Source organism: Neoarius graeffei, chromosome 16, assembly GCF_027579695.1.
Source record: "Neoarius graeffei isolate fNeoGra1 chromosome 16, fNeoGra1.pri, whole genome shotgun sequence".
In the NCBI taxonomy this organism is placed as follows: domain Eukaryota; kingdom Metazoa; phylum Chordata; class Actinopteri; order Siluriformes; family Ariidae; genus Neoarius; species Neoarius graeffei.
In genome coordinates this window covers 20,295,390-20,583,487 of record NC_083584.1, presented here as the reverse complement: position 1 = coordinate 20,583,487, position 288,098 = coordinate 20,295,390, and the positions used below count along the sequence as shown (strand labels likewise).

At 43.0% G+C, this 288,098-nt stretch overlaps 4 protein-coding genes across 6 annotated transcripts; 3 read left to right on the top strand and 1 right to left on the bottom strand.

Moving 5' to 3' along the window:
- The first annotated feature begins 10,970 nt into the window (after positions 1 to 10,970).
- si:ch73-345f18.3 (uncharacterized) lies at positions 10,971 to 39,567 on the top strand. The gene is made up of 5 exons (XM_060942006.1): positions 10,971 to 11,019; positions 14,993 to 15,052; positions 36,155 to 36,212; positions 36,377 to 36,586; positions 36,829 to 39,567. The coding sequence occupies exons 4-5, from the start codon at positions 36,460 to 36,462 to the stop codon at positions 37,197 to 37,199; spliced, it is 498 nt and encodes a 165-aa protein (XP_060797989.1). The 5' UTR covers positions 10,971 to 11,019; positions 14,993 to 15,052; positions 36,155 to 36,212; positions 36,377 to 36,459; the 3' UTR covers positions 37,200 to 39,567.
- Positions 39,568 to 45,353: 5,786 nt separating this feature from the next.
- On the top strand, positions 45,354 to 200,280 carry hycc1 (hyccin PI4KA lipid kinase complex subunit 1). 3 transcript variants are annotated; one of them, XR_009656788.1, is made up of 12 exons: positions 45,354 to 45,496; positions 122,895 to 122,976; positions 136,228 to 136,329; positions 153,830 to 154,009; positions 167,196 to 167,276; positions 171,134 to 171,249; positions 174,501 to 174,596; positions 184,971 to 185,087; positions 185,467 to 185,554; positions 187,326 to 187,485; positions 194,640 to 194,954; positions 198,604 to 198,693. XR_009656788.1 is itself a non-coding variant. In XM_060942611.1 (11 exons), the coding sequence occupies exons 2-11, from the start codon at positions 122,926 to 122,928 to the stop codon at positions 199,143 to 199,145; spliced, it is 1,533 nt and encodes a 510-aa protein (XP_060798594.1). In that variant the 5' UTR covers positions 45,354 to 45,496; positions 122,895 to 122,925; the 3' UTR covers positions 199,146 to 200,280. The 3 variants fall into 3 exon arrangements, 1 of the variants encoding a protein (XP_060798594.1); XR_009656789.1 differs by lacking the exon at positions 45,354 to 45,496 and adding an exon at positions 73,596 to 73,703; XM_060942611.1 differs by lacking the exon at positions 194,640 to 194,954 and having other exon boundaries at positions 198,604 to 200,280.
- Positions 200,281 to 206,270: 5,990 nt separating this feature from the next.
- Positions 206,271 to 247,593, top strand: tomm7 (translocase of outer mitochondrial membrane 7 homolog (yeast)). The gene is made up of 3 exons (XM_060942005.1): positions 206,271 to 206,455; positions 235,651 to 235,699; positions 247,278 to 247,593. Exons 1-3 carry the CDS (start codon positions 206,353 to 206,355, stop codon positions 247,291 to 247,293), a joined length of 168 nt encoding a protein of 55 aa, XP_060797988.1. The 5' UTR covers positions 206,271 to 206,352; the 3' UTR covers positions 247,294 to 247,593.
- Positions 247,594 to 247,628: 35 nt separating this feature from the next.
- il6 (interleukin 6 (interferon, beta 2)) lies at positions 247,629 to 255,947 on the bottom strand. Its single transcript, XM_060942004.1, has 6 exons — positions 255,886 to 255,947; positions 254,033 to 254,136; positions 253,773 to 253,954; positions 253,563 to 253,673; positions 251,611 to 251,760; positions 247,629 to 248,074 (listed from the first exon to the last, which is right to left on the bottom strand). Exons 2-6 carry the CDS (start codon positions 254,049 to 254,051, stop codon positions 247,877 to 247,879), a joined length of 660 nt encoding a protein of 219 aa, XP_060797987.1. The 5' UTR covers positions 254,052 to 254,136; positions 255,886 to 255,947; the 3' UTR covers positions 247,629 to 247,876.
- Positions 255,948 to 288,098: the final 32,151 nt, after the last annotated feature.

The window sequence follows — 288,098 nt, the reverse complement described above, 5'->3', positions numbered from 1 at the left end:
CCACCTCTCGCCCGTAGTCAGTTGGGATAGGCTCCAGCTTGCCCACGACCCTGTAGGACAGGATAAGTGGCTACAGATAATGGATGGATGGCATGTTAGTTCATATGAGAGAAGCATGTTAGTTCATATTTAAATAATATTAGCTGGCGTTGAGATATATATCAGAAGTCTTTTCTGTCAGTTAACCACAAATGTAAGCGCCTGAAGTTTGCAAAATGCTACTACAACTTTGACTGGAACTGTGTTCTACGGTCTGATGAAACAAAAATGGAACTTTTTGGCAAAATCTTCCATTCAGCAAGCATGATATTGAATGAGTTGAAGACGAGTCTAACTGAATGGAATATATCTGATATACCACAAAAAAAGCCAACCAATATTATTATTATTATTATTATTATTATTATTATTGTTGTTGTTGTTGTTGTTGTTGTTGTCTGTACACATTCCTTTTGGGTGTTCACTACATCTTTCTCTTTCAAAATTCTCTCAAAATCTTCCGTATTTAACAAAACAAACCTGGCGGCCATGTTCCTTTACAAATTGTCCCAGTTGCTTACTAGTGTGGAAGTTTTACGTCTCCAACCTGTGATGTCATGTTGTCTTGACAACCATACAATATCATAAACCATATTCAAGTTCATTCTCCATTGGGTAGAGTGACATAATACACACAGAATAAGCGATGTGCTAACAATATTGCATGCTATCAAACTAAATGAATGAAACCCGCTAGAAGGGAATAGAACACGTTTTTATTCCATCAAAAAAGTGTCCTGTAGGTATAATAATACAGTTCATGTTAGTTCATATGAGAGAAGCATGGCAGGTCATTTGTTCTCTGTAGTGTAGTTTGGGGCAGCACGGTGGTGTAGTGGTTAGCACTGTTGCCTCACAGCAAGAAGGTTCTGGGTTTGAGCCCAGTGGAGTTTGCATGTTCTCCCCATGTCTGTGTGAGTTTCTTCCAGGTGCTCTGGTTTCCCTCATAGTCCATAGGTGTGAATAGTTGTTTCCCAAGCCTGGAAAGGGGAGGGTTGTGGCAGGAAGGGTATTGGGTGTAAAGCCACGCTCCAATTAATATGACATGTGGATCAATAGGGTCCACATGGCAGCAACCCCACAATCTGGAAGAAGTGAGAGTTCTCTGTAGAGTAGTTTAAAAAAAAATCATGACATAAATAAGGCTTTGATCACTGTTCATGCAGCTAATGATCTCTATACGTGTTACTAAGCAAGTGAGATTAATTTGTGTACATGACATTTAAAAAGGTTTTAATTATTTTTCCCCTGGTCTGGCAGTATTATCATCCTGAAAGTTCTGGTGTGGTCATACATGAGTACTTAATTTCCCCTCTGATTCACTTCAGTACATTAGTCATACATCTTCATCTAATTTCTCACTTCCTGCTTTCCATTTTCTATCTATTTTTAACTTCTATATCTATTTATTCATTCATTCATTCATTTTCAGTCACTGTCATTGCCACTGCTGAACCCAATCTGGGCTTGAGGCGAACCATGTTTGGTCGACTTGGCCAGAATTGCAGCAGTAGGGTGGCCATTTCCTTTCTGTACACACACACACACACACACACACACACACACACACCCATTCATACCTATAGACAATTTAATGTAGCCAGTTAACCTAACTGCATGTCTTCGGACTGTGGGGGAAACCGGAGCACCCGGAGGAAACCCACGCAGACACGGGGAGAACATGCAAACTCTGCACAGACAGGCCGCCTTCGGCCATGAGGCTCAAACCCAGGACCTCCTTGCTGTGAGGCAACAGTGCTAACCGCTACACCATCATGCCGCCCACCTTTTTCAGTAGCCCTTTTTTTAATCTTGCATGGAATGCCACTCTATAATATATTTTGCTGAAATTATTTATTTCCCAACTACAAACAGTGGTGCTTGAAAGTTTGCGAACCCTTTAGAATTTTCTATATTTCTGCATAAATATGACCTAAAACATCATCAGATTTTTACACAAGTCCTAAAAGTAGATAAAAAGAACCCAGTTAAACAAATGAGACAAAAATATTATACTCTGTCATTTATTTATTGAGGAAAATGATCCAATATTACATATCTGTGAGTGGCTAAAGTATGTGAACCTCTAGGATTAGCAGTTAATTTGAAGGTGAAATTAGTCAGGTGTTTTCAATCAATGGGATGACAATCAGGTGTGAGTGGGCACCCTGTTTTATTTAAAGAACAGGGATCTATCAAAGTCTGATCTTCACAACACATGTTTGTGGAAGTGTATCATGGCACGAACTAAGGAGATTTCTGAGGACCTCAGAAAAAGTGTTGTTGATGCTCATCAGGCTGGAAAAGGTTACAAAACCACCTCTAAAGAGTTTGGACTTCACCAATCCACAGTCAGACAGATTGTGTACAAATCGAGGAAATTCAAGACCATTGTTACCCTCCCCAGGAGTGGTCGACCAACAAAGATCACTCCAAGAGCAAGGCATGTAATAGTCGGCGAGGTCACAAAGGACCCCAGGGTAACTTCTAAGCAACTGAAGGCCTCTCTCACATTGGCTAATGTTAATGTTCATGAGTCCACCATCAGGAGAACACTGAACAGCAATGGTGTGCATGGTAGGGTTGCAAGGAGAAAGCCACTGCTCTCCAAAAAGAACATTGCTGCTCTTCTGCAATTTGCTAAAGATCACGTGGACAACCCAGAAGGCTATTGGAAAAATGTTTTGTGGACAGATGAGACCAAAATAGAACTTTTTGGTTTAAATGAGAAGCGTTATGTTTGGAGAAAGGAAAACACTGCATTCCAGCATAAGAACCTTATCCCATCTGTGAAACATGGTGGTGGTAGTATCATGGTTTGGGCCTGTTTTGCTGCATCTGGGCCAGGATGGCTTGCCATCATTGATGGAACAATGAATTCTGAATTATACCAGCGAATTCTAAAGGAAAATGTCAGGACATCTGTCCATGAACTGAATCTCAAGAGAAGATGGGTCATGCAGCAAGACAACGACCCTAAGCACACAAGTCGTTCTACCAAAGAATGGTTAAAGAAGAATAAAGTGAATGTTTTGGAATGGCCAAGTCAAAGTCCTGACCTTAATCCAATCGAAATGTTGTGGAAGGACCTGAAGCAAGCAGTTCATGTCAGAGGCGATTCTAGAGTCTGTTGTGGCCCCAAGCAAAAATTTCCAGGGGGCCCTTCTGACCAGTGTTCATCACCAATATGTTATAAATAATCTGACACCAACGAAAAATGTATGAAACCAAAGTTTTTTAAATTCCAAATGTGAAAATACAATGGTAAAGAACAATAAAAACAATAAAAAACAAAATAAATAAGCCCTCCGGCCCTGACTCTCGGGGGACCCCTGGGCCAGGGGGCCCCAAGCAGTTGCCTGCCTTGCCTGTTCACAAGCTGCGCGTCTGGTTCATGTGAGGAAACCCACCAACATCCCAGAGTTGAAGCTGTTCTGTATGGAGGAACGGGCTAAAATTCCTCCAAGCCGGTGTGCAGGAAACGTTTAGCTGCAGTTATTGCTGCACAAGGGGGTCACACCAGATACTGAAAGCAAAGGTTCACATACTTTTGCCACTCACAGATATGTAATATTGGATCATTTTCCTCAATAAATAAATGGCCAAGTATAATATTTTTGTCTCATTTGTTTAACTTGGTTCTCTTTATCTACTTTTAGGACTTGTGTGAAAATCTGATGATGTTTTAGGTCATATTTATGCAGAAATATAGAAAATTCTAAAGGGTTCAGAAACTTTCAAGCACCACTGTATAGCAGGAAAGTTCATGATATCAGTGACCTCACTGTAGTATCATCTATTCCCTGCAAAATGTGTGTCCGGGCTTTAAACGGTACTGTTGCTTGCTGTTTTTTGTGTGTTGAACACGATGGCGAACAGGTTGAGACCGTCCTGTAAATCATCTTGCACATATGATGTATGTTTTGTGAATAAATGGTTTCTACTAATTAAGTGTTCACATAATTTTGACGAACCCTGTACTTCTGTGCACCTTTTGTGGGTAGGTACGTCACTGGAATTACATCCTGACCCTCTTTTGGTGGACTTTTTTTTTTGGTCATTGTAAAGCGACCTTGGGTGTGAGAAAGATGCTATTTAAGTTGAACTTATTATTATTATTATTATTATTATTATTATTATTATAAAGCTGACTGTTATCCCTTACTCTTGCTTGCATGTCCCCCAGTGATGTCAGTGCAACAGGTTATCATAGGTTCTCATGGAAATACATCATGAACCAAGAAATTATCACAAGAATCACTAAATTTTTCAATATAAATAAATATTTAATGCGTTTCATGATGGAAATTTCCTTAAAAGTTTTTTTTTCAACACCAAGATGGAATGGAATAGTGCAGTCCAAGCCTTCTTTGAATGATGCTAAAGAATAAAAAAACAAACAAGATAAAATAAAGTCTTAAAAGTTTTGGTGAAGTGATGCTCAAATGACAATAATCTGGTTCAGTGTTTTTAAGCTGATTATTACAGCTTCTTACATCAAGAGATAGCGAGTCCACACCTGTCTTCTTTCACTTGGCACATACGTGATCGTTTCAATTAAACGCACAGCTATCCTCTCAATTCTATTTTCCTTTCATTTTTTCTGCCCAATTGGCACTTTAATGGGCCGCTTTTTTTTGCTTGTTTGTTAGCACAACAAGCACCTGCATCCGGAGACAGAGCCGCTTGGCGATCTGTGTGCGCTTTTCCGTCCGTCAAACGTTTCTTTATTCCCCAGCGCTCCCATTAGCGTGCCTAGCTTAACGACTCCCTGGATGACAGCGAAATGATACGGTGCATGTGCAGAAAGGAGGAGAGGAAATCAGCCTGTGCGTCGCCGCCTGCACCGCGTGCACAGCAGGTAGCTGTGCTTCATCCATCCCGCGCAAATTACAAACAGCTGTTTCGCTATTGTTTAGCACGCTGGTTTCTGTGGTGCTACTTTTTTTGAGCATCCTCTCCGTGTGTGAGTGTGTGCTTGATGAAGCAGATCCTAGCAGAAGGGTGCTAAGCGGAACTAACCTCCAACATATGGAGACAAATCATATACCCAACCATTAATCACAGGCATTAAACGTACAGTCCATGATTTTGCAGGGCGTTAACTAACACCGTTTCTATTTAAAGTCAAAATCCAAACAGTTATGTGTGTGTGTGTGTTTTGTTTTGTTTTTTCCAAAAGGTGGACTTTCTGCAATCACAGCAGGCAATATTGGTTGGATGTTGATGGTCCACAACATCTGCTTTTTCTCAGGTTTACAGAAATCAATCAGGGAGCTACAGAGACCAGAGTTTTTTAAGCATCTATTTATTTTCATTTCATTAAGAATGCTAAGATTGTGAGGAAAATCTCATCTCATCTCATTATCTCTAGCCGCTTTATCCTGTTCTACAGGGTCGCAGGCAAGCTGGAGCCTATCCCAGCTGACTACGGGCGAAAGGCGGGGTACACCCTGGACAAGTCGCCAGGTCATCACAGGGCTGACACATAGACACAGACAACCATTCACACTCACATTCACACCTACGGTCAATTTAGAGTCACCAGTTAACCTAACCTGCATGTCTTTGGACTGTGGGGGAAACCGGAGCACCCGGAGGAAACCCACGCGGACACGGGGAGAACATGCATACTCCACACAGAAAGGCCCTCGCCGGCCACGGGACTCGAACCCGGACCTTCTTGCTGTGAGGCGACAGCGCTAACCACTACACCACCGTGCCGCCCTGTGAGGAAAATGACACCAAATATTAAAAAGTGTTTTGACTTGGAAATCATTGACTGCACCTTTAATCACCAGGACTGGACTTTTAAGTGTGGTAGCCCACAGTCACACAGTGGGTCTTATTTCTTCAGGTGAGGCATCATGGTAGTGGAGTGGAGTGGAGTGGTCTGTGTGGTCTGCGTGGTCTGGGTGGAGTTTTTGGGCATCTTCTCCTTGTGTCTGTGTGGGTTCTCTCCCGGTTCTCTGGTGTTCTCCAACCTTCATAAACATGTCATTAGGTGAATTGGTTATGCTAAATTACTCCTAGGTGTGTGTGCATGCGTATGTGTGTGTGATGCCCTGTGATGGATGGATGTTTCATTATTGGTGTATTCTCATCTCGCTCCCAGTGTTCCCTGAAATGGCTCTGGATCCGCTGTGACCCTGACCAGGATAAAGTGATTATTGAAGATGAGGGTTGAGGAATGGTAATATTTAACAGTTATTCCACAGAATCGACTCATACATGAGCTGATAGCCAACAAGGCATGTAGTGCTGAGTCGGCTATCAGCCATGTACGATGAGATTGAGTGGAATAATTGTTTTATTCTATCCACATTAACTGGATTTTGAGAAACAGAGCATTTTTATTTTTATTTTTTACAAATTTGATTAAAAAATTGTATTTTCTTCTTCTTCTTTAGGGTTTTCGGCGGTTGGTTCAGCACACGCGCCACCATTTTGTTACCTCGACTGCGACAGAGTAAGCGGGGTGAGGTATTGTAATCAATGCGGTTTGTTTGTTTGTTTGTTTGTTTGTGTGTGTGTCTGTTAACAATCTAGCGTCTAGACGGTTGCACTGATTGACTTCAAATTTTCAGGGTAGGTGGGCAATGGTCTGTAGATAACCTGATTAAATTTTGGGAGTAATCGGGTCAGGGTGAAGGTCAAGGTCACTGGAAAGGTCAACCTTTCGGTCAAAATAACATATTTTCCATTATAAATCAAAAACAGTTGCTGATGGACAGATGTTTACTATTATGAGCATATAGAAACTCCCATATGACCTTTCATTTGGCACCATGATCTTTGACCTTAAGTGACCTTGAAAGGTCAAACTCAAGGTCACAGATTTTCAGAGGGCTGTAACTTGAGAATGGTTGACAGTAGACACATATTTACCATTATCAACTTATAGGAAGTGACATATGGGCTTTCATTTGGCACCATGACCTTTGACCTTGAGCGACCTTGAAAGGTCAAACTGAAGATCATGGGTTTTCAAAGGGCTATAACTTGAAAACAGTTGATGGTAGACAGATATTTACCATTATCAACATGTAAGAAGTCTCATATGGGTTTTCATTTGGCACCATGACCTTTGACCTTGAATGACTTTGAAATGTCAAACTCAAGGTCATGGATTTTCATAGGATGTCACAGTCGGTCCAGTCCATCTGTGCCTTAGATTGTGGGACTTCCATGCCAGCTCCAGGACAGGAATTCAGTCCTGCCTTGCTGAAGGCCATTTCCTGAAGAAGCACTCCCACACCTGCTACCACTCCTCTCCCATCAGCCAGGGCTTTTTAAGAACTGTTTGGAGCTACTCCATTGGCCAGACTGTCTCTTGTAGACTTACCTCGCCTCGCTACAGTTCATTGGTATCGTGTCTTCTTGATTTCCCCCTGCCTGAATTTCTCTTTGGTTTTTGTCAAGTTTTTTTGTCCAGTTTTTTGCCCCTGTTTTTGCCTGCCTGTTCTTATGGATTGTCTCTTGCTATCCTTGCCCCTGTGTTCATCAGTTTTTGTGAAGATTTTTCTGTCCTGTTTTTTGTCCCTGATCATGTCTACCTGCTCCTGTGTTTTTGACCTCCTGGCCTGTTTTTTGACTACCAATTTTTGCCTGAGCCCTACTGTACCTTTTGCCTTTCTGCCATCTACTTCATTAAATAAGTTTTCTCTTTACACTGCCTGTTTTCTGAGTCTGCTCTTGGGTCCTCACTTCACCTCAGCTCGCCATTCATGACACAGAACTATAACCTGACAGCTGATGATTGAGAAATATTACCATTATCAACATAAAGATATAAAATAAATGCTGCCGGGTGAGGTTTGTTTGCCTGGCAACACTTGTTTTTCTCTATTCATGGTATATGAGCTGATATCCTAGTAGTAGAGTAGCCAATCAGGGCATGTGATTGCTCATATCCAGTGAATGTGGATAGAATATTAACATTTATTTCTCAGTTGTTCTTTCTCCATTTCTTTTTTTTAGCGTTCTAATAATTGTCAAATTTAGGCTAAATGGTGTATGAACGCTTTATTACCAACACATTTTTAACATCTTTGTGCATAAACATGTTGTTCATTTTACAGAAAAATGTTTGTGTAAATATCAGGGGCATAGCTGGGGGTGGTGGTGGTGGTAGTCCTGGGGGGCCTGTGACCCCCCCTTTGTCGGACCATACATTTTTTTTCAATAGCCGCATAAGAATATTAGAAAAGCACCCACTGTAATTTTTCTAACATTTTTTTTTTTAAACTAGATTGTCACCTCAGCCTCATTAGGGTTTCTATATCCTTGTATGGACTTCCTGTGGTTTGGGCGCGAAAACCCAGTTTGTCAGAGTGTGTGCGGGAGAGGCAGATGTAAGTGCAGATACGTTAAATAATACAGTGTGATATGAGCATAAAGTGTGTGAAATGCACACAACAGGTAAACAGTCTGAAACAGCAGGCAAAGTCATAATCGAGGAAACAGGCAGGAGGTCAATCGAGGCGCGGACAGAATATCAGAGGCAAAACTATACAAGATCAAGGGACGAGAAACAGGAGTCGAAAAACCAGGGACAGGAAACAAGGCTCTTTAAGGCACACTAGACGCGGTGTCATACTTCGCATCGTCCTTGCATGGGCGCAGTCCTTAAATAGCCCAAACATAGTTCATTGATTAAAGACAAGTGTTCTTTGTTAACGCCGCGTGTGCTGGAGCTTGTTAGGCACGCCTTCAGGTGCACGAGCCAAGGCGCGCAGGACAAACAGTTCTGCGCAAGCGCAACACAATCGCACTAGAAAGCATGGTCAATCTGCCAATGTACAGTAGCTGCAGTCTTTTTAGTTGCGAAATACGAGTATTTCCTCTTGTGTTCATAATTCGCCATGTCAAAACAAGTGAAACTTTCCTCCTTCTTTCGACGTGAAGTGAGGTCAGTAAATTATTATATATTTTTTTCCATCAAAGTTGCATTTTGTGGCTTTGAAGCTAAGATTTAGCGTGCTGTTTCTAGAACACATCAAGAAAATGTGGAAGAAACGGTAATAATGGAAGAGCCGGTTTCTAAGCTACCTAAAACTAGCAATGGTAATTATTTTTTGTTACATAATGTACTCAGGCTGCCAGTCAGTGTGTGACACCCCCCCCCCCCCCCCCCTTTGAAAAATCCTAGGTACTCCCCTGAATATTATAAAAATTCATCCCACACTTACAGCTCTGTTGTATAATAAAGGCTTTCACAGGGGGAACAAACATGAAAAATAAAGTAAAGTCTAAACTGTGAGCTGGTATTATCATCTGCATTATAATTCAAAAATCAATTTTTTTGTTCGTGTTCATTTAAATACATTTTTATTACACTAGGTAGACAATTACTGATTGTGATCCCTTGTATCATATCCATCAGCAATTATCCTCAGATCTCTCATCTCATCTCATTATCTCTAGCCGCTTTATCCTGTTCTACAGGGTCGCAGGCAAGCTGGAGCCTATCCCAGCTGACTACAGGCGAAAGGCGGGGTACACCCTGGACAAGTCGCCAGGTCATCACAGGGCTGACACATAGACACAGACAAACATTCACACTCACATTCACACCTACGGTCAATTTAGAGTCACCAGTTAACCTAACCTGCATGTCTTTGGACTGTGGGGGAAACCAGAGCACCCGGAGGAAACCCACGCGGACACGGGGAGAACATGCATACTCCACACAGTTTAGTGGTGTAGTGGTTAGCACTATTGCCTCACAGCAAGAAGGTCCGGGTTCGAGCCCCGTGGCCGACGAGGGCCTTTCTGTGTGGAGTTTGCATGTTCTCCCCGTGTCCGCGTGGGTTTCCTCCGGGTGCTCCGGTTTCCCCCACAGTCCAAAGACATGCAGGTTAGGTTAACTGGTGACTCTAAATTGACTGTAGGTGTGAATGTGAGTGTGAATGGTTGTTTGTCTCTATGTGTCAGCCCTGTGATGATCTGGCGACTTGTCCAGGGTGTACCCCGCCTTTCGCCCGTAGTCAGCTGGGATAGGCTCCAGCTTGCCTGCGACCCTGCACAGGATAAACAGCTACAGATAATGGATGGATGGATGGATGGATGGATGGATCATTCCTAACACAACAGTGACATGGCAGAGTGTGTTGCTGTGTTGAGTGTATCAGGTACAACAGGAGAGTTCTGAGGTTTTGAGGTGGTGGTGGTGGAGACCAAGAACCAAAACTTTCCATCCAATAGCAGCTCTGCAGTCAGAAACTGATATGTAGAGTTAGGATGATGCAACACACACACACATACACACACACACACTAATCAGTTTAAAATTAGTCTAAATGCAATTCAATGGCGCCCTCTAGTTTTTGGAATTTATCTATCATCCATCCGTCCATCCATCCATCCATCTATCTATCTATCTATCTATCTATCTATCTATCTATCTATACAAAAAAAGCAACAAAAAAATGTACATCTTGTTAATTAGGCTTTTTTTCGAAGATTAGACAACATTGTTTTTTTTACAGCACAGAGAATACATAATAATATAATATCAATAAGTGTGAATTATATTATTATTATTATTATTATTATTATTATTATCATCTATTATTTACTAATATAAATGAAATAAATAAGTGGGCGGTGCTTATAGCTTCAGTTCTAAATTGTGATTGGCTGAGCTGATTTCAAAGCTTCTGTCAATACAATACTTTAATCTTGGCCGAGTATGTTGCTTAGCAACCAGAGTTAATCGTTAACAGACTCCAGTGCGCGGCAGAAGAATGATTTATACTGAATTTCGTCACACTGAACTGTGATTTTATGATATTGCTCTTTCCAAAGACGGTGTAAAACCCGTTTGGCCGGTGGGTTGATGATCACCTGCTCCTCGTGACTCTGACGTCACTGAAAACTCTCCTCAACATTTTCTGTCTCAAAATTGATTTCTCTGTTGCAATGCTGTGTGTGAGGACTCTGTGCTGCTGCTGTCAGAGCCAGTTCTCTGACGAAGAGGTAAGACAGTCCAGGTTTATTTAATGATTTAAAGTCAAAGTAATTATAGCTACATGGAAAAGACCAACATGTTTCCCCTCTAATCTGTGTGTATAGTTTATATTAGTGAGTGTATAGTGTGTATAGTGTATATTAGTGTGTGTGTATATAGTGTGTATAGTGTATATTAGTGGGTGTATAGTGTGTATAGTGTATATTAGTGGGTGTATAGTGTATATTAGTGTGTGTGTATATAGTGTGTATAGTGTATATTAGTGTGTGTATAGTGTACATTAGTGTGTGTATAGTGTATATTAGTGTGTGTATAGTGTGTATAGTGTATATTAGTGTGTGTATATAGTGTGTATAGTGTATATTAGTGTGTATACAGTGTGTATAGTGTATATTAGTGTGTGTATAGTGTGTATAGTGTATATTAGTGTGTGTATATAGTGTGTATAGTGTATATTAGTGTGTGTATAGTGTGTATAGTGTATATTAGTGTGTGTGTATATAGTGTGTATAGTGTATATTAGTGGGTGTATAGTGTGTATAGTGTATATTAGTGGGTGTATAGTGTGTATAGTGTATATTAGTGTGTGTGTATAGTGTGTATAGTGTATATTAGTGGGTATATAGTGTGTATAGTGTATATTAGTGGGTGTATAGTGTATATTAGTGGGTATATAGTGTGTATAGTGTATATTAGTGGGTATATAGTGTGTATAGTGTATATTAATGGGTATAGTGTGTATAGTGTATATTAGTGGGTGTATAGTGTGTATAGTGTATATTAATGGGTATATAGTGTGTATAGTGTATATTAGTGGGTGTATAGTGTGTATAGTGTATATTAGTGGGTGTATAGTGTGTATAGTGTATATTAGTGGGTATATAGTGTGTATAGTGTATATTAGTGGGTGTATAGTGTGTATAGTGTATATTAGTGGGTGTATAGTGGGTATAGTGTATATTAGCGGGTATATAGTGTGTATAGTGTATATTAATGGGTATAGTGTGTATAGTGTATATTAGTGGGTGTATAGTGTATATTAGTGGGTATATAGTGTGTATAGTGTATATTAGTGGGTATATAGTGTGTATAGTGTATATTAATGGGTATAGTGTGTATAGTGTATATTAGTGGGTGTATAGTGTGTATAGTGTATATTAGTGTGTGTATAGTGTATATTAGTGGGTGTATAGTGTGTATAGTGTATATCAGTGTGTACAGTGGCGATCCTAGAGTGATTTACTCCCCGGGCGAAACCCCCTGCTGCCCCCCCCCCCCCCCCCCCCCCCCCCGCCCAACCTGACAACCACCTCCCACCCACCACCTAAGAAAACACTAACTTCGTCCAGAACACACACGACCCCATACACAAACTCACAACAGCTATTTTCAAGAACAAATTTCCAGTTTTAATGACTAGTGCAATAAAAAATACAAAGATAAACAATAAAAGATAAACAATAAACAAAAAGACTCAATGACTTCGCATTACAGCTATCCACAGCTATTTAAGAAAGCACAACTGCACTACAGCACCACCCGATGGTCAAAATATTGCACAAGTCAGTCAGTTTTACCAACAGAGTGCACAATGAATTATCATAGAGTACCATTCACCATTATTATTAACAAGAAGACTTAAACCTCCATTAAAGTCACACCATATAAATAACAAAAGAAGCTAAACAGTTAAACAATCACAATTACAGAATAACATGAAGTGACAAAAGATCTAAAAATACTATACATTAAAGTGGCAAAAATGGTAAAACGCAATCATGTATCATAAATAAATGAACTAACGACAGAGAAGAGGTAAATCCTATACATATTACTGTACACATAAGAAGAAATAACAAACACTATTGTGTACCATAAATAACAAGAAGTAACAAATGAAGAAGTTAACACTCTTTAAAGTGGCAAAAATGGCAAACCACTATAATTTGTCATAAATAACAAGACGTGCAAAAGAAGTAAGAGGAAAACAGTCTATATACATTTAAGTGGCAATTATATTCAGGATGCAAAAGTGAAAGCACAACCTAAAAGTTGGCTTTTCTGGCCTTCCTGGATGCAAATTCTTCCACAATGTCTTCATATGAGATTTGTTCCCCTAAGGCGTGGTTTATGCTGATCACAGCAAGGCCACTGAACCGTTCCTGTGACATTGTTGACCTTAGGTAGTCTGAGGCTACATCCACACGACAACGGCAACGAGATGTTATTTAAAAAAATATTGCGTCCAAATGGGCAATGATCAGTAAAATATCAGGTCCATATGGCAACGCAACGCTTGCTGAAAATGATGCAATACACATGCCACACCTCTAGGGGCGCTGTAAGACGGTCCCTTCGGAGACACCAGAACAATAGAAGAAGTAAGGACGCATGCGCATAAACTATTATGCGCGAGACTTCATATTAGCCACAAAGTCAGAAAAATCTGTTCGTAAAATTACATTATAATGACCAAATACAATGAAAAGTATTTTTCCAGTCTCACCTGTGAAAGGTAATCCCATGTGATCTCGTTTGGACGGTAAACCTGTTGGTACAGTTAAACGCAGCACATGAATGAGGCATCTTTATTCTCCGCTTTGACCTATCCAATATGGCGGCGAGGATGACGTATGATTCTACGCGGAAGGCGGCGTCTTTAATGGTCCGGAATAAATTGAATGCTACACGTTGATGGATTAATTTGTTCTTCTACGCCCTTTTTGAGGAATGTATTGTAGGACTTAAACCAACATCTGAAGAGGTGAGATCGCTCCTTTTTTTCCCTATTTTTGCTGGCAGTATCTGTTGCCAGATACTGCTGAAGTTTTCCAGCCCAAAATATGTTCAAAACCCACCAAAATGCACTTGAAACCACCCAACTGGGCGGGATTCCTCCCAATCTGGCAACACTGCCAGTATTCCGGAGGGGGTCTACTAGTAGCTATGCCAGATCCAAAGACAGTCCTCCTGTCAGAATATGTGTTGTGAAACAACATAAGATAAAGGTACGTAGAGCTATAGATTCTACATGATAATCATAAATGTAATCATAAAGTCGGCGTGATATCAGTCATGTATTTGCTTGTGAAAGCTTGCGGCTTTCATGTAACTGCCGCCTAGCAACGAGAGGCAAAGGGTAAAGAGGGTAGGCTATCATAGATTCTATTCGGAAGAGATCAACACAATTCTAGACTCCCAGAAGAGGAAGAGCTAGCACTAGAGAGTTCACCGGCATTTTCATGCGCCATTTCCATTGAGTAGAACCAGAGTAGAACAGCCAGTGAACCGCAGCGTGTTCTCCCGCTGACGTCACAACATGGCCGCGAGCCACGGACCCAGTTTTCTTGCGCTGTGCAATTAAAAGTTGGATATTCGCGTAACAACAGCTTCTTTTCACGTAATTATAACAGAAATCTAACATGTTTGCCATGTTGTATAGTTTATTTAAGAAATTGCATAGAGTCATGTTCGTGTCATCAGCCCTAGAACCCTCCCCCTTTTGCAAAATAGTACGGTCCAGTTCTGGTAGAAGCGTGATGCGTTAAATCTGTGTGCTGATCAGTGCAACGCTACTTGCTGCTGTGTCGCGGTGCAGCAGCCAGCCAGCCAGCAGTGGAGTGCGTACAGTCTATCATCGCTAAATATGAAGAGTGGCTGTCAAAAACGTAAAGAAAGGCAGCTGAAAGCTGAGAGGGACTGGAGAGGCAGGCAACTGGTCACTCAGTTTTTCCCAAAGAAAGGTAGCTATCGCTCACATGTGTGTTCAAAATATTAGCGAATGGTAAATGAACAGTATGAACGTGCTTGGATTAGCCTATCAAGAGAACACTTTTACAGTTTGTACAGTGACATTTTTTCCATTTTAATAACTGAACTGACTTGTGTGATAAACAAGATGAAATATTACGTTATGCTGGTGCTAATAACTAGTGCTAATAACCAGTTTCATAACTAATGGGGTGCCCTAAATATGCACAGATTCAGCCTCAGGGGGACCTCCGCCCTACCAAACCACTGAACCCCCCTTTGGAGAAGGAGGTAAGCAGCAATACAACCCATAAATGCTTTAGGATTGAAGTTTTTAATGAGCGAGCACCATATACAGTTTGCTAGATTAAAGTGTTGCTAATAATGGACACCAGTCAAGTGTTTGACATGGTTACGTGTGTGGAATGTTCACACGTTCTAAACCATTGGTTGGTTTACATTGTTCACATTGGTTCTAAACCATTTTGGCATGTGGCAAAATCTTGAATTTTCATTTGTGATTGTAAATGCACCAGAATTAATCACTGACCAGTTTTCATCTAGTCCCTGGTAGGTTAATACATAAAATGTAATAACAAAGTCACAAACTCAAGGTCCATGGGCTATCAAAATTCAAATAATGACAATAGTGCAATTGTGACGAGGGTGGGCAAAGTTGGGGGGCCCAAAATTTCTGGCGGCGCCCCTGGTGGGTATATAGTGTGTATAGTGTATATTAGTGGGTGTATAGTGTGTATAGTGTATATTAGTGGGTATATAGTGTGTATAGTGTATATTAATGGGTATAGTGTGTATAGTGTATATTAGTGGGTTTATAGTGTGTATAGTGTATATTAGTGTGTATATAGTGTGTATAGTGTATATTAGTGTGTGTAGTGTATATTAGTGGGTATATAGTGTGTATAGTGTATATTAGTTGGTGTATAGTGTGTATAGTGTATATTAGTGGGTATATAGTGTGTATAGTGTATATTAGTGCGCATATAGTGTGTAAAGTGTATATTAATGTGTATAGTGTATATTAGTGGGTATATAGTGTGTATAGTGTATATTAATGGGTATAGTGTGTATAGTGTATATTAGTGGGTGTATAGTGTGTATAGTGTGTATTAGTGGGTATACAGGGTGTATAGTGTATATTAGTGTGTATATAGTGTGTATAGTGTATATTAATGGGTATAGTGTGTGTAGTGTATATTAATGGGTATAGTGTGTATAATGTATATTAATGGGTATAGTGTGTATAGTGTATATTAGTGGGTATATAGTGTGTATAGTGTATATTAGTGTGTATATAGTGTGTATAGTGTATATTAGTGGGTGTATAGTGTGTATAGTGTATATTAGTGTGTATAGTGTATATTAAGCGTGTGTGCATATGTATAGTGTATATTTGCATGTGTGCGTGCGTGTGTATAGTGTATAATGTATATTAGCATGTATGTATAGTGTATATTAGCGTGTGTGCATATAGTGTATATTAGCAAGTGTGTGCGTGTAGTGTATATTTGTGTGTGTGTGTGTGTGTGTGTGGTGTATATTAGTGTGTGTGTGTCTGTGTGTGTGTATAGTCTGCATATTAGCATGTGTGTAGTGTATATTAGCATGTGTGTGTGTGCGTGCATAGTGTATATTAGTGGGCATATAGCGTGTATAGTGTATATTAGTGGGTATATAGTGTGTATAGTATATATAATGTGTATTTGTGTGTGTGTAGTGTGTCGTGTATATTATCGTGTGTGTGCGCATCCATAGTGTATATTAGTGGGGATATAGCGTGTATAGTGTATATATATATATGTGGCAGTTCCTATGTATGGGCGGAGCACAGAAGACGGCAGGACAGAGTTCAGGTTGGTAAAGCGGGTTTTTATTGTCACACTTTTCACAGACACACAGTCAACCGGCATCTGGTTCGGGGAAGAGCTCCCTCTGCTCTCGCTCTCCCTCCTTAAGTAGGGCGCGGTCACCGGAAAGACACACAAACAGGTTAATTGCTCTCAGGTGTAGTGATTCTGCCACTTACCTTCCCTGACTCTGCCCTCCTGTCACAGACCGGCACTTGACCCCGCTGCCACATACCCCCACCGCTCGACTCAGGCCGGGCGGCTGTCCGGCCTGCAGCCGACTCCCCCCGCTTGACGGGAGAGGAAGTCCGCTATGATCATCTGTGCCCCCGGCCTGTGGACCACCTTGAAATTAAAGGGTTGGAGTGCCAGATACCAACGGGTGATCCGTACGTTGGCATCCTTCATGCGGTGGAGCCACTGGAGGGGCGCGTGGTCCGAACAGAGGGTGAAAGGGCGCCCCAGCAGGTAGTACCGGAGGGTGAGGACCGCCCACTTGATGGCCAGACACTCTTTCTCTATGGTGCTGTAGCGCCCCTCACGCACCGACAGCTTCCTGCTGATGTACAGGACAGGGCGGTCCTCCCCCTGTTAGGGTTTTGCTGGGATTCGTACCTGGTTCACTGGTGTGATAATCCAGCAAACCCCCACTAGGCCACCAGGGGGATGACTCAAATGCAGAGGCGTGAGGCGAAAGTAGAAAAAGTATCAAAATTTATTTACAATATTTACACGCAAAAATCCAAAAAGTATAAACCAAAACGCTCAGAAGATATAAGGGAAAAAATTAAAAAATCCAAAAGTTCAAAGTAAATACAAAAGCCAATAACCAGAAAAGAAGGGGTAAAAATCCAAACGCTCAGAAGATCCAAAAGTCAAAAAACAAAATCCACGAAGTCCAAAAGAAAGCAAAAATACAGTACAAAGAACACAAGGACATAGGCAAGGAAATAGGAACAGAGGTAACTGGAGCTAAACATAACAGCACAAAGACTCCGTGACAAGAGGACTGAACTCAGGGGTATGAATACACAAACTAAAATAGGACACAGGTGACACTAATGAGGACTAGGCGGGGCACAGGACACATGGAAAACAACAAACATAAAACACAGAATCAGTGGCGGCCTCTAGAGGCCCAAACAAACATGACAAGAAAAGGAAATAACAGCGGCCTCTAGAGGCCAAAACAGTCCCAGTCCTAACAGGACCCCCCCCCCCCCCCCCCCCCCCCCCAGGAGCGTCTCCTGACGTTCCCAGGGCGATCCGGATGGGCCGAATGGAAGTCCCGACACAGTTCTTTATCTAAGATGTCCCGAGCGGGAACCCAGCAGCGCTCCTCAGGACCATAGCCCTCCCAGTCCACGAGATATTGAAGCCCGCCGCGGACCCGGCGGGAGGCAAGCAGGCGATGCACGGTGAACACAGTCTGACCCTGGAAGATGCGGGGGGGGGTGGAGGGTTCCTAGGGGCAGGGGCATACGTGGACGTCAGTACGGGCCGCAACAGGGAAACATGGAAAACAACAATCATAAAACACAGAAACAGTGGCGGCCTCTAGAGGCCAAAACAAACATGACAAGAAAAGGAAATAACAGCGGCCTCTAGAGGCCAAAACAGTCCCAGTCCTAACACCCCCTCCACCTCCTGGGACAAAACCGCCCCCAGCCCTCTGTCTGATGCATCGGTCTGCAACATAAAGGGGAGAGAAAAGTCAGGGGAGTGTAAAAGTGGCCCCCCACACAGTGCAGCCTTTACCTCAGAAAAAGCCTGCTGGCATTGCTCCGTCCACTGGACCGGATCTGGTGCCCCCTTTTTAGTGAGATCAGTCAGCGGGCTGGTGACGTCCGAATAATTAGGTATAAACCTACGATAATAGCCAGCCAGCTCCAGGAACTGTCTCACCCCCTTTTTGGTCTTGGGCCTCGGGCAGGCCGCAATTGCTGCGGTCTTGTTAATTTGGGGACGCACCTGCCCATTGCCCAAGTGGAAACCCAGATACCGTACTTCCACCCACCCAATTGCACACTTCTTCGGGTTGGCTGTGAGACCCGCTCGCCTCAGCGACCTAAGGACGGCCCTTAGGTGTTCAAGCTGCCTCGGCCAGTCATTACTATATATGATGATGTCGTCGAGGTAGGCGGCCGCATAGGTGGCGTGGGGGCGGAGGACCCTGTCCATCAGCCGCTGAAACGTAGTGGGCACCCCAAACAGCCCAAACGGAAGTGTGATGAATTGGTGTAAACCAAACGGTGTGGAAAAGGCCGTTTTTTCTCAGGATAGTGGAGTCAAGGGGATCTGCCAATATCCCTTCGTCAAATCCAGTGTCGAATAAAAGCGAGCCGTGCCGAGTCGATCGAGCAACTCATCAATACGAGGCATTGGGTACGTGTCGAATTTAGACACCGCGTTGACTTTTCTATAGTCCACACAGAACCGGACCAACCCGTTGGCCTTGGGTACCAAGACCACCGGGCTGCTCCAGTCACTGTGGGACTCCTCGACGATGCCCATTTCGAGCATGGTCTCAAGTTCTTCCTGAACCACCTTTTTTTTGTGTTCGGGTAGCCTGTAAGGGCGGCTACGCACTACCACCCCCGGGGGCATCTCTATGTGGTGTTCTATGAGGTTAGTGCGACCGGGCAGGGGCGAGAACACATCCGAAAACTCGGTCTGCAACTGGGCGACCTCCGTGAGTTGGGTCGGGGAGAGGTGGTCTCCACAGGGGACCGGAGAGGTACGTGCTGCCAATGCCCCTTTTTGAACCTCCGGCCCCAGCTCCGCCTTCTCCGGAACCACCGACACCAACGCCACGGGGACCTCCTCATTCCAGAGTTTAAGCAGATTGAGGTGGTAAATCTGTAGCGCCCCACCCCTGTCTGTTTGCCTCACCTCATAGTCGACATCCCCGACTCGCCGTGTGACCTCAAAGGGTCCTTGCCACTTGGCGATCAATTTGGAGCTCGACGTGGGCAACAGTACGAGCACCTTATCTCCCGCTGTGAACTCCCTAAGGCGCATACCCTTGTTGTACAGGTGGCAGGGGCGCCTCCAGAAATTTTGGACCCCATGAAAGATTAGAATTTTGGGCCCCCCAACTTTGCCCACCCTCGTCACAATTGCACTATTGTCATTATTTGACTTTTGATAGCCCATGGACCTTGAGTTTGTGACTTTGTTATTACATTTTATGTATTAACCTATCAGGGACTAGATGAAAACTGGTCAGTGATTAATTCTGGTGCATTTACAATCACAAATGAAAATTCAAGATTTTGCCACATGCCAAAATGGTTTAGAACCAATGTGAACAATGTAAACCAACCAATGGTTTAGAACGTGTGAACATTCCACACACGTAACCATGTCAAACACTTGACTGGTGTCCATTATTAGCAACACTTTAATCTAGCAAACTGTATATGGCGCTCGCTCATTAAAAACTTCAATCCTAAAGCATTTATGGGTTGTATTGCTGCTTACCTCCTTCTCCAAAGGGGGGGTTCAGTGGTTTGGTAGGGCGGAGGTCCCCCTGAGGCTGAATCTGTGCATATTTAGGGCACCCCATTAGTTATGAAACTGGTTATTAGCACTAGTTATTAGCACCAGCATAACGTAATATTTCATCTTGTTTATCACACAAGTCAGTTCAGTTATTAAAATGGAAAAAAATGTCACTGTACAAACTGTAAAAGTGTTCTCTTGATAGGCTAATCCAAGCACGTTCATACTGTTCATTTACCATTCGCTAATATTTTGAACACACATGTGAGCGATAGCTACCTTTCTTTGGGAAAAACTGAGTGACCAGTTGCCTGCCTCTCCAGTCCCTCTCAGCTTTCAGCTGCCTTTCTTTACGTTTTTGACAGCCACTCTTCATATTTAGCGATGATAGACTGTACGCACTCCACTGCTGGCTGGCTGGCTGGCTGCTGCACCGCGACACAGCAGCAAGTAGCGTTGCACTGATCAGCACATAGATTTAACGCATCACGCTTCTACCAGAACTGGACCGTACCATTTCGCAAAAGGGGGAGGGTTAAATGACAATATGTTGAAGAACTCAAGAAATAGACAACCTTGTTCAATTAGCTCATTTTACCAGATGGAATATTGCATTGTTGTTATTTCAAAAGTCTTATTAAAATCATTAAAAGCATATTATCAGCCCCTTAAAGGGCCCCATGGCAGTGCTGGGCCCCTAGAATTGTTCTAACCTTTCCCCCCCTGGCGGCACCCATGCAGGCGGGCTTGCCGTTCTTGGGCCTGCCGCAAATTCTCCTGAGTTAGGTGGGTGAGGGTGTGGAGTTTTGCGCGCAGGTCCATAACGTATTGAATTTCATTTTTGCTTTGTGAAGGTCCCTCCTCCCAATTTTCTTGCAGCACATCTAGAATGCCGCGCGGCTTACGCCCATATAATAATTCGAACGGGGAGAACCCCTTGGAGGCTTGGGGGACCTCTCGCACTGAAAACAGCAAGGGCTCGAGCCACTTATCCCAATTACGTGCATCCTCACTTACGAATTTTTTAATTATATTCTTAAGGGTGTGATTGAACCGTTCCACTAAACCGTCCGTTTGTGGGTGATACACGCTGGTGCAGATCGGCTTAATCCCCAATAACCCATACAGTTCGCGCAGTGTCCGTGACATAAACGTGGTGCCTTGATCAGTTAGAATCTCTTTCGGGATTCCAACTCGGGAGATAACGCGGAAGAGCGCCTCCGCAATACTGCGTGCTGAGATATTGCACAGAGGCACTGCTTCCGGGTATCACGTTGCATAGTCCACCAGAACTAATATAAAGCGGTACCCTCGTGCTGACCGATCTAATGGCCCGACGAGATCCATCCCAACTCTTTCAAACGGGGTCTCAATTAATGGAAGAGGGCGCAAAGGTGCTTTTGGAATGGCCACTGGATTTACTAACTGGCATTCGCGGCACGCCGTACACCACCTACGGACATCCCCGCGAATCCCCGGCCAATAGAATCGGGCCATTATTTGGGCTAGTGTCTTATCCTGCCCTAGGTGTCCAGCCATGGGATTAAAGTGAGCTGCCTGGAATACCAATTCCCGGCGGCTCTTTGGAATTAAAAGCTGCGTGACTCGCTCTTTAGTTTGAGTGTCCTGCGTCACTCGGTATAACCTATCCTTTATAATCGTGAAGTAGGGGAAGGACGGGTGGCGTTCGGCTGGAGCGTTTGACCATCAATTACTCTCACTTGGTCAAACGCATGCCGCAGAGTCTCGTCTCGTGACTGCTCTAATGGGAAATCTGCGAGGGATTCCCCAATAGAGAGAGGAGGGGCCGGCGGCTCCTCACTCTGACGCGGAGATGACGTAGACGGCTCTGTGACAGCTGCTCCCGCCAAAGCGACATTGGGACCTCCCCCTGTTAAATGGCAGGACCCACTCTCTACTAAGCGTGTCATTAAACCCCGAAATCCCGGCCAATCAGTCCCCAAAATTAAAGAGTGGGTAAGGCGAGGATTAACCGCCGCCTTCACTATAAATTTTTCCCCTCGGAAAAAAATGTGGACTGACACCAGTGGGTAGCTGTGAACGTCCCCGTGCACACACAACACCTTCACCCCCTGTGCACCCCCAAATGCCTCGTGTTGCACCAGGCTTTGGTGAATTGAGGTCTGATTACAACCAGAATCCACCAACGCCTGATATGTATCCCCTTGGATACTCACCGGTATGCGATACGCTCCGGCCCGATCGAGGGCGGCTTCTGGCGTGTCGGGGATCCGAACCACCATGCCCACCTCCCTTGCCGTGCACTGCTGTTGGAGGTGGCCCGGTTCCCCGCAGTGCCAGCAAACCGGCCCGGTCTTCCTCTCTGCACCGGTGTTCTGGGGCTCACTCACCTGAAGGGGGGAGAGACAGACACAGAAGGGCGAAACAGGAGGGCACCGCGGGTGCGGCGGGCCGGCTGGGGTGGTGCCGGCCCCCACCTCCGTGGTGGGGGAATGGGGCGAGGACGGGACACAGAAGGAGGGGGAGAGAGAGAAGAGAAGAGAAGAGACTGTCTGCTGTCCTGCCGCCGGAACAGCCGCCAAATGGTCCTCCGCCAGCTCGATGGCCTGATCCAGCGACGCCGGGCGGTGGCACTGGACCCACTCCGCGGTTCCTGTGGGCAAGCGCGCGATGAACTGCTCCAGCACCACCTGATCGATGATCTCCTCGGCGTCGCGGTTGTTGGCCCTCAGCCACCGCCAGCAGGCATCCCGGAGTTGCTGGCCAAACACGAACGGGCGGCCGACTTCCTCCAAGCACAGAGCGCGGAAGCGCTGGCGCTGCTGTTCGGCGGTGCACCCCACACGCTGGAGGATGGCCCGGCAAAGGTCTGCGTAGGCCAGCCGGCGGTCGGCGGGGAGCTGTAGCGCGGCCAGCTGCGCCTCCCCCGTTAGCAGGGGAAGGAGGCGTGCCGTGCGCTGATCCATCGGTCACTCCGAGGTCTCCGCGACTTGCTCAAAGAGCGTGATGAAAGCCTTGGGGTCAACCTGTGGGCCCATCTTTGTCAGGGTGAGGGGGGACGGGCCCGTGGTGGAAGCGTCGATTGTCCCCGCCGATGCGAGGAGGTGCCGGAACGCCTGTCGGTCCTCTTGCTGGGCCAACACCAGGGCCTCGAAGCGCTGCTCCTGCTCCTTACGGAGCATGACGAGCACCTGGTGCTGGCTTTGCTGGGCCGTGGCGAGGGCGTGGACCAGGTCGGCGAACGGGGAAGACTCCATGGGGCGGTTCAGCATTCTGTGCTCCAGATCCCTGGTTTCAGCACCACTGTGGCAGTTCCTATGTATTGGCGGAGCACAGAAGACGGCAGGACAGAGTTCAGGTTGGTAAAGCGGGTTTTTATTGTCACACTTTTCAGTGAACATACACACACAGACACACAGTCAACCGGCATCTGGTTCGGGGAAGAGCTCCCTCTGCTCTCGCTCTCCCTCCTTAAGTAGGGCGTGGTCACTGGGAAGACACACAAACAGGTTAATTGCTCTCAGGTGTAGTGATTCTGCCACTTACCTTCCCTGACTCCTCCCTCCTGTCACAGACCGGCGCTTGACCACGCCCCCGCTGCCACAATATAGTGTATATTAGATTGTGTATAGTGTATATTAGCGTGTGTGTGCGTATAGTGTATATTAGCGTGTGTGTATAGTGTATTTGTGTGTGTGTAGTATATACTGTATTAGCGTGTGTGTGTGTGCATAGTGTATATTTGTGTGTGTGTGTGTGTGTGTAGTGTGCATATTAGCGTGTGTGTGTGTGTGTGTGTAGTATATATTAGCATGTGTGTGTATTAGTGTGTATAGTGTATATTTGTGTGTGTGTGTAGTGTGTATATTAGCGTGTGTGTGTAGTGTATATTAGTGTGTGTGTGCGCATAGTGTGTGTGTGTGTGTGTGTGTGTGGTGTATATTAGCGTGTGTGTGTGTATAGTGTATATGTGTGTGTATTCATGTGTATATAGTGTATATTCGTGTGTGTGTGTGTGTGTGTGTGTGTATTAGTGTATGTATAGTGTATATTAGTGTGTGTGTGTGAGAAGGTCTTTTTATTTGTCACTTCAACTATATACAGTTGGTACAGTACACAGTTAAAACGAAACTAAGTTTCTCCAGGACCATGGTGCTACACCAAATATCACCAGAATGGACAAACAGAGTAGTCGTGTAAAAGAATGCGTCTACTCGCCCCAAGGTTCAAACAATCCCAATCTTATCTGCTTTCGGCTCCCTCAGACAGCACTGGCCTTGGCCAAGGCCGTTGCTGGAACACCAGCTCCCTCTGAAGATCACTGCAGTGAGACACTCTTGGATTCCTTTCCCCACTTCCCACGATTGCTGCTTTTTACCCCCAGTGTGACAAGCTGGGGGAGTGCCGTCATGGCTGCAGACCGGACTGCTTGTTTGCGCTGGGTTACCTATACCTCTGCCCCTCCCCCCTTACCCCCCTCCCATGATCGCCCCCACCCTCACCCCCTCACCCCCTCACCCCTCGAGTCCCGAGTTTTCATATTGTAAAGTGTACTGGGTTATTTTGAGCTTATGTGCTGAGGTGTTTTTTTTTTTTAATGTTCCCACACTGTACTCCCCACAAGACCATAGTGTGGGGGTTGCTTTTTTCTCCTCCCCTCCCCTCATGTTACTCTGTATTTTTCATCCTTGTCTTCCTGTCCTGTCTACTTCCCCTGTGTCAATTGTATGTATGTGTATATGTACGGACAGGTTGATGGCCAATTTCGCTGGTACTTGTGACTAGTGACAATAAAGGGTTCATTCATTCATTCATTCATTCACAGGCGTACAAGTCTATATATAACAACATAAAGTGCAAGAGTGCAATGAGTGCAACACTGCAGACAGTAAATGACACAATAGACAAACAATAAATGACACAAACAATATAAAGTGCAGGCACCATCAACATAAGGTACAGAGTTGAGTGTGCATATTGAGGTAGTATATGAAAGGAAATAAATAAATGTAAGCTGTGTGTGCACAAGAAACATTGTAAGGCAATAGTGCATTATTGTCCACTGTGCAAAGTTTGCAGTGTGAGTGGTGTGTTCAACAATCCGTGAGAATCAGTCCGAGTTGAGGAGACTGATGGCATGAGGAATTGAAGTAGTGTATGAAAATGGAATAAATAAATGTAAACCTTGTGTGTGTGTGAGAGACATTGTAACCACTGTAAGCAATAGTGTATTATTGTCCACTGTGTAAATACTGCAGTGTGAGTGGTGTGATCAACAGTCTGTGAGAATCAGTCCAGTCCCTCAGAGTTGAGCAGTCTGATGGCATGTCGGAAGAAACTGTTGTAGAGTCTGGCTGTGAAGGCCTGAATGCTTCGGTACCTTTTTCCAGATGGCAGGAAGGTGAAGAGATTGTATGAGGGGTGTGTGGGATCGGTAATGATGCTGGTGGCTTTCCAGATGTGGCATATGGTGTAAATGTCCGTGATGGAGGGAAGAGAGACTCCAATGATATTCTCAGCTGTCCTTACTATCCAGTGTAGGGTCTTGCGATCCAAGACGGTGCAATTCCCAAACCAGACCGTGATGCAGCTGCTCAGAATGCTCTCAATAGTCCGTCTGTAGAATATTGTGAGGATGGGTGATGGGAGATGGGTTTTCCTCAGCCTCCGTAGGAAGTAGAGGTGCTGCTGGGCTTTCTTGACTATGGAGCTGGTGTTGAGGGACCAAGTGAGGTTCACTGCCAGATCAACACCGAGGAATTTGGTGCTCTTGACGTTCTCCATGAGTGAGCTGTCGATGTACAGTGGAGAGTGGTCACTTCGTGTTCTTCTGAAGTCAACAACCATCTCTTTTGTTTTGTCCACTTTCAGAGACAGGTTGTTGACTCTACACCAGTCCGATAGCCATTGCATCTCCTCTCTGTATGCTGACTCGTTCTTACTGATGAGACCCACCACAGTCGTGTCATCAGCAAACTTGATGATGTGGTTCGAGCTGTGAGTTGCTGTACAGTCGTGAGTCAGCGGAGTGAACAGCAGTGGACTGAGCACACAGCCCTGGGGGGGCCCCAGTGCTCAGTATGGTGGTGCTAGAAGCTCTGCTCCCAGTCCAGACTGACTGAGGTCTCTCAGTCAGGAAATCCAGGATCCAGTTGCAGAGGGTGGTGTTCAAGCCCAGCAGATTCAGCTTTCCAATTAGTTGCTAAGGGATGATTGTGTTGAATGCTGAACTGAAGTCGATGAACAGCATTCAAACGTATATGTCTTTCTTGTCCAGATGGCTAAGGGCCAGATGAAGGGTGGTGGCTGTGGCGTCATCTGTGGACCGGTTACGGCGATACGCAAACTGCAGGGGGTCCAGTGAGGGAGGCAGCAGGGTCTTTATGTGCCTCATGACGAGCCTCTCGAAGCACTTCATAATGGTGGGTGTGAGTGCAATGGGACGATAGTCGTTGAGGCAGGACACTGAAGACTTTTTTGCCATGGGGATGATGGTAGTGGTCTTGAAGCATTTAGGAACGATGGCATTGCTCAGGGAGATGTTGGAGATGTCAGTGAGAACATCTGCCAGCTGGTCTGCACATCCTCTGAGCTCTTTACCAGGGATGTTGTCTGGTCCAGCAGCCTTCCATGGGTTGACTCTGCGTAGAGTTTTCCTCATGTCGGTTGTGGTCAGATACAGCACCTGGTCGTTGGGAGGAGGGATGATCTTCCTTGCTGTCACGTCGTTCTGTGCTTCAAACCGTGCATAGAAGCTGTTCAGCACATCTGGAAGGGAGATATCACTGTCACAGGCAGGTGGTGTTGTCCTATAGCTCATATTCTCTGGGCGTGTGCGCGCTTTGCTGCTCTGATGGCCCGAGACAGTTTGGCCCTAGCTGCTCTCAGGGCTGCTCTGTTGCCTGCTCTGAAGGCAGCAGCATCTTGGGTCCTCGGTAGTGCACCCACCTCTGCAGTAATCCACGGCTTCTTGTTGGGGCAAGTGGTGATGTTCTTAGAGACAGTGACATCGTCAATGCACTTGCTGATGTAGCTGGTCACTGATGTTATGTACTCTTTAAGTTAGTGCAGTCACCATTGGTTGCAGCCTCCCTAAACATGTCCCAGTCATTTCTCTCAAAACAGTCCTGGAGAGCAGAGAGGGATCCTTCTGGCCAGATTTTCACCTGCCTTAGAACTGGTTTGGAGTATCTTTCGAGCAGTCTGTATGCTGGAATTTGCATAACAGAAATGTGGTCTGAGTAGCTGGGCTGGGGGCGGGGCTCTGCCTGGTACACACTGAGAGTGTTTGTGTAAACAAGATCGTGTGTGTGTGTGTGTGTGTGTGTGTGTGTGTGTGTGTGTGTATACATTCGTGCATGTATGTGTATAGTGTGTGTGTGTGTGTGTGTGTGTGTTTAGTGTGTATGTATGTGTTTGTGTGTAGTGTATTTATGTGTATAGTGTATATTAGTGTTTGTGTGTGTGTGTGTGTGTGTGTGTGTACATTCGTGCATGTATGTGTATAGTGTGTGTGTGTGTGTGTGTGTGTGTGTGGTGTGTGTGTGTTTAGTGTGTATGTATGTTTGTGTGTAGTGTATTTATGTGTATAGTGTATATTAGTGTGTGTGTGTGTGTGTGTGTGTGTGTGTGTGTGTGTGTGGTGTATATTTGTGTGTGTGGTGTACAAAGTGTGAGGAGTGGAATTAGTATGTGTGTAGTGTATATTAGTGTGTGTGTAGTGTATTTGTGTGTATAGTGTATTTGTGTGTGTGTGTGTGTGTGTGTGTGTGGTGTATTTTTTTGTGTGTGTATGTGCTTAGTGTGTGTGTGTAGTGTATTTGTGTGTATAGTGTATATTAGTGTGTGTGTGTGTGTGTGTGTGTGTAGTGTATATTTGTGTGTCTGTGTATGTGTTTAGTGTGTGTAGTGTATTTGTGTATATAGTGTATATTAGTGTGTGTCTGTGTGTGTAGTGTATTTGTGTATATAGTGTATATTAGTGTGTGTGTGTGTGTGTGTGTAGTGTATATTTGTGTGTCTGTGTATGTGTTTAGTGTGTGTGTGTGTGTATGTGTGTGTCTGTGTGTGTGTAGTGTATTTGTGTATATAGCGTATATTAGTGTGTGTGTATGTGTGTGTGTGTGTGCGCGCGTGCGTGTAGTGTATTTGTGTGTATCGTGTATATTTGTGTGTATGTGTGTGTATAGTGTGTGTGTGTGTGTGTGTGGTGTATTTGTGTGTATAGTGTATATTAGAGTGTGTGTGTGTGTGTGTGTGTGTATAGTGTATATTAGTGTGTGAATGGATAGTGTACAAAAAGTGTGAGGAGTGGAATTAGTGTGTGTGTGTGTGTGTGTGTGTTTACATGTAGCATTTTATCCAGTTTGTTCAGAATGATGAGGTTATAACTGAGTCAGGTGAAGCTGTAAAATTCAGATCAGTTGCTTCTGAATGTGGTCTAAAATAGTTCATGACAGTAAGTGAAAAGTTAAAAGCTTCCCAAGTGCATAAATCTTGTTGCATGTTACTGGCATTACTAGCATTTAGCAGACGTTCTTATCCAGAGCAAAATACAACATGCCCAGAGCAGCCTGGGGAGCAGGTGGGGGTTACCTGGTTTATTCAAGGGCCCTTCAGCCATTTTTTCTGGTCCAGGAAATCGAACCAGCGACCTTATGGTCCCAAAGCTGCTTTTCTAACCTTTAGGCCATGGTTTCCCCCATGTTATATAATGTAGCCAATAATAAGGGCTACATCCTAAACAAGTGAATGTAATAGCTAAATATAAAAGATAAACTTTTATTTTTACTGAAAAATAAACAATTTATTGGGCTTTTATATGACATCTATTTTGTGTAGATTGATTTAAACTATTTAAATACTCAAACATTAGGTAAACATGTAATTTACTTACTTGCTCACTCATTTACTTACTTATTTGAGTTTTTATTCATGTATTTTCCAACTGCAGATTCCAAGTTATTTCAAAACCTATTTTCTTATCTCATCTCATTATCTCTAGCCGCTTTATCCTTCTACAGGGTCGCAGGCAAGCTGGAGCCTATCCCAGCTGACTACGGGCGAAAGGCGGGGTACACCCTGGACAAGTCGCCAGGTCATCACAGGGCTGACACATAGACACAGACAACCATTCACACTCACATTCACACCTACGGTCAATTTAGAGTCACCAGTTAACCTAACCTGCATGTCTTTGGACTGTGGGGGAAACCGGAGCACCCGGAGGAAACCCACGCGGACACGGGGAGAACATGCAAACTCCACACAGAAAGGCCCTCGTCGGCCACGGGGCTCGAACCCGGACCTTCTTGCTGTGAGGTGACAGCGCTAACCACTACACCACCGTGCTGCCCAAAACCTTTTTTTTTCCTAGTTAATTTACTTTAAAATATGCTTTTGGTAACAAAAAACAAACAAACAACCTAGTCTTGTTAAAATGCCATTATTACCTCCAGCAACCTTGTTGGACGAGGTTATGTTTTTGGCGCCTTTTGTTTGTTTGTCTGTCTGTTCCTAACATAACTCAAAAAGTAGTGAATGGATTTTCATGAAATTTTGAGGAAAGGTGAGCCATGAGCCAAGGAACAACAGATTAGGGTTTGATGCAAATCTGAATATGTGGCTTGGCGGAGGTACGCACTCCTCAACAAACTGATAACGATCAATTAAATAAGACCTAAGCCAGGAGATGGCCATTCCTCTGACTCCCACAACATTTTCTCGTCTATCAAGGAGAATGGTATGATCAGTGGTGTCAAAGGCTGCACGAAGGTCAAGCAATACAAGCAAGGAGGCACAGCCTTGATCAGAGGCCAGTGACAGGTCATTTACTACTTTAACCAGTGCTGTCTCTGTACTATGATGAGTCAAGTCAAGTCAAGTCAACTTTATTGTCAAATATGCTATACATGCTCGACATACAGCACAGATGAAATTTCAGTCCTCTCTGACCCACGGTGCAAACAGACAATGCAATAAATAAAAATAGAATAACTGAAATAACAATATAAACAATATAAACACTCAAGATAAGAAATAGACTAAACACTCACAGGTGTGTATATATATATATATATATATATATATAGAGGGCGGCACGGTGGTGTAGTGGTTAGTGCCGTCACCTCACAGCAAGAAGGTCCGGGTTCGAGCCCCGTGGCCAGCGAGGGCCTTTCTGTGCGGAGTTTGCATGTTCTCCCCGTGTCCGCGTGGGTTTCCTCTGGGTGCTCCGGTTTCCCCCACAGTCCAAAGACATGCAGGTTAGGTTAACTGGTGATTCTAAATTGACCGTAGGTGTGAGTGTGAATGGTTGTCTGTGTCTATGTGTCAGCTCTGTGATGACCTGGCGACTTGTCCAGGGTGTACCCCGCCTTTCACCCGTAGTCAGCTGGGATAGGCTCCAGCTTGCCTGCGACCCTGTAGAAGGATAAAGCGGCTAGAGATAATGAGATGAGATGAGATGAAAATGAGAAAAAAAATCCAGAAAATCACATTGTCTAATTTTTAAAGAATTTATTTGCAAATTATGGTGGAAAATATGTATTTGGTCAATAACAAAAGTTAATCTCAATAGTTTGTTATATACCCTTTGTTGGCAATGACAGAGGTCAAATGTTTTCTGTAAGTCTTCACAAGGTTTTCACACACTGTTGCTGGTATTTTGGCCCATTCCTCCATGCAGATCTCCTCTAGAGCAGTGATGTTTTGGGGCTGTCGCTGGGCAACACGGACTTTCAACTCCCTCCAAAGATTTTCTATGGGATTGAGATCTGGAGACTGGCTAGGCCACTCCAGGACCTTGAAATGCTTCTTACGAAGCCACTCCTTCGTTGCCCGGGCGGTGTGTTGGGGATCATTGTCATGCTGAAAGACCCAGCCATGTTTCATCTTCAATGCCCTTGCTGATGGAAGGAGGTTTTCACTCAAAATCTCACGATACATGGCCCCATTCATTCTTTCCTTTACACGGATCAGTTGTCCTGGTCCCTTTGCAGAAAAACAGCCCCAAAGCATGATGTTTCCAGCCCCATGCTTCACAGTAGGTATGGTGTTCTTTGGATGCAACTCAGCATTCTTTCTCCTCCAAACACAACAAGTTGAGTTTTTACCAAAAAGTTCTATTTTGGTTTCATCTGACCATATAACAGTCTCCCAGTCCTCTTCTGGATCATCCAAATGCTCTCTAGCAAACTTCAGATGGGCCTGGACATGTACTGGCTTAAGCAGGGGGACACGTCTGGCACTGCAGGATTTGAGTCCCTGGCGGCGTAGTGTGTTATTGATGGTAGCCTTTATTACTTTGGTCCCAGCTCTCTGCAGGTCATTCACTAGGTCCCCCCGTGTGGTTCTGGGATTTTTGCTCACCGTTCTTGTGATCATTTTGACCCCACGGGGTGAGATCTTGCATGGAGCCCCAGATCGAGGGAGATTATCAGTGGTCTTGTATGTCTTCCATTTTCTAATAATTGCTCCCACAGTTGATTTCTTCACACCAAGCTGCTTACCTATTGCAGATTCAGTCTTCCCAGCCTGGTGCAGGTCTACAATTTTGTTTCTGGTGTCCTTTGACAGCTCTTTGGTCTTGGCCATAGTGGAGTTTGGAGTGTGACTGTTTGAGGTTGTGGACAGGTGTCTTTTATACTGATAACAAGTTCAAACAGGTGCCATTAATACAGGTAACGAGTGGAGGACAGAGGAGCCTCTTAAAGAAGAAGTTCAGGTCTGTGAGAGCCAGAAATCTTGCTTGTTTGTAGGTAACCAAATACTTATTTTACCGAGGAATTTACCAATTAATTCATTAAAAATCCTACAATGTGATTTCCTGGATTCTTTCCCCCCATTCTGTCTCTCATAGTTGAAGTGTACCTATGATGAAAATTAAAGGCCTCTCTCATCTTTTTAAGTGGGAGAACTTGCACAATTGGTGGCTGACTAAATACTTTTTTGCCCCAGTATATATATATATACGACCCCGATTCCAAAAAAGTTGGGACAAAGTACAAATTGTAAATAAAAATGGAATGCAATGATGTAGAAGTTTCAAAATTCCATATTTTATTCAGAATAGAACATAGATGACATATCAAATGTTTAAACTGAGAAAATATATCATTTAAAGAGAAAAATTAGGTGATTTTAAATTTCATGACAACAGCACATCTCAAAAAAGTTGGGACAAGGCCATGTTTACCACTGTGAGACATCCCCTTTTCTCTTTACAACACTCTGTAAATGTCTGGGGACTGAGGAGACAAGTTGCTCAAGTTTAGGGATAGGAATGTTAACCCATTCTTGTCTAATGTAGGATTCTAGTTGCTGAACTGTCTTAGGTCTTTTTTGTTGTATCTTCCGTTTTATGATGTGCCAAATGTTTTCTATGGGTGAAAGATCTGGACTGCAGGCTGGCCAGTTCAGTACCCGGACCCTTCTTCTATGCAGCCATGATGCTGTAATTGATGCAGTATGTGGTTTGACATTGTCATGTTGGAAAATGCAAGGTCTTCCCTGAAAGAGACGTCGTCTGGATGGGAGCATATGTTGCTCTAGAACCTCAGCATTGATGGTGTCTTTCCAGATGTGTAAGCTGCCCATGCCACACACACTAATGCAACCCCATACCATCAGAGATGCAGGCTTCTGAACTGAGCGCTGATAACAACTTGGGTCGTCCTTCTCCTCTTTAGTCCGAATGACATGGCGTCCCTGATTTCCATAAAGAACTTCAAATTTTGATTCGTCTGACCACGGAACAGTTTTCCACTTTGCCACAGTCCATTTTAAATGAGCCTTGGCCCAGAGAAGACGTCTGCGCTTCTGGATCATGTTTAGATACAGCTTCTTCTTTGAACTATAGAGTTTTAGCTGGCAATGGCGGATGGCACGGTGAATTGTGTTCACAGATAATGTTCTCTGGAAATATTCCTGAGCCCATTTTGTGATTTCCAATACAGAAGCATGCCTGTATGTGATGCAGTGCCGTCTAAGGGCCCGAAGATCACGGGCACCCAGTATGATTTTGTTAGGACTGGGGACTGTCTTGGCCTCTAGAGGCCGCTGTTATTTCTTTATCTTGTCATGTTTGTTTTGGCCTCTAGAGGCCGCCACTGCTTCTGTGTTTTGTGTTTGTTTTGATAGCCTGTGTTTCCATGTGCCTGTTACCCCTACCTGTTCTTTATTTCCTGCCCCGCCTTGTTTCTTAATTACCCTGGCTATATATACTTCCTCAGTTTAGCCTCTTGTCACGGAGTCTTTGTGCTGCTTATGGCTAGTAACCTCTGTCCTGTGTACCTTGCTTGTGGTCTTTGGTATTTTGCTTTCTTTTTGGACTTTGTACTTGACATTTTGGATCTTCTGAGCGTTTTTGCCTTTTCTTTTCTGATTTTTGGACTTTGAACTTTTGGATATTTTATTTTTTCCTTATCTTCTGAGCGTTTGGATTTTACTTTTTGCTTTGGATTTTTGATCTGTGCTTTCTGACAAACTGTTTTTGTACTCTACCTTCGCCTCACTCCTCTGCACTTGAGTCATTCCCTTGGTGGCCTAGTGGGGGTTTGCTGGATTACTACACCAGTGACCTGGGTTCGATTCCCAGCAAAACCCTAACAGGTTTAATGGCCTTGACCCTTACGTGCAGAGATTCTTCCAGATTCTCTGAGTCTTTTGATATTATGCACTGTAGATGATGATGATGATATGTTCAAAGTCTTTGCAATTTTACACTGTCAAACTCCTTTCTGATATTGCTCCACTATTTGTCGGCGCAGAATTAGGGGGATTGGTGATCCTCTTCCCGTCTTTACTTCTGAGAGCCACTGCCACTCCAAGATGCTCTTTTTATACCCAGTCATGTTAATGACCTATTGCCAATTGACCTAATGAGTTGCAATTTGGTCCTCCAGCTGTTCCTTTTTTGTACCTTTAACTTTTCCAGCCTCTTATTGCCCCTGTCCCAACTTTTTTGAGATGTGTTGCTGTCATGAAATTTCAAACGAGCCAATATTTGGCATGAAATTTCAAAATGTCTCACTTTCGACATTTGATATGTTGTCTATGTTCTATTGTGAATACAATATCAGTTTTTGAGATTTGTAAATTATTGCATTCCGTTTTTATTTACAATTTGTACTTTGTCCCAACTTTTTTGGAATTGAGATATATATGGTCTAAATCCTAACTGATATTTCATGGATGTTATTCCTATGTAGATACACTACCGTTCAAAAGTTTGGGGTCACCCAGACAATTTTGTGTTTTCCATGAAAAGTCACACTTTTATTTACCACCATAAGTTGTAAAATGAATAGAAAATATAGTCAAGACATTTTTCTGGCCATTTTGAGCATTTAATCGACCCCACAAATGTGATGCTCCAGAAACTCAATCTGCTCAAAGGAAGGTCAGTTTTATAGCTTCTCTAAAGCGCTAAACTGTTTTCAGCTGTGCTAACATGATTGTACAAGGGTTTTCTAATCATCCATTAGCCTTCTGAGGCAATGAGCAAACACATTGTACCATTAGAACACTGGAGTGATAGTTGCTGGAAATGGGCCTTTATGGAGCACTTGCATGTGACGTCACAGCTGATCCAGATTGTGACAGACGCCACCTTGTCGGTCAAACGCCATATTTCCGCCTTTTACTTCTACTTCTGGTTCTACTTCTGCTTTTACTTCTACCTTTTCTTCTGGAAAACCCTACTATATACAATTCTACTACAACGGCTGCGGCTACAAGCTCTCCCTACCTGTGCACGTTTTTTGTGTGTATTTTTGCATGTTGTTCGTCTGTACCGGACTTCAATATCCACTACAACCATATGGACTTACTGGACATTGGTTTCCAGCAGAAAATGATGGTTTGTAGCGATTTCCATCGCATGCACAACATTCCAGACGAGATAGCGAGACCAGCGGGGTCTCCGTGGATTGTTATCGGAAGCAAAGCGAAGGAGGCGGCGCCGGGAGCGGAAGCAAAAGCGAGGCTACAGAGCCGGCCTGTTGACTAAGCTCAGAAAACAGCCACTCAAACCTCCACTGCTAAGCCTCTATCTCTCCAATGCCAGATCCATGGTAAACAACACGGACGATTTGGAATTACAGCTGGAATTACCTTATTCTATTCTATGATCGGCTGGTCAGTGCTATACTCAATACTTAAGTGACTTACCCGTCCAATGAGGATTCTTGTTTACAAGATGCCACATCTTAGTCACTGACATCCTGAATTTCTGTAAAGATAACTGTCCAGAGATTTATAAGCATGCAGTGCTTCACCACTGAACAGCGAGGGAAAGTTAATGAGGTAATTATACACGTCTGGGTATTCCGCTGGCAGTTCAAAATCCGGTCGTGAAAACTCCGTCCGGTAAGCCATAAGGGTCACTAATCTGTAGATCGTTTATTTTAGACATATATCTAGTTATCTGTTCATTAGAAAAATGAGCCGTGTAGTCCGTCGGTTGAAATTGATCCATTCTGTACACGAGTGCAGCAGTATTCAGCGGTGTTTTTTACCGACAAGATGGCGGCTGTGTACTTTCCGGTCACGTGACTGCAAGATCTCTATACACCTATGGAGATATTGCACCAAAAACCAGACATTTGCAGCTAGAATAGTCATTTACCACATTAGCAATGTATAGAGTGTATTTCTGATTAGTTTAAAGTGATCTTCATTGAAAAGAACAGTGCTTTTCTTTCAAAAATAAGGACATTTCAAATTGACCAAACTTTTGAACGGTAGTGTATTACATTACAGGCATTTAGCAGACGCTCTTATCCAGAGTGACATACAATGAGCACACATTCCCAGGGCCTGGGGAGCAGTTAGGGGTCCGGTGCCTTGCTCAAGGGCACTTCAGCCATGGATTTTCCTGCCAGTCCAGGGAATCGAACCAGCAACTCTTTGGGCTCAAGGCTTATTGTATAAAGCCCAGTAGTATGATGCTAAAGTTTTTTTTTTAAGATAAGGCAACAAAAGAGATACTTGGATATTAGTTTTACAACAAAGCACTAAAATGTAACCCATTGTTTTTCAGAGAGCGCCATTACTTGGAGCACCAAAGTCTGCAAGAATATCTCATTCACCTCCTAATGGTTAGTTCCATTTTTAAAAAATGATCTGTCTGTTTATTTTAGAAGAATATTTTAGTTTGCTTCTTTTAGAGGAATAGCTCATTCGTTTTATTTTGACCTGCAAACATGTTGTTGCTCCATTACTTGCTTAACATTAACATGATGCACACGATGTTCTTGCTCAGATTCCCAGTTGAGAAGTGGCAGGATTACTGTGAGGCATGTCGGGGTGCCAGATTTGGATCAGCGCTTCAACGACTTTGCAGAAATGTTCAACAAGCAGCAGGAACACTATGAGCGTATGCAGGACAAGCTGAAAACTCTAATGTGCCACTATCACTGTGCCCCTGACAGCAGCCTGTCCGAGTGCCTGCAGAAGATTAAGGATGAACATGGTGAGTCAGAGAACAGTAATGTTGTGCCTCCATCAGGTGGCGGTAGCAGATCAGGAATGGGAGATTGAGTCAAACGTACTGCTGTAGCATCAAGCATGGGGGTAAATACTTTTGCAATCTGCTGAGATACTTGGGTCTATATTTTCTTTGCTGTATGTGTGCGGTTTTTTTTTTTTTTACTTTTCCTACCCTTAAACACCATTTTATTTGAACTTTGTCTCTATCTTTACCTCACCCTTCAGATGACCACCAGATCAACCTGCAGATGAGAGGCTATGACTTCAACTTGGCCATGACACCAGACGATCTGGTGCCTGACAAGCTGAAGCAAACGCAGGAGAACATCAAGGAGCTGTGTCAAGCCGTCAAAGCCATCGAGGCAGCTAGCTCCAAACTCGAGGAGCTGATTAACTGGCTGCTAAAATCAGAAACGAGCCTGACTCAGAGAGTGAACGAGGAAGCTAAGACACACCAGGAGTCTCAGCGACTCGGCGGCAACTTGAGGGAGAATCTGCACGAGGCAGCAAGAGCTAAAGAGCTCAGTCCTCGCTACAGGGAAGACGCTCGAAAACTTTACAAAGAGGTAGCCCTGCTCTGTGGAATCCAGCTATGAAACAAATTTCTCAGACAATATATACTTTTTTTTTTTTTACCAGCGTCACTCCAAATATAAGTACATCAGAACCACTTATTTCCAAAGTACAATAGATTATAAAGAATAACTTTTAAGAATAGATAAAGGATTATAATGACCGAACCTGGAAAAACTAATTTGTAAGGATAAATCCGCTACAGGTAAAAGTGCATTAAGTAGCTTTTATACCGCATCACGCTTAAGTTCCTGAAGCTGATTGTTCAGAAGGTGTTGATTTATTTCCGATATACTGTCAGCAGCCCTTCTCTTCTGTTCTGTGACCATTCTATTCCCTATGTTCTATCTTAATGTACACTATCTTGTCATATTCTATTCTATTCTATTCTATTCTATTCTTTAAGTCCTGGGTATGACTTTAAACTGCAGCCGGTGGTGAGTTTCAGGTCCAGTAGGACTTGAGTATTGGGGAAAGTGGAGTTACCCCTTAATCACCATTGCTCCCAGGTCCGCTCTGACCCGGAGTGGTAGCACCTGCCTGGGTTCCAGCTATGGGTTAAATAGTATGTCCTCAATAAGGTGCTGGTAGCAGGGCACTTTTCGGTGTTATGTGGCAGATGAACCCAACAGGGTCAATGGCACACCACCAGATGGCGTATGGAAGAGCCACTCAGATGGCCAACGATTGGCATCACTCGGCAAGTCAGTCATCACTGCAGGGCAACTTCCATACCTGCCAGGTCTGTGGCACTTTTGTGCACCACTTGGCATCAGGTCTGGAGGTTCAGAGAGACAACACGATGGGGGCACGACATCGTTTGTCTTACCTCACTGTGCAAGGTGCTTTGTTAGGAGAGGAGAATAGTATGCGAGAGCTCACAAGGCCAGATATTCCGTGGCAGCTTGGCTGGGCTGTTCATGCCGCCAATGCAGGCGGCTCTGTCGCTCTGGTGTAGGCCTTGTGGCCCATCTGTGTTTCTGTGCATCCTTGTGAGATAATTGTCAGTGCCGACCAGCCAAAATTAGGACACACCTACTAACTCCTTCAATTTTTATTAATTAAAAGACTCTTTATGTCTTAAAGTAATGATGGATGTCATTTCTCTTTACTTAGTTGAGCGGTTCTTGACATAATACGGATTACTACAGCTGTGGAACAAGGCTATTTACTGTATTTATTATTATTTACTGTTTGTCATTAAATCGCATTAAGAAGGCAAGAAATTGCACTAATTACCTTTTGATGAGACACACCTATTAATTGAAAAGCATTCTAGGTGACTACCTCATGAAGCTGGGTAAGATAATGCCAATAGTGTGCAAAGCGTCATCAAGGTAAACACTGGATACTTTGAAGAATCTAAAATATAAAACGCATTTTTTTTGTTTAAAACACAATTCCATATATGATCCATATGTTATTTCATAGTTTTGATGTCTTCATGATTGTCCTACAATGTAGAAAATACAGAAAAACCTATGAATGAGTAGCTGTGTATTGTGTAAGGAAGGAGGATTTTGTGCTTTTATGGGTGCGGTGTGGTGGTTTTTTGTTTTTTGAGAAAAGTTGTATGTTTTGTCTTAAGTTCAAGAGAGAATAAAAGAGATGCTGGTGATTTATAAGTAATAAAAGGAACTAACTTGCTTTGTGGGCATTGCACAACATGCAACTGTAAATGAATAAAAAGCATGACGTGTTTATATTTGAATAAATTAAAAACTGTAGTCCTTGGCAAATTGCTGCGGTATAAGAGGAATAAAACATTTGACAGACTGTTATAGAACAATAATCAACTTTAAGGTGGTAATATCCTGATGCTAAGCAGGTTAGTTATTTTCTTCTAACAGCATATCCTGTTGTGATTTATTTTTCCTTACACTATATGTTGTATTCTAAACCCACCCTGCCAGATATTAGCATCTGAACAACCTGCTAAGTGGTTTGAATTTGTGTAATGAGTGTTATCTGATTTACATGTTGTTATTCTGACATTTGACACACAGCTGCCACCAAGAAAGAAGAAATTTGGCTACTTATTTAAGTATGTTTGTGTGACCAAATAAGGATATACTATAGGATTGTGTGTGCACCATGAGCTGGCCTAGTGGTTGGCGTCATAGACATCCTATTATTACGTAGACGGAGCATTGGCTGTTCTGATGCGAGAAATACGGTTGCCATCTTGGAGTGGTGAGATAAACGCGAGATCATAGACATCCTATTATTATTATACTGTCTGCAAGGGGGTGTATGGGGGATGCAAGTGACCGAAAGGCAATGGAGGAATGGGTGGCCTGCTGTAAGTGTGATAAGTGGTTTCACGAGTCATGTTTTAATGTTGTATGCTAATGTTATATATATTGTTATTAAATGTTTATTCATATACTACCTTTTTTATTCATTTACTAGTTTATTCATTTACTACATTGTTATATTTTTTATGTTTGACATAACATTTATTTATAACAAATTATTGATATGCTTTAAAACAAAAAAAAAATGTTTGTGGTAAATATATGGTCATCACACATTGTCCTACATACCGGTACCAAACAAAGTGCCCCACTCAACCTGAATACATCAGCTTTGCTGAAGGGGGGGTCAGATTGTGTTGAAGGATGTAAAAGGCTCTTATAAATTCACTGACTAGATTAATTTCCCCTTTGATATGTTCTTAACAATCTATTTAAAGAAAACATACACACATTTGAATCATTATAATGGATTTAGATTGTTAAAACCGCATTTTATTTAAAAAAGTGTCCCACTTTACCTGAATTTACCCTATCCATTGCAACAGATTGGTGGTTGTAGCCGATAGAAAAACGTTAAGCTGTTTATATCTAATGTATTTAGTATTCACACATTTTTTGTAGGATATTAATCACCGTTTCCTCAACTTCAACAATCTCCGACGTCTGTTCACTTAATATCAGGATATTCTATTAACGTGAAGCCAACTATGAATAATAACCCCGCCGCTATCCTTTATCATAGCTACATGTATGACATTTTTTTTTATTAAAGAAAAATCAATTGGCAGTACATTACACAGTAACAAAAAAGATCAATGTCAATGTCATTACTAGTAATTACAAATAAGCACATTTAATAAGATTGTAATTGCTATTGCTATCAGGGGGTTACAGATTTACAGGCAAGTTAAAAATATATACAGAGTTCAGCACAAGCATTGATAGTCCTATTAGCTTTCAAATTGGGGAACACAGTATAGAATACACATATTGGCTCATTTCATTCTGAAAGGCACAGAATGATGGCTTGCTGCTCAGGAATTTACCTCTGTGTATGTGATATTTAGCCATTAAAATGATAAGGTTAATGATGTGTGTGTGTGTGTGTGTGTGTGTGTGTGTGTGTGTGTGTGTGTGTGTGTGTGTGTGTGCTGCTGTGTATGACAAAAAAATGCGAGCCAGCGCTGCCAGCGCATTACACTGAGTGCAGCGTATCACCACTCCAAGATGGCGGCCCCGCGTCTCGTCAGCGCTTTTAGAATTTACATTGGATGCTCCGTCTACGTAATAGGATGTCTATGGTTGGCGTGTCTGCCTCTCAACCAGGAGGTTCTGAGTTCTACTCAAGGTTGGGTTGTACCAAAGACTGTTATGAAAATGCTACCTACTGCCATCCAGTGAGGCATGCTGCAATACAGATGTGAGTAGGGAGTCAAACTCTTGCGGTTACCAAAGGACTGGCCCCGACTTTCACCCCAGCTGTGTAATGGGTGAGAGGCCAAGGGCTACGGAGATGGGCGCCGTCCAATATGCCTTAAGGGCCTGGTTAGTACTGGGACAGGAGACTGCCTGGGATATAATTGCGTGTATGATTAGCAAGGATATTAACTATTTTAATATTTACACTACCGTTCAAAAGTTTGGGGTCACCCAGACAATTTTGTATTTTCCATGAAAAGTCACACTTTTATTTACCACCATAAGTTGTAAAATGAATAGAAAATATAGTCGGGACATTTTTCTGGCCATTTTGAGCATTTAATCGACCCCACAAATGTGATGCTCCAGAAACTCAATCTGCTCAAAGGAAGGTCAGTTTTATAGCTTCTCTAAAGAGCTCAACTGTTTTCAGCTGTGCTAACATGATTGTACAAGGGTTTTCTAATCATCCATTAGCCTTCTGAGGCAATGAGCAAACACATTGTACCATTAGAACACTGGAGTGAGAGTTGCTGGAAATGGGCCTCTATACACCTATGGAGATATTGCACCAAAAACCAGACATTTGCAGCTAGAATAGTCATTTAGCACATTAGCAATGTATAGAGTGGATTTCTGATTAGTTTAAAGTGATCTTCATTGAAAAGAACAGTGCTTTTCTTTCAAAAATAAGGACATTTCAAAGTGACCCCAAACTTTTGAACGGTAGTGTACTTCCAGCTGGTCAGTGTTGATAATATTGACTTGCTTCCTTTAAGTCTTAAGCATGCTTTTATAATATATTATACATTTTTGTATATATATTTTTTTCAGCAACAGCAGCTTGGTGAGCTTTTATATCATAGGCTGCCAAAACAAATCAGTTCATATCTATGAATGGTCTGTGCATGAACCATTACATACATGATTAGTTGTATATGTTATTGATGATTGTCTATTTACTATTGAATAATGCATTGATAAATATTTTATCCTTATATTTATAAGTTGCTCTATAAAGCAGATATGCCTTGTGTTTCTTGTTCCTTGTGTCTGTTGCAGCCTTTCTCATTTTTGGTTATAGTTATGCTATTTGAATTATATGGGTGACTGCAAAAGTTTGCATCCCTCATGGGTTGTGGATGAAAAGAGGAACATGTTATTTATTATCTTCTTTTTCTAAAAAAAAAGGAATTAAAAAGCTGCAGAGCTATTACATTCAACTATTACATTCAGAAGAGAATTTGCAAACACAGTGGTGTAGTGATTAACACAGTCGCCTCACAGCAAGGAGGTTCCGGGTTCGCTGCTGGCGAGGGCCTTTCTGTATGGAGTTTGCATGTTCTCCTCGTGTCTGCATGGGTTTCCTCCGGGTGCTCCAGTTTCCCCCACAGTCCAAAGACATGCAGTTGGGTTGATGTGGGACGGCCTTGGGCTGAGGTGCCCTTGAGCAAGGTACCTGACCCCTGACTGCTCCCCGGGAGCTCTGGTGTGGCTGCCCACTGCTCTGAGTGTGTGTGTGTGTGTGTGTGTGTGTTCACTGCTTCAGATGGGTTAAATGCAGAGGATGAATTTCACTGTGCTTGAAGTGTGCATGTGACAAATAAAGGTTTCTTCTTCTTTTCTTCTTCTTTTTTTATAATTATTCCACTATTAACATGCATAATTTGACCAAATTTGTTGCTTGTAATTATGATGGAACAGCTGTCCATACCTATCACACTGTTGGTATAAATACAGTTTGCCTTTTGTGTTTTCTTTAATTTGGACTATGGGTGTGCAAACCTTTGCATGCAACTCTTAATCTGTGGGAGAAAAAACACCCTGCAATATCCATCCATCCATTGCCTGTAGCTGCTTATCCTGTTCTGCAGGGTTGCAGGCAAGCTGGAGCCTATCCCAGCTGAATATGGGCGAGAGGCGGGGTACACCCTGGACAAGTCGCCAGGTGATCACAGGGCTGACACATAGACGCAGACAACAATTCACACTCACATTCACACCTACGCTTAATTTAGAGTCACCAGTTAGCCTAACCTGCATGTCTTTGGACTGTGGGGGAAACCGGAGGAAACCCACACGGACACAGGGAGAACATGTAAACTCCACACAGAAAGGCCCTCGTTGGCTGCTGGTCTCGAACCCAGAACCTTCTTGCTGTGAGGCGACAGCGCTAAACACTACACCACCGTGCCACCACCCTGCAATATATTCTATAATCTCATCTCATCTCATCTCATTATCTGTAGCCGCTTTATCCTGTTCTACAGGGTCGCAGGCAAGCTGGAGCCTATCCCAGCTGACTACGGGCGAAAGGCGGGGTACACCCTGGACAAGTCGCCAGGTCATCACAGGGCTGACACATAGACACAGACAACCATTCACACTCACATTCACACCTACGGTCAATTTAGACTCACCAGTTAACCTAACCTGCATGTCTTTGGACTGTGGGGGAAACCAGAGCACCCGGAGGAAACCCACGCGGACACGGGGAGAACATACAAACTCCGCACAGAAAGGCCCTCGTTGGCTGCTGGGCTCGAACCCAGAACCTTCTTGCTGTGAGGCAACAGTGCTAACCACTACACCACCGTGCCACCACCCTGCAATATATTCTATAATAATAGTAATAAGGCGGCACGGTGGTGGAGTGGTTAGCGCTGTCGCCTCACAGCAAGAAGGTCCGGGTTCGAACCCCGTGGCCGGCGAGTGCCTTTCTGTGCGGAGTTTGTATGTTGTCCGCGTGGGTTTCCTCCGGGTGCTCCGGTTTCCCCCACAGTCCAAAGACATGCAGGTTAGGTTAACTGGTGACTCTAAATTGACCGTGAGTGTGAATGGTTGTTTGTGTCTATCCCAGCTGACTACGGGCAAAAGGCGGGGTACACCCTGGACAAGTCGCCAGGTCATCACAGGGCTGACACATAGACACAGACAACCCAGATAGCAAAAATCAGTTGAATCAACATTGAAATAGCGTTTGGCAGAAAACATTGAAATAATGTTGAAATGATATTGAAAGTGTCCCCTTGAATTTGGGTTGAATCAACGTTGAATTTTCAACCCTATCAGCATTGAATCAATAGTGATTCAACCATCATCTAAATAGAAATTTCTATTTCTATTTGAATCTGGAGCCTATGCCAGGAACACTGGGCGTGAGGTGGGATGGGGTTCTTGTCCATCAGAGTACCATGTGTACAAGCACATGTTCACTTAACCACTATTTTTAACCACACTACCACAAAGAGGAGAACTGGCCAGTGTTGTTGAAGCAAATTTCTTCAGTCGCAAGCACGGACAGTCTATGCTCGCAAGTCTCGTCGTCAACGGAGCTCGAGCTCTTCTGAAAGTTCTTCCGAGAGACGGTTATTTGGACCATTCCAAATAGCGGCCGGTACGGTAGAATTTTCTGTTCGTTTTTTCCTTACATGTTGCACACACAAGATTTGCACATAACCATAAATAATAATCTATTCTTCATAGTTCCTTGTGCTCTATTAAAATTCTAAATTAAATAAATGAAATTCAATGAAATATAGGAAACCCCCCTCCCACAAAATGGTCTCACCCAGAGTGCACCCCAGGCTCCCGTCCAGTGGTGCAGTGTATGATGACAACAAAATCAACATATATTCAACATTGATCAAATGTTTCCTTCAACCATTACATTGATTCAAACACATTTTTTCAACTTTTTATTTTATCAGTGGTTGATTAATGGTTGATCCACCATCAGTGTTCAACTATAACTGTAAATCAACCATCTTGACCAAATATCAACATTGAAATAACATCATTTGCTATCTGGGAACCATTCACACCTACGGTCAATTTAGAGTCACCAGTTAACCTAACCTGCATGTCTTTGGACTGTGGGGGAAACCGGAGCACCCGGAGGAAACCCACGCGGATACCATGGCAAACTCCGCACAGAAAGGCCCTCGCCGGCCACGGGGCTCGAACCCGGACCTTCTTGCTGTGAGGCGACAGCGCTAACCACTACACCATCGTGCCGCCCAAATATAGAATAGAATAAAATAAAAAAAATTTAAATAATTTAAAAATAATTAAATAAAAACAAGATTAAAATAGAAAGCCCAAAACACTTTCAATTAAATGCTAAATTATGTTTTGACAAAAAAATTATTATTATTATTATTATTATTATTATTATTAATTGTCCAGAGTTTATAAGGAGCTTGAGTCAGTCTGATTAAAGTTGGAATAAAAATCAGGATTGTTTATTTGATATAATTAAAGTCAGTATTGTCTGAAAACTATATTCATAATATGATTTACAACATTTGCACGCTTGCTTGCATAACTGACTTGTTAAAAACCGGAGACAACCTAACCCACTGATGGAAATTAAGAAGTCCCGCCCTTAGTCGAATCGGATTGGCTGCTATTTGTAGAAACCAGCGTGCGCTTTATATAGTCCGCGCCCATTGGTTAGTTCTGTTGTCTGTTACAAACATTCCCCTTAATCTAAGGTAGTTTGAATTGTGAAAGTACCGTTGATGTTGTTGAATTATTTAGGCGGCGCGTTTATGAAGTAACAGATATCCAGCTGTCGGTGGAAAACAAAACAAACAAACAAATAAACAAGACCAGAAGGGAAACACGAAGATAGTATGAAAGTGAGTATTTGTTTAACCACTGAATATGACCTTAGCTCGATGCTAACTTGTTAGAAAGACGAACCACATGGACCAGCTGAGTGACTCGCCACCGCCTTAACTACTGCCAGTATATTAAACAACAACAACAACAAAAGCGGGTTAGTTTAGAAAATAAATGCGTATTTTAAAGCAAATAAAAATACTAAAGCTGTCTTGGAGTTAGAGAGTCAACTTAGAAGACTGTTAAACCAGGCAGAGAAGTAAACTCGAGCTGTCAGAGAGGATTTGCATACAACCTGTGTTTATTGTTTATACTCAGTAAAATAACTCTTTCTCGAAATATTAGCCATTTTTATCTGTTTAGGCTTGGTGTCAGTATTTTTTTTAAGGTTGTCTAGGTTTATAAACTTTAACTATTGGCTCCTTGTAATATAATCAGTGTTGGCTTCTTTCAGTTGCAAATTTGCATGCATTTGCATATTCATGCTTACGGCGAGCTCATTTGCATATCACCACCTGTTACATGAAGGTTTTCCAAAGACAGTCAGGATGGAATACAATAGAGAACTTTTTATAAAGTAATTGATTTATTCAAACATTTATAACCTCTGAGAAATACCCTGTCCACGCTAGGGATTTTGTACCGATACGAAACTACTTTCGTACCGCGACACCTGTCCACACTAGCAACTATAGACCCTTTTCACTCACGTGACCTTCGTAAACGCGACCGCCATTTTGGACATGAAGAAATAACGGTTTATGGCACAGACCCTTTCGGTTCTCGCTCATCTCGCTGCTACAGTGACTGCTTAGACTGCAACAATAATACCTAACACACATTTAAGTATCCGTCGTAAAGACGTGAAACTCGTCAAGTGACGAGTGTGTTCATTGATAAGCTAACACAATCTAAAAGTAGACATACCATCACACTGCCCTGGCGCTGTGTACAGTTTACCTTCTATGGTTTGTGCACTCGCTATTTGCCATTACTTTCTCCAACCCAGTGTTCGAACTATGCCGATATTTTCGGGGGGTCCCTTTTTTTCCCTTGGGGGGGGGCTTGCGCTTGCGCTTGTCTCAGAGCGCGGATCTCCAAACACATGAGAAGCCTATCTTACGCACATATCACGCGGACTCCACACACGCATCGCGTCTGAAGTCATAACTCATCAGGGGAAATCGTGTCCGCATTGGCATGTTCAAAAAACAACCTCGCGTCAACAATGATACCACACGCAAGAAAAAAAAAAAAACAGTCAGGCTACTCAACACATCTGATCCACAGCAGCACCAAAGCATCACTGGAAATCATGTCAACAACCAATCTTCCATTTCAACACGCGTCAACAAACAAATGGCACCACAAACATGAACGAATCGGTCAGGCTACCGATTCCAAACCCACAGCAGACGAATAATTAAATGCATCTTACCTTAAAGCAGAATCGACCACAAAGGAAGTGTGTTGGCACTGTTGGCACACTTCCTTTCTACTAGTTTGTGTCCCCAACCTGGCAGCAGCAGTCGTTGTCGTATCGGTTTATTTTATCTTTGATGTAAACACAACACTTCGGATATGCAAATGCTTCCCGTTACACACGATTGCTATGTCAATAGACATCATTTTGCCAATATTTTAGAGACCATCCATCTTCTCCGTCGGTCAGCATCTGTCGGGATCCGGTAAAATGATAAGTCTTGCCTTGTGTGTTGATGGTTACTACATTCAGGGGCATGATGGAAGTCTTGCTGAAAGTAAAAACTTTCTTTGATGGCTATATTCCTTTCGATGCTTCGCCGTCGTTCCTCGTTGTTGGCTGTGGTAGACTACTGGTAGTTCATGTCCAAAATGGCGGCCGCGTTTGTCGTGACGTCACGTGGGAAGGGTCTATACCGGTACTGTAGCGGTATAACTGTATCGGTACGAAACCCACAAATGTATGGGTTTCGTACCGGTACAGTATCGGTACTGTAGCGCTTCGCTGTAGTGTGGACAGATGAAGCGGCTCTGTATCGATACAAATATAATGCGCATGCGCAAAGTCACACACCTCAATCGATGTCTTCACTGAATAAAATAGTGAAGAACGGAGATTCGTTTGTTTCTTTCTCAACTGCCTTGCGCGTTTTATACGATTCGACTGAATAAATGACCGCCAGAAATACAGACTGTACACTGACAACAAAAAGCACACACACGTTGTTTCATCCGCCATATATTCTCGGAAGGAAGTTACTCGGTAACCACGGAAACATTTCGCGCACGCGGATTTCAACTACTGTGAAAGAAAACCGCAAACATTTCTCGCTAGTGTGGACAGATGCACTAAACTGTACCGGTATACTTTGTATCGATACAGTTATACCACTTTCGTACTGGTATAAGTGTGAACACAGCATTAAGCAGCTTGAGTGATCAAGAAACATTAGTTAGTTAAGGAGGAAATGACTTGCTTTTGTTATTTAAATATCACCAAGGGTTTAATATGAAGAACAAAGGGTCGTCGTCTTCTTTTGGCTGCTCCTGATTAGGGGTCGCCACAGCGGATCTTTCGTCTCCATTGCTCCCTGTCTTCAGCATCCTTCTCTACCACACCTGCCACTTTTTCATGTCCTCTCTCACCACATCCATGTATCTCCTCTTTGGCCTTCCTCGTTTTCGTGTGCCTGGCAGCTCCATCCTCAACATGCTCTGCATCTCTTCTCAGGATGGGCCCATACCATCTCAGTCTCATCTCTCTTAGCTTCAGTCCCAAGCTCTCCACATGTGCTGTCCCTCTGATGTGCTCGTTCCTTATCCTGTCCAACCTCCCATCGCAAACCTTAACATCCTCAACTCCGCCACCTCCAACTTTGCCTCCTGTCTCTTCGTTAAGGGTATGGTCTCCAATCCATACATCACAGCTGGTCTCACGACATGCATCTTACCTTTCACTTTTGCTGGGACTTTCCTATCATAAATGACTCCCGAAATCCTTCTCCAAATGCTCCACCCTGCCTGCACTCTCTTTCTCACCTCACTATCGCAGCCCCCATTTTCCTGCACAGTTGACCCCGGGTACTTGAATTCACCAACTTTCTTTATGTCTACTCCTTGCATCTTCACTACACTCTCAGAACAAATCATCAGTGACTGGTTCCTGGGAGCGATGCTGATCGGTGGTTGTAGGCGGCACGGTGGTGTAGTGGTTAGCACGGTCGCCTCACAGCAAGAAGATTCCGGGTTCGAACCCAGCAGCCAGCGAGGGCCTTTTTGTGTGGAGTTTGCATGTTCTCCCCGTGTCTGCGTGGGTTTCCTCCGGGTGCTCCAGTTTCCCCTACAGTCCAAAGACATGCAGTTAGGTTGATGTGGGGCGGCCTTGGGCTGAGGTGCTCTTGAGCAAGGTACCTGACCCCTGACTGCTCCCCGGGCGCTCTGGTGTGGCTGCCCACTGCTCTGGGTGTGTTTTCACTGCTTCAGATGGGTTAAATGCAGAGGATGAATTTCACTGTGCTTGAAGTGTGCATGTGACAAAGGTTTCTTCTTGTCTTGTTACTGCATGAACCACCTCCATAAACGGGGCGTAGCTGGGAGGGGGGTCCTGGGGCACCTGTGACCCCCCCCCCCGTGTCGGACCAGACATTTTTTTTTTCAATAGCTGCATAAGAATATTATGAAAGCGCCCACTGCAATTTTTTAGATTGTCACCTCGGCCTCATTAGGGGTTCTATAACCTTGTATGTTCTTCCTGTGGTTTGGGTGTGAAAACCCAGTTCTGTGCAAGCACAGCACGATCGCACTAGAAAGCATCGTCAAGCTGCCAGTGTAGCTGCAGTCTTTTTGGTTGCAAATTACGAGTATTTCCTCTTGTTAATAATTCGAAACTTTCCTCCTTTTTTTTCCAATCAAAGTTGCATTTTGTGGCTTCGAAGCCAAGTTTTAGTGTGCCGTTTTTAGAATAAAACATCAAGAAAACGTGGAAGAAACAGCAATAATGGAAGAGCCAGCTTCTAAGCTACCTAAAACTAGCAATAGTGGTTATTTTTTGTTACTTAATGTGCTCAGGCTGCCAGTCAGTCCTAGGTACGCTCCTGATAAGTGGCTATACACGTGCAGACCCTCATGCGTCCATGCATGGCTATAGCACTTGTATTTTAACGCTGGCAAGCAGGTCCTTAACTGTCGGTACGACTCTGGGAGTTCTTCCATTGTAGAATAGTTCTTGTATGTAATGAGAAGCGGTAACAGGATTGGTTCCTGGGAACCAAGCTTGTAGTATGTATGGGTGCTGTGTGAGATGGCTGCCTCTCCAGTAGCTCTGTAGTTTTTAGCTCTTTAAACCTCTTTTTTTTTTCCCACATTTTTTTACTTTTTTTGCTCTTCTTATGAAGACATAGTATGTTTTATTTATCACATGGATATTTTTAACTTTAACACGCAACCAGGAGCCAGTTTTCTCACTTATTCGAGAGAGGAGCTGCTGGCCCTGAAAACAATGGGATGAGCCAGGATACGACACCCCATCCTGGCTGAGTTGAGGAGGAAACCCAGGGGCTGCTAAGCTAAAGGCTAGGCTAGCGAACAACCGGCGGTGCTACAAACCATCCATTCCCTCCATTATCATGGGGAATGTGAACTCGCTGCCAAATAAAGTCCACGAGCTATCCGCACTGAACAACCAGCGGATTTATCGGGAGAGCAGCTTATTTATCTTTATGGAGACATGGCTAACACACCTTGTACCGGATGTTAACGTGGACCTGCGGGGATTCACTGCTGTGAGAGCTGACAGAGACGCTAACACATGCGGGAAAAGCAAAGGTGGGGGACTCCTCATTTATGTTAACAACTGCTGGTGTAACCCGGGACATATCTCCGTAAAGACCGTTTTATGTTGCCCGGACTTGGAGCTGCGAGCTGTTAGCCTGCGGCCATATTATCTACCGAGAGAGTTCAGTCACATGATCACCATCTGTGTTTGCACCCCTCCGAGGGCAGACGCAGCTGCTGCATGTGAGAGGATTCACTCTGACACAGCAAGGCTGCAGACACAGCAAGGCTGCAGACACAGCAAGGCTGCAGACACAGCAAGGCTGCAGACACAGCACCCTGAGGCATTTATCATTTCTGGGGACTTTAATCACGCTACTTTGGACTCCACTTTGGCTGCTTTTTACCAGGCTGTGGATTGTCCAACAAGGAACAACAGGACAATTGACTTGCTGTATGCTAATGTGAGGGATGCATAGTCACACGCCTCCCCCCCACTAGGGAAGTCTGACCACAGCCTGGTTCTTCTACAGCCGAAGTACACCCCCCCCTCCCGGTTCAAAGGCAGCCTGCAACAACTAGCTCCATCAGGAGGTGGTCCCCTGAAATGGAAGATGCCCTCAGAGACTGCTATGACATCACGGACTGGGATGTGCTGCTTAGCCCACACTGTGAGGACATAGAGGGGCTGACACACTGTCTGACAGATTACCTCAACTTCTGTGCAGATGTGGTCTCCCCTGCTAAGACCATGGGTAACACAGGAAGTCAAAGCTGTCCTCAACAGGAAGAAGGCTGCCTTCAGGAGCAGGGATGGAGAGGCGATGAAAGCAGCACAGCAGGAGGTGAAACGCTGTGTGAGGGAAGCTAAGGACAGCTACAGGAGAAAGGTGGAGCAGAAGCCGAAGGAGAACAGCATGAGGGAGGTCTGGGAAGGTGTGAAAACCATCACAGGCCACAGTACAAAGACCAGAATCATTGAGGGGACAGTGGAGAGGGCGAACGAGTTGAATGACTTCTTCAACCGGTTCAACCAGCCCATGTCCCTCCCCCTCACTGCAGCCATCTCTCCTTCTTCCCTCAACACACCTCCCCTCAGTCATCACAGCAGCCCCCTCCTCCCGCACCTCAACACAGGCTCCTCCATGCATTACTGCAGACCAGGTCAGAGGTCAACTGAGGAAGCTTCACTCCAGGAAAGCAGCAGGCCTGGACAAGGTGTGTCCCTGACTACTGAAGACCTGCGCTGCTGAACTGGGTGAACCACTCCAACGCATCTTCAGTCTGCAGCTGGGGAGAGTGCCCACCCTCTGGAAGACATGTATCGTTCCAGTTCCCAAAAAGAATTGGCCCAGCGAGCTGAACGACTTCCGACCGGTGGCACTCACTTCACATCTGACGAAGACGTTGGAGCGGCTCTTCCCCAGGTACAACATGCCCAGGACTGTCTGCAGTTTGCATACCAGGCAGGTGTTGGTGTGGAAGACGCCATCCTCTACCTGCTACACCGAGCCCACTCGCATCTGGATAAGGGAAATGGCACAGTGAGGATCCTCTTCTTGGACTTCTCAAGTGCCTTCAACACCATCCAGCCCCTTTTGCTTCAGGACAAACTGAACAGGATGCGAGTGGGCCCCTGACTGGTCACCTGGATCTCCAGCTACCTCACTGACAGGCCGCAGTATGTCAGGCTGAAGGACATCACGTCTGACACTGTGATTAGCAGCACCGGAGCACCCCAGGGAACTGTGCTGGCCCCTCTTCTCTTCACCCTGTACATCGTGGACTTCTGCTACAACTCGGAGCTGTGTCACATTCAGAAGTTTGCCGATGACACAGCCATCGTTGGGTGTATCAGTGACTACAGAGAGGAGTATAGGAGCCTGGTGAGGGACTTTGCTGTGTGGTGCAACAGGAACCATCTGCAGCTCAACACTTCGAAGACCAAGGAGCTGGTCATTGACTTTGGGAGGTCCAGACCAAGGTCATGACCAGTTCTGATCGAGGGAGTTGAGGTGGAGGCTATGGATTCCTACAAGTACCTTGGCCTGTGGCTAGACAGCAAGCTGGACTGGACTTGCAACACCAAACACTTTTATACAGGAAGGGACAGAGCAGGCTATACTTCCTTAGGAGGCTGCGGTCCTTGAACATCTGCAGGAAACTCCTGTGGATGTTCGGTCAGTTTGTGGTCGCCAGCATCCTGTTTTACACCGTGGTGTGCTGGGGGGGGGCAGCACATCCAAGGAGGACACATCCAGGCTGGACAAACTGATCAGGCGGGCCGCCTCTGTGGTTGGCATGAAGCTGGACTCTCTGGTGACGGTGGCAGAGAAGAGGTCTATGGCCAAACTATTGAACATCATGGACGATGCCAGTCACCCTCTGCACACTGTCATCAGCAACCAGAGGAGCCTGTTCAGTGACAGAATGCTCCTTCCCAAGTACAGGATGAACAGACTCAAACTCCTTTGTCCCTCATGCCATCAGACTGTACAACCCCCCCCCCCCCCCCCCCCCCCCCCCCAAGAGAGGGGTAACAGGAGGACAGAGGATGGGAAGGAGCAGTAGCCTAGCCTAACAATAAGCAATACCGGACAATGTGCAACATCTCTCCTTCTCTCCCCCCCCTCCTCTCTCCCCCATAACTTTATTCTTTTTGTATATGTAAAAACTCAATTTATTTTCATTTGTCTAGAATTTTCTCTTTTTTTTTTTTTTTTTTCCTGTTTATCTGTAATGATGCTGCTGGAATCTTTAATCTCCCTGAGGGAACCCTCCCAAAGGGATCAATAAAGTTTTATCTAATCTATTCGAGTCTGACTCATGCCCGAATTTTAAGGACTCATGACTTGACTTGGGCTTGAGCAGTGATGACTTGGACTCAGACTTTAACTGCATTCAGAGTTGTAAATTAGAGACAAGGACTCAGACTTTTCTTAATTTTTTTGTAACATGCCATAATTGGCATAAGGTATTTTATATCTACATAAATTTTGGTACTAATTTTGTGCAAGAGTGTCACACCTGTGCGCCTTGGCACGTGCATCAGAGAGAGACTCGGGCGTGCTTCGGCCCGGATGCGTGCCAAGCAGACTCTCATGCATGCCGTAAACGGCTCACACCTGCACAGGATTAAGGTGCAATCAGCGCGCCTATATTTAAAAACTGTGAAAAAACACTTACTTTGCGAAGTATTGAGTTGTGTTGCTGATACATTACCAAGCCTTATTTCCTGTTTCTCATCTTTGATTCTTCCGAGTCTACGATAGCCTGTTTGTGCCTCGCTCGACCTATTGCCTGTTTCACCATTTTTATGACTTTTGTCTGCCTTTCTGGATTGTTTACATGTCTTCACTTGTATTACACCTTCTGCATTTGCATCCGTCTCCCAACCATCTCTGACAGAATACTTCACACTCCCTGATGAAGAGAATACGCATTCACCTGTTCATATGTCATGTTCAGGAACAAACTAATGTTAATGGTGCGGGGACAGCCACCGTCAAATGGTGCGGTTGGAGTTTTGTTCTCTGTCTGGACTCGGCTCAATAGTGGGCTCGACTCAAATTTTTTTTTAATGGCTTTGACTTGACTCAGGCTTTAAACTGGACTCGGACTCGAGGTTTAGTGACTCAGCTACAACGATGCTGATGATGATGATGGAAGTGAGCATAGTTTTTAAAAGTCCTTCCCATGTCACAAGGCACACTGGGCAGCGCTAATCTCCGTTTCTATAGCCCTTGACTTCTCACCTATTACGTAGCTAGGGTTACAGTGGGGGGTTGGTTCTCTGGTGAGTTTGACTCCCTACTCACATCTGTATTACAGCGTGCCTCACTGTACCTACCTACTTGGTAGTCTTTGGTGTGTCCCAACCTTGAGTAGAACTCCTGATTTCCCGGTCAAGAAGTGGAGATGCTAACCATCAGGCCAACTTGCGGTTGATCATAGTTTTCCTGCAGGGTTTTTCAGGCTTGGTGGTTGAATGATGGTGTTTGTCTTGGAGACAGACAGATACTATTTCTGGCTTTGTACAGTATCATCTGGAAATTGAATTAGAGTAGTGCTGGGCTTGATTACACTTACTAAAATTATCACACCCTGGTTTGTTCTCTCTGACATCCATTTACAGCCATTTTTGGAGGATGACACTTTTATCTGGGGGGGAGACTCCTTGGTGCTTTTTAACAAAATCCAGTCTTTATCAGGATATTACACTTTCTTTTGTTCTGCCTTTTCCTCATTGATGTCTCAGCAAAGCGAAGGTCATTTCCTGAGTTCGCTGTAATCTTAATTGTATGGATGTAACTTTTACTTACTGTTCTATCCTTTTATCTACATGATGTCCTGTTGTGTTCAATTGATTTGGGGCAGGGTGGGGTGTGTGTTTTTAAATAAAGGTCAGTGATCAGTTTTGCAGGTTCGATGTGTACCAGTGAGCACCACTGCTCTCTGTAAAATCCAGATATTATTTCTCAGACTGTAAGACTTGCAATTTGAACTGGCAGTGGATTGAATCTTGACGATTCCAGGCCTGTGGGTTTTTACTGAGGACTCTATCGTGAATTGCTCAGACTTTGAGAAAACAAATGCTGTGGAGTGTTTTTGAATTTCTTTCTTTGTACTTCTTTTTTAAAGGTGATCTACCCCTTTTCCACCAGTTGACACAGGTGGTGTTTACATTAGACCGTATCCGTATCGTTTTCGTTGCAGATGCACTCTCCATGCACATTAAAACGCCAGAAAACGACTCCACAGGCGGAACAGTTTGAATCCGCCAGGGCCCACGTATTCAACCCAGTATGTATCTGATCCGGTGCTGTGTAAACATTGAGGAACGAGGATACGCAGTGCTGAGCTCTAGCTGACGTCGTCATTGGACAACGTCACTGTGACATCCACCTTCCTGATTCGCTGGCGTTGGTCATGCCACGTTGGTCATGTGAATGAGCAATACAGGAAGTGTGTTGAGGAAGTCATTAAGTGAATGAGCAATACAGGAAGTGTGTTGGTTGCCGTAGCACTAAATAGTCTTGTTGTAATCGCAAAAAACGGCCGTTCTGCGAGGTGAAGAGTGTACCGAACACTGTTAGATCCTTCTAGCATAAACACGAAGGCCATACACGGTGTAAAAAAGGCGTCATTGTAGTACCAGTACCGCCGATAACAGACTGGCATACTTCATTTTTTTTTACAACGACATCCTTTCACTTGCAAGTGGTGAGTGACTTGCGCATGCCCGATATGCACTGGGATCATGTGCCGTCGAATTAGTCATGTGATTAGCGTATCCGTGTATTGGCGTTGCTGTGTGCACGGGGAACGGTTTTGTTGCGGGCACAGAAATTGTGTGTGTACGCGAATCGTTTTAAAAACGTTAATCTGATGATCTGCTGATTCGAAATGATGTAAACAGGGCCACAGTTATCTGAGGTCTTGAAGCACTTCATATTAGTTAAAATATGACGAGGAGAAAACACAACAGCCCTTTTTTTTTTTTTTTAAAGTTTTTTTTTATCTGAAGTATGGTCCAAGTGGTGATATAATTCTGATAACTTTTTTACACATTTAAAAAAAAAAAAAAACCCTACTAAAGCACAGGTTCCTGCCAGCCAAGAACACGAATCTGAGGCTATAGTGGGCACGCACTCGTTGAAGGTGAGAAAAAAACATGGCCTGTTCAGTTTGGGTGAACCCATGCCCAGCGTAGCCTCATATTCCTGTTCTTGGCTGCCGGAGTGTAACCTGATGTGTGGTCTTCTCCTATTGTAGCCCATCCACCTCAAAGTTCAAGGTCTTGTGCCTTCTGAGATGCTTTTCTGTTCACCACAGTTGTAACGAGTTATGTACCGTAGACTTCTTGTTAGCCGAAACCATTTTGAAAGCCGCCTCCTTCGATCTCGATCATCAACAAGGCCTTTCCGCCTGCAGAACTGCTTCTCACTGGATGTCTTTTAGGCAAGAGAGACATTTTTCATTCCTTCTTCTTGAACATGCATGCCCTGACCGGTCAAAAACGTTGCATTTCTTATGCTTCACATACGATGTGTGCGGATTCGGCCAAACCCGCTGACATTTTCAGTGTCCATTAAGCTTGGCATTTGTTCTGTCTGAAGTAGCTTTCAGCCTTACATAACGTGTAGGTTTTACTCCTGCTCTGTCTAGGGGCTTAAAGTGGCACTGATGTGTCGGGGACGGACAGAAGGACGAGTGAATGTCGTGTGGAAGAGTCGGGTTTATATCCTTTCTAGGAGAACCGAAAAGGAAACAGTGTTGTGTAATGTACCAGAAATAAAAATGTAGAGGCACTGAAATTCGAAACTGCTGCAGTATACGAACACTTTGCGACATTCTATTGCATTATTGCAAGAACGTGAACACTGAAGAAAATCGTTGAGTAAGCATGCAAGTGTGGCTGAAAGCCAAGGTGAACTTGATCTGTGTTTTGGCATGTTTTGCAGTGTTGGCTGTATGAGAAGGACAGATGGAAATGGTTGATAATGTAGATATAACGCCTGCCGTCCTACACCTGTTGATAAGCAGTGAAGTGAGATGTTTACTTGTAAGTGATGGCTAAATGAAAGTATATGATGAACTTTTGAGGGCCTAAGCATTTACCTTATTTATCGCTTCCAGGAGGGTGTTAAAACGAATTGTAAATTCAAGAAAAGTCACAATTTAAGGCTTGTGGTTTTTAATAGTTAATGAATAAGATGATCTATCCATCTATTATCTGTAGCCGCTTTATCCTGCTCTACAGGGTCGCAGGCAAGCTGGAGCCTATCCCAGCTGACTACGGGCGAAAGGCGGGGTACACCCTGGACAAGTCGCCAGGTCATCACAGGGCTGACACATAGACACAGACAACCATTCACACTCACATTCACACCTACGGTCAATTTAGAGTCACCAGTTAACCTAACCTGCATGTCTTTGGACTGTGGGGGAAACCGGAGCACCCGGAGGAAACCCACGGGGAGAACATGCAAACTCCACACAGAAAGGCCCTCGTAGGCCACTGGGCTCGAACCCAGAACCTTCTGAATAAGAGGATATTTAAGTTATTCCGCAAAATCGGGTTGTACATGAGCTGATAGCTGGTGAGGTACATAGCACTGAGTTGGCTATAAGCCATGTACGATAATGTTGAGTGGAATAACTGTTTTGAAACGGAGCATTTTAAATTTTTTTTTTTTTGGCAAATTCGATAAATAAAAGCTTTGTATAAAGTCATTTCCGCTTAGAATGTCAACAAACTGGTGACATGACAGGAGCAATTTGTGAAAAATGTGGTGGTGATTATTGAAAAAAAAAACATTATCAAATACTTTTATTCTATATTTTGTTGCTTTTTGGGGGGGCGGGGTTGTTTGAGTAGAGTTTATTTCGTCTACGCACTGCCATTTTGTTTTTCTCTATTCATGCTATATGAGCTGATATCCTAGTAGTAGAGTAGCTAATCAGTGTGCGATTGATCATGTTGACTGAATGTGGATAGAATAATGCCCTTTATTTACCAGAGTTGCACAGAAACAAATGCAGTTTAGAGCAAGTACCTGGAGTGAATGCTGCAGGTGAAAAATGTCCCGTATGGCTGGGTGATATATAAAATGTTATTTACCAGCTGGGAGGTCCGTATCGTGAAATACCGTGACCGAGGTTTTGAAAGTACTGACCGAGGCCCCTGGGCCGAGGTCAGTATTCAAGGCCGAGTCGGAGAGTGAAGACTGTCATTATCACTATCCATGATGTAAAATTAACGCTATTCTCCTGAGAAATGCTGTCAAATTTCTAAGGTTTTTGATAAAAATCTTATAAATAAATCTTTTAAAAAAAAAGAAATGTTGACACAAATTGCAACTATGTTTGTTGTGAACGATCGAGTCGCCAGAGGTCCGTAACCAGGGTCCGTACCGATACGGACCCGTTCGCTAGCCAATCAGAGCGCAGGATTTGATGGAAAGCGGACTGTGAAAAAAAAACTATTTAATAGATAGAGATTTAAAATTTAATATACTTAAAATTTATTTATAAGATTATCAAAAATATAAATTTTTGCCAGCATTTCTCAGGAGAATAGCATTACTTTTACAGCATGGATAGTGATAACGACAGTGTTCACAGTGAAAGCGAGTTTTACTACCCTGAGGAAGAAGAAATAAAAGAAAACATTTCAGGAGAAAGCTAAAACCTGTAACTGTTGCTAACGCCGAGCAAAAACATGGCTGAATCCTGAATGACTCAGTTTTGTATAAATGGGGGACTACATAGGCGGCAAAATGTGCACTTCCATGGCAGGAAAGAAACTACTTGTATACCGAGGAGGAAGCCATTTGCATTACAGCCGTGAATGAGGATTCAAAACGGCGGCTCGGCTCGGTTTTCCCTTTCGGGCGCTCTCGCTTTCTGTTAGAATTTGGTCAAGAAAAAAATTTTATATATTATTTACCAGCTTAAAGGAACAGTCCACCGTATTTCCATAATGAAATATGCTCTTATCTGAATTGAGACGAGCTGCTCCGTACCTCTCCGAGCTTTGCGCGACCTCCCAGTCAGTCAGACGCGCTGTCACTCCTGTTAGCAATGTAGCTAGGCTCAGTATGGCCAATGGTATTTTTTGGGGGCTGTAGTTAGATGCGACCAAACTCTTCCGCGTTTTTCCTGTTTACATAGGTTTATATGACCAGTGACATGAAACAAAGTTCAGTTACACAAATTGAAACGTAGCGATTTTCTATGCTATGGAAAGTCCGCACTATAATGACAGGCGTACTAACACCTTCTGCGCGCTTCGGCAGCGCATTGATATCTGAGCTCCGTATCAATGCGCTGCCAAAGCGCGCAGAAGGTGTTAGTACGCCTGTCATTATAGTGCGGACTTTCCATAGCATAGAAAATCGCCACGTTTCAATTTGTGTAACTGAACTTGTTTCATATCACTGGTCATATAAACCTATGTAAACAGGAAAAACGCGGAAGAGTTTGGTCGCATCTAACTACAGCCCCAAAAAATACCATTGGCCATACTGAGCCTAGCTACATTGCTAACAGGAGTGACAGCGCGTCTGACTGCGTCTGACTGACTGGGAGGTCGCGCAAAGCTCGGATAGGTACGGAGCAGCTCGTCTCAATTCAGATAAGAGCATATTTCATGATGGAAATATGGTGGACTGTTCCTTTAAGGTCGGTCCATATGGTGAAATACCGTGACCTCGGCCCAGAGGGCCTCAGTCAGTCCTTTCAAGACCTCGGTCACGGTATTTCATGATACGGACCTCCCAGCTGGTAAATAAAATTTTTTTTTTTTAAGTATATTATATAAAACTTATTTATTTTTTTCCCCCAGCTATCACAGTAAAATGTTTCATTTCAGTTGATATTGATTTAAAAAAAAAAAATTACCAGGAGGTAAAAGGTTGAATGTAACCACTTTGTTTTTGACTTTAAAGCTTTACTTTTATCCATAAGTTCCTCATCGTCTGGAGTGTTTTACGTGGAATAGGAATAATAGCCTCCCGAAGTATGTTTAGTGATCCATTTTACCAGATAAGAATGAAGAACGAATGTTGTGTGTGTGATGGATAATGAGCATTTTTGGTTTATTGTCAAATCGCAGATACAATCTTAAAAACAAATTTACTTTTTTCACTTAAAGGGAAAAAAAAAAGGTCTGTTTTTCTGAAGGCTGCTGCTGTCACTGATGGATAACGTGCAATTTGGTGAGCAGCACGAGCGGCGCAGACTCCAGTGCAACCAGAGATCACGTGAGGTCGACCATTTTTGTGGCGGCTACCCTGAGAAGTATACTTAAGCCCTAAAACGCTGCTCGTTTCCTCACTCGGCGCTGTTTCTCTTATGCCGCTTTTCCACTACAAACGCGGCTGAGCCGTGCCGTGCCGAGTCGAGCTGAGTCGAGCTGAGCGGGGCTGTTGGAGTTGCATTTCGACTACAACCGCGCTGAACCGTGCTGGCTGGAAGTGGGTGGACACATTGGGTGGAGTTAGCGAAAGTGGGTGGACGTCACGTGATGTCGTTAAGCAGCGCAAACAGTGACATCAGTGACAGTGGCGGAACAAGTCAGAGCCGGGCCGGGGGCGGGGCAAATGACCGGGCCCTTTATTAAAGCTTATCATAACATCATTTTAGGCTACAAAATGTCCGCAACTGCGGTGTTCAACACTACCGGGTGCAACTATGTTATTTAGTACATCAAGTCCTTCAAACGAACATGTAACTCAGAAACAAAAAACATTAGGATACTGTACATGGCTCATAATAAAACATCAATAGCCTATACTGCGCACATTATTTGAAGGGCATACGAATGAGCGCTCAGAGGTTGCAACGGTGACAGGAAGAGTCAGAAATAAAAGGAGGGCGGTGCAAACCTCACTGAATGCACTGTGTTTACCAATTTCAACACTACGGGGTGCAACTATGTTATTTTGTACATTAAGTCCTTCAAACGAACATGTAACTCAGAAACAAAAAAACATTAGGTGACATACTGTACATGGCTCATAATAAAACATCAATAGCCTACTGCGCGCATTATTTGAAGGGCATACGACGAGCCTTGCGCTCCGCGAACTCGTGCACGATGCTCTGTATGTCACTGATTCAGTGAGCTTTTAAGCGGTAGTCTCACGACCCGGATAGTAAACAATAAACATGGAGGACATGGAGTCGTTAGTGTTGCTGGTCTTGGTGCTGTGGCTTGTTGTCACCGACTACGCGGACAGATACTGGCAAGAGCGTATAGATGAGGCGAGGCGCATAAGGCTTCAGAAATTCTCGTAATTCGTAATTATTCTTCTTCCGGGTTTGCGGTGTTTACAGATCCCAGCGTGCTCGCGGGGCGTGTGTGGGCATGTGAGGACACTCCTCCTCACCAATCAGTGCACAGGGGAGTGTCTGCTCACGCCCCCAACCTCACTCGGCACGGCTTGGCTCGCTTCAGCCCCACTCCAAAACGGTGCGAGTTTTAGGGGCTAAGCAGGGCTGAAACGAGCTGAGTCGTGCTGGTTTTTGGTAGTCGAAACGCGAGCCGTGTCGGGCTGAAGTGAGCTGAAGCGAGCTGAAGTGAGCTGAAAAAGGGTAGTGGAAAAGGGCCATTAGTGTCACATGTCAATAGTGCAACTGAAAAATATACCTGTTAGATGATTGGCTGTCTGTTTGAGTGTTGCTCATAGCACGTTCATGACCTGGGGGGGCGGGACGGGACGGGAGCATGCTTTGGGTTTGTTCATGCAACGGAGCGTTGCGTATTTGTTATGCGCTTTTCTGGTGGTTTGTGTTTTAATGCATTTAAGTGAAATTGTCGAATAATTTTCTTAATGCTGTTGAAACTGTACACGTCGCTATTGTTTTATCACATAGACCTAGTGTCTCACATGAGAATTCACGGTTTCGCTCCACCGGACATTATTGGAAAGATTAACAGTGATGTGTGTGTTATTTTTAAAGGCGTCGTGCGGTAATTTCAGCAATCAGGCTATATCGTGTCAAAATGTCGGGTTTGGTGGGTTATTCAAGCCCCTCGGTTTCCCGCGATCTCAGTGTCGCGATGCGCCCGCTACAAGCATTTAAAGTTGACGCGCACAGCCAAATTTAGGCAGCCAGCCGTTAACTAGGTCAACTTATGTGTGACGTCATACCAGTAACCTCCCTTGGGTGATGCTGGCCTGTCGCCATGTTTTCTCTATAGCGTGCGTTTACCAGAGTTGTTTACATTGCGGATTTTGTGGATTTATTCAGTTTGTGGATAGTTTTGAACACTCAAAACACTATGAAATGATGTATTAATATTCTGTGATACAAAATGCCTAATCGGTGTATTGTGTTTGGCTGTAACAACGAGCCCCAGCCAGGAATTGCCTTACTTCCCAAGTCACCTTTACTAGCTTTTTAAAAACATTTTCACAAAACTCCAATTAAACCTCCATGATCTTGCAATATTATGTACAACACCCCATGTCGCTTTTAATAGGTCTAAGATCATCATGGGAGAGCAAAATAGATCTATAGGATAGAAACCAAAAGGCCAAATTTGGACTTGTCCAAATTTTACAGTGATTTATGCCACAGAGCTGCCTTTAACTAATAATTATCACTTATTACTGACGATTGTACGTTTACTATACAATACAAAGCTCAATACTCCCAGCCTATAACATACTGAATATCAAGTTAAAATCAACCGCAATAAAAGGAAAATGATGAAAACTGGAATATCAAGGGGTCTACTGTATCAGAAGGCCCACTGCATTTCGCGAGCTCGCAAGCTGTCAAGTTGCTAGAATTCAATCTTTCTAGCTATACTTTCACCCCCTACAGCTATCAGTATTACACATAATCATAGATTAATCACACAGCATTCTAATTCAAGTGAAAATGGTCTTTAAAAATACACACAAGTAGTGATTTAGTCAGAGAAACCAACCAAAACAAGTCTTCAAGTCGCCGGTCTTCATTCTCGTCTTCGTTTCTGTCGTCGTCAGAACTGTCCTCATTTTCTTCTGAAGATGAGTGCTCAGGTTCAAATCTGTAAGGCTGGATACCACCAGGACATTCAGCTGTCAAAATCTCTACTTGTGGGCCATTTTCTTCTTCTGTATCGGTAAAATCAAAGCTAATTTCCTCAGCATCGCTCCTATTTTCTGGTGTGTCCGCCATTGCAGCTGCACCGAGTGGTTACTGGTATGACGTCACGCAGCTGTTCCATTGACCGAGAGGGGGCGCTGCGAACGCGGGAAATTTCAAGTGATGGGCATGACCAAATAAGGACCGATTACAACCGTGGGAAGCTTTTGAAAAATCGACGGTCAATTTATTTCCAATCTCGAAAGCATTCTGGTGCAGAATAATGCGACTTTTATTGCCACTGCGTGACGCCTTTAAATTTACTGTTTAGTAGGTGTCCCAGGAGGAAGGTTGTTCTTTTTGCCTGTGCAAATCCATTAAAGTTCAGACTAGGGTTCTGGATTAAAACATGGTAGGAAGGCTGCAGTAACTCAACTACTCTTTACAGCTGTAGTGAAGAGAAGAGCATCCCAGAATGCATAAACTCTGGGGTGGCTGGTCTACAAGAGTAGAACAGGACTTTGGAGTGGAACCCGATCAACCAAAAAAAAAACACAAACAGGATTTGAAGCTACAGTGGGCACCTGATCACGGAGACCGGACAGTTGAAGATTGGAAAAATGTCTAATCTTTTAGCTTTATCTTGTAGACTCGATTTTTAAAAATTCTTCTCTGAATGGATTGAAGCACGATGTGGTCTTGTGCTGTTGTAGCTCATCTGCTTCGAAAGTTGATGTTCTGAGATGCTTTTCTGCGCACCACAGTTGTCAAGAGTAATTATTTGGGTTACTGCAGCCGTCCTGTCTGCTGAATGAATAAATGTAAATCTAGGTATTTTGGGTAATGTTTTTTTAAAATATCCTCCTCACCACCACAGTAAATTCCACAGGCTTGTCAAGTTAATGAAAGCAGCCCGATCAGTAATGAAGGCTGTAAATATTTATATAGTCCTGTTGGATATTTAAACATCCTCTTATCCCTGCCAGGTGCGTTTCCTTCCTTTTCTCTCGTCTCTCCGTTTTTGTTTGTCCCTTGATATGAAGGTTCCTGATGCTTTCTTCCTGCAGGCTGCCTCAGGATTGGGTCTCGCACAGTGCACATGTGGACTAGGGATGTTAACCGATGACCGTTTGTCCGATGGTTGACCGAATCAACGTCAACCGGTTAATTATTATTATTTTTTTTGGTTGTCGGTTAAAAAAAAAAAAATCAATAGTTTTGGAGCGGAGAACCTGGAATTCTGTGTTGTAAACGCTTGGGGCATGCCATGTGGTGTAAGGACAACAGCTGATAAATCAGAAACACCCATTCAGTCATGTCCCGCCCCAGTTAAAGGCAGCTGCCACTCGGCGAAAGAAAAGTGTAGACACAGGCTTTTTAGCTTACAAATTACTATTCTGTTTTTTTAAAAGTTATTATTAGAAGGCACATGGAGTTTAGTCCTGCCTTGGCCAGTGCATTCTGAAAGTATGTTTCGGTCTGTAGCCAACAATGCATGTTACTGCAGATCACATCTCTCCACACAAACTAAAGGCGCAGATGCCGCCTTTTGGAGGGAAGGGGAGAGAATGAAGTGACAGCGGTGTCTGGAGGGGGAGTGACAAACGCAGCTTTTATCTCTGTGAGCCAAGTCGGTGACGGCTTCAGAGCAACTTCAATACCATGCAGTAATGGCGTGTTGATATTGGTAACGGCGTTATAACGATTGTAGCTAATTAATTAGATTACCCGGCATTATAACAGCCTTTATTTTAACGCCGTTATTCCCATCACTGAATGTTATGTACTACTTCTAGCACTTGACTTTATTTTCAACGCCATCATGGCCAACTGAAACTGTCTAAGCTGGAGCCATTTGTCCTCCGCTCCAATACAAACCCCTCGACATCAGTGCCGCGTTTCGTGCTGTAGAAAAGGGAATGTGAGTGGAGGGCAGCGACTGGGACTGAATGTGCGGATGCTCGCGGTTAGATTTAGAATAGATTCTATTTAGGGATGTTAACCGATGACCGGTTGACCGAATCAACGTCAACCGGTTAATTTTTTTTGGTTGTTGGTTAAAAAAAAAAAAAATCAATTGTTTTGAAGCTGCCAATTTTGGAGCGGACAGCTGACAAATCAGAAACACCCATTCAGTCATGTCCCGCCCAGCTGCCACTCGGCGAAAGAAAAGTGTAGACACCGGCTTTTTAGCTTACAAATAACTATTGTGTTTTTTTTTTTTTTTTTTAATTATTAGAAGGCACATGGAGTTTAGTCCTGCCTTGGCCAGTGCATTCTGAAAGTATGTTTCGGTCTGTAGCCAACGATGCATGTTATTGCAGATCATATCTCTCCACACAAACTAAAGGCACAGATGCCGACTTTTTTTTTTTTTTTAATCGCGCAGATCCGTTTGTTTTTTTTTGGGGGGGGGGGGCGTTGGAGTGTCCGATTGTAATTTCAACGTGGATTCTGTATTAAAATTACTAAATAGGCGGGTGCCGTTGCAATCCATGAGGCTTGGGGTGTGTGAAAGGAGGGCAGTGGATCGGGGGGCTGCGCGCGTTTGCGCGGAAGCTGCGCAATCAGTAGATCAGAATGCGCACATTAAATTTTGCGCGGGCACGCGGCTTTCTGATTTGCTGTTTTCTTCTCGTGCTTGTACTTCCTGTGTTTCGTGGACTGTGGCGGCATTTGCTTATATGCAGAATTTGCTTTGATGAAGTTGTGGTCGGACGCTCCGACGCCCCCCCCTTGGGAAAGGAAGGTCGGATCTGCGCGATTCAGCCATGGAGAGGGCGGCATCCGCCAAAAGGCGCGCCGTTTGCATCCCTGTAATAATTCCAATTCTAGAATTTTAAACTCGTAGGTTAACCGACTTTAACCGGCTAATGAGGCTCGGTGGTCGGTCAAGATTTTTTTTAGTTTTCACCATCCCTAATTCTAATAATTCCAATTCTAGAATTTTAAACAGGGATGCAAATGGCGCGCCTTTTGGCGGATGCCGCCTTTTTCACGGCTGAATCGTGCAGATCCGATTTTTTTTTTTTTTAATTTATTTTTATTTATTTTCTTTTTTGGGGGGGGTGTTGGAGTGTCTGAATAATTTCATCAGAGTAAATTCTGTATTAAAATTACTAAATAAGCAAATGCCGTTACAGTCCGTGAAACCTAGGAAGTATGAGAAGAAAACAGTAAATCAGAAAGCTGCGCACATCTGCTGGCGCTTCCACAGGTAACGTCACGAATCTGGCTCCAGACTCCTTTGGGATTTTTCCAGACGCGTTTTTTTTTTTTCTGCTGTAGACAGATGGCCTTGTGCAAAATTACCCTTCTGGATGAGCATGTAAAGGGACTAGGGATGGCGAAAACTAAAAAAAAAATCTTGACCAACCACCGAGCCTCATTAGCTGGTTAAAGTCGGTTAACCTGTGAGTTTAAAATTCTAGAATTGGAATTATTAGAATCTATTCTAAATCTAACCGCGAGCATCTGCACGTTCAGTCCCAGTCGCTGCCCTCCACTCACATTACCTTTTCTACAGCGCGAAACATTTAGTCAAACGCGGCACTGATGTCGAGGGGTTTGTATTGGAGCGGAGGACGAACGGCTCCAGCTTAGAGACATCGTGAGAAGCGTGAAATCCCCCCTCGACCCCTCTGTGTCTGCGGCCGTGTCAACAAGGGGCACGCACTTTTAAGTTGCAACTTGGCATTAAAAATATCAGTGTGAACATGTTCTCAATAAATTGCCGTCATTTTCTAAGCGGCAAGCTTTAGCTCAGTCACTACAGGTGCTTGCGTTGAATATTGAAAACAATCCTATCATACACTTGTCCCATCTTAACTTTTCATTGAAGATAGGACGTTTTAGCGATACGGCCCCTGGTGTTCACAGTTAACTGCAGTAGGCTGTGTGTTGATATTGCATACTGCTACGGACTAGGCACTTTTCTTCGAAGTGAGCCACAGAAACCTCCTACTGCAATTGTTTTCCTGCTATTGATATTACGGTTACATGGCTGCTAATTGTGCACAGCCATTGGGAATGGGATAGCTGGAGCTGAGCTGATTAGCCGCCAAGCTAATATAGCAACTGTCTGATGCCAAGTAACATCAGTGAGTAACCAGGTTTTAGTTCAGATCTTGTGTATTATTATTATTATTATTATTATTATTACGTTGACATTAATATTCACCAGACTAATCAACCATCGACTTCATTCATGTGCCGTGTTCTTGTTTCTTTGATAGTCAAGAATTTCCTTGATGTTACATACCTGGTTAACATCGCAGTAAAATGTAATCCAACACTGAGACTTTTCTTTCACCGAGTGGCAGCTGTCTTCAACTGGGGCGGGACTAGGGATGGCGAAAACTAAAAAAAAATCTTGACCAACCACCGAGCCTCATTAGCCGGTTAAAGTCAGTTAACCTATGAGTTTAAACAGGGATGCAAATGGCGCGCCTTTTTCACGGCTCATGCAGATCCTATTTTTTTTTTTTTTTTAGGGGGGGGGTGTTGGAGTGTCTGAATAATTTAATCAGAGTAAATTCTGTATTAAAATTACTACATAAGCAAATTCTGTTACAGTCCATGAAAAAGCCGTGAAAAAGTCGGCATCTGCGCCTTTAGTTTGTGTGGAGAGATATGATCTGCAATAACATGCATTATTGGCTACAGACCGAAACATACTTTCAGAATGCACTGGCCAAGGCAGGACTAAACTCCATGTGCCTTCTAATAATAATTAAAAAAAAAAAAAACAGAATAGTAATTTGTAAGCTAAAAAGCCTGTGTCTACACTTTTCTTTCACAGCGGGAGGGCGGGACATGACTGAATGGGTGTTTCTGATTTGTCAGCTGTCTTTAACTGGGGCGGGAGGGCGGGACATGACTAATTGGGTGTTTCTGATTTGTCAGCTGTCGTCCTTACACCGCATAGCATGCCCGAAGCGTTTACAAACACAGAATTCCAGGTTCTCCGCTCCAAAATCGGCAGCTTCAAAATGATTTTATTTTATTTTATTTTTTTAACCGACAACCAAAAAAAAAAAAATTAACTGGTTGACGTTGATTCGGTCAACCACTGGTCAAACGGTCATCGGTTAACATCCCTAGGCAGGACATGACTGAATGGATGTTTCTGATTTGTCAGCTGTCGTGCTTACACCGCATGGCATGCCCCAAGCGTTGACAACACAGAATTCCAGGTTCTCCGCTCCAAAATCGGCAGCTTCAAAAAGATTTTTTTTTTTTTAACCGACAACCAAAAAAAATTAACTGGTTGACGTTGATTCAGTCAACTATCGGTCAAACGGTCATCGGTTAACATCCCTAAAAGGGACATACTTTCATATATATAAAAAAAAAACGAAATTGGTCCAGGCGGCACGGTGGTGTAGTGGTTAGCGCTGTCGCCTCACAGCAAGAAGGTCCGGGTTCGAGCCCCGTGGCCGGCGAGGGCCTTTCTGTGTGGAGTTTGCATGTTCTCCCCGTGTCCGCGTGGGTTTCCTCCGGGTGCTCCGGTTTCCCCCACAGTCCAAAGACATGCAGGTTAGGTTAACTGGTGACTCTAAATTGACCGTAGGTGTGAATGTGAGTGTGAATGGTTGTCTGTGTCTATGTGTCAGCCCTGTGATGACCTGGCGACTTGTCCAGGGTGTACCCCGCCTTTCGCCCGTAGTCAGCTGGGATAGGCTCCAGCTTGCCTGCGACCCTGTAGGACAGGATAAAGCGGCTACAGATGATATGAGAAATTGGTCCAGAATATGCACTTTAAAGTTCAACATGCAAGTTAAACTGCTTTGTTACAGATTACTGAGGTATATGATAGATTGAAAATCTACGGGGATCCCTTATTTATCTATGATCGAGTAGTGTTGTAACAAAAATGTGCATGAAAATATGACCAGTGGTTTGCTCCATCTTATGCAACCCAGTGAAGAGAATCGATTATCATGACCTATTGATCACAAAGGGATCTGAACCTAAGACCTGCCACCTTAAAATAAGTTGCTGTATTACTATAACTGTAGTGATTTAGAATGTTTCTGATGCAATTACCGTAATATATGTATAACTAAGATACACTGAAAAGAAAAAGCAAGGCAACTGCATATTATAAAGTTTAAATTTGGCACTTTATTAAATGGACTAGATTAAGATTAAAATATATTTAAAGGAAAAGAACTTAATTCATGCATTTAAGTTTGCAGAAAGATTATGTACTTATAAACACGTTCATGAAGAGAATTTAAGTGTCAAATGTAGCATAATTTCGAATAATAATGAGAAGCGTATTTGGCAGCGTGATGTCACTGTGAGCCTTTAACGAAAGAATAATCCGGAGCCGCCTTTTGTTAAACGGATCCCAGTTACATCACACTGCCAAAAATGCTTATGATTATTATTTGAAATGATGCTATATTTGACACATTTGGACAACTTCACTTCGTGAGAGTGTTTAAGTACATAATCTTTCTGCAAACCCAAACTAATGAATTAAGTTTTCTACTCCTTTAAAGCAGATTAATTCTCCTCGGCTTTTGCTTGGCCCGATGTTGGGCAGCCCTCTCATAGTCCGTCTCGCTGTCATCCATGCTGATGTGGATCAAATTGTCCAAGTCTTCTCCTAGCTTATTAAAATCAGTCGGCTTTGTCCGTCTGGTGGGGGACAACATCGGCAGCCAATGAGATCGCTTATAATGAATCGGAAAATTCCGGGATGTCTGACGTTTTCTTTCGATGTTTTTATTGACGGTTTGAACATGTGATCTTGACATGGCCAACAGATTAGTTTGTTTACATCATACCACACGGACATATTACTTTGACAGAATCAACACCCACATTGGAAAAAAAGAGCGCTTGTTTAACACAGTCAGTATGTAAATGGATCTGTTATTTGCTCTCCTATGTATCTAGTTACTTGTGGGTAGGAAATTTAACGTATTGGTATAAATCTAAGCGTATCGGATTTTAACTAAAGCGACTAAGCGTATCGGCAGGCAGAGCAAGCGTATTGGGCCTGATGCGCTAAAACGCTTCGGGGAAAACCATGATATATACAGTGGTGCTTGAAAGTTTGTGAACCCTTTAGAATTTTCTATATTTCTGCATAAATGACCTAAAACATCAGATTTTCACACAAGTCCTAAAAGTAGATAAAGAGAACCCAGTTAAACAAATTAGACAAAAATATTATACTTGGTCATTTATTTATTGAGGAAAATGATCCAATATTACGTGTGTGTGGCAAAAGTATGTGACCCTTTGCTTTCAGTATCTGGTGTGACCCCCTTGTGCAGCAATAACTGTAACTAAACTAAATGTTTCCTGTAACTGTTGATCAGTCCTGCACACCGGCTTGGAGGAATTTTAGCCCATTCCTCCATACAGAACAGCTTCAACTCTGGGATGTTGGTGGGTTTCTTCACATGAACTGCTCGCTTCAGGTCCTTCCACAATATTTCGATTGGATTAAGGTCAGGACTTTGACTTGGCCATTCCAAAACATTCACTTTATTCTTCTTTAACCATTCTTTGGTAGAACGACTTGTGTGCTTAGGGTCGTTGCCTTACTGCATGACCCACCTTCTCTTGAGATTCAGTTCATGGACAGATGTTCTGACATTTTTCCTTTAGAATTTGCTGGTATAATTCAGAATTCATTGTTCCATCAATGATGGCAAGCCGTCCTGGCCCAGATGCAGCAAAACAGGCCCAAACCATGATACTACCACCACCATGTTTCACAGCTGGGATAAGGTTCTTATGCTGGAATGCAGTGTTTTTCCTTTCTCCAAAACATAACGCTTCTCATTTAAACCAGAAAGTTCTATTTTGGTCTCATCCGTCCACAAAACATTTTTTTCAATAGCCTTCTGGCTTGTGCACGTGATCTTTAGCAAACTGCAGATGAGCAGCAATGTTCTTTTTGGAGAGCAGTGGCTTTCTCCTTGCAAGCCAGCCATGCACACCATTGTTGTTCAGTGTTCTCCTGATGGTGGACTCATGAACATTAGCCAATGTGAGAGAGGCCTTCAGTTGCTTAGAAGTTACTCTGGGGTCCTCTGTGATCTTGCTGACTATTACACGCCTTGCTCTTGGAGTGATCTTTGTTGGTCGACCACTCCTGGGGAGGGTAACAATGGTCTTGAATTTCCTCCATTTGTACACAATCTGCCTGACTGTGGATTGGTGGAGTCCAAACTCTTTAGAGATGGTTTTGTAACCTTTTCCAGCCTGATGAGCATCAACAACGCTTTTTCTGAGGGCCCGTTTACACGAGGACGCTGTCGGGTAAAAACGACTAAATATTTTATCAGAAGTGTCTTTCGTTTACACGAGGACGGCGTTTCCGAGGCTAAAAAACGGATAAAATTGAAAACGCCTTCCAGAGTGGATAAGTTAAAAACGGCCCCCGTTGCATATCCGTCTAAACTACCCAATACGCGAAACTCTGCTCGGATCTGCTCACGTCGGGTACGCGTTTACGTCATACATATGTCATATACTGTACATGCCAGCCCGGGAAGTAAGAAAGTAAGTAAAAAAAGTAAGAGCATGTCTGATTACATCGATCCAACGGACCTTCAAGCTGCTCTGTGTTTTAATGCAGTAGATGTGTTTTCCTGCTCACCCGCCCGGCTGGAGCTCCTCAGTTTGGTGTCGCCAAGTTACGCACGCACGCGTGCGCCGCCTATTCAAGCCGCTCGTGAAACCATAAACCCGAGACTGAAAACAAAACTAGCAGCCGAACGGGTTTATTTTGCTGAGATGGACACTGCCTTTTCTCTTCTTCACCGAAACAAGAGTGAGTGTTACTTAATAAAGGCAGATTAAAAGAGTTTCGGTTTGCTCCTGCTCCTCCCTCGAGCACTACAGTACCTCAGCCGGACCGGTGTTCTGTAAAGTTATCCTAGCAAGTTCTCATACAGACCGGTTTATTATTCAAAACAAGTCATTACAAATTATTTGACTCGGCCAAAGACTCGACCAATACGCACAAAACATAAAAATCGGCAAATGCGTGAAATTCTCACCGATTTTCTATCAGCCCAGCTGATCGGTGGGACAAAACTACTGTTGAATTTTCCTACCCTCCTGGATTTCGCGCATGTGTAGTAGGCTTGGTAGGATAACTTGACAGAACAGCGGCGCAGATGTGCAGATCAGACAAGACAGAAGACGTTGCGCATGCGTGCAGACATAGCGGAGACATTTATGCGTCACCGTATAGACGCAGATTTCCTCCTTGAAAACGGTCGTGTAGACGCGGAAAAAAGTGAGAACGAAAATGGACTTTTGCGTTTTTGTTTTATACCGTCCCCGTGTAAAGTGGGCCTGAGGTCCTCAGAAATCTCCTTTGTTCGTGCCATGATACACTTCCTTAAACACGTGTTGTGAAGATCAGACTTTGATAGATCCCTGTTCTTTAAATAAAACAGGGTGCCCACTCACACCTGATTGTCATCCCATTGATTGACTCTAATTTCACCTTCAAATTAACTGCTAATCCTAGAGGTTCACATACTTTTGCCTCTCACAGATATGTAATATTGGATCATTTTCCTCAATAAATAAATGACCAAGTATAATATTTTTGTCTCATTTGTTTAACTGGGTTCTCTTTATCTACTTTTAGGACTTGTGTGAAAATCTGATGTTTTAGGCCATATTTATGCAGAAATATAGAAAATTCTAAAGGGTTCACAAACTTTCAAGCATGTGTGTGTGTGTGTGTGTGAGAGAGAGAGAGAGAGAGAGAGAGAGAGATGATTTATATTTTTTTAAAGACATTGGGCCATTCTGTGGCTGGGAAGTTATTTAATTTGATGGGATTCCCGAGCAAATAATGTGCATGAAATCGCTCGCTTTGCGCAGAGGAAGTCCGTATGCGCATGCGCAGGTTTACCTTTGACCGTGCAGTGACCGTTCCATCATTCTGTCACTAAACCAACAGCTGATCACACCGAGGTGCTCACTGACCACTTGTATTTAATAGTTTGGTCCTGCGTTTCCTTTCCTTCGTATAGAACATAATGTCTTTTCTTCTCACTTTGTTACTGTAGTCGGTCTTTCACATTACATTCGCATCCTCCGTTTTTCTCTCCTGTTTCAAATTTGTATCCCACAATGCCTTGCACGAGCAGGGAAAGCCCACCACATGATGCATGATGTAGTATCTTGAATTGGGTCATGGTGAAGCAGGAAAAAATAGCAGAGAATTTAGGGCCACGGGGCCCTAAATTCATTCATTGTTCTATTTAAAGAAAACAAATAAAATTGGAAGTCTGTGATTTTTGAATTCGGTAGCTTTTGGTCGACTAAACAAAAATAATTGGGCATCAGGGAAGATTCTTTTCTTTTTGTGACCTAAACTTGAAAAATCTGAAAGGCAGTACAGCTTTAAGTGGTGTGGGATCCCTCCCTTTTTTCAATACATCTGCTTATTTTTCAGACTTGTAGCCTGTGGAGGTCATTGAGGAGGGGGTGGTTGTTGTTGGTGTGTTTTTTGTTTTTTGTCATTTTGGGACACGTCATGCTGCATGTTTTCCTGCAGGAACTTTTTTTTTTTTAAATCCATATTTTTCATCCTGTTGAGAGCGGGATCTTTTGGAGAGGCGAGTGTCATGTTAATGGTATGCATCTAGCAGCACAGGAAAAAGCAGCCAGGCCGGATTATTCTCTCTCACGCCCTGCCGTTGCTCAAATCTTTTCCTCCGTGTGCGCTGATTGGTGCCTAGACGTCGTAACTAGTTAGTAACTTCGTAACTGAAGTCAGGTGGGTGGGGCACAGTGTGTGTAACAGGATACGAGTCGAGCAGGGTTAGTCTGTGGGTGTGCTGTGCCGTGTCTCGTCTCGCGTGTCTCTCTCTCCCTCTTCAGCTGGACACGGTGAGTATATTTTAAATCTCCTCGCATCTCTGGAGGAATCCTCCTGTGTGAAGCTGTCAGGCTCTGTGGAGTACGGCGTGGGCGAGGTGCGAATATTTCCATCCGGCTTCTGCTCAGTGGAACGAGCCACGTTTTTATCCAGGTCCTTTGCTGGTAAATACCGTATGAAGCGTCTGGAGAAGAGTGCTTATTTCAGAGAAGGAGCTGCCTGTAAAGCTCAAGCTGTGGAGTTTCTTCTGGTTCTGATCGAACCGCTGCCTCATTGTTGTTTCGAGTGGCTGAAATACTCTGCGAACAGCATTGATTTGCCACTCTGAAGCTTATAGCGTGGGCTCAAGTGGGAGGGAAAAGCTAAAATAGAAATGCAGCTTTCTATTCGTGAAAAGATTAGTGTATATGGTGAAATGACAGAGCTGATTCTGCATGAAGTCATCGAGGTGGAGTGAGCGAACAAGTGTGAGAGACAGGCTTAAGGATCTGGTGAAGAGGCCTTCTCGTTCTTATATCCTCACTCTTCTACGACAAGCGGGTCAATAAAACTCCATTCGTGGTTGTTTGTACAAAAATGTATTTGTGCTGGCTCTGTCCCCCCGCCTTTTTTTTTTTTTTAACTTTTTTTGTGATTTAGTAGTGTTCTGAGAGTGATTTCGACCTGTAACGTTTTATTTTTCATTCACAGTATGTCCTGAAGTGGATTATTTGTTGTACACCACAGGAACCTCATCTCATCATAAATGGAGATGCGTGCGTGCGTGCGCGTGCGTGCGCGCGTGTGTGTGTGTGTGTGTGTGTGTGTGTGTAAAAAAAAAAAAAAAAAACCCGTCCATTTATAGCTAGATTTAATGTTGTGAAAAATCCTGAAACTAGTTAGTTCCTGTTATTACTTGTTATAGCAGTCATTAGTAGTCGTTCCTTCGCCTGGCTTTGTTTCTTGCTTTTATAAATTACTCAATTCTGATTGGTCAATCAAGGAGGGCTTTTTTTTTTCCCTTAACACGGGGCCGTATTTCTGAAATGCTATTGGCTAGTTCGTTGCTTGGTTACGATTACAAAAATTAGCAAATTTTGTCAACAAAATGGCTGACTCAATGCCGCGTTTCGCTATATTTGATGAAGAAATGTAGCCTAGTAAACTAGACCCACCCGCCTAGCGGCCAAAAATATTTTTGCCTGCGAGTGGGTCTAGCCTCGCACCATATCAACAAAGCACCCCGGGCATCAAATCGTGCCCGCCAATCACAACGCAAGGTTTTTGTTTGGATTCTTTGGGCGGGCTTTTGCAGGAGTGACGACAAAGCTGCGCAACGCTGGAGAAAGCACAGCAGGAAAGATGGCTACGGCTAGTGAACAGCGCGCGTTTGACTCCGCTTTGGAATCAGTTTTAGAAGAATTAGGCTACGTTTACATTACGTCGAATCAGCGGATCATCAGATTAACGTTCTTAAAACGATTCGCGTTTACACTAAAACCGTTAGCCGTGCACACAGCAACACCAATACACGGATACGCTCGGCTCCGCAGGCATCCTGCGCTCCAAATCACTCCGCCCTGAACTGCGAGTGCCCTCTGGAGGGTGCGCACTCCGGCCCTGCGCAGCTCACACAGCGCGCGAGTGAAGTGCATAAGCCACGATTCGGGACTGAGCCGCTGTGTGTGTGATCCCAGCGCATATCACTTACCACTTGCAAGTGGAAGGATGGCAAGCCTAAAGACAATCATAACTACACAATGGGCAGTATTTGCATCAGTATTTGCAGTATTTTCATTCTTTTATACTCTTTAATGAAAGGTGATACAAGGCGGAAGTCTGCGCCGTTTTTCAGCAGTCGCGTCACATGACCAACGCCAGCGAATCAGGAAGGTGGATGTCACAGTGACGTTGTCCAATGACGACGCCAGCTAGAGCTCAGCACAGCGTATTCGCGTATCTCAATGTTTACACAGCACCGGACCAGATACGATCTAGATTGAATTCGTGGACGCTGGCGGATTCCCGTTTCCCTGCTTTTCCAGGTGGTTTAATGTAAACGGACAGTGCATCCGCGAAGAAAACGAGACAGATACGGTCTAATGTAAACGTAGCCTTAGACTTGGAATTTTCGTTGAAACATGAGCAGGAAGAGGCTCTCCGCTCATTCCTTTTCAAGAAGGACGTTTTCGCTGTTTTGCCGACCGGCTATGGCAAAAGTCTGATCTACCAGCTGGCTCCGCTCGTAGCCAAAAGGATGGGGCTAGTTTGTGCAGTACGAAGAATTAATAAACAGCTTTGAAACATTACTTTTTGATTGTTTCTTATTTTCCCGTTATTTTAAATTTAAGGGAAATTATTTCACCAAACACCACTAAATAAAAAACTCTCAAAAACAGTTTAAGCAAACCCTTGAAAAACACTTGAAAAAAAAAAACGAGTGTATGTTAAGTATGTGGTACAGACCCCAAACTTGTGGTCATTATCTCCAAGCTTCTTAATATCTAGAACCTGTTTATTAATTAATACGCATTTTGAAAAATTATTTATTTCAAGGCCTCCCCCACTGCTTTCTGTCGCTCTGACTACGTCACAGTCACTGTTGCGCTGATTGGTCAGAGCGTTGGCCTATACGCACAGAGACAGTTTGAAAGACAGCGGGTTGTCCCTACCCACACCCGTCAGAAATGTCTACGAGTGAGGCCAGACTAAATATACACATTTAGTCTGGCTTGCCAGGCTAGAAGAAATGAGAAACCTGCAAGCGAAAATGAAAATACCAAAAAAGTATGAATTTTTGGCTTTCTGTGTTTTAAAGTGCATATCCTGGACCAAATTCGGGTTGTTTTTTATATGAAAGTATGTCCCTTTACACACTCATCCAGAAGGGTAATTTTGCACAAGGCCATCTGTCTACAGCAGAAAAAAATAAAATAAAACGCGTCTGGAAAAATCCCAAGGGAGTCTGGAGCCAGATTCGTGACGTCACCTGCGGAAGCGCCAGCAGGCTGCGCGAGCTTTGCACGGTTTCAGTGCACAGCCTGTGTAGACCAAGTTTAGCAGCGAGCGATTTTGCGTTGAAATATAGAATTGTCACCTGAGCGCAATTGTCACCTGAGCGCAATGTGGGAAACAATGAGTACTAATCCCATCAAGATTGGTGTTGCTACACCCTCCTACGATACATCTGTTAACCATTTTAATAATTACGCGATAACGTTGAAGAAATTTGCAGAAAACCACCAGGTCGTTTTCTCATAAACAAACCAGCGCTGACGTAGGATTCAGAGGGAGGCGTCCTGCACGCAATGTCACGAAAATCAATGTTTGCCGGGAAATCCAAATGCCAAGTTTTTTCAGAGGCGGACCAATTCACCTCAAATGGTGAACAAAAGCATGTTATTGATATTTTTACTTGACTTTATAAATGGTTTTAGTATGGTTCTTGAAATGCCTCGGTATTTTCAGTCTTCATTTAATTCATCTAGCTAAACTGTTCTTAATGTCGTCTGTGTTGGTTTATAAGTAAGAAATTCTTTCAAGTCGTTATTTTTTTTTCAATATTATGAAATACTGATGGATAGTTTTAATGTCGAAGCTATGATCATTAAAACATGCACATTTTCAGAGCAATTTTCTCTTTCAGGAGATGCTAAGAACGATCTATTTTATGCAAGATTTACTTGGTTTTTGGGGCCATGTGGACTCTATACCCTCAGCTTCTGGGTGTCTGTGTCCCGCCCACCCCCGACCCCCAGCATTGTTATTTACTAGCTGGGAGGACTGTATTGTCAAATACCGTGACCGAGGTCAGTATTCAAGGCCGAGGTCACAGTATTTCACCATACGGACCGACCGTAAGCTGGTAAATAATATATTTTATTTTTTTCTTTACCAAATTCTAACAGAAAACGAGAGCGCCCAAAAGGGAAGGGAGAGCCAAGCCGCCATTTTGAATCCTCATTCACGGCTGTAATGCAAATGGCTTCCTCCTCGGTATACAAGTGCACTTCCATGGCAGGAAAAAAAACTACATTTTGCTGCCTATGTAGTCCCCTATTTATACAAAAGTGAGTCATTCAGGGTTCAGCCATGTTTTTTGCTCGGTGTTAGCAACATTTACAGGTTTTTAGCTTTCTCCTGAAATGTTTTCTTTTATTTCTTCTTCCTCAGGGTAGTAAAACTCGCTTTCGCTGTGAACACTGTCGTTATCGCTATCCATGATGCAAAATTAATGCTATTCTCCTGAGAAATAACGAAAATAAATGTTGACAAAAATTGCTACGATTTTTGTTGTTGTGAACGAGCGAGTTGCCAGAGGTCCATAACCGGGGTCTGTATCGTAGGATACGGACCCGCTCGCCAGCCAATCAGAGCACAGAATTTGATGGAAACCGGACCGCGAAAAAAAAATAATTTTTTTATATCCCAACCCCCCCCAACTCTGATTTTTACTTTTTCCATTTCACAGCCTTGCGACACAGTTTGTCCAGTCAGAATCGAGAACTTGATAGTGTTTGTTGTGCAGCGCAAATGACAGTAGTTTGGTTAGATTTTTGTCTCGGTGCCAGATTCTACAGCACACATTCGCTGGTCTTGTGGAGTCCGTGCCTCGATGGGGCAGTGCATGCTTACATGCCATTTATACACACGTGGAAATTATGTGCATCAAGGATATATTATGTATTCAGTTTTGTGTTTATCCATGATGGTGATATTAAAGTCTGATTAGGCTTGCTGCTACTGCTATCCAGTTTTGCATTATGGTTCCACCTCTGGGCGGGTTAGACGTTTCACAGCAGCCTTCCATTTTCCACGATTCTGCACATCAGCTACCGAAAGACCGTACTGCTCGAGATCACTATCGACACCCTCTAACTAGGGATGTTAACCGATGACCGTTTGACCGATGGTTGACTGAATCAACGTCAACCGGTTAATTTTTTTTTGGTTGTCGGTTAAAAAAAAAAATCAATAATATCGTTTTGAAGCTGCCGATTTTGGAGCGGAGAACCTGGAATTCTGTGTTTGTAAACGCTTGGGGCATGCCATGCGGTGTAAGGACGACAGCTGACAAATCAGAAACACCCATTCAGTCATGTCCCGCCCTCCCGCCCCAGTTGAAGACAGCTGCCACTCGGCGAAAGAAAAGTCTCAGTGTTGGATTACATTTTACTACGATGTTAACCAGGTACGTAACCTCAAGGAAATTCTTGACTATCAAAGAAACAAGAACACGGCGCATGAATGAAGTCGATGGTTGATTAGTCTGGTGAATATTAATGTCAACGTAATAATAATACACAAGATCTGAACTAAAACCTGGTTCCTCACTGATGTTACTTAGCATCAGACAGTTGCTATATTAGCTTAGCGGCTAATCAGCTCAGCTCCAGCTATCCCATTCCCAATGGCTGTGCACAATTAGCACGCAAACTAAAGGCGTAGATGCCGCCTTTTGGAGGGAAGGGGAGAGAATGAAATGACAGCGGTGTCTGGAGGGGGAGTGACAAACACAGCTTTTATGTCTGTGAGCCAAGTCGGTGACGGCTTCAGAGCAACTTCAATACCATGCAGTAATGGCGTGTTGATATTGGTAACGGCGTTATAACGATTGTAGCTAATTAATTAGATTACCCGGCGTTATAACAGCCTTTATTTTAACGCCGTTATTCCCATCACTGAATGTTATGTACTTCTTCTAGCACTTGACTTTATTTTCAACGCCATCATGGCCGACTGAAACGGTCTCTAAGCTGGAGCCATTTGTCCTCCGCTCCAATACAAACCCCTCGACATCAGTGCCGCGTTTGACTAAATGTTTCGCGCTGTAGAAAAGGTAATGTGAGTGGAGGGAAGCGACTGGGACTGAATGTGCGGGTGCTCGCGGTTAGATTTAGAATAGATTCTAATAATTCCAATTCTAGAATTTTAAACTCGTAGGTTAACCGACTTTAACCGGCTAATGAGGCTCGGTGGTTGGTCAAGATTTTTTTGTTTTCGCCATCCCTACCTCTAACCAGGTTTTTCGGGGACGGCCCGTAGGTTTTCGCCCACACGCGTCAAGATCAACAACCCTGGAAATCGAAGCAGCACTGCGGCGAACACGCCCATACCACCTCAAGCGTCTTACAGCAGCGGCTGTGCTGGTATCAGTGAGGTGGAGCTTTCCTAGCAGGGAGGAAGTTGTAATCTTGGCGTCTCCCCACAGACCCATCTAAGCATGGAGCACTCATTCCTTTCTATACGATACAGGTCGGCCTTCTTCACAGGCCAGCACTCGCTGGCATGGAGCACTGTGCTTCGTATACAAGAGTTGTAAACGGAGCCCCGGGTCTTTTGGGAAAGGCTTTTGCTTGTCGATGGCGAGTAGCTCATGGAATTTCCCCCCAAGCAGTTCGGACTCGAGTGATGGTGGCATCTTCACAACCACCTCCTGCTGATATCGAGTCTCTCTGGTAACAAAAGGAGTCAACCACCTTCATGAAGTAGTGTCCAGGCAGTTATAAAGCCACTTCTAGTCCACATACTGACGCCCGTATGAGATTGATGTACCGGTCGAGTTTTACAGCAGCAGAGCAAGGAAGATATTGTTTGGTCTGTTCACGTGTTCTCCAAAAGTAAAGTGAAAAAGCAAACACTCCTCTCTGTTTGCTCTGCACTCAGCATGCTGCGTTTTATGTGCCTCATTAGTCATCTTTACATATGGATGAATTGCTTTCCTTTTCCAGCACTAGTGTCTGCAGTGCTGCAGTCGTCTTCTCTGTGGTCTGTGTTCGTTCATTTTCTTTTCTCAGCGCGATAAGGAAGCATGTTCTTGCAGCGGCTTAGCAGTTTGTGGTTTCCGTGTTTCTTCCACAGAAGTAGTATTCCAGCGAAATGGAGACATTCTTAAATGAAATTAAAAAAAAAAAAGGAAATGGTGATGGACCGAAATGATGGTGCGAGCAGACACGCTTCTTTTTATAAACGGAAATTTTCATTCCAGAAGGGATGTGGAGTGAAGTGGTTATGGAATCAATTTTGTGCCAAAATGTTCATACAATACTTTTGAAATATCAAACAAAAACGACAAATCAAAATACAAAAAAAGTCAATTTTTTAGACTGGCAAACAAATTATGCGTGTAATCGTGCAAAATATCAGTCTATTACTCTTCAGAAACCTTTTATTTTTGTTCCACGTCTTTCTCAGTTTTGTTTGACGTAATTTATTTTGGTTGCGATTCCAGCTTTCTCGTTTGCGCTCCCTGACTTTTTTGCTTGCAGTTTTGGCACAAACTTCACGTGTGGGTGGGCTGTCCAGGAATGCATTCCCATTGGCTAACTTGTGTTTGACTGACTGCTACGCTCAGCCATTCCCCCGGAGGCTGTTGCGGCCATTCCCTACTCGGATTGTGGCGGGCTGTTTGACGAGTGACCGATCCATTGATGGTAAACAAGGATCGAGTGGACTTCAGTGGCGACTATGATATTGAATTAATTCAACAAAGTGTAAATTCAATATCATAGTCGCCACTGAAGTCCACTCGATCCTTGTTTACCGTCAATGGATCACTCGTCAAACAGTCTGCCAGAATCCGAGTAGGGAATGGCTGAGCGGAGCTGTCAGTCAAACACAAGTTAGCTAATGGGAATGCGTTCCTGGACAGCCCGCCCACACGTGAAGTTTGTGCCAAAACTGCAAGCAAAAAGTCAGGGAGCGCAAACGAGCAAGCTGGAATCACAACCAAAATAAATTACGTCAAACAAAACTGAGAAAGACGCGGAACAAAAAAGGTTTCTGAAGAGTAATAGACTGATATTTTGCACGATTACACGAATAATTTGTTTGCCAGTCTAAAAAATTGACTTTTTTTTGTATTTTGATTTGTCGTTTTTTTGATATTTCAAAAGTATTGTATGAACATTTTGGCACAAAATTGATTCGATAAGCGGTTACCTTTTTAATGGTTTAAAATGTTAGGAATAGTACTGAGATTCAAACTCTCAACAGTCCTGTTTTTGATACAATCCTGATGTGTCTCAGAGCTTTGGCTGATCTAATATGGACGTCCTCTCAGTAACTGCTTTGCAAGCGTGATTGTGGATGACTCACGTATTAAAGTGCCATTCCACCATTGGATGTATTTTTTTGGCATAAAATACAATATATTTTATGACAACATGACTAGACAGAGAAATCTTTTAGCTTCAAAATGATATATCAAACATAATTTTTTGACAACGACAAGTATATTAATTTTGCGACCAAAGTCACCTACCCTTTTAATTTCTGTGCGGTTGTGAAACGTGATGTCATCGGCAGGTTCCCCTTCTTGTGTACCACGTCACGTGTGACGTGGCACAGATTATCAGCAATGGCGGATAGAACGCGATTGTCAGCTTCGGAAAAGAAGCGAAGGAAAATAGCAAGTGATGCCCAAAGGAGACGGTCGATGGTGAACATCGGCACAGCAATCGACAAGTGGAAATCGCGTTCTATCCGCCATTGCTGATAATCTGTGCCACGTCACACGTGACGTGGTACACAAGAAGGGGAACCTGCCGATGACCTCACGTTTCACTACCGCGCGGAAATTAAAAGGGTAGGCGACTTTGGTCGCAAAATTAATATACTTGTCGTTGTCAAAAAATTGTTTATAACATTTTGAAGCTAAAAGATTTCTCTGTCTAGTCATGTTGTCATAAAATATATTGTATTTTATGCCAAAGAATGCATCCAATGTTGGAATGGCACTTTAACACCGAGTGAGGCATTTAATAAATTGACCAGTGTTGTGAAAACCGTCTGGAGTTTGGTTGATGAGTAAATACTTGTGTTTGTTCAGATAAGTTGTACATGGAATGAAGTTACTTGTGAAGAGTAAATAGTTCTTTGTGTAAACAGATCCTGATGTACTACACTTGGTTGACCATTTTGTTTGTTAGACGCACCTACTTTGTGCCTCCACTTCCTGTTCCTTTTATCTGGTAAACTGACCCTATCTGTGACAGCGCTGTGGTTTGCAATGTTCATGTTGCAATAACCTACAGTGTCCAGCTATTAAAGGAGAACTGAAGTCATTTTTAAACTTGCTTTATTTCTTAATTAACGTGTTATTCAATTACATTTTCAGTTTTAGTAAGGCCATTATTAAAAAATGTTCTGTTTCCGGTCCACCGGCCGGGTGAGTGCCGTTTGTGCGGTTGAAATTTTTTTTTTTTTAACGCCGGTTTTTCGACATTTTTTCGGGTTTGTAAATCTAAAATCGAACTTGACATTTACGCATTCCGCACAGAATATAGAATCGAATCAGCTCTGTGCATGCGCCGTGCGGCACAAAAAAATGGCAGCCACCATGAAGGAAGGAGATCTGGAGTTTTCATCATTTGCTGAAGTGTGAAATCGCAAAATGGTATTCTAGCGAACAACAAAATAGTAAAGATTCAGAAAAACAAATCATTCAGTGATCATTTTAATAGTGTAATTTCATCCGAACTAGGCCTAACGGCCGATTTAGAACTACAAAAAGTCCGTGTGTCGGACCATCACAAACCGTTACTGGAAAATTCGTTTGATCTTGATCCATCCGAGATGTTACACACAGCTTTTGAGTTTTGTTATGCGAAATTCATTACCTACTTTGTTAATGACCCTGACAGATCTGTAGGAGAACCTAATAGATCTATTCAAAATGAGAACGGAACTGAACAAAAAAAAAACGCGTTTACGGAACTAATGCAGGTTGGCTGGACAGAATTAAAAACTGTGTCTGTAGCAAATAAAGTTTTTGTACAAGTTTCAGTTGATTAAACTGTCATATTTTATTGAATGTGTCTGCTTTTGTAATAAAAAGTACTGAAAGAAAAAGCAAACACAGCATTGCGATTTCTTATCCATCCATTTTTTTTTTTTTTTTTTTTTGCTCACCCGGTGGACAGGAAACGGATTTTTTTTTTTTAAGGATGGCCTAACCTTATATCGTGACTCGTATTGGCAATGAATTGCAATTTAAATATGATGTTTAGCCATGTGTTAGTGCTGCCATTTTGAAAACTGTTTTCCAAACGAAGTATTGCACAAAAACAAGTTTAAATGACGATTACTGCCTGCTTTTTTTTTTTTTTTTCAAAACTTTCCTGATTGCTATCAAAACAAACAACTTCCGGCTTGATTACGTCAGCATTCGAAAGAGAGCCTTTATTTAACTGATATAAAAGTACAAAGAAAAGATTTCTGATAGTTTTACTAAACCTCTTTAGTTGTATTTTGTAAAGATAAGTGAAGTTACAATTTGATGCCTGCAAAACAAGACTGAAAACCTTTTTTTAAGCATATTCAAGTAACACCATTTTGGAAAATTCCACAATTAGCAGGATAATTGGTAACATGTGAGGGTATCATGATTGGGTATAAAAGGAACATGCACCTAAAGCTCAGTCTTTGCAAGCAAGGATGGGTCATGCCTCACCCCTTTGTGCCAAAATTTGTCAGAATTGTTAGTCAGTTCAAAAAGAACATTTCTTAACGCAAGATTAGAGACTTTAGGTTTCTCAAAATCTACGGTACATAATATTGTGAAAAGATTCAGGGAATTCTGAGACATCTCGGTGCATAAAGGGCGAGGTCTGAAACCGCTGCATGTGCGTGACCTTCAAGCCCTCAGGCAGCACTGTCTGAGAAGCAGTCATGTTAATGTGACAAATATAATCACATGGGCTCGGGAGTACTTCGGAAAACTGTAGTCGCTTAACACAGTCCGCTGCTGCTACATCCAGAAATGCAACCTGAAACTGTTATGCAAGGAGGAAGCTATTCATCAATTCTGTGCAGAAACGCTGCCAATCTCTCCGGGCCTGAACTTATAGCAGCTGGACGTCAAGTTCTCGGTGCCAAAGGTGGACACGACCATCCAGTTTATCAGAGAAGGGTGCAAAAGCCAGAATCTGTGATGGTATGGGGGGCATCAGTGCCCACGGTGTGGGTGAGTTGTATGTGTACGAAGGTATCATTGATGCGGAGGTATATAGTGGGGTTTTAGAGCGGCATCAAGGCAATGTCTCTTCCTGGGATGTCCATGCTTATTTTGGCAGGACAATACCAGGCCTCATTCTGCACAGGCTACAACAGTGTAGCTTCATAGACAGGGTGCGTGCGCTTGACTGGCCTGCTACCAGTCCAGATCTGTCTCCTATTAAAGCTAGACGGCCTTTCGATTTCATAAAATTGGTGAAATTTAGTTCCATCTGAAATTTGGTCATGTTTATTTCTGTAATATCAAAAAAAAAAATCCAGGCATTCTGTGGCTGGGAAGTTATTTAATTTGAAGGGATTCCTGAGTAAATAATATGCATGGAAATTGTTCGCTTTGCGCAGTCAAGCAGACAGGAAGTCTGTGTGTGCATGTGCATGCTTACTTGCTTCCCCATGTAAGGATGTATCCACAGTGTTGCATTACTGCCATCTGCAGGTTTACCTTTAACCGTGCACAGACAGTTGCATCATTCTGTCGCTAAACGAACAGCTGATCACACCGAGGTGCTCGCTGACTGCCGATATTTATTCGTTTGGTCCTGCGTTTCCTTTCCTTCGCAACATAACGTCTTTTCTCACTTTCTGTGACTAGTCGGTCTTTCACGTTTCATTCGCATACTTGTCCTCCGTTTTTCTCTCCTGTTTCAAATTTGTATCCCACAATGACTTGCGTGCACGGGGAAAGCCCACCACGTGATGCGTGACATAGTATCTTGAACTGGGTCATGGTGAAGCAGGAAAAAATAGCGGAGAATTTAGGGCCATGTGGCCCTGAGTTTATTAATTTATTCTCCTTTAAAAAAAAAAAAACTAATAAAATTCAGAGTCACAGACTTTGAGTTCAATAGTTTTCAGTCCACTAAACAAAAGTAATTGGGTGTTGGGGGAATTCTTTTTATGACCTAAACATGAAAAATCTGAAAGGCAGTCTATCTTTAAGAATGTCTGTCTTATGAAGAGGAGACTCGGACGACGGCGACCACGGACTGTTGAGCAGCTAAACTCTTCTGTCAAGCAAGAATGGACAAATTCCATTTGCAAAACTGCAACAATTAGAATCCTCCGATCCCATACGATTTAAAGTGTTATTAAATGGAAAGGTGATTTAATACAACAGTAACGATGCAGCTGTCCCAACTTTTTTTTTTTGGCGCGTTTCAGGCATCAAATTCTGTCTTTCGTTTATATTCACAAAATCCAATTAAGTTGGTCAGTAAAACTATTGAAAATCTTTTTTGTACTTTTCTCAGTTGAATAAAGGTTCACATGAATTAACAAATTAGATTTTTGTTTGATTGCCTTTTGGAAAATATTCCAACTTTTCTGGAAATGGGGTTTACGGAAGATATCTTTGAGTTTCTATAAAATCTCTTACATTGGGCCTCATTCATTAGTCTTCAAGTTGTGTTGTAGATGTTTGCATAAGCCAAATTGAAATGGGTTCAATTATAATAGGTTCAATTTATGTAATGCCTTTCTCAAAACCCAAGGTTGCTTTACAGTTATAGGTAAGGCTGGGCAAAAAATCGATACGATTTAAAAATTGAGTGGGCACGTCAAATCGATTTGATTTTTTAAGAAACTCGAGTTTTTAAGATTTCTTTTTAAAATCCCCTGTCCCTATACAGTTTATATTTTCAAGCGCACAGCGCACGCATTTCATTTTTACATTCGCCAAGACCCCTCGAGACTTTCCGTAATGCACTTCCTGCAGTGCGTTTCTCTCGTCCCCCAGTAACATCACATGCACAAACAAACATGGCGACAGAAACGGACAGCGAGAAAGAGGGGTTCCTGCCCAAAAAATGTCCCACAACGTCCGTAATTTGCATTGGTATGGTTTTGCAGCATCTGATGAATGCCAAACAACACCTCGTTGTAAATTGTGTCTGAAAGCGGTTGTCGTGAGTGGTAGCAGCACGACCAATTTGTTTCAGCATTTGAAGCGAAAACATCCGCCAGAGTGGGAGAAATGCTGCCTTCTTCGACAAGAAAACTTTCCTAACAATATAGCTGCAAGCAGCAATGCAGGGCCAAGCAGCCACATGCTAAGAGATTGATGTTATGTTGGAGAGATGGTCATAACTTGTGCTGACCTTGAAATTTTTAAATGACCTTCAATGGGGCATCCAACAGTGTGATCAGGCATTGGAATTTTGTTTCTAACCAAAACACATGAGATATGAGCCAAAACACATTTTTACAAATTATAGCGCCCCCTATTGGTCAATTTGCACCAAATTTGGTGTGGACCCTTCTGGAGGGGTGTGGCTTTATGTCGTTAAGTTTGGTTGAGATATGTCAAAGGGCTGATGAGATATGAGCTCACCTCCTGTTTGGCGTCTTCGCCACTAAGTGTGATTGGCTGCTGTGCAGTGACAGTTTTATCAATCGCTCCAAAAAATAGACCCTATATACACACCATAGTCTTAAGATGGTCCATGTCAATTTTCATGAAAAATGGTCAAAAAATGTAGAAGTAGAATTTTATTCAAGTTTAACAAAATCCAAAATGGCGGAAAATCTACCCAGGCGGAAAATGACGTCATAGGATGCATTGGAATCGGCTCAGCCCAAGGATTCCAGGGATACCAAGTTTTTGAGAATCGGATGTACGGTTCAAAAGTTATGAGCAAAAATGTATGTCAAACTTTGACCAGTTGGTGGCGCTAGCGAGTTTGAGGTGGCAACATGAAATTTACTAAGAAGAATCATGAAACTGTCCAGAATCAGTGTGCTAAATTTCATAACTTTTTACCATACGGTTCTATAGGCTGCCATAGACATCCTAGAGACCCTTTTCAGTCACGTGACCTTCGTAAACGCGACCACCATTTTGGACATGTAGCGGACTTAGGCTCGAATTGGTTTGAATGCGAGGAAGGCGACAAACAGAGAACATACAAGAAAAAGGAGCGAGATGCAGAAAACACCTTCGCTATCCAGCGACGTAGGGCATTTACAGGGCGAGCAGAGGGAGAGGTATTTTCAAAAATTGAGGTTAGCAGGCTTAGAGAGCGACGTTTATCTGCTTCCGCCTGGATTGTTTACAGACGTACGGAAGTACACGAAGCCACGAAGACTGCAACAATAATACCTAACACACATTTAAGTATCCGTCGTAAAGACGTGAAACTCGTCGAGTGACGAGTGTGTTCATTGATAAGCTAACACAATCTAAAAGTAGACATACCATCACACTGCCCTGGCGCTGTGTACAGTTTACCTTCTATGGTTTGTGCACTCACTATTTGCCATTACTTTCTCCAACCGTTGTTACAGATTACAGGGAACGGCCTGGATTTAAGAGACAAATACATGCTCCTCTTGTTTTGAACACTTATTTGTAGGCAGTGCTTAATTTGTAAAGTGGGAGGTCCCGGAGCGCAGAGGATGAGCGGCTCCGGTGCGGGAAAAAAAGAGGGGGAGAGGGGGGCGCGGCGCTGCGCTTCTGTACATGTTTTGTAATAACACTGCAAATTAAGTTCATCTGCAGACATTTTGTGGATGTCGTTTCATGAGAGAAATCACCAACAAGGCAGATATCAAAATCAGACATTAACACCTAAATAAACTTGCATTTTTTTATTTAATTATTTTTATTTTTATTTTTTTGTTACATAGTCAAAAGAGGTGTCGGATCACCGGATCCAGTGTAAATAGCTGCCGGAGCCAACGCCCGAGGTTCCGGAGCGCGCTCTGGCTTGCTCCCCCTCAAATTAAGCGCTGTTTGTAGGACACTGCCTCTGATCTGTCCTACAGTCTACCAACAGCAAAGGAACACAACGCTAGCTAATGTCGTTAGCTAATAGCTACTACAGAAGAACAAAGAGGTTACAATGGGTTATTTTAGCCTATTTGTTTACACACTCGCCCCCACAGAATGTTAACAGCAATGTAATGCCTTTTCTGGCTAATTTTATTCGTCTTACCTCCAACAAAGTGGTCACTACACAAGCGCTGGTATGCTGAGGGCTGCTAATCTTTCCTGTTTATGGCCGCTATCCATCTTCTCCGTTGGTCAGCATCTCCCAGGATCCGATAAAATGATAACCCCTGCCTTGTTTGTTGATGGTTACTACATCCAGGTGCACAACAATATAGTGGCATGATGGAAGTCTTGCTGAAAATAAACACTTTCTTTGCTGCCGTTCCTCAATGCTGGCTGTGGTAAACTACTGGTAGTACATGTCCAAAATGGCGGCCGCGTTTGTCGTGACGTCACGTGAAAAGGGTCTATACGGAAGAAAGATGCTTGAAAAAAAAATAATAATAAAAAGAAGAAACCATAGAAACACTAGAGGTGCCTGCAGCTCCGCTGCTTGGCCCCTAACTAGCTCTAATGCTAACACCGTAAAGCAAACTACTCTCCCTCAAAGCTTTTCAAGCTGTGTACCATATGAAAAGAGCGGAGCAAGGTGGAAAGCAATCACGGATGCGATTACCTACTTTGTAGCTACGGATATGCTTCCAATTTATTCGGTGGAGAAGAGAGGTTTTCAACATATGGTGAAAGTTTTGGATGCTCGCTACAACGTCCCCAGCCGCAAGTACTTTTCAGATGTTGCGCTTCCTCAAAATTGAAGCAGAGCTCATCTCCTACTTACTGGGTCCTGAGGTGGACCCTGACACCGACCCACTCGATTGGTGGAAGCGACATGAGCCCAACTTCACAAGACTTGGTTGTCTTGCAAGAAAATACCTTGCCATTCCAGCGACTAGCGCCCTGTCTGAGCGGGTTTTTAGTGTGGGTGGGGGTATTGTTACCTGCAACCGAGCTTACTTGAGGTCTGCTGTTGTTGATAGGCTCATTTTCCTTGCAAAGAATGTTTAAAAAGAACGTCTGCACTTACTTTTGACATTTTTACAACAAGAGTCTTTTTTTTTGTTTTCTATTAAGATGTTTATGAAATGTTTGAAGCCTGCTGTTGTTGCTGGGCTCCTTTTCCTTAGAATGTTTGAAAAGAACTAATGCACTTCTTACAACAACAGTTGAGTTTTTCTTTTCTATTGAGATTTTTGTTTTTTTACAACAAGAGTTACCTCAGGCATTTTGTTGCTTTAGTAGTTAATTGGAGCACAAGTCTATGAAACTACAGTGCACAAGCACTTTTTTTTAGCTGAATACTGTGATTGTAGACTGAAGCACTTATTTTTCTCAAAATAAAGTTATATTTTGGAAATAAATTTACAGTGAATAGTTATTTCATTTTAAAATGGGGGGGCGCATCGAAATGAATCAAGTTTTTTATGAAAAAAACGAAGATTTTTTTGGGGGGTGAATCGCCCAGCCCTAGTTATAGGCAGGGAGAAAAAAAAAATCCACCAAATAGAGGGTCAGGATGTCATTCCAGTGGTGTAGCAGCCACAGTCCCACCAAAAGGCGCACAAAAACAAGTCTCGCACAGCCGCCGTGACGCCGCCAGTAACATCACTCAGAACACCACGCCATGGATCCACACAGCGAGCAGAGAAGCACCGCCACGCAGAGCGCCGGTATGTCCCAAACCGCCGCGACGCCACCGAGCAACATCGCTCGGAGCATCACGCCAAGCACTAAAGCACAGAGCGCTGGACAGCCACGATGTTAAAATGAGCCATGAGCTCGCCGCAGTCCATAGCTACGAGCGCAGGCATCACCCACAGAGAACCAAGGCCTGGAGGGAGCCAACGCCCAAAACTGGGTCCGGAGCTACATTTTTTTTTTTAAATTTATTTATATTGATCCACATCAGCTTCCCCTTCACAGAAGGGTGCTGTTCTCCCTGTGGTCAAACTTGCAATTCCTTAAAATTTTTTTTTTTAATATAGACATGCATTTTTACAGACTGTACAAACAAAACATAAAATAAAAACAAAAGAGGAAATAAATTTGTTTCAAATATGTTGGTCCCATCAATTAGTCATCGTACCACATCCTATTTATAGAGGAATAGAAAATAATCATATATTTTGAGTAAACAAATACAGTTTTAATTTAATTTTAAAAGCTTTCTCATTTACTTCATTAATCAAAAAACAGGGTAAAGAATTCCATGCTACCAACCATGCTACTCAACCATCAAACTACACAAACTCGCAGTGAAAAGAAAAATAAAGGAGAGAAAATAAAATAAAGCTCCGGGGACTGAAGGGGGGGGGGACTTGTGCTGGATTTACAAAAGTTGCTTAAGGGTTGATTACCATGTGTGTGTGGGTTGATTAAATGGCAATCGCCTGTAAATTAGCAGGTGCAGACACACCACTACTGATTTTGCACTGTTTGCTGGAAGCAAATGCGTCACCATCAGCCACCTCCTGACTCATCCTTTTGTGTGTTTTTGTCCTGAGGGTCAGACTTATTTTTGTATTTTTAATGAAGCTGAAAGAGCAAACGGCATTTCGATGTCCTCTTGTAAATCGTAATTCCTAGACTGGAACGTATTCCGGATTCAGCGGGTTGGCCAGGCTTTTCTGGAGTGCAGATGGCATGACCATAGTGGAAGAAGGAACTTGACTGGGTGGGGGGAATGGACAGGGGGATGATGAAACCTTGAAAAACAACATCCTACATAGTGGTTAATAGGGGTGGGCGATATGGGCAAAAAATAATATCTCGATATTTTTTAGGATTTTAACGATAACGATATTTTGACGATATTTAAAAACAAAAAAAACCACTTGCTTAAAGATTACAATAATTACAATGACTAAAAGAATCATTGCAGTGACAAGTATTTAAGGAAAAGCCATATTTATTTTCTTAAACAACTTTAAATTAATAAAAATGAATAATTCAATTGACAGTTCGTAACAGCAGCAAACATTCTAATCAACCGTCTCTGACGGCAGTACGGGTCTGCAAACATCCCGCCTGTTCCGCTGCCAACAACCAATCATATGTCGATCTGAACCAACAGCTTTCCAATCATCTTGCAGCTTCGTGCTCCGCTGTCCCTCTCCTGCCGTTATAGAAGTACTGCGCCTGCGCAGTGTCAAAATAATCTACGAGAAAAGTGGATTTTAAAGCTTTTTCTGAGTCATGAGAACCAACCTAACACTCAAGTATAATCAACTTTTCATGGCGATTTCAATCATATGCTCTTCGCGACCGTTAGTTTTCACAGAGTCCAGTATTGATATCTCCCCATTCATGTTCAGAGGGTCTGGTCTCACTAATCCGAAAAAGATGCCTGAAAGTGGCCGGCGAGTGACCGCACTTGGCCTGATAGGAGCCCGTCACAGCTGCTGCTTCTTTGTTTTTTTTTTTTGTTTTTTTTTCCCCTCAAAAAAAAACGTAAACTACAAGTCAAAGTTTTTCAGTATAACAATAATAAAGAAAAATGTGCTCAATTTAAAATGTATTGAAACTATTCGAAATCGGCTGATCGGTTCATTCATTATTATCCGTGAGTACAGAAACACTATAATAATTTCTGGATCATTGCTATAAACGTGGACTAATATTTCTTGGGAACCAATGGGTTAATGTCATGGAATGAACCAACCGACCAATCGCATTTTTTCTTCAGATGGTATCTGGGTAAATCAGCAGCTGTCTCAGCCAATCACATTTTATTGCTGGACGGGATCATATCATGACATCTTCCGGTAGATACCCGAAATCAGCTTTGTGCGTTGTGAGGCCAGCGGAGCAAAAAAAAAAAAAACCTTTTAATATGCTGAGCAATGTTTGATACAGTTTGGAAAGTTGTTTTGGTTGCTTTATAGGTTTCTTAGAATATTTAACTCGTCACGTCTGTGCTGCTCTCCTGGGTTGCTAGGAACAGTTGTGTTGCCCTGGCTTGGCGTATAAAATGTGTGCCCCCCCCAAAGCAATTCAAGGCCCGTCCGTCAGTCCGTGTCTGGCGCCGGGTCTGCTCCGCTCTGTATTGATTTTTGGCGGCTTGATTAAAAAAACTCGATAATGCAAAATTACACATCGTCAAAACAACATTCACGATGACATCGCAGACGATACATTTCGCCCACCCCTAGTGGTTAAGTTCAAAATCTGATTCCCACTGTCTTCAATCCAGTGCTGTTCTTTTCACTGTGCAGCTTCTGTACAACTGAAAGTGTTGATGACCTGAAATTGGTCATCATTCTACATGAGCAATCGCAGCAACTCCATATGCACTCACTGGTCCTTGGGTGACAAAGCAGCAATGACCAAGCACTGAAAAGGTCAAACGCCAGGCCTTAATAAGGTCTCTGCTTGTCTTTTCTGTTCATTACCGTCTCATCCGTTCTCATTAGCCAGCCTGCCAGTTTCCGAGCCTGTGGAGAGACGCAGTCGGAGCTGCAGATTGGCCCAGGCAGGGGAGGTGACTGTAGCCCTTTAATCCAGATGCTCTTCCTCTTCTTTTAGCGTCGAATCTCAGATACTTCAGCATTGTGTCATGCAGTTCGTTTCCATTGCAGCTCAGAAATGTTTTCCAAACTCTTTGCAGTTCTTTCCACAAAGCCCAAATGAGTCACTGTGAAGTGAATGTTTTGGTGTGTTTAGTTTCTAAGTCGCCATCTGTCATGAGTTATCCAGTGACCACTGGCGTACTGAATGCAGTAGGGTCACTGTGGCTGTTTGCACACGTCAGTCACACATTTCGTTTAATTCTCTCAATCGGAGCTTCTCAAAATGGGGTCCGGGGAGCTGCAAGGCTTTGTGAAGCATAGCCAGGAGGTCCACGATACAGTGGTGGAAGTCACAACCAACATTTTAAGCACCAAAGTCCAGGGTTCTCCAGAAAATCTGAAGTAGCCAACTTAAAAAAAAAAAAAAAAAAAAAAAAAAAAAAGTCATCTATATCTCCCACCCTATATACCAAGATATTATTTAAGTTCTGCTGCAGGAAACCAACCCTACCTCTTTTTACACTGACCACAGCAGCCCATGGCATAAACCCACCAGACCTTTGGTCCAGGTGAGCTAAAACTTAAAATTTCTCACTTTTCTTGGTATGAAAAGGCACATGTACAAACTTTCAAGACCGTTCCACTCAGTTTTCAAGTTCTGCTCCGGAAACAAAACCTGCCCCTAAGACTAACCTGAGAGACCAAGTCTGAAATTGTTTCCATGGAAACATGGAACAATTTAAATTTCTCGGATTTCTTAGTATGAAAAGGCACATCTACATCACCTTGTTAACATGTATACCAAGTTTCAAATCCGTATCATGAATAGTTTTGGATATATGCTCCGGAAATGAACATTGCTCTTAGAAACTAAGTCATAATCTATTTTTGTTTAAAAAAAAAAAAAATTTTTTTCTTTCCCCCAAAAATCAAAAATAGCAAAAGGCATGAGTTCATATGTTGCTTGATGTGTATACAAAGTTTCATGAAGATATCTTCAGTAGTTTTAAAGATATGGCCCAGAAACAAAAACATAACCGGACGGAAACCATTTCTATATCCGGGGATTTAAAAAAACAAACAAAAAAAACGTAGGCAGCTCTGGAATTTGTGGTAGCTTTTTGCCGCGGCGCACCAAAAGTGCGCTGGGGGGGGGCATCCCCTCCCCCCCAGAAAATTTTGAAATTTACATGCCTTCTGGTAGCCTAGTAAACTAGACCCACCTGCTTAGCGGCCAAAAATATTTTTGCCTACGAGTGGGTCTAGCCTCGCACCATATAAACAAAACACCCCGGGCATCAAATCGTGCCCGCCAATCACAACGCAAGGTTTTTGTTTGGATTCTTTGGGCGGGCTTTTGCAGGAGTGACAAGGCTACGCGACGCTGGAGAAAGCACAACAGGAAAGATGGCTACGGCTAGTGAACAGCGCGCGTTTGACTCCACTTTGGAATCAGTTTTAGAAGAATTAGACTTGGAGTTTTCGTTGAAACATGAGCAGGAAGAGGCTCTCCGCTCATTCCTTTTCAAGAAGGACGTTTTCGCTGTTTTGCCGACCGGCTATGGCAAAAGTCTGATCTACCAGCTGGCTCCGCTCGTAGCCAAAAGGATGGGGCTAGTTTGTGCAGTACGAAGAATTAATAAACAGCTTTGAAACATTACTTTTTGATTGTTTCTTATTTTCCCGTTATTTTAAATTTAAGGGAAATTATTTCACCAAACACCACTAAATAAAAACTCTCAAAAACAGTTTAAGCAAACCCTTGAAAAACACTTGAAAAAAAAAGTGTATGTTAAGTATGTGGTACAGACTCCAAACTTGTGGTCATTATCTCCAAACTTCTTAATATCTAGAACCTGTTTATTAATTAATACGCATTTTGAAAAATGTATTTATTTCAAGGTCTCCCCCACTGCTTTCTGTCGCTCTGACTACGTCACAGTCACTGTTGCGCTGATTGGTCAGAGCGTTGGCCTATACGCACAGAGACAGTTTGAAAGACAATGGGTTGTTCCTACCCACACCTTCGGAAATGTCTACGACCGAGACCAGACTAAATATTCACATTTAGTCTGGCTTGCCAGGCTAGCCTTCTGGTGCATTCTCGGCAAATAAATTTACGAACCATTTCCTTGTAAAATACTTGCAAAATATGTCTGACATTTCTGATGTGTGCTTGACTTTCTCATTGACCCTCTGTAGTATGCTGCCTGGCTTTGTAACATAACCACATGCGCTACAGCGTGGTCTGGCTCAGCCAATCAGAGCGTGAGAATCGATCAACAAATATGGCATCGCTTCTGGTCATGCCGGAATCCAAATCTAAGACCGTTTCATGGTGGAATAATTGGATTTGCAGCAGATTGCGGGCAGCGGAAACAATTTAAATTGCTTGAACCTTGAATGGCAAGTTTTTATTTATTTATTTATTTATTTATTTCCCCCCGGGATCGCGTAGCCGACGCAGATCGTCTGTGTAGGTGGAGAAAACCGCCGGTGCTTGTAGACATCTCTGAAAGTCTACTTGGACATAATGTGTTCTATCAGTGGAAAGTTTTTTGGAATAGAAAGCTCTGGCTCCAAAAAAATGATTTGAGATGTACTTGTAAATATTTTAATGAAGTAAGTCTGCATGCTTTGCTTCCTCAAATGAGCATGCTGTTTCAGTTAGCAGACAATGTTGCCTCCTGGAAATGGAGCTGTATCATGCTCTTATCCTCTTGCAGATCAAACATTAAACCATCTTCCTTTTGAGAGATGCAGGCATTTTCTTGGGAGGTTATTACTGACGTTCTCCGTATCAGATATTTTGAAGGGCCGAGCACCCAGAGAGCTCGAGATCAGTCGGGTCATTAGCTCCACTCTGCTCTAATTGGTCGATTTGCCAACGTACCCAGAGAGACTTGGTGTAATTAGGCCTTTGTAAGTGTGTGTGTGCTCTGTCATCAGAGTCAGAAGAAACACAGTAATGACTGTCTTCTGGAGAACAACGCACACACAGCGGGATATGAATGCTGGCAACGTGATGGCTTCTGAGGCCTTTTATGTGCAGAAGGATGTGGGGCCCGTTCTGTGGGAATCGCTGAATTTATTCTGTGAAATGGCATTGGAATAAAAAGTCTGTCTTTCACTGTCGTGAGGTGGATGTACATGCTCTAGTTTCTTGTGTATAGTATGACGCGGCGCGCTATTTCAGGAGCGATGTGGTTATATAAAATGAGACGGGGCTGCTGCACTGCTTCACACGTTAGTCCTCCGAACGTATGGATGCTACAAGGTCTTGGGAACTCTTGGGTTGAGCTTTTGACCTCTTGAAACTTTGAAACGGAGTCTGTGCATTTTATTTTAGTTGCTGATGTAAGTATTGGTGACTCAGGGGAAACACTGAAGAATAAGAAGCGTTTTATTATTAACTGGTATTACTTGCATTGTTGGCTTTTAACATGCGTATGCTAATTTTTACATTTTAAGCAAAGTGAAATGAAATCCTTAGCATAATTCGACCATTCATTCTGGTGTGTGTGTGTTGACTGACCAATTTTCATGCAAAGTCAAGTATTTAGGATTCAAAAGCCCGTCGTTTCTAATGGTAAACAGAGCATCGTTACAACAGCTTTTCATACAGCTTTAGTAACTAAAATTTGAAGATCAGGTGTCGGATATCATGGACTTATTTTTTATATAAAACGTAGCTCCTGATTTAAGTGTGTGAGCAAAATATTTGCAAGGGAACAAAATCAACCTGAATAGAAGCACGTGAGCTATTGAGTAGCGTAGTTTTTATTCTATCCACATTTACTGGATGTGAGCAATTGTGTGCTCTGATTGGCTACTCTACTACTAGGATATCAGCTCTTGTACCGTGAGTAGAGAGAAACAAAATGGTGGCACATGTTGCTGAACCAACCGAGGACGATATTAAAAACTACTCAAACAAAGCCCTAAAAAAAAAAATACAAAAAAGGTGACAAAGTATGGAATGAAAGTATTTGATGCTAAGAGCGTTTTTTTTTTTAAGAATTATAGCATTTTTCACGAATTGCTACGATCATTTTTACTAGTTTGTTTATATTCATCTTTAAGCATTAAAGGGCTGATGACACGAACATGACTCTATGCAATTTCTTAAATAAACTATACAACATGGCAAACATGTTAGATTTCTGTTATAATTATGTGAAAAGAAGCTGTTGTTACGTGAATATCCAACTTTTAATTGCACAGCGCAAGAAAACTGGGTCCGTGGCTCGCGGCCATGTTGTGACGTCAGTGGAAGAACACGCTGCGTTTCGCTGGCTGTTCTACTCGATGGAAATGGCGCATGAAAACGCTGGTGAATTCTCTAGTGCTAGCTCTTCCGCTTCTGGAAGTCTAGAATTGTTGATCTCTTCCGAATAGAATCTATGATAGCCTACCCTCTCATTGCTAGGCGGCAGTTACATGAAAGCCGCAAGCTGTCACAAGCAAATACATGACTGATATCACGCCGACTTTATGATTACATTTATGATTATCATGTAGAATCTATAGCTCTACGTACCTTTATCTTACGTACCTTGTCGTTTCACAACACATGTTCTAACAGGAGGACTGTCTTTGGATCCGGCATAGCTACGAGTAGACCCCCTCCGGAATACTGGCAGTGTTGCCAGATTGGGAGGTTTCCCGCCCAGTTGAGCGGTTTCAAGTGCATTTTGGTGGGTTTTGAACATATTTTGGGCTGGAAAACGTCAGCACTATCTGTTGTCAGATACTGCTGAAGTTTTCCAGCCCAAAATATGTTCAAAACCCACCAAAATGCACTTGAAACCGCCCAACTGGGCGGGAAACCTCCCAATCTGGCAACACTGTGTAGGCACTGCTGATGGTAGTAACACACGTTTGTGCTGAACTGAACACCCAAGAGATTCTTTTAAGCTGGGAAGGGTGTCAAAACAATCCAAATCGAAGTGTTCAAAGCACAGGACGGATGTTGGTGAGGGCTCCCACTTGTCACGAGTGCGCCTGACTTGCTTCACCCACTTCGCATGCAGCTCGGGATCTCTGGGAAACTTGAATAAACTTACCCCATCCTTGTAGGTTTTGGAGCAAAAGCCGGCAACACAACGCGAAGGCATAATCTCTCTCTCTCTCTCTCTCTCTCTCTCTCTCTCTCTCTCTCTCTCTCTATATATATATATATATATATATATATATATATATATATATATATATATATATATATAAAATAATGTATAATAACGTCTAATAAAAATACTAATAATGATAAACTGAACACCTGCCGCATCAACAACAAACTGGTAAGTTAGGAGGAAGGTCCTTTCGCTGATGTCATATAGCTCCTCCTCCTCTTTCGTCTCCTGGGTGCTGCAGCCCTGTCAAATTTGCCCAGATAGCCGCGTTTTTTATCATAACTTGTAAAATAGGCGCCTTCGTGAATTAATATATGGATCATCGGGAATTACTTTTTATGTTATAAAACATCGCCAAAGATGTCAAAAACGTGTCATCAGCACTTTAAAGCTCATAGGTAACGGTTTTAATATGACACACATTTGAAACTTTATATGTTAAACCCTCTAATTTTCTTCTGGTCCCAAGAAGTATTGTTAATAAGTAATAATTAAAATAAATTAGCACGGATCGTGGCGAATTTCTGTTCAGCTATTTTCGTGACCACTTGGCGCGTAACGTCATTCAAGACAAACAAACTGCTTAAGTTGAGTCCACTTCTGTTTACTTGCATTGCCGTTCGGCTTGAGTGCAGACGTGCGTTCAGGAATTTCCAAAGAAAAACCCCATGCCTTATTGTTGTGCAGTGAACTGTAACAACGGGACCGGTTCAGGAAGAAGTTTTTACCTTTTACAGAGTGTGGATTGGCTTTTTCTGGAAAAGGTGGAGCGAGAGGATTGGCTTTTTTCCGAAATAGAAGCGACGAAGCGAGAGGGTTGGCTTTTTCTGAAAGAGGAGAAGAGGCGGAGTGAGAGGGTTGTGCGCGTGAAGCCAGAGGTTTTTTTTTTTCCGAAAGAGGAGATGAGGCGGAGAGAGTGGATTGTGCGCGTGAAACAAAATCAAGCAGTCAAAGAAGAAACGGAGCAGCAACGCTCAAGCAAAAAGGAGAAGATTGGAGGTAAACATTTTTACTTTTGCTTGCAATTGACAAGTCAAGAATCCTGAGGGATCCTGTACAATCATTGTGGAAATGAGACAAAGGGATATTTCTTCACTTAGAGTCGGCTATAAATAGTATAATGCCGCGGATGGCAGGCTAATGTGGCCTACCGGCGCACTGTCCAGTAATCGTTCCCTATATCCACTAGGGAGGGCGGCTTAATTATTCTTTAAAAGGGCTCTTGTTTAGTATTACGGCAAAAGTAAGAATTTATCATAACTACCAGGATAAATCGTTTGGGCGCGAGTCTTGTTGAGGTCCGGGGTCACTGCGATCAGAGTTGGCCGAGTCGCTGTCCGGTTCTGAGGCCGCACGGTCAAACCAGTGAGCCACATTCACCGATTGCTTCGCAACGGCCACAGGTTCATACATATATGGCTTCACCTCTCGATATTCAATTTGGAGAGTTCCTACTTCAAAATCACTATCAGACATTTTACACAACCTCTCACGACCAAAGTCCGTACACGTGTGCTCGGTTCGCAAGTAAACACAGAACTGCTCCCGGTCTGTTTGGCTTGAATGATGTCACGACGACGGTACCCTGGCGGTGAAAGTGCGCATAAGTGAGATGGAAACAAACCTTTGGAAATTGGACAAAACAGTATATTTTAACTGTTTTATTCTATTTTAGGGTGCAAATTAGACACCAGGAAGATTGAATTCGCTTTTTGGGTCGTTCTTCTAGACAATAAAGTTGATATTCTATGTTTCACCCATGACCTTTTTAAAGTTTTATTAAATAGACCGGTTCAAAAGCTCAAAGCAGTTTCAAAATTTTACATCACAATGTCCAAGGAAGAATTAAATAAATGTCTAAAGCTATTTTATACCTCGGCAAGACGGCACTTTCTACCAAAAAAAAAAAAATCCACACTACAGTCCATTTGTGCAGCCATCGATAGGTTTTTAAGAAGTCCGCCTAAACGGAAATGATTTTTTCAGATGTTTTGTATAAAGTCTTTATTAAACTTGCAAAAAATAAAAATGCCCCGTTTCTCAAAATCCGGTATGTAGTTAAATTAAAGCAATTATTCTGCTCAGTCTCGTCGTACAAAGCTTATAGCCAGCTCCATCAGCTCATGTACGGCTTGATTTTGTGGAACAGTTAAGTATTTTGCATCAATAAATTGCTGCATTTTCTATATCTTGCATTACGTTTACAGGCATTTAACAGATGCGCTTATCTGGAGTGATGTATAACATGCCCAGAGCAGCCTGGAGAGCAGTTGGAGGTTGGATGCCTTGCTCACTGGCACTTCAGCCATTCCTGCTGATCCAGGGAATTGAACTGGTGAACTTTTGGTCCCAGAGCTGCTTCTCTAACCCTTAGGCCATGGAAAATGAATAGTTTGCTGCTTTTCTACAAGGAAACTTAACCGTTATTCACCAACGAGACGCGTTTTAAGTTGAGTTTCTTTAAAACTGTCTTTGAAACGGCATTCGTTCGTTCCCTTTAACCAGGATGAAGGAGCAGTCGACTCGGGCTACAGGTGACCAGGTTTCATGAGTGAGTGAATATTCGCGGTTATGGGGTCTGTGTGCTGAACTCTTGAATAAAATCTTTTATTTCAATATGATCTTGTGAATTAACACTCATTTAAATAGAAAAAAAATGGTTTGACTATAGTTTAGAGTAACGATTGCTGAAAGGAAACCATTTTGATCAGATGACGTCTTGTATGAAGACAGCGTACTGTTTGGCTTGCAGATGATCTTCGCAGTATCGCTGCATGACTGCGGTTTCTCGAGTCGTGACGAGTTATCAAAACCTTGTTCTGTGGCGGTAATGCATTACACTACGAGTGACTGACTACATCCTGTTTTAAAAGCTTGTTATTGAATCTTTCCTGTGGGTTGATAACAGGAGAGGTTTTGGATTGTTCAAGTCCTGGTGTGTGTTTGCTTCATGCTCGGGTGATTTTCTGTGATTTGCACTTGGCAAGCATTTGTTTCTGTTTTTTCATCACCTATGAAAAGGATTTTACGAACGGTTTCATGTTTACACGCCCTTCAGAACAAAAAGTATCAGTTTCACTCTGCGTTAGACGCGGCAAACTGACTAAGAGATGTACAGTAAAAGCACCCTTAGTAATAAAAATGCTCTGGACTACTCTGAAGGTTTAGTATCTGCTTTTTGAATTTTCTTACACTGAAAAACAAGATTTTAAGATGAGGATAAACTTGGCAATTATAGCATGCTTTTGCTGTAGTGACACAAAATAGCTGTCGAGATGCAGATAACCCACATCGGGCAGGGTTGCGCTGCCAGCCCCCTCCATGCTGAGATGACTCGGTTTGTGGTTTTTCACTCTAAGCTTTCATCAGTGGGTTTGTTTCTGGTTGTTTCATTTTTCATACAATCTGACAGACTGCCTGTGTAAAGCAGCTCTGCTCTCTATCCTGCTTTTCTTGTACCCAAGGCCGATACACATGCAACACGCCCATCCTGGCCTAAATGAATCCTACTCTTTCTACTGAGGTGGCGAGGGATTAATGGTGAGTCTTATAGAAATGGAAAGGAGTTAAACACAAATCTCTTCTCTCTCCAGGCTAGAGGGGCTTAAAGTGCCTCACTTTATTAGAATGCTGATCTACGATTATTCCTCCTTGGTCACCAGAACACATCCTAGGACTCGTCATGTGCTCTGCATTGCTTTAGGAATGTGTATCGAGGGTGAGGCTGTTGCATGCGGAATGAGTCCTGATGGTTCCAAACTGCAAATCTTTGATGGAGGAAAGGATGGGATCTGTGCAGGTCTACTTGGATACAGAATTTGTCTATATGGGGAGGGAGGACAGGTGAGATGGGAGGTGGAGTTAAACCAGAAATCAAAACTTGCCCAGGTTACTGTTAACTCGTGTCACTAGGTTGGATTTTCTGCGAGTCATCGGTGTTGATTACGAAAGGTCAGAAATTGTCTAAAGTGCAGAGACTTTTGTTAACCTCAAAGCAACCCCTGATTCTGAATGTGCACTTAAAGTGGTGGACCTGTCACGTTTGAATCTAGAGGAGACTTGGAGGTGCAGGTCTAACGTTCTACTTGCAGGTCTGGATGAAAGTCATCCTTCATGATGATGACCATCTTCTGTTAGGATCAGTGCAGAGGTGCTGATCCTTGCACAAAGGGCTCTGCTGGGGTTGAAGTGTCTGGAGTGATCCGGGTGATCCCCTTTCTGGCCTTTCATCATCTCCCTTGCCCATTACTATTGCCAGGTTGGGGTCCATGTGGATCCTATTGAGCCAGATACCCTTACTGTTGCAACCCTCCTATTTCTGGGTTTGGGAAACAACCATTCACACCTTTGGACAACTTTGAGTAGCCAGTTAACCTAACTGCATGTCTTTGGACTGTGTGTGTGTGGGGGGACCGGAGCACCTGGAGGAAACCCACACAGATACAGGGAGAACATGCAGACTCTACACAGAGAGGCCCCCCAGGCTCAAACCCAGAACCTTCTTACTGTGAGGTGACAGTGCTAACCACTACACCGCCATGCTGCCCCAACACCCTCTCTCTAGCCTTTATTGCCGAACAGTTCGTCTACCATGTTGAATTCACGCCTGCTCATAGGCTGCTGCACCTTTTGGTGGTATTCCAGGCTGGCCTGTCTTCTGCAAGTGACCCCCATGATGCATGGTTGATGTTGAAGTCCTTAACTGAGGCCTTCAGCATCCCTGGTGCAAATCCTGGCCAGGATCCTAGCAGGATCTTACCAGGATCTTGTACAGGATCTGAAATATAATCCTAAAGGATCTTGTCCAAGATCCTACAGGATCCTGTACAAGATCCTGTAGGATCCTAACCAGGATCTTGTACAGGATCCTATAGGATCCTGGTAAGATCCTACAGGATTTTGTGAAGGATCCTACAATATCCTATAGGATCCTGGTAAGATCCTACAGGATTTTGTGAAGGATCCTACAATATCCTATAGGATCCTGGTAAGATCCTACAGGATTTTGTGAAGGATCCTACAACATCCTACAGGATCTTGAACAGGATCATACAATATCCTACAGGATCCTACAGGATCTTGTACAAGATACTTTAGGATTATATTTCAGATCCTGTACAAGATCCTGGTTAGGATCCTGGCCAGGATTTGCACCAGGGCTTTTAGATGAACCACATTTATTATGAAGGTTATTTTTCAACCAAACATGCTGTTGATTGTACTAGGTTTCATAGTTGAATAAATATGGAACACTGCTCTTTATAACTTTATTCAAGCAAACTCATGAAAACTGTAACTCTGAAATATCATGGAATAGTTAAAATTGTCTTCCATATTCACATTATTATGGTTTGTTGAAATAAAGGTCATCATATTTAGCTATATTTAAACCCTAAATCACACATAGTATGTGTGAGCCCTCTTCTGCTCTTGTACAGAAGGATATTTATTTAAGTTTAAAAAAACCTCGCAAAAAACTTAAATGCACTATCTATTCAAGAATTTAGGGCTAGCAAGCCTTGTTTCCATGCTACCCTGAATTTGCTGAATCAGAGTATTGGGAATTCGTTCAGCAAGAACCTACTCAGGATCCTGTTGGTATCCAGTTAGGATCTTATTCAGGATCCTACTTAGGATCTTGTTAAGATCCTACAAGAACATACCCAGGATCCTGTTGGTATCCAGTTAGGATCCTGTTCAAGATCTTGTTTAAGATCCTACAAGATCCTACACAGGATCCTGCTGCAATTGAGTTAGGATCTTATTCAGGATCCTGTTTAAGATCCTACAAGATCCTACTCAGGATCCTGAAGCATTTGAGTTAGGATCTTATTCAGGATCCCACTCAAGATCTTGTTTAAGATCCTACTTAGGATCCTGAAGCATTCGAGTTAGGATCTCATTTGGGATCCTACTCAAGATCTTGTTTAAGATCCTACAAGATCATACTCAGGATCCTGAAGCATTTGAGTTAGGATCTTATTCAGGAGCCCACTCAAAATCTTGTTTAAGATCCTACAAGATCCTACTTAGGATCCTGAAGCATATGAGCTAGGATCTTATTCAGGATCCTACTTAGGATCTTTTACAGGATCCTGATACTTTTTCAAGATCTTATACAGGATCATGTTCAAAATCCTATCACTTCCAAGATTTTGGCTCCTTCTAGGATCCTATTTAGGATTCTGCACAGGATCTTGTATAGGATCCTATTTCTACTTAGGATCTTAAATAGGAATGTAATCCTGTGCAGGATCCTATTTCTACATAGGATCCTATTCAGGATCTTAAATAGGATCCTGTTCCTATGTAGGATCCTATTCAGGATCCCATTCCTAAATAAGATCCTACAGGATCCTACAGGATCCTACAGGATCCTGTGTAGGATTTGCACCAGGGATGGCCTTGAAGCGCTTCCTGTGGCCACCATGGGAGCATGCACCAGAGGGTTTGTCACAAGGAATACGTCTGGGGTGTCTGCCGTTGGTTATTCTTGCAATGTATCCAGCCCAGTGCAGCTGGGACTCCTGCAGCAGTACAGAGGTGTTTGGCATGCTAGCTTGGCTAAGAACCTTACCATCATAGTGTTTCTTGCTGCCAAGTGTTGAAGCTTGTGAAGGCAACAGAGATGGAAGCTGTTGAGCTTTCTTGCATGACACTGGGACACAGTCCATGTCTTTCATACAGTAGCATGGACAGGGCAGTTGCATGATATATCTTCAGCTTGGTTGACGTCCTTACTCTGCACTCCTGCACAGATGTATCTGCAGTCTTCTGAAGGACATGCACCAGGAATGTAACTGCCTTTTGTTTTATTGTCTATGTGGACACATCTGGGCAGAGTTCTACGCAGGCATTTGTCCACGCATGCTAGTGTCTGTCTGTCTGACTGACTGACGAGTTGCTCTTGATGGGGCTTTCCAGGAGTTGGCTGATGCATCACTCACTTGTAGTGTCTTCCCCTCCCCACACACACAACACCTGAGACTAAAGTGTTCAAAGGTGGTGGCAAGTATGTACATATGCTGCATGTCTGGCCTGGAACTGGTATTTAGTGCACGTTTGTTGGCAAAGAAGCAGTCCTGCAGTCTGTTGACGTGGACCTTTTGGCTTTTGCCTGAAGTCCGTGTAGGTTATAGTTGGTCATCCCTTTTGATATCGGAGGTCATATGTATCATTTGAGCATAAAGACGATGCAGGTCTTGCACTATGCCCGGGGGTCTCGCTCTGTTTGGACATGTACCGCTTGCAGATGTCTTGTAAGTTACGATTGTGAGTACCGGTGGTGTTGCAGGAGCTGACCAGCCTTCCATGATGGACCAGCCATCTAGATCGAACTCCATGGTGCTTTCACAAGTTAATAAAATCCTGATGGACAAAACTAAAGTCATCATGCTTGACGCTCCTCTTAAGCATGCAACAGTTTCTGGAAGGAGGGGGAAGCGGTGTTTCTGGGTTGGCATCTGGCTCACTCCCAAAACAATTCCCTTGTTCCCTACAGTGCTTTCATGCATGATATTTAATCAAGCCTGTGTGCGTTTACCCTGTTGGTCCTGTTTGTTTGTGCATGTGTGAACTCTGCAATCACACTCGAGTGCATGCCAAAACCGCAGTCCTGAAACCAGCCGAGTAAACTAATGGAGATGCACCAAACATGGTGGTTTTTATTTTTTTATTTTTTGATCTGCAAACTGTAAGTCTGACATGATTTGAGGAGATGTGAGTGATGAAAGAGTGAGCTGTAGTGCTGCGGAAGTGTGATTTGATTTTCTGCGTGTATGGACTGAAGAAAACAAAAAAGAAATGTGAAGGGACGCTTCACAAAAGCACTGTTTTTTTTTTATGTTATGAATTAATCTTGCTCTTCCTGACTTGTTCTTGGTTCATCTTCCTGTTTTTCTACCTCTTAATTTTTTTTCCTTCATCTTGTTCTTAGTCACATTTGTTGTTCTACTTCCTTATTGTTGTCGATTCATCTTCCTTTTTTCCTGTGATTTATTCTTGATATTTCTTCTTCATCCTGATTTTGTTCCTCATCTTGTTTTTTGGTTCTTTAAGAACAACCTTGGCTTTTTGCTAATCGGAGTTATTTGTGTACTTGCAGAAGGTTTGTTTTATTTTAGATCTCCTCGTCCAATATTGGTCACTGACCTTTCACAAGTATTTGTCCAGTTGCATCTACTCACTCCACGGCAAAGGTTTTTTTTTTTTGTTCTCTGGCCTGCTTAATGTTTGGCCAAAGTGAAAAAGGTTTCAGTTTTTTTTTTTTCTTTTCTCTTAGTTCAACGTAATGGTTGAAGAGGGTTTTGCTGGCTACAGATCAGCTGATCGAAGATTTTAATTAACCCCGTTTTATACAGATTATCTCTCATCCTGATATTACTGCATTTAAGAAGCTTGAAAATCGCCTGCAGGAATCTGAAGCCGTTAATCCTTTACTAGGAACAGAACTACAGACTGGAAAACTAATCTTGTTTTGAAATATGTACATGTACTGAAACGAGGTGCCATTATTTTTAAAGCTATATTTCTCTGTACTTGTGCACTTGGAGCATGTGGCATGAATGTAGCTTCAGTATTGTGTGGAGAGTTTAGTTGCGAGTTTTAATATGGGCAGGTTTTTACTTGGTGCTCAATTGCGTCATGAACTAATCCTCTGATCCTCTGATGCAAGAGCTTTTTGGTATTTTGTCGATTGCATTAATAAAAACAATAACAGAAACTAATGATGGCGTTTTAGTTCGGATACTAATTTGCTAACTTTTAGAATGGTCATCGTTTTGTGGGGAAACGGCAGAGTCCAACAAAGTTATTGGATTAACACTTTCTCTTGGGCTCAGTGGTTAACATGAGCTGAAATCCGTTGTAAAATTCCAAGTCAGGAATTTGGGCGACGTCAATCTTGCCAGAGTTCTTTGAAACAGCAACGAAGCACGTCAAAACAAAACGTTCAGCAGTAAACCGGTTTCCATTCATGTCATTTTCTGCTTGGTAAAACTGGATTTTACTTGGAGCTCGTTTCTTGCCAGAAGGTGTTGAAGCAGATTTGTAAGTTTCGATTTGTAGCATAATTCCTTCAACTTCCATCTGATTTTATTGATGTGATTTAAACCATCGTGACGTATATTTTCAAAGCAAACGTGAACAAGAGAGCTCAACTAACTGTGTAGAAATAATTCATATAGATCTTTGATCAGATTTATAGACTAGCCATACAAATATAACCGTGTAACCTTTTGGTTGTACCTGAATTCTGCAATTCATGAAAATCGACTGGGAAATTTCCATGTCGATTAACATGGATTAGAGCACAAGGTGCCCCCCCCCCCCCCCCCTTTTTTTTTTAAATATACTAGTGCATCTCGAAAAATTAGAATACCATGAAAAAATTCCTTTTTTTTCATAATTTAATTCAAAAAGGTAAATTTTCATATATTCATTACATCTCATCATCTCTAGCCGCTTTATCCTGTTCTACAGGGTCGCAGGCAAGCTGGAGCCTATCCCAGCTGACTACGGGTGAAAGGCGGGGTACACCCTGGACAAGTCGCCAGGTCATCACAGGGCTGACACATAGACACAGACAACCATTCACACTCACATTCACACCTACGGTCAATTTAGAGTCACCAGTTAACCTAACCTGCATGTCTTTGGACTGTGGGGGAAACCGGAGCACCCGGAGGAAACCCACGCGGACACGGGGAGAACATGCAAACTCCACACAGAAAGGCCCTCGCTGGACCCGGGGTTCGAACCCAGGACCTTCTTGCTGTGAGGCGACAGCGCTAACCACTACACCACCGTGCCGCCCACTATTCATTACATGTAAAGTGAAATATTTAAAGCCTTTTTTGTTTTAATTTTGATGGTTATGGCTTATAGCTCATGAAAATCAGAAATCCAGTATCTCAAATTATTAGAATATTCCCTAAGATCAATCACAAAAAGGATTTACAATACAGAAATGTCCAACTTCTGAAAAGTATATTTGTTTATACACTCAATACTTGGTTGGGGCTCCTTTACCATGAATTACTGTATCAATGCGGTGTGGCATGGAGGTGATCAGTCTGTGGCACTGCTGAGGTGTTATTGAAGCCCAGGTTGCTTTGATAGTGGCCTTCAGCGTATCTGTATTTTTGGGTCGGGTGTTTCTCATTTTCCTCTTGACAATACCCCATAGATTCTCTGTGGGGTTCAGGTCAGCCAAGTTGGCTGGCCAGTCAAACACAGTAATATCATGGTCAGCAAACCATTTGGTAGTAGTTTTGGCACTGTGGGTAGGTGCTAAGTCCTGCTGGAAAAGGAAATCAGCATCTCCAAAAAGCTTGTCAGCAGATGGAAACATGAAGTGCTCTAAAATCTCCTGGTAGATGGCTGTGTTGACTTTGGACTTGATAAAATAGTGGACCAACACCAGCAGATGACATGGCACTCTAAATCATCACTGACTGTGGAAACTTCACACTGGGCTTCAAACACCTTGGATTCTGTGCCTCTCCACTCTTCCTCCAGACTCTAGAACCGTGATTTCCAAATTAAATGCAAAATGTACTTTCATCTGAAAAGAGGACTTTGGACCACTGAGCAACAGTCCATTTTCTTTCTCTCCTTACCCCAGATAAGACACTTCTGACATTGTCTCTGGCTCAGGAGTAGCTTGATATTAGGAATGCGAAAGTTGTATCCCCTTTCTTGAAGATGTCTGTTCGTGATGGGTCTTGATACACTGACACCAGCCTCAGTCCACTCCTTGTGAAGCTCTCCCAAGTTCTTGAATCAACTTTTCTTGACAATCCTCTCAAGACTGCGGCCATCCCTGTTGCTTGTGCACCTTTTCCAGCCACCCTTTTCAGCAATGACCTTTTGTGGCTTACCCTCCTTGTGGAGGGCATCAGTGATCATCTTCTGGACAACAGTCAAGTCAGCAGTCCTCCCCATGATTGTGGTTGTGTGTACTGAACTAGACAGAGATACACTGTGTTCATACTGTTTTACTCAAACTCAATGAAATATTCTAATATTTTGAGATGTTTTTTTTTTTTTGTACTGTATGCCATACTGATTAAAATAGAAAAATGCTTAACATTTGTTTGTGTAATGAGTCTATAATATATAACATATTAGTGTTTTCGTGCTTACAGTTGTCGGTATGAGCTGAAAACGTTTTTGAATTTGTCACTTATTTGATGGGTTGAAAGTGTGTGACTCGCCCAAAATAAAGCTCCGTCATTGTTCCCCCACTGTCAAACTGTAGTGAGCAGCATCTGCTGAGAATAGGAACAAGTATGTAGAGTCAGAATCATGGGAAATGTTTCACAGCAGGGGAAAGGAAGTGTATCGTATCACAGTTTTTCACTCCCATTTATAGTCAACAAATTATTTAACTTCTCATGCACATTAACTTCATGACATCACTTCCTGTGTCCACTAATGGCTGCTTTCAGTCCTGTCACTGAATCACCAGCAGCTTTGTGTGTGTGGGTTCTTTTTTTTTTGGGTTGTGTGTGTTATATACACACGCACACGTTGGGACAAAGTACAAATTGTAAATAAAAACGGAATGCAATGATGTGGAAGTTTCAAAATTCCATATTTTATTCAGAATAGAACATAGATGACATATCAAATGTTTAAACTGAGAAAATGTATCATTTAAAGAGAAAAATTAGGTGATTTTAAATTTCATGACAACACATCTCAAAAAAGTTGGGACAAGGCCATGTTTACCACTGTGAGACATCCCCTTTTCTCTTTATAACAGTCTGTAAACGTCTGGGGACTGAGGAGACAAGTTGCTCAAGTTTAGGGATAGGAATGTTAACCCATTCTTGTCTAATGTAGGATTCTAGTTGCTCAACTGTCTTAGGTCTTTTTTGTCGTATCTTCCGTTTTATGATGCGCCAAATGTTTTCTATGGGTGAAAGATCTGGACTGCAGGCTGGCCAGTTCAGTACCCGGACCCTTCTTCTATGCAGCCATGATGCTGTAATTGATGCAGTATGTGGTTTGGCATTGTCATGTTGGAAAATGCAAGGTCTTCCCTGAAAGAGACGTCGCCTGGATGGGAGCATATGTTGCTCTAGAACCTGGATATACCTTTCAGCATTGATGGTGTCTTTCCAGATGTGTAAGCTGCCCATGCCACACGCACTAATGCAACCCCATACCATCAGAGATGCAGGCTTCTGAACTGAGTGCTGATGACAACTTGGGTCGTCCTTCTCCTCTTTAGTCTGAATGACATGGCGTCCCTGATTTCCATAAAGAACTTCAAATTTTGATTCGTCTGACCACAGAACAGTTTTCCACTTTGCCACAGTCCATTTTAAATGAGCCTTGGCCCAGAGAAGACATCTGTGCTTCCGGATCATGTTTAGATACGGCTTCTTCTTTGAACTATAGAGTTTTAGCTGGCAACGGCGGATGGCACGGTGAATTGTGTTCACAGATAATGTTCTCTGGAAATATTCCTGAGCCCATTTTGGGATTTCCAATACAGAAGCATGCCTGTATGTGATGCAGTGCCGTCTAAGGGCCCGAAGATCACGGGCACCCAGTATGGTTTTCCGGCCTTGACCCTTATGCACAGAGATTCTTCCAGATTCTCTGAATCTTTTGATATTATGCACTGTAGATGATATGTTCACACTCTTTGCAATTTTACACTGTCGAACTCCTTTCTGATATTGCTCCACTATTTGTCAGTGCAGAATTAGGGGGATTGGTGATCCTCTTCCCATCTTTACTTCTGAGAGCCGCTGCCACTCCAAGATGCTCTTTTTATACCCAGTCATGTTAATGACCTATTGCCAGTTGACCTAATGAGTTGCAATTTGGTCCTCCAGCTGTTCCTTTTTTGTACCTTTAACTTTTCCAGCCTCTTATTGCCCCCGTCCCAACTTTTTTGAGATGTGTTGCTGTCATGAAATTTCAAAATGTTTCACTTTCGACATTTGATATGTTGTCTATGTTCTATTGTGAATACAATATCAGTTTTTGAGATTTGTAAATGACTGCATTCCGTTTTTATTTACAATTTGTACTTTGTCCCAACTTTTTTGGAATCGGGGTTGTAGGATTCTAGTTGCTCAACTGTCTTAGGTCTTTTTTGTCGTATCTTCCGTTTTATGATGCGCCAAATGTTTTCTATGGGTGAAAGATCTGGACTGCAGGCTGGGCAGTTCAGTACCCGGACCCTTCTTCTACGCAGCCATGATGCTGTAATTGATGCAGTATGTGGTTTGGCATTGTCATGTTGGAAAATGCAAGGTCTTCCCTGAAAGAGATGTCGTCTGGATGGGAGCATATGTTGCTCTAGAACCTGAAAATACCTTTCAGCATTGATGGTGTCTTTCCAGATGTGTAAGCTGCCCATGCCACACGCACTAATGCAACCCCATACCATCAGAGATGCAGCCTTCTGAACTGAGCGCTGATAACAACTTGGGTCGTCCTTCTCCTCTTTAGTCCGAATGACACGGCGTCCCTGCTTTCCATAAAGAACTTCAAATTTTGATTCGTCTGACCACAGAACAGTTTTCCACTTTGCCTCAGTGGTGCCCTGAAGCGAGGAGTTTTGTTTGCTTGTGTAGCTTCTTTAGCACAAATAACTTGCAAATGGTGGTTGTGAATACTTTTGATGGTTCTGAAGAACCTGTGAGACCTACACCAGGTGGTAGAAGACATTGTTTAAACAAAGATAACCATGAACGAGAGCAAACTAAGAAACTCGCTGTTCTGGTGGTGGGCTGATTCCCGCCGTTGGATGTAAACACACTGCTGCCAAAAACTTTGGCCATGCAGATAAATTAACACCCGATGACCTAGTCATTATGTGTTGTTTTGAAGTCATGTGTTTTATGTCACGGGCAATGGTGCTGTTTGGCCATTATTAAAAAATGTTCTGTTTCCGGTCCACCGGCTGGGTGAGTGCCGTTTGTGCGGTTGAATTTATTTATTTATTTATTTATTTATTTAATCGCCAGTTTTTCTACTTTTTTTTTTTTTCGGGTTCGTAAATCTAAAATCGAACTTGACATTTACGCATTCCCAGGGCTTTCCACTAAGGCTCATACTAGCCAGCCATGACAAATAAGTAGCACAAAATAAATTCCTGTGCACGCAGTTCCCAGGATTAAATGTATTTTCCACAGACCATTTATTTATTCACTTTACTCAAATACAAAATAAAATGGCAGTAAATCTTCTTTCTTTTCTTGCGTATTGCATCATGAGGCGTTCCTGGCTTGTAAATCTCTTATTTTCGGTGCATGACACATTCACGCAGCTGAGCATGCTATGAATTAACAACGACAACGGTCTGCAGTGGGGCTACACAATTACACACTCAGCGAACATTTCTCCATTTGTGTATGAAAATACACTCCAACCACTCAGTTTGGTTTCATTTACAACCAACGGTGTCTTTTGATGCCAGCACGTAATCGAACGAGAGAAGACTGGTTTACCGGAGACAAAATAAGCGTCATCTCTGCTTCTGTTCCCTCCGACGGCCCCGACACACTACTGCCTCCGCCGAGTGCGCGCGCACTCTGAACTGAATCAGCTCTGCGCATGCGCCGTGCGGCACAAAAAAATGGCAGCCACCATGAAGGAAGAAAATCCGGAGTTTGCTTAAGTGTGAAATCGCAAAATGGTATTCTAGCGAACAACAAAATAGTAAAGATTCAGAAAAACAAATCATTCAGTGATCATTTTAATAGTGTAATTTCATCCGAACTAGGCCTAACGGGCGATTTAGAACTACAAAAAGTCCGTGTGTCAGACATTTTAAGTACCTTTGTAAAAGTTTTGCAAATGTTGCAGTCAGCATTTAAAATGCTAACTTATAGGTTTTGTACAAGTTTCAGTTGATTTAAACCGTCATATTTTATTAAATGTGTGCTTTTGTAATAAAGTACTGAAAGAAAAAGCAAACAGCATTGAGATTTCTTATCCATATATATATATATATATATATATAAAAAAATAAAAATAAAAATCCCTCCCGACTGAATTTTTTTGCTCACCCGGTGGACAGGAAACGGATTTTTTTTTTTTTAAGGATGGCCTTTTTACAGGTTCAACACTTGACTGAATAACTTGACTATTGAATGTATTTTTATCAGTGTTGATTATTGTTATTTAATTAGCGGTTTTGTCATGCGATTTAAGGTGGCACTTTGAATGGATTGCATTTAAAAAAATTTAACTGACTGGCCATTTGTTATTTAGTGAGTAGTTTTCTGTGGTGGACAGTCTTAAAATGCAAGATTAAACATATAAATGAATGTTATTTAAGTGTTTATTTGTTTTTATTATAAATTGTATGATGAAAGTTCCTGATATTATATATCTACAGCATGTCTCTTGTTTTAAAAACAGACAGAAATGAATGGATTTATAGCATTTTGAAAAAAGATATAATAAACTTTTAGATTTATAATCAATAACGTTGTTAGATTTGCCAATTCATCTCATCTCATTATCTCTAGCCGCTTTATCCTGTTCTACAGGGTTGCAGGCAAGCTGGAGCCTATCCCAGCTGACTACGGGCGAAAGGCGGGGTACACCCTGGACAAGTCGCCAGGTCATCACAGGGCTGACACATAGACACAGACAACCATTCACACTCACATTCACACCTACGCTCAATTTAGAGTCACCAGTTAACCTAACCTGCATGTCTTTGGACTGTGGGGGAAACCGGAGCACCCGGAGGAAACCCACGCGGACACGGGGAGAACATGCAAACTCCACACAGAAAGGCCCTCGCCGGCCACGGGGCTCGAACCCAGAACCTTCTTGCTGTGAGGCGACAGCGCTAACCACTACACCACCGTGCCACCCCCGATTTGCCAATTATTGTTGAAAATGTTCAGACTGAACCAACTATCTATTATAACAGGATAAATATTTGCAAAATTTTTGGGTCTGGGTAAATAAATTGTGTGTGTATGTATATATGTATGTATATATACGTGTGTGTGTGTATATATCTCATCTCATTATCTCTAGCCGCTTTATCCTTCTACAGGGTCGCAGGCAAGCTGGAGCCTATCCCATCTATCTATCTATGTATCTATGTATCTATCTATCTATCTATCTATCTATCTATCTATCTATCTATTAGTGCTGTCAAGCGATTAAAATATTTAATCGCGATTAATGTCGCGACTGTCATAGTTAACTTGCGATTAATCGCACATTTTTGTCACATGAAAAACCATTGTATTTCTCTTATCAGCATAAAGTGAATGGGCTTGCTTTGTACCAATGTTTTTTTTTTTTTATTGCAGAGCATAACACGTCTTGTCACAGCCACTGACATCCATAACTTCCATATTAGATGAGAAAACCAAGGGATGAAAAATAAAGTGCATATCACTGTGAAAATAAAAAAATGTTTAATTTTGCTCATTAGTTTCTTTTGAAGAGAAGTATTTGCCATAAAAGAAGAAAAAAAAACAGAACAAAAATAACATTCATCATACGTTCAAAAACGTTCATCATAGTGTGGCACTGTATTATCTAATTCTCACTGCTTATAACTCTACACCTACCCGGTGGAGCTGAGCTGGGAGACTGAAGACTGAAGGAACAGTATTAAGTACACTAAGTAACTTTAAAAACGCACATTGATAAAACTTGCTGAATTCGTGCTGAGTTTATCTCAAGAAGAAAAGAAATATATCACAATGGAAAAATAACTTCGTTCCGCCCGAATAAGTTCCAAATCTGTGCTCAAATCAGAATTTAAGGGCGTTGTACTCAATAACGTACAATATGACTCGGGTAGTCAATGACATGGACAGGCTTTAATTTTCAAACAAATTTTGCATACACTGTACACACAATCTTGCCTATAAATCCCCGGGGGAAATGATGGGAAAATTGTCATTATTGAAGATGCCACGCCTAAGCCAAAATCAACGTGAACAGGCCATCGGGATGTTGCGTGCCGGAAGTACACAGACAGAGGTCGCCCGGCACTTCGGTGTTCATCATTCGACCATTTCCCGTTTGAGTCAGCGTTACAGACAGACGGGGAGCACCAGGGATCGTCCACGCCCTGGTCAGCCTCGAGTCACGACGCCAGTTCAGGATCAGCACATCAGGCTAGCTCACCTCCGTGACAGATTCCTGACACCCTCAGTCACTGCTGCCACGAAGAGTGAACGCCTTGTTGCAAGCAAACAGAGGTCATACACGATACTGAACCTGTAATTTCGTGAACATGGACCAATTTTTTTTATTGTGAATTAATTCTTGAGTTTGACAATAAATGTCCTTTATCGATGTTTCAAGATGTGTGTGCATTACATACAATATCATAAATTTCAAATATATGCATGGATCTAAAGTGATATCGTGTTGAATTCCATTGTGCGTTTTTAAAGTTACTTAGTGTATTTTTCCAGTCTCACCTGTGAAAGGTAATCCCATGTGATCTCGTTTGGACGGTAAACCTGTTGGTACAGTTAAACGCAGCACATGAATGAGGCATCTTTATTCTCGGCTACTGTCTAGACGCCATACCAGAGACGGCTGAAGAATCTCCACTTTGCCACATCCAATATGGCGGCGAGGATGTTTATATGTCTATGCCTTTCTCCATCACTCACATGTACTCTTATTGAAGCAGCGCGCGACAAGCCTCAACAGGAACTACGGGTGACTCTCAGGGCCAAATTAGAATTTGCGTTAACGGCACTATTTTTTTTTTAATCGCGTTAAATTGAGATCGCGTTAACTTTGACAGCACTAATTATATATATATATATATATATATATATATATATATATATATATATATATATATATATATATATATAAAAATAAATAAATAAAAAATGTGTATGTGTGTATATAAAATATGGAATATTTACTGTTTATGGCAAAGGTGCTTTAAGCTCTGGTACTTTGTCTTTAGAAAAAAAAAATGTTCAGATCAGTTCACTTTAACTTGTTACTTAATGCAGAAATCCAGGAAGAGGTGTGGAGCAAAACCAATGAGTGATCGATCGATCTCTGTGTGTCTCTGTCTCTCTCTCCTTCTGTCTGTCCTTTTGTTTTTTTGTCTTTTTGTTCCTCTTGTGAGCTTCGTCGTTTCTGTCTCTCTTCTCTTCTGTCTGTATTTTTTTCTCTCTGCTTCTCTTATCTTTTTCTCTGTCTTCCTTCTCTCTCTCTCCTCTTTCTCTCTCTACCCCCCTTTCCTGTTAGTTTTTCCCCCCCCCTCTCTTTGTCTGTAATTACACTGTGGTGGTGTGTACACTTGTGTAACACCAGTGACCTGGAGAAGTGTCACTGTGAGGTGTGCGCGCGCCCGTGTGTCTTTCTTTTCAGGGTGGAAGGGGAAAGGACGTGAGAGCAGTGGTTCTGTGAGGCAGGGAAAGGGTTAAAACGTGGAAGTATGATGTGCGAACCGAGTGAGTGAAGCTGCAGGTATTACTGTGAGATTGAAAGAGTCAGAGATGTTGATTTGCATCATTAAGGCATAAGACGGAGTTGTTGTTATTCATAATAATCTTATTAATGCACAGACAGACAGAAGGACACAGCTGTTTTCCAGCGATGCACCCGTGAGTCTCTGTACATCCTCACTCTCCACGAACAACACAGCGTCGCGTCTTTACAATCAGCACTTGTTTTTCAGCGTGCTTTATCTCTCCCCATGGTTCTCTCCGGTATGTGGTGATTTGTTGAGCAGTGTGTTGCGCGTGTGATGCAGGAATCGTGTGTCGGCTGAGTGATGTTCAGACGCTGCAGGTAAACCGCGCTCATTATCGCTCCATTTCATTTCACTGCTCCCTGGAGAGGAAGTGGAGTCTGTGGAGCGAGTGCCGCTAATACTGTTAGTCTTGATTTGATGTGTGTGTGTGTGTGTGTGTTTTAAATGGACTTGGAACGGTAATGCAGTGCTGAAATGCTGCTCGAGCCTGGAGCTCTGACAAGAGACTGAGGGTCTGAACATCAGAACGGATTTCACGATCAGATTTATCTTGGTCGTCTGTTTTATAGAAATGTTCATCATTTCATCAAGCATCACATTTCCTATGATCTTTAGATGCTTGATGTAAAATTGAATAATTAATGAGCAGTGAAAAATGTTTCTTCTAGTTTATACTATATTGTTGGGTAGTGGTGTATGGGTATTTATTTATTTATTTAAAACCTGGACCAGGCTAAAAATCTGAAGAATTCTTGGAGAAACCTTTCTTGAAATATTTTCCGAGGGCAAAAATATCTTGTGTGTATTATTTTGGCATTTTCCAGCAAGTATTACTGGTGCATGAAAGTGGCAATAAAATGGCATCGAATATAGTGAACTGAGCGTTCTCCCTGGGTTCTGAAAAATATTCTCCACTTTTTTTCCTTGGAAAAATAAAGTCAAAGTAGTATTCTTCACTTTTTCTTAGTCTGTGTATATATATATATATATATATATATATATATATATATATATATATATATATATATATATATATATTTTTTTTTTTTTCCTTAGTTACTGACTTTATACCAACCAGACTGGCCCAATTCAAATTAGGGCTGTGCGATATATTGAATATACTCGATATATCTCTGAAAATTCTGTGAGAGATACATAAAATTATTATATCGTAACTATCGAGTATTTTATGGTCATCTTCCGACTTGCGTTCGTTTCGTGTTTGTTTAAAACCTTTCCCAGTGGTTTTCTCCCTGTCCCTTAGGCAGTAACGTGAGAGGCTGCCTAAGGGTAAGGAAAACAAGAACATCACACACTCGCCAACCAATCCCGGGCGACATCTCGGTGCTGAAAGGAACTTCCGGGAAGATTTTCTAGTTTCGGTTGTGTTGCCAGATTGGGTGGTTTTAAGTGCGTTTTAGCAGGTTTTGAACATATTTTGTGCTGGAAACCGTCAGCAGTATCTGGCAACACTGCCGGCGGGAAGATTTCCTAGTTTCGGTTTCCAGCGCTGACTCAGTTCGTGCAATCGCTGGTGTTGCATAGGCTACCGTGTAAGCTCTGTCAATTTCAGCGACAAATTAAAAATGGAAGCGGACAAATTGGTTCCTAAAAGAACTAGTAAGGGGTCCGTCATCTGGCATTTTTTTGGATATCGCGAGGAGGACGTGGAACAGCAAATGCCAGTTTGTAAAGTGTGCAAAAAAAAAAAACTGTCATCACGAAAGGCAGCAGCACTACAAATATGTTCCATCACCTGAAAACTCACCCGGTACAGTATGAAGAGTCTCTTAAACTCCGAACTACTTGCCCACGAGCTAAACAAATGGCCATAGCGGCCTCGTTCTCCAAAGCCACCCCATATGAGAAACCGAGTCAGAGATGGAGAGCTATAACGGATGCAATCACTAAGTTCATTGCCAAAGACATGATCCCAGTTAGTATAGTGGCTTCCAAAAATTACTAAACACACTCGATCCCAAATATGAGTTGCCTGGTCGCAGACATTTTACAGAGAAGGCAATACCGGAATTCTACACATCTGAGAGGCAGAGCCAGAAAACATTCAGTTCAAAAGTGTGCAAAGAGAAAAATGATGTTTTGCAGATCTCTCTCTTCTCTCCCTCAATCTCTCTCTCTATTGTGAATGTTCCAGTGGTTCTCAGTAGTCAGGTTAATAGCTTGGAGATCTATTTTTTTTAAATAATTTAATGAACGAGCACTCTTCTTATTTAGGCTAAATGTCTCTCTGTGTTGAGCTGCACTTTATTGGTTTGAGCTCTGAGCAGCTCTGTATTGTTTTGCCCTTTTGTTGCAATTTTCAAGATTGTTTTTGCAGTTTGTGCCACATCTTTGTTGAATAAAAATAGTCTTATTTCAATTCAATTGTGATTAAATCACCAACATGAAAATGTAAAATGTGTTGTTGAAAACCACCTGTAAAGTTAACCAAGAATGTTATTTAATCTGCAGGGATTGTAGTGAAAACAGCAAAGAATAAAAGTTAGATTTCATGGGGTCCTTTAGAGGAGATTTCAATATATCGAGATGTATATCGTGAAATGGAGAAAATGTATCGGAATATTCTTTTTTTTCCCATATCGCACAGCCCTAATTCAAATATTTGTACAGATAACAGATATAGCGAGGCTTCTCAATTACATATAAAATTTGGGCTCCACTCCAGCATTTAATAAGAGAGACTTGATTTTGGGCGCCCTGTGCACCATCAAGCGAAAATAAACCTCCTTTAGTTTGATCTTATTTCAGGTTAATTTAGCAGAGAATTATTCAAAAGGGATATCGGGACTCCCTTTAGCCTTTACGTCAACACACACCTTGATTTTGCAATTGAACGGAGTCAAGACGAGTCTGGGAACGAACACTGAAGGAATCTGATTTTCTTGTCGATTTACAAACCGAATACAGAATGACACCGCGGTTTCCATCGTGCGCTAGTTCACCACAGGGCAGTTTCTTTTCTAGCTCTTGAACAGATTGGGGGCTCAGTCCAGTTTTCCTGAGGCTTGTATTTTTTTAAAGAGAGATTAGTATCTCTTGGTTGGCGAGGTTATATCTAACTTTACAAGGTAATATTAATCACCCACACACATTCGAAGATTATGACCGCTTTATTACTGATTTTTGCACTGCTCTTTTTAAATTTGCCATTCACTTCAGTTTCTGTCTTAATAATAATAATATTATTATTATTATTATTATTATTATTAAGACCCAGAATGTGTCAGGAAACTGAGGTACGTGTCAGTTGACTTAACGTCACTAGTAAAATTAATCAGTTAAATAAGAATGTGTATGTTCTCGCTCGCATCTCTCTCCTTTAGGACCGCAAAGATGCCAGTTATAATATACATTATTATATTACAACATTCAAAATCCCAGATGACATTCAAGTCAGTTTCCTGTTAATCCCTTAATACTTTTTTTTTTTTTTTTTTTGAGGGCGAAAAGACCCGGGGGTTATAGCCCTGAAAGTTCAGTTGCTTGCTGGCTGACAGCACTTAAGGCCTCTGCATGCTCTTGCGACAAGGCTTTCGCAGATAGCTTTTCGCAGACAGTTGTAATTTATCGTTGAGCGGGGAGTAATAGGCGTGCGCGATGTTATTCACTGGCACAATGCAAGAGGGCGCGAAGTCGCTAGGAGTAGTTGGTGGGTGTGGTTAGTGGAGTGTTTATCCTCCGGTTACTTATAATGACTAGAATTTTTTTTTTTTATAATGACTAGAACTGGAGTCGAATAGATGTCCGTACTTCCTCAATCAACCGCTCTTCGTGCTGCTCCATCTTCGCTCGTGTTTTTAAAAATGCCGGTCGTGAAAACAAACCAGACCGGGAAAGTAGGGAAGCGGAAGTGCGTGTACAGTGGATGTAGAGTGGACCAATCAGAGCCCTCTTGTCTGCAACGCTGTCTGCGAGGCTTCTGCGGTGGTCAAAATTTTTGGGAGGTGCGCGCAGAGCGTCTGCGAAGGTGGGGGGGCTACGCAGACACTGTCTGCGATGCTATCTGCGAGGACTGGGTTGTCAGCATAAATTGGCCTTCAGGCCACCCTTAAAAAAAAAAAAATCCGTTTCCTGTCCACCGGGTGAGCAAAAAAATTTTCACTGCCTCTTTGACTCTGTCCTGGCGGACGTCTAAATACCACAAGCAGTTTGTAATGTTCATTACTACATTTGTTCCTTCAGTTTGGCCAGTATGTCTAGATAGACAAGGTCTTTCTCTCTGGATGTCTTTTATAATTTCGTTGTGTAATTCGTTCTTTTTATTTGCTACAGACAGAGTTTTTAATTCTGTCCAGCCAACCTGCATTAGTTCCGTAAACGCGTTTTTTTTTTTTTTGTTCAGTTCCGTTCTCATTTTGAATAGATCTATTAGGTTCTCCTGCAGATCTGTCAGGGTCATTAACAAAGTAGGTAATGAATTTCGCATAACAAAACTCAAAAGCTGTGTGTAACGTCTCGGATGGATCAAGATCAAACGAATTTTCCAGTAACGGTTTGTGATGGTCCGACACATGGACTTTTTGTAGTTCTAAATCGAGCGTTAGGCCTAGTTCAGATGAAATTACACTATTAAAATGATCACTAAATGATTTGTTTTTCTGAATCTTTACTATTTTGTTGTTCGCTAGAATACCATTTTGCGATTTCACACTTAAGCGAACTCCGGATTTTCTTCCTTCATGGTGGCTGCCATTTTTTTGTGCCGCACGGCGCATGCGCAGAGCTGATTCGATTCTATATTCTGCGCGGAATGCGCAAATGTCAAATTCGATTTTAGATTTACGAACCCGAAAAAAATGTCGAAAAACCGGCGTTAAAAAAAAAATTTCAACCGCACAAACGGCACTCACCCGGCCGGTGGACTGGAAACGGAACATTTTTTTAATAATGGCCTTAGCCCAATAAATAAATAAAATTTCAATAAACGGACCCCTGTATTACGGACACTGTCCGATGTGTTCGGAGACAGTATGGGCTCTGAGCGTGCCTCCCCTGTGGCTGTTTCAGCCCTGAAGTAATCATCTTCAATGCTTGAAGATTAGATGAAACTTTATTGATCCCTTTGGGCGGGTTCCCTCAGGGAAATTAAGATTCCAGCAGCATCATTACAGATAAACAGAGAAAAGAAATAGAGAGAACTTCTAGATAAATTAAAATAAATTATTTACATATACAAATATATAAAAAGAATAAGATATGGGGCCATGTTATATAAGTAAAACGCACTTCGTAAGAAGAGCAGAAAAGTAAAAAAAAAAAAAAAGGTGGAAAAAAAGAGGTTTAAAGAGCTAAAAACTACAGAGCTACTGGAGAGGCAGCCGTCTCACACAGCGCCCATACGGAGTTAAGAAGCTCGCTCAAAAAATAAATGAATAAATCGGCAGCTTGGACTGCGCCATTGTTCTGTTCACACAGAGATGATTACACCGCCGCACCAGGCTGGTTAGGACGCGCTGTGATTGGTCAAAAGCTTGCCACTCGTTTGTTCATTACGTGTAGTTGATTTTTTTTTTTTTTGGTCACAAGCACGTGCTCATGGTTTGCACTCTGGCTTCCCATCACCTCTAAACTGGGGTTGGATTTCAGCAAACGGAGGGATTTCTATAAAAGATGACACATGCATTCGTCACTGTGATGACTGCTAGTAATTTTTCTCTTCGTCAGGGACGAGTGCCAGCGGGAACCCTGTGAACTATGTAGGTAGTACAGCATCATAGTTAAACCCTATCTAGTGAGTATATGTAGTTAAAGCCTCGGTCACAACCGGCTGTACGTGCTCCTACGGCCGGTCTACGTGCAAAAAACGCAAGAAACGCACAGAGGGTGCGTGTGTGACATGCTGATTTTCGAGCCGTAGACTGGCCGCAGAGGTTCTTTGTCATGTCAAACAAACTCTACGGGCGCTTACGTTTTTTTCAGGTTGCAAGACAAACTTACGGCCAACACGTGTCTTTCTCCATGAACAAAAAAAACCCAGCGATTTGGGGAAACGCCAAAAATCGCACGGCCAAAAAATCGTACGTCCGGTTGTGACCTAGGCTTAACAGGAAGCTTTTTGGGATGGAACCAAAGTGTGTTGGGTGGTTAAGTTTGTACATCATTCTCTAAGAAGTGTAGATAATAAAAGGCCTTTACACACCGGGTACAACACAAAATTGTGATCAGAAACACTCGTTAAAAGGATTTATCATGCGTTTGTGTAAATGTGAAGGTCAGACTAAACATCTGGAAGGTGTAATGTGTGTTTTGAATGTGTTTTGCAGATTGAAGGTTCTTCGTACCAGATGAGGAACAATGCTGGCCATGGACCAAGGTGTGGTGGAGGAATGGCTGTCTGAGTTCAAGGTGAGCAGATATTACTTTCTCACTGTAGTCCTCGCTCGCTGTGTGCGCGCGCCTTCACTTTTTGTTGAGGCTGATTTTTATCCACAACTTTCCCGAACTCTGACCTTTCCCATGATTCATTGCTGCGTCATAACGGAAACTGGTCTCCTTTCTTCTGCTCCACTGTGGTGTTTATTTGTAGCTAGCGCTAACTGCTAGGTAGTTACAGTGGGGCAAAAAAGTATTTAGTTAGCCACCAATTGTGCAAGTTCTCCCACTTAAAAAGATGAGAGAGGCCTGTAATTTTCATCATAGGTACACTTCAACTATGAGAGACAGAATGGGGGGAAAGAATCCAGGAAATCACATTGTAGGATTTTTAATGAATTAATTGGTAAATTCCTCGGTAAAATAAGTATTTGGTCACCTACAAACAAGCAAGATTTCTGGCTCTCACAGACCTGTAACAACTTCTTTAAGAGGCTCCTCTGTCCTCCACTCGTTACCTGTATTAATGGCACCTGTTTGAACTCGTTATCAGTATAAAAGACACCTGTCCACAACCTCAAACAGTCACACTCCAAACTCCACTATGGCCAAGACCAAAGAGCTGTCAAAGGACACCAGAAACAAAATTGTAGACCTGCACCAGGCTGGGAAGACTGAATCTGCAATAGGTAAGCAGCTTGGTGTGAAGAAATCAACTGTGGGAGCAATTATTAGAAAATGGAAGACATACAAGACCGCTGATAATCTCCCTCGATCTGGGGCTCCACGCAAGATCTCACCCCGTGGGGTCAAAATGATCACAAGAACGATGAGCAAAAATCCCAGAACCACACGGGGGGACCTAGTGAATGACCTGCAGAGAGCTGGGACCAAAGTAACAAAGGCTACCATCAGTAACACACTACGCCGCCAGGGACTCAAATCCTGCAGTGCCAGACGTGTCCCCCTGCTTAAGCCAGTACATGTCCAGGCCCGTCTGAAGTTTGCTAGAGAGCATTTGGATGATCCAGAAGAGGATTGGGAGAATGTCATATGGTCAGATGAAACCAAAATAGAACTTTTTGGTAAAAACTCAACTTGTCGTGTTTGGAGGAGAAAGAATGCTGAGTTGCATCCAAAGAACACCATACCGACTGTGAAGCATGGGGGTGGAAACATCATGCTTTGGGGCTGTTTTTCTGCAAAGGGACCAGGACGACCGATCCGTGTAAAGGAAAGAATGAATGGGGCCATGTATCGTGAGATTGAGTGAAAACCTGCTTCCATCAACAAGGGCATTGAAGATGAAACGTGGCTGGATCTTTCAGCATGACAATGATCCCAAACACACCGCCCGGGCAACGAAGGAGTGGCTTCGTAAGAAGCATTTCAAGGTCCTGGAGTGGCCTAGCCAGTCTCCAGATCTCAACCCCATAGAAAATCTTTGGAGGGAGTTGAAAGTCCGTGTTGCCCAGCGACAGCCCCAAAACATCACTGCTCTAGAGGAGATCTGCATGGAGGAATGGGCCAAAATACCAGCAACAGTGTGTGAAAACCTTGTGAAGACTTACAGAAAACGTTTGACCTCTGTCATTGCCAACAAAGGGTATATAACAAAGTATTGAGATTAACTTTTGTTATTGACCAAATACTTATTTTCCACCATAATTTGCAAATAAATTCTTTAAAAATCAGACAATGTGATTTTCTGGATATTTTTTTTTCTCATTCTGTCTCTCATAGTTGAAGTGTACCTATGATGAAAATTACAGGCCTTTCTCATCTTTTTAAGTGGGAGAACTTGCACAATTGGTGACTGACTTGAATACTTTTTTGCCCCACTGTAAGCTCACAGATGGCTAAAAGATGGTTACATGGGTCTGATTTTCTGACGTGCTCTGGGGATATGATCAAAATGCCCCATCCGTCTACCCTCACGGAACAGATAGACGACATGAAGTTGTGGCCCGACGTCAGCTACGTTGACGTCGTCAGTTATTTTATTCTTAGTGAGGATGTTGATTGTGAGGAGCTACAAAAGCACGGAGGCGTGTAATCTACACAGTAATAAAATGGGCAAATTTATGTGTAAGAGAGGACGAGTTAGTTTTCTTAAAGGCTGAGGTTGAGCCTAGCCAGAGCAAAAGAAGGGAAATCCTGCAGTCATGCAGCAGCTGTCTTTTGGAAGGTACGCCATGTCCGAGTAGAGCGATTTGGATTATTGTATTGGTTTACTAATAGTGTAGTAGTTTTTTTTTTTTTAATATATATTGTAAATTGCTTTGGACAAAAGTGTCTGCCAAATACCATATAGGCTCCAGAAGCCAAAGCTAGGAGAGAAGCATAGACTAGAAAAGTCTTGTATTGTCATTGCACAGTGGGGTGCAATGAAATTGTGGGAGCTCTACTCAAAACAGTGCACAGAAACAAATAGAATAAAAACATCTCAAAGGTGGCATTTTCATTGTGCAATACAAGTTAAAACTTGACTGAAAAAGTTCTTAAAATAATGCTGTGGTCCTTGAAGCAGGTGAAGGTGTGTGTTTTTGTTCGTGTGCATGCATGCGTGAGTGAATTAAATTGGTGGGGGGTATCAGGGATTGTTTATGGTGCGTATGGCCCAGGGGAAGAAACTAAGTCTAGTGGTGTGTGATTTTGATTGACCAGAGGGCAACGGGTTATACAGGTGAGGGGTCTGAGGTTACGGAGTCGACCCTTCTGAGGCAGTGGAACCTTGAGCTATCGTCCACGGAGGGCGGAGAGCAGTCGGGGGGAGTTATTTATTTTTATAAATACCCCCGCTCGGTGGGGGTGGGGGGGAATACTGGTTTACCTCTGTCCGTCCGTATCTCCGTCTGTCCGAAACACCCCTTTTCTCAGCAACTAGTCAAGTTTATTTGTATAGCACTTTTAACAATAAACATTGACACAAAGCAGCTTTACAGAATTTGAACGACTTAAAATATGAGCTAATTTTATCCCTAATCTATCCCCAATGAGCAAGCCTGTGGCGGCGGTGGCAAGGAAAAACTCCCTCAGACGACATGAGGAAGAAACCTTGAGAGGAACCAGACTCAAAAGGGAACCCATCCTCATCCGGGCAACAGCAGACAACATGACTATAACATTAACAGTTTTAACATGAAGTCAGCTTCGTTGATGCTATAAACCCCCCACCGATGGAAACCCGAGTGCAAAACCGTTCACAACAACCGCAGTCCCAGAGTCAGCAAGTCAACTGCAGTCCTCAGCCACAAAAGCACCACTGCAAGAGTCCAGAGCATCCTACAGGCGCGACCCCCAACTGTCCACATGGGGCCGTCCTCTACAGGAGCGATGCGATGAGACTCCAACCAGACACAGGGCACCAGGATGGATCAGGCAGGTCCGAGGAGTAGAAGAGGTCAGCATCTCGATCCCAGGACCGACATGTAACTCAGAGGGACAGATTTGGGGGGGGGAGAAATCATAGCCACTTGGTACCAAACTTCAGCTTGGGGTTGTATACCGTTTTCAGGTCTGTCCCACATCGACTTCCGGTTTACCAACTGGATGCATTTACAAAACTTTTATAGCGTGGCTTTACAAAATCTTCATAACATTTTTCTCAGCAGCTACAAATCGCACCTGCTTGATATTTGGTACCGAGCTTCAGCTTGGGGTTCTATACCGTCTAGGTCTGTCGCACATCAACTTCCTGTTTACCGACTGAATGTATTTACGAAATATATAGCGTGGATTTTGACACTATTTCAAGAAGCAAAATGCGATTTCAGAATGAGTTTACCAGGATGCTATTTGAAATCCTTGGGGAGAGACGCTGCTCTTTACTTGCTTGTTTCAGGGTTCATTATTTGTTGAAGTCAACATTCATAAGAAGTCTCCTATTCCTTCAATTACTTGCATTCTGATGCAAGCGAGAGCGGGAGGGATACGTAAGTGAGCAGTTGATCTTGTGGGTGGGTTTTTATTTATTTAGATTAGATTCACTTTATTCATCCCACATCAGGGGAAACTCACGTGTTGCAGTAGCAAGAAAATGTCAAACAGATGATAAATAAAACTGAAATAAAAATTAGACAAATGAAGTATTAAATACAGAGGGCTATTTGCATTATCTACCGTGAAAAAGTATAGAAAAATTGCCTTGAGAGGCTCAGAAAAATTGCACATTACAGGTAGACTCTGTGTGTGTATGTGTGTGTGTGTGTGTGTATATATATATATATATATATATATATATATATATATATATATATATATATATAAAAAATATACACACACACACACACACTGGGTGCGATTTGCTGGGGGGGGGATGGTGGGGATCATCCCCCCCCCCCCCCCCCCCCCCCTGGTTTTTTATCTCTGCTGAAAAAAAAAATCCTCGGGGACAACCCCGTCAATAAAACAAACAAACCAAAAAAAAAGTTGACATGACAGGCATGTTGTGACACAGTTTTCTATGGTCTACATTGCACTCACTTTCAAAATGACCGGAAGTGGCAGCTTTGATGTTCACGAACGTCCCCAGCAAATAGATATACATTGTAGATAATAACAATATCTTGGCGTTCTATGCAGGGATGCAAACAGCGCGCCTTTTGGCGGATGCCGCCTTTTTCACGGCCGTTTTTTTTTTTTTTTTTTTAGGGGGGGCGTTGGAGTGTCTGATTATAATTTCAAAGTAAATTCTGTATTAAAATTACTAAATAAGCAAATCCGTTACAGTCCATGAAACAGGAAGTATAAGGATGCGAAAAAAAAACAGTTTAAATCGGAAAGCTGCGCACAATGTGAACTGCGCCATCAGAGCAAACTGTTCATTTAGTATTCATGTATTTTAGTGATTTTTGAGTCACTGTCCATTTAATCCGGAGGGAGAGAAACATCACAGCAACGCGACAAGCAATGCGAACTTTGTTGTGTGTTAGTGTTCGTGTATTTAGTCAGAGAGATAGGAAGATGAATTTACTATCTCTGGTTTAGTGTTCGTTTTCATTTAGTGTTATTCATTTTAAATCATTGGATGTTATTGAGCTGTTAGCCTATTGTTACCTTAATTTTGTGACGTTTCATGATTAAAAAAAAAAAAACATCCCCCCCTTCTGTTTTTTTGACAAATCGCACCCTATATATATATAATATATGCGCGACATGGTGGTGTAGTGGTTAGCGCTGTCGCCTCACAGCAAGAAGGTCCGGGTTCGAGCCACGTGGCCGGCGAGGGCCTTTCTGTGTGGAGTTTGCATGTTCTCCCCGTGTCCGCATGGGTTTCCTCCGGGTGCTCCGGTTTCCCCCACAGTCCAAAGACATGCAGGTTAGGTTAACTGGTGACTCTAAATTGACCGTAGGTGTGAATGTGAGTGTGAATGGTTGTCTGTGTCTATGTGTCAGCCCTGTGATGACCTGGCGACTTGTCCAGGGTGTACCCCGCCTTTCACCCGTAGTCAGCTGGGATAGGCTCCAGCTTGCCTGCGACCCTGTAGAACAGGATAAAGCGGCTAGAGATATGATTTTTATATCCATCCATCCCCATCCCATCCCATCATCTGTAGCCGCTTTATAGTATAATAATGCACATAATAATTGCATCGATGAGAGATGGCAGAGGTAGTAGTGGTGAAGTAGTGCAAATTAAACGACAAACAGGTTATTGGTGCTACATTACAAGTTGTGGGTGTTATACAGTCTGACAGCAGTAGGTATGAATGACCTGTGGTATCTCTCCTTCTTACATCATGGGCGTAGTAGTCTACTACTAAACGAGCTGCTTAAAGCCCCCACAGCCTCATGTAGGGGGTGAGAGGGGTTATCCATGATTGATGTCAGCTTGGTTAACATCCTCCTCTCACCCACCACCTCAATGGAGTCCAGAGGACAGTCCAAGACTGAGCCAGCCCTTCTGACCAGTTTATTAAGTTTCTTCCTGTCCCTCTCTGAACTTCCACAGCCCCAGCAGACCACAGCGTAGAAAATAGCTGATGCTACCACAGAGTCATAAAAAGTCCTAAGCAGTGTCCTGAACACACCAAAAGACCTAGGGTGCCGTATCTGTCACTCTCCGTAGGGCTTTGCTGTAGAGCCTGCGTACCACACACCGAGATGGGCTAACCATTTTGATGCATATGCTGTCAAACTTTGGAAACAATAAACACAGACTTAAATAATTCCTCGTCTGTGTATTTGTCCAAGCTTCTTCAACTTCTTCACTAGCCTGATCATTCCAGATATTGGGTGGTAGGCTACTTGTTTACACCAGTACTTCAGCACTGGTCACTCTTGGATTCTTTCGCTACCGAGGCTACATGCATTTATTGTTGGTTGCTTTGAATAAAAACATCAGCTAAATGACTAATGGTATTTGGCAAGTTGCTTGTGTGCCCGATGGCACACATTGACCCAGGAAGAGACATAATTGAAAAAGACGTTATCCTCTGACTAAAACATGGTTGTCGTAGCTAGCTCCGCTCAGCCACGTTCGGCTCCCTCAGCCTTGGCTGCTCGGATAAACCGGAAATCAATGACCAGCATCCGGGAGAGGCGGGTGTCATGGCGACCCCCATTGTCTCTCTCACAGGAAAGTCGTGGATACTTCTGTGTCGAGTCTAGGCTGTAGGTGCGACGTAGACGCTTGTGCAGGGTGAAGCGTGTTATCCTTGCACGCAAGGTATGCATCTCCTCTAGGAGGCGCCATCACGTGGAACTCCAGACTTTACTACTTTTACATAAAGAAGAGTGGAAGGCAAGCTCCATGTTTTACTGTAGGAATAATAAACAGAAAATGACGTTTTGAAACAAATTTACTGGGGGGGGGAAGACGCTTCATTTGATAAATTACAAACCAAGCGAGTTCTCACTGAGGGCATTTCTGAAGTGTTTTTAACGCTTGTGTATTCAGCAGTGCGAGCAGCTTGAAGCCCAGGTCCTGCCGCGTGCTCAGAAATCGGGCACAAAAATAACGCCGTAGTGTTTAAATCCATAGGATTAAACTGGCTATAATAATGTAATGATCTGCAGCAGCTATAGAGCCTCAGACTTTATAGATTTTATGTTAACACAATAGATAGATGATGGATTTGATTTTTATGCCTCCACCACCTTAAGGTGCAGGAGGCATTATGTTTTCAGGTTGTCCGTCTGTCCTTGCGTGCATTCGTACCGAAACCTTGTGAACATGATGCCTCAAAGGCTAATGAAAGGAATTTCACCAAACTTTCACCATTTGTGCGCTTTGGGATAAACATGAACTGATTTAGATTTTGAGATCAAAAGGTCTAAGGCGGGGCTTTTCAAAGTGTGGGGCACGCCTCCCCTAGGGGGTGCCAGAGTTCTTTGGGGGGGCGCAACGTGAGGAAAAATAAACCAGAATAAATTACTATTGCGGACATTTAGTGAACTTCAGCTAGCCTTTTGCCAGAGACAAAATGGATCGATTTTTATTACCTAAAGCTACAGTGAGTGAGGAGACGGAGTCTGGGCCAAGCAAAAAAAGAAGGAAGTATGACCACGATTATTTAAAGTTTGGATTTTCATGGACTGGATCTGAAGATGCTCCACTGCCACAGTGTGTTGTCTGCCAAGAGGTGCTAGCTAATGATGCTATGAGATGTTTAAAATGTGTAAAACAAGATGTTTAAAAAAAAAAGCACAGATGTTTAAAATGTGTAAAAAAGAGGTTTGAAAAGGTACAGATGTTTAAAATGTGTAAAAAAGAGGTTTGAAAAGGTACAGATGTTTAAAATGTGTAAAAAAGAGGTTTTAAAAAGCACAGATGTTTTTAAAATGTGTAAAAAAAGGTGTTTTAAAAAAGCACAGATGTTTAAAATGTGTAAAAAAAAGGTTTTAAAGCACAGATGTTTAAAATGTGTAAAAAAGAGGTTTTAAAAAAGCAGATGTTTAAAATGTGTAAAAAAAGCACAGATGTTTAAAATGTGTAAAAAAGAGGTTTTAAAAAAGCAGATATTTAAAATGTGTAAAAAAAGCACAGATGTTTAAAATGTGTAAAAAAGAGGTTTTAAAAAAGCAGATATTTAAAATGTGTAAAAAAAAAGGTTTTAAAAAAGCAGATGTTTAAAATGTGTAAAAAAGAGGTTTTAAAAAGCACAGATGTTTTTAAAATGTGTAAAAAAAGAGGTTTTAAAAAAGCACATTTAAAATGTGTAAAAAAGAGGTTTAAAAAAAGCACGTTTAAAATGTGTAAAAAAAAAAAAGGTTTTAAAAAAGCACAGATGTTTAAAATGTGTAAAAAAGGTTTTAAAAAAGCACATGTTTAAAATGTGTAAAAAAGAGGTTTTAAAAAGCACAGATGTTTAAAATGTGTAAAAAAAAAAAGTTTTAATAAAGCTCATGTTTTAAATGTGTAAAAAAAAGATTTTTCAAAAAGCACAGATGTTTAAAATGTCTCATCTCATTATCTGTAGCCGCTTTATCCTGTTCTACAGGGTCGCAGGCAAGCTGGAGTCTATCCCAGCTGACTACGGGCGAAAGGTGGGGTACACCCTGGACAAGTCGCCAGGTCATCACAGGGCTGACACATAGACACAGACAACCATCCACACTCACATTCACACCTACGGTCAATTTAGAGTCACCAGTTAACCTAACCTGCATGTCTTTGGACTGTGGGGGAAACCGGAGCACCCGGAGGAAACCCACGGGGAGAACATGCAAACTCCACACAGAAAGGCCCTCGCCGGCCACGGGGCTCAAACCCGGACCTTCTTGCTGTGAGGCGACAGCGCTAACCACTACACCACCGTGCCGCCCCATGTTTAAAATGTGTAAAAGAAAAAAATGTGTACAACCATTTTTTTAAAAATATGAATGGAACATTAAGTATAGCAACAACAAAAATTGTAAGGGGGGGGGCGCTGTTGTTTATTTGCTCTCTGATGGGGGGCTGACTCTCCCACACTTCGAAAACCCTTGGTCTAAGGTCAAGGTCACTGTGAGGTCAAATGTCTGTCCGAAAACCTTGTGAACACTATCTCCAAGGCGAATACAAGTAATTTCACCAGGTCAAGATTACTGTGAGGTCAAATGTCCATCCCCAAATCACAACTTAAGGCGTGTAGTCTACCGGCCGGAGGCATCCCCATCGACGCCGTTGGCGTCGAGTTCTATCTAGTTGTGGATAAGAGAGCAGCTAGAAATGCGATGCTAGCAAGCGGAGCGACCAATCGCAGTTGTTGCAGTCTGTGTCGCTGTGACCATGTAGTTAGATTTCTGGAGAGGTGGACATTAGGCCATGGCGTACCCTGCAGCGTAGATTTGAGGCAGAAGAATAAATTGGCCTTTAGTGGAGTGGGCACAGGTGGGTGTAGAGAAGGCTTGATGCCTGGAGTGCATCAATCACTCTCCTCTCACAGCTGCAGTGATGATTAAACATGCACTTATTCTCGTTATCTCGGTCTCTCGCTGTGCCTCAGACGTTTCCTTCCTTTCTTTTCTGGTCTGTTTTTAAAATCTTTTCTCGCGCACACGCGCACACTCACTCACTTGCACCCTCAAGTGCTAATGGCTAGTCGAGTGTTCAGCAGAAGGGCATGGAGGCGGAAGCCTGGCTTCATGGTGGATGCGTTTCTGAAAAAGAAAAGCAGGGGAGGTTTGGAGAACAGAGAGGCATATTGAAATGAGGTCCTTTTGGAAATCCCCTGGTCCCTCACAGCTGGGCTGTCCGCTTGTATGCCTGAAGTGTCGTGTCGTACCAGGATTGTACACATTGATCAGCTATAACATTAAAACCACCTGTCTGACCCATCGAGCCATGGACTCCACAAGACCCCTTAAGCTGTGCTGTGGTATCTGGCACCAAGACTTTAGCAGCTGAGCCTTTAAAGTGCATATCACGGGTAAATTCAGGAGCAAGATCAACGTAATTCTCCTATTTTATATTAAACTTTGGTCAAATATCTCTAACATTCTGCATTCTCTGCAATTTTTTTTTACCTTGCGCAATACCAGAAAAATTCAGTTGAAATCTGAGGCGAATTGGTCCGCCTCTGAAAAAACTTGGCATTTGGATTTCCTGGGAAACGTAGATTTTCATGATGTCGCGTGCGGGACGCCTCCTTCTGAATCCTACGTCAGCGCTGGTTTGTTTGAGAAAACGACCTGGTGGTTTTCTGCAAATGTCTTCAACGTTATCACGTAATTATTAAAATGGTTAACAGATGTATCGTCGGAGGGTGTAGCAACACCAATCTTGATGGGATTAGTACTCATCGTTTCCCAAAAGACCGGACAATGAGAGAGAAACGGGAGCGCTTGGTCTACACAGGCTGTGCACTGAAACCGTGCAAAGCTCTCGCAGCCTGCTGGCGCTTCCGCAGATAACGTCACGAATCCGGCTCCCGACTCCCTTGGGATTTTTCCAGACGCGTTTTGTTATTTTATTTTTTTCTGCTGTAGACAGATGGCCTTGTGCAAAATTACCCTTCTGGATGAGTGTGTAAAGGGACATACTTTCATATTAAAAAAAAGAAATTGGTCCAGAATATACACTTTAAAGGAGAACTGAAGTCATTTTTAAACTTGCTTTATTTCTTAATTTAACGTGTTGTTCAATTATGGTTTCGGTTTTATTAACCTTGTATCGTGACTCGTATTGGCGTATTATATTACACTTATCGGCCTTTTCGGTTTTTAGCCGTGTTGAATGCAGTTCGTTCGGTCCACGGCAGGCGTCATTGAGCCGCGCGATCTTCACAAGACTCGTGCGAGACTTCAGATGTGAAGTGGCTACAGATAATGGATGGAGAGATGTTATGAATATTCATACCCTGTGTCTGAAACCACTCACTTGTTCACTACTCCCTATATAGGGGAATTGCTATATAGAGGACTATATACTGAGCTCATTGGTAAAATGAAAAGAAAAAAAAACGCTTTCGGACACTACTCCGTCAGGCTGGTATTTACGTTATCACTGTCGCACAATTAAAATGTGCCGGGTCCGTCGGCTGGTGGGTTTTCAAAATAATAAATGCATGCATGTACAGTATTTTTACGATGAAGCCATATTATGCTGAGTGTATTTCCTACGTTAATCAATCCAAAGTACCTGCATCTTTCAGTTCTTTAAAATCAAGGCTGAATACTTTCTTCTTTGCCGCTGCCTTTTATTAAATCACATTTGAGGCTTTTGATTTCTTTCAGCGTGACCGCAATGCATGATGGGATATATTGCTTTGGTTAGTGACCATCGGTTGTACACTACTTTGTGCGATACTTTGCACTATATAGGGTGTAATAGTTCTCACTATACATTCGGACTAGGGATGGCGAAAACTAAGAAATCTTGACTGACCACCGAGCCTCATTAGCTGGTTAAAGTCGGTTAACCTATGAGTTTAAACAGGGATCCAAACGGCGCGCCTTTTGGCGGATGCCGCCTTTTTCACGGCTGAATCGTGCAGATCCGATTTTTTTTTTTTTTAGGGGGGGCGTTGGAGTGTCTGAATAATTTCATCAGAGTAAATTCTGTATTAAAATTACTAAATAAGCAAATGCTGTTTCAGTCCATGAAACATAGGAAGTATGAGAAGAAAACAGTAAATCAGAAAGCTGCGCACGTTTTCGCGGAAGCTGCGCAAACGTGCGCAGCTTTCTGATTTACTGTTCTTCTCAAACTTCCTGTTTCATGGACTGTAACAGCATTTGCTTATTTAGTAATTTTAATACAGAATTTACTCTGATGAAATTATTCAGACACTCCAACGCCCCCCCCCCCCCCCCCCCCCCCCCCCAAAAAAAATCGGATCTGCACGATTCAGCCGTGAAAAAGGCGGCATCCGCCAAAAGGCGCGCCGTTTGCATCCCTGTTTAAAATTCTAGAACTGGAATTATTAGAATCTATTCTAAATCTAACCGCGAGCATCCGCACATTCAGTCCCAGTCGCTGCCCTCCACTCACATTACCTTTTCTACAGCGCGAAACATTTAGTCAAACGCGGCACTGATGTCGAGGGGTTTGTATTGGAGCGGAGGACAAATGGCTCCAGCTTAGAGACGGTTTCAGTCGGCCATGATGGCGTTGAAAATAAAGTCAAGTGCTAGAAGAAGTACATAACATTCAGTGATGGGAATAACAGCGTTAAAATAAAGGCTGTTATAATGCCGGGTAATCTAATTAATTAGCTACAATCATTATAACACTGTTACCAATACCAACACGCCATTACTGCATGGTATTGAAGTTGCTCTGAAGCCGTCACCGACTTGGCTCACAGACATCAAAGCTGCGTTTGTCGCTCCCCCTCCAGACACCGCTGTCATTTCATTCTCTCCCCTTCCCTCCAAAAGGCGGCATCTGCGCCTTTAGTTTGTGTGGAGAGATATGATCTGCAGTAACATGCATTGTTGGCTACAGACCGAAACATACTTTCAGAATGCACTGGCCAAGGCAGGACTAAACTCCATGTGCCTTCTAATAATAATTAAAAAAAAACCAAACAGAATATTAATTTGTAAGCTAAAAAGCCTGTGTCTACACTTTTCTTTCGCCGAGTGGCAGCTGTCTTCAACTGGGGTGGGAGGGCGGGACATGACTGAATGGGTGTTTCTGATTTGTCATCTGTCGTGCTTACACCGCATGGCATGCCCCAAGCGTTTACAACACAGAATTCCAGGTTCTCCGCTCCAAAATCGGCAGCTTCAAAACGATTTTTTATTTTTTTTTTAACCGACAGCCAAATAAAAATTAACCGGTTGACGTTGATTCGGTCAAACGGTCATCGGTTAACATCCCTAATTCGGACAGCACTCGCTATATAGTGAGTAGGGAGTGATTTCGGACACAGGGACAGCGAGATAAGAAGTTGGAATATGAAACCTCAAGGTAGCTAGCCAGAGAGAATGACTGACTGACTGACTGACTTTTTTTTTTTTTGGTTATTTCAAATGAGCGGTCATCCATTACTGTCCTTCACTCAACACACAAATCAGAGTAGTGATAGGCAGTAAGAAGAAATAAGCTGTTAGAATTATAAACGCTATTTTAAGCTCGAAGTACTTGTTAAAATTTGTCAAAGAAATGTTCTGTTGTAAAAATTGACCTAATTATTGTTCTAAAATAAGTGTGAAGACTTAAATATGACTCCTTTAACTGTTTGTTCAGGTCCGAATGCTCTGTAATAGGAGCCGTGGGGAGGGGTCCTGCAGAGGACCATCCTCATCCAACAAAACCAGGGGAAACACTGGTCTATTAAGTGTTATTTCTTCTCCTCCCTGCATGATTGTGTAAATCTTATGCTCTCTGTGACCCGTGTGTGTGTGTTGCAGACGTTTCCTGAGACGGCCATCTCCAGCTATGCTGCGTCTCTGAAGGAAAAGGCTTCGCTGGTCCCTGCGCTCTATAAAGTTATCCGAGAGAACTACAGCGATGTAAGACTCGAGCTCTTTTGTATTTCATTTCTTTAAGATGTCCGTGTTACTCTCCTGTTTGTGTTGTAAAATGAAAGAAACCCACAGGGGATGGATGGATCTTTTTAAATGTGCGTTGGGTTTGTGTGTGGGCTGGAGTGCTCTTTCTCCAGACTGGCATCAGCTGCATCGCTAGGGGCAAGTTTCCATTTTAGTCCACGCTTGATCTACAAGTCTATTCCAGTGAAAGAGCCCTAATCATGATGTTTCACCAGCTTCCATCAGTACACCATCTGTAGGGTCACACAATCCTTCTGCTCAAGCTGTTACACAAGCAAACATGGCTGTGTCGGCTTCTCTGCCTCGTTCTAACGTGAAAGATGGTTTAGTATTAAATCAGTGTTTTTGGGAAGGGAACTGGAGCACTGCTGAATGTCGCATGAATCGGTTCGAGTTTCTAAAACACAGTTTTCTTGAAAGGCAGCAAACGCCTTACACACGCGTGTACAGTAAATCTGTGTTGAGCAAGAGCTCCGACATTTGATACCCACACACTGTCGACACCTGTGATGTGACGAGAGACTTGCAAATCAGCTCGAGCCTGTCATGCACCAAATGTATGGTACTGTATGTATCGGCTGCCTGTGAAAACTCGTCACATGGTTAAGTTTTGCTCTATAGAGATCTTGCAGTCACGTGACCGGAAAGTACACAGCCGCCATCTTGTCGGTAAAAAACACAGCTGAATACTGCTGCACTCGTGTACAGAATGGATCAATTTCAACCGACGAACTACATGGCTCATTTTTCTAATGAACAGATAACTAGATATATGTCTAAAATAAACGATCTACAGATTAGTGACCCTTATGGCTTACCGGACGGAGTTTTCACGACCGTGTCAGTGGATATTGAACTGCCAGCGGAATACCCAGGCGTGTATAATTACTTCATGAACTTTCCCTCGCTGTTCAGTGGCGAAGCACTGCGTGCTTATAAATCTCTGGACAGTTATCTTTACAGAAATTCAGGATTTGTCAGTGACTCAGATGTGGCATCTTGTAAACAAGAAAATAACAATCCTCATTGGATGGGTAAGTCACTTAAGTATTGAGTATAGCACTGACCAGCCGATTATAGAATAGAATAAGGTAATTCCAGCTGTAATTCCAAATCGTCCGTCTTGTTTACATGGATCTGGCGTTGGAGAGATAGAGGCTTAGCAGTGGAGATTTGAGTGGCTGTTTTCTGAGCTTAGTCAACAGGCCGGCTCTGCCTGCAGCCTCGCTTTTGCTTCCTCTCCCGACGCCTCCTTCGCTTTGCTTCCGATAACAATCCACGGAGACCCCGCTGGTCTCACTATCTCGTCCGGAATGTTGTGCATGCGATGGAAATCGCTACAAACAGTCACTTTCTGCTGGAAACCAATGTCCAGTAAGTCCATACGGTTGTAGTGGATATTGAAGTCCGGTACAGACGAACAACACGCAAAAATACACACAAAAAACATAAACGTGCACAGGTAGGGAGATCTTGTAGCCGCAACCGTTGTAGTAGAATTGTATATAGTAGGGTTTTCCAGAAGAAAAGGTAGAAGTAGAAGGCGGAAATATGGCGTTTGACCGACAAGATGGCGTCTGTCACAATCTGGATCGGCTGTGACGTCACATGCAAGTGCTCCATAGATGGTTCTGAAAACCACAAGTTTTGCCAAACTGGACACGACACGTCTCGACCGCAAGTAAAATTCTAGCGTTTTAAAGTTGGATCGCGCACACAAGCAAAAAGGGAGAAAATAGCTTGGAAAGGGTTCGATCCAACTGTGGTGCCGGAGCGTCACGGATATTTTGACGAAGGGTTGACTTTTTATCCCCCGCTGGCTGAAAGGTCCGCAGGGGGATTATTTCGTCGCAACGTCTGTCCGTCCATCCGTCCCGGGAAGGGTACTCTCCTTCTCAAATCAACTCTCAATTTTTGGACGAATTTCATGAAACTTGGCAGGATCTTTTATTATATATCGGTAATATGCGTATTTGTAATTTCGTTCAATTCAGTCGCGTTTTACCAGAGTTATGGCAGAGTTGCCAGCGGGGGATATTGTGCTCTCGGAGCACTCTTGTTTTTCTTCCTGGGCCGATACTGATATTGATTTACTATTAATCAAGGACAATGTTTGCAGATATTTGGCGATGATATTAATTTACCATAAATTTGATTTTTCTAGCTTGAAAATGTACAATAATTCAACTCTTATGGCCTTTACACACCACGGGAGGGATTTTTGTGTTTTTTTGTTCTCTTACGGAAGCTGCGAGAGGCCCTTCATATAATCTTTTTTTATTCACCTTGTTATACCGAGATAACGACATAATTAATTCAGGATCTCGAGAAAAACAACACAACTAATTCAAGATCTCGAGAAAACAAAACAATTATTTCATGATCTCAGCTGGATCACTGTGTCTCCGTCGGTAGAGACGAAGCCGGGCCAGTCTTTTGCGGAGGTGCCATGGACTAATTTTGAAATTATCCCTTATTAAAAGACTTAATGCAATCTCTCCCTGTGTCAACCCCTGATCAAAATATTGCCTTATTAGGTGATCGACTATTCCAGACATTCTAATGACCAAAGTTGCGTCTGTACAGAATGAGAAATAGCCCCAAAGTCAGCATATCACAAGTCTCTTGGCGCACCTGAATGAACCATTTCTCAGCTGTTTACTTGAGATCACGGAATAATCGTTTTGTTTTCTCAAGATCTCGGAATAACGGTTTTGTTTTCTCGAGATCTCGAATTAGTTGTGTTGTTTTCTCGAGATCCTGAATTAATTATGTCGTTATCTCGGGATAACAAGGTGAATATATATTAAAAAAAAAAAAAGGATTATATGAAGGGCCTCTCTCGGCTTCCGTATTCCCCCCCCCCCCCCCCTATTCATTTGCATGTTCATGTATGTTTTTGATATCTTTTTGTCATGCATACTTTCAAAAAAGAATGCAAATGTTATGCAGCGAAAAGGCGACTTTTTTCACAACCAGGTCGTTTTTGTCTTTTGTCATGTCGTCCTCCCCCCCCGAGCTTTAGCACCATGAATAAACACATCAACCAATGACATCACATCACATGGTGAGCATTTTCTGATGACCGCCAGAAAAATGGTCGCGTCTCACACATCTGGGAGCTGAGTGGTTATATGTCGCCTGTGAATACAACAGCGTGAGTGTTCCTTGCTCGCTTGCTTTCTTGCTGCTCAAGATCCCGTCTCTCAACTTCCACTTTTGAACGAGAATATGAAACACTCTCCCTGTTGTCTTCTCCGTTCCAACAATGGGTGTACCAAAAATTCTATTTATTTATTTGCTTGCTTGAGACCATGTCTATCTGTCTTTTCATGACTACTAGACAACTCAGTCGTTCACTCGGGATGCTACGGACAAAAAACGTGAAAAAAAAAAGATGCAGTGGATTGAGTATGCACATTGTGTGTGTGTGTGTGTGTGTGTGAGAATTTTCTGCGTTTTTCGCTTGTTTTGTCGTATGCAGTGTATGAAGGCCTTTACTCCCAACTTGCATGAACGGAACATAATGGTTAAAATTGGAACCTTTTTAAAAAAAAAATAGTTGGAACAACTGTGTACACACACACACTATACTGATGACAGTCATTATCTTAAAGGGGTGCGTGTGAGGGAGAGAGTGAGGAGTGAAATTATCAGTGCATTGAATTAAAATTTTTTTTTTTTAATTTTTTTTTGTCTCCTGCATCATTCAACCTCTGCATGTTCTTGCGTTTCCTCTCACTGTGGAAGCGAACGCTGCTGCTGCTTCATTCCAGCGTTTCTCACAAACACCAATAAACGTGTTTGACTGGATTTACTCGACACGTGATCCACCAGTCCAGTAGCGCTATGGGCGGTGCTTAGAGACAGACTACTGAAGTGTTGGTTTCTTATCGTGGTTGTGTCAGATACGCACATGCATTTAAACAAAAAAAAAAAAACCACACAAGCTTTTATTGGCAAGGAAACAAATTCAAGTGCTGATTCCGATCATCAGAAAAATGCTGAATGCTAGTCCCTAATTTTGAGAGCTGGGATCTGATTTTAAACTGAACTGACTAGGAGTGTTTTCCACCAGCACGTACCTATCCAGTAACTCTACAGTATTAAAGGAGATCTGAAGGCAAGTTTTTTTTTTTTTAAATTATCAATTCTATTTCTCTCATTTTATTAAATATAGGAATGCATTTTTGATCGCTATTTTGTCGCTGCTATAGCAAGTTATGAGTGTTTTGAAATATGCTCTGTAATATCAGTCCATATGTTAAAGCAATGGCCGTAAACGAGATTCATTGAGACCTGTGCGAGACATCGTAGGACAGAAGTAAAACGTACAGCGGAAATCAAAGTGACCGACATCTGCCAATGTTGTCAAAAGACACGCGCTCTTTTTCGAATGCTGACATAATCAAGCCGGAAGTTTTGTTTGTTTTGATAGCAATCGGGAAAGTTTGAAAAAAGTAGGTAGTAATCGTCATTTAAACTCATTTTTGTGCAATACTTCGTTTGAAAAACAGTTTTCAAAATGGCGGCACTGACACCCGGCTGACACTTCACATTTCAAAGTCTCGCACAAGTCTCGTGAAGATCGCGCGGATAAGCGACGCCTGCCGTGGACCAAACGAACTAAATTCAACATGGCTAAAAACCGAACAGGCCGATAAGTATAATAATTTAATTGCAATTAGTTGCCAATACGAGTCACAATATAAGGTTACTAAAACCGAAAACGTAATTGAATAACACGTTAATTAAGAAATAAAACAAGTTTAAAAATGACTTCAGTTCTCCTTTAAAGCCTGATGTTGACTGTGTAAAGAAATCGTACTCCGCTTAGCATGTTCATGATGGCAAGATGGCGAAGGCAAGGTGTCAATGTATGTTATCGAAAGAAAAAACAATTTCCCCTTTTTTTTTTTAAATATCAAGTTTATTTGTATAGCGCTTTTAACAATAAACATTGTCGCAAAGCAGCTTTACAGAATTTGAACAACTTAAAAGATGAGCTAATTTTATCCCTAATCTATCTCCAATGAGCAAGCCTGTGGCAAGGAAAAACTCCCTCAGATGACATGAGGAAGAAACCTCGAGAGGAACCAGACTCAAAAGGGAACCCATCCTCATTTGGGCAACAACAGACAGCATGACTATAACATTAACAGTTTTAACATGAAGTCAGTTTCGTTGATGTGATAACTCTTCATTGATGGAAACTTGAGTACAAAACTGTTCATGACAACTGCAGTGCTAAAGTTAGCAAGACAACTGTAGTCCTCAGCCATAAAAGCATTACTGTAAGAGTCCAGAGCGTCCTCCAGGTGTGACTTTCAACTGTCCACATGGGGCCGTCCTCCACAGGAGCGATGTGATGAGACTCCAACCAGACACAGGGCATCAGGATGGATCAGGCAGGTCCGAGGGGCAGAAGAGGTTAGCATCTTGATCCCAGGACCGACATGTAACTCAGAGGGACAGATTTGGGGGAAACGCAGGTTGTTAGGTATGCCCTAAAAATGACACAAGTATTAAGTCTGTGTGGTAGGCTCGCAGAGACGAGAGTCTTGACATCAGGCATAATACACAACAATGGCATGTTAATATGGTTAAAAAATATCATGACCTGCTCTGGCTGGATGCTTGACTGGGTGATGGGAGCACACTCCTCAGCAATGATGGGATGCAGATGGGACCCTTAGGGCTGGCCAAGACAATTCAGTTACATTTCACCGGGTCTGGGACATGCGACAGAATGTCTGATGGCCGATTCCCTGCAGACTATGATAGCCAGTCGAGGTCTCCACCCTCTCCACCAAAAGATTTCCTGTTGACTCCATGTAACTCAGAGGGACAGATTTGGGGTGGGGGGGAGGGAAAGAAAACACAGGTTGTTAGGTATGCTCAATGTCACCTGAATAAGTAGGAACAGTATACATATTGCACTGAGTACAAGCAGGGACTCCGGCAACTAACTATTGCCTCTTTTCCACCAAATCAGTTCCAGGGCTGGTTCGGGGCCGGTGCTGGTTCAACTTGCGAGCCAGTTGAGAACCAGCTTGCTTTTCCATAGCTCGCGGTGCTAAGGGAAGCCATGTCAGTTACGTCACTGTATATGTCAGTTACGTTGCTGTATACGTCATTACATCGCTGTATACGTCAGTAACGTCGCTACGTTTGCATAAACCTTGGCGCGAATATCGAAGCAAAAACAACACGGAAGAAGCAGCAACAACAATAATAATAATAATAATAATAATGGATGACTTCGCATTTGTACAGCTGCTGCTTCTTGTCGCTTAAAAATGGCGATCTTTCGTGGTCTTGTTATTGTTGTTGGTCTTAACAACTCCGCCCCCCCGCTGACGTAAACGGTTCTTTCCTCTGGCCCAGCAGAGAGTTGGTGCTAGCCTGGAACCGGTTTTTCTGGCCCCAGAGCCAGTTCTTTGTCAGTGGAAACAGAAAACCCGGTTCCAAACTAAGCACTGGCCCCGAACCAGCCTTGGAACTGATTTGGTGGAAAAGGGGCATATGACAGCATAACTAAAAGGGGAGAGCCAGAAGGTAACACGGGCATGAGGGAGCCCCGGGACATAAAGCAGCAGCCACTACACCGTCAACAAACTCGAGTGAGCAAGCGAGTGGGGGACTGACAGCATCCAAACATCCCAGTTTACCAAAACACTGTCTCAGGACCCTCCAGATCTACACCTTTACCTCATAAACACCATTAACAAAAGGCTTGACTAAACAGACGTGTTTTCAGCCTAGACTTAAACGCTGAGACTGTGTCTGATTCCCGAACATCATATGCAGTGTCATAGTGTTCTTCTGTAACTAGTAATGTTATGCTCTCGAGAGCTTGTGTGTGGTCAGGAGGATACACCATATCTGTATTATTCAGTAGTACCAGTAGTGAATATATTTTTCATTGTTGTGTATCGTTTAGTACTGCTTTCAGTTAACTGGTACATAGTCTGCTACCTTTTTTTTTTTTTTTTTTAAATCCTATCCTGTGAAACTGTACTCCTAATAGACTTTGAGACGAATGGGAAATAAAGTGTGAACACGCATCTCATTACTAATAACTGTCTGTGCTAATGAGTCTCTAAATGTGTTCCGATACTAAAATGTAGCACGTTGTAAGCTGTGCGAAAACAATCACGACATGCTGAGATGATATTAGGGAATTGCAGAATGGTGTAAAGAGACTTTAGTGTGACCTTTATTGTGGCTACCAGTCATCTAAATGAGGAATCATGTTATGTTGCTAGTCTCAAGGCTCTGTGGGAGGGAAAGATTATTGGCATTTGCAGCCTGGTATGTGTGCATGGGTTTGCAAAGCAACATCCATGCTTGCATTTTGTATTTCTGATAGCTGAGAGAAGTGTTGGTTTGCTGTTTGCCATGTGGAAAGACTGAATACACGAGAAACCATTTGTTACAGTATGACCATCACACGAGCCACGATTTTTTAGATTTTATACAGTGCCATTTCGTATTGTGTGAGAGAGTGGAGTGAATGAGAAGTATATTCGAGTGGTGCAAGACATGTATGAGAACAGTGAAACAGCTGTGAGGTGTGCAGTTGGAACGACTGAATGGTTCAAGGTGAAGGTGGGATTAGGGATGGCGAAAACTAAGAAATCTTGACCGACCACCGAGCCTCATTAGCCGGTTAAAGTCGGTTAACCTGTGAGTTTAAACAGGGATGCAAACGGCGCGCCTTTTGGCGGATGCCGCCTTTTTCACGGCTGAATCGTGCAGATCCGATTTTTTTTTTTTTAGGGGGGGGCACTGGCGCCTTTTTGACCCCCCAAAGATAAAGTTGAGGGGGCAAAAACACCCCAATAATGAAACGTGAAAAAGTAGTAAACCGTACAGATGAATTCATGTTAACTGATGATTGAAACCAACTAAACAAATAATAGCCTAGCTTTGAATGCAAAATAAGTAATCTATAGAAACGTCACCTAAAATGTTATGATCGGACATGACCCGCCCCCTTTTCCGCTTGCAATATTCCAATGGTTGGCAGTGAGTGACTGACAGGTTGCACTCTGCAAAATTTACACGTCCTTTAGTGCTTTGCGCAGACATGAGACCTACCTGCGGAGCACCATGACTGCTCCGAGACTGAATCACTTGGCTGTTCTTTACACACACAAGGAACATACAGACCACATTGATTTGAAAAAAATTACCAATGAGTTTATCAGCACTTGTGACAGAAGGAGTGATGTTTTTGCGAAGTTTTAGGGCTGATGGGCTATTAGGGTGAATATGATTTTTTTCATGTCCTTATATTGCTTATTTCGTTTTACTGCCTACTTGTTAATTTCCGTGGCCATGAAAGAGATGTGTTGTTAAAGTTTGTAAGTAAGATTAAAATTAACTTTGTCATATCCATTAACTCTTAACAGAAACTACATTCATGTACTTAGCCGTTTCTACCCAAGAATGGTTGGCCACGAGGTAGCCTTAGTCTACATGCAGATATGAGTTTAACGCGCTCAAGCCTTTTTATGGAGTATGGTGCACTTTTTTTTTTTTTTTTGCATTATTCTTGTCAGTTGTCTGCCGAATTCATCTCAAAGAAAATTGCATTAAACTAAATTTGCTTGTTGAATAAATTGTTTTTCATACAATGTTTAAAGTCGTGAGATTTTTTTAATGCATCATAAGTTATCGTTAAAATGGGCGCTTCCCACTTGCAACGGTGAATAGTAATGAATGAAAATGACTTACAGCTGAGAGCTGAGTCTTTGATATTCAACTACATACACTGCCGACGTCATGACGTCATGGTGCAAGAACATAATTCTGACCCCCCAATGTTGACATGAAGTTGGCGCCTATGGGGGGGGGGCGTTGGAGTGTCTGAATAATTTCATCAGAGTAAATTCTGTATTAAAATGACTAAATAAGCAAATTCCGTTACAGTCCATGAAACATAGGAAGTATGAGAAGAAAACAGTAAATCAGAAAGCTGCGCACGTTTTCGCGGAAGCTGCGCAAATCTGCACAGCTTTCTGATTTACTGTTTTCTTCTCATACTTCCTATGTTTCATGGACTGTAACAGCATTTGCTTATTTAGTAATTTTAATACAGAATTTACTCTGATGAAATTATTCAGACACTCCAACGGCCCCCCCCCAAAAAAAAAAAATCGGATCTGCACGATTCAGCCGTGAAAAAGGCAGCATCCGCCAAAAGGCGTGCCGTTTGCATCCCTGTTTAAAATTCTAGAATTGGAATTATTAGAATCTATTCTAAATCTAACCGCGAGCATCCACACATTCAGTCCCAGTCGCTGCCCTCCACTCACATTACCTTTTCTATAGCGCGAAACATTTAGTCAAACGCGGCACTGATGTCGAGGGGTTTGTATTGGAGCGGAGGACAAATGGCTCCAGCTTAGACAGTTTCAGTCGGCCATGATGGCGTTGAAAATAAAGTCAAGTGCTAGAAGTAGTACATAACATTCAGTGATGGGAATAACGGCGTTAAAATAAAGGCTGTTATAACGCCGGGTAATCTAATTAATTAGCTACAATCGTTATAACGCCGTTACCAATATCAACACGCCATTACTGCATGGTATTGAAGTTGCTCTGAAGCCGTCACCGACTTGACTCACAGACATAAAAGCTGCGTTTGTCACTCCCCCTCCAGACACCGCTGTCACTTCATTCTCTCCCCTTCCCTCCAAAAGGCGGCATCTGCGCCTTTAGTTTGTGTGGAGAGATATGATCTGCAGTAACATGCATTGTTGGCTACAGACCGAAACATACTTTCAGAATGCACTGGCCAAGGCAGGACTAAACTCCATGTGCCTTCTAATAATAATAAAAAAAAAAAACAGAATAGTAATTTGTAAGCTAAAAAGCCTGTCTACACTTTTCTTTCGCCGAGTGGCAGCTGTCTTCAACTGGGGCGGGAGGGCGGGACATGACTGAATGGGTGTTTCTGATTTGTCAGCTGTCGTCCTTACACCGCATGGCATGCCCCAAGCGTTTACAACACAGAATTCCAGGTTCTCCGCTCCAAAATCGGCAGCTTCAAAACGATTTTTTTTTTAACCAAAAAAAAATTAACCGGTTGACGTTGATTCGGTCAACCATCGGTCAAACGGTCATTGGTTAACATCCCTAGGTGGGACTCCATCAAGGATCTGCTTTGAGTCCTTTTTTGTTTGCCATAGCGCTGGATAGCTTGACGGACGAAGTGAGGCAAGAGTCACCATAGAACATGATGTTTGCAGATGATATTGTGATATGTGGTGAAAGTAGAAAGGAGGTTGAGCTGGGTTTGGAGAGATGGAGGGATGCATTGGAACGAAGAGGAATGAAGGTGAGCTGTAGCAAAACAGAATACATGTGCATCAGTGAGAATGGGGATGAGAGTGTAGTGAAGATGCAAGGAGTAGACGTAAAGAAAGTTGGTGAATTCAAGTACCTGGGGTCAACTGTGCAGGAAAATGGGGGCTGCGATAGTGAGGTGAGAGAGAGAGTGCAGGCAGGGTGGAGCAGTTGGAGAAGGATTTCAGGAGTCATTTGTGATAGGAAAGTCCCAGCAAAAGTGAAAGGTAAGCTGTATAAGACAGTAGTGAGACCAGCTGTGGTGTATGGATTGGAGACCGTACTCTTAACAAAGAGACAGGAGGCAAAGTTGGAGGTGGCGGAGTTGAGGATGTTAAGGTTTGCGATGGGAGGTTGGACAGGATAAGGAACGAGCACATCAGAGGGACAGCACATGTGGAGAGCTTGGGACTGAAGCTAAGAGAGATGAGACTGAGATGGTATGGGCACATCCTGAGAAGAGATACAGAGCATGTTGGAAGGAGAATGTTGAGGATGGAGCTGCCAGGCAAATGAAAACAAGGAAGGCCAAAGAGGAGATACATGGATGTGGTGAGAGAGGACATGAAAGTGGCAGGTGTGGTAGAGAAGGATGCTGAAGACGGGGAGCAATGGAGACGAAAGATCCGCTGTGGCGATCCCTAATTGGGAGCAGCCAAAAGATGATGATGATGATACAGTGCCATTTCTACTTAAAAACTAGGCGGAGCTTCCGTGTGATTCAACAGAATAACCTCAGCCTATTTTCAGAATATCAGGACGTTGAATCCTGTCTAAGGTAGGAGGGGATGGTGTTACTTTCTCTCCCCGTCAATCAGAGCGACACTAAGCGATCATGGAGTTCATGTATGTGGAAGATGGTAGATAGCGCTGTCCATGGAGTGTGTTTACTTATGACGCAACAGTTTGAAAAGATGCACATGTCTCAGAGGAAGCACGTGTTGGCCATGTTCCTGATGGGTGACTAGTGTGAGAGGAGAGCGTGAGCTAATGAATAATAGGGGAAAAATAGGTACCCTATGGGTACATGTGGCTATTGCTTATAAATAAAATGTTCTGATACAGTACCATGTCCATAGAGTAAATATAGCGCATATACACTACCATCCAAAAGTTTGGGGTCACTTTGAAATGTCCTTATATTTGAAAGAAAAGCACTGTTCTTTTCAATGAAGATCACTTTAAACTAATCAGAAATCCACTCTATACATTGCTAATGTGGTAAATGACTATTCTAGCTGCAAATGTCTGGTTTTTGGTGCAATATCTCTATAGGTATCAAGTCAAAGTTAAAGTCCTTCCCACGCCTTACAGTACCTGGTATCCCTAGGCAGTCTCCCACTCAAGTACTAACCAGGCCCAACCTGTATGTGGCGCATCGGGCGGCGCCGATCTCCGTTTCCATAGCCCTCGGCCTCTCGCCTATTACATAGCTAGGGTTACAGTGGGGGGCTAGTCCTCTGGTAACCATGAGAGTTTAACTCCCCATGCACATCTGTATTGCAGCGTGCCTTGCCAGATGGCGGTAGGTACCATTTTTTATGATGGTCTTTGGTATGACCCGACCGTGAATAGAACTCACGATCTCCTGATCGAGAGGCGGACACGCTACCACTAGGCCACTAGTCGGTTCTCCATAGGTGTATAGAGGCCCATTTCCAGCAACTCTCACTCCAGTGTTCTAATGGTACAATGTGTTTGCTCATTGCCTCAGAAGGCTAATGGATGATTAGAAAACCCTTGTACAATCATGTTAGCACAGCTGAAAACAGTTGAGCTCTTTAGAGAAGCTATAAAACTGACCTTCCTTTGAGCAGATTGAGTTTCTGGAGCATCACATTTGTGGGGTCGATTAAATGCTCAAAATGGCCAGAAAAATGTCTCAACTATATTTTCTATTCATTTTACAACTTATGGTGGTAAATAAAAGTGTGACTTTTCATGGAAAACACAAAATTGTCTGGGTGACCCCAAACTTTTGAACGGTAGCGTATTATATTATTATCCCCGGCCCAAACGAAGTTTGTTGAGGGATACAGAAACGTCCGGTCATGTTTTCGTTTCCGGCCCATGTCTTTTTAAAAATACTGAAGATATCTTCATGAAACTTTGTATACCTATCAAGCAACATGTGAACTGGTGCCTTTTTGCTATTTTGGATTTTTGAAAAAAAGTCTCGTCTCGTCGTCTTCCGCTTTATCCGGGACCGGGTCGCGGAGGCAGCAGTCTAAGCATGGAAGCCCAAACTTCCCTTTCCCCAGACACCTCGGTCAGCTCCTCGGGAAGAACACCGAGGCGTTCCCAGGCCAGCCGAGAGACATAGTCCCTCCAGCGTGTCCTGGGTCTTCCCCGGGGCCTCCTCCCGGGGGGACATGCCTGGAACACCTCCCCAGGGAGGCGTCCAGGAGGCATCTGAAAAAGATGCCCGAGTTACCTCAGCTGGTTCCTCTCGATGTGGAGGAGCAGCGGCTCTACTCCGAGCTCCTCCCGAGTGACTCTGCTTCTCACCCTATCTCTAAGGGAGCGCCCAGCCACCCTGCGAAGGAAACTCATTTCGGCCGCTTGTATCCGTGATCTTGTTCTTTCGGTCATTACCCAAAGCTCATGACCATAGGTCATGAAAAAAAGTATTTTTCAAATTTTTACATAAATAGATTTTGACTTGGTTTCTAAGAGCAATGTTCATTTCCGGAGCATATATCCAAAACTATTCATGATATGGATTTGAAACTTGGCACACATGTTAACAAGGTGATGTAGCTGTGCCTTTTCATACTAAGAAATTTGAGAATTTCATGTTTCCATAGAAACAATTTCAGACTTGGTGTCTCAGGTTAGTCTTAGGGGTAGGTTTTGTTCCCAGAGCAGAACTTGAAAACTGAGTGGTGTGGTGTTGAAAGTTGGGATATGTATTGATTTAAGTAATGTATATGTGCCTTTTGATACTAAGAAATGTGAGATTTTAATTTTTAGCTCACCTGGACCAAAGGTCTGGTGGGTTTATGCCATGGGCTGCTGAGGTCCGTGTAAAGAGGTAGGGTTGGTTTCCTGCAGCAGAACTTGAAAAACGTGACAACATAATTATTGTGGTCACATCGACCAAAAGGAATGGTTGAGCTTACTAACCGTACTAATGTTTTGGGCTAATTCTATCAAACCAAACAGCGACCATAGCATAAGCAAACCAAGCTCACTCGCTGGCAACTGCTGCTTGGGCCGGTGTTTCTTGGTCTGCCGAAGGCAATGATGCATCTTGTTTTGAGTCTGTATTATCCTTAAAAAAATTGACTTGGTACTAGAATAGAGCTATGAAAAATGCGTAACAAAAAAATAATTACCATTGCTAGTTTTAAGTAGCTTAGAAAACCGGCTCTTCCATTATTGCTGTTTCTTCCACATTTTCTTGTTGTGTTCTCGAAACAGCACGCTAAAACTTAGCTTCAAAGCCACAAAATGCAACTTTGATGGAAAAAAAACTATATAATAAATTGCTTACCTCTCTTTACATCGAAAGAAGGAGGAAAATTTTGCTTGTTTTGACATGAATTATTAACACGAGGAAATACTCGTAATTCGCAACTAAAAAGACTGCAGTTACACCAACAGCTTGACCATGCTTTCTAGTGCGATCATGATGATGTGTTTGCGCAGAACTGGGTTTTTGCGCCCAAATCACAGGAAGTCCATGTAAGGTTATAGAAACCCTAATGAGGCTGAGGTGACAATCTAGTTTAAAAAAAAAAAGTTAGAAAAATTACAGTGGGCGCTTTTCTAATATTCTTATGTGGCTATTGAAAAAATGTATGGTCCGACAAAGGGGTGTCACGGACACCCCAGGACACCCCAGCTATGCCCCTGTAATATCTTGAAACTTGGTATACAGTTAGGTCTATATCAGTAGCGGCTGGCTTTTGTAAAAGTGAGGGAGGAAGGAATGCTTGGTTGAAGGTCACGGGCCCCAGTGCGACCGCACCTGCTGGACCGGCTATAGTTACACGCACGGGTTGAGTTGATAATAGTTGAAAAACCTATCATTTTAACGGGGTGTGTACACTTTTTATAGCTGCTGTACACATTACTTTCAGGTGTTCAACACATCTTTCTCTTTCAAAATTCTCTCAAAATCTTCCGTATTTAACGAAGCAAACCTGGCGGCCATGTTTGTAGCTCAGCCCATGGAAGGGTTTTGCAAGCAAAACATTCACCACGTCCTCTGTTTCCATTACTTTATTCGTAGAATATCTATAACATAGTCAATCCACTTCCACCTCGCCGTTCTCACTCTGACTGCCGAAGTGCCCGAGTCACCGGATCTAGAAGTTAAGTTTGATAAGATAACCCCTCCCCCCAGGCAGCTAAGGCCTCTACTTATTGGTTCATTGCGCAACTAGGGCTGCAGCCTATTGGTTGATATTTTGTAGCACTTGTCAGATCTCTTAGCTAGTCCCACCCTCTTAGAGGAGGATTTTCCTCCTCTCTCTCATTGAAGTCTATGTTAACCACGAGCCGCCAGTGCCGGAGACTGTTTGAATCGGAGTGAATGGGAGCCGAAGGGAGGAAGATCCTCCGTGCAGTAATTTCTAATAGCGAGCGATAGGGGGTGCTAATGTAATTTCACCCAGAGAAACGAATATAATGTACATGTCGTATTTGGCAGTAAAATAGTAATATTCAAGGACAGCAATTCATTAAATTGGTCAAGACAATTTCAACTTTTTATTCTTAGAATTTTTAAGGAGGATCTTCCTCCCTCTCCTCACTGGAGAAGCCACCTGTGGTCTATATATATTTGGACACTGACACAAACTTTGTTTTTTATCTGTTTACTGAAACATATTCAAGTTATAGTTATATAATGGACATAAAGTCCAGACTTTCAGCTTTCATTTGAGGGAATCCACATTAAAATTGGATGAAGGGTTTAGGAGTTTCAGCTCCTTAACATGTGCCACACTGTTTTTAAAGGGACCAAAAGTAATTGGACAATTGACTCAAAGGCTATTTCATGGGCAGGTGTGGGCAATTCCTTCGTTATGTCATTCTCAATTAAGCAGATAAAAGGCCTGGAGTTGATTTGAGGTGTGGTGCTTGCATTTGGAAGATTTTGCTGTGAAGAAAACATGCGGTCAAAGGAGCTCTCCATGCAGGTGAAACAAGCCATCCTTAAGCTGCGAAAACAGAAAAAGCCCATCCGAGAAATTGCTACAATATTAGGAGTGGCAAAATCTACAGTTTGGTACATCTTGAGAAAGAAAGAAAGCACTGGTGAACTCATCAATGCAAAAAGACCTGGACACCCACAGAAGACAACAGTGGTGGATGATCGCAGAATAATTTCCATGGTGAAGAGAAACCCCTTCACAACAGCCAACCAAGTGAACAACACTCTCCAGGAGGTAGGCGTGTCAATATCCAAATCTACCATAAAGAGAAAACTGCATGAAAGTAAATACAGAGGGTTCACTGCACAGTGCAAGCCACTCATAAGCCTCAAGAATAAAAAGGCTAGATTGGACTTTGCTAAAAAACATCTAAAAAAGCCAGCACAGTTCTGGAAGAACATTCTTTGGACAGATGAAACCAAGATCAACCTCTACCAGAATGATGGAAAGAAAAAAGTGTGGCAAAGGCATGGTACAGCTCATGATCCAAAGCATACCACATCATCTGTAAAACATGGTGGAGGCAGTGTGATGGCTTGGGCATGCATGGCTGCCAGTGGCACTGGGTCACTAGTGTTTATTGATGATGTGACACAGGCCAGAAGCAGCCGGATGAATTCTGAGGTATTCAGAGACATACTGTGTGCTCAAATCCAGCCAAACTGATTGGTCGGCATTTCATAATACAGATGGACAATGACCCAAAACATAAAGCCAAAGCAACCCAGGAGTTTATTAAAGCAAAGAAGTGGAATATTCTTGAATGGCCAAGTCAGTCACCTGATCTCAACCCAATTGAGCATGCATTTCACTTGTTAAAGACTAAACTTCTGACAGAAAGGCCCACAAACAAACAGCAACTGAAAACCGCTGCAGTAAAGGCCTGGCAGAGCATTAAAAAGGAGGAAACACAGCGTCTGGTGATGTCCATGAGTTCAAGACTTCAGGCAGTCATTGCCAACAAAGGGTTTTCAACCAAGTATTAGAAATGAACATTTTATTTACAATTATTTAATTTGTCCAATTACTTTTGAGCCCCTGAAATGGATTGTGTTTAAAAAATGCTTTAGTTCCTCACATTTTTATGCAATCATTTTGTTCAACCCACTGAATTAAAGCTGAAAGTCTGAACTTCAACTGCATCTGAATTGTTTTGTTCACAATTCATTGTGGTAATGTACAGAACCAAAATTAGAAAAATGTTGCCTTTGTCCAAATATTTAGGGACCTAACTGTATAGGGCGGGGCATATAGCTGACTGTCGTCTTGTTTACTTTGAGGCAGTAGCCACGAAAATGAAGTGTAATCCAAAAATGAACAATTTAAAAATCACAGAAGTAAAATATACCAAGCGTCTGTACTTTTATATTATTCTACTCTTACAGTTTTCGAAACTGAAACCTCCGAACTGAGGCTGACGTACACACGCTGTCACCATGACCCAAACTCTTATTTCCCGGAAAAGGCCTGGCGCTAGAGCTCAGTGGTCTCAATAGTCCTTTTCAGCAACTTCCCATAACAACTCGGAAGCACGTCACATCGACATCAGGCGAGGAAAGGGGGACAACCTGGAGTATATTTTAAAATAGGAACGCACTTTCCCTTGGGAATGAGCATAAACGTGTCTGAAAGCGATTTCTTTAGTCTAGTCCATTTATTTTTGAATGGTGAACCGAATTGTATACACCACCAGCCATTTTAATAGGAACACATGCGTGTGCTGCACTCATTCTTGTAGCATGTTGCCTCTATATGAGACAGTAGCCACAAAAATGCAGTAAAAAAGCCGTATGCGTTTTATTTTAATAGCTCTATAGTTGTAAACTAAATACAGAACTGGAAGCAACATTGCAGTATGATGTATAATTAAAATTTTTATTTGGCTTTTCCTTGTTCATATCAGGTGGTGTGTGACTGACAGAATTTCCTTCTCTCTCTCTCAGCTCTTGGAGCCAGTATGTCACCAGCTGTTTGAGTTCTACCGGAGCGGAGAGGCTCGTCTTCAGCGCTTCACCCTGCAGTTCCTGCCCGAGCTGGTGTGGAGTTACTTGTCGGTGAGCGCCAGCCGGAACCCTCACCACAGCGGCTGCATCGAGGCTCTTCTGCTGGGTATCTACAACCTGGTCAGTAAAGATGGCGCACATTGTGGAGTTAGAACAGCTCCGTTGTATTTGGTCTGATGAACTTGGCTAGGAATGATGTTTCTACTTTTTTTTTTTTTTAATTGATTTTTTTAAAGCAAATTCCTTTATTTAATCCTTCATATTTACGGTTATGGTTAACCAGATATCTCCAGCTAGTTAAGCCATTCAAACTTGTCCTTACTATTTATTTGAAAGCAAATAATTAAGGAACACCAGTGAAACTATCGCTGAATTTGCAGTCTTTCATGCACGTGGTATATGGACGAGGTGAGCAGCGGCGATCAGCTACAGTTACTGCTTGCTTTAAACAGGCCTAGGAGGATTTCCTAGTGAGCGTTTTTTATACTAATACTCCAAAACCCAGCACTCAAGATGAGTAATACTTCCAATAAAGATGCAGAGTTCCTTTGAATGCATAAAGTAAAAATGTGTCCTCTAAGTATTCGTTGTCAGAAATGTTTCAGGGTGCTATACAGTGGTGCTTGAAAGTTTGTGAACCCTTTAGAATTTTCTATATTTCTGCATAAATATGACCTAAAACAACATCAGATTTTCACACAAGTTATAAAAGTAGATAAAGAGAACCCAGTTAAACAAATGAGACAAAAATATTATACTTGGTCATTATTTATTTATTTAGAAATTATCCAATATTACATATCTGTGAGGTGGGAAAAGTATGTGAACCTTTGCTTTCAGTATCTGGTGTGACCCCCTTGTGCAGCAATAACTGCAACTCAACGTTTCTGGTAACTGTTGATCAGTCCTGCACACCGGCTTGGAGGAATTTTAGCCCATTCCTCCATACAGAACAGCTTCAACTCTGGGATGTTGGCAGGTTTCCTCACATGAACTGCTCGCTTCAGGTCCTTCCACAACATTTCGATTGGATTAAGGTCAGGACTTTGACTTGGCCATTCCAAAACATTAGCTTTATTCTTCTTTAACCATTCTTTGGTAGAATGACTTGTGTGCTTAGGGTCATTGTCTTATTGCATGACTCACCTTCTCTTGAGATTCAGTTCATGGACAGATGTCCTGACATTTTCCTTTAGAATTCACTGGTATAATTCAGAATTCATTGTTCCATCAATGATGGCAAGCTGTCCTGGCCCAGATGCAGCAAAACAGGCCCAAACCATGATACTACCACCACCATGTTTCACAGATGGTACAAGCTTCTTATGCTGGAATGCAGTGTTTTCCTTTCTCCAAACATAACGCTGCTCATTTAAACCAAAAAGTTCTATTTTGGTCTCATCCGTCCACAAAACATTTTTCCAATAGCCTTCTGGCTTGTCCACGTGATCTTTAGCAAACTGCAGACGACCAGCAATGTTCTTTTTGGAGAGCAGTGGCTTTCTCCTTGCAAACCAGCCATGCACACCATTGTTGTTCAGTGTTCTCCTGATGGTGGACTCATGAACATTAACATTAGCCAATGTGAGAGAGGCCTTCAGTTGCTTAGAAGTTACCCTGGGGTCGGGGGCGTCGTGGCTCAGGTGGATAAGGCGCCACACCATAAATCCGGGGACCCGGGTTCGATTCCGACCCGAGGTCATTTCCCGATCCCTCCCCGTCTCTCTTTCCCCTGCTCATTTCCTGTCTCTACACTGTCCTATCCAATAAAGGTGAAAAAAGCCCAAAAAATATCTTAAAAAAAAAGTTACCCTGGGGTCCTTTGTGACCTTGCTGACTATTACACGCCTTGCTCTTGGAGTGATCTTTGTTGGTCGACCACTCCTGGGGAGGGTAACAATGGTCTTGAATTTCCTCCATTTGTACACAATCTGTCTGACTGTGGATTGGTGGAGTCCAAACTCTTTAGAGATGGTTTTGTAACCTTTTCCAGCCTGATGAGCATCAACAACGCTTTTTCTGAGGTCCTCAGAAATCTCCTTTGTTCGTGCCATGATACACTTCCACAAACATGTGTTGTGAAGATCAGACTTTGATAGATCCCTGTTCTTTAAATAAAACAGGGTGCCCACTCACACCTGATTGTCATTCCATTGATTGAAAACACCTGACTCTAATTTCACCTTCAAATTAACTGCTAATCCTACAGGTTCACATACTTTTGCCACTCACAGATATGTAATACTGGATCATTTTCCACAATCAGTAAATGGCCAAGTATAATATTTTTGTCTCTTTTTTTGTTTAACTGGGTTCTCTTTATCTACTTTTAGGATTTGTGTGAAAATCTGATGATGTTTTAGGTCATATTTACTGTATGCAGAAATATAAATTCTAAAGGGTTCACAAACTTTCAAGCACCACTGTATATTCATGCTGATCTGGGAAAAAGATGAGAATCACGTATATGATGTGAAATGCACTCTTGTTTTGTGCAAACCTGGAACTGAATACAGATGTGCACAGTTTCAATATTAAATCCTCACCTCGCCACCGGTGTGTAACTCGACTCTGTATGCCGTAATATGATTTTGTTTTATTAAGATCGCCTTGGTTTCAGCCGAACAGACATTAAAGTAAGACGCAAGTGAAGCTGATTAGATTTAAGCATTAAGTTTTTTTTTTTATAGATCAGCCCACGTTATTTGGAAGGGGGAAACCCAGGAGGGGGATCGCTGCGTCTCTGTCTGGAGCCTTTTATTCTCGCGCCCCTGCCTTCTCATCTCCCTGGCGCTCTGAATAACAGAGTAGGTCATCTGCCAGCCGGCCGTCATCCACAGTGTCATGAGGTGTTTAATCATCCTGACGTTATTGACTCTGAGGTCGCCCACGTGCCCTGAAGTAACCCCGTGCCCTGAAGTAACTAACCATTCTCCCAGAGACGGATCTTGCACGTGCACACGTCTTCATTTTGTGGACGATTAGATACTATCTCTTAAACACACACGGACACATGAATGCTGTTATTTTCTGTCCGTGGAAATGTTGGCCTCGGAGGCCTTTATGCTGCGTGACCATAATGGCTTATTCTGTTCCTGAGAGGAAAATTTCCTCTGCTGGATTCGGCTCATTCACATACAAAGATGCATTGTCTTGGGATTGTAAAACATTAGCAATTTCATCAGCACTCTCGAAAACCTCCATGAAGCTGGAATCTCATTGAAAGCGAAACGGAATAAAGCTTGTGTCCTTTGTTTACTGATATTGGTTTGTAGTGTTTTGATTTCTGAGATGATGGCTATAATTTGCAAGTGACTAAGAAAAACATCACCATGAATTAAAACCAAACCTGAATTCTAGTCAAATTACTGTGGGTTGGATGATGATGATGATGGAATAATACATTTTTATTTATTTATTTTTGTGCAGATTCTTAAATCTGATTTGGTCATTATTAGCTTATCTGGCAGACAGGCGCTGAGCTTATGTTGACACTTCTCCGTTGTCCACGTTTCACAAAAATCTCTACCTCTCTCTCTCAATTCTTCACCAATTTTTATTCTTTTTGGCAGGAAGGTAGGTCTGCCTAGGGTGCATATAGCTTCTACACAAATTTGCATAATTTCAATTAATAATGAAGATATGGAGTAATGAAGCCCCAACGAGCAGTTTCCACACACATCACTTCTCAATTCTTCACTGATTTTTGATTCTTTCTGGCATGAAGGTAGGGGGACCTAGGGTGCATAGAACTTCTACCCAGATTTGCTTAATTAATGAAGCCATGGGGGGCGGCACGGTGGTGTAGTGGTTAGCGCTGTCGCCTCACAGCAAGAAGGTCCGGGTTCGAGCCCCGTGGCCGGCGAGGGCCTTTCTGTGCGGAGTTTGCATGTTCTCCCCGTGTCCGCGTGGGTTTCCTCCGGGTGCTCCGGTTTCCCCGACAGTCCAAAGACATGCAGGTTAGGTTAACTGGTGAGTCTAAATTGACCGTAGGTGTGAATGTGAGTGTGAATGGTTGTCTGTGTCTATGTGTCAGCCCTGTGATGACCTGGTGACTTGTCCAGGGTGTACCCCGCCTTTCGCCCGTAGTCAGCTGGGATAGGCTCCAGCTTGCCTGCGACCCTGTATAAGGATAAAGCGGCTAGAGATAATGAGATGAGATGAAGCCATGGGCTAATTAAGCCTTAATGGGCAATTCAACAAAAATCGCTACTTCTCAGTCAATTCCTCGCCGTTTTGGATTCTTTCTGGCAAATAGGTCGGTATTCTTAGGGTGTATATGGCGTCTGTATATAGTGCAGTGGTTCCCAAAGTAGGGAGCGCGCCCCCTGGGGGGGGGCGCAGAGCCATTGCAGGGGGGGCGTGGATGGAATGAATGAATAAATCAATAAATTACACTGCTAGCATAACATGGAGAAGTTTTTGGCGGGGGGCGCGGGGCTCCCACGTAAATGCAAATCAGAGGATGAAGCGTTGCCTAAATGTGCTTCCAAAACAAGTTCATTCCAAGGCAAAGACAAGAAAATATGACGACACATCTGGTCTTTGGCTTCACCTGTACAACAGTGGGTAATGAGGAGAGACCGCAGTGTGTTGTCTGTCTTAAAGTGCTAGCTTGTGACAGCTTGAAGCCGAACAAGCTAAGACGCCACTTGGAGACAAAACATCCAGAGCACAAAGACAAGCCAGTTGAGTTTTTCAGACAAAAACTCGTAAACTGCCGTGCTCAACAGTCCCTATTTACTAAAGCTGCATCCGTGCCGGCAAATGCTCAACTCGCCTCATATAAAGTTGCCTACCGAGTGGCACAGTGTAAAAAGCCGCACACAATAGCGGAGGAATTGGTACTTCCCTGTGCTATGGACATGGTATCAACTATGCTTGACACTGCAGCCAGCAAACTAAGGGCTATTCCTCTGTCCAACACCACCATCGGCAGGCACATTTATGACATGTCAAAGGACATAGAGGAGCAGCTTAATGACAGTGCGTGACAGCGGCTTTTCTCTTCAGATGGATGAAGCCACTGACAGTAACAAAGACTGTTTATTAATTACTTACGTCAGATTCATAGATGGAGATGACATGAGGGAGGAATTGCTTTTCTGCAAAAAAGTTACTGGCAGAGCCACAGCAGAAGAACTGTTTAAAATCATTGACTCTTACTTGAAAGAGGCCAACCTGAAATGGGAGGACTGTGTGGGGATCTGCACTGACGGGGCGCAGGCTATGGCTGGGAAACGGGCAGGGCTGCAAGCGCTCATCAAGCGCGTCTCCCCCAATGTGCAGTGGACGCACTGCATGATACACCGCGAAGCACTGGCATCTAAACAGCGGAGTCCCGAGCTGAATGATGTAATGACCGACGTTATTGCCACTGTCAACTACATCAAAACACGACCTGTCAAAGCCCGGATTTTTTCGGCACTGTGCGAGGAAATGGGCTCCGACCACACAGCTGTTCTGTTTCACAGCGAGTCCCGATGGCTGTCACGTGGGAAGGTGCTGTCCAGGGTCTTTGAACTGCGAGATGAAATCCGCATCTTTTTGAAGGAAGAGGGCAATGATCTTGCCCACAAATTTTACTGTAACAAGTTCCTCATGAAACTTGCATACCTCAGTGACATGTTTCTGAGCCCATGTTTACATTAGACCGTATCAGCGGATCATCAGATTAACGTTTTTAAAACGATTAGTGTGCACACAGCAACACCAATACACGATTTGCGTGCACACAGCAACACCAATACACGGATACGCTCGGCTCCGCAGGCATCCTGCGCTCCAAATCACTCCGCCCTGAACAGCGAGTGCCCTCTGGAGGGTGCGCACTCGGCCCTGCGCAGCTCACAGAGCACGCGAGTGAAGTGCACGAGCAGTGATTCGGGACTGAACCGCTGTGTGTGTGTGATCCCAGCGCATATCACTTACCACTTGCAAGTGGAAGGATGGCAAGCCTAAAGACAATCATAACTACACAATGGGCAGTATTTGCATCAGTATTTGCAGTATTTTCATACTTTTATACTCTTTAATGAAAGGCGATACAAGGCGGAAGTCCGCGCCGTTTTTCAGCAGTCGCGTCACATGACCAACGCCAGCGAATCAGGAAGGTGGATGTCACAGTGACGTTGTCCAATGACGACGCCAGCTAGAGCTCAGCACAGCGTATCCGCGTATTCTCAATGTTTACACAGCACCGGAGCTGACACGATCTGGATTGAATACGTGGACCCTGACGGATTCCCGTTTCCCGGCGTTTCCAGGCGGTTTAATGTAAACGGACAGTGCATCCGCGAAGAAAACGAGACAGATACGGTCTAATGTAAACTTGGCCTGAAACTCAATGAAGTGAATTTGCAGTTGCAGGGCACAAATACACACCTCCCACATCTGGCAGATAAAATCACATCATTCACCAGAAAACTTGAGATGTGGCTGCAGCGAGTGAAGGTTGGAAATGTGGACTCATTTGAGAACCTGAAATCATTCATTGAAGACAACAAACTGCAGAACACAGCGATCCCATGCATGAAAGCACACATCTCTGCCCTTCAGAACCAGTTCCAGAAATATTTCCTGATGCAGGATCCCAAAGAATATGACTGGATCCGTGACCCCTTCAGTGCAACACCACCTGCCGCCTCCAGCACATCAGAGGAGGAACAGTTCATTGACGTCACCTCTGATTCAACAATGAGGCTGCAGTTTCAGTCAAAGACACTGGCTCATTTGACCTCTCTCATTTCCTATAACAATAGCTCAGACAAGTTCCAGGTGTAAGATGAATTGTGTAGATTGATGCACTTGTTTGAATGTGTCATCGTTTCTATAGTAACAACCTCCGCAGGGACTTGTATAGCTGTGTATAAGCACATTAATACATGCACATGGTTTTAGAATGTGGTGAAGATTCCTGTGGGGGGGCATAGGTGCCTTCTGACCAATCAGTTCTAGGGACTTATTGAGAGGAATGACCCCCTGGGGAGCTCCCTTGAGAACCTTCAAGGCCCCTCCTCCCGTTTGAATTTGCACCACCAGTAGGAACGCTGAAGTGACGTAAGCCGGCTTGCTAGCATGACATTAGCAGGAAGTGCAATACTTCGCCTAGATGCATCAAAATCGCTCTGCATTTCCTGTGTCATGTAAATGGGTGCGTCTCAGAAACTGGTCTCTCATTTGGGACATTATGGTTAAAAAATAAATTTTCTGATTTTACTATTTTTTTGCATTTACCGAACACTCAATGTTTCTTTTGTCATGTTTAATAAGAATAAAGATAGTATCTTGCTTTATCTGGCCTCCACTGGGGAAAATCTTTTTGATTGCAATTCAAATGCTTTTGTAAAATTGATTTACGTATAAAATAACTCCATCATGAAGAATTAAAGCCCCTCCTTCACAGATGAGTGAAAATATTGAATAAATTTCCTCTTTTTGATTGCTTGGGTTAAAAATGCCAAGTTATGATGACTGAATTGATTATTCACTTAAATATGAATAATATGATACATTTTGGGTATTTGATATGGCGAAATAGGACACAACGGAAAAATCAAGAACGCACTGGAAAGATGAGAATAACGGCGGTGGTAAAAGAACAGCGACTGTACCGGCTGAAGGTCGCGCGGGTCTCTGCTGCGGCACGCGAGCAACGGGACATCACTACTGCACCGGACAGAGCACGAGGCGGGGGCGGGGCAAAATTACTGGCCGTAGATTCTATCAATAGTTCGATCTAAATTGACCATGGTTGCAAAATATTGGCCAAAAATATGCAAACACTACGAAATATGAAAGCAAGATGAAAAAGAAACATTCTATTGCCTTATACTGCAAGACTAAAACAAAATAAAACTGTCAAAACTCACCTTTTCAGTGATGACGTCCGAACAGATCACCCGCAAATGGAAGCACGATCAACTTCTAACTGTTGGAGTGGAAAATTCCATTCTACACATGCAAATTGTTAATGTGTGTCCTTCCCCGCACACAAATAACACGCTACGGTAAAAAATACACCACAACTCATTCACCACAACTCATTTTATAGCTCAGAAATTCATACAAGACCAGCTACCATCGTAACATATTCTGTAAGAAACATATTCTATACCTAACTTTCAGCTTTCGTTTTAAAAACCAAAATCGCAGATTTATAACTAAATGTTGATATGGCGTAGTGATTTTAAGTTACTACTTTTGGTGAGGTAGTGACCTTGACCCTGAGACTTTCCGTTTAGATCAAAACACACGATCGTATTGGTTTGGGGTAGGGCTGTGTGATATATCGAATATACTTGATATATCGCCGAAAATTCTGTGTGTGATTACATAAAATTATTATATCGTAACTATTGAGTATTTTATGGTCATCTTCCGACTTGCGTTTGTTTCGTGTTTGTTTAAAACCTTTTCTGGTGGTTTTCTCCCTGTCCCTCAGGCAGTAATGTGAGAGGCTGCCTAAGGGTAAAGAAAACAATGTCACGCACTCGCCAACCAATCCCGGGCGACATCTCTGTGCTGAAAGGAACGGCGGGAAGATTTCCTAGTTCCGGTTTACAGCGCTGACTCAGTTCGTGCAATCGCTGGTGTTGCGTAGGCTACCGTGTAAGCTCTGTCAATTTCAGCGACAAATTAAAAATGGAAGCGGACGAATTGGTTCCTAAAAGAACTAGTAAGGGGTCAGTCATCTGGCATTTTTTTGGATATCGCGAGGAGGACGTGGAACAGCAAATGCCAGTTTGTAAAGTGTGCAAAAAAAACCTGTCATCACGAAAGGCAGCAGCACGACAAATATGTTCCATCACCTGAAAACTCACCCGGTACAGTATGAAGAGTCTCTTAAACTCTGAACTACTTGCCCACAAGCTAAACAAACGACCATAGCGGCCTCGTTCTCCAAAGCCACCCCATATGAGAAAACGAGTCAGAGATGGAGAGCTATAACGGATGCAATCACTAACGTCATTGCCGAAGACATGATCCCAATCAGTATAGTGGAAAAAACCAGGCTTCCAAAAATTACTAAACACACTCGATCCCAAATATGAGTTTCCTGGTCGCAGACATTTTACAGAGAAGGCAATACCGGAATTATACACATCTGAGAGGCAGAGCCAGAAAACACTCAGTTCAAAAGTGTGCAAAGAGAAAAATGATGTTTTGCAGATCTCTCTCTTCTCTCCCTCAATCTCTCTCTCTATTGTGAATGTTCCAGTGGTTCTCAGTAGTCAGGTTAATAGCTTGGAGATCTATTTTTTTTAATAATTTAATGAATGAGCACTTTTCTTATTTAGGCTAAATGTCTTTCTCAGTGTTGAGCTGCACTTTATTGGTTTGAGCTCTGAGCAGCTCTGTATTGTTTTGCCCCTTTGTTGCAATTTTCAAGATTGTTTGTGCCACATCTTTGTTGAATAAAAATAGTCTTATTTCAACTCAATTGTGATTAAATCACTAACATGAAAATTTAAAATGTGTTGTTGAAAACCACCTGTAAAGTTAACCAAGAATGTTATTTAATCTGCAGGGATTGTAGTGAAAACAGTAAAGAGTAAAAGTTAGATTTCATGGGGTCCTTTAGAGGAGATTTCAATATATCGAGATATATATCGTATATCGTGAAATGGAGAAAATGTATCGGGTTATTCATTTTTTCCCATATCGCACAGCCCTAGTTTTGGGTATGCGGAAAACGGAGTTACAGCGGTGATCAAATATTTTGCATGATGTTTTATTACGGTTATGGTTATTCTGTGAGCGCACCAATCCTTAGGTGTATAAAGTTATAACTTTAAAATACAGTTATTGATAACTGTAGACTTTTCAGTGGACTGCAACCTTTTTAAGGGAAAGCGATGTAGTCAGCCATTTATCATGTCCCAGATCAAGCCGCCATTTTTCCACAAATTTGCAGAATTTTTGCCAAATTCTGAATAGAGTATTCACATCAAAGATTGTTTTATCTGTATTATTTCTTTCATCATTTTATTTCAAATTAAAACCAACATCATTCAAAACCGTATAGTTTATTGGCTGAGAGTATATTTAGTGGGGGACCCCGACAGTACCCAGTTTCTGAGACAGACCCATATACACTCAGTAAAGCCTGGACTTCACAGTTGGTTCATTTGACCATGTTTTAATACTGTCATTAAACTGTTTGTTAACATGACTAATGTTTTTATGTAGATTTTTAAAAATGGCAGTTGCCAGCATTGAATTATTGTCTCATGTACAAATAATCACCGTACGCTTATGCCACTTATGGTGCCTTGGGAGAGTATCTGCCCTGAAGTAGGAGATAAAGACTCGCAAAACTGTGGTCTTGGAACTACGATTGTTCAGTTCCTATAGTGTGGACACACAAAAGGGGGAACTTCCTCCGACAGTTCTAAGAACTATGAAAAAGTTTCTCCAGTCTGAAAGCAGCTTTTTATTTAGTTTAAACGGAATAGGTCAGAGGTGAAGGTGATCTTTTACGTTTTATGCCACAGGAAAGTTTTTAGGACAAGTAATCTGACAAGCTGCATAGGTTTCTGTTGTGGGATGTTTTTTTTTTTTCTTTTCTCTCCCGTCCTCTGTCTGCTTTTTAACTTCAAAAGCAAGAAAAATCAGAGGTTGGAGACTTTTTTTTTTTTTAAATATAACTATAGCTGATATACAGTGTAAGTCATAGTAGAGCAATTCTTCAGCAGAGAGGCCAAAATTATGAAATTATTCAGATTGCCTTGTCAGCTCAGTGATCTTACTCTAAAGTATGGAATCCAAGGCAAAATGTACTAAAACCCATCACCCCAATTATAGCAATGTCACTTCAGAGAAATCTTTGTTTGAATTTTAAAAAAATGAAAAGTTCATTTTGGGTGGCACGGTGGTGTAGTGGTTAGCGCTGTCGCCTCACAGCAAGAAGGTCCGGGTTCGAGCCCCGTGGCCGGCGAGGGCCTTTCTGTGCGGAGTTTGCATGTTCTCCCCGTGTCCGCGTGGGTTTCCTCCGGGTGCTCCGGTTTCCCCCACAGTCCAAAGACATGCAGGTTAGGTTAACTGGTGACTCTAAATTGAGCGTAGGTGTGAATGTGAGTGTGAATGGTTGTCTATGTGTCAGCCCTGTGATGACCTGGCGACTTGTCCAGGGTGTACCCCGCCTTTCGCCCGTAGTCAGCTGGGATAGGCTCCAGCTTGCCTGCGACCCTGTAGAAGGATAAAGCGGCTAGAGATAATGAGATGAGATGAAAAGTTCTTTTTTTTCTGATGTAATTGTTACTGACTTGTCTTTCCTCATAAAAGATTTTGCGTTCAGGGTTAAACATCGGCAATTTTTCTATGGTGTGGTTTTTTTTTTTTCCCCTCTTCTCTCTCAGCAACCACAAATTCTAGCCATTTGGTACCAAACTTTTAGCTTGGGGTTCTATACTGTGTATACCGTTTTCAGGTCTGTCGCACATCAATTTCCTGTTTACCGACTGAATGTATTTACAAAACGTAAAGTGTGGATTTACAAAATTTTCGTAACACTTTTCCCAGCAACTACAAATCACAACTGCTTGATATTTGGTACCGAGCTTCAGCTTGGGCTTCTACACCGTGTATACCGTTTTCAGGTCTGTCACACATCGACTTCCTGTTTACTGACTGAATGTGTTTACGAAATATATAGTGTGGATTTTGACACTATTTCAAGAAGCAAAATGCGATTTCCGAATGAGTTTACCAGGATGCTATTTGAAATCCCTGGGGAGAGACATTACTCTTGTTTCAGGGTTCATTATTTGTTGAAGTCAACATTCATAATACAGTAAGTCTCCTATTCCTTCGATTGCTTGCGTTGTGATATAAGCGAGAGCGGGGGGGGATACGCAAGTGAGCAGTAGCTCACAGTTGATCTTGTGTGGGTTTTTTTTTTCTTTTCTTTTTTTTTGGGGGGGAGGGTTCAAAGAGGCCTCGTCCAGTGTGAAATTTTTATTTCATACCATTTATCTTGAGTCCTGCAGCTAAAAGTAACCACATTTTGCTGTGAATGTAATTCCATTACCAAAGAACTACCCAGTAGTTGTTTCTTGGGACTTGCACAGCATTTAAAGGTAACTGTAAATGGATAAAAAGTATTACATACAGTTCTTTTAATACATAAATGATCGTGTTGACAAATTGCTGGGGTATCCGAGGAATAAAACAGAGAACATCTTGATCCTCATCCGATTTGTCAGTTCACAGGCAGAGTGCGCAAGACTGAGAAACCTGTAGCATCATCGTGGCTGCGGAAAGAACAAATACGACCTGTCTGTATTTTGATTGTATTTTTGTAATTTGAGCCAAGATTGTCTGTCTGTATCTTTACTCTACCACGGCCTTTGAAATGTCCTCGCAGACAGTCCAGGTTTTTTTGGTTGTATATGCTGAATTAGATTGGGGAGGGGATTGGTTGATTGGTGACCAAACACAGGTTCCCATGGCAATAACGTATCCCTGGCCCCCAAATCTCCAAATTGAACTTGACTCGCGTTGAATGGAGATCCTGCGAGCCAGCGAAAAGCTAATGGCACTGTTTTTAAATGCTATACTGAATTAACAGGAAAATCAGGCACGTGTTTTAGATGTGGGTCAAATAACTAGATATTGAATGTTTGTATACATTTATTTGAAAGTGGCCTCCATCAGATGTGAAAAATATCCGATCCGATCCGAGCTGTTTGCATGAATGAAGCAATATCCGATCTGAAAAATCTGAATTGGTTAGCACAGCCGAAGAGGATTTAATTTAATTTTTTTTTATTGAGCAGTTCAATTCTTGATTTATTTGACTTCATGTAAACATGATTGGCTACTGAATCCTGAAAGCTGCGTTCTCGTTTTCATCCAGTATACATAATCTGTTCCACACTACCCGATCAGGATGTAGTTCTTTTGATTTTTTTTTTTCTCATCCTATTTGAACTACTACTTCATTTTATTATTTTATTTTTACTCTTATTTTCTTTTAATTCTTTTAATTAATTGTTTTAGAATAAAAATAAAATTATTTTATGTAATTTTATTTCTCTATTGTTTACTGTTTTTGTTTTTACTTCTGTAAAGCACATTGAACTGCCATTGTGTATGAAATGTGCTATATAAATAAACTTGCCTTGCCTTGTCCCAGTGACGTTTTTAATGTACTGCCATAATTCATCAGTAAAGAATGATTAGAATGCTTTTTATGTTAAATACCAAACCAATAACCAAAACTGCAGAACAGTTAACATTTTATTAAATCGTGTGTCATCAAAATGTACAGAAATGTTTTTTTTTTTCCTTTTCCCTGTTTCAGGAAATAGTTGATAAAGATGGTCAAAGCAAAGTGTTATCCTTCACCGTCCCCTCCTTATCCAAACCATCAGTGTACCATGAGGTATGTTCAGAGAGCTTTACATATTTATTTCCCTCTTGTAAAATTTGTTTTTCAACTAATTCCTATCACCGTTAGTGTGCATCAGTTGTCCTCACTTTCATAAAATCTGATGCATTTTTGTTTGTGTGTTCCTTTTCACCAATAAAGACATCCTGTAAAATTTTTTGGCCATATTCAAAAGTCTAATGGTGGCACCATGAGGTTCATTTTTTTTTGCCAAAAAACGCTTATTTTATGTTTTCGCGTAAGGTTTGAATCACAATGTTGGACTCCATTTATTGATTTCTTGTGAGCCAGAGATCATGTTAAGAACCTTTGCAAGGGATTGAGAAGCATTAATGTGATTCATAATACATTTGTATTGTTTAAAAGTAGTTGAACAATGATTCAATGAACAGCTAAAACTCAAACTGTGCTTGATATATTTAGAATATGGACTAAAAATGTGGATCTAATATATCTGGTATACTCTATAACGGGTCGGCAACCTTTTTGCCATGTAGTGCCAATTAGAAATTTTCTTGTTAGTTAGTGTGCCATTCAAATGGGTGTTGTTAACTGTGTAATTAGACACCACACATTTCAGATGGATATGGATATTTAATGCATTGAGCAAATGTAAAACACCATTGCACTTGTTTTATGCCATTAACCTCACACACAAGGTTTAAGAACACCACACACACACACACACACACACACACACACACACACACTGGATAATAACATTGCAAGCAGCTTATACAAATTCACAAAATAACATCCAAAATCTTTCAGTAGGTAACAGGCCCAAGTTATTCACAATAAAGACGTAGCAGCCTAATGGAAATGGAACTGATGAATAATAAAACTGCAGAAAAAAATTAAATAATGAGTGTCAGAGAACATTGACAAGTAGCCTACATAAAGTGGCTTAAAGGGCTGATGACATGAACATGACTCTATGCAATTTCTTAAATAAACTATACAACATGGGAAACATGTTAGATTTCTGTTATTACGTGAAAAGAAGCTGTTACGCAAATATCCAACTTTTAATTGCACAGCGCAAGAAAACTGGGTCTGTGGCTCGCGGTCATGTTGTGACGTCAGCGGGAGAACACGCTGCGGTTCACTGGCTGTTCTACTCAATGGAAATGGCGCATGAAAACGCCGGTGGACTCTCTAGTGCTAGCTCTTCCTCTTCTGGGAGTCTAGAATTGTGTTGATCTCTTCCGAATAGAATCTATGATAGCCTGCCCTCTTTACCCTTTGCCTCTCGTTGCTAGGCGGCAGTTACATGAAAGCCGCAAGCTGTCACAAGCAAATACATGACTGATATCATGCCGACTTTATGATTACGTTTATGATTATCATGTAGAATCTATAGCTCTACGTACCTTTATCTTATGTCATTTCACAACACATATTCTGACAGGAAGACTGTCTTTGGATCCGGCATAGCTACTAGTAGACCCCCTCCGGAATACTTGCAGTGTTGCCAGATTGGGAGGTTTCCCGCCCAGTTGGGCGGTTTCAATTGCATTTTGGTGGGTTTTGAACATATTTTGGGCTGGAAAATGTCAGCAGTATCTGTTGCCAGATACTGCTGAAGTTTTCCAGCCCAAAATATGTTCAAAACCCACCAAAATGCACTTGAAACCGCCCAACTGGGCGGGAAACCTCCCAATCTGGCAACACTGTGTAGGCACTGCTGATGGTAGTAACACACGTTTGTGCTGAACTGAACACCCAAGAGATTCTTTTAAGCTGGGAAGGGTGTCAAAACAATCCAAATCGAAGTGTTCAGAGCACAGGACGGATGTTGGTGAGGGCTCCCACTTGTCACGAGTGCGCCTGACTTGCTTCACCCACTTCACTTCGCATGCAGCTCGGGATCTCTGGGGAAACTTGAATAAACTGACCCCATCCTTGTGGGTTTTGGAGCAAAAGCCGGCAACACAACGCGAAGGCATTATAACTATATATATATATATATATATATATATATATATATATATATATATATATATAATAATGTCTAATAAAAATACTAATAATGATAAACTGAACACCTGTCGCATCAACAACAAACTGGTAAGTGAGGAGGAAGGTTCTTTCGCTGACGTCATATAGCTCCTCCTCCTCTTTCGTCTCCTGGGTGCTGCAGCCCTGTCAAATTTGCCCAAATAGCCACGTTTTTTATCATAACTTGTAAAACGCCTTCGTGAATTAATATATGGATCATCGGGAATTACTTTTTGTTATAAAACATCGCCAAAGATGTCAAAAACGTGTCATCAGCACTTTAACAATAAACTGCAAATTTGAAGTAGCCTTGTTACAAAATAAATGTTTTGCCTATCAGTCAGTGTGGTCCCTGGCCCTGCTTCCCCTTACTTAGCTCCGAGATGTGGGGATGGTAATTGGGCACTTTGAGTTGGACGCATGCTTCCGAATAGCCCGTTGTCAGACGACTTCGGGAGGGGCAAAGTACGTTCTTCATGTGCGAAAATATCTGTTCACACGGATATGTTGATCCGAATACTGACAATAGAGCCAGTGCGATATTGCGAAGACAGTTGAACTTTTCGGGTAAAGATGCCCAGCAGGATTCATTGGCTTTAAACAGCAGAGCTCCTCTCTGTCACATCACAATATCTTGCCATCACTGCCAAACGTGCCACATCATTCACATCTACACTTTCGTCAAGCTCAATGCTAAATACCGCTGCATCTTTTATGCCAGTTGTTTGCTGCACGCTTACGTTTTCTGCCATTTCACCAATTCGTCGCTCAACAGTTCTGGCTGATACGGGCATGTCTTTTATTCTTGATTTTATTGTCTCTTTATTTGGCAGCCCCTCAGAAAGACTCTCCGAGCCGGAGAGAAAGGCCTCCTTAATGTATTCACCGTCTGTGAATGGCTTTCCATGTTTAGCTATGCAGTGATAAATTACTGTATATAGCTAGCTTCAGTGGCATTGTTTTTAGCTGAGGTAAAGACTGTTAAAGTGTGGGCTTGCTTCCCATATCTGCACACTGCGCGCGAGATTGATTGATTGATTGATTGATTGATTCGTCCCGATCTGCCTGATCTTTGAAAGTCTTTTCGTGCTTTGCCTCGAAATGACGTTTAACACTGGATGTTCGACTCAAAACACTTTCAAAACACAACGTGCACACAGCACGGTCCCTCTGAGAAACAAACCCATATTCTTTGGTCCACGAGGAGAGGAAAGCCCGAACTGTCGGCTTCTTTGCCATTTTGGCGCAACTGCTGCATCAAGTGGACCCGTCTCATGAGAAATATGGGGAGGGGGAAGTGTTGCCAGATTGGGCGGTTTTAAGTGCATTTTGGCGGGTTTTGAACATGTTTTGGGCTGGAAAACGTCAGCAGTATCTGGCAACACTGGGCGCTATATTGTTGTGTAGTCGTGCTAAAAGAGCAGGCTCGCCGTGCAACAGCCAATGACAGTCCAAGATGACGTTTGAACATTTTTAATGTGTTGAATAATTAGGTTTGTGCATCATTGTCAGTGTGCCACTGGAAATTCCTCAGCGTGCCTAGGGTTGCCGACCCCTGCTCTATAAGGTGCCATAATGTTTCATGAAAAGTGATCGAAATTTTGTCATAAAAGTCATAAAATAGCAGCTTTTTCCATAACTTTGAGCTGCTGGTGCCACCATTAAACTTTTGAATTTTGTCAAAATATTTCACCCAGTGTGTTTTCTTACCAAAAAAACAAAAATGCATCATGATCGGAGGAACTTTTCATTTTTAGGGGGCAACTGATGCACCCTAATCACTGTGGGGTTTTTTTTTCTTCCCCCTTTTCCCCCCCTCACTCTCTCTGTCTCTCTCTCTCCTCCTGTAGCCTTCTGCCATCGGCTCCATGGCCCTAACTGAAGGAGCTCTCGCCAATCACGGGCTTAGTCGAGTTGTTTACAGTGGACCACACCTCCAGAGAGAGACGTTCACAGCACAGAACAGGTGGAGCTGCTTATTAAACATTCAGTGCATTTGTTTGTTCCATCTATTATTCAGACATCAGTGAGGATTGTTAATACAGTCTTCTGTGCGCGTGCATGCATACGAGTAGGACGGTCAGAACGGATTTCAGTATTCTAACACTGTTCCGCTTTTAGTATTTGCATATTACATTGTACATGCATCAAAACATCATTTCCCCAAATGCCTTTTTGAAAAAAAGTAAATTTTCTATTTAAAATAAAAATTAAAATCTGAGTATGTATCCTAACAGTGCTATTACATGTAATAACCTAATTTGCTCTTTGGCTCTGTATTTTTGCGTTACACCCTATGTAGTGAGCACATACAGTAGACTCACTGGCCACTTTATTAGGAACTCCCATCCACCTGCTGCTGTTTTTATGCAGTTCTCTAATCCGCCAATCCCTCGGTGCATAAAATCCTGCCGATGCAAATCAAGAGCTTCAGTTAATGTTCACTTCAGACATCAGAATGAGGGAAAAATTGTGACCTCAAAGTCTGACTTTCACTGTGGCATGGGTGTTGGTTTGAGCCAGATGGACTGGTTTGATTTGAGTATTTCAGAAACTGCTGATCTCCTGGGGTTTTCACACCACAACAGTCTGTAGAGTTTACACAGAATGGTGCGAAAACCAAAAAACATCGAGTGAGGGAGGGACGGTTCTGCGGGTGGAAACGAACACCTTGTTAAGAGAGGTCCGAGGAAAATGGACAGGTTGGTTCAAGCTGCTAGGAAGGATATACACTACCGTTCAAAAGTTTGGGGTCACTTTGAAATGTCCTTATTTTTGAAAGAAAAGCACTGTTCTTTTCAATGAAGATCACTTTAAACTAATCAGAAATCCACTCTATACATTGCTAATGTGGTAAATGACTATTCTAGCTGCAAATGTCTGGTTTTTGGTGCAATATCTCCATAGGTGTATAGAGGCCCATTTCCAGCAACTCTCACTCCAGTGTTCTAATGGTACAATGTGTTTGCTCATTGCCTCAGAAGGCTAATGGATGATTAGAAAACCCTTGTACAATCATGTTAGCACAGCTGAAAACAGTTTAGCTCTTTAGAGAAGCTATAAAACTGACCTTCCTTTGAGCAGATTGAGTTTCTGGAGCATCACATTTGTGGGGTCGATTAAATGCTCAAAATGGCCAGAAAAATGGCTTGACTATATTTTCTATTCGTTTTACAACTTATGGTGGTAAATAAAAGTGTGACTTTTCATGGAAAACACAAAATTGTCTGGGTGACCCCAAACTTTTGAACGGTAGTGTAGCAACTCTTTACAACCGTAGTGAGCAGGAAAGCATCTCAGCATGCAACAGCAGAAGAGCACATTGGGTTCCGCTCCTGCAACCAAGAACGGGAATCTTAGGATCAAGAAGTTCCTATTAAAGTGGCCATATATATAGTATAGTGAATAGGAAGCCGTTTGACATTCATGCCCACAGTGTGTGTGTTGGAGCTTAAATAAAAAAATAAAAATAATAAACATTCACAATGAATATAGGTTAAAGAAAGTAGATTTTCATGTAGACTACAGGTTGCATAAGAAATATTAAATCAATGAGTGACGAGAACCAATTAATGTGGTGGTAATAAATTTGAAATATTATGGGTTAATATTATGTATATAAAAATAATTGGACCACATTGGAACCCAGTGTGGTGATCTGCTGTTGCATGCCGAGATGCTTTTCTGCTCACCACGGTTGTTAAGTGTGATTTATGAGTTACTATATTTATGAGCTCTATTTATATTATTTATTTTTTTAAATTCAAGCACATGGTGTTTCAGTTGTTTTTCTCAGGTACCTTTTTTCAGTTACGTTAAAATCAAGGCTTTGAACCAGAATTTTTTTCCTATTGGTTCGTTCCGAACAGAAACGGAATTTTAACGTTTCCGGTTTTGGGTTCCACCATTAAATAGACGTTCCCGAACCGGTTAGAACAAAAAAATTTCGTTCCCGGAACGGTTAATTACGTTCCCTGTCAGCTGTTTAACAAATGGCTATAAAGTTATGTCTCTGTCTCATCCAGCTTAAGCCAAATGTAGGCTAATTCTATTACAACCTTCATTAAATAAGACAAGAAATAATTCAAAACAATTATTATTTCAAATGTTGGCGATTTGGATTCTCAGTATGTCTTCCCATCTACACAAACAGAAAAAGTGCCAAAAATGAAAGACAATTCGTTTAGTGTGTGTTACTAAGGCTAGTCAGGCCCTATAGAGGGCTACCGCATGACGTCACCGCGCCGCAAGATTTTGTTAGGCGCCATATTGGAAGACCAAGTACACATCTATGCAAGTACATACATACATAAAACAAACTACACCTGAAATGTAGCCAGGGCCGGTTCTGCCCTAATCTGGACCCGGGTGCAACATCTAATTAATTTTTTTTTTTAAATGGAATCTTTCAGGAATCTGAGTGTCTTTTGATTAAATGTTATTACCGTATTTTCTGGACTATAAGCCGCTACTTTTTTCCTAGGTTTTGAACCATGCGGCTTATACAAAGGTGCGGCTATTCTGTGGATTTTTCTTCCACCGCTAGGGGCGCTCTAACCGGAAGTAGAATCAAAAATAAGATAGACGAAAAATCAATGCAAAGAAGAATTAGCAGATCTTTAGCAGATAGAACACGCACGACAAATTACTAACTGGTAATTATTTTCAAATCCAGCGAAGATGATTAAAGTGACTTGTGGTTTCAAACACAGGAGAAATGAAGGTAAATAAATACCGGTTATTTTCTCTTGGTTCTGTTCCGTTTTAATCAGCAAAGTTGCTGCCGTGTTAAAAGGCACTGTTCGGAAAGAATCTGTTCAGGTACATACATGTACATTTACAGTACAAAATCGTTCTGTACATGCAGTAAATATCTAATTTTTCAACATAGATATCTGCGGCTTATAGCCCGGTGCGGCTTGTATATCTTTTTTTTTTTCTATTTTTTTTTAAAAATAGAGCGGCTGCGGCTTATATACAGGTGCGCTCTATAGTCCAGAAAATACGGTAATGTGAAGTGTTGAGGTTTTTATTCAGGATATTGAATCTAAATGATGACCCCTGGTTTAGCGCGTCTGCTAATCTGATGCACTGTTTTTGTAATCGGATTTATGTCCAAATGGCTTGAAAGCATAAAAGAAAAGAATGTGTGAGGAAGATTGATTTTATTTTTTTGGGTGACTTTCTGGATGATGATTTTGATGATTCCTGTCTCAGGTTTGAAGTGCTGACGTTCCTGCTGCTTTGCTACAACGCTGCTCTGAGCTACATGAATAGTTCTTCCCTACAGTCTCTGTGTCAGCTCAGCTCCAGGTTCGTCTCTCTCTCACACACACACACACACACACACACACACACACACACACACACACACACACAGAGGGGAACACCCTCAGAAATATGGGTACTAAGGCCTTCCTTTCTTTTGTATCTTCAGCACCTTTGTGTGTGTCTGTGAAGGTGCTAGTACTTTTTTTTTTTAAGCTGCTTAACAGTATAACATTTGGTCTTTAACCTCCTAAGGCCCAAGCTGTTTTTTTACATGCATTTTTTTTATTTCTCTTTGCTATTTGGGCTTATTAGAACCTGATTAGAATAAAAACTAAGCATCATCTTTTGATAAGATGTACTTTTAGAGAAAAAGTATGTCCACATATGTGGATTCTTGTTCCGAATTTCCATAAAGTGCTGTCCACGCATGTGACCGCTAAGCCCTAGGAGGTTAAGTTATAATGTATGATCAGATAGATGGGAAGTGACCCATTTGGGTTCACTTCCAGGGCGCTTCGTAGTGTGCGACCCAAAGCAGTCTACCTGGCGTAGTTGTGTTTTATCTGGCGTAGCGTGTTTTTATTGTTGTGTGTAGGAGATCTTTTATGTCTGAGACTGGACTATGGGCTCGTTGGCACAGTTTTGTGCACTTTTTTTTTTTTGTGATAACTCTGTCGTTGGCGTTTACCTGTCATGAGGCAGCCGGACATCGTGGCGTACTTGGCAAGTCCGGGAGCCGCGAACAACTCCTTTCTCTGAGGACCACCACTTGTTGGAGGGGTACCGGCGGGAATACCAGCTGAACTGTACACCTCACACAGCCTGGATGACGTCCCCATTCATCGGACCACTCGAAGGAAAAGAGGAAGGAGAGGAGGCATATGTCGGAGACTGAAATGCCTCAGCCTGGACACCCGCCACCGGCTTTCAAATGTGCAGTCCATCAGGAACAAGGTGGATGAGCTGGAAGCGTGGGCCAAATTTAAACCTGAAGTTTGGGAAACGTATCCGCTAGCGTTTACTGAGACATAGCTCAGTGAGGCGGACCAAGACGAGGACCTGGCTATAAGTGGGTTTGGCAGCCCACTTTGGCTGGACCGGTCCCCAGAGATCACAGAGAAGAGTTGAGGAGGGGGAGTGTGTCTGGTTGTCAATCAGAGGTACTGTAACACCGTTGTGATCCGGGAAAAGTTGTATACTTCTGATATTGAACTGTTGTCTGTCTCACTCCGCCCTCACTATTTGCCTCGTGAATTTCAACAACTGTTTTTCACGCTTGTTTACATTCATCCACGTGCCAATGCAGCCACAGCGGCACAGCTGATCGCGGATGTCACACACAGACCTGACTCCATTTGTCCTGATGCTCCAAAGTTTATCCTTGGTGATTTTAATCACTGCACTTTGACCAAGACACTGAAAACTTGTGAACAATATGTGTCTTGTGCCACTGCTATAAGAAACTCCACGATTGATCTATGCTATGGTACTGTAACCAGTGCTTATAAATCCTTGCCCCTGCCTTCTCTTAGGGCTTCCTACTAGAGGTCTGCGCGGGTCGGATTTTTCAGTCCCGCTCCCGCCCGCGCCTGCAAACAATTATGATTTTCAGTCCCGCCCGCGCCCACAAAGAATTATGATTTTCAGTCCCACCCGCGCCTGCCATATTTTGTCCCGCTCCCGCCCGCAAATCCCGCATGATGCAGACGTTCGCGTTATTTCTCAGGAAAGTTCTTGTCTTGACACAGCGTGATGGTGCCCCGCCCCCTACTTTGAGTGGATTTGAGCATAAATATTTACAGCTCACGTTCACGTTTATTATTTACCTTGTTTCTGAATTCAGCATGTAGTGTCTCTAATAATAATAATAATAATAATTAGTGCTGTCAAGCGATTAAAATATTTAATAGCGAATCATACATTTTTGTCACATGAGAAACCATTGTAATTCTCTGATCAGCATAAAAAAGTGAATGGGCTTACTTTGTACCAATGTTTTTTTTTTTTTTGTTTTTTTTTTGTTTTTTTTGCAAGGCAGAGCTAGCAAGAAAACCATGAGTGAACAACTTTAATCAGAGAGACAGGTTACACAGTGACGGTAGGCTTGACTCAGTGCTATCCCAGAAATCTTTCCTGTAATATGCAAATTTGGCCGCCTCTGATTGGACAGCCAAATTTGCATATTACAGGAAGGATTTCTGGGATAGCATTGAGTCAAGCCTACCGTTACTGTGTAAGCTGTCTCTCTGATTAGAGTTGTAGACTAACTCAAGCAGTAAATCACTTGACTCATGGTTCTCTTGCTAGCTGGGTGTGAACAGCGAGTCATTAGAGTGATCAGACAACAACAACTTGTGTTTGACTGACAGCTACGCTCAGCTATTCCCCCGGAGGCTGTTGCGGCCATTCCCTACTCAGATTTTGGCGGACTGAGCGTAGCTGTCAGTCAAACACAAGTTAGCCAATGGGAATGCATTCCTGGACAGCCCACCCACACGTGAATTTTGTGCCAAAACTGCAAGCAAAAAGTCAGGGAGCGCAAACGAGAGAGCTGGAATCTCAACCAAAATAAATTACGTCAAACAAAACTGAGAAAGACGCGGAACAAAAATAAAAGGTTTCTGAAGAGTAATAGACTGATATTTTGCACGATTACACGAATAATTTGTTTGCCAGTCTAAAAAAATTGACTTTTTTTTTTGTATTTTGATTTGTCGTTTTTGTTTGATATTTCAAAAGTATTGTATGAACATTTTGGCACAAAATCGATTCCATAATAGACGTGCCGTGTTTTTTATCTCAACCCTACATTCAGATTAGAATTTCTGACACGCGCACAATCCCACATAACCAACTTGCTCTGCTCCGTGTAGATAAAAGATCACGATGTCATCAGGCGTACTGAACATGTGCAGAAGGTTAGAGGTGCTAATATTTTTCTCTCAGATTATCAGAGGTCGACACCGCCTCCTTCAGTTAAATCTGATTTAAATTCTCGAAGGGAATGGGGTACTTCATTCTGATTTGAGCTTGAATCTGATTATTAGGGTCCATCGTTTAGCGATTAGGTATTGATTTTGTACATTTCCCATTAAAGGTAAAATTTGCTTCCCTTCTATTTCAGCTTCATCTGATGAGCTTTTAGTTTTAAAGAAGAACTGAAGTCATTTTTAAACTTGCTTTATTTCTTCATTCACGTGTTGTTCAATTACGTTTTCGGTTTTATTAACCTTTATATCGTGGCTCTTATTGGCATACTATATTACACTAATCGGCCTTTAGCCATGTCGAATGTAGTTCGTTTGGTCCACAGCAGGCGTCGCTCATTCGCGCGATCTTCACGAGACTTGTGCGAGACTTCAAACGTGAAGTGTCAGTGCCGCCATTTCGAAAACTGTTTACACAGCGGCCAGATCGCCATATCATTCCAATTTAGATTAATTTGCCAGCTTCATCAGTGATGGAGATTATTCCATACCACTTCAAACCAACGTGGAGTAGAGAAGAGCTGGAAAGACGACAGGATAAGGACGAGTCCATCACGCTGGCATTTACGTCATTACTGTCGCACAATTAAAATGTGCCAGATCAGGCGGGTGGTGGGTTTTTAAATTAATAAATACATGCATGTACCGTATTTTTGTGATAAATACGTATTATACTGAGCACATTTCCCATATAATCCTCACTAAGGTTTCGGACAGCACTACAAAATGGTGTCCACACTATATAGTGCCATATATAGTGAGTAGGGAGTGATTTTGTTCACGGAAAACTTCCGGCTTGATTACGCGAGTATTCAAAAGAAGGCATGCGTGTCTTTTGACAACATTGGCAGACGTCGGTCACTTTGGTTTCCGCTGTACGTTTTACTTCTGTCCTACGATGTCTCGCACAGGTCTCAGCGAATCTCGTTTACGGCTGTCGCTTTGACATATGGACTGATATATTACAGAGCATGTTTCAAACACTCATAACTTGCTATAGCAGCGACAAAATGGCGATCAGAAATGCATTCCTATATTTAATAAAATGAGAGAAATAGAATTTTGATGATAAAAAAATTTGCCTTCAGTCCCCCTTTGATGGCGTATTCACACCTACGTTGTTTGGTCCGGACCAAACGAACCAAATTTCCTTTGGTCCAGACCTTTTGGGTTGGTCTGGATACAAACCACCGAACTCTGGTCCGGACCAAACAAGCGGACCGAGACCGAGCTGCAAGGTCGGACTCAGTCCGGACCAAAGGAACTCTGGTGCGGATCTTTTGGAGGTGTGAAAGCAAACCGGACCTAATCCAACAGTTTTGCTTTTTTGTACCTCGGGAGCTTCCGTCGTTTGTCGAGCATTATGGGAAACAGAGTCTTGACACTCCACCGCAAAGTGCAAACACTGTTTCGGTTGTCAAGGGAACCTTACAACAGTCGTTCAGTCATTCAGACCAGTGGTAGGCTAGACTACAGAGTACAAAAAATGAGTAGGGGGCAAACGTGGACCGAGGAAGAAACGCGTACCCTTGTGGATATATGGGCAGATGTCCACATATCTGAGCTTTTGGAGAGAACGCACAAAAATGCCGACGTGTTTGCTGTATTCAGTGAGAAAATGAAGGAGAAGGGGTTCACGCGCTCCCCAGAACAATGTCGGCTAAAAGTGAAGAAACTCCGTCAGACCTACATTAAAATCAGGGACATTCTTTAAAAACGTGGCGGTACTAGCGACGTAAAAAAGAAATTCATCTATTGCGTGAAGAGCCAGAACTGTCACAACATGATGTGCGCTCATCAGCGCTATCCTCCGTAGCCGCCTTGCCCTTTGTCGTCGTCGTTGATAAATTACTTGTACAGCAGCATAGTAATCGCACAATTGTGAAAACAGTAAAAACTGGAAAAAACATATAGCTTTGATGACATTAAAAAGAATAAGAGCACAGAAAGCCTCCATGACTACTTTTGAACTTAACGCTTTGTGCGCGTGTCGTCTCTGACCAATAGCTGAACGACCTCAGGGCGCGTGGCTTTGACGACAGATTTTGGTCCGCTTACTAAAATGTACAGTGTGAAAGCGAACCGCACCAAAATGAAAAAATAAAAAAAGCATTTGGTTCGGACCAAAGCAAGTGAACTATCGAACTATCCTGGTCTGAATACACCCTGAGACCAAAGTTATGTTTCCTGAAAATATCTTTTGCCATGTCCTCTGATGTCGCTAGCTCTCATGTAGTGACGGTTTGGACTAGGAGGTGGGCTTGACACAGTGAAACATCCCAGTGCTGTTAGATTAAATATAGTTGCACTCGGAACACCGCTCAACCAATCAGATTCGTGAACCAGACCGAACTGTTGTTATGAATTATCCTTCGACTCTCAAACATTACACGTCTTAAGTTGAGTAAACAAGAAGAGGTTTAACTCTTCACAAGTGAGCATTTCTGATGTCCCTTCAGGTTTAAAAGCTGCTTGTGCCGTGTCCAACACCTGAAACCCTCGGAAGTCCCGCCACAGATAAATCCTCTGTCTCAATCCGCTTCCTTCTGATCCTCTTAGGCACTTAAACCTGGGAATGACTCCAAGCTCCCTGCATGGTCCCGTGAGCCAGCCCGAGGCCTGCCGTTCGTCTTTTGTCTTTCCCACCCTCATCACGCAGGCTTAATTAGCATTACACAGCTAGGTTGAGCACACCAAGTCCAGAGTGATCAAATCTATGTGCTAGTGCAGCGAGAGCATAAATCACCTCGCACTCCTCCACTCAGGAGCAACACGCAGCCGGACAAAGGTCACTTTATAAATCTACTTTGTAAAATCTCATGACCGGACACGCGACTCTCTTTAGCATGCAGGTTCTTGAGAAAGACGTCAAGCGGGTCGAATGGAAAGAGATTACAAATCTGAAATGTTAAAGGGCATATCCTGGACCAATTTAGTGTGTTTTTTTTTTTTAATGAAAGTATGTCCCTTTACACACTCATCCAGAAGGGTAATTTTGCACAAGGCCATCTGTCTACAGCAGAAAAAAAATAAAATAACAAAACGCGTTTGGAAAAATCCCAAGGGAGTCTGGAGCCAGATTCGTGACGTCACCTGCGGAAGCGCGAGCAGGCTGCGAGAGCTTGCATGGTTTCAGTGCACAGCCTGTGTAGACCAAGTTTAGCAGCGAGCGATTTTGCATTGAAATATGGAATTGTCACCTGAGCGCAATGTTACTTCACCTTTGGATGAGAGGTCAGAATTAGGGCTTCATCTGTTTGGATTTGACGATGACTCAAGTAGTGAAGACGATGGAGACAGCACCGGGGATGTAAATAATACGGTCGTTTTCTCATAAACCAGCGCTGACGTAGGATTCAGAAGGAGGCGTCCCGCACGTGACGTCACGAAAATCAATGTTTGCCGGGAAATCCAAATGCCAAGTTTTTTCAGAGGCGGACCAATTCGCCTAAAAAATTCCAAACTAGGTGTTTAAAGGAGAACTGAAGTCATTTTTAAACTTGCTTTATTTCTTAATTAATGTGTTATTCAATTACGTTTTCGGTTTTAGTAACCTTATATCGTAACTCGTAACTGCAATTAAATATTATAATTATCGGCCTATTCGGTTTTTAGCCATGTTGAATTTGGTTCGTTTGGTCCACGGCAGGCGTCGCTTATCCGCGCGATCTTCACGAGACTTGTGCGAGACTTCAAAACGTGAAGTGTCAGTGCCGCCAGTTTGAAAACTGTTTTCCAAACGAAGTATTGCACAAAAATGAGTTTAAATGACGATTACTGCCTACTTTTTTCAAACTTTCCTGATTGCTATCAAAACAAACAAAACTTCCAGCTTGATTACGTCAGCATTCGAAAAAGAGGGCGCGCGCGTCTTTTGACAACGTTGGCAGATGTCGGTCACTTTGATTTCCGCTGTACATTTTACTCCCGTCCTACGATGTCTCGCACAGGTCTCAACGGATCTCGTTTACGGCCATCGCTTTGACATAAAGACTGGTATATTACAGAGCATATTTCAAACACTCATAACTTGCTCTAGCAGTGAGCTATCAAAAATGCATTCCTATATTTAATAAAATGAGAGAAATATAATTTTGATAAAATTTTGCCTTCAGTTCCCCTTTAAGATTGAATCTCAGCATAAACTCATTGGAGGCAGCCATGTTTTTTGTTTACGTCGATTCGACCTGCACATGTACAATGTACCATGCTATCGCCTGCCTCGCTAGGCATGATCGTGATACATAGATCTACACACACAAATGCTCGTGGTGCCACAGCTGTGACTCTAGTCAACCGTACAGCTCAAAATTGTGATGTCAGTTCATGGTATATCCAGGATATACCATGACTGACTCACACTATATCCAGTTTTACATTTTTGCCGTCATGTGATGCACTCCTTAATCAGTGATGCAGAGATGCCTACTAGTACGGATTGGCCGTATTTTGTACGGAAAAGTTACGTAAATACGATGTTACGGCAAACAGTGTTATTCTGTACGGAATTATTATAAAGTCTTAAATTCCAGTGAGTTGTTTTTAAATGTCCAAGCGACTTTTTCAATCCATGCGCGATTCACAGCTAGGCTATTTATTTTTACGACAACCACACATGCTGTGTGTGACATGCGCAGATACCGCACATGCTGTGTGAGACGCGCGCGGATTCCGCACGTGCTGTGTGTGACGCGCGCGGATTCCGCACGTGCTGTGTGTGACGCGCGCGGATTCCGCACGTGCTGTGTGTGACGCGCGCGGATTCCGCACGTGCTGTGTGTGACGCGCGCGGATTCCGCACGTGCTGTGTGTGACGCGCGCGGATTCCGCACGTGCTGTGTGTGACGCGCGCGGATTCCGCACGTGCTGTGTGTGACGCGCGCGGATTCCGCACGTGCTGTGTGTGACGCGCGCGGATTCCGCACGTGCTGTGTGTGACGCGCGCGGATTCCGCACGTGCTGTGTGTGACGCGCGCGGATTCCGCACGTGCTGTGTGTGACGCGCGCGGATTCCGCACGTGCTGTGTGTGACGCGCGCGGATTCCGCACGTGCTGTGTGTGACGCGCGCGGATTCCGCACGTGCTGTGTGTGACGCGCGCGGATTCCGCACGTGCTGTGTGTGACGCGCGCGGATTCCGCACGTGCTGTGTGTGACGCGCGCGGATTCCGCACGTGCTGTGTGAGACGCGCGCGGATTCCGCACGTGCTGTGTGAGACGCGCGCGGATTCCGCACGTGCTGTGTGAGACGCGCGCGGATTCCGCACGTGCTGTGTGAGACGCGCGCGGATTCCGCACGTGCTGTGTGTGACGCGCGCGGGTTCCGCACGTGCTGTGTGTGACGCGCGCGGGTTCCGCACGTGCTGTGTGAGGCGCGCGCGGGTTCCGCACGTGCTGTGTGAGGCGCGCGCGGGTTCCGCACGTGCTGTGTGAGGCGCGCGCGGGTTCCGCACGTGCTGTGTGAGGCGCGCGCGGGTTCCGCACGTGCTGTGTGAGGCGCGCGCGGGTTCCGCACGTGCTGTGTGAGGCGCGCGCGGGTTCCGCACGTGCTGTGTGTGGCGCGCGCGGGTTCCGCACGTGCTGTGTGAGGCGCGCGCGGGTTCCGCACGTGCTGTGTGAGGCGCGCGCGGGTTCCGCACGTGCTGTGTGAGACGCGCGCGGATTCCGCACGTGCTGTGTGTGACGCGCGCGGATTCCGCACGTGCTGTGTGTGACGCGCGCGGGTTCCGCACGTGCTGTGTGAGGCGCGCGCGGGTTCCGCACGTGCTGTGTGAGGCGCGCGCGGGTTCCGCACGTGCTGTGTGAGGCGCGCGCGGGTTCCGCACGTGCTGTGTGAGGCGCGCGCGGGTTCCGCACGTGCTGTGTGAGGCGCGCGCGGGTTCCGCACGTGCTGTGTGTGGCGCGCGCGGGTTCCGCACGTGCTGTGTGTGACGCGCGCGGATTCCGCACGTGCTGTGTGTGACGCGCGCGGATTCCGCACATTTGTTCGCGCTATTTTCGATACGGTAGAATGGTCGTGCATTACACCCAGTCAAAAGGGCAATGGATACGCGCACTGCAAACTGTGTAGAACTGACATTAACATCACTCGTGGTGGTCACGATGACTGCACGCGGCATGTCAACTACAAAAAAAACATATGGAGTATGCTGAAATGGCGAGTCAGGCGGAAAGTAAATCTGGGGGTATCCAGCAGTTTTTTACAAAATCTGTGGATGAAAAGACACAGAACGTGACGCGTGCTGAAGCGGTGATGGTTGACCTGTGCTTGGAGTTGAACTTGCCAATTAGTGCCATGAAATGTGAGTTAAACTTATTCAGTTTCTTTTTACATGTCTGATTTTTATTCACTGAAATATCAAACACTGGCTGTACTTCTTTAATTCAAAGTCTTTTCAGTGTTGCAAGTGCAAATGTACATGTAGTATGATCAAAAACAGAATTTTATGATTAGTGCTGTTGGGATTGTGGCAAAAATTGATCATTCCACCGTTTTAAATACAATTATAAATGTCATTTTATTCAATGTCTCTTCTGAAGCATTATGCTGAAGTATTTATATATTAGGACATTAAGATAACAATGTCGGACTCTCTTTGGCATGAAATAAGAATTTTTTTTAATTTTATTAGAATCCGTTAACAGGTAGAACATTTTGCCAGGCAATATAATATAATACTTTTGAGGAGTTACATTCAATACTAATGATTGGTAGTCAACCGTAATGTCTGCAAACAGGGAACACTATTGTATTTATAAAAATGTGATTTATTGTATGCTCTAGAAATTTGTTGAGTGGAAATTCAGTTGAGACAATTATGAGACAAGTATGTTAAACATATTGGTGTATATATACCTCTTTATAATGGAAATGCGCACAAATTAATGTTACTGAAAGTCATTCCAAAATACTGAAAAATGTTTTCAAGAATACTGAAATTCAAAATTTGTGGTAGGCATCTCTGGTGATGGAGCTATTTTGTCACGTGAGCCATCCTTGGTCAATCGTTGCATGGGAAATTTTTTGATGAGGGACATAATGTAGATTGTAATCCATGGTGGGGGGTGTAAACTTTTTTGCACTCAAACATGCGTTTTCATTTTAAAACCATATTCAAGCAAAACCGCACAGGCTTTGATGCATTTACGGTACTGTGTAAACATTTTGAGCTGCGGATGAGAGAGAACTGGATGCGAAGACAAGCGAAACCGTTTCCTGATACGATACGATGTGAAATGCAAAGCCTTTAAATCTGCACGATTACAGCAGTTGTAATAATGTCGTCATTCACATGAGAATACTGAAGCAAACGTCCCAAGCACTAACGCACTCCTCGCCCACACTAGTTTTATTTCTGTTCTCTCGGGATAGCATGACTAAGATTCGAGTTGTAGTCCGTGTCCTCTCACACACCTCGTCGTCTCTGCAGAGTGTGTATCTGCGGATATCCGAGGCAGCAGGTCCGGAGGTATAAAGGCATCAACAGCAGGATGATCGTGACCTCGGAGTTCCTGGTCCAGCTGATCACGGGTATTCACTTTGCTCTGTGAGTGAAACTTCTCCTGTTTTTCTGTTATCGTACCTCTGTTAGAGCATGTTTCACCCCATCAATGACCGATTGTAGATTTGTACAAATCTGTATATAATTTGTTACTATAGAAACGTAAACGTATTAGAATGAATGTGTTAATATAATCCTGTGATTTATATGTAATGATCATACCACATGGAAATTACCTTAAATTGTGATTCGAAGTATTGCCATGGAACAGATCTTGCCCGTTTCTTCATTTCAGGCTTCTGTTTGCATTTTACTGGTGCGGAATTTAGGAACTGTGGCGTGATGTAGCTTCAGCACAGGAGTCGATCCTTTCAGATTCAAGCTTGCATTGATCTTTCTTTCTTTCCTTCTTGTCACTCTGTAGGTGTAACGGAGAGCCTGATTTGGGCTCCAAAGCTCTGGAAGATGTTCTGTATCGAGCTCAGTTGGAGCTTTACCCAGAAGTCTTGCTGGTGGGTTCACTTTGTGTTTTTTATGAAAGGGTTCTAGAGATCTGCATCAATGCCTGGTAATGACTTTACCTCTTTGAATGCATTTGGGGGGTGTAAATTTTATTTTTTTGGGGTCAATCCACAGTATTTTAGTAAAGGCTGTTCCAGTCATGACTGGGGTGGACAAATCATGTGTTGGCTTACGTACACAAGCGGCAGCCTCCGCTCCTGAAAAGTGAAGCCAATGCGGAAGCGCTAAAATCTGCAGTTCCTCGAATGGCCACTTGGGGCTGGCTCCAAACACAAGTCAATTCCCGTAGACCCCCATGTTAAAATGTCCAATGTTTTACATTTAAACATGTTTAAAGCCTGGTACAAAAAACGGTTTCGGTCTCTATAGCTAGTCGTCCCCCCCCCCCTTCATGACAACTGTATGGGAGGGAGGTGAATTTTTTTATATAATTCAACAATTGAAATTATATTGAGCCATACATTTATGCATAATTGGGGTGGGGCCAATTTGAGTGACAGCTGGGTGTGTCGTCTTGTTAGCTGCTAGCTGGCATGATCTCAGAACTCAAGCTGAATTCACAGCAGGTGGTGGATTTACGCCAACAATTTATGGGGCTTTGCTTCTTTTCGTCTAAGAGCTTTTCCATGCAGACACAACTTTTACACGCTATTATGCCTGTAAGTTACTTTAATTTGCTTTATTAGATTGTACCAACATCACATATGATGATTCGAATCAAAATAAATGAATCACAATGATTATTATGATCAGGCTGCGTAACCTGCATAGTTTTTCCTGGCTGTTAGACAGCAAAGGGTGTAATGTACAATAGCAGGGACTCGTGTGATTTCACTGTAGGTGGAAGTAACACAGCTCTAATGTTGCGAAAATGCAAAAAATGGATCTAAAGTTGGAAAGAACTGTTGGGATTGACTACAAATACTGTAGATTTAACAAGAAATTGGAGCTTTTTTTTTTAACAGACTGCTGAAAGATTTAAAAAAAAAAGAGAGAAGCAAATGGAAGTCGTACAGTTGGAAGTTTGGAAATGGAAGTTTGAAATGGAAGTTTATTAAGAAAAGGCCTATTTGTTAACTTTTTTTTACTAAAAGGACTATTTTCGTGGGCGGCACGGTGGTGTAGTGGTTGGCGCTGTCGCCTCACGGCAAGAAGGTCCGGGTTCGAGCCCCGTGGCCGGTGAGGGCCTTTCTGTGCTGAGTTTGCATGTTCTGCCCGTGTCCATGTGGGTTTCCTCCGGGTGCTCCGGTTTCCCCCACAGTCCAAAGACATGCAGGTTAGGTTAACTGGTGACTCTAAATTGACCGTAGGTGTGAATGTGAGTGTGAATGGTTGTCTGTGTCTATGTGTCAGCCCTGTGATGACCTGGCGACTTGTCCAGGGTGTACCCCGCCTTTCGCCCGTAGTCAGCTGGGATAGGCTCCAGCTTGCCTGCGACCCTGTAGAACAGGATAAAGCGGCTAGAGATGATGAGATGAGACTATTTTCGTTAATAGGCTATTTATATTTTACTCCAACCTTTAAAAGATGTGGGTAAATTATTGCTGGTTATTAAGAAAATGAAACTGTGGGATTTTTTTTATTTATTATTTTTTATTTAATTTAACAAAAGGAACATTTAAGTTGATAAAGAATAGGAAAATGAATGTTGCTTTTTTGTAATAAAATTGTCTTCATTTAATATTTAAAAAAAAAAATGAATCATGAATCAAATTTGTGATCTGGGTGAATGGTTCCATGCCTGCTGTTTGTGTTTAAAAGGTGGGAAATGCCATCAAGTCGTCGCTCCGTGGTGCTGCTCTAAAGTCCAATAAGGAAGGCACGCGGTCCATCCAGGTCGAGATCACACCTACTTCCTCACGGATCTCCAGAAACGCCGTCACCAGTCTCTCCATCCGCGGCCACCGCTGGAAACGGCACGGTGAGGATCAGGAACGGATAACGTACACGCCATACTGCGACACTGACCAGTCATCATGCTCTTCTAACGTCTTTCACACACATGCAGGTGGAACAGCGCGTCTTCTGTCCAGCCCATCTGAGATCTCGGCAGTGATTAGTTACTTAATTCCATTCCACCCTGCCTGTCTGTCATATCAGCACAGATATCTCACTGATCCTCTCATTTCTCATCTTTATCTCGTGCCATCATTATCCACTTCCATGGCGAGTTAGCGAGGCTTCCTTGCTGTTAGCAGCCTGCTGTTGTCGCTGTGCAGAGATGGGATCTGGTACAGGCAGCTGCTGACTGCTATTAGAGCCTCTCCTCCTCCTCCTCCTCCTCCTCCTCCTCACGTCCGCAACAAAACGCTGAAGTAATTACAGCTCTGTATTTCTGTAATTTTGCTGTGTCTGCAGGCTGGGACACCGAAAGCTCCAGTTAAGCGTCACAGCACTTTCTTCCTTTACTTCAAGTATAATCTTAAACTGAAAAGCTTAAACTTTGACTCAAGGTGTGTGTGTGTGTGTATGCATATTAACAATATCTCGACTCATTATCAGAACTGCTCTTCAAAAACAGAAAAAATGCTCAAATATTTAGTTTTCAGTTGCGTTTTAATGTCACTTTTGCTATCATTTATACTGCTACAGAATAACATTTTAAATAATATCGGCTGGCTTTTTTTCATGGTATATCAGAGATATTCCATTCAGCTAGCATGATATTGAACGAGTCGAAGACAAGTTCAATATCATGCTCGCTGAATGGAATATCTCTGATATACCATGAAAAAAAAAAAAAAACCAGCCATTTATGCACATTCCTTTTGGGTGTTCGTTGCAGCTTTCTCTTTCAAAATTCTCTCAAAATCTTCCGTATTTAATGAAGCAAACCTGGCGGCCATGTTTGACAAATTGTCCCAGTCGCTCGCTCGCGCGGAAGTTTTACGTCTCTGACGTGTGACGTCAATGTTGTCTTGACAACCATGTAATATCGTAAACCGTATTCGGCACTCATTCTGTATTGCGTAGAGTGACGTAATACTAGCCTGGGAAATCCCATGCTGCTTTGCACAATCGTTCCGATCTGAAAAGACAGCATGGAAACTATGGTCTAAAGGCTCGCCTGAGTTAGGGAGCCAGTCAGAGAGTGGGGAGGGGTGGAAAGACGGTGACGCGTACTACTCGACAAACGGAAGCTTGTAGTTTATTTGGGACTGTTTACGGATCACATTTAACATGGCGGCGAGCGATACGAACCAAACTTTCGATCAAGCTTTAGACGCTGTTCTGAATTAGCCTGGGAAATCCCATGCTGCAGGGGCGGCACGGTGGTGTAGTGGTTAGCGCTGTCGCCTCACAGCAAGAAGGTCCTGGGTTTGAGCCCCGGGGCCGGCGAGGGCCTTTCTGTGTGGAGTTTGCATGTTCTCCCCGTGTCTGCGTGGGTTTCCTCCGGGTGCTCCGGTTTCCCCCACAGTCCAAAGACATGCAGGTTAGGTTAACTGGTGACTCTAAATTGACCGTAGGTGTAAATGTGAGTGTGAATGGTTGTCTGTGTCTATTGGCCCTTTTCCACTACCCTTTTTCAGCTCACTTCAGCTTACTTCAGCCCGACACGGCTCGCGTTTCGACTACCAAAAACCAGCACGACTCAGCTCGTTTCAGCCCTGCTTAGCCCCTAAAACTCGCACCGTTTTGGAGTGGGGCTGAAGCGAGCCAAAGCGAGCCGAGTGGGGCTAGGGGCGTGAGCAGACACTCCCCTGTGCACTGATTGGTGAGGAGGAGTGTCCTCACATGCCCACACACGCCCCGCGAGCGCGCTGGGATCTGTAAACACCGCAAACCCGGAAGGAGAAGAATTACGAATTACGAGAATTATGAAGCCTTATGCGCCTCGCCTCATCTATACGCTCTTGCCAGTATCTGTCCGCGTTGTCGGTGACAACAAGCCACAGCACCAAGACCAGCAACACTAACGACTCCATGTCCTCCATGTTTATTGTTTACTATTCGGGTCGTGAGACTACCGCTTAAAAGCTCACTGATGTCACTGTTTGCGCTGCTTAACGACATCACCTGACGTCCACCCACTTTCGCTAACTCCACCCAATGTGTCCACCCACTTCCAGCCAGCACGGTTCAGTGCGGTTGTAGTCGAAATGCAACTCCAACAGCCCCGCTCAGCCCGACTCAGCCGCGTTTGTAGTGGAAAAGCGGCATTTGTGTCAGCCCTGTGATGACCTGGCGACTTGTCCAGGGTGTACCCCGCCTTTCGCCCGTAGTCAGCTGGGATAGGCTCCAGCTTGCCTGCGACCCTGTAGAAGGATAAAGCGGCTAGAGATAATGAGATGAGATGAGATCCCATGCTGCTTTGCACAATCGTTCCGATCTGAAAAGACATATTTCCTTCTCTTCTTCGCCTCTTCGTCTTCTTCGTCGCTCTAACTACGTCACCGGGTACAACTGCCATGATTGGCCATGGGCTACGTATACGCCAAATGATAGACATTCGCAACGTCCAATAAACGGCCGTTGACAATCGTAAACCACACCTCCCCTACGAGAAATTCAATAGGCGGATTCCAGACCATATTTCACTTGTGATATGGTCTGGTGTTAACCAGACTAACGTAATACATGTACAGGGCTCAAAATTCATATATTTTTTCACCAGCCGGCCGGACTAGTTCCCTTCCAAAGTAACTAGCCAAACAGAAAATCAGCTCGCCAAAATTTGTTCATGTATGAATTTTACTTCTGTCAGAAATAACACAAGAGTGTAGTTACCATTGTTCATGACGAATGTGCATTTATTTCAAGACCCGAGCATTTTGATACTGTTTTTTTTTTGCACACTTTACAAATTGTCATTTGCTGTTCCACGTCCTCCTCGCGATATCCAAAAAAATGCCGGATGACTGACCCCTTACTAGTTCTTTTAGGAACCAATTCGTCCGCTTCCATTTTTAATTTGTCGCTGAAATTGACAGAGCTTACACGGTAGCCTATGCAACACCAGCGACTGCACGAACTGAGTCAGCGCTGTCAACCGAAACTAGGAAATCTTCCCGCAAGTTCCCGAAAGTGCTTCCTTTCAGCACCTAGATGTCGCCCAGGATTGGCTGGCGAGTGCGTGGTGATGATTTTTTTTTTACCCTTAGGCAGCCTCTCGCGTTACTGCCTGAGGGACAGGGAGAAAACCACCGGAAAAGGTTTTAAACAAATGCAAGTCGGCAGATGACCATAAAATACTCAATAGTTACGATATAATAATTATATGCATATTGCACAGAATTTTCGGAGATATATCGAGTATATTCGATATATCGCACAGCCCTAGTCTGAATCTTTGCTTCATATATATTTTTTATTTTCAACTAGCCAGACGGGCTGCCTAGTGACAGGAATTACCCGCCAAATGACAAATTACGTCGCCTCAGGCGACCGGACCACCGCGAATTTCGAGCCCTGCTGTAGGATAAGCGATATGCTAATATTGCATGCTATGAAACCAAATCAATGAAACCTGCTAGAAGGGAATAGAACACATTTTTATGCCATTGAGAAAGTGTCCTGTAGGTATAATATGTACAGTACTTGCTGACTGAGTGGGAGGGTCGGACAGGAAAATATTTGGCTCGAGGTCATGCCATACAGACCGAGTGCAGCAAGGTCCATATAAATGACCAAGAGCCAAATATTTCCCCGTCCGGCCTGACCGGAGTCAGTTAATAAGCATTTTAACTTTTAAATTAACATGTATACAGTGGAAAACGATGAACAGTCCGAAAAATGAACCAATCAATTTTTATTTGATAGACAGCAAGCCACCCTGTAGAAGGATAAAGCGGCTAGAGATAATGAGAGGAGATGAGATGAGACAGCAAGCCATTTATATGCTGAATCACCTTTGCACAAGTTTGAAATAACAGTTTGAATAAAATACAACTGACTCTTGAAATTAAAACGCTTTTAAGAGAACATGGTTAGTAAAAGTCAGCTCGTGGAGACATCAGTACAAGCCTGTTAAATCTGCACAAAAGAACTTTGATTTGAAAACAAAATAGTCGAGTCATTAGGTCCATGTCTAAATCATCTGGATAATAAAATTCACCTTCCCTGTGCGCAGGTGTGTCACTCGGTTTTCAAAGTAACAACTCCGAGCAAAATGAAAACTGCGGAAGCAAGGGAAACAGGTCCAGGGCTGCGTACGGCTTTTTCCAGACCGGATTCAGAAATCTGTATCTACCCAGTCACTTGACTTTCCCCAGTGGTTTTATTAAGAGCGTTCACGTGGGGTCTGTACGGGTCATAAGATAATCACCAATATTAGACATCACACGTACTGTGAATATCGTCTTTCTTAACTGAAGTAAATCATGAGAAGGAAATTTTTCTCATACTTTTGACTGCAGATTCATTTTTATTTATCTAACCACACTAACTTTTCTTGTTGCTGTTACGGAGAATGAACCAACCCCCCCCCCCAAGTATATAAAATATATCCCATCCATCCATTATCCGTAGCCGCTTTATCCTGTTCTACAGGGTCGCAGGCAAGCTGGAGCCTATCCCAGCTGACTACGGGCGAAAGGCGGGGTACACCCTGGACAAGTCGCCAGGTCATCACAGGGCTGACACATAGATACAGACAACCATTCACACTCACATTCACACCTACGGTCAATAAAGGCCAAGTTTACATTAGACCGTATCTGTCTCGTTTTCTTCGCGGATGCACTGTCCGTTCACATTGAAACGCCGGGAAACGGGAATCCGCCAGGGTCCACGTATTCAACCCAGTTCGTATCTGATCCGGTGCTGTGTAAACATTGAGATACGCGGATACGCTGTGCTGAGCTCTAGCTGGCGTCGTCATTGGACAACGTCACTGTGACATCCACCTTCCTGATTCGCTGGCGTTGGTCATGTGACGCGACTGCTGAAAAACGGTGCGGACTTCCGCCTTGTATCACCTTTCATTAAAGAGTATAAAAGTATGAAAATACTGCAAATACTGATGCAAATACTGCCCATTGTGTAGTTATGATTGTCTTTAGGCTTGCCATCCTTCCATATCGCATGCTGCCCGATATGCACTGGGATCACACACACAGTGGCTCAGTCCCGAATCACTGCTCGTGCGCTTCACTCGCGCGCTCTGTGAGCTGCGCAGGGCCGGGAAGTGCGCACCCTCCAGAGGGCACTCGCTGTTCAGGGTGGAGTGATTTGGAGCGCAGGATGTCTGTGGAGCCGAGCCGCTGAGGAGAAATTTACACATTACATTTCAACTTGCGTGCCGTCTAATTAGTCATGTGATTAGCGTATCCGTGTATTGGCGTTGCTGTGTGCACGCGAATCGTGTATTGGCGTTGCTGTGTGCACGCGAATCGTTTTTAAAAACGTTAGATGATCCGCTGATACGGTCTAATGTAAACCCCACCTTAGAGTCACCAGTTAACCTAACCTGCATGTCTTTGGACTGTGGGGGAAACCGGAGCACCCGGAGGAAACCCATGGGGAGAACATGCAAACTCCACACAGAAAGGCCCTTGTCGGCTGCTGGGCTCGAACCCTATATATATATATATATATATATATATATATATATATATATATATATATAAAAACCATATATAACCACCCCAAAAAAAGTATCCCTTCCTCAGATAGGCTCCACATCCACTGTGACCTTGACTGGGATGAACTGGCTCCTGAAGATAGATGAACTAGAAAGTTTTCCGCTCAGTTTTTAAAAATCTGTGAAATAAAGTGAGCTTTAACGGTCTACATCTAACCTCTAAAAATCTCTAATGGGACAGTGTAGCCAATAGTTCAAGTAAGACATGATGAAGAAAGTTTAAAAATGGCAGAACATTTTGAGGAGAGGTTATGTGGTTTAGTAAGAAATTTTAAACATCTATAAATAATGCTTTTGGACCAAACAGTTCTAGGGACTTATTGAGAGGAAGAACCCTCTGGGGAACTCCCTTGAGAACTACATACCTTTTGAGGGCTTTTTAAAAAAAATTGTTTGCGTTCACACTGCCAGTAGGAACATGGATGTGATGTAATCCAGCCTGCTAGTGTGACATTGGCAGGAAATGCAAGCAAAGATTTTTATATTTTGCTGAGACGGGTCAAAATCATGCTGCGTTTCCTTTCTTGCATATATGCTCACTGTCGGTCCTTTGGTGTCCCTCATCTCCCCCAATGTTTTTTATTTTTTTAAATGCTAACCGGCTAACAGTTTAGATTTTTAAAAAGGGTAGTTGCTGGTGTTGCATCGGTTCATATCCAACCAATTGACATCCGCTTAAATCACTCATGGTTCCTCTCATTCTGGGAGAGAACCTACCCTGAAGTAGGAGCTAAAAAATGTCCCTCAAAACAGCATTCCGAGAACTACGGTCATCTCAGTTCCTGCAGTATGGAGAGACAAAAAAGGAGGAACTTCCTTCAACAGTATATTTATCAAAAACTTTTGACTCTGCTGCCCTCTAGTGGATGTATTGTTGAACGTCCATGCCAATGTCAAGGACCCAGGGAAGTATGTGGGTCGTGATGGTTACATCATTTAAAGCCTCGGTCACAACCGGCCGTACGTGCTCCTATGGCCGGTCTACGTGCAAAAAACGCAAGAAATGCACGGAGGGCGCGCGTGCGACGTGCTGATTTTCGAGCCGTAGACTGCCCGCAGACGTTCTTTGTCATGTCAAACAAACTCTACGGGCGCTTGCGTTTTTTTTTTTTTCAGGTTGCAAGACAAACTTACGGCCAACGTGCGTCTTTCTCCATGAACAAAAAAAACGCAGCGATTTGGGAAACGCCAAAAATCGCACGGCCAAAAAATCGTACGTCCGGTTGTGACCTAGGCTTAAGAGGGATGTATTTATTTTTGCATGTAAAGGGAGCTTAAATGAGCCTTAAGAATTAAAAAAAAAAGTCATTGTGTCGCACATCATTCATCAGCAGCACTCTTGGCTTTTAGGATCTCCTAAATATCATTCATTGCCATTTTCATATTTTGCTTATGATTTCAAGTGTATTGTTTGTGTCTAGTCAAATGAATTTAATTTCATTTTCATTCCAGCCATTATATGTCCATGTGTGTTTGTGTTTCATCCCATTCAGAGTCTCAAGAGAACAGTATAGACTCTCCAGACTCCACTCCGCTTGGCCCCATCCCCACTATTAACGTTACAGGGGTGAGCGGCGAGCGGGTGGCGAACGGCGAGGCGCTGCGTGGCAGGACTGAAGCCGAGACGCTGGGGGGCGCCACTGAGCTGGGGCTGGACCCTAGAGGTCAAGAGGTCAGGAGACAGAAGTCTCTGCGGAGGCACGTGGAGGACGGGACGCCCTCCGCAGGGAGGCTCCAGTTCTAGAGCCCCTCGGCCCTCCACTCACAATGCGACCCGATATCCCTCCCCTCTCCCTTTAGGCCCAGAGGTACTGTGTAGGTGGAGCTGTTTTTAGCGGGCACTTGTCCCACTTTAACTTGGCATGATGGAGTGGCCTGGAGATGCTACAAGGAAATTAAAATTCATCTGTAATAAGCACCTAGTAAACATTTTAGAGATTTAAAGCAGCAGATTGGACATTTTGGAGCCCTCTGCTGCCTGTGAGGTGAACTGCAACAGTAATAAAAAGATTAACCTTCTTTTTCTTCAAATCACTGTCACCTCCATGGCGAGCCAATTTATTATCCACATCTTGGGGTTTTTTTTTAAGCAAAAGTGAGCAGTTTTGTTTGGTTGGGGCGGAGCTAATTTCTGGGTTGGTGCAATAAATGAAGAAACAATCACTGATCGCATGGCGATAAATAATTAGAATCACTGTTTTTATTAAAATGCCCTTGGTTTTACAGTAAAAATCTTTTTACAAGTCTAGAGAGATTTTTACTTTGTTGGTGCTTTGTACATATTATGAAGCGATTTCCTTGTAAGGATCAAGGCGAGCTTATCTACCTGACAACTTTGCTGAAATTTTTTCTCAACCCTGACAATGTATCCTTCATCCATGATCTGCTTCACCATTTCCCATCTTTCATCTCCATTTCCAGTCCTCTGCATTCTCTCCATCACATTTCACACTGGACGCCAGTGTTTTCAGGCAGTTGGACTCCCCGAGCCGACTAACAGCTTCCGAGTTACAAAATTACACCCCTCTCTCTCTCTCTCTCTCTCTCTCTCTCTCTCTCTCCTTTCTGCAGCTAAGAAACCACTTTGTGAAAAGTAATTATCTGCAGTGCTTGCCTTCTGGGTTGCTATGGGAAACAGTCGCTCTGTAGATGGGCTGCAATAACCAGGGCAGCTCGAGATGAGACTGCAACCTGTTGAAAGCAAACGCCTTCAGGTTTCATAATCGGTCTAACACACCTAGCTGTCTGTCTGCATTAATCTGATGGGTTGTCGTGCGGTCTTTTTCTTTTCCCTGTCCTCGCTTTGTCCTTTTCCTGCCCTGTCCTTTACATCCCAAAGTACACTTGTAATTTCATGACCTTGAACTAAGGATTGTGTTTGTGCTGTTTAGTAACTTACTAAATTAAACGTGTCTGCAATTAATCACCTAAAACTGGTTTCTTTAAAGTACCTCTGAACTGTATATTAAAAAAATAAAAGGTTAATTGTTCTTGGATGGCTTCCTCAGCCTATAAATCAGTGTTAAAATACAATAAAGTCAGGGTTTTTTTGCATTTAAAACCAAGACTCTTTCTTCGGGCCACCTTAAAGGAACAGTCCACCGTACTTCCATAATGAAATATGTTCTTCTCTGAATTGAGACGAGCTGATCCGTACCTCTCCGAGCTTTGCGCGACCTCCCGGTCAATCAGATGCAGTCAGACGCGCTGTCACTTCTGTTAGCAATGTAGCTAGGCTCAGCATGGCCAATGGTATTTTTTGGGGCTGTAGTTAGATGCGACCAAACTCTTCCGCGTTTTTCCTGTTTACATAGGTTTATATGACCAGTGACATGAAACAAAGTTCAGTTACACAAATTGAAACGTGGCGATTTTCTATGCTATGGAAAGTCCGCACTATAATGACAGGCGTACTAACACCTTCTGCGCGCTAAGGTGTTAGTATGCCTGTCATTATAGTGCGGACTTTCCATAGCATAGAAAATCGCCACGTTTCAATTTGTGTAACTGAACTTTGTTTCATGTCACTGGTCATATAAACCTATGTAAACAGGAAAAACGCGGAAGAGTTTGGTCGCATCTAACTACAGCCCCAAAAAATACCATTGGCCATGCTGAGCCTAGCTACATTGCTAACAGGAGTGACAGCGCGTCTGACTGACTGGGAGGTCGCGCAAAGCTCGGAGAGGTACGGAGCAGCTCGTCTCAATTCAGAGAAGAACATATTTCATTATGGAAGTACGGTGGACTGTTCCTTTAACCCTTGCTATATCTGTACATAAGCTATTCCAGGAAACTGTCTATAGTGTATTGCTGGGTTTCACGTGACGTCACATCCGTCTCATTAGTTATTCAGAACTTTAGCTGGTGGTCTACCAAAGCTCAGTTGATAAAGCGTTTGTACGGAGAAGGTGCATTGCTCGCATGAAAAATGCCTTACGCTTGCATTGTTTTAGGTTGTTCGAACCGATCAAACCTTAAAACTGATAAGATTCTTCAGGGTTCCCCGTGAATTAATAAGAAAGGGTGAACGAACACAGGATTTCACAAAAAGACGTCGAGAAAGGTGGCTTTTGAACCTCTCAGTGAAATCGAAGGGAGCCGAGTCGAAGCATGCTCGAGTTTGCAGTGATCACTTGGTGAAAGGTTTGTATCCTCCTCTCAGCTATGGCCTTAGTGTTTTCCAAGTACTTTTCTTGCATGTCGTTATTTTACGGGACTTTTTTTTAGTCACAAAGTGCTAAAGTCCCCAGCTGTTTCTTTGTTTACTCCTCACAAAGTCCATATGCATGAAGGTCGCAACAAAATTCTTCCCCAGCCGTACAGTTACAATGCGCCGTGATCACTTCTCCGTCTTGTTTAACTAAGATCCAGGTCTTTAAAGGGGTTTCTGATGATCTTTGTGAATGATTTAGCTGAGAGATAAGAGCCTGCACAAGTGAGAATCAAGCAAACTTGTTTCTTTACACTTCAACTTGCAGCGCTTTGTTGTAAAGGCACGAACGAAAAGCTTAAAGAAAAACCGTTACACGGGCAAAACCAATACAGGATTCATTCGGCAGCGACTTGATAGCGAGGTCCTTTACCCAGCCACATAGAAAAAAGTTGTAAGCCTCCATACTCTTCCACGCTTTCATCTGTTTTGCGGTGTAGAAGGACGTCTGCAACACCAGATAGTTCGAGATGTCGGGGAACTCGACTGAAGGGTAGTTTTCGAGATCGTATGACAAATCCTTCTTTCCCAGACTGTAGGGGTCGATTCCATTGCACATAGCAATCTTCTGAATATATCTAAATCGAGCAGTGGCGTCTAGATTACGAGCGTACTCTGATAAGTCATCGCTAGTTGTTTGCTCTACGGCAGCTGTTTAGACCACCAGCTATTTCACTTCCGGTAAAACCACTAAGAAAAATCATGTGACTGAAACCCAGTAATACAATGAATTTCCTGATTAATTTCCCAGCTCCTTGTTTTTAAATGGGCCCTTTTGGACTCGAACCTTTAAATCACAACAGTACTCCAAACACAGCAATAACTGTTCGGAGTAAAGCGTAGGCATTTCTTGAGTTCGTCACTTTCATCCCAGCACCAAATTTGAATGCTTATTGGGCTCGACTGTGCATGATGATGATGATAAATGGTGTTTACTGCTGGTTTAATGGTTTAAAAGAACATGTTCTGGGGTACTTGGATGATACCAGTTGATTATTCACTGACATTGTTTTGTGGTTATTTCTGGGAAAAGATCACTGGAGCTCCGAAAGGTGAGGTATAGTGACCTGTGTGTGTATATAAACTCGATCATTGGGTATATAATCATGATCTCAAAGGATAAGTGGCAGAATTTCATGACTCTGCAAGTCCAGTCAGATTGACCTGCTGCTACAGCAAGTGACGCAGGAGTGAAAACAGTCCTCAAGCTGAGGTGTAAAACTCCCTCCTGCTCTTCGTTACAGACGCAGTGGATCTGGGTTCCCCGGAAGAGCTGATGGAGATCTCTGAGGTGGACGAGGGCATCTGTACACAGGCTGCGGTGAAGGAGGGCAGCCCCCCGATCATCGTGGTGAGCAGCACAAACGCCACGCCAGGCATCGGGAAAACAGCTGGCAAGGGCCTGCGGCGCCTAACGGGCAGCAAATCCAGCAAGGACAAGGAGAGAGAGAAGGAGAAAGAGGGCGAGGTCACACGCAAGCAGTCGTGCGGCCGGGCCATGAGCGAGAACTTGGAGCTGCTCTCGCTCAAGCGCCTCACGCTCACCTCCAGCCAGTCAGTGCCTAAAGGGGGTGCGCTCAGCCTCTCGCGCACAGCCAGCGCCGCCTTCTCTCGCTCCTTTGAGCAGGTCAGCAACGCGCTGGGCGTGACCAATCGGGCATCCAGCCCCGCCTCTAATCACAGCCCCAAGGAGAACAGGCACTCGGCCTGCAGCCTGCAAGAGGAAGCCTACGTCGAGCACCTGAGCCCGGCTAACATCGGCCTGCAGCTCGGCCCAGACGCCTGACGATACGGATTCGCTCCCAGACCTGCCGGATTTTGAGCCATACTTTCCACTGGTGTCCTAAAAATACTCTGAGAAATCGAGACCACTCCTGCCCCCTGGTGGCAAATCAAAACTGTTGCACCTTAAAGAAACTCCAGTTCTGTTTTATTTTTGTGGTGTCTTCATTGAAGCGGTGTTCAAAAATGTGTGTTTATAAAAAATAAATTAATTTAAAAAAAATCCTCATTTCTACCATGAACTTGATACTGTGGATCGTCTGTAAAAGTCTGACTTTGGCTTGTTAAAGATATTTTTGATGCTGTATTGATTCATCTTGGAGAGTGTTTATGCTCAAGTAGCTTTCCATCCAAACAGGGTGTTGATTATATATGCAAAGGTTGTTCCCTTTGCTTTTTAAAGTGTCTGTGTGTGTGTATGGCTGTTGGGGCGTAAAATAAATTCTGGGTGAATTTTCACTGCCTTCCTTTATGTACTGGGCTTTAAGGAAAGCCATCAGTTTTAAAATAACACTCCTGATACTTTGGCAATATATTGTGGTGTGTGTGTGTGGATTTTTTTTTTTTTTTTAAGCCCAAGAACTGAAGTCCCAATCAATAGTAATCGAATTTAAGACCAAAATATAATTTGTTTACGTGTTACAATTTCTTCTTGTTGTATTTCTGAAGCAATAGCATTGTTTTGGCAACAGAATCTGACTTTTGTATCAGCACTCATAAATTTTTTTTTTTTTTGTACATATTGTAATGACTGTGGTGTTTCACTGAAGAAGAATCCAGTATTAACGTGACTCGGAGGTTGAAAACGCAGAATCGGTTTGTGGGACGGCCAAATTGTTCTCACCACTTAATTCTTGCTTTTAAATCCTCGTCCCATCCTGTTCAGTGTGTTCGCTGCTCCTGTTGGGAAGAGCTTTGTGCTTTTGATAATTAGCCGTCGGATTGTTTTTCATGAGCAACTCTGACAAAACACTGTGGTATTGTCATGGACTTGTGTGTCAGTTTTGGAAAAATAAAAGCCATGGTTTCGATTTTTTTTTTTTTCCTTTTGGATTTTGAAAAAGTTTTACAAAAATATCTGGTCTGAAAAGATGCTTATTTTAGTTTTTAATTAATAAATTTGAATGGTTGAACAGTAATGAGAGCTGTGGGTTTTTTTTTTTTTTTAAATGCATGCAAAAGCATCAGTATTTATTAAGCACTCTAAGAGTTTTAATACTTGGTATTCAAAGTGTGACCATTTTGAGTTAGCATTAGGGAATTACTTGCTGATTTTTATTTTATTTTTTTTTTACCCCCTTGCACAAATTCAACCCTCCAGCTGTTTTTTGTACCGTATAAAGCTACTTGACCCTCTCTTCCTCATGTGTTGCACCTGAATATCTTGTGCAAGAGAAGCTTTCAGAACTGCTATTTTTATTCTCAACACTTTAAAAAAAACTATTATTAAAGAATTGCTCGATTAGTAATTCTGAAGCACTTAAGGATTAAGGTTTCAACAGTCACAGTTTCTAATAGGAAACCAATTATAAACTATAAGACATTTCCTATACATGGAACAAACCATGTCGCAACTGAAAAATAAATAACAGGCTCGAAATAAACAGACTGGCGTGTACAGTTAGAACTAATTTGTACAAAGTGTTCAGAAACCCAGCTGGTCCTTAGAAAGTGAACAATAAAGTATCCCAGACTTGATGATGATCCCATCTAGTGTCCAAAACTGCAAACACCCCACCTGATTTTACTCCGTCACTTGCTTCCTGTTTGTTTGAATCATTAACCATCACCGGTTATTCTAGAGCCTAGTTAAAGTTAAACGGCCTTTCGATTTAATAAAATCAGTGAAATTTAGTTCCCTCTGAAATTTGGTCATTGTGATCTATGTTTATTTCTGCAATATCTTAAAAAAAAAAACAGGCCATTCTGTGATTGGGAAGTTCTTTAATTTCAGGGGATTCCTGAGCAAATAATGTGCACGAAATCACTCACTTCGTGCAGTCAAGCAGACCGAGGAAGTCCGTGTGCGCATGCGCAGGTTTACCTTTGACCGTGCACTGATCGTTCCATCATTCTGTCGCTAAACGAACAGCTGATCACACCGAGGTGCTCGCTGACCGCCGATATTTATTAGTTTGGTCCTGCTTTTCCTTTCCTTCGCGACATAACGTCTTTTCTTCTCGTCGGTCTTTCATGTTGCGTTCGCGCCCTCTGTTTTCCTCTTCTGTTCCAAATTTGTATCCCACAATGCCTTGCATGAACAGGGAAAACCCACCACGTGATGCATGATGATGTATCTTGAATTGTGTCATGGTGAAGCAGGAAAAAATAATGACGACTTAACTTAGACTTCCAATTTTCCAATTGTCGTAAGTTAAAGTGAATCACTGACCGTAAACAAGAGTTTTTTGGACTCAAGTTGGTCGCCACTGAAAGTGCAGGATCTCATGGTCAAAAAACCTGGACAGGGTGCAAACTACAGTAAGCCAATGATAAAGCTAGAAAAGGAGAAATTAAGTTATAAACATACCTGAGAAATCCACCATTTCGCACGTGAATTTCTTTCGGCGGCGACCAACTTGAGTCCAAAAAACTCTCTTTTACAGCCAATGATTCACTTTAACTTACGACAGAAGTTAAAACCACAAACTTTCTCCAAGTACACACAAAAATTCGGGTCAAAAAAAGACAGTAGAAAAGGTAAAAACAGCTATTATAGAAATGGATTGCTTTGCATCGCCAGTCAAACTCTTATGGTTGTCAAGGAATGTCAAGTTAGCTTGCCCACCATGAGCTTGTTACTATGGGGAAAATTGACATGTGACCAATTCCTGCAAATGGCCTATTTGAGGGGATTCCCTAGCAAATAATGCGCATGAAATCCTTTGCCTTGCGCAGTCAAGCAGGCAGAGGAAGTCCGTGTGCGCATGGCCTCCACAGTATTGCATCACCGCCAACTACAGGTTTACCTTTGACCGTGCACTGACAGTTCCATCATTCTGTCGCTAAACGAACAGCTGATCACACCGAGGTGCTCGCTGACCGCCGATATTTATTAGTTTGGTCCTGCTTTTCCTTTCCTTCGCAACATAACGTCTTTTCTTCTCGTCGGTCTTTCATGTTGCGTTCGCGCCCTCTGTTTTCCTCTTCTGTTCCAAATTTGTATCCCACAATGCCTTGCATGAACAGGGAAAACCCACCACGTGATGCATGATGATGTATCTTGAATTGTGTCATGGTGAAGCAGGAAAAAATAATGACGACTTAACTTAGACTTCCAATTTTATTACATTTTTTTAATAGAACAATTGATGAATTTAGGGCCCCATGGCCCTAAATTCTCCGCTATTTTTTCCTGCTTCACCATGACCCAATTCAAGATACATCATTATGCATCACGTGGTGGGCTTTCCCCGTTGGCATAACGCATTGTGGGATACAAATTTGGAACAGGAGAGAAAAATGGAGGATGCGAATGAAACGTGAAAGACTGACTAGTGAGAAGAAAAGACGTTATGTTCTATACAAAGGAAAGGAAACGCAGGACCAAACTATTAAATATCGGCAGTCAGCGAGCACCTCGGTGTGATCAGCTGTTCGTTTAGCGACAGAATGATGGAACTGTCAGTGCACGGTCAAAGGTAAACCTGTGGTTGGCGGTGATGCAATACTGTGGAGGCCATGTGCACACGGACTTCCTCTGCCTGCTTGACTGCGCAAGGCAAAGGATTTCATGCCGCATTATTTGCTAGGGAATCCCCTCAAATAGGCCATTTGCAGGAATTGGTCACATGTCAATTTTCCCCATAGCAACAAGCTCGTGGTGGGCAAGCTAACTTGACATTCCTTGACAACCATAAGAGTTTGACTGGCGATGCAAAGCAATCCATTTCTATAATAGCTGTTTTTACCTTTTCTACTGTCTTTTTTTTGACCCGAATTTTTGTGTGTACTTGGAAAAAGTTTGTGGTTTTAACTTCTGTCGTAAGTTAAAGTGAATCATTGGCTGTAAAAGAGAGTTTTTTGGACTCAAGTTGGTCGCCACCGAAAGAAATTCACGTGCGAAATGGCGGATTTCTCAGGTATGTTTATAACTTAATTTCTCCTTTTCTAGCTTTATCATTGGCTTACTGTAGTTTGCACCCTGTCCAGGTTTTTTGACCATGAGATCCTGCACTTTCAGCGGCGACCAACTTGAGTCCAAAAAACTCTTGTTTACAGTCAGTGATTCACTTTAACTTACGACAAAAGTTAAATCATAAACTTTTTCCAAATACACACAAAAATTTGGGTCAAAAAAGACAGTAGAAAAGGTAAAAACAGCTATTATAGAAATGGATTGCTTCACATCACCAGTCAAATTCTTATGGTTGTCAAGGTACAGTGGTGCTTGAAAGTTTGTGAGCCCTTTAGAATTTTCTATATTTCTGCATAAATATGACAAACATAATCAGATGTTCACACAAGTCCTAAAAGTAGATAAAGAGAACCCAGTTAAACAAATGAGACAAAAATATTATACTTGGCCATTTATTTATTGAGGAAAATGATCCAATATTACATATCTGTGAGTGGCAAAAGTACGTGAACCTTTGCTTTCAGTATCTGGTGTGACCCCCTTGTGCAGCAATAACTGCAAATAAACGTTTCCGGTAACTGTTGATCAGTTCTGCATACCAACACAGGCCCAAACCATGATACTACCACCATGTTTCACAGATGGGATAAGGTTCTTATGCTGGAATGCAGTATTTTCCTTTCTCCAAACATAATGCTTCTCATTTCAACCGAAAAGTTCTATTTTGGTCTCATCCGTCCACAAAACATTTTTCCAATAGCCTTCTGGCTTGTGCACGTGATCTTTAGCAAACTGCAGACGAGCAGCAATGTTCTTTTTGGAGAGCAGTGGCTTTTTCCTTGCAACCCTGCCATGCACACCACTGTTGTTCAGTGTTCTCCTGATGGTGGACTCATGAACATTAACATTAGCCAATGTGAGAGAGGCCTTCAGTTGCTTAGAAGTTACCCTGGGGTCCTTTGTGACCTCGCCGACTATTACGCGCCTTGCTCTTGGAGTGATCTTTGTTGGTTGACCACTCCTGGGGAGGGTAACAATGGTCTTGAATTTCCTCCATTTGTACACAATCTCTCTGACTGTGGATTGGTGGAGTCCAAACTCTTTAGAGATGGTTTTGTAACCTTTTCCAGCCTGATGAGCATCAACAACGCTTTTTCTGAGGTCCTCAGAAATATCCTTTGTTCGTGCCATGATACACTTCCACAAACATGTGTTGTGAAGATCAGACTTTGATAGATCCCTGTTCTTTAAATAAAACAGGGTGCCCACTCACACCTGATTGTCATCCCATTGATTGAAAACACCTGACTCTAATTTCACCTTCAAGTTAATGGCTAATCCTAGAGGTTCACATACTTTTGCCACTCACGGAGATGTAATATTGGATCATTTTCCTCAATAAATAAATGACCAAGTATAATATTTTTGTCTCATTTGTTTAACTGGGTTCTCTTTATCTACTTTTAGGACTTGTGTGAAAATCTGATGTTGTTTTAGGTCATACTTATGCAGAAATATGGAAAATTCTAAAGGGTTCACAAACTTTCAAGCACCACTGTAGCTTGTTGCTATGGGGAAAATTGATACGTGACCAATTCCTGCAAATGGCCAATTAAATAACTTCCCAGACACAGAATGGCCTGGTTATTATATTTTTTTTTGGAGATATTGCAGAAATAAAATATCACATTGACCAAATCTCAGAGGGAACTAAATTTCACCGATTTTATGAAATTGAAAGGCCGTCTAGCTTTAATGCTCATCGGCTCTCAGAGTTTGTCGTATACATACAGTGTATAGCAGATGAACATAAATGGGAATTAAATTGTTATAGTGTTTAGCACATGTTCCCAACCCTGGTCCTGAATCACCCTGGAGCAGGACTAGATTAGGAATCTGTATCATACAGTAAATAGAGTAGGGTAATACGCCCCCGTGGGGTAATACGCCCCCGGCCTGTTTTACTCAAAATAACCACCAGATGGCGCAAAGTAACATTTCTATTGTTGCTATGGACTGGCTTGACAACGGGGATATACAAATATCCACTGTGGATCGCATATCAGCAACGCAGCGGAGAGAAATCAAATTTCATGGTAAGTGATATAATTTTCGGATATCAGTAAAACTGTATTTAGATAGCTGCTATTTCGTCAGATATCACAGCTGTGTATGTGGTATGAGTAGACAAGTCAGTACGTTAAAAAAATACATTAGGTATAAAAAGTTGAATCACATTTTGAAAGTAAGACCCTTTTTTGTAAAAGTGTAGTCTGTGGGGTAAAACGCCCCCTTAATGGCGGGGTAAATGGCCCCCAGGGGGCATCGTTTCTTTTTATCATAATTACTGTATTTCATACATTTCTGAATAGCAGATACATAGTTTTTAATAACATCTCGCTTACCTGGTTGAGTAAAGCAAGTAATTTGAACTTAATATTAAAAATAATTGAAATTTAAAAAAATTGAAATTAAAATGCGAAATATTATAAAATAATGCATCTATTCATTAATTCAGGGATATTTTCTTGTTTCGTTCACATTATAGGCTTAAGTAAACACTTTTGCTATCCAAACAGCTTTTTTTGAGTGAGGGGGCCTATTGCCCCACCTCAGGGGGCCTTTTACCCCACTGGGGGGGTAAAAGGCCCCCTTGGCACAATGTTTGTTTTTGTTAAAAAAAAAAAAAGTATTAACTTTAGGTGGCATTATTGTTCATGTCACTGTTGTCAAAAACTGTGATTAAAACTAAACACATGGTTCATTTCAACTTGGAGAAAAACTGAATTTTCCTTAAGGGGGGCTTTTTCCCCCACTCTACTCTAAACATACTATTCATTTGTAATTTGTAATCTTTAGTTCTGAAGATTAAAAACACGTATATTAAGTTACAAACATTAAACAACTAAAAACATTAAAAGATAGAAAAAACACACACTCAATAATAGCAGAAATTCAGGCCGCCATGTTGTAATGCGGATTTGACCATTAGCGGCGCTGTGAGAGTAACTGTCGTAAAACCTGTCGTCAATGCTATCGTTTTACGGCAGCGTGTCTCCATCGTGTTTCCGCTTTCTGTCCTTCATAGAGTCTGTAGCTTTGCGTCAGCTAGCAACTTTAAAACATTTCAGTTATGGCCAAACTGAGTAAAGAGACGAAGCAGCGGCTGCAACAGGTCTTCCAGTGCGGGCAGTTTGTTATTCGGTGGGGTTTTATCCCCACTGTTCTTTATCTAGGTCAGTAACTTTAGATTTTTACTCTATGCTATGCTAATAGCTCGGTTCTCTGAGAATGCTTGTGTCTGTGAATTAAGAGGCTTGTTACTATGGTGACGTTCAGTGCAGCAGTGACCTAACAGTTTTTGTAATATATATATATATATGAGTGATTCCACGCTTATGGGTACTGAAATGGGGACGAACTTATTTTTAAAAATTCACCTAAAACCGTTTCTTTTTTTTTACCATCAGGTCACAAAACATGTAATCTTTAATGAATGATATGTTAAAAGATAACTTTAATTTTCTGAGATGTAATAAAAACATATTTATATGCCAAAGTCAGAACGTAACAGAAGTGTTGTGGACATATATATTCTCAATTTTAACAATGTAGAATTACTTTTTGAAACATAGGAAAGTGATGTTTTAGCAAATATAATTAATAAACATGTGTAGTAGAATAAACATACACATTCTTTCAATAAGATTAACATGGTATATAGCTAGATTGTAATTAATTTGTAACAGACGCGAGATGGACAATCGTAACAGAAGTAATGGAACAGACATCATTTTGGAACTCATAGGCTTGACTTTGGCATATAAGTATGTTTTTATTACATCTCAGAAAATTAAAGTTATCTTTTAACATATCATTCATTAAAAGATTACATGTTTTGTGACCTCATCTCATCTCATCTCATTATCTCTAGCCGCTTTATCCTTCTACAGGGTCGCAGGCAAGCTGGAGCCTATCCCAGCTGACTACGGGCGAAAGGCGGGGTACACCCTGGACAAGTCGCCAGGTCATCACAGGGCTGACACATAGACACAGACAACCATTCACACTCACATTCACACCTACGGTCAATTTTAGAGTCACCAGTTAACCTAACCTGCATGTCTTTGGACTGTGGGGGAAACCGGAGCACCCGGAGGAAACCCACGCGGACACGGGGAGAACATGCAAACTCCACACAGAAAGGCCCTCGCCGGCCCCGGGGCTCGAACCCAGGACCTTCTTGCTGTGAGGCGACAGCGCTAACCACTACACCACCGTGCCGCCCATGTTTTGTGACCTGATGGTAAAAAAAGAAATGGTTTTAGGTGAATAAGTTCATGTCCCCATTTCAGTACCCATAAGCGTGGAATCACTCATAAAATCTTAACTGTACTTCATGGCTGTGTCTCAAATGGCTGGTTATTAGTGCACTTCATAGTAGTTACAAGTTATTTACAGCCAGCGACCCCTTCATTTGAGAGAGAAAACAAACAGAAAAACAAACCACACACACTAGCGTCATCAACCTTTTAAAAAAAATCTGCTGGTAAAAGAATCAGAGGTCACTGCTCATCTGTGGCAAGGTGCAGGATTAAGTGAAAACTTTGAGTAAAGAAAATACAAATCCGCACACTTGAAGTCTGTGCAAAGATTTCTTTACTGAGAAAGCAAGCTTTCGGTCGCTAGACCTTCATCAGGCAGAGTGCATAGTCCAACAAACACTGCTGAGTTACAGTTTTTCTCCATTGGTTTGGCTCATTTCTTGAAACTGAGATGACATTCTCATAACTATAAGGCAATTTGGCCAAACAGACTTAGTTCTGCACAACACTTCAGATAACAAGCAAAATGTCATTTGTCTCCCAAAACTACTCATCCATGCTTCAAAATGAAATCCCTTTCCCATCTAAATAGTCAGTACCATAAAAATGGCATAAATCCTTCTCAATTGCTTTGGCACATTTTCATTCATTCAGTTCTTCTGTCAAAATAACTTGGATGGTACAGCACAACTACATGGATCACCTGGCAATGTTTGTACAGCTCCCAAAACAGTTTACCCATCTGTCAAAACTACATTCCCTTCTCATATAACTAGTCAGTGCCTCCAAAATGCATTGTCCCTTTGGTATTGTGTAAGTACTGCGAGTCAAAATGCTTAGACGCTTTGTCATGGCATATGTCTAACTATAGGAATAGTTTTCACACCACACACACACACACTGCACTCATTCTGCCGAGGAATTTTCATTTTTATTCTCAGCTAACGTGAATTGTACACATTACTGTAGGTAGGGAACAATAAAAAGGAAAATGTATACGCTGTGTATACTGTGTACACAAAATACAAAAACCCACAAAAACAAACAAAAAATGAATACTGTAAATAAAGAGTCACAAATGAAGACATTTTGTTTAGTTGCGGTCACTCCCCTCTCTCGCCTGGTCACCATCCTCATCTTCCTGGCCATCCATTCTCTGTGCTCTGTTCGGCCACAGATTCTCATCAACATCACATCTGATGTTTTCTCTTGAGATGCAGCATGGGAAGAAGCGTCGTGAATGCCTGAGCCATCCTCTACACTGATCACCTGTTATATCCTCACAGGCAGCATCCATAGCATTGAGGAGAGACCTCTGGTTTTCAGCATGGTGTTCATATACTCTCCATCTCCAAGCAGAGAAAAAACTCCTCGATAGGATTCAGGAATGGAGAATATGGTGGTAACAAGACATTATGCATTCTTGGATGCACGTTGAACCATGCCCGGATGCGTGGACCACGGTGGAAATTAACATTGTCCCATACAATGACAAACTGGGGTAGGTGGGGCCCTTCGAGACCCCTCTCATTTTCTGGGACCAAATATACATATAGTTGGTCCAGGAAACGGAGGAGTTTCTCTGTGTTATACGGGCCCAAGCTTGCAGTGTGGGTGGCCACACCATTTTCTGAAATAGCCGCGCACATGGTTATATTTCCCCCCTGCTAGCCTGGGACATCCACTGTGGCCCGCTGGCCAATGATGTTTCAGCCACGCCTGCGGCCCTTGGCCAGGTTGAAGCCTGCCTCATCAACAAACACTAGGATGTGTGGTGTTTCACTCCCCTCCAGTGCCAGGATTCTCTGGAAAAGAGATAAATAGAGTAAAAAAAAAAATCAATCATGTAGATGGGTCATATGGTCACAGCAATGCTACACAATATGTTCTTCACAAAGTCAATATAACCCACTGTGGTTCCAATCCTAGAGTGCAGACTTATGCAGATTTTCTGGGGTAGTTTTTGATACAAAGAGAACAGAGACATACTGTTGACAGTGTTCTGTTACAGTTCAGCAAAATGCTGTGGTCATATATTGTAAAGCTGGAATCCAAAGGTAAAGAGGAGGATACTGAAACCCTCAGAAATTGGAACCTCTGCAGTGTTGGCTACTTATAGGTTACAAAATGATAGACAATGAATAATTGACTTACCTGCACATACTGGTACCACAGCTCTTTTACTCTGGCAGTGTTCCTATCAAATGGTACTCTGTATATCTGTTTCATGGTGATTAGGTTCTTCTTCAGAACCCGGTCTATTGTTGATATGCTGATGGAGTTGATGTTTTGGAAGACGCCATTGTTTTGGAGGACTGCATCCCGGATCTGTGTCAGTGTTATGGCATTATTTGCTATCACCATGTTACAGATCTCCTGTTCTTGGCGATCGGTTAGAAGTTTTCTTCTTCCACCCGCATGAGGTTGTCGGCCAATCCTGCACATAGACAACATAACTATTTGTTGTCCTTGCCTTATGTGTTTGTTACAGATTATCAATCGTACAGTAATGACTGCATTACACACCACTTTACTGTATTTGTAGGCTACTGTACTTACAATTGCACTGCCATTCTATTGCGAATTCTTGCTGTATTTTGTCCAATTTACAACAGTATTTCCTTTGTCATTCTACAGTAGTGAACTGTATAATACTGTGACTTCACATCGAGGTAAGATTTTCGGCCTGGGTCTAAACACACACACACACACACACACACACAGTCAAACAGTTGTCATTGCCTGAGTGCATACCTGTTTTCCCGCCGAAAGGTTTGAATGATGGAGGAAACTGTGGAGCGTGGCACGTTAGGCTGCACTCTGCGCCCTGCCTCTGCCATTGTGAGGCGATGGTTGATGACATGATCAATAATGGTGGCCCGAATTTCATCTGGGACAACATGATGTCTGCAAACTCTATTTCCTCCTATTCCACTACCACGAACCCTCACTCCTCCTCCTCTTCCCTCTCCTCTACCTCCACGCACCCTCAATCCTCCACCTCCTCTTCCTTCTCTTCCTCTTCCCCTTCCTCCAAGTGGAGATTGCCCTGGTTGATGCACTTGCTCTCTCTCCATGTTGACATAGGAAAAAGTACTAGCACCAGGCCAAGCTGTATATATACAGCAATGCCAGCACTCCAAAACATAGATAACACCTGTCAGGTAACTCAACAAACAGATGGATTGGTCACCTGCAAAGTGGGACACTCCTCCTTCGTTAGTCAGAAACTGATTTCACCTATTACCTACTAACATGATTATCCTAAATTTACTATGACATCTTACAAAATATGTACTGTATTCTATTCCAATTTCCTAACACTATTTTGACAATTGAGCAGACTATTCTGCATATGATGACTTATATGATGAAAATGTGCTGACATGTTTTGAGGACAATGACCATTACACTGAGAAACAACCAATTGGGATAGATCAGCAAGATACATTCATTTGAAAAATGTACTAAATGTAGGCTGATTGTGTTAACTGTAGGATACTTGTACATAGCCATTTGCATGGATGTACTAAATGCTTGAGACATGTACAAAGCATTTGAAATATTGATGAAAGCAATGATAAATGCCATTCTGTTGTGAGAAACTGCAAGTTAGTTTGGGGATTTGTCCATGTTGTTTTGAGAATGTCATCTCAGTTTCAAGAAATGAGCCAAACCAATGGAGAAAAACTGTAATACAGCTTAATTAGGAGCACCTGTAGTCAGTGCTGCAGCCACTCTGTCAGTAGAGCATCATGGGAAATGTAGTGAAAAATAGTCATGAAACGTATACAAAAAAGAACAAGTCCATGCTGTGTACACATCAGGCTCCCGCCATCATAAAACAAAGCATAAACAGTTCAGCATTCAATAAACAATTCAGAATTAAATAAATACACTCATGTCAAAATCCTCGTTTAGACCTGATGGTTGTAGTGCTTCTAATATGTGTGTGTGTGTGTGTGTGTGTGTGTGTGTATATATATCCAAAAGAGGTGGCACGGTGGTGTAGTGGTTAGCGCTGTCGCCTCACAGCAAGAAGGTCCGGGTTCGAGCCCCGGGGCCGGCGAGGGCCTTTCCGTGTGGAGTTTGCATGTTCTCCCCGTGTCCGCGTGGGTTTCCTCCGGGTGCTCCGGTTTCCCCCCCAGTCCAAAGACATGCAGGTTAGGTTAACTGGTGACTCTAAGGCTACGTTCACACTGCAGGCTGAAGTGACTCAAATCCGATCTTTTCGCCCATATGTGACCTGTATCCGATCTTTTATTGACAATATGAACGATACATATTTGACAATATGAACGATCCGATTTTTTTTCAAATCCGACCCAGGCCGTTTGGATATGTGGTCCTAATTCCGATTCCTATCCGCTCTTTTCATATGCGACTTCAGTCTGAACCGCCAGGTCGCATTCATCCGACTTACACGTCATCAACAAGCCACAGACGTCACTATTCTACACTGAAGTAGGCGGCAGGTCTCTCAAAAAAGTTACAACAACATGGCGCATAATCACGGGTGCAGATAGAGGGTGGGACTCGTCCCACCCAGATTTAAATTCACCTCGTTCGGTCCCCCCCACTTATAGGGAGGAAAAAACGTCTATGCTGTCTTTCTTTGCATAAGGCAAACCTCATGGAAAAATCAAAAGACTAATTACCATTCGGTTTATTGAGGTGCACAGCAGTGTATACATAGTTGCAACAACTCACATAAAACAAAGACTGATATTCGGTTGGTTGAGCTGCGCAGACTGCACAGGTTGTGAGCTCGAGCTTGGTTGCTATGGTAACCCACAAGAAGTTTGACAGGCATGTTGGGGTTGGTTTGCTGGCAGCTTTGTCCCCCCCAGTTTTTTGTCCCCCCCAGTTCAAAAAACGTATCTGCGCCCCTGCGCATGACATCAATGCGAGGGACGCTTCGGGCTGTGAAGGTTCTGAATCTTCTCAATGGAAGGACGCAGAGGTTAGGGAGCTGATTTCCATTTGGGGGGCTGCAGCTATTCAAGCTAGATTGGATGGGTCATACCGCAACCGGGCGGTTTTACTTCCTTAAACACTGGCCATGCTCACTGCGTGTGACGTCGTCGTATCCTGCAATGCGCATGCGGAACACTTTTAGGTCACTTTTCGTTCATACTGAGGCTCACATACAAGTCGCCTATATTTGTTAATGTGAACGACCTCACAAAAAAATCGGATTTCACAAAAAAATCGGAATTGAGCATTAAGCCTTGCAGTGTGAATGTAGCGTAAATTGACCGTAGGTGTGAATGTGAGTGTGAATGGTTGTCTGTGTCAGCCCTGTGATGACCTGGCGACTTGTCCAGGGTGTACCCCGCCTTTCGCCCGTAGTCAGCTGGGATAGGCTCCAGCTTGCCTGCGACCCTGTCCTATACCTCTAAATCTTTGTTTCAGAGGGCGGATGGTTTTACCTATGTAAATTTTGTCACATGGACATGTTAACATATAGAGAACATTCTTTGTGTTACATGTGATGATCCCCCTGATCATCCGCCCTCTGAAACAAAGAATTAGCGAACATAAGAGTTCTATTAGGAGGAAAGATGTAAAATATCCTGTTGCCTGTCACTTTAATGATCAGTCACATCCTGTTTCCTCACTCAGATTTAGAGGTATAGAACAAGTCACCTTACATAGAGGGGGTGACGTTGACAAGAAGTTATGCCAACGGGAACCCTTTTGGATACATACACACATTAGAAGGACTACAACCATCAGGTCTAAACGAGGATTTTGACATGAGTGTGTTTATTTAATTCTGAATTGTTTATTGAATGTTGAACTGTTTATGCTTTGTTTTATGATGGCGGGAGCCTGATGTGTACACAGCACGGGCTTGTTCTTTTTTGTATACGTTTCATGACTATTTTTCACTACATTTCCCATGATGCTCTACTGACACAGAGTGGCTGCAGCACTGACTACAGGTGCTCCTAATTAAGCTGTATTAACTCAGCAGTGTTTGTTGGACTATGCACTCTGCCTGATGAAGGTCTAGCGACCGAAAGCTTGCTTTCTCAGTAAAGAAATCTTTGCACAGACTTCAAGTGTGCGGATTTGTATTTTCTTTACTCAAAAAAAAAAATCTGCTAAAATTCTGAACATCTCTTAATTTTGACAGTTAAGAATGGCTGTTAAGTGAATAATAAAACGCTTGGGGGCGTCCTGTAATAGTAAAACAATCAACAACACGGTGGTGTTCTACAGCTTGACACAAAGCTGATTAATTTCTCTCTTTTATCCTGAAGGTTTTTATTCCTCTTGCACCTCAGCAGTTTGCCAACACTGACAGTTTTATGGAAGAGTTCATTAAGTAGTTTATTGTTCATGAAATAATGACCTGTAGATCACTTTATCAGATTCAGAATCAAGTTTATTGAAAAGAAAAGAAAGCACAACTTTATTCATCACACACTTGTGAAATTTCCTGTCTGCATTTAACCCATCTGAAGCAGTGAACACACACACACACACATACCCAGAGCAGTGGGCAGCCATGCTAACAGCGCCTGGGGAGCAGTTGGGAGTCAAGGCCAATTTATGCTGACAACGCAGTCCTCGCAGATGGCGTCTGCATAGCCCCCCCCTTCGCAGACGCTCTGCACGCACCTCCCAAAAATTGTGACCACCGCAGAAGCCTCGCAGACAAGAGGGCTCTGATTGGTCCACTCTACATCCGCTGTACACGCACTTCCGCTTCCCTACTTTCCCGGTTTGGTTTGTTTTCACGACCGCCATTTTTAAAAACACGAGCGAAGATGGAGCAGCACGAAGAGCGGTTGATCGAGGAAGTGAGGAAGTACGTACATCTACACGACTCCAGTTCTAGTCATTATAAGTAACCGGAGGATAAACACTCCACTAACCACACCCACCAACTACTCCTAGCGATTTCGCGACTTCGTGCCCCCTTGCGTTGTGGCGGTGAATAACATCGCGCACGCCTATTACTCCCCGCTCAACGATAAATTACAACTGTCTGCCCAGAGGGCCTCGCTCAGTACTTTCAAGACCTTGGTCATGGTATTTCATGATACGGACCTCCCAGCTGGTAAATAACGTATATACGTATTTTTTGTACTACCACGTGACATCTTGAACACGTGACCATCTATCCGAGCTGAACGTGTACGATGTCTCGCAAATGTGTGCTGGGAATTTTGAACCAATCAAATCGGGCCCGTATACTCAATCAATCGCGTGGGGGAGACCCACGCAGACACAGGGAGAACATGCAAACTCTACACAGAAAGGCCCTTGCCGGCCTCTGGGTTCGAACCCAGAACCTTCTTGCTGTGAGGCGACAGTGCTAACCGAGTTCTTGTTCTCACAAACAAGGAATTTGCTTCGGTAATTGGTGCTTGAACACTTAAAATAGAAGATCTTAAGCCCAGCGCACACCTTCCCGATTTCATCAGGGTTTCGTATGTCAGGCGATTGATTGAGTATACGGGCCCGATTTGATTGGTTCAAAATTCCCAGCACACATTTGCGAGACATCGTACACATTCAGCTCGGATAGATGGTCACGTGTTCAAAATATCATGTGGTAGTACAAAAAATACGTATATACGTTATTTACCAGCTGGGAGGTCCGTATCATGAAATACCGTGACCAAGGTCTTGAAAGTACTGAGCGAGGCCCTCTGGGCTGAGGTCAGTATTCAAGGCCGAGGTCACGGTATTTCACCATACGGACCAACCTTAAAGGAACAGTCCACCGTACTTCCATAATGAAATATGCTCTTATCTGAATTGAGACGAGCTGATCCGTACCTCTCCGAGCTTTGCGCGACCTCCCAGTCAGTCAGACGCAGTCAGACGCGCTGTCACTCCTGTTAGCAATGTAGCTAGGCTCAGTATGGCCAATGGTATTTTTTGGGGGCTGTAGTTAGATGCGACCAAACTCTTCCGCGTTTTTCCTGTTTACATAGGTTTATATGACCAGTGACATGAAACAAGTTCAGTTACACAAATTGAAACGTGGCGATTTTCTATGCTATGGAAAGTCCGCACTATAATGACAGGCGTACTAACACCTTCTGCGCGCTTCGACAGCGCATTGTATCAATAACAGTAACATACTAGTAACAGTAACATACTACAGTAACATACTAGCTACTGTTGTTGACATTAGCTAGCTTGACCTTTGGCGGACACTGGGGCGTCACGTCACCTGTGACGTCACATCGAAAACCTCTATAGATAGAATAAAAAATTAGAAGAATCTGAAATATACAAATTTGGAAAGTGGACATATTTAAGGGGTATGTGCATGAGTTGTTGAAGTCCAAGGTGTACAGTATGTCCGGAATGTGCAAAAATAGGTCTGATGAAGATATGAGCGTGTGAGAGGAAGAGTGTGTGTGTGTGTGTGTGTGTAATGGGGCTAAGTCAATCTCCAAGCTGTACAGCGTGAGCCGGAATGTGCAATGAAGGTTCACAGAATGGAGATGTGTGGCATGACCTTGAAATGTGCAAAATCACAGTTCGGCGATAAAGTGCATTACAGATTGGAAGTGTGAGGTTGGAGTCAGTGGGGGTCTCTGACCTGATTGGTGGGGAAAAAGCTGGCCTTATGACGTGAGGTTTTGGTTCTAATGGACCACAGCCTCTAGGCACTTTACCTTAAAATTTCAAACATGTTCAGTTAACCTTAAAAGCTGCTCTCTGTTAAAGGACACCCGAAGAAGAACATCTCATCTCATTATCTCTAGCCGCTTTATCCTGTTCTACAGGGTCGCAGGCAAGCTGGAGCCTATCCCAGCTGACTACGGGCGAAAGGCGGGGTACACCCTGGACAAGTCGCCAGGTCATCACAGGGCTGACACATAGACACAGACAACCATTCACACCCACATTCACACCTACGGTCAATTTGGAGTCACCAGTTAACCTAACCTGCATGTCTTTGGACTGTGGGGGAAACCGGAGCACCCGGAGGAAACCCACGCGGACACGGGGAGAACATGCAAACTCCGCACAGAAAGGCCCTCACTGGCCACGGGGCGAAGAAGAACATAGCTTTTGGAATTTTGTAAAAAAAAAATCTTCGGTTGCAGAGATGCGGTGATTTTAGTAAAAATCAATAACGGTAATTAAAGGAGATACGCAGAACCTTTTTTTTTTTTTAAGATTTTTTTTGGGGCTTTTTTCACCTTTATTGGATAGGACAGTGTAGAGACAGGAAATGAGCAGGAGAGAGAGAGACGGGGAGGGATCGGGAAATGACCTCGGGTCGGAATCGAACCCGGGTCCCCGGATTTATGGTATGGTGCCTTATCCACCTGAGCCACGACGCCACCTGAACCTTTTATTTTTAAAGGACATGGGACATGAAACATAAATGCATGCTATATCAGTTTCTTTCCATTAAAAATATTAAATAATTGCATCAACAAATACAAAATTATCTATTAAATTCAGCAAAATCGTTATATTCCTGATTATATGGCATTTCTGCTCGAGCTCCGATATGCATATTTTACAACCGGAAGAGCCGCTGTCATGTGATCATACGTCACAAAAACTTTCGGGTACAGCACAAGCGGGTAGATGAATATGGAGAAGTGTGAATCGTGATGACGAATGCGACAAAATAGTTTTTGTGTCTTGGATGACAAGAAAATTTTGTTTTTAGAGTGTTTAACGTACATTGAACATCATGGTGTATTGCGACCTCCCAGTCAGTCAGACGCGCTGTTACTCCTGTTAGCAATGTAGCTAGGCTCAGTATGGCCAATGGTATTTTTTGGGGCTGTAGTTAGATGCGACCAAACTCTTCCGCGTTTTTCCTGTTTATATAGGTTTATATGACCAGTGACATGAAACAAAGTTCAGTTACACAAATTGAAACGTGGCGATTTTCTATGCTATGGAAAGTCCGCACTATAATGACAGGCGTACTAACACCTTCTGCGCGCTTCGACAGCGCATTGATACCTTCACTCGGAGTTGTACCATTATTTTTTAGACAGGGCGAACGGACCAGGGCATTCGCCCGCCTGGCCGTGCCCGACGAGGAGCGCTCTCGGCCGGCTTGGGAGGCAGACGGCAGCCCCTCCTGGAAGTGTGGTTTTACCATGGGCCTGATGCGGTAAGGATTAGTATTATAATTTTGGGTGTATCAATTATTGATTATCATAATTCTGACTCGTTTTGCCATTTTGAATGTTTTCATCTCGGACTCTGGAAGCATTGTATCTCAATCAATCTCGAAAAATATCAGCAAAAAAAAACTAGCTTGCAACGGACTTTAGCTAGATCTGTGATGAACTTTCAATGTATGATACAAAAATAATACTTCTTTCAACAGATCATTAGCCTTTGAGCAGAATTGTTTTTAACTTACCAGGAAGTGTTATCGAGCCGACCGCTTTCAGTTTCATGGGGATTGAATGAACTCTCACTCTCAGAATCATCTGACCCGTCAGAGTAAAGACAAGATCCATGTTCATGTGAATTTACAGCTATCGGTTCGAATTGATAGGGTCTAACTTCACATCTCTGTGAAACATCGGGAATGTCACTGTCTGGTGTCCATTTCGGTAACCTGTTTACATTAGATACCCAAGCGCTGGCTCCTTGGAAAGTTTTTGTGACGTCACGTGACCACCTAGCTAATTAACGAATCATTGTTTTACGCTGATGTATAAAAAAGTTGAATAATGTGGTGATTTTCACATTTTTGACGCCCTGCAGTGATTTAGATGGCATTTCTTATGTCCTTTATACATAATTATACCCAGAAAAAAATCCATGTCCCATGTCCTTTAAATACATTTCTGAGTGGATAGTATCTCCATCCTTGACTCTTGTATGCTGCATAAATGGGAATAAAAATAAATATATATTTTTGAGAGTTAAAATCGACCGCAAAGTTGGCATTCAAGCTGCCCCGCTGAGCTAGCCAGCCCTGAGCGCATGACGTCACAGCAGGAACCGGTTTTAAGGCCGAGGCCTTTTACAGCTATAGACCAAAGTCATATAAATAAAAATTTACAGATGAAAGTAAGAAATCCCGTTACCGACTTGCTCAACTAAGACTGATTTGACTTCACTGATTGTGGGTTGACTCTCATTAAAACAGGATGGGTGCTATAACTTATGCAACATACATGTACATGCATGCATTTTCACTGATAAAACGTAAAAGGCTCATTAAATAATCAGATGAACTGAGACTATCACATTCTGAAGCAAATTTTTTTTAAATCTTATACCGGTAACTTAAACACACAGCACAAGTTACATGGATTAATCTAAATGCAAGTAAACAGCGAGTGTTGTTTTTGTTGTTTTGTATCCAAATGAGAGTCGGAGCTTACCTGTCTGTGTTCTCGCTTCTTGAAGGCCAATTTTGTGGCCGATTGTCTTGAAACAATCTGACTTTCAGTTGTTCGTTCAGTTCTTCATTCATTTGCTTCTTCCATGTAAGGGCGAGATATTGCTGCTGAGACAAGCATATCCAGCGGAGAAATCAGACGGCTGCACCACTCATTCTCCATTTTCTCCATACTGAGTAATTACTCCGCCATTACTGCTCAGCTCAGGCAATTACTAAAACCCGGGACGGGACGTCACCGGTTTTAGCAACAACTGCAGGAAGGTCACTGCCCGAGCGATATGTCACATCCTGTTCCGTCCCGGGTTTTAGCAACAACCCTCGGCTCATACTCCGGAAGAACTGGTGCAACTGAACTTGCTTTCCTTTGCTAGTTTTCTTTTCCTTTAATTGTTGGTACTGCATCCTCTTTCAATACGGGCTTATAGCCAGTGCTCCTTAACAGATCAGAGGTCTTGTACAAGTCTTCAGTAAAATGTGCAGAGGAGAGACCACTTCGTAGGTGCCCAATGTGCCCATGAACTTCTCTCAAAACGTGTCCAAATCTTTGCAGTTTGAACATTCTTGGGCCATGAATGCAACGTAAATCCACCTTCTGTCATGTTGCTGCACCGGTCAGAAACACATCTACATGGCATGGTGATAAATTAGCTCAAAATGGAGAATCGGCGTTACAGTCAGCTGTGTTTTAGTATCACGGAAATGGCGATGAGACCGATAGACTTTCTGCTGTGACGTAATGTCAAGGTCATTCACTCAGACCGCTACCTATATGAATCATTTTAATCATAAAAATTACTATATTAGATTTATTGTTAACACTTAAAACTATTCCTGTGCCATTCTTGAGGTCTCAAGGCATTTATAAACAAAAAGTGAGGCCATGGTTCTGCGTATCTCCTTTAAGTATGATGTATTAAAGCCAAAAACTGTGCAATAAAAATATTGGGGGAGGGTTTCAAGAATTACAAGAAGATTCAACTTCCCAGCATTATTTATTTCTTAGGCCACACCAATTCGATTAGTTGGTTCTCGGAATCGCCGCTTGAAGAAAATGCAAAATGAAGAAAAAAAAATCGAAATCAAACTCCCGCCAACAGATAAGGTCACGTGACGTCGAAAACCAATCATATCGCCACTTTCACTTTCGTTAAAGACTTGTGAAGTAGCCTACTCCTGGTCAAGTTTTTTTTTTTTTCCCTGTGCATTGTAGATCTCAACTGATGCAGAAATGGCAGTTCCGAGTATCTTATTCTTTGTTACTCTTCTCAGTTCATTACTCTACACAATTAATGTTGCAATGTCATGAATGAATTAAAATGAATTAATTACTTTGCACTGCTAGCAGAGTGTAGTTGACAGCTTGTCGCCTCGTTAATTGAGCAGTCATTGATGATTTAATTCATTATTTCTTTGCTGTTCTCGTCAGTTAATTAAGCAATCCAATTCATTAATATTGTTAATTAGTTCATTGTTAATGAGGTAAAAGGGTACTGTGCTGTGACTTTCCAGCAAAACTCAAGTATTTACAGTATGTCAAGCCACCGACTGACTGGCCCAAACTGGTCTCCGCTCCAGATCTACAATTCTTCTTAGTCTTAGGCCAGCAATTTAGCCTTCGATTCGGAAAATTATACAATCAACATATTCTTAGATGTAGCATGTAACATGTATGTAGTCCTAAAATGTTGAGAAATTACAGAACGTAATTTTACATGGATTAAATTCCATAACTTCCTGGTGGCCATGACGGCGGAGCTGAGCTGGCCGGGACTCTGCGTCGGGAGCTCAGGCCCATGCCACCCAGCAGCAGTGTACTGACCCCCCCCACCACTTCTACCTAACGTTTGAGCACAAAATAGAAAGGGTCTACATGGTCCTAATTGGTACTCTTAGAACCAGAAAAGGTTGTAGTTTTACGAGCAACTTAGCTTTGGAGGTTAACCCTAACAGTTATGACAGGAAATGCAAAGATATCTCCCCTTCAACACGTTTTCATGTGTTTTGGACCGGAAAAAAGGCCTATGTCATCCCTAGCACTCTCATTGGTTCAAAATTAGGTCATGGGAAACCCATTTCATGTTTAAGGGGAACTTCTGAATCCAGTTTTACTATATGACAAAATTCCTGCTGCACACAGTGCATATGGCACAACACGTCACCCACTTCTGTTGGCTCCAGCGCTGAATGTGAAATGCCTGCAGCCTCCTACTGGAGGGGAGTGATTTTAAAGTTTATGTCCGGGGTAAGGGGGGGTCGACCACAATCCTTTCAGCTCTCCTCAGGGTCCTGGACTCGTACAGGTCCTGAAGAGACAGAAGGTTGCAACCAATCATTCTCTCAGCAGAGTGAATGATGCGCTATGGTCTACCCTTGCCCCTGGCGGTGGCAGCAGTGTACCAGATGGTGATGGAAGAGGTGAGAATGGACTCGATGATGGTGGTGTAAAAGTCCACCATGATTGTCTTTGACAGATCAAACTACTTCAGCTGCCACAGGAAGTACATCCTCTGCTGTGCTTTCTTGGTGAGAGAGTAGATGTACATCTCCCACTTAAGGTCTTGAGTGATTATAATGCCCAAGAAATGGAAATAATCCACAGAGGTTACTGGGGAGTCAAATAGGGTGATGGGGAAGGGAGGGTATGGCAGAGCTCCTCTTGAAGTCGACAAACATCTCCACTGTCTTTAGAGCATAAAGCTCCAAGTTGTTCTGCCTGCACCAGGACACCAGATGGTCAATCTCCCACCTGTAGGCAGACTCATCCTCATCACAGATGAGTCCAATGAGGGTTGTGTTGTCTGTGAACTTTAGGAGCTTGACAGATTGATGAATGGAGGTGCAGCTGTTGGTGTACAGGGAGAAAAGTAGAGAAGAAAGGACGCAGCCTTGGGGGGAATCCGTTGCTGACGGTTCGTGAGTCAGAGACGTGTTTCTCCAGCTTTACATGCTGCTTCCTGTCAGACAGGAAGTCAGTAATCAACCTGCAGGTGGAGTTGGGCACGCTCAGCTGGGAGAGCTTGTCCTGCAGAAGATCTGGGATGATAGTGTTGAAGGTGGAACTGAAATTCACAAACAGGATCCTAGCATAGGTTCCTGGGGAATTCAGGTGCTGGAGGATGACATGAAGATCTGTTGAGTCGGTAGGCGAACTGCATGGGGTACAGGAGCGGGTCAGTGATGGCTTTGAGGTGGTAAACCACAAGGCACTCAAAGGATTTCATAACCACAGAAGATGGATCTGTAGTCATTTAATCCTGTGATCCCTGGCTTTTTGCGGACCGGGATAATGGTGGAGGCCTTGAAGCAGGCTGGCACATGGCATGTCTCCAGTGAGAAGTTGATGTCTGTGAACACCGGAGACAGCTGATCAGCACAGTGCTTCAGGGTAAATGGTGAGATTGAGCCCATGTTTACATTAGACCGTATCAGCGGATCATCAGATTAACGTTTTTAAAACGATTAGTGTGCACACAGCAACACCAATACACGATTTGCGTGCACACAGCAACACCAATAGACGGATACGCTCGGCTCCGCAGGCATCCTGCGCTCCAAATCACTCCGCCCTGAACAGCGAGTGCCCTCTGGAGGGTGCGCACTCCGGCCTTGCGCAGCTCACAGAGCGCGCGAGTGAAGTGCACAAGCTGTGATTCGGGACTGAGCCGCTGTGTGTGAGATCCCAGTGCATATCACTTACCACTTGCAAGTGGAAGGATGGCAAGCCTAAAGACAATCATAACTACACAATGGGCAGTATTTGCATCAGTATTTGCAGTATTTTCATACTTTTATACTCCTTAATGAAAGGTGATACAAGGCGGAAGTCCGCGTCGTTTTTCAGCAGTCGCGTCACATGACCAACGCCAGTGAATCAGGAAGGTGGATGTCACAGTGACGTTGTCCAATGACGACGCCAGCTAGAGCTCAGCACAGCGTATCCGCGTATTCTCAATGTTTACACAGCACCAGAGCTGACACGATCTGGATTGAATACGTGGACCCTGGCGGATTCCCGTTTCCAGGCGGTTTAATGTAAACGGACAGTGCATCCGCGAAGAAAACGAGACAGATACGGTCTAATGTAAACTTGGCCTGAGCCCTGTCCAGACAGACGTAGAGTCGTTGGTTGAGAACTGGTGTTGGAGTTTCTCAGAGTACAGTCGTTTAGCTTCTCTCATTGCCTTGCTAAACCTGTTCCTCGACTCTTGAAACCTGTTCCTATCCCCACTTCTGAACACTTCTTCCTTTTGCAACCTTAGTTGTCTGAGCTTCTCTGTGAACCAGGGTTTGTCATTATTGTAACTTACCCTGGTGTGTGATGGAATGCAGCAGTCCTCACACAAGCTGATGTAGGACATCACAGCCTGTGTGTACTCATCCAAACTATTGGTAGCAGTCCTGAACACATCCCAGTTTGTACAGTCCAAGCATGCCTGAAGATTCTCCACAACCTCATCACTCCACATCTTTGATGTCCTCACTACAGGTTTCCTCAGCTTTAATTTCTGCCTGTATGCAGGAATCAGGTGGACCATGATGTGGCCAGAGTGGCCCAGTGCAGCGTGGGGGATGGCATGATGGGCATTGACTAGTGTAGCAGTAATCCAAAATATGTGACGCCTCACCAAATCCAGGGACACATGTCGGCCGAAACGAATCCGAGATAATCGCAAAAGAAGCATTTTTTTTCGAAATTTGTGATTTTTGTTTTTTTCCATCATGTGCAAGTTGAGATCTTGAAGAATGCAATCAGTATTTCAGATAATAGATTGCTTTGTTGGAAAAGCATACATTTTTTTTTTTGTTGCGAATTGTCTCGTTTTTGTCAGGACTGTAGACTGCTGGGGGGTGTGGGTAAATTACCATATGGGCCATTCACATGATTTAAGTCTTTTTTTTTTTTTTTTTTTTTTTCGCGAATCAACTGTATGATACGAGCTGAGCTCGTGGCTACTTAAGCTGCATACAGGCAAGTAATTTCACTATGGAATGAGCAAGCTAAACAGCGCGCAGAGGAGCTGAAACACCGCGAAGCAAACAGACACACGGTTTTTACATCGGAGATAACCATTTCTAGCAAAAAAAAAAAAACGCAACCAAAAGGAAGCTAGGATTATATTCCATCGGAGGCATTGATGTGTGCAAGGCGCCGTTTCTCTTTCTGATGGGGTGAGTTTATTAATCTAAGGCTGTGGGGTTATTTTTGCATGTAACGGAGAGTGTTGTGGTTTGGTTAAGCCTAGGTCACAACCGGACGTATGATTTTTTTTTTTTTTTTTGGCTGTGATTTTTTTTTTTTTTTTTTTTGGCGTTTCCCAAATCGCTGGTTTTTTTTTTGTTCATGGAGAAAGACGCGCGTTGGCTGTAAGTTTGTCTTGCAACCTGAAAAAACCGTAAGCACCCGTAGAGTTTGTTTGACATGACAATGAACCTCTGCAGCCGGTCTACGGCTCGAAAATCAGCACATCACACGCACGCTCTCGTGCGTTTCACACGCGCCCTTCATGCGTTTCTTGCGGTTTTTGCATGTAGACCGGCCGTAGGAGCACGTACGGCCGGTTGTGACCGAGGCTTTACATGAAACTAGTGTTGTGTTAGTTGTGTCATCATCGTGCTATCTACCTTGCGGTGTGAGTAATTTTTCAACCACAAAACGTTAAAGTATACTTTAGGACTTATTTTTGTACTTCGTAATTGTGTTGGGCATACTTTGCATGGAAGGAAAATTGACATGGTGATCTTTGTTTACATGAAAGTAGTATCGTGCTAGTTCGTAGGGGGTAGGGCTTTCCTTAATGTCATGCAAATGAGCACCATTACGTGCCCGCCCTGCACCCAGAGTAGCTGAGATGGAAAACCTTTGAGGGCGATTTTCTCCCTTTTCTGTTTTAAGAGGTATGCACTTTCAAAAGGCCACACATTCTTCAAATATTGTCAGATCTCCACATGGAAGGTATCATTGGAAAGCTTAGAAACTGTACTTTCTGAATCTGTCAGTAACTCAAAATGCCCCCGGGCGGACATGTGTCCCTGGATTTGGGCACATATTCTCCCCTCTGGTTGGGCATTTAATAAACTGTTTGTATTTGGGTAGTTTGTCGCTGAGGTTACTTTTGTTAGTCACCGATGACAATAACTAGGGAGTCCAGGTTAGTCTGCTCCACATCCGGTATCTGATTAGTCAGCATGCGCTATGCATTCTGCACGTTGGCCTGTGGTGGAATGTAAACACCAACCAGAATGAGTGAAGTGAACTCACGCTGGGAGTAGAAGGGTTTACAATTAATGATAAATGATTCCAAGTTGGGAGAATAGTGTTGCAGGATCACTGACGAATTGCTACATCAGCTGCTGTTTACATTAAAACAGATTCCACTATCCTTTGTTTTGCCAGCGAGATCTAGGTTATGGTCTGCTCTTGGAAGCTGGCCAGCTGCAGCGCAGAGTCTGGAATTAGTCCGTGTAACCACATGTTCATGAAGCATAAAATGGAAGATGAATGAAAGTCCCTGTTTCTTCCCACCAGCAGCTGGAGTTTGTCCAGTTTGTTGCACAATGACCGTACACTGGAGAGAAATATCGCAGGTAGCGGAGTGCAAAGTCCAAGGAGACGCACGAGCACACCAGCGTGTTTTTCCTCTCCTCTGGTGTCTCGCTGAGTGAGCAAAGGTGAGCGCACCTTTGACTAGAATGCCCAGAATTTCCATGGAAGACACCAGAAAAGTTGGTAATAAGTCCATTGGAGTTGTTCCCTTAATGTTCATGAGCTCTTGTCTGGTGAAAGAGAATCGAGTATTGCGGCAGGGAACTGAGTTTACAAGCAGAATAAGAGAGAACCATGATCTTAGTTTTTTGTTTTTAGCTGTAATTATGTTTAGACAGCAGGGTCAATCCATGTGAAATCACCAGAGGCCTCGCCACTGACCATCTCAGATTTGCTTCATACTTTCTGGAAATAGTGTCAGTGTGCCCAATAAATAGTGTACAACATTTTAGGCTTGTACCTTCATTAGTTTCTGAGAGAGGGGGGCTGTAAAAAAGGCGCGTGGCCCCAATTTCTTGTTGAAACGCGTGCTACAGAAAACGGACCTAACTTCCATAAGTCGTTACTTTTAAACTATTCATGCAAGACACATGAAATTTTCAAGCATTGTTTTTCAATGCCAGACGCCTTTAAATACTAAAATAGAAAGTTCACAGTTCAATATTTGCCAAGTTATGGCTTGCTGAAAATCATTTAAAAAATGTGCTTTGGAGCAACTTTGGCGCCCCACATCTCCACATTAAAGCACACCAGATCTTTCAAGTTTTTTTATTTATTACTCGTTATAGTACTCTTTAGGCAACTAGGTACGTGTTCAAAAGAAATCAAACTTTCTGATTTATTAGGCTTTAAAAAAAAAATTGCGCCTAAAATTCAAATGCATGTTACAAATGTATGACAAGGTCTACCATAAAAACAGTTATACCACTGGAAAGAGCTTGTTTTGATTAGCAAATGCACAAAATATGAAGTTGGTACCCTAAACTATAAATATTAAGGTATCAAGTACGGGATGTTGTACGACAGACGGAAATGCTGTTTTAAGGCATATAATCTGCTAGCAGACAAACTAGCAAAACATAATTTCATTGCCAAACACCAGAGTGGATATTTAAAGGAAAACCTGTCAGCGGATGAATGTATTATGCTTTTGGAGTTTGCCGAAAACTATTCATTCTGTGTACAGGATTCTGCCCAGGGATACTACTGGTACCCCTTTTCCACCAAATCAGTTCCAGGGCTGGTTTGGAGCCGGTGCTGGTTCACAACTCGTTCAACTTGCGAGCCAGCTGAGAACCAGTTTGCTTTTCCATAGCTCGCGGTGCTAAGCGGAGCCACGTCATTACGTCGCTGTATACGTCAGTTACGGCGCTGTATACGTCAGTTACGGCGCTACGTTTACATAAACCTTGGCGTGAACATCAAAGCAAAAATAACACGGAAGAAGCAGCAGCGGCAACAACAACAATAATAATGGATGACTTCGCGTTTGTACAGCTGCTGCTTCTCGTCTCTTAAAAATGGCGATCTTTCGCGGTCTTGTTGTTGGTCTAAACAACTCTGCCCTCCTGCTGACGTAAGCGGTTCTTTCCTCTGGCCCAGCAGAAAGTTGGTGCTAGCCTGGAACCGGTTTTTCTGGCCCCAGAGCCAGTTCTTTGTCAGTGGAAACAGAAAACCCGGTTCCAAACTAAGCACTGGCCCCGAACCAGCCCTGGAACTGCTTTGATGGAAAAGGGGCAAGAGACAACAGCCAATGCACTCTTCATCCATTTGCAGTGTACATTAGAGCAAAGAATGAAGATGGTACAAAAGTAACAATGCAGCTCTATCTGCATAATAAGTGACTGCCTTAAGCATGATACAGTGGCTGTGCATGCATTCTTAAAAAAGGTTTTACCATATGTATGCCATTTACATCCCCAACTGAAAAAGGTCATTTACTTCAGTGACGGATCAGCAGCCCAATACAAAAACTATAAAAATTTCACAAATCTAATAAAGCATGCAGACGATTTTGGACTTGTGGCATTTCTTTGCCATTTCTCATGGTAAATTAGCCTGTGATGGTATTGGAGGCACTGTAAAGCGGTCAGCATCTCGAGCTAGCTCACAGGCAGTCACGAGTGATCACATACTAACCCCATCTGATCTGTTTTTGTGGGCAGAAAAACATATCAAGAACATCCATTTCATCTGGGTTGGTACAGGGGAAGTTATGGAGAGTGGAAAAGCATTGGAGACAAGATTTTCAAGGTCAGCTACTATTCCTGGAACAGGAGACAACCACTTATTCATTCCAATCATGTCCAACCAGCAGCAGGGTGTCAGGTGGTCCTAGCTTCATTGTGGATATGAGTGGGAATCGGCCACGAGTAATGCATAAAACCCTCGTTAAATCAGCAGTCTCTCTGGCAGATACAATTCCTGGTAAATATGTTGTATGTTTGTATGACAGACAGTGGTGGATAGGCAACATTAGGGGTGTTCACACGGCAACTTTTACTCCGGTGTAGCACCGGGGCTGCCCCGGTAGAGCGTTCACATGGTACAAAGTTATACTGGTGTAGCCCCTGAAAGCTGCTTAAACTGGTGCAAATCTAACCCTGCTCAGGAGGTGGTTTAAGAAATTTACTCCGGAGTAAATGCTAGTTTGCAGGGCAGCACCGATATAAAATGGGACGTCTGAATGCTACAGGGGTAGACTCGCTATGCGTGAGGAGAGTTGATTACATACGGGCATTGCATAATTTGCATCCTGGTATTTTGCGCTTCCAAAATGGCGAATATCATCAACAACAGAACTACGTGTCTTCCAGTGTTGCCAGATTGGGCGGTTTTAAGTGCATTTTGGCGGATTTGAGCATATTTTGGGCTGGAAAATGTCAGTATCTGGCAACACTGGTGTCTTCATCCACGTTGTTTTCCCGGCGCTTGGTGATGCCATGACAACCGGGAAAAGGAAGTACATTTTCACGCATGCGCATATTTAATTTCCGCATTATTACTATCGTATAGCACGGTCGCAAAAACTGCCGTGTGATCGCAAGTGGGGCTGCACCGGTGCTAACACGCTTCTCTCTAGTAAGCAGGTTTGTGACGTGTGAACGCTCCACAAAATTTACACCGGTGTAAGATATATCGCAACAAAATGCATCGGTGCAGCATCGATGCAAATATGTGCCGTGTGAACACCCCTATTTGTGCATTATCAGAGCAGGAACAAGATGTACAAGCAACATTTATGCATCCTCATGGTCCCTCTCAGACTTACAGCTGGCCCAGGAGGGAGGATAACTGTTGGGTTCCTCTGGTGCATGTCATGAAAATCATTGATGCCCCACTTGCATCAACTGGCAGGCAGTATAAACTTCCGTCTGATGTGGAAAAGCAAATCAATACACTAAGCTTTTCAAATAAAGTATTTTTAAGGTTATTTTTCCGACAGTGTAGGTTTGTAATTGTATTGTAATATGCCTTAAAACAGCATTTCCGTCTGTCGTAAAACATGCCGTACTTGATACCTTAATATTTATAGTTTGGTTTAGGGTACCAACTTCATATTTTGTGCATTTGCTAATCAAAACAAGCTCTTTCCAGTGGTATAATTGTTTTTATGGTAGACCATGTCATACATCTGTAACATGCATTTGAATTTTAGGCGCAAAATGTTTTTAATTTTTAAAGCCTAATAAATCAAAGTTTTATTTATTTTGAACACGTACCTAGTTGCCTAAAGAGTACTATAATATGAGTAATAAATAAGAAAATTTGAAAGATCTGGTGTGCTTTGATGTGGGATGTCAAAGTTGCTCCAAAGCACGGTTTTTATTTTTATTTTTTATGATTTTCAGCAAGCCATAACCTGGCAAATATTGAACTGTGAACTTTCTATTTTGGTATTTAAAGGTGTCTGGCATTGAAGAACAATCCTTGAAAATTTCATGTATCTTGCATGAATAGTTTAAAAGTAATGACTTATGGAAGTTAGGTCCGTTTTCTGTAGCACGCGTTTCAACAGTGAAATTGGGGCCACGCCCCTTTTTTAAAGCCCCTATATCTCAAACTAATGAAGGTACAAGCCTAAAATTTTGTACACTATTTATTGGGCACACTGACACCATTTCCAGAAAGTATGAAGCAAATCTGAGATGGTCAGTAGTGAACATTTTTTTTTTCTAAATCTGGTGATTTGGGGCGGAATTACCCAGCAGAGAATAACCTACAACAGCGGGAATACACATGACTTCACCCTAGGCAGAAGTAACAGAGCTCTGATGCTGCAAAAACACACAAAAAGCAGATCTAAAATGGGAACGAGCAGCCTGTAAAAAGAGCGCTCTGATTTCTTGTTAAATCTATTTGTACAGTCAGTGACACAACAGCTGTTTTTTCCATTTTAGATGTTTTTTTTTTTTGTGGCATTAGAGTTGAAGGTGAAGTCACATGTTTTCCTGCAATTGTATGATGTTCTCTGCTTTCTAAACAGCATAATTACAGCTTTAAAGAAACCTAAGAGATCCCACAGCCTGATCTTAACCATGCTTAATTTCATTGATTCAAATCATCATAAATTTGTATCGTGATTTATCATCACAATATATTGTTACATGCCTAGTGTATAGTGATATGTGTTGTGATGGCTCTCTTAACAACACATTCCTAATTCGACTACAATAGTAATAATAGTTGCTTGGGGATCGTCTGCCTTTGTGTCACGGATTGCTGGAGTCCTCAACCCCTCATGGATTCACTTGAAATGGAGACTGTGATTTTGATCTTGTGCTACCGATCATTTCTAGTTGCATAAGGTGGAAACTCCAACTAATCATGTAATCGTGATGTCACTGTGACGACTGTATTTTCCCAGCATTTCGTCACGTCACATAGTCATACTCTCTCTTGTCACTTTCTCTAGAGTTGTGAAGTACAGGCAGTTGATCATCTCCTGTAGCGGAGGCCTTTAGTTATATTTTGACTTCCTGTTGGGGGGGGGGAAACATCTCCACATCAAGCACATACTACACTTTTTCACCAGTTTTGAGTATAAGCATTTTAATCAAGGATGCGTCATGAACAGAACGCACTGCAGCACAATTCACAATGGGAGTAAAGAGTAGTAGCAAGATGGTAGAGCTCACTGACTCCTTCATTACCTGCCATGGGGGAAGCCATGGCCTTAATGGTTAGAGAAGCAGCTTTGGGACCAGAAGGTTGCCGGTTTGGTTCCCTGGACCAGCAGGAATGGCTGAAGTGCCTTTGAACAAGGCATCTAACCCCCAATTGCTCCCCAGGCTGCTCTGGATATGTTGTACGTCACTCCTGGATAAGAGCGTCTGCCAGATGCCGTTAATGTAATGTAACCTGTGAGCGTCTCTTATTGCAAATATTTGTTTTCAGTCCATTTTTTTTCCCCCCTGATGATGTATCCTTTTCCATTGTGTTGTGTTCTCCATTCCTCTCCAAAATAATGCCACGTCCACTGATGTCATCACGGTTCGCACTGGAAAAAAACAGCTATATTTTGGTTCCAGCTGGGAACCAACTTTTCAGGTTCCAAACCAATTGTATTTTTTATTGAAATGCTCTGTCAAGTTTCCTAAAAGCCTCTTAACACTAAGAGCATCTTAACGAGGAGAGGGAGCGTTCATTGTGTTGTTCGCTCATCCATTTAATGATCTTTTTGCTACTGTGCTGAACGGTTCAAAATTTGGTGCACAAATCAGAACGGAACCCGTTTGTTCCCTGTTGGTCAAAAAAGAGCATCAGTGGTGAAAACCAGTGCTTTACTGTGACGCAGATGTTTGCCCTGTAGAATTAAATTGTACAGTCGTTTTGCGGTTGCTGGTTATAGCGATCTAACTCAATGCTGGACCGATTTCAATCGTTTTTGTCCATAGTAAATATTTGGACCCAAACAGATGGGAAAATGGGGCCCAGGTTTAAAAAAAAAAATAAAAAAATAAAAAATCTTTCCTTTAACATGCTAACTAGCTAGATATACCAGGGGGGGGGATTTATTTATTTATTTAAAGTCTGATCAATTAGGTTTCCAAGCAAACAAAAGCAGCACATTGGTGGTGTGTACTTACTTCCTTAGCTTGGCTAACTGTAGACTTTTAATTTGTGCTTTGACTGTCAATGTAATTACTGGATTATTTGCGGTTTATTTATTTGGCAGCATGTAAGAGTTAATTCTGGAGCTGGGTCGAAATCATGATGTAATTTGCTGTGGTTTTCTCAGAGGGAGAACAATATACTCAATCCAGACGGAAATAATAATAAAAGACGAATAACTGCAGGTTCCCATGTAAAGATCATTTTAAATTTTTTTTTCTTTTAATTTTTCATTTGTGTTTACAGCGTCTGGCAGACACCTTCATCCTGAGCAACTTACAGTTTTGTCTCATCTATCCAACTGAGCAGTTGAGAGTTAAGGATTTTGCGCTGGCAGCTTGACAGTGCTGGGATTTGAACTCTCAACCTTGTGGCATCTTATTTCACCGTCTTAACCTCCTGAGCTACAGTTTCATATCTCTGCTTTGACCTGGAGATCAACTGGGTTTCTCAGTGACTCAGCACTTTTTGCCCAGATATTCTGAAGCTGGATAATATTTCTGCCCTCTTTTTAATTTTTAAAAAATACTTATTTATTGTGCAAATCTGCTCTTCCTGATGACTTCCTCTTGCGCACATACACATTATTGCAATACCAGTATTCTATGAACAAACTGAGTCACTTCCTGGATGAGCTACTTTTATACCGGATGCAGTTTCATAGTTTTTTTTTTTTTTTTTTTCCCTTTCCATTTTCTTTCGTATGTCTGGGGCAGAGGCTCACGTCAGAGTTCTGTGTAAAAAAAAAAAAAAAGTTTCTTCCCCATCTCTTTTTCACGCTCTCTCCCTTTGGTTTGAGAAAGGACTTCTGTCTAGTCACCCTACCCCATAGCCCAGACATGTGAAGAATGAGAGATTGAAGTCCCTTGCAGGGAGTGACCAGAATTTGCAAGATATTCATCTCATCTCATTATCTCTAGCCGCTTTATCCTGCTCTACAGGGTTGCAGGCAAGCTGGAGCCTATCCCAGCTGACTACGGGCGAAAGGCGGGGTACACCCTGGACAAGTCGCCAGGTCATCACAGGGCTGACACATAGACACAGACAACCATTCACACTCACATTCACACCTACGGTCAATTTAGAGTCACCAGTTAACCTAACCTGCATGTCTTTGGACTGTGGGGGAAACCGGAGCACCCGGAGGAAACCCACGCGGACACGGGGAGAACATGCAAACTCCGCACAGAAAGGCCCTCGCCGGCCACGGGGCTCGAACCCGGACCTTCTTGTTGTGAGGCAACAGCGCTAACCACTACACCACCGTGCCGCCCTGCAAGATATTCCTGCCGTTGTAGGTCTCTTAACAGCCACTGAGGGACACCCTTTTCCTGGTAGCGTCACTGTGGCGCCCTGTTTTCTCAACTTGTTAATGATGGAATTCGGCTAATGTTTTGGACCCCTCTCCTGATCAGTACGTTTCCACAAATGAGATCCTGTACATGCTTTGTAAGCTCTTTGGGGAAGCTGTAGCTTAATGGTTCGAGAAGCAGCTTTGGGACCAAAAGGTTGCCGGTTCGATTCCCTGGACCACCAGGAATGGCTGACGTGCCCTTGAACAAGGCACCTAACCCCCAACTGCTGCCCTGGGTACGTCGTTCTGGATAAGAGCATCTGCTAAATGCAATTAATGTAAAGTAATGCAGAGAGAATGGCTTTATTCTGATATCAGGACAATCCTACAGGACCAGCTGATCTTTATTTGGGGTTGATCCAAATCACTTCACTGATGTAGGTGCAGGTGGATGATGATGATGATGATGATTTTATGTGATTGGCTCATTCTGAACACAGTCCCGTGCCTTTTTATGAAAGGGTGTGCAATACCAGGATCATCACGTCAGATCATTTTCTATCTTGGGTTAATGTTTGTACATCACAAAAAGCTGCAGTTTTAACAGGGATATGTAGACTTTCTATATCCACTTTTTTTTTTTTTAAAAACATCCTCATAAAACTTTTTGTATGAACTGACCTTTACCAAGTATAAATCAGAAGCATGGAGTCCATGCTAAATAAACAATCCCGATAATTGTCAGGAAGTACACTACCGTTCAAAAGTTTGGGGTCACCCAGACAATTTTGTGTTTTCCATGAAAAGTCACACTTTTATTTACCACCATAAGTTGTAAAATGAATAGAAAATATAGTCGAGACATTTTTCTGGCCATTTTGAGCATTTAATCGACCCCACAAATGTGATGCTCCAGAAACTCAGGCCCTGTCCACACAGCAACGGATTCAGGTGAATCCAGTAATTTTTTTTTATCGTTTCGGCCTGGCGTCCACACGGCACCGGCGTTTTGGGTGCCCCAAAACGATATTTTTTGAGAACGGTTTCCAGAGTGGAAAAATCTGGCAACGGCGCCGTTGCGAAGTCGTCTGGATGAGTAGAACGGATTTGTTTACGATGACGTCACAACCACATGACTAGAACAAGCAGCACTCTCGCTGTTTTGTATGAACCACTGCATTGCATTCACTTTTGTATACAGCTTTTCTTTTAAATAAGCAAGTAATTGAACCATTTCTTGAATTTTTTTTTTTTTACTGGATAAGACTGCTTTTCAAAATGTTCACACACAATAAGAAAATTAAGTTATATAAAACTATGCACACTAATAAAACTAATTTGTACACACAGAAGGCACGATTTCCTCGCGTAGTCGCAGCCATCATCTTGTGTTTGTTCCTGTGAGTGCTTCACACCGGGTAGAAGAAGGGGTTTATGCGCATGCGTCTACTTCTATTGTTCTGGTGTCTCCGATGGGACCGTCTTACAGCGCCCCTAGAGGTGTGGCATGTGTATTGCATTGTTTTCAGCAAGCGTTGCGTTGCCATATGTACCTGATATTTTACTGATCCGTTGCCCGTGTGGACGCGATATTTTTTTTAATTAAACCTCGTTGCCGTTGTCGTGTGGATGTAGCCTCAATCTGCTCAAAGGAAGGTCAGTTTTATAGCTTCTCTAAAGAGCTCAACTGTTTTCAGCTGTGCTAACATGATTTGTACAAGGGTTTTCTAATCATCCATTAGCCTTCTGAGGCAATGAGCAAACACATTGTACCATTAGAACACTGGAGTGAGAGTTGCTGGAAATGGGCCTCTATACACCTATGGAGATATTGCACCAAAAACCAGACATTTGCAGCTAGAATAGTCATTTACCACATTAGCAATGTATAGAGTGGATTTCTGATTAGTTTAAAGTGATCTTCATTGAAAAGAACAGTGCTTTTCTTTCAAAAATAAGGACATTTCAAAGTGACCCCAAACTTTTGAATGGTAGTGTAGCTTAAAACTTTTTTGTTCTCTTACATTTAGTGTTCATTTTCTGTTTCCGTTCGTCAGTCTGAGTCTCCAGAGCACACGGCATTTCTGCAACTTAAGAGCTGTCTGCTCTGCTTTTGGCTCAGTTTAGCAGCTCACACTGACAGAAAAGTGTTGCAACCCAAAATACATTTCGTGCTTGATCATTTCCTGCAGTCGTGGATGATTTCAGAGTCGAATTACCTTCTCAGAGGACGTGAACCGCGCTGGAGTTTACTTGGACGAGACCCCGTTGTTCAGTGTGTGACCTGACTGGAGTGTTCTCACATAATCAAAACGCATCAGGATTCAATTTAGTTGGACTAAATACACTAACGTGGGAAGAGACGGGCTTAAGACAAAAACAGCATTTAATATGAAACATTTTTAAATGAGTGACTTTCTTGGTTAGATTTTAATATTTAAAATGAGGTCATTTCAACACCGATGACGAGAAGAAGAAACCGGTGACGGGAAGTGTACGTATGGGAGGATATGGTGTTATCTAGGATGGGTTCTTATTAATTAATTGTAATCAGGTCTGGTGTCAGGAAGAGTATGAGATTGAGTTTCACACTTGCTCTTATCAGTTACACAATTTTCGTAGAAGTTCACGCCCAGACGTAGTGTTAGCAATTAAACCCATTTGCGCTGACGGCAAGTTTTACTTCTGCAAACAAGGTTTCAAACGCAATGCTCATGCAAAACCGTGTGCACACAGCGTGTCACACTTTGACGCATTTCATTCACGTTGTTGTTCTCTTTCCGCAGGGTTCAAGCGTGGAGCAGATCCTGGAATGCCAGAACCCACGTTTCTAAGGTACCGCTGCTTGTGTACTCGAGCCAACCTGTCGCTTCTTCTGGAACATGTTTAATAGTTATACATGACAGGCTTGTAGTACTCAAGTACGACTCATGCCCTAATTTTAAGGACCCGTGACTCGACTCGGACTCGAGTACTGATGACTTGGACTTGTGCATTAACTGCATTAGGACTTGGAAAATGGAGACGAGGACTTTTTTTTTTTTCTTTATTTTTTTTATAACATGCCATAATAATTTGCCATGAGATGTTTATATCTACATTAATTTTGTACAAGTGTGTCACGCCTGTGCGCCTTGGCGTGTGCATCAGAGAGATTCTCGGGCGCACTCTGGGCAGCACATGCGCCAAGCAGACTCTCACATGCTGTAAACGACTCGCACCTGCGCAGGATTAAGGCGCAATCGATGCACCTTAATAATAACTGAAAACGCACTTACTTTGCGAAGTATTGAGTTGCGTTGCTGACACATTACCGAGCCTTGTTTCCTTGTTTGGTTTCCTGATCCCTGATTTCCTGTTTCTCGTCTTTGATTCTGCTGAGTCTACGATGGTCTGTTTGTGCCTCGCTCGACTTATTGCCTGTTTTTTACCGTTTTTTACAATTTTGCCTGCCGTTCTGGATTGTTTGTGTCTTCATTTGTATTAATAAACACCTTCTGCACTTGCATCCGTCTCCCAACCATCTCTGATAGAATACTTCACACTCCCTGATAAAGAGAAGCACATTCACCTGTTCATACGCCATGTTCAGGAACAAGCTAATGTTAATGGTGCTAAAACGGCCACCGTCAAATGGTACGGTCCGAGTCTTGGACTTGACTCGGATCAATAGTGGACTCAACTTGAATGTTTATTTATTTTTAAACGACTTGGACTTGACTCGAGACTAGACTCGGAATCGAGGTTCAGTGACTCGACTTCAACACTGATGCACGGACTCGATTAAACGAGTTCACGTTACGGTTAGTGAAACGCAGACCGATTCCTGTATCAGCTTCAGATAAACCTCACGCCCCTGCATGAGAAATATTCCTGACACAAGTTGGTCTTAATGAAATGTCTGTGAGATGCTTTAGTCAGAATACCCCAAGGATAAAGCACCACGTCTCCTTTCTCACCCCGTCTAAACAGACCTGTTCAAAATGGCTGATTTGAGGAACAGCCTGCTCCTTTAACTGATAATGAGCCACTACTCCTCCCACCCCCTCTTCCTCCAACCAATCAGGTAGCACTTTCTTTAAGATATTCATTCGCAAGCCATGAGTGGAGATGCTCAGATGAGGGGGCGGGGTTATTCTACTGAGCTTCACTTGTGACCTAGAAAGTGGAGCCAAATCTGAACGGCTTGTTTTGTGTAATAGGAGCTCAAAAGAAACTGACTGGGCGTCTTTTTTTTTTTTTTTTTTATATCCACTGTACACACCCCATTAAAATGCTAGGTTTTTCTGATGTAAAAAAATGAGACCACAATAAATAATTTAAAAACTTTTCCTACCTTTAAATGTGACCTGTAACCTGTACAATTCAGTTGAAAAACAAATCTGTTAGGGGGAGAAAAATAAACATACAATAAGCTGGTTGCATAAGTGTGCACACCCTTAAACTAATACTTTGTTGAAGCACCTTTTGATTTAATTACAGCATTCAGTCTTTTTGGGTCGGAGTCTATCAGCCTGCCACATCTAGACTTGGCAATATTTACCCACTCTTCCTTGCAAAAGCGCTCCAAATCTGTCAGATTGCGAGGGCATCTCTTGTGCACAGCCCTCTTCAGGTCACCCCGCAGATTTTCAATTGGATTTAGGTCTGGGCTCTGGCTGGACCGTTCCAAAACTTTTTTTTGGGGTCATCGTCATACTGAAAGATGAAATTCATCTTCAGCTTTCTAGCAGACACTTGAAGGTTTTGGGCCAAAATTGGCTGGTATTTTTAGAACTGTTCATAATTCCCTCCACCTTGACTAAAGCCCCTGTTCCAGCTGAAGAAAAACAACCCCAAAACATGATGCTGCCACCACCATGCTTCACCGTGGGTATGGGGTTCTTTTGGTGATGTGCAGTGGTGTTTTTGCACTAAACATACCTTTTTGAATTGTGGCCAAAAAGTTCAACCTTGGTTTCATCAGACCATAACACATTTTCCCACATGCTTTTGGAAGATTTTATTTTATTTTTTTCTCCAAAAATTTAGCCGGGCTTGGATGCTTTTCTCTGTAAGAAAGGGCTTCCATCTTGTAACCCTACCCCATAGTCCAGACATATGGAGGATACGGGAGATTGTTGCCACATGTACTACACAACCAGTACTTGCCAGAAATTCCTGCAGCTCCTTCAGTGTTGCTGTCGGCCTCTCAGCAGCCTCCCTGACCAGTTTTCGTCTTGTCTTTTCATCAATTTTGGAGGGTCGTCCAGTTCTCAGTAATGTCACTGTTGTCTCATATTTTCTCCACTTCTTGATGACTGTCTTCACTGTGCTCCATGGTATATCTAATGTCGTGGAAATGTTTGTGTACCCTTCTCCTGACTGATACCTTTCAACAATGAGATCCCTGTGATGCTTTGTAAGCTCTCTGTGAACCCTGGCTTTGGCTGGAGGATGCAACTGAGTAAATGTCTGAACTTTTTTATTTGGGGTTAATCAGAGTCATTTTAATTGATGGCAGGTGTGAACCCAAAACGACCGAATGCTGTAATTAAATGACAAGATGGCAGCGCGCGTGGTTGCAGCGGCTTACGGCTCTCCTTTTCAGTGCTCTTTTGTTTGTTTTTTGTATTTATTTCTTGCTTGTTTGTGCAACATCGGTTCTGCGAACATACAGTACACCCGCCAGACACTTTTAGCCATCGGTAACCAACATCAGGTATCTGTTTCAAGCGACTTTCTCTTCACACATAACATCCCAGATGACCGAGCGAGACCGCCGGGCTCTCCGTGGATTGTTGTCGGGTCTAGGAGGTGGCGCAGACGGAGGAGGGAGAGGAAGCAGAAGCGGGGCTGCAGGTCCGGTGCTATGCTAAGGCTAAGAAAACCACACAAGCCACCTCTACCGAGCCTGTATCTCTCTAATGCTAGATCCCTGGTGCATAAAACGGATGATCTGGAATTACAAATCACTGGAAATCGCTATGTTCGGGACTGCTGTGTCTTAATTATCACAGAAACCTGGCTTCATCCGGAAATACCCGATGCTAGCTTGCAGCTAGCAGGCCGCACTCTGCTCCGCTGGGATAGAACTGAGGATTCTGGTAAGAGCAGAGGGGGAGGGGTCTGTATTTACGTGCATGATAATTGGTGTAACAACGGAACAATTATAGATAAACACTGTTCCCTGGACCTCGAGTACATGTCTATAAGATGCCGGCCTTTTTTTCTACCGAGAGAGCTAACTGTGGTAATTATCACAGCTGTGTACATTCCACCTGACGCCAGTGTAAACACAGCGCTCTCTCTCCTGCTGAACACCGTTAACAAACAGCAGCGGGCTCACCCTGACAGTGTTCACATAATCGCAGGAGACTTTTTAATAAGGCCAACTTGAAGACTGTACTGCTGAAGTTTTACCAAAATGTTAAGGCCAAGTTTACATTAGACCATATCTGTCTCGTTTTCTTCGCGGATGCACTGTCCATTTACATTAAAACGCCGGGAAATGGGAATCCGCCAGGGTCCACGTATTCAATCCAGATCGTGTCTGGTCCGGTGCTGTGTAAACATTGAGGATACGCTGTGCTGAGCTCTAGCTGGTGTCGTCATTGGACAATGTCACTGTGACCTCCACCTTCCTGATTCGCTGGCGTTGGTCATGTGACGTGACTGCTGAAAAACGGCGTGGACTTCCGCCTTGTATCACCTTTCATTAAAGAGTATAAAAGTATGAAAATACTGCAAATACTGATGCAAACACTGCCCATTGTGTAGTTATGATTGTCTTTAGGCTTGCCATCCTTCCACTTGCAAGTGGTAAGTGACGCGCATGCCCGATATGCACCGAGATATCACACACACAGCGGCTCAGTCCCGAATCACTGCTCGTGTGCTTCACTCGTGCGCTCTGTGAGCTGCGCAGGGCCGGAGTGCGCACCCTCCAGAGGGCACTCGCTGTTCAGGGCGGAGTGATTTGGAGCGCAGGATGCCTGCGGAGCCGAGCGTATCCGTGTATTGGCGTTGCTGTGTGCACGCGAATCGTGTATTGGCATTGCTGTGTGCACGCTAATCATTTTAAAAACGTTAATCTGATGATCCGCTGATACGGTCTAATGTAAACCCCACCTAAGTGTTCTACTAGAGAGGAGAACACTCTGGATCATGTTTATTCTAACATCAAGCACGCGTACAGAGCCATACCCCTCCCCCACCTCGGCCAGTCAGACCATCTTTCCTTCCTGCTCTCCCCAGCCTACACCCCCCTCAGACGCAGAGCCAGGCCCACCACAAGGACTATCACAACCTGGCCTGACAATGCACTCGCCAAACTACAGGACTGCTTTAAACAGACAGACTGGGACTTATTTGAACATCAGGAGCTGGAGACATTCACAGGAACGGTGCTGGACTATATCAAGTTCTGCATCGGGAATGTGACGGTGAATAAAAACATCCGGGTCTTCCCAAACCAGAAACCCTGGATGACCAGCCAGGTCCGCTCACTCCTCAGGGCTCGCGATGCTGCCTTCAGGTCAGGTGATAGAGCTCTGTACAGAGCTGCTCGAGCTGATCTGAAAAGAGGTATAAATAAAGCCAAGGCGGACCACAGGCTGCACATAGAGTCCCACCTGTCCAGCAACAACACACAGGAGGTGTGGCGGGGCATTCAGGACATCACAAACTTCAGAGACTGTGATGCGCCAACAGGAGACTGGAGTGCGCCACTAGCAGAGGAGCTAAATCGCTTCTTTGCTTGCTTCGAAACATCTCGGCAGCACTCATCTGCTCCTGCCCTGCCCCCACCACCACACAGTTCCTACACCACTCCTTTCACTGTACAGGAGCACGATGTCAGACGGGTGCTCCTGGCAGTGAACCCCAAGAAAACTGCCGGCCCAGATGGTGTACCTGGTAAGGTGCTCAGAGCGTGCGCCCACCAGCTCGCCCCTACCTTCACCAGGATCTTTAACCTCTCTCTGGCTCAGGCAGTCATCCCGCCCTGCCTAAAATCTGCAACAATAATCCCAATGCCGAAGAAGTCTCCCGTCACCAGCCTGAATGATTACCGTCCTGTGGCCCTCACCCCGGTAATCATGAAGTGCTTCGAGAGACTAGTTCTTCAGCACATCAAGGACCACCTCCCCCCCAGACTTCGACCCCTACCAGTTCGCATATCGCACAAACAGGTCCACAGAGGACGCCATTGCCGTAGCTCTCCACTCTGCGCTAAATCACCTGGAGCAGCAGCAGAGCTACGTCCGCATACTCTTTGTGGATTACAGCTCAGCTTTTAATACAATAATCCTGGACATCCTTATTAGTAAACTGAACACTCTCGGCCTCCCCCCTCTCACATGTGCCTGGTTAAAGGACTTCCTTACTAACCGGCCCCAGACTGTGAGACTTGGCCCCCACTTCTCCTCCACCCGCACGTTGAGCACCGGCTCTCCACAGGGCTGTGTGCAGAGCCCCCTCCTGTACTGCCTCTACACCCACGACTGTAGTCCGACCCACAACAACAACAACCTTATCGTCAAGTTTGCTGACGACACCACAGTGGTCGGACTCATCTCAAAGGGAGATGAGGCAGCCTACAGAGAGGAGGTCCTGAAGTTGGCAGCCTGGTGTTCAGAAAATAACCTCACTCTGAACACCAAGAAAACCAAAGAGCTCATTGTTAACTTCAGGAAGCAAAGCACCAACCTAGCCCCCCTCTACATTAACAACGAGTATGTGGAGAGGGTCCACACCTTCCGGTTTCTCGGTGTCCTCATCTCTGCCGACATCTCCTGGTCAGAGAACATCACAGCAGTCATTAAGAAGGCTCAGCAGCAGCTACACTTCCTGAGAGTCCTCAGGAAGTACAACTTAAGCTCCAACCTGCTGCTGACCTTCTACCGCTCATCCATCGAGAGCATACTGACGTACTGTATTACAGTATGGTACGGCAGCTGCACTGCTGTAGACAGGGAGAGGCTCCAGAGGGTAGTAAAGACAGCACAGAGGACCATTGGCTGCCCTCTCCCCTCCCTGATGGACATTTACACCTCCCCCTGCCTTAGCAGAGCTTAGAATATTATCAAGGACAGCTCCCACCCTGGCTTTGATCTGTTCAACCTGTTGCCCTCAGGGAGGTGCTACAGGTGCATCAGGGCAAAGACAAATCGATTTAAAAAACAGCTTCTTTCCAAAAGCCATAACCGCCCTGAACTCGGATATGCTCTGACTTTATAGTCTATTTTATTTTACTCATCTCGTCTCGTCATCTTCCGCTTTATCCGGGACCGGGTCGCGGAGGCAGCAGTCTAAGCATGGAAGCCCAAACTTCCCTTTCCCCAGACACCTCGGCCAGCTCCTCGGGAAGAACACCGAGGCGTTCCCAGGCCAGCCGAGAGACATAGTCCCTCCAGCGTGTCCTGGGTCTTCCCCGGGGCCTCCTCCCGGGGGGACATGCCTGGAACACCTCCCCAGGGAGGCATCCAGGAGGCATCCGAAAAAGATGCCCGAGCCACCTCAGCTGATTCCTCTCGATGTGGAGGAGCAGCGGCTCTACTCCGAGCTCCTCCCGAGTGACCGTGCTTCTCACCCTATCTCTAAGGGAGCACCCAGCCACCCTGCGAAGGAAACTCATTTCAGCCACTTGTATCCGCGATCTTGTTCTTTCGGTCATTACCCAAAGCTCATGACCATAAGTGAGAGTTGGAACGTAGATCGACTGGTAAATTGAGAGCTTCGCCTTTTGGCTCAGCTCCTTCACCACGACGGACTGGAAAAGCGACCGCATCACTGCGGAGGCTGCACCAATCCGCCTGTCGATCTCACGCTCCATCCTTCCCTCACTCGTGAACAAGATCCCGAGATACTTAAACTCCTCTACTTGAGGCAGGACTTCTCCACCAACCTGAAGAGGGCAAGCCACCCTTTTCCGGTCGAGAACCATGGCCTCGGACTTGGAGGTGCTGATTCGCATCCCAGCCGCTTCACACTCGACTGCAAACCGCCCCAGTGCATGCTGGAGGTCCTGGTTTGAAGAAGCCAACAGGACAACATCATCCGCAAAAAGCAGAGATGAAATCCTGTGGTTCCCAAACAGGATTCCTTCCGGCCCCTGGCTGCGCCTAGAAATTCTGTCCATAAAAATTATGAACAGAACCGGTGACAAAGGGCAGCCCTGCCAGAGTCCAACATGCACTGGGAACAGGTCTGACTTACTGCCGGCAATGCGAACCAGACTCTTGCTCCGTTCGTACAGGGACCGGACAGCCCTTAGCAAAGGGCCCCGAACCCCATACTCCCGAAGCACCCCTCACAGAATACCACAGGGGACACGGTCGAATGCCTTCTCCAGAGCCACAAAGCACACGTGGACTGGTTGGGCAAACTCCCATGAACCCTCGAGCACCCTATGAAGGGTATAGAGCTGGTCCAGTGTTCCACGACCAGGACGAAAACCGCATTGTCCCTCCTGGATCTGAGGTTCGACTATCGGTCGAATTCTCCTCTCCAGTACCCTGGAGTAAACCTTCCCTGGGAGGCTGAGAAGTGTGATTCCCCTATAATTGGAGCACACTCTCCGGTCCCCTTTCTTAAAAAGAGGGACCACCACCCCAGTCTGCCACTCCAGAGGCACTGTCCCCGACCGCCACGTGATGTTGCAGAGGCGTGTCAACCAAGACAGCCCCACAACATCCAGAGACTTGAGATACTCAAGGCGGATCTCATCCACCCCCTGTGCCTTGCCACCGAGGAGCTTGCAAACCACCTCAGTGACTTTGGCTTGGGTAATGGACGAGTCCACTTCGGAGTCATCAGCCTCAGTCTCCTCAATGGAAGACATGACGGTGGGATTGAGGAGATCCTCAAAGTATTCCTTCCACCACCTGACAATGTCCCCAGTCGAGGTCAACAGCTCCCCACCCGCACTGTAAGCAGTGTTGGCAGAGTACTGCTTCCCCCTCCTGAGGCACCGGACGGTTTGCCAGAATTTCTTCGAGGCCGACCGATAGTCCTTCTCCATGGCCTCCCCGAACTCATCCCAGTTCCGAGTTTTTGCCTCCGCAACTGCCCGAGCTGCAGCACGCCTGGCCTGCCGATACCCGTCAGCTGCCTCAGGAGTCCTGGAGGTCAACATGGCCCGATAGGACTCCTTCAGCTTGACGGCATCCCTTACTTCCGGTGTCCACCACTGGGTTCGGGGATTGCCGCCACGACAGGCACCGGAGACCTTGCGGCCACAACTCCAAACAGCTGCGTCCACAATGGAGGTAGAGAACATGGTCCACTCAGACTCAATGTCCCCCATCTCCCCCGGAAGCTGGGAAAAGCTCTCCCGGAGGTGGGAGTTAAAGACCTCCCCAACAGAGTGCTCGGCCAGATGTTCCCAGCAGACGCTCACCATACGTTTGGGCCTGCCAGGTCTGTCCAGCTTCTTCCTCCACCAGCGGATCCAACTCACCACCAGGTGGTGATCAGTTGACAGCTCAGCCCCTCTCTTCACCCGAGTGTCCAAGACATAGGGCCGGAAATCAGATGAAACGACAATAAAGTCGATCATCGACCTCCGACCTAAGGTGTCCTGGTGCCACGTGCACTTATGGACACCCCTATGCTTGAACATGGTGTTTGTTATGGACAAACCGTGACTAGCACAGAAGTCCAATAACAAAACACCACTCGGGTTCAGATCGGGGAGGCCGTTCCTCCCAACCACGCCCCTCCAGGTGTCACTGTCGTCGCCCACGTGAGCACTGAAGTCCCCCAGTAGCACAATGGAGTCCCCAGTCTGAGCACCCCTCAGTACCTCTCCCAGGGACTCCAAGAAGGCCAGATACTCTACACTGCTATTCGGCCCGTAGGCACAAACAACAGCAAGAGCCCTCTCCCCAATCCGAAGGCGCAGAGAGGCGACCCTCTCGTTCACTGGGGTAAACTCCAACACATGGCGGCTGAGCTGGGGAGCTATAAGCAAGCCCACACCAGCCTGCCGCCGCTCACCATGGGCGACTCCAGAGAAATGGAGAGTCCAGCCCCTCTCGAGGAGCTGGGTTCCAGAGCCCAAGCTGTGCGTGGAGGTGAGCCCGACTATCTCTAGCCGGTACCTCTCAACCTCCCGCACAAGCTCAGGCTCTTTCCCTAATGGAAACCCCTAATGGAGCAACAACCAAGGACCGGGACGTCGCCCGGTATGGCGCAGCCGGGGCCCCACCCTGGAGCTAAGCCCTGGGTTGGGGCTTGCATGCGAGCGCTTGGTGGCCGGGCCTTTGCCCATGAGGCCCGGCCGGGCTCAGCCCGAAGAGGTGACGTGGGCCCGACCTCCTGTGGGTTCACCACCCACAGAGGTAGCAGTAGGGGGCTGGTGCAGTGTGGATTGGGTGGCAGTCGAAGGCAGGGGCCTCAACGACCTGATCCCCGGACACAGCGGCTAGCTGTTGGGACATGGAATGTATTTTATTTTACTATTTTACTAATTTATAAATGTGCAGTACTTTTATAAGGTGACTCTCTATGCAATACTTTTATAATGTGCAATACCACACTCCAAAATGTGAAACGCAACACATGCACCTCAGGACTGTGCACCTTACACACAACACGTATACCTCAAGTCTGTGCACCTTACCTTACCTTGCAATAATTCATAATGTGTAATATTTTTTTTATCTTGTAATGTGACTCTCTCGTGCAATAATTTACAATGTGACTGTCACTGTGCAATACTTTATATGTGCAATACCTCACTCCATAATGTGTAACACAACACATACACCTCAGACTGTGCACCTTACCCCCCTTTTTTTTTTCTCCCTTTTCCCTTCCCCCCTTCCTCTCTCTCTCCCTCTCTACACGCTGTTTGAACTGATATGGAGCACTTGCATGTGACGTCACAGCCGATCCAGATTGTGACAGACGCCATCGTGTCGGTCAAACGCCATATTCTGCCTTCTACTTCTGGTTCTACTTCTGCTTTTACTTCTACCTTTTCTTCTGGAAAACCCTACTATATACAATTCTACTACAACGGCTGCGGCTACAAGCTCTCCCTACCTGTGCACGTTTTTTGTGTGTATTTTTGCGTGTCGCTGGTCTGTACCAGACTTCAATATCCACTACAACCGTATGGACTCACTGGACATTGGTTTCCAGCAGAAAATGACGGTTTGTAGCGATTTCAATCGCATGCACAACATTCCGGACGAGAAAAAAAATAACATTCTGGACGAGATGGCGAGACCAGCGGGGTCTCCGTGGATTGTTATTGGAAGTAAAGGGAAGGAGGCGGCGCTGGGAGCCGAAGCAAAAGCGAGGCTACAGGCAGAGCCGGCCTGTTGACTAAGCTCAGAAAACAGCCACTCAAACCTCCACTGCTAAGCCTCTACCTCTCCAACGCCAGATCCATGTAAACAAGACGGACGATTTGGAATTACCTTATTCTATTCTATAATTGGCTGGTCAGTGCTATACTCAATACTTAAGTGACTTACCCATCCAATGAGGATTATTTTCTTGTTTACAAGATGCCACATCTGGGTCGCTGACAAATCCTGAATTTCTGTAAAGAAAACTGTCCAGAGATTTATAAGCACGCAGTGCTTCACCACTGAACAGCGAGGGAAAGTTGATGAGGTAATCATACACGTCCGGGTATTCCGCTGGCAGTTCAAAATCCGGTCATGAAAACTCCGTCCGGAAAGCCATAAGGGTCACAAATCTGTAGATCGTTTATTTTAGACATATATCTAGTTATCTGTTCATTAGAAAAATGAGCCGTGTAGTCCGTCGGTTGAAATTGATCCATTCTGTACACGAGTGCAGCAGTATTCAGCGGTGTTTTTGACCGACAAGATGGGGGTTGTGTACTTTCCGGTCACGTGACTGCAATATCTCTATTGGAGATGCTTTAATCTCATTGTACATGTGTATAGTGACAATAAAGGCATTCTATTCTATTCTAAATCAAAAGGTGCTTTAACAAAGTATTAGTTTAAGGGTGTGCACACTTGTGCAACCGGCTTATTGTACTTTTTTTTTTTTTTCTTTTCATGTTTTTCTCCCGAACAGGTTTGTTTTTCAGTTGAATTGTACAGGTTATAGGTCACATTAAAGGTGGGAAAAGTTTTGAAATTATTTATCATGGTCTGATTTTTTTTTTTTTTACATCAGAAAAACCAATCGCGTTAACGGGGTTTGAACGCTTATGTGCGCAAACACTGAAAAAGTGAGTTGTTCATAATATGTCCCCTTTAAGATGAACCTGTGATTTGCCAGGATGTCAGAACAACTGTCAGAGCTTCTGACCAATCAGAATGGAGAACTGAACATTGCTGTAGTAGCAGCATTTACATGTTGGTCAAGGCTGGGTTTCTTCTTTGCACCATCTTGCTTGTAACTAACTTTTTTTTTTTTTTTTTTTTTTTAAATGTTTCTCCAGTTTGCTTTGGGGATGAAGGAGCGGTGATGAAGCACTCCTGCAGAAGACCAAATCGTCCCTACATCTCTTAAACAGCCGAGGTGTTGAGTCGTCATCTCGGAAGAGACACTATGCCTGCACATGTCCTTGAACTCAGTTTCAGCACTGTTTCCATTTTCCTCCTTCATCTCCCTGTTTGGGAAAGTTGTTTTTAAACACGTCTGGATCATTTTGTATTTTTGCCATTCGTAATTTATTCCCTCCATTCAATTTTGCTCAAACTTGCTCTTGTATCAGTGTTTACACCAATATGAACGAATAAATGACAAAAACAGCAGGTATTTCATTTAATGAAGCTTTATTTATCTCTTAAAAACAGTCACGTGTTAATATAACGCATACAAGGTGAGTTAATGTAACTCGGACCACAATAACTTATGTTCATATGCTGTACAAAAGTACAAATTTCTACTAATTTTCACTCTCGGAGTATTAATTCCCTTCACTTTCGAATATTAACTTCTCAATTTTAAATATTTAAACTTTTTAAAAAATAACTGCAATAAATAGATAAATAAATAAATATGTGACCAGATAAATAAAATAAGACCCCAGGCAATTCATTGCTTGTGTTTTAAGAGCCAGCCGTCTTCCCTTATGATGTGTTTGGTTAGTTTCTTAGTCTTCATGAAGTTAATGGCTCTGGCTGTATCGGTCATGAAGTCTGCGAAGTAGTACAGAATGGAGTGTGTGAGAATCTTCCGTTTCCACGCTGAATCGTCGGGTAAGGAGGGGAGGTCAGCTTTATCGTTGTTTACCTGCAGACACAAACAGTGTTCGAGTTAATAATAATTATAATAATGACGAGTGGAAGGAGTTTCATCTTGGAGCACTGAGTATTTGATCGTTTAATGAGAAACTAGAAATGAATAGATCCACTCAAATCTTATCAATTCTATCTTCAGTACTATGACTCTTCCCAACTCCATGCAGTTCTCACGATGTTTCTGTAACTGCATTACCATTTTGTCTTTTCAACATGGATCTAAGAAAACATGCATTTTTTTATTTTATAGGAGTAACAGATTGGAAATACAGAATTACAAATATGCAATAAACAATTAGGCTTTATTAATGTTTTTTATATACTGTATCAAAGATTTCCCATGTATTGATTGGCCAAGGATAGCTAATAATAGTTACATCGTTAATTACACAATGTATTTCGTGACATCAAAAATAAAATAAAAAAAGTGGATATGGTGCGAGTTAGTCATGGTATTTAAGTTATTCCACGAAATTGAGTCATACGTGAGCTGATAGCCGATGAGGCACGTAGCACCGAGTTGGCTATAAGACATGTACGACAAGACTGATTGGAATAACTTTTTTTTATTCTATCCGCATTCAGTGGATTTTGAGAAACGGAGCATTTTTATTTTTTGCAAATTCAATAAATAAAAACTTTCTACAAAACATCTGACAATTTCCACTTAGAATGTAAACAAACCGGCAAAACGACAGTAGCAATTTGTGAAAAATACTATAATAATTCTTGGGAAAATAAAAGATGCGTTTTTACCATCAAATACTTTCATTGCATTTTTTTTTTGTGTGTGTATTTTTTTGGGATCTTCTTCTTTAGAGGTTTTTTTTTGGTGGTTGGAAAAAAAAACTGGGCTGGAGTGTGGAACAGGAGATATTGTTTTAGCTATTTTAGCTATCTTTTAGCTATTTCTGTTTCTTTTAAAGGTAGACTGCCTTTCAGATTCTTAAAGTTTAGGTCATAAAAAGAATTTTCCCCGACACCGAATTATTTTTGTTTAGTGGACCAAAAGCTATTGGATTTGAATCACAGACTTACAAAATTATTAGTTTAAAAAAAAAATTTAATGAATTTAGAGCCACGTGGCCCTAAATTATCTGCTGTTTTTTCCCTGCTTCAAGATACTGTGTCATGTGTCACGTGGTCGGCTTTCCCTGTTCGCGCAAGGTATTGTGGGAAAATGGAGAAATGTGAGCGTGTGAATGAAACGTGAAAGACCGACTACAGTAACGGAAAGCGAGAAGAAAAGACGTTATGTTGCAAAGGAAAGGAAACGCAGGACCAAACTAATAAATATCGGCGGTCAGCGAGCACCTCGGTGTGATCAGCTGTTCGTTTAGCGACAGAATGATGGAACTCTCAGCGCACGGTCAGTGGTAAACCTGTAGAGGGCAGTAATGCAACACTGTGGATGCCAGCTGCTGTAAAACCCAAAAGAAGAAAAAGAACGTAAACCTGCGCATGTGCACACGGACTTCCTCTGTCTGACTGCAGGAAGTGAGTGATTGGCCTGTTTTTTGCGAGATATTCTAGAAATAAACATTATATTACAATGACCAAATTCCAGCGGGAACTAAATTTCACTGATGGAATAAAAACGTGTTCTATTCCCTTCTAGCGGGTTTCATTCATTTGGTTTGATAGCATGCAATATTGCTAGCATATCGCTTATCTCTACCCAATGGAGAATGAGCGTTGAATATGGTTTATGACATTGCATGGCTGTCAAGACAACGCGATGTCACACGTCGGAGACGTAAAACTTCCGCACTAGCGAGCGACTGGGACAATTTGTAAACAAACATGGCCATCAGGTTTGCTTCGTTAAATACAGAAGAGTTTCAGCTTTGGAGGAAGTATCATCATCTGTACGTGCTCAGAAGTCAAGGTCCCATCAAGAAGCTTACATATCTTGCATAACTTTTATCAAGAAATATGAAACTTCGGAAATGATTTAAGGTACATAATTTGTAAGGAAACAAAAGCTGCCTTTCTGTTTTAGTTTAAACTTTGACACTAGAAAAGTTTACATGGACAATTTCTGATTAATTACTGTATTTTGGAAAAATTTGTTCAACAATTTGAGAACAATATTGATTTTTATTTTGATGTACAAAATAATGAACATCTCAATTCTGTCATTTACTATACCTAGATAAAATAGATGATTAATTTATTAATAGTAAGATCTCTACTGTATTGTTCTTTAATACCAAAGAGTTGGTTCAATTTGATACAATATGCAAGGAAAGGTAAACAAAATGTGTAGAAATAGAGATGTGGCTGATTTTGAAGCTGATTAAAAGCTAAAAATTTACTATGTCAGCAACATACAGTGGTGCTTGAAAGTTTGTGAACCCTTTAGAATTTTCTATATTTCTGCATAAATATGACCTAAAACATCATCAGATTTTCACACAAGTCCTAAAAGTAGATAAAGAGAACCCAGTTAAACAAATGAGATGAAAATATTATACTTGGTCATTTATTTGTCTATCCTTTCATAGATCCCTGTTCTTTAAATAAAACAGGGTGCCCACTCACACCTGATTGTCATCCCATTGACTGAAAACACCTGACTCTAATTTCCCCTTCAAATTAACTGCTAATCCTAGAGGTTCACATACTTTTGCCACTCACAGATATGTAATCTCATCTCATTATCTCTAGCCGCTTTATCCTGTTCTACAGGGTCGCAGGCAAGCTGGAGCCTATCCCAGCTGACTACGGGCGAAAGGCGGGGTACACCCTGGACAAGTCGCCAGGTCATCACAGGGCTGACACATAGACACAGACAACCATTCACACTCACATTCACACCTACGGTCAATTTAGAGTCACCAGTTAACCTAACCTGCATGTCTTTGGACTGTGGGGGAAACCGGAGCACCCGGAGGAAACCCACGCGGACACGGGGAGAACATGCAAACTCCACACAGAAAGGCCCTCGCTGGCTACGGGGCTCGAACCCGGACCTTCTTGCTGTGAGGCGACAGCGCTAACCACTACACCACCATGCCGCCCAGATATGTAATATTGGATCATTTTCCTCAATAAATAAATGACCAAGTATAATATTTTTGTCTCATTTGTTTAACTGGGTTCTCTTTATCTACTTTTAGGACTTGTGTGAAAATCTGATGATGTTTTAGGTCATATTTATGCAGAAATATAGAACATTCTAAAGGGTTCACAAACTTTCAAGCACCACTGTACATGGTCTGTTCTTGTGTCTTATAACGTGCCCTGATTTATTATCATATTTTTTAAGAAATATAAACTCTACAATATTGGGAAATTTGCTATTTTTTAAGACTGAAATGAACAATGACCTGAGGCTGCCTTGTCGACTAAGAACGAAACATCGATGTAGTAGATGTTCAGTTTTGGGATCAATTAACTATTGTACAAAATATTCCTGTGATATGGATCTCATCTTGTTGGTGGCTCCTATGGAGCCTAGGAATAAAGAAAAGTACGTTCATTTCTGAGAGTGAAGGGGTGTGTGTGTGTTTTGTAATAACTTACTTGGATTATTTCTTTGATTAAATGTAACAATCGTGTGGTCCCGAAGTGAATATTCTTCATGAGATCTGCGTTCAGGTTCTCCCTCTCCACATCAGGCAGGTAAGCTTGATACCACCGCAAACCGCTGTAGATCTGCTGCAGACATGTTTGCTGTAAACCCACACACACCATATGTGAGACAGGGCTGTCAATGAACACACCCATGTGAGAAAATAAATCCTCCACATCAGCATGTTACTGTAAGAGAGGATCAGTGGGCAGACTGACCAATTTTACTTCGTGCTTGGCTTCAACCTGTGATTTCCTACAGCGCCAGACAAAAGTTTGTACACCCCTACTCTACTCATTCATAGTTTATGTATTTTCTACATTGTAGAACAATACTGAAGACGTCAAAACTACGAAATAACATCTGGAACATATATGGAATTATGTGGTAAACAAAAAAGTGCTAAAAAAACAACGTTTGATATTTTAGATTCTTCAAAGTAGCCAGCGTTTACCTTGATGACGCTTTGCACACTATTGGCATTATCTTACCCAGCTTCATGAGGGAGTCACCCGGAATGCGTTTCAATTAACAGCTGTGCCTCATCAGAAGTTAATTAGTGCAAATTCTTGCCTTCTTAATGCGTCTTAAAGGAGAACTGAAGTCATTTTTAAACTTGCTTTATTTCTTAATTAACGTGTTATTCAATTACGTTTTCGGTTTTAGTAACCTTATATCGTGACTCGTATTGGCAACTACGGTAATTGCAATTAAATATTGTACTTATCGGCCTATTTGGTTTTTAGCCATGTTGAATTTAGTTCGTTTGGTCCACGGCAGGCGTCACTTATCCGCGCAATCTTCACGAGACTTGTGCGAGACTTCGAAACGTGAAGTGTCAGCCAGGTGTCAGTGCTGCCATTTTGAAAACTGTTTTCCAAACGAAGTATTGCACAAAAACGAGTTTAAATGACGATTACTGCCTACTTTTTTCAAACTTTCCTGATTGCTATCAAAACAAACAAAACTTCCGGCTTGATTACGTCAGCATTCGAAAGAGGGCGCGCGTCTTTTGACAACGTTGGCAGACGTCGGTCACTTTGATTTCCGCTGTATGTTTTACTTCCGTCCTACGATGTCTTGTACAGGTCTCAACGAATCTCGTTTACAGCCATTGCTTTGACATATGGACTGATATATTACAGAGCATATTTCAAGCACTCATAACTTGCTATACTGTAGCAGTGACAAAATAGTGATCAGAAATGCATTCCGATATGTAATAAAATGAGAGAAATAGAATTTTGATAATAAAAAATTTGCCTTCAGTTCTCCTTTAACCTCATATACAGTATTGTGCAAAAGTCTTAGGCACATGGAAAGAAATGCTGGAGACCAAAAATGGCTTAAAAAATAATGAAATTAAATGTTTCAACATTAAGAAAATGCTGTAATCAGTCAGCCATAATCAATGAAACAAAGCCAATATTTAGTGTGAGATGACCCTTTGCTTAAAAAAAAAAAAATAGTAGTCTCAGGTACAATGAGTGCAGTTTGATAAGGAGATTTTTTTTTTTAATCTCATAATAACGAGATGCTTTCTGGTAGTAAGGAAATATTTTTAATCTCATAATAACGAGATATTTTCTAGTAGTAACCTAAGTAGATTTTTTAAAATCTTGTAATAACGAGATACTTTTGTTTTAATGACTGAATGCTTTCATACAGTAACAAGATTTATCCTCTCCTAATAACGAGATGTTTTCTGATAGTAACAACACCCAGTGACTAAATGTTGCTGCTTTTTTGCAGTTATGAGATTTTCTCTTCTAATAACGAGATAACAGTTTTCTCTTCACAGGTAAGTAAGAACGCTCTGTAGAAGCTGAAGCAGGATTTCCTGGTCCAGGGGCAGCAGCAGTAGTGATGAGAGATCAGAGAGAGAGAGTTTTGTCAGCCTTACCGGGATGAAGTCGGAGGGCAGACAGCCGTCTGAGGGCCCGAGGAGCGGCATCTCCATCCTCACACCGGCGAACTCGGTCATGTTGAAAGTTTCGGCGAAGTCTCTTTTAAACTGGGGTCCAGATCAAATCCAGAGTCATTTCAGGAATTCATAAAAAATCTAATGTAGATCTCTGTTGTGTACTGTCGGAGTCACGTGTGTATGGAGTACCTGCTCATCGCGGACGCTCGCGATGTCTCTCCGCAGCTGTTTGGCGATGGAAAGCCACTTGTGGTCTGGCACATGCGCGTCATTCTGCGGCTCGCCTCCAGATGTTTCATAGAAACCCGCGTCTCCACTGTAGAGGCTGAGTGAGGGCAGGGGGAGCAGTGCGAGCAGAGACAGGGTGAGATCTGCAGAGAGAGAGAGAGAGAGAGATCAGGAGGAGGAGGAGGAAGAGGAGGAGGAGGCACTCACAAGCCGGTACTCACAGCGCAGCAGAGAGGGCATGGTCAGGTCGGGTCGTGTCAAGTCGTGGTGCTCACGTCGGGATGAGTCCTTCTTGTTGATTGCGTTGAGATCTTGAGTCTTTGCTCTGTGAGTAATTTCCAAGTAATTTATATAGCAGGGCTACCACCTCGAAAGAAAATTCCACAACCCCCTTTTTTGTGATTACTAATCACTATGATTTAAAAGGGAGAGAGAGAGAGAGAGAGAGAGAGAGAACCCACACACATACACGCACATTTTCATAAATTTTTTTCCCATCCTGTCTATCTACAAAGCAGTTCCACTGGTTGTGTTGGGAAGTACAAGTTAACTCTTACTCAACTTCCTTTGAGTATTTTTTTTTAACCAGAACTTACAACTTTTTTTTTTTAAAAGAAAGAATTATCTCCTTTTCCTTTCTACTCATTTTCTCTGGCTCCTCCATGAAAAGATATCAGTATCGGTGCCTTTCTGAGGTCATTACCTGCTTGAACATGTTCCACATGTAACACACACTGTTTCAGGCTGTAACTGAATTAGGATGAAATTTCCAGGATGTACACATAATTCACATCATCATTAGTGGTCAAGAAGGTCAGCCGGGCTACTGGTCAGAAGGTCATGAGTTCAAATCCCAACAACACTGTTGCGTTTTTTTGTTTTTTGAATAAAAAGAAGAAGAAGCCTTTATTTGTCACATGCACACTCAAATTCATCCTCTGCATTTAACCCATCTGAAGTAGTGAAAACACACACACGCAGAGCAGTGGGCAGCCATACAACAGCGCCCGGGGAGCAGTCACGGGTTGGGTACCTTGTTCAAGGGCACTTCAGTCCAAGGCCACCCCATGTTAACCTAACTGCATGTCTTTGGACTGTGGGGGAAACCCACACAGACAGAACATGCAAACTTCACACAGAAAGGCCCCCCGTCGGCCACTGAGCTCAAACCCAGAACCTTCTTGCTGTGAGGCGACAGTGCTAACCACTACACCACCGTGTTGCCCTGGTAAGAGGACTTACCATCCCTGCTTTGCCTACCAACAAGTGAGAGCTCATAGTCTCTGTGTTTTGATTTCATCCCCAGCAGTAGTAAAGTTCAAGACCTCTCAGGTCGTCTGATTTAGTTACACTACAGTTTACATCACTGATAATCATCAGCACTGTGCTAGATCATAATCTTATCCCTGTATCTGCCATTACATTACTAGCATTTAGCATACGCTTTTATCCAGAGCGAAATACAACACACCTATGGAGCAGTTGGAGGTTAGGTGCCTTGCTCAAGGGCACTTCAGCCATTCCTGCTGGTCCAGGGAATCGAACCGGCTCTCATCTTTTGGTCCCAAAGCTGCTTCTCTAACCATTAAGCCATGGCTGTCCCTTTCTTCTTCTCAGATTTGACTCTGGAACCTGCATTGGCTCCTTTCTTCACTCTTTTTTTCTTTTCTCGACACTCTCTCTCTGCTCCAGCTTAACCTTATACTGTACAACCTTACGCTCTATAGCCAAAAGTATCGGGACACCCGACCATCACACCCACAACTGCAAGATCCCAAACTGTACGCAAACAATTTTCCAGAACGTCTTTCATGTCTACAGCATTCAACAGGTGACTGATCAGGTGTCCAGATAGCATGAGATCATTCTCTTTGAACATGCAATATGGAGAGAAGGAACATTTTTCTGACAGGAAAACAGCACATACAGCTATAGAAGCAAGGCAGAAGCAGAAAGGTTAGGTACAGGACGAACAAAACTTTATTCAAAGCAGAAGTTTGACTATAATATTGTGATTATGGCTATGGATTATAGAGCAGAAAGGCTTTCTAAGGAGAAGGAAGACCATGCTCACCTAGAGTTATGAGAGCCGATAATGATACATTGTTTCAAGCCTTCACTTTTTGTACTTTCTAACGGTCCCCTGACTCTTGCAATGGGTTATGATCATGATTCTTGGAAATATTCAGTGCAGATAGGATTTTCATCTTCACACCATCTCCCTTCGATTTTGTGAAGCTGATAGCTCTGGTTTGCTGTTAACCCACAAGTTTTCTGATTGTGTCATCAAAAATAAACTTTCCAAAATGATTGAAGGAAGGTGTGATCGAAGAAGCAATATGCATCTTAAAATAAACACTATTTGGAGCTTTGCAGAGCATTAAATACACCCGAACACCTCCAAACTCTTTTTTTCCCCCTTAGCTTTGAGAAGAAAATGAGAATTCAGACTATTTCCCACGTTTCAGGTTAGGTGGTGTGTCACTGAGTTAGCATAAATTAATTCTTTTTTTTTTCATTTCTTCTGAATTATATTTCAAAATCTCTCTTTTTCTTTTCCACTTAGTTAATAAGATAAAAAAAAATCCCAGCTTGTTCTGTTGCTGACTAATCACAGCATATAAACTTCTCTGTCCGAAAAACTTTCCTGGGACAGAAAACCTAAAGTTCCAGCGTTACTGTTATGAGAAGTGTTACAAAGCGCTGACACAGGAGACTCCTTCTATAAACTTTAATAAACATCGCCATACAAAAAAAAAATCAAAAACAATGTCTTTTGCTTGTTAAATATAATAACAATCATTGTGTCTTTTCTTTTACATCTGTTTATTATGAGGCTTAGATTATGTGTGTTGTCTGAATACATTCCTGTAGTGTTTTATATCAATTGCGAAACATAAGATTTTCCCTTCAGTAATGGAAGAACGGCGTAATCAGTTGGGGATGCGTCCAAATCTGGACTCACAGTGGTGTTTGATAGTCATAGGATGAAAATAAGCAAAATGGATATCTCATCTCATCTCATCATCTCTAGCCGCTTTATCCTGTTCTACAGGGTCGCGGGCAAGCTGGAGCCTATCCCAGCTGACTACGGGCGAAAGGCGGGGTACACCCTGGACAAGTCGCCAGGTCATCACAGGGCTGACACATAGACACAGACAACCATTCACACCTATGGTCAATTTAGAGTCACCAGTTAACCTAACCTGCATGTCTTTGGACTGTGGGGGAAACCGGAGCACCCAGAGGAAACCCACGCGGACACGGGGAGAACATGCAAACTCCGCACAGAAAGGCTCTCGCCGGCCACGGGGCTCGAACCTGGACCTTCTTGCTGTGAGGCAACAGTGCTAACCACTACACCACCGCGCCACCCCCAAAATGGATATGTGTGTATGAATTGTGTTGTTAGTGTGCCTGAATATTGCATATCACATACCAAAAAACATTGCCATACATAATAATAATAATAATAAGAAGAAGAAGAATAGGCAGCACAGTGGTGTAGTGGTTAGCACTGTCGCCTCACAGCAAGAAGGTTCTGGGTTCGAGCCCAGCAGCCGACGAGGGCCTTTCTGTGTGGAGTTTGCATGTTCTCCCCGTGTCTGCGTGGGTTTCCTCCGGGTGCTCCGGTTTCCCCCACAGTCCAAAGACATGCAGGTTAGGCTAATTGGTGGCTCTAAATTGACCGCAGGTGTGAATGTGAGTGTGAATGGTTGTTTGTCTCTGTGTGTCAGCTCTGCAATAACCTGGCGACTTGTCCAGGGTGTACCCCACCTCTCGCCCATAGTCAGCTGGGATAGGCTCCAGCTTGCCTGCGACCCTGCACAGGATTAGCGGTTACGGATAATGGCTGGATGGATAACTGTAAACATTCATCTTCCAATGCTGCCTCTGGACCCATCCTCAGTGATGTTCCTGGAATCATTGGGTGTTTCGGGTCTTTCAACATCATACACCCTCCTCCAGGTGACCCAGCCAGGGCTGATCAGACCCTACTGGCTCCATGGCTGTCCTCTTTTGAGGCTCTCTCTGCCATGTTGGTAATACTGCGGATGGCTCTCCTTTTCCTCCCTCCTACGATGCCCAGATTGCTAAAGGCTCTGACTAGGGAACGAGCTGCAAATCGTCTGCACCCTACTTCCACTGGGAGACACCTTGCTGTCCATCCAGCCTGCTTACAGGTGTTAACCAGCTCCATGTACTTTGAGAGCTTCCTTTCAAAAGCTTCTTCCAAGCGATAGAAGCTCATGTTTCCATCCATAATAGATGGATGGATAATAATAATAATAAACATTATTAGTCACAGGGTTTCAAAAGCTGACACTTTCAAAAATATGACACTTATGGTTGTCCAGCGCTCTGTGCAGCAGTGCTTCAGTGCTTGGCGTGATGTTCTGGGCGATGTTGCTCGGTGGCGTCACGGCGGCTGTGCAGGCAGCTTGGGACACATCAGCGCTTTGTGTGACGGTGCATTTGTGCTCGCTTTGTGGATCCATGGCATGGTGTTCCGGGCGGTGTTGCCCGGTGCTGTCGCGGCGGCTGTGCTGGAGGTGTGGGACTTGTTTTCGTGCACCTTTTGGTGGGACTGTGGCTGCTACACCATTGGAATGACATCCTTTATTTGGTCAGGATGTCATTATGTTTTTTTTCCCTATAATTGTAAAGCGACCTTGGGTTTTGATAAAAGGGCTATATAAATTGAAATTATTATTATTATTACTACTTGTTTACATGAAAGTTGTGCATAACAGATATAAATGAATGGCACATATATTTAATAGAATAAGTAAAATATGATAATGTGGATAAAAATATTGAAACCTATAGTGATTTGTATTGACAATGTAAACTTTATGAAATAGTATGAAAATTATAATAATGTAGAGGTTTGAATACACTGGACAATTTAGCATTTATCTCGAACATTTTTAGTTATACAGTATACTGTACAACACCAGTAGTTTGAGCAAAATGATTTCACACACTGAGAGTTTATAACTACAGAGTCCAGACTGTTCAATAATTTAGCAGCAGAATATTTGAAGGATCTATAACCAGACTCGGATGATATTCGACCATGTGGATGTTAGATTTGTTTCTAGTGTTGTAGTTATGTACTTCAGAATTGCAGGTAAACACGTTCCTGAGGTATGATGGGCAAAGCCCTTTCAACCATTTGAATACAAATAGGCATTTATGGAAAAATCAGTTAAAAGGATCCAACCCAGCTCTCTGAACAAGTTTTCAGATTGTTCTCCGATCTTCTCTATTCTTTTGTAGAATAATACAAACACCTCTCTTCCGCAACCTTAGTAATCTGCCGAGGCTTGTCTTGGCAGCATTAGACCAGACCACATCACTGTATTTGTAAAGAGACTGAACCAAAGAACAGTGAAGATATTTGCATGTGTCCACAGTGAGATACTTTTTAATCCTCCTCAAAAGGTTTAATCTTTTAGCTACTTTTCCAGAGAGATTGTCAGTATGATTCCACCAAGGCATTGTAGAAGAACAACAACTTTATTCATCACATGTACACTTGTGAAATTCCTCTCTGCATTTAACCCATCTGAAGCAGTGACACACACGTACCCAGAGCAGTGGGCAGCCATGCTAACAGCGCCCAGGGAGCAGCTGGGGGATAGGTGCCTCACTCAAGGGCACCTCAGCCCAAGGCTGTCCCACGTTAACCTAACCGCATGTCTTTGGACTCATCTCATCTCATTATCTCTAGCTGCTTTATCCTGTCTTACAGGGTCGCGGGCAAGCTGGAGCCTATCCCAGCTGACTACGGGCGAAAGGAGGGGTACACCCTGGACATGTCGCCAGGTCATCACAGGGCTGACACATAGACACAGACAACCATTCACACTCACATTCACACCTACGGTCAATTTAGAGTCACCAGTTAACCTAACCTGCATGTCTTTGGACTGTGGGGGAAACCAGACCACCCGGAGGAAACCCATGCGGACACGGGGAGAACATGCAAACTCCACACAGAAAGGCCCTCACCGGCCACAGGGCTCGAACCCGGACTTTCTTGCTGTGAGGCGACAGCGCTAACCACTACACCACCGGACTGTGGGGGAAAACCGGAGCACCCGGAGGAAACCCACGCAGACATGGGGAGAACATGCAAACTTCATACAGAAAGGCCCCCATTGGCTGCTGGGCTCAAACCCAGAACCTTCTTGCTGTGAGGCGACAGCGCTAACCACTACACCACCATGCCGCCTAGTAGGATCAAAGATCAGACCTAGGTACTTGAAAGAATCTGTAACTTCTAGGTCAGTTCCTGTAAATGACAGTACTGTCTTTGGAGATCTTTTAAATTGTTGGTTAGAACCAAAAAACATGACTTTTGTTTTGGTACAATTTATGATTAACTCATTAAGAGAAAGCCAGTTATTGAGGGCATGAAGATTTTCCTTGAGAACTATTCAACATTGCCAGTGGAATGACCAAATTATTTCACCACAGCACTAAAAGTATATCAGGAAACTCCAAAATGTTGTCACCACTAATTAGCATGAAACAGAAAATCCTCTTCGACTCAGAAAGATTTTGAGTACCACAGAAATGACCAAATTGCATAATAAAACCTTTAAAGTTTTGCCAAGTCACAATATTGAGAATAAAAAGTAAAGATAAACTTTTATATATGTAACAAGAAATGCAGTTATAATGACGGCACTAAATGCACTACAAGCTCTCAGACCCATTAATGAAAAACTTAAGTTGAGCTTTGAGGGAAAATATGGCACTTCACCATTTCTCCTCCTTAGTTGCATCACTGTCTTCCGGCACCCTCTCAAAATAACTTTCTTCTTTCCTGTACTGTCCGGAGGCCGTGCTGGGGGATGGGACAGAAAAAAAGGAAGCACCATATGAGAAATTCCATTCATGCTGAAGAAGATAAATCCCGATTACTAAAGCAGCTCACAAGAGTCGTGCTCATGGGCATGCAAACTAGATGAAAAAATAACAGCAGAATTTTTAAGGCAAGGAAAAAAAAACAGGACGGACAGCTGGAAGGTGCTGTACATTCACCACAGGATTTATTTACGTATTTTATGTCAGGCATGAAGGCAGCACGGTAGTGTAGCGGTTAGCACTGTCGCCTCACAGCAAGAAGGTTCCGGGTTCAAGCCCAGTGGCCGATGGAGTTTGCATGTTCTCCCCGTGTCTGCATGGGGGGAAATGTGAAAAATGTCCCATCTGTGCTGTACACAATATAGGGAAAGGCCAGAGTATGCCTACATGCCGTTTGATCATTTGCAGATGGATTTCATTGAGCTCTTGCCTGCTGAGGGTATGTTCTCTAAGGCCAAGTTTACATTAGACCGTATCTGTCTCGTTTTCTTCGCAGATGCACTGTCCGTTTACATTAAAACGCCTGGAAACGGGAATCCGCCAGGGTCCACGTATTCAATCCAGATCGTGTCTGGTCCGGTGCTGTGTAAACATTGAGAATACGCGGATACGCTGTGCTGAGCTCTAGCTGGCGTCGTCATTGGACAACGTCACTGTGACATCCACCTTCCTGATTCGCTGGCGTTGGTCATGTGACGCGACTGCTGAAAAACGACGCGGACTTCCGCCTTGTATCACCTTTCATTAAAGAGTATAAAAGTATGAAAATACTGCAAATACTGATGCAAATACTGCCCATTGTGTAGTTATGATTGTCTTTAGGCTTGCCATCCTTCCACTTGCAAGTGGTAAGTGACGTGCATGCCCGACATGCACTGAGATCACACACACAGCGGCTCAGTCCCAAATCACTGCTTGTGCGCTTCACTCGCGCGCTCTGTGAGCTGCGCAGGGCTGGAGTGCGCACCCTCCAGAGGGCACTCGCTGTTCAGGGCGGAGTGATTTGGAGCGCAGGATGCCTGCGGAGCCGAGCGTATCCGTGTATTGGTGTTGCTGTGTGCATGCGAATCGTGTATTGGCGTTGCTGTGTGCACACTAATCGTTTTAAAAACGTTAATCTGATGATCCGCTGATACGGTCTAATGTAAACCCCACCTAAGTGGGTAGAGGTGTTTGGGGGAAAGACATCCAAGCAAGATGTCTTTCCCTCAAAGACATGCAGGTTAGGCTAATTGGTGGCTCTAAATTGTTATTTGTCTCTATGTGTTAGCCCTGCAATGACCTGGCGACTTGTCCAGGGTGTACCCCACCCCTCGCCCATAGTCAGCTGGGATAGGCTCCAGCTTCCCACAACCCTGCGTTGGATAAGCAGTTATAGATAATGGATGGATGGATGGATGGATATCAGGAATGATAACCTCAAAATGCCTGAGTGCCTAAATATCATTATAGCTTGTTGTTAAATGGTAGAGTGCGATAGAGAGATACACTACCGTTCAAAAGTTTGGGGTCACCCAGACAATTTTGTGTTTTCCATGAAAAGTCACACTTTTATTTACCACCATAAGTTGTAAAATGAATAGAAAATATAGTCAAGACATTTTTCTGGCCATTTTGAGCATTTAATCGACCCCACAAATGTGATGCTCCAGAAACTCAATCTGCTCAAAGGAAGGTCAGTTTTATAGCTTCTCTAAAGAGCTCAACTGTTTTCAGCTGTGCTAACATGATTGTACAAGGGTTTTCTAATCATCCATTAGCCTTCTGAGGCAATGAGCAAACACATTGTACCATTAGAACACTGGAGTGAGAGTTGCTGGAAATGGGCCTCTATACACCTATGGAGATATTGCACCAAAAACCAGACATTTGCAGCTAGAATAGTCATTTACCACATTAGCAATGGATAGAGTGGATTTCTGATTAGTTTAAAGTGATCTTCATTGAAAAGAACAGTGCTTTTCTTTCAAAAATAAGGACATTTCAAAGTGACCCCAAACTTTTGAATGGTAGTGTAGATAGATAGATAGATAGATAGATAGATAGATAGATAGATAGATAGATAGATGAAGAGTTTGGTTCCAAAACGCTATATACCCAATTCCATTGTTTTGAGAAAAATCACTTTTTCTGATTACGGGAAATGATAAAAGGAAAACCACTGTATCTTGTTTTAAAATTTATTGACTAACTCCTTAATGATAATAAACTTCAAAAATTAAATCCAGAACTCATTAACAGCTTTTAACTGAACCAAGTAATTCTTTTTTTGTTAAGTCGCTACATATCCACGCCACGGCATTTCCCCCCAGAATACTACATATCCCTTTCTGTTTAAAGTGCATTTAACCGTGTTCTTTCATGGCAGACATATCTGAAATTCGATATATAATGTGCTTTAGTATCCTGAAAAATGGCCAATGTCAGCCGGTGTGAGTTAATCAGCATGGCAAAACACACATGCACGTGCTTTATGCATGCACACAACGTCTGGTATTTTCCCAGCACCCGAATGTCACATTTTCTTAACGTGTTCTCAATTATGATTTGCTTTTGATGGCCTACGTTTCTTCCCCACTGGTGAAACCACCACAGCCTCCTCCGTTCCATCGAAATTATTCATAATTCAGCATGAAATTGTCCAGTAAATGCAAGAAGTGACGAAGCGATTTCCTACTTCATGGGCACAGCCATCTTAGAAGACTTCACACCAATGGCGGCCTCTGATTGGCCAAATGGATATGTCTGGTTTTGAGAAAAATTGGTGATCGCACTTGCTGCATTTTGAAATGAAAGGCCGTAATGCAGTGTTTAAATCAATGGCAGATTTCGTGTTTTGGTGAAAACTAAATATGGTATTAGTAAGATATGATAATTGCTGATGGTTTGGTGGCGGGAGTTTCAATTTTTCAAATTTGGCCTTTATCACGTTTTGGAACCAAACTCTTCAGATGTATTAAGGTAAAATTACATGCAAGTAGGACAATCTAGCAATAAAGGATGAAGCATATCAGCTTATTTTGATAAATCTGAAGGCTATGTTTTGATTTCCTGGTTATTTTTCTGGTCGAGCATCACATTTACACTCTTTGGAAAAAAAAATCTTTGAGTTTATTGGAAAATTAGGCCAAAATTTAGCAAGGCTGAAAGATACATTAACGATCATTCCTGTTCAGATTTATTCCCTCTTTGCTGTTATAATAACCTCCACTCTTCTGGAAAGGCTTTCCACTAGATTTTGGAGCATAGCTGTGAGGATTTATGTTCATTCAGCCATAAGAGCATTACTGAGATCAGGCACTGAGGAGGTCTGGGGTGCAGTCGGTGTTCCAGTTCATCCCAAAGGTGTTCAGTGGGGTTGAGTTCAGTCAGGACTCTATGCACTTGAGTTCTTCCTGTCCAACCATGTCTTCACGGAGTTTGCTTTGTGCACAGGGGCATTGTCATGCTGGAACAGATTTAGGCCTCTTAGTTGGCTGGTTCCTTTCAGGCCATGGAGATGTAGGACTCTCTTAATGGTGGAAGCACTGAACATATTTGGTATGTGATGCCTCCAGCTTCTTCACCACATTGTTTTGCAGTTCAGTTAAACCTTTTGGACCAAAGTTTGTTAATTCCTGGGAAATTAATATGTGTGGGCGGCACGGTGGTGTAGTGGTTAGCACTGTCGCCTCACAGCAAGAAGGTCTGGGTTTGAGCCCCGTGGCCGGTGAGGGCCTTTCTGTGAGGAGTTTGCATGTTCTCTCCGTGTCCGCGTGGGTTTCCTTCGGGTGCTCCGGTTTCCCCCACAGTCCAAAGACATGCAGGTTAGGTTAACTGGCGACTCTAAATTGACCGTAGGTGTGAATGTGAGTGTGAATGGTTGTCTGTGTCTATATGTCAGCCCTGTGATGACCTGGCGACTTGTCCAGGGTGTACCCTGCTTTTTGCCTGTAGTCAGCTGGGATAGGCTCCAGCTTGCCTGCGACCCTGTAGAACAGGATAAAGCAGCTAGAGATAATGAGATGAGATGAGATGAAATTAATACGTGTCTCATTGCTGAACGATGCAGTGTGTAATGCGTGGGAACATGAAATGTGTGGTGTTGTGAAAAACAACTGAGTGCGAATAACTTTAGTATAGATGTATGTACACCTTTGTTCTCAACTTGTAATTTATCCTCATTTCACTCAATAATAGCTGAGGGACGGCATGGTGGTATAGTGGTTAGCACTGTCGCCTCACAGCAAGAAGATTCTGGGTTCAAGCCCAGTGGCTAATGGGGGCATTTCTGTGTGGAGTTTGCATGTTCTCCCCGTATCTGCATGGGTTTCCTCTGGGTGCTCTGATTTCTCCCACAGTCCAAAGACATGCAGTTAGGTTAATTGGCTGCTGTAAATTGTCCAATAGGTGTGAATGTGTGTGTGAATGGTTGTTTCCCAAGCCCAGAAATGGGAGGGTTGCGGCAGGAAGGGCATCCGGCGTAAAACTATACTCCAATTAAAATGACATGTGGATCAGTAGGGGGTGGCACGGTGGTGTAGTGGTTAGCAATGTCGCCTCACAGCAAGAAGGTTCTGGGTTTGAGCCCAGTGGCCGACGGGGGCCTTTCTGTGTGGAGTTTCCATGTTCTCTCCGTGTTTGCATGGGTTTCCTCTGGGTGCTCCAGTTTCCCCCACAGTCCAAAGACATGCAAGTTAGATTAATTGGTGACTCTAAATTGACCGTAGGTGTGAATGTGAGTGTGAATGGTTGTTTGTCAAGTCAAGTTTATTTGTATAGTGCTTTTAACAATAGACATTGTCGCAAAGCAGCTTTACAGAATTTGAATGACTTAAAACATGAGCTAATTTTATCCCTAATCTATCCTCAATGAGCAAGCCTGTGGTGACGGTGGCAAGGAAAAACTCCCTCATATGACATGAGGAAGAAACCTCGAGAGGAACCAGACTCAAAAGGGAACCCATCCTCATTTGGGCAACAACAGACAGCATGACTATAAAATTAACAGTTTTAACATGAAGTCAGTTTCGTTGATGTTATAACTGTTCATTGATGGAAACTTGAGTACAAAACTGTTCATGACAACTGAAGTCCTAAAGTTAGCAAGTCAACTGTAGTCCTCAGCCATAAAAGCATTACTGTAAGAGTCCAGAGTGTCCTCCAGGTGTGACTTTCAACTGTTCTCATGGGGCCATCCTCCACAGGAGCGATGCGATGAGACTCTGACCAGACACAGGACACCAGGATGGATCAAACAGGTCTGAGGAGCAGAAAAGGTCAGCATCTCAATCCCAGGACCAACATGTAACTCAGAGGGACAGATTTGGGGGGGAGGGAGAGAAAATACAGATTGTTAGGTATGCCCAATGTCACCTGAATAAGTAGGAACAGTATACATATTGCACTGAGTACAAGCAGGGACTCTGGCAACTAACTATGACAGCATAACTAAAAGGGGAAGCCAGAAGGTAACACAGGCATGAGGGAGCCCCAGGACATAAAGCAGCAGCCACTACACCGTCAACAAACTCGAGTGAGCAAGCGAGTGGGGACTGACAGCATCCATACATCCCAGTTTACCAAAACACTATGTTTGTCTCTATGTATCAGCCCTGTGATGACCTGGTGACTTGTCCAGGGTGTACCCCGCCTCTCACCCATAGTCAGCTGGGAGAGGCTCCAGCTTGCCCGTGACCCTGCCCAGGATAAATGATTATGGATAATGGATAGATGGATCGATCAGTAGGATCCATATGGACCCCAACCTGGCAACAGTGCTGGACAAGGGAGAAGATGATGATGATGACCCAAAAATGGCTGAGATCCTAAGTCACATTGTAAATGTTAAATGGTAGAACAAGGGTTCTTCAGCATGTTATGAGATAATTAATAGTCCTTTGCTTCCAAAAAGATTCTACTTGGTCTACCGTGTCTTATAGGGAAATATTTTGTTGTAGGATTTGACATAAAACCTTTAAGGGTTTTCCCAGAAGGGCAACTGAAAAAGACCCCTTAAGGGCTCACAGTATAGAGATTAAGGCAACATTAAGCCATTTTCAGGAAACTTGAATCTCAGAAAGGTTTCTTATTAACATAAAACCAAACCTTAAAAATTCCCAAAGCAAATTGTTCTCCAAGGCTGGCAGGCTTACTGGAATGCACAAATACGGATAACTTTAACTGAATAACGCACCCTGTAGTGAAACCCCATTCCTTCATGTTCCCATAATCTGAAATAATAATGCTTTGTTCCTGTGACATTTCATGAACATTGGGGTGAAGTGAAAAAGCCCTCCATGTCACACACTTCACTGATTTATTAGGGACAATTCTGGAGCGCAGATGAAGAAAAGAGATTTTCAGCCTTGAGAAATAGTCCAATGTTCAACCAACCTGCTGCTTCTAAGGTGAAGAATATGAAGAATATGAATGCGTTGTAAAGCCTTTCCATTATTCTGTCTATTGTACTGTGGCCCTTAAACCGAGGTTTAAGCAGATAGCTAATGTCAGTGTGAAGATGTTTAGAGGTGAAGAAGTGTTTGATGTAGGGAAAGTTTCAGTCGGTGAAACAAGATCAAAGATCTTTTGCTTTCTAATTAATCACTTTCACAGTTTCTTTGAAATGAAGGCTAAATCAGCTACTGCTCAGAAACCATTCTTCCCAAGAACTTCACATTTCTCTCTCTCTTTCTCTCTCTCTCTCTTACACACATGCATAGACATTCACCAACACCCAAGCAGCTTTCACTTTCACACCATCTCTAACAGTTAAACTGATCTTAACCTTTATGTTTTTGGGGAATTTGTGCTTCTACGGTAACAGCTGACATTTTCATTGACAGTTTTTCTGAATAATTGCTAAAACACTAATTCCTGTTGTGTGAATCAATTGCTCAGTTGTCTAAACTCATTCACTGAATTGAGCATCATTTTGACAAAACCATAAACTATCTTCACCTAGTAAAACACTATTTGCAGATCTCAGTCCTTCCTTCTGCAAAACTCTAAACACATTCTCATGCAATAAAACACAGTTGTCACTGTGATGCACTTGTGATGCATAATGGTAACAACAAGTGGCAAAATATGAACACAAATGAAACACGTGTCATCCATTGAACACAACGATTCAAAATTGATCACGTTTGTTTCTCATCATGTCATGACAACATGGCAACCAATATAAGCCAGTTCAGAGCGCAAGCAGGTTGGTCCTGCAAGCTCATGACAACAATGGATCAGAGACACAGAGGATGAGTGCATGGAAGAGGAGGTAGAGGTGGAGGACAAGAAGGAGGAAGAGGAGGGAGAGGAAGATGAAGAATGACAATTTCTGATGAAATTCTGGCTACCGTCATAGACCATGTACTGGTGCATGGCATGACCATGAGGGAGGCAGGCCAAAGAGTCCAGCCAAACATCAGTCGATTCTCTGTGTCCACCATAATCCGGAGATTCAGACATGAGAACAGATACAGTCTACTTTACTGTACTGTTTTATCATTGAAAGCCTGCCATACGGGGGTGGGAGGACACCCATGTTCACACCCCAGCAGGAGGCCGTTGTAGTCGACATTGTCCGTCAAAACAATGGCATTACACTACAGGAAATACAGCAACAAATTATTGAAAACCACACAGACTTCGAGGGAATCAATAGTGTGAGCCTTTCCACCATAGACCGTATCCTCCATCGCAACAGGATACGAATGAAACAAGTGTACAGAGTGCCCTTTGAACGTAACTCTGAAAGGGTGAAGGAGCTGCGATTTCAGTATGTACAGGTAAGTGTACAGTTAGTTATGGTACTGTACTATATACATATTGTCAAGTTCAATAACATCACATTACATATACAATGTATGTTAGTGAAGAATGCATACATTGTACTCCACAGCATAGGCCTGTCTCTTTGAAGCACTTACAAAACTATATCCGTCTAATTGTAGAGAATGTTTGAACTGGATGCCATGGAGAGACCCCATGAATTCATTTTTGTTGATGAAGCTGGCTTCAATCTCACCAAGAGAAGAAGGAGAGGCAGGAACATAATTGGCCAGCAAGCCATTGTTGAAGTCCCTGGCCAGCGTGGTGGTAATATAACACTGTGTGCTGCTATAAGCAACCGGGGTGTTCTTCACCATAACGCCACTCTGGGGCCATATAACACCCAGCACCTTCTCACCTGTCTTGGTGGTCTAATGCCCCTTTTCCACCAAAGCAGTTCCAGGGCTGGTTCAGGGCCAGTGCTTAGTTTGGAACTGGGTTTTCTGTTTCCACTGACAAAGAACTGGCTCTGGTGCCAGAAAAACCGGTTCCAGGCTAGCACCAACTCTCTGCTGGGCCAGCGGAAAGAACCGCTTACGTCAGCGGGGGGGGGGGGGGGGTTGTTAAGACCAACAACAATAACAAGACCACGAAAGATCGCCATTTTTAAGCGATGAGAAGCAGCAGCTGTACAAACGCGAAGTCATCCATTATTATTATTGTTGTTGCTGCTGCTGCTTCTTCCATGTTGTTTTTGCTTCGATATTCGCGCCAAGGTTTATGCAAACGTAGCAATGTAACTGACGTATACAGCGACGTAATGACGTATACTGCGACGTAATGACGTGGCTTCCTTTAGCACCGCGAGCTATGGAAAAGCAAACTGGTTCTCAGCTGGCTCGCAAGTTGAACAAGTTGTGAACCAGCACCAGCATTGGCTCCGAACCAGCCCTGGAACTGATTTGGTGGAAAAGGGGTATTAGAGATGCATTGTCTGCAAATGAACAGCAGGAACATGAGATGATTGAGTGGCCTATTTATGTTATAATTTGGGACAATGTTAGTTTTCACTGTGCTGTCCAAGTCAGAGAATGGTTCAATATGAATCAGAACTTCATTAACCTATACTTGCCACCGTACTCTCCCTTCCTCAATGCAATAGAAGAGTTTTTCTCCACTTGGAGATGGAAGGTGTACGAGCGACAGCCCTACACCAGGCTTAATCTTCTTGAGGCAATGGAACTAGCCTGTGATGACATTGGCGAGGAGCTGTGTCAGGGCTGGGTATGGCACATTAGGGGTTTTTTTTCCCCGTTGCCTGGCAAGGGCAAATATAGCGCGTGATGTGTGATGTGGATGAAGCGCTGTGGCCTGACCCAGCCCAAAGATAGGATGATGCTCAATGAAGCTCAATGATCAACTGTGTAAAGTTGTTTGAGGTTTTTTTTAACCTTTTACAGTACATTGTAGGCTGTACACTTTTATTTGTACTTGCCAGTTTCAGGATGATTTTTTTTTCACAGTACCTATTATACTATAGTTTATGTTTGAATGCAGATGCTAAATCCACCGAGTTGTGAAATCTTTATTTTCGTTACTTTTGGAGATGCAAAATGCATATGCTATACTTTACTGTGACCAATAAACATTTCTCCATGAGCAACATGCCTTGACCACTGTGTTTTCAATTTTTTGGTGTAGCGTTTAATGACTGCTCAGCAGTTTTTCTATTTTGACTGATTCATGCAAGATCTGACAACATTGTTCGGTTTTGAGCACATGTAAAACTATTTTGAGGCGATGGTATTTTGAGGCGATGGTTTTGCAAAAAGAATCAGAGGTTTTGTGAATGTAGTTTGAGAAAAGAGTTTTGTGTTTAGAATTCTGAGAAAAGGACAGGAAGATTCAAAAAATGTTTTAACAATTGTGAAAAATTGTAATATGCCCTCAGACCCACACATGTCTGTTTTTGCCTTCCAGAATTATTGGCACCTTTCATGAAAATGAGCAGATATCATCTTATCTCATCATCTCTAGCCGCTTTATCCTTCTACAGGGTCGCAGGCAAGCTGGAGCCTATCCCAGCTGACTATGGGCGAAAGTACACCCTGGACAAGTCGCCAGGTCATCACAGGGCTGACACATAGACACAGACAACCATTCACACTCACACCTACGCTCAATTTAGAGTCACCAGTTAACCTAACCTGCATGTCTTTGGACTGTGGGGGAAACCGGAGCACCCGGAGGAAACCCACGCGGACACGGGGAGAACATGCAAACTCCGCACAGAAAGGCCCTCGCCGGCCCCGGGGCTCGAACCCAGGACCTTCTTGCTGTGAGGCGACAGCGCTAACCACTACACCACCGTGCCGCCATGAGCAGATGTTAATATAGAAAAAGAATAGCACATGCAAGAAGAAATATTTACTGCTCAAGCATGTAGATAGTAAGTACATTTTATAGACTGATTTGCAACTATATTTGGCTCATTGGTTTGTTGAAACCTCTGAACCTCCTGGCAGAGGCGACCATGTTTTGAGTTGAATTACCCTAGCAGACTTCATGATGTCATCAATGTCTAGCCACAAACCAGAAGTGATACAACTCCAGATTTTAGTGGGTTTGGAGGCTTGTGTGTGTGTGTGTGTGTGTGTGTGTGTACGTACAGTGGTGCTTGAAAGTTTTGTGAACCCTTTAGAATTTTCTATATTTCTGCATAAATATGACATAAAACATCATCAGATTTTCATACAAGTCCTAAAAGTAGATAAAGAGAACCCAGTTAAACAAATGAGACAAAAATATTAAGCTTGGCCATTTATTTATTGAGGAAAATGATCCAATATTACATATCTGTGAGGTGGCAAAAGTATATGAACCTTTGCTTTCAGTATCTGGTGTGACCCCCTTGTGCAGCAATAACTGCAACTAAACGTTTGCGGTAACTGTTGATCAGTCCTGCACACCGGCTTGGAGGAATTTTAGCCCATTCCTCCGTACAGAACAGCTTCAACTCTGGGATGTTGGTGGGTTTCCTCACATGAACTGCTCGCTTCAGGTCCTTCCACAACATTTTGATTGGATTAAGGCCAGGACTTTGACTTGGCCATTCCAAAACATTCACTTTATTCTTCTTTAACCATTCTTTGGTAGAACGACTTGTGTGCTTAGGGTCGTCATCTTGCTGTATGACCCACCTTCTCTTGAGATTCAGTTCATGGACAGATGTCCTGACATTTTCCTTTAGAATTTGCTGGTATAATTCAGAATTCATTGTTTCATCAATAATGGCAAGCCATCCTGACCCAGATGCCACAAAACAGGCCCAAACCATGATACTACCACCACCATGTTTCACAGATAGGATAAGGTTCTTATGCTGGAATGCAGTGTTTTCCTTTCTCTAAACATAATGCTTCTCATTTAAACCAAAAAGTTCTATTTTGGTTTCATCCGTCCACAAAACATTTTTCCAATAGCCTTCTGGCTTGTCCATGTGATCTTTAGCAAACTGCAGACGAGCAGCAATGTGCTTTTTGGTGAGCAGTGGCTTTCTCCTTACAACCCTGCCATGCACACCACTGTTGTTCAGTGTTCTCCTGATGGTGGACTCATGAACATTAACATTAGCCAATGTGAGAGAGGCCTTCAGTTGCTTAGAAGTTACCCTGGGGTCCTTTGTGACCTCGCTGACTATTACACGCCTTGCTCTTGGAGTGATCTTTGTTGGTCGACCACTCCTGGGGAGGGTAACAATGGTCTTGAATTTTCTCCATTTGTACACAATCTGTCTGACTGTGGATTGGTGGAGTCCAAACTCTTTTGAGATGGTTTTGTAACCTTTTCTAGCCTGATGAGCATCAACAACACTTTTTCTGAGGTCCTCAGAAATCTCCTTTGTTCGTGCCATGATACACTTCCACAAACATGTGTTGTGAAGATCAGACTTCGATAGATCCCTGTTCTTTAAATAAAACAAGGTGCCCACTCACACCTGATTGTCATCCCATTGATTGAAAACACCTGACTCTAATTTCACCTTCAAATTAACAGCTAATCCTAGAGGTTCACATACTTTTGCCACTCACAAATATGTAATATTAGACCATTTTCCTCAATAAATAAATAAATAAACAACCAAGTATAATATTTTTGTCTCATTTGTTTAACTGGGTTCTCTTTATCTACTTTTAGGACTTGCGTGAAAATCTGATGATGTTTTAGATCATATTTATGCAGAAATATAGAAAATTCTAAAGGGTTCACAAACTTTCAAGCACCACTGTATGTGTGTGTGTTTTTGCCAAAAATATTGATGGTGCATGTACCATGAGCAAAAACTTTGATTGTAATCTCATCTGGCTGCAACACACAGTGCCAATTCTCATTCTAATGACTCCTGGTGAAGTTGCATTTCATGAGATGCTCTCCGGAAACACAGTTGTTATAAAAGTGCCATTTGGCAGTTGATATGGAAACTTGAACCAACCACAACGTTACACTTTGGGCTAGGGCTGGGACGGAAGCAGAAAGTATGACTGGAAATTATGAATGTATGAAGACTAGCAACTTTATCATCATTTACAGTATCTATTGTATATATAGGACTAGCAGAATATTATTATTTAAAATATTATTATGATTATTATTTACCTGTAGCATAAAAAAACCCTGAACCAACAAGAAGTTCTATACCTACTAACCTGGACAACAATCAGAAAGCATTTACAGGAGGGAAGGATATTTACAAGCAAGGAATATTTAAGAGTTATTCCACGAAATTGAGTTGTACATGAGCTGATAGCGGACGAGACACGTCGCACCGAGTCGGCTATAAGCCATGTATGACGAGATTGAGTGGAATAACTTTTATTCTATCCACATTCACTGGATTTTGAGAGTGTTTTTATTTTTATTTTTTTGTAAATTCGATAAATAAAAACTTTATACATGGTGAAAATGTCCGACAAAATCATTTCGGCTTAGAATGTAAACAAACCGGCGAAATGACAGGAGCAATTTGTGAAAAATGTCTTACCATCAAATACTTTTTTTCCAAATTTTGTTGCTTTTTTTTTAGTTTTGTTTTTGAGTAGGGTTTTTATTTCGTCCTTGGTTGGTTCAGCCACACGTGCCACCATTTTCTTCTTCTTCTTCTTCTTTAGGGTTTTTTGGTCATTGGTAAACCAACTTAAAGGTGCATTACTGCCACCGACTGGGCTGAAGTGTGGAACAGGAGCTAATGGGAGAACCCCCCACATATATTCTTTCAGCTATTTCTGTTTCTTTTAAATACTTGATAACAAAGCCGCCATTTTGTTTTTCTCTACTCACAGTATATGAAGAAGAAGAAGCCTTTATTTGTCATATGAACACTCAAGCACAGTGAAATTCATCCTCTGCATTTAACCCATCTGAAGCAGTGAACACGCACATGCACACACACAAGTGAGCAATGAGCACACATACATACCCAGAGCAGTGGGCAGTTACTACAGCACCTGGGGAGCAGTTGGGGGTTCAGTGCTTCGCTCAAAAGCACGTCAGCCCAAGGCTGCCCCATGTCTTTGGACTGTGTGGGAAACTGGAGCACCTGGAGGAAAACCATGGGGAGAACATGCAAACTCCACACAGAAAGGCCCCCATCGGCCATTGGGCTTGAACCCTTCTTATTGTGAGACGACAGTGCTAACCACTACATCACCGTGCCACTGATAGCCTGGTAGTAGAGTAGCCAATCAGAGCATGTGATTGCTCATATCCGGTGAATGTGGATAGAATAAATACATATATCCAGCAAATAAATGAAAAGGGCCTGGGCAGGTTAATAACAGGTCTAGAGTGATACACCAAGAAGTCACCAAGTACTGTCATATGAACATCATGATGATCATATTTGTAACATGTGGAGTAAAGCCACCACATTTCAATCAAACTGTTACTTTCCATCAATCTGCAAATCTGGGGTGGGTTTCCTGATAACGTTGCACTTTAGGGCTAAAGAGCAAGTTTAAAGATGCTCTTAAGCAACAAACATTGGCTCTGTACGTGGTTTTCTGAAACTCACTCGCAAGAAGGAATCTTAAGGGCAACATTACTAAGAGCTTCTTTGCATTGCGCGTCCTTGGCGTTAGTAGCTGCTAAAGGCTTTTGTACTGTAGTTGCTAAATTCAATCGATGAGGTCACATGGTGTTTGTTTTTAACCAAAAACCAATGAAATATAAAGTGTTAAAATATTATATTGTCTCTTCATTAATCATTACATATATAATGTGGTAATTAATAATTTAAACTATTTTACATTTTTGGACAATAATATTTTTTATTCCAAATGTGTTTTTTTTAATTAAATGAACAAATATTTACATGAAAGAATGAGCAAATAATAAGCTAAATGATTAAGTAAATGTTTTCTCTATGCCTGCTCATTTCACTGTTACCCAAACATACAGTCAGGATTATTTCAACTGTTATCCACAGTGCCAAGTTGGAAACATTCTCCCTTATATATATATATATATATATATATATATATATATATATATATATATATATATATATATACAGTGCCTTGAAAAAGTATTCATACCCCTTTAACTTTTTCACATTTTCCACCTTACAACCACAAACTTAAAAGTTTTTTATTGAGATTTTATGTGATAGACCAACACATAATTGTGAAGTGAAACGAAAATGATAAATGGTCTTCAAAATTTTAAACAAATAAAAATCTGAAAAATGTGGTGTGCATTAGTATTCAGCCCCCTGTACTCTGATACCTCTAAATACAATCCAGTGCAATCAATTGCCTTCAGAAGTCATCTAATTAGTTAATAGAGTCCTACTGTGTGTAATTTACTCTCAGCATAAATACACTTGTTCTGTGAAGGCTTCAGTGGTTTGTTAGAGAACACTGAAGAACAAACAGCATCATGAAGACCAAAGAACTCACCAGACAGGTCAGGGATAAAGTTCTGGAGAAGTTTAAAGCAGGGTTAGGTTCTAAAAAAAATATCCCAAGCTCTGAACATCTCAAGAAGCACTGTTCAATCCATCATTCAAAAATGGAAAAAGTATGGCACAACTGCAAACCTACCAAGACATGGCCATCCACCTAAACTGACAGAGCGAGCAAGGAGAGCACTGGTCAGAGAAGCAGCCAAGAGGCCCATGATCACTCTGGAAGAGCTGCAGAAATCCACAGCTCAGGTGGGAGAATCTGTGCACAGGATAACTATAAGTTGTACACTCCACAAATCTGGCCTTTTTGGAAGAGTGGCAAGAAGAAAGCCATTGTTGAAAGACAGGCATAAGAAGTCCCATTTGCAGTTTGCCAGAAGCCATGTAGGGGACACAGCAAATGTGGAAGAAGGTGCTTTGGGGAGATGAGACCAAAGTTGAACTTTTTGGCCTAAATGCAAAGCGCTATGTGTGGTGGAAAACTAACACTGCTCATCACCCTGCACACACCATCGTCACTGTGAAACATGGTGGTGGCAGCATCATGCTATGGGGATGCTTTTCTTCAGCAGGGACAGGGAAGCTGGTCAGAGTTGATGGGAAGATGGATGGAGCTAAATACAGGGCAATCCTGGAAGAAAACCTGTTGGAGACTGCAAAAGACTTGAGACTGGGAAGGAGATTCACCTTCCAGCAAGACAATGACCCTCAACATACAGCCAGAGCTACAATGGAATGGTTTAGATCAAAGAATATTCATGTGTTAGAATGGCCCAGTCAAAGTCCAGACCTAAATCCCATTGAGTATCTGTGGCAAGACTTGAAAATTGCTGTTCACAGACACTCTCCATCCAATCTGGCTGAGCTTGAGTTATTTTGCAAAGAAGAATGGGCAAAAATTTCAGTGTCTAGATGTGCAAAGCTAGTAGAAACATACCACAAAAGACTTGCACCTGTAACTGCAGCAAAAGGTGGCTCTATAAAGTATTGACGCAGGGGGGCTGAATACTAATGCACATCACATTTTTCAGATTTTTATTTGTTTAAAATTTTGAAGACCATTTATCATTTTCGTTTCACGTCACAATTATGTGCTACTCTGTGTTGGTCTATCACATAAAATCTCAATAAAAAACTTTTAAGTTCGTGGTTGTAAGGTGGAAAAATGTGAAAAAGTTCAAGGGGTATGAATACTTTTTCAAGGCACTGTATATATAATATTATATATAATTATTATAATGTGTCCATGTGGGTTTCCTCCGGGTGCTCCGGTTTCCCCCATAGTCCAAAGACATGCAGGTTAGGTTAATTCGTCTCGTCTTCATCCGCTTTATCCGGGGCCGGGTTGCGGAGGCAGCAGTCTGAGCATGGAAGCCCAAACTTCCCTTTCCCCAGACACCTTGGCCAGCTCCTTGGGAAGAACACCTAGGCGTTCCCAGGCCAGCCGAGAGACATAGTCCCTCCAGCGTGTCCTGGGTCTTCCCCAGGGCCTCCTCCCGGGGGGACATGCCTGGAACACCTCCCCAGGGAGGCATCCAGGAGGCATCCGAAAGAGATGCCCAAGCCACCTCAGCTGATTCCTCTTGATGTGGAGGAGCAGCCCTACTCCGAGCTCCTCCCGAGTGACCGTGCTTCTCACCCTATCTCTAAGGGATTGCCCAGCCACCCTGTGAAGGAAACTCATTTCGACTGCTTGTATCCGCGATCTTGCTCTTTCGGTCATTACCCAAAGCTCATGACCATAGGTGAGAGCCGTAACATAGATCAACCGGTAAATCGAGAGCTTCGCCTTTTGGCTCAGCTCTTTCTTCACCACGACGGAGCAGTAAAGTGACCGCATCACTGCGGAGGCTGCACCGATCCACCTGTCGATCTCACACTCTATCCTTCCCTCACTTGTGAACAAGATCCCGAGATACTTAAACTCCTCCACTTGAGTCAGGACTTCTCCACCAACCTGGAGAGGGCAAGCCACCCTTTTCTGGTCGAGAACCATGGCCTCGGACTTGGAGGTGCTGATTCTCATCCCAGCCACTTCACACTCGACTGCAAACCGCCCCAGTGCATGCTGAAGGTCCTGGTTTGAAGAAGCCAACAGGACAACATCATCCGCAAAAAGCAGAGATGAAATCCTGTGGTTCCCAAACAGGATTCCTTCCGGCCCCTGGTTGCGCCTAGAAATTCTGTCCATAAAAATTATGAACAGAACCGGTGACAAAGGGCAGCCCTGCCGGAGTCCAACATGCACTGGGAACAGGTCTGACTTACTGCCGGCAATGCAAACCAGACTTCTGCTCCATTCGTACAGGGACCGTACAGCCCTTAGCAAAGAGCCCCGAACCCCATACTCCCAAAGCACTCCCCACAGAATACCACAAGGGACATGGCCGAATGCCTTCTCCAGATCCACAAAGCACAGGTGGACTGGTTGGGCAAACTCCCATGAACCCTCGAGCACCCTATGAAGGGTATAGAGCTGGTCCAGTGTTCCATGACCAGGATGAAAACCGCATTGTTCCTCCTGGAGCCGAGGTTTGACTATTGGCCGAATTCTCCTCTCCAGTACCCTGGAGTAAACCTTCCCGGGAAGGCTGAGAAGTGTGATTCCCCTATAATTGGAGCACACTCTCCGGTCCCCTTTCTTAAAAAGAGGGACCACCACCCCAGTCTGCCACTCCAGAGGCACTGTCCCCAACCGCCACGCGATGCTGCAGAGGCGTGTCAGCCAAGACAGCCCCACAACATCCAGAGACTTGAGATACTCAGGGCGGATCTCATCCACCCCCGGTGCCTTGCCACCAAGGAGCTTGAAAACCACCTCAGTGACTTCGGCTTGGGTAATGGACAAGTCCACCTCTGAGTCATCAACCTCCGCTTCCTCAATGGAAGACGTGATGGTGGGATCGAGGAGATCCTCGAAGTATTCCTTCCACCGCCCAACAATGTCCCCAGTCGAGGTCAACAGCTCCCCACCCGCACTGTAAACAGTGTTGGCAGAGTACTGCTTCCCCCTCCTGAGGCGCCGGACGGTTTGCCAGAATTTCTTCGAGGCTGACCGATAGTCCTCCTCCATGGCCTCACTGAACTCCTCCCAGTTCCGAGTTTTTGCCTCCTCAACTGCCCAAGCTGCGGCATGCCTGGCCTGCCGATACCCGTCAGCTGCCTCCGGAGTCCCGGAGGTCAACATGGCCTGATAGGACTCCTTCTTCAGCTTGACGGCGTCCCTTACTTCCGGTGTCCACCACCGGGTTCGGGGATTCCCACCACGACAGGCACCGGAAACCTTGCGGCCACAGCTCCGAACAGCTGCATCTACAATGGAGGTAGAGAACATGGTCCACTCAGACTCAATGTCCCCTGCCTCCCTCGGAAGCTGGGAGAAGCTCTCCCGGAGGTGGGAGTTAAAGACCTCCCCGACAGAGTGCTTGGCCAGACGTTCCCAGCAGACCCTCACCATATGTTTGGGCCTGCCAGGTCTGTCCGGCTTCCTACTCCACCAGCGGATCCAACTCACCACCAGGTGGTGATCAGTTGACAGCTCAGCCCCTCTCTTCACCTGAGTGTCTAAGACATAGGGCCGGAGATCAGATGAAATGACAACAAAGTCGATCATCAACCTCCGACCTAAGATGTCCTGGTGCCACGTGCACTTATGGACACCCCTATGCTCGAACATGGTGTTCGTTATGGACAAACCGTGACTAGCACAGAAGTCCAATAACAAAACACCACTCGGGTTCAGATTGGGGAGGCCATTCCTCTCAATCACGCCCCTCCAGATGTCACTGTCATCGCCCACATGAGCGTTGAAGTCCCCCAGTAGAACAATGGAGTCCCCAGTCTGAGCACCTCTCAGTACCTCTCCCAGGGACTCCAAGAAGGCCGGATACTCTATACTGCTATTCAGCCCATAGGCACAAACAACAGCAAGAGTCCTCTCCCCGACCCGAAGGCGCAGAGAGGCGACCCTCTCATTCACTGGGGTAAACTCCAACACATGGCAGCTGAGCTGGGGAGCTATAAGCAAGCCTACACCAGCCCGCCACCGCTCACCATGGGCAACTCCAGAGAAGTGGAGAGTCCAGCCCCTCTCAAGGAGCTGGGTTCCGGAGCCCAAGCTGTGCATGGAAGTGAGCCTGACTATCTCTAGCCGGTACCTCTCAACCTCCCGCACAAGCTCAGGTTCTTTCCCCCCCAGCGAAGTGACATTCCATGTCCCAACAGCTAGCCGCTGTGTTCGGGGATCAGGTCGTTGAGGCCCCTGCCTTCGACTGCCGCCTAATCCACACTGCACCAGCCCCCTACGGCTACCTCTGTGGGTGGTGAACCCACAGGAGGTCGGGCCCACATCACCGCTTCGGGCTGAGCCTGGCTGGGCCCCGTGGGCAAAGGCCCAGGCACCAAGCGCTCGCATACGAGCCCCAACCCCAGGCCTGGCTCCAGGGTGGGGCCCCGGCTGTGCCATACCAGGCGACGTCATGGTCCTTGTTTTTTTTTTATCCATTAGGGGTTTTGGTGAACTGCTCTTGGTCTGGCCTGTCACCTAGGACCTGTCTGCCTTGGGAGACCCTAACAGGGGCGTAATGCCCCCGACAACATAGCTCCTAAGATCATTCAAGCACACAAACCCCTCCACCACAATAAGGTGGCAGTTCTAGGAGGGGAGGTTAGGCTAATTGGTGGCTCTAAATTGACCGTAAGTGTGAATGGTTGTGTGTCTCTATGTGTCAGCCCTGCGATGACCACAGTGTACCTCGCCTCTCACCCATAGTCAGCTGGGATAGGCTCCAGCTTGCCTGCGACCCTGTAGGACAGGATAAGCAGCTACAGATAATGGATGGATGGATGCTCTCTGCAGTAGTTGATGTGAATGTATGTTTAAAACAGTAGCGTGGTGAGGTGCATATATTATTACTCAGACATATTTTGAATGAGATGAGATAATGATCTGAGATAACTTCAGACTGTGGAAGTGTGACGATATTTTCTCTGTTTAACCTGAATGTTTCTATTAGATCAAGAGTGTGACCACCATTATGAGTCGGTGCCGAGGGCTATGGAAACGGAGATCGGCGCCGCCCAATGAGCCACATACAGTTTGGGCCTGGTTAGTACTTGAGTGGGAGACTGCCTAGGAATACCAGGTACTGTAAGGCATGGGAAGGACTTTGACTTTGACCTATGACACTCTGATTAACCCCTACTGAATCTAAAATATTGACTTTGTTTCATTTGTTATGGCGTACTGCTTATAGTATTTTTAAATGTTGAAACATTTAATTTAATTATTTTTAAGCTGTTTTTGGTCTACAGCATTTCTTTACATGTGCCTAAGGCTTTTGCACTGTACTGTATATTCTGTTTTTATATAAATATCACCAGACATTCATTGCACATCCTACTCTGTATGGTGGTATATGTGAACAATAAAATTTGATTTAGAAGTGATTGAAAATCTCAAATCTGTCCTGTTACTATCCATTATCATGCCCCGTCTTCTTTATCTGGAATTAAATAATCTACAAACACATCTTGCCGTCATGAGGCCTGAGTGTGTGTCATAATGATGCTTTGATGTTCATTTGAGGAACTTATTTTGTCAAAACAGTGGGAAAGTCCCACTACCTAACATTTTATACGTGTTATACACCTTTGACATAATGAGATATGACATTGTGGTCTGGAGGTGTGAAATGCATGAAACGTTGAAAGTAAACATGCCAGGAAACATAACGAGGTAACTAGGAAATAGGTGGTGTTCAGATGTCCGACACAGGATTTCAGAATTCAGAATGCTTCAGTTTCCTTTTACAACTTGTATTTGGTTTTTTTTTTTGGTTCTACACTCAAGGTAGTTTCTGTCTGAGGCTGTTTTTTGGATTTAAAAGATACAGGAATATGGGGTTTACTCAAGATATTACTGATATCCCTCAATATAGATATTAATGGAATTTCCTCTTTGGTGGTTGATCTGGTGTTTTGGTTACACTGGGGTTTTTTCCTTCAGTTTTGACAGTATCACACATTTAAATACCAAGGATTTTCTTAACACTTAGTAGAATTGATGAAGTTACTTACATTAAAGGCAAAATGCAGCCTGATCAAGAAATCCACAGAAACCAATAACCAGATGGCACTTTTATAAAACACTCAGAGGTCCAATGAAATCTTAAATACCATTAAGAGAGAATGGCTATTCTGCTAACATTTCTGTTGAAACCTGTAATAAGAGGGAGTATCTGTGTTCTGTTTGTACTGACAGAAGGAAAATCCCAATGAAAATGAATCAAATGTGAAATAAAACAATCAACGATGTGGTGATATAATACAGCTGGACGCTATGTGGAGTTACTGTTACTACATCAAAGTTGATTTTTCCCCCAAAACAGGACATGTTAAAGTCTTTTATTGCTCTTACACCACCATCACCACCACCACCACCAACAACAACAACAACAATGCTGGTTGACTTGCTAGTGACTACCTCATGAAGCTGGTTAAGATAATGTCAATAGTGTATTTTGAAGAATCTAAAATATGAAGCATATTTTTTAATACTTTTTTGTTTACCACATGATTTGGTTTACGGTTATTCAGCACAAAAGTCTTTTAGCACAAATCCAAAGTCTTTTAGCACAAGTTCTAAAGTCTCTTAGCACAACTCTACACTCTTTAGCACAAGATCCAAGAAGACTTAATCTTTATTATAAATACCTACTGATCCTGTTTAAAGATGTCTGATGGATGTTTTTTATGAAAGTTGCCGAAATTCCGATTGAAAACGAGCGATTGTATTTCCCCACTCCGCCATCTTGAAACCACCATGTTTGACATAGCTCTTAGTTGGCAATACACATGGTGTCAAGCAGGGTAAGAGACATAATCTCCTGGTTAATTAATTCTGCAAAGGCATAATTATTGACAATCAGTTGAATTTGTGATATGATCAGAAGTGACAGAAGTTATCTATGAAGGTGCCCACAATTCAAGGTTTGTTATGGCTTAAATACAAATATCCAAAGACACCAAAGAATTGGATTTTCCATCCACATTTCAGGGATCAACAACTGATCCTTAACATGCACAGCAGCAGAAATTCCAGCTTCTGGTCCCTAAGCAATCATAATAAACCCCTTCCTATATGAAGATGAGTATTTTTCTCGATTATTGTGACCATAATCAAGAGTTGTGATAAAGAACATAGAGTTGTGCTAAAAGACTTTGGATTTGTGCTAAAAGACTTTTGTGCTAGATAACCGGATACCCATAATTTCATATATGTTCCACGTGTTGTTTCATAGTTTTAATGTCTTCAGTTTTGTTCTACAATGTGGAAAGTACAAAATACAGAAAACCCTATGAATGAGTAGAGTAGGGGTGTACAAACTTTTGGCTGGTACTGTATGTTATAACATCTATGAACTTTTATTTCTTCACCATAACAAGACACTTTCATCCATTTATTATTAAGCTTAGATTATGTTGGAGTGTCCTGTGTACAAGTCCCTCAGTAGGTTGTAGTATTATAGAAATGATAATGTATTAGAACGAGTGAATAATATAAACCTGTGATTTGAACTACTGTTATAGAAAGTGAAGCAACACCTTCTGACCAATCAGAATAGAGAATTTAACAGTGCTGTGGTAGATAACTATACTAAAATTAAAAACTAAATTAAACTTAGACTTTAATTATAGTATTAATAATTATAATATGGATATACTGTATAGGGGCGGCACGGTGGTGTAGTGGTTAGCACTGTTGCCTCACAGCAAGAAGGTTCTGGGTTCGAGCCCAGCGGCCGACGGGGGCCTTTCTGTGTGGAGTTTGCATGTTCTCCCCGTGTCTGTGTGGGTTTCCTCCAGGTGTTCCGGTTTCCCCCACAGTCTAAAGACATGCAGGTTAGGCTCTAAATTGACCATAGGTGTGAGTGTGAATGATTGTTTGTCTCTATGTGTCAGCCCTGTGATGACCTGGTGACTTGTCCAGGGTGTACCCCGCCTCTTGCCCACGGTCAGCTGGGATAGGCTCCAGCTTGACTGTGACCCTGCACAGGATAAGTGGTCATGGATAATGGATGGATGGATATACTGTATATATAGTATTAAATTTTCTAGCAAATCTGATTAAAATTATTTTAAAAAATCTCTATTTTTGAATACTGTACACTATACAGACTTCTTAGGAGACAGGAGACTATAGCCTTAACTATAAACTATAACTAAAACTATTTTATAATCTACACAACTGACTAAAAAGTATTTAACACTTGATGAATTCTTGGATTTCTTGAAGTGAGTTTTAACACACACCAATCAGCCATAACAAAACCACTGACGGGTGAAGTAGTGAATAACATTGATTATCTCAGTACAATGGCACCTATCAAAGGGTGGCGTATATTAGGCAGCAAGAGAACAGTCAGTTCTTGAAGTTGATTTGTTGGAAGCAGGAAAAATGGGCAAGCGTAAGGATCTGAGCGACTTTAACAAGGGCCAAATTGTGATGGCTAGATGACTGGGTCTGAGCATCTCCAAAATGGCACATCTTGTGGGGTGTTCCTGGTATGCAGTGGTTAATACCTACCAAAAGTGGTCCAAGGAAGGACAACTGGTGAACCGGCGACAGGGTCATGGATGTCGAAGGCTCATTGATTCGCATAGGGCACGATTGCTAGCCCATATGGTCCAATCCCACAGAAGAGCTACTGTAGCACAAACTGCTGAAAAATTTAATGCTGACACCTTTCTGGTTTTAGCCAGCATTAACTTGTCCTCTTAGTGGTTTTAATGCCATCATCTATACCAGGGGTTCTCAACCTTTTCTACTTTAAGGCCCACCTATTCATACTCATAACGAGTCGGGGCCCATTAAAAAAGATCCCCAATTGTTTTGGCTCATCTATTCTATTAGACCCTAATAATCTATTGTCCCCTCCTAGAACTGCCACCTTATTGTGGTGGAGGGGTTTGTGTGCTTGAATGATCCTAGGAGCTATGTTGTCGGGGGCATTATGCCCCTGTTAGGGTTTCCCAAGGCAGACAGGTCCTAGGTGACAGGCCAGACCAAGAGCAGTTCACCAAAAACCCCCTATGGAGAAAAAATCCAGGACCGTGATGTCGCCCGGTAGGATGCAGCCGGGGCCCCACCCTGGAGCCAGGCCCGGGGTTGGGGCTCGTATGCGAGCGCTTGGTGGCTGGGCCTTTGCCCATGGGGCCCGGCCAGGCTCAGCCCGAAGAGGTGACGTGGGCCCGACCTCCTGTGGGTTCACCACCCACAGAGGTAGCCGTAGTGGGCTGGTGCAGTGTGGATTGGGTGGCAGTCGAAGGCAGGGGCCTCGACGACCTGATCCCCGGACACAGCGGCTAGCTGTTGGGACATGGAATGTCACTTCGCTGGGGGGGAAAGAGCCTGAGCTTGTGCGGGAGGTTGAGAGGTACCGGCTAGAGATAGTCGGGCTCACCTCCACGCACAGCTTGGGCTCTGGAACCCAGCTCCTCGAGAGGGGCTGGACTTTCCACTTCTCTGGAGTCACCCGTGGTGAGCGGCGGCAGGCTGGTGTGGGCTTGCTTATAGCTCCCAGCTCAGCCGCCATGTGTTGGAGTTTACCCCAGTGAATGAGACGGTCGCCTCTCTGCGCCTTCGGATTGGGGAGAGGGCTCTTGCTGTTGTTTGTGCCTACAGGCCAAATAGCAGTATAGAGTATCCGGCCTTCTTGGAGTCCCTGGGAGAGGTACTGAGGGGTGCTCAGACTGGGGACTCCATTGTGCTACTGGGGGAATTCAGTGCTCATGTGGGCGACGACAGTGACACCTGGAGGGGTGTGGTTGGGAGGAATGGCCTCCCCGATCTGAACCCGAGTGGTGTTTTGTTATTGGACTTCTGTGCTAGTCACGGTTTGTCCATAACGAACACCATGTTCGAGCATAGGGGTGTCCATAAGTGCACGTGGCACCAGGACACCTTAGGTCGGAGGTCGATGATCGACTTTGTAGTCGTTTCATCTGATCTCCGGCCCTATGTCTTGGACACTCGGGTGAAGAGAGGGGCTGAGCTGTCAACTGATCACCACCTGGTGGTGAGTTGGATCTGCTGGCGGAGGAGGAAGCTGGACAGACCTGGCAGACCTGGCACTCTGATGTTTTAAAAAAGCATCAGAGTGCACAATCAAATATTACTGTAAAACTAGCCCTTCTGAATATTAGATCACTTTTAAACAAGTCATTTTTAATTAATGATCTTATTTGTAAACACAATCTTGATTTTTTGCTTCTAACTGAAACCTGGCTGGATCAAGCAAATAGTGCTACCACCCTTATCGAAGCAGCTCCCCCAAATTTTAATTTTTTGAATGTTACCCGACAAGGGAAAGGTGGAGGGATCGCAAATATTTTCAAAGTCTCTTTTCAATGTAAACAATCCTCACTTGGTGATTTTATGTCCTTTGAACACTTATGTGCACTTGTTACATGCTCTCCTAACATATTATTATTAACTATTTACAGGCCTCCGAGACATTCAGCCAAAGTCTTTCTTGAAGAGTTTGGTGAATTGTTATCAGTCATTTGCTTAGAGTTTGATTGTCTTATTATATCTGGGGATTTTAACTTACATGTAGATAATACTGATAACATTTATGCCAAAGAACTATTTGCAATTATTGATAACTTTAACCTAGTACAACATGTACAGGGACCGACCCACTCTCGTGGTCATACTCTTGACCTCGTCATCACAAAGGGTCTTACTGTTTCTTATACTGTTGTTGACCTGGCCTTATCTGACCATTTCTGTGTTTTCTTTGAAGTTTCTATGTCTCCTCACATTCAGAATAGCTCAACGACTATAGGCAGGAGAGTCATAAACGACAACACATGTGCTCTTTTTAAGCAAGCTCTCTCTCAGAACTCAACCAAAATGTCAGACTCTGTAGATGATTTACTGGAATTTTTTTATTTAAATATGACCCAAATTATGGATGATATTGCTCCATTCAAAATCAAAAGAATCAATGATAAGCAGAAAGCACCATGGAAGCAGTACCCGGCTGTTAAACTGCTAAAGAGAGAATGTAGAAAGACTGAAAGAAAATGGCGCAAATCTAAACTTCACATCCATTATCAAATCCATAAAGAGATGCTTTGTAATTATAATTATGAAATTCGTAAAGCAAGACAGTCTTTCTTCTCCAATATCATCAGCAGGAATATGAACAATGCCCGTGTGCTATTTTCAACAGTAGAGAAGCTAACTAATCCCCCACCACAATTACCACCTGAACTTCTCTCAGTTAATAAATGCAATGAGTTTGCATCCTTCTTCAAAGGTAAAATTGATAAAATACGGCAGAATATTTCTCATAATATATCTCAGTTGCAAAAAATTGAAAAACTGCAATCACCAATGACACAGATAGATAACTTTAACACAATGTCAGAATTTTGTTTAATTGATTATGAGACTCTTGAAAAAACTGTACAAAATCTCAGTTCCTCAACATCTGAACTGGACATTCTGCCCACCAACTTTTTTAAGTCTGTTCTTCATCTTATAATTACAGATGTGCTTCAAATTATAAATACATCCTTGGAGACTGGTGTTGTTCCTGTGTCCCTAAAAAAAGCTGTTGTAAAGCCCCTTCTTAAAAAAAATAATCTGGATCCTTCAGTGTTAAATAATTACAGGCCAATATCAAATCTACCATTTATCGGGAAAATCCTGGAAAAAATTGTCTTCAATCAATTAACTGCCTTCTTGATATCAAACAGCCGTTTTGATAATTTTCAGTCAGGATTTCGTGCCAATCATAGCACTGAAACAGCGCTGATTAAAGTTATAAATGACATACGTCTTAATACTGATGCAGGCAAAACATCGGTCCTGGTATTACTGGACCTCAGTGCAGCTTTTGATACTGTTGATCACAACATACTGCTATATCGACTTGAACACTGGGTTGGATTGACTGGTAAAGTTATCAATTGGTTAAAATCATACTTAAAAGATAGAAGCTTCTTTGTTACCCTGGGAAATTGTTCCTCAACGTCAATGCCCTTGACCTGTGGTGTCCCCCAGGGGTCGATTCTTGGACCATTACTTTTCAACCTTTATATGCTCCCACTTGGGCAAATTATCAATAAAAATTCAATTTTGTATCACTGCTATGCAGATGATACCCAAATTTATTTTGCTCTATCACCAAATGATTATGCCCCCCTTGAATGTCTCTACCAGTGTATCGATCAAATCAATAGCTGGATGTCACAAAATTTTCTTCAGCTGAACACAGATAAAACAGAAATAATTCTATTTGGAAAAAAAGATGAAAGACTCAGGATTACCACTATTCTTGACACAAAAGGGATTAAAACTAAAGAAATGGTTAAAAATCTTGGTGTTTTCATTGACAGCGAGCTAAACTTTGACAGTCACATGAAAGCAATCACTAAAACGGCATTTTATCACCTAAAAAACATTTCCAAACTAAGAGGACTTATGTCAAAACATGATCTGGAAAAACTAATACATGCCTTCATCTCTAGTAGGGTTGATTACTGCAATGGCCTTTTCACAGGCCTGCCAAAAAAGACCATTAAACGACTTCAGCTGGTTCAAAATGCAGCGGCGAGGGTTCTCACACAAACAAAAAGAACAGAGCACATTACTCCAATTCTAAGGTCCCTTCACTGGCTTC

Bases quoted from the DNA above. Each gene is read 5' to 3' on its own strand.
- si:ch73-345f18.3 (XM_060942006.1), top strand. From the start codon at position 36,460: ATGTTCAACAAGCAGCAGGAACACTATGAGCGTATGCAGGACAAGCTG. The intron at 36,587-36,828 runs GTGAGTCAGAGA...CTCACCCTTCAG, and splicing joins GAAGATTAAGGATGAACATG to ATGACCACCAGATCAACCTG.
- tomm7 (XM_060942005.1), top strand. From the start codon at position 206,353: ATGGCCAAACTGAGTAAAGAGACGAAGCAGCGGCTGCAACAGGTCTTC. The intron at 206,456-235,650 runs GTCAGTAACTTT...CTCTTTCCGCAG, and splicing joins CCCCACTGTTCTTTATCTAG to GGTTCAAGCGTGGAGCAGAT.
- hycc1 (XM_060942611.1), top strand. From the start codon at position 122,926: ATGCTGGCCATGGACCAAGGTGTGGTGGAGGAATGGCTGTCTGAGTTC. The intron at 136,330-153,829 runs GTAAGACTCGAG...TCTCTCTCTCAG, and splicing joins TCCGAGAGAACTACAGCGAT to CTCTTGGAGCCAGTATGTCA. The intron at 171,250-174,500 runs GTGGAGCTGCTT...TTCCTGTCTCAG, and splicing joins ACGTTCACAGCACAGAACAG to GTTTGAAGTGCTGACGTTCC.
- il6 (XM_060942004.1), bottom strand. The intron at 253,674-253,772 runs GTACTCCATACA...TCTGGACCCCAG, and splicing joins CGAGCGTCCGCGATGAGCAG to TTTAAAAGAGACTTCGCCGA. The intron at 251,761-253,562 runs GTAAGGCTGACA...GTGGGTTTACAG, and splicing joins TGCCCTCCGACTTCATCCCG to CAAACATGTCTGCAGCAGAT.